Source organism: Aricia agestis, chromosome 20 (genome assembly GCF_905147365.1).
Source record: "Aricia agestis chromosome 20, ilAriAges1.1, whole genome shotgun sequence".
NCBI lineage: Eukaryota > Metazoa > Arthropoda > Insecta > Lepidoptera > Lycaenidae > Aricia > Aricia agestis.
Window position 1 is genome coordinate 12,295,192 of NC_056425.1, and position 250,471 is coordinate 12,545,662.

Below are 250,471 nucleotides of genomic sequence, written 5' to 3' on the forward strand. Positions count from 1 at the left end.
GATAATGTAATATATGTTAGAAAAAATATAAATAAATTTAAAGTTAAAAGTGACATTCACTGTAGAAATACTAGAAATAAGCACAAGCTGGACATGCCAGTGATCAGACTTAGTAAAGTCAGTAAATCTTTTAAAGGTCAATGTATACGCCTTTACAATAAAATCCCAGAAAACGTTCAAAATCTTTCCATTAATAAATTTAAAAAAGTAGTCAAAGAGCGTTTGTGTGCCAAAGCTTATTATAAGGTCAATGATTTCATAGAAGATGGCACATCTTGGGAGTAGGATGGCTTCTTGCAAGGCTACTTCTACATTATTATATTATGACTTACAATTATGTATGTTGACATTGTATATAATATTAAGTTACAAAATTGTAAACTTTATTTTAAAAGAATAATTTTTCTCTCACTTTTTTGGTAAAAAGTGGAACCCGTGCGAGTTTCTTACGCCGGTTCTTCTCGCCGGGGTAGTTCCCGAACCGGTGGTAGGCATCAGGTAGACATTCTGAAAAAATTTGATTCAAATTTGCTCAGAAATAAAACATTTTTTTATTTTTTATTTATTTTATTTTTACATAACATTATAGTTTAAGGGTCAGTTCACAGCGAACCAAATCGAGACAATCAGTGACATGGCGATACAAAATGCAAAAGACACTGTTGGCGGTCCCCCGACACACCGTGACAACAATTATGGACTAAAATATCACTTTACACTTAGGAATTATTTAAACTTAAAGTCAGTAAAATATATTATTTCATTACTTTTTAAAGTTGTTTGGCGGGGGTTTTTTTAAATTTCTTAATTTAATTTTATTTCATGCTTTTTAAACTTGTGTTGGTTATAGTGCAGAATAATTCTGTCTAAGTAATTTAATCAATCACATTTTTAACAACTTTTATCAAGCGCGTGGCGTGCGTATTCAGTGACGGGCGAATCGCGGCGTTGTGTCCAACAGTTGGCACTTTTTTTTTCGACGGAATCGCGCGGCTTAAGTTCTATCTAGTGTAGTATATTATAATCAAAGATTAGATGCATCTTTGTGATTTTTTTCTATCGAGAAAATTTTAAGATATCATGTTTTTGCTCAGATCGAATTCTGGGAAATATAATGTAGTATCAAATTTTAGAAAATGAAACAATTCGGGGCTTATTTTCAAGTATAAAAATGAATTATAAAATCGACACTTTAGGGTTAGTCGCCCCCTTAAGGCATTATTAGATGACGAATTTTAAAACGGCGTACGTTTCCACCATAATAATTTATTTATAACAGCCATCATTATCACTATTATGACCATAATCAGGTACCATCAGCCTCGCCTTTCACATAACGAAATGTGCAAAAACTGTATTATTATGCACATCAGCTGGTGAAAGTGTTTTGTTTTAGTGATGTACTGGCCCGAGACGGGACAGTGATGGAATTCAAATTTGAATCTCAGTTCAGAGCCTCCATGGTCCAGTATGACTTATGATTGACCAGCAGGCTTAGCATAGTCATTATAGAAACGGTTTATTTCTACGAAAGAATAGACAAAATGACAGTTAAAAAATCCGCCATTTTCCACAAAAATCTGTTAGTAGGTCCATTCTTTCTCGTTTCTAATGTTGTCATGCTAAGCCTACAAATTATAAAGGGGCCTTTCAAATGGTTCAGGAAAAGATTAGGTAGGAAACTTTATGAATTTCCCATAACTAAATAAATAAAAAATATATTATGTCTACTGGCATATATCGACAAAGTTTTGATTTCAAATATTTGGCATCCTGTTACTATCCTTACTAATATTATAAATTCAAAAGTGTGCCTGTCTGTCTGTCTTCCTCTGTACGCATGTTTGTCTTTCCTTTTCACGCTTAACAGCTGAAACGATTAAGATAAAATTTGGATAATTTATATTGCGAAAAATGTACGGTTCCTGCGCGATGAATGAAAATTGACGCAACGGAGTTACAGCAATGCCACACGACGCGGTGCGGCACCGCACCGGTGTCCGTCTCACCGGACTACCGGCCACCAGTGCGGCGCCGCAACGTTTTGCAGTACTGTAGCAGCGACGGACTCGAGCTCCACCAATACATACACCCCTCCCCGCCTCGTCTCGATTCCGGTGCGCGTGCGGTGCAGCACCGGAGCGCACCGGACGGCGCCGTGTGCCATACCGCCCATACCATAATTTTTTTTATATGTAGGAAACCGGAGCGGCACCGGTCAGGCGCCGCACCGCCGCCGCGCCGCCGCACCACATCGTGTGGCATGGCTCTTACTGGCGTCATCTAATTTAATATTATACATTTTTGGTTCGTCTACTCGTTTAGATTAAGACCATCGATTTTTTAACATTCCCTATCTTAAAAACGGCTATACTATACCTATAAAGTTTTGTTTAATAATGCTGCCGATGATGTCGAAAGTCCAGCGCCTGCATTTCACAATGCACTTAGTATTCAACGTATGAAGCTGAAAGTTTCTGAGAAAGTGCTATAATGGGTAAAATGTGGAGCAGAATAGCCTTCTGAATAATAACGTCAGACTTTCGTAAATCAGGATGCAACATTACCCAACTTCGGAAAAAGTTAAGGCTTTGTGGGTTCCATTCCCGCATTAAAAAAATGTACTTTCCAAGTTTGGTTTTCGACCTTGAAGGGATGATTTTCTCCCTGGTTAACCATTAGCTCGTTCTTCTTGATCCAGCTCGAAGGACCAGACAATATTATGGACTGTATGACTTTGCTGTTGTTTTGTATGAGCTTTGAATTAAATAACTGTTAACTCTTCACTTCGATTTATTAATATTTTATGATTAATTAAACTATGTGCACTATACCAAGGCAAAGGGCTGACTACTGACTGATTCAGTCCCCGTCTGGAAAGATGATCTATTAGTCGGATGGATCGGTCCTGCGCCTAATCTCTAACCAATCGTGTCGGTCGTCCGTGGACTATGCGAGTAAGGGAAGAGAGAGTGCAATTATTGTGTACTGTACACACACTTGAGTGCCATAAAATCGGTCTTGAAACTGTTTTAATGAAACTGACCGTCACCTAAACTGGTGTGGGAGGATTTTATTACCATGGTTCTAAGTAATATCATCGAAGGAAGTTTCAAAGAAAATTGCTCGTTCCCCGAATGACCCAGACTGCAGGTGCAAAGTAACTCCTCAAACAAAAGACTAGCGGTCCGTCACGGGTGACGGAAAGTCTGGTGCAACAAACATACATTAAAAAAAACTAGGCCTTTACATCCCTTGTGGATGATTTATACAGTATTTTTTAGAGCGAAGTAACCACTCCTCAAATACTGTAGTGCCTGGGACACGATTTTTAAATGTCCGTATGGTTGCCCAAGCGCATACGGCATTCTCGAATCATAGTTGGCCTAGACCAGAGGAAAGAACTAGTCAATACGTCTGGGACCAACTATGTGCGGGTTTTCTCACCATGTTTTCCTTCACCGTACGAGCGTCCGTATTATATACTTGAGATAAGAAAATGTCTCATAGGTACACGCCTCCACCCGGGTTCGAACCTGCACCCTCTAGGTGTGCGAACCGAAGGTCTACCCATTAGGCCACGGACGCTCTTACATACATACACACTTTGTATATTATGTAGATAAATTCATAAAATTAAGTAAACCAGAAATTGTCAAGAAGTTAGGGTCCTATTGATGGTAAACTTTAATCATTATGAAGGGCTCAATTCTCAAGCTACGAATGTCATTCTGACCGCCACCCGCAGGCCGTGCCATTCGAGCGTACGCGAGTACACAATACCCTGCGATCGAAACTAGTAACAGAATTCGATTTTTGAGAATCGTGCCCCTGAGTCCTAATTCAAGAACATAGAATATCGGTTTCGCTTGGTCAGTCTTTCACGCTGATACATGCACGAGGAATTAATCAGAGTTTTGGTAACAGAATTAGGCTTCAGACCCACATCTTAAAATTAACTGCAATTTTCTTGTAAATAATTATTTTATAATGAACGTCTCTATACCCTTAACCTTTCTACTCCAGTTCCGGTCGGCCTATCACAATGGCTCGGAGAAAGGGCGGCAATACGTTCAGTGGAGCACGTGTGAGTGTGACATATCGAATACATCTTGTGATACAGAGGTGGGGTGGAGTCGACAAATTATTTTTTTCTAAGCGAAGATGGTTACTTTTTTTGCTTGAAAATTAAATATGGGTTTTTGTCAAACTATTACCGATCTGAAGTCTACTAAGGCCTATTTTCATATTTGGATAAATCTAGGTATTTGCGTATAAGAAAGAGAAGGCATAATATTTTAGCACATGATTGCAATCATTCGGAATCTATAAACATGAAATATGCAAGAACCACTGATATGAAACCATTATAGGTTTGTCGTTATAACTGCAATCGATTTTTTGCAACGCGGTATTAAAAAATCAAAAAACTAAAATAAAATATTAAGTACAAGAGTAAAATATTTACAAAAACTACTAGTTGTTGACAGTAAAAATATTATGGCGCTTTTGAAATGATATGAATAGGCCCGATCTTTACTAATATTATTTAGCAAATATTTTTACAACAGTTGAAGTCTCCACGTATTTCCCTGTTCTTAGAGCACATTAATCGACGCGGAACAGAGGTGCATTTTCACTGTTCTCGCGGTGTTTCAGCTCGTTATGTAAAGTGGAACATGAAAGTTGCGAAAAGATCATTGTTTAGTCTCTTTAACTATTAATACTAATTAATACAAGATATTACTTGCTACTTTGTACTATCAGAGAAGTTGATTAATATCCAGATGGTGGATTACTAGGTAATTTGGTCGCATTACATTAAACCCAGCCGACGCACGACGACGGGTTGATTCAGGCCGCAACGCGACGCGTAAATGCATTTCTAAATTAGTATGGATTTGACAGATTCGCAAGACGTCTCACGCAATTGAAATCTGTCGAATCCATAGAAATTTATGCCGTGCCGTGCCGTGCCTCGCCTCGCCTCGTCGCGTTGCGGTCTAAATTGACCCTAATATTGAATTGACTTAAACCAACCAAATGACGTAGGTTCGTCAACTGCCTATGAATCAATTTCTTCGCTGGTACATAAAGCAGGAACCGTTTCACAGATTGTGTATATCTGTTGCCGCTATGACAACAAGTTCTGAAAACAAAATTAAGGGGGCTCTCATACAATATTTTTTTGGCCTTTTTTGCTCGATATTAATAATGACCACAGGCAGGAAGTTGAAATTTTCACAGAATCCTCAAATATGTGTACTTTAATAATTATATATTAATAAAATTAAAACAAAATAAAAATTTAAGGAGACTCTCATACAAAAACACAACTTTTGGCCTATTTTTCTGTATAACGGTACGGAACTCATGCGCGAGTCCGACTCGCACTTGACTAATTTTTTATAAACCTTTTTGTCATTTTAATTTGAAGGTAATATCTACTAAATTGTAACATGGTTTAAGTTTATTTAAAAACACGTCTACCTGGTATTAATCATAATTAATTTATTTGTTTATGTTTCTCACAGGTATTATTTTAACCCAAGAGAAGTTGGTAAGTCCCAAAAAAGTTGCCTTAATGATATTTGTAAAGTATCAATTTCAATTCAATTCATAAATTATTTACGCCCAAAAGATCGTTGAATAAACTTATTTCGCATTCGCAATAGTGCAACGACATTGATATAAAATGGTAGATAAATATAAATAAACTTTGGCCTTTCACCTTGGCGTCTTTAATGACGATTACAGCAAGTAAGTGTCGAAAAATGATACTTTTATTGTTTTTCTTGCAGCCTTTTTTACTTTCCATCTATTCTATAATCTACTATATTTTACTAAAATACTAGTAATTAATTTAGCATCCCATATTTAGGAAATGAGCAGGCAGATTACGTTAGGGTAAACGAATGCTTCTGCTTATTGACATTTGCAACACTTGTAAATTGTAACACAGCTATACTGATAACATATTCCTTAGTAGTTCCTCGTTTTAAAATTCCCACATCCCATAATTTTAAGCCAGATTTCTGTGAGGTCGTGGTAATGGTTATCATTTCTACAGAATCACTACTTTCCCACATTCAATCTAAAGTAAATTGAATTTTAGAAATTAATCTATATTTTATACCACATCGCGTCAAATCCCAACCCTACCTCTAACGTTCTAAACATTGCACGCAGTCGACATCGGCGAAACCGCGCGAACTGTCGCCGCAATGCCCTAAGCCATAATCGCTTGCCGAAAAAAAAAGTTGCAATAAAAACACAACCTGTCAAATTTGAAAAAAAAACAACCTGTCAAATTCAAATTGTGCGGGAACATGAATTTATTTTCAGTTCTAGACTTAAAAAGGTTTTAATTAGTGTTTAATATTATGAGATAGTGATGATGTTTTGGAGGAGAGTGCTTCTGGTTGTGCTCATCCCTTATTGTGCAAACTGCGACCAGCTGTTTGGAGACGATGTAAGTTTTTAATTTAATTAACAAAGCTGGTTTGGAACTACTCCTTTATCACGCAGAGACAAACTTTTTGTGCGTTAAATAATGATAATCTTTTTTCTAGTTATTTATAGAACTATAAATATGAGGGTAGAAAGTTTTTTTGGATATTTATTGACACAGTCATACATAACAACCCTTACAATTTACAACCTTTAAGCAGCAAGAAAATGAATGAAAATTAAACCATAACAACAACATAAGGGGTCAGTCATATAATGCGTAACACAAGATTTTTGAGCCCCTATGGCAAGCTTTTTTAATACTTTTAACATGGATTGTGACTTTTGAGATAACCCCCGTCCCCTTTAAGCTGTGACGTAATATGTGGATGGCTCCTAATAAAATGTATAAGATTTAATATAAACAAGTACAACTATAACAACAGAAGATTGTTTATTTATCTCGGATCAATAACCTTCATTACCATCATCATCATCACCTAGGTTAGCTTAGATACTTTTGGTGCAAGTCCAGTATCCTATTTTGAGCTACACCTAGTAATTGCGAGGCTCTCCTGTGCTAGGAAGATTCAAGACACTCTCGGTACAAACAGCTGATGACAATTCGCAGGTGGTTTAAGTGGGACGGTTGGTGCTTTCAGAAATTATAGTTTCGACCTTTGATAATATTTTACACGACAGAATATTTAAAAGGTCAGAAAAAGTTTTGTCAGTTATTCAATTTTGACACAACGGGTACTGTTTGTGATGATGATGATTGGCCTTGACAATGGTGTCAGTGGTCCTCATTATCATAGACAAAATCAAAATAAAAATGTCCACAGAAAACCGGATTTCCGCATCGGCTTCTGTGTGAAAAATCCATACTAATATTAAAAATACGAAAATCTGTCTGTCTGTTATCTCTTCACGCCCAAACCGCTGAACTGATTATGATGAGTGTGAAGATACTTTGAGTCCATGGAACAGGAAGGAAGTTCAAAGTTAAAAAAATAATATTTTTTGCAACAAGTATAGGTACACATAATAATTAATATTATTTAAATTAACATACATTGACGAAATATACAACTTATGCCTTGTTCGGGCGTTTGCAAAACAATAATTATAAAATTATATTATTAATTATTATTATTCAAGTATATTCTTATTTCTAGGGTTCCGTACCCAAAGGGTAAAAACGGGACCCCATTACTGAGACTCCGATATCTGTCCGTCTGTCTCCAGGCTGTAACTCAAGAACTGCTATAGCTAGACTTCTGAAATTTTCACAGAATGTGTATTTCTGTTGCCGCTATAACAAAAAATACTAAAAACAAAATAAAATTAATATTTAAGGGGGCTCCCGTACAACAAACGTAATTTTTTTGACCTTTTTGGTTCGTAATCAATAATGAAAAAGCTAGGCACTTGAAATTTTCACAATATCCTTTATTTTATCTGTACTCTAACAATCTAAATATATAAAACTCAAATGAAAGGTGACTGACTGACATGGTGATCTATCAACGCACAGCCCAAACCATTGGACGGATCGGGCTGAAATTTGGCACGCAGGTAGATTTTACGACGTAGGCATCCGCTAAGAAAGGATTTTGATAAATTCCAACCCCAAAAGGTTAAAATAGGGGATGAAAGTTTATATATATAATAATACTTCTTAACGCGAGCAAAGCCGCGGGCAAAAGGCGCGTCCATAATAAAATTAAAATAAAATAAATATTTAAGGGGGCTCCCATACAAAATCACAATTTTTCGCCTATTTTTCCTCTATAACGGTACGAAAGCCTTCGTGCGTGAGTCCGACTCGCACTTAGCCGATTATTATGGTATTCTTTTAAAGTATCTTATACTTGCTGTTGCCCGCGACTTCGTCCGCGTTAGCATAGTAGATCACATCCTAAGTATTATTTATTGTAAAAAAATATTCAATATACAGAATTGACTTTCCTACGATTTTAATATGTCGCTCATTTGGTACAACAACGGCGTAATTACACTTTTACAAATTTTACAGGAGACCCAATCAAAGATTCGTATCCAATGTATGGCGTTATGGGAAGACTTATTATATACCAACTCTACTTGAAAGTAAGGTTTATTCCTATTCTTTCTATTAGAGTTCCAGACTTTTCGGTACATAGTACATTACCTAAATTATTGGCATTTATATAACGATATGTATGTAAATACGTCATTGTTTCCTCAGAATGATATTTAAAAAATAATGCTTAAGCTAAGGGATTTTGCATTTGCGACAAAATAAAACTAAGTAGATTAATAAATTAACTTCACAATTGTTTTAAATCAGTTTAAAACCAGAAGGTTATTTATATTTTACCAGGTACTTAATTAAACATTTAAAAAAGGAAACATTTTCGTAACAAAAACTAAATTCTTAATAGGTAATTATTAAAATCACCATTTTAAGGATTGGCACAAAAAACACAGATTATTTGCCTACTTACTTAATTCACAAACTAATAATCTACTTATTAGTTTAAGATTTAAGTAGGTAGACAAATAATCTGTGATTTCTGTTCCAATAAGTTCCAAAAATTGTGACTTTAATTAAAAAAAAAATGTTTTTGTAACTTTATTTCAGCTTCAGTTTAGTCATCGTCATACTTAGTTAATGCTTGTATACTGCATTATTATCTTTTCTTAATTCAATAGCTTTTATATCTAAAATCTTAATCGATTCCCTTCAACATCTTTGCCAGTGTTAAGTTCAATTTCGTCCGTTAACTTTTCATCAGAAATCATTGAAATTTAATTCCTCAAAAATAATTTGGTTAACTTTTTTCTTTGCAGATCTATTATTATTTATACATACTGATCTAGTACATAAATTGCACCAGATTTTTCAGTTTTTCATTGCCTTTTCAATTACAGAGCGAGCTGTATCTCCTTCATTTTGAGAATGACCTCTTATTAAAAATTAATGTATAATTTTATTGTCTCTCTCAAAGATTTTGTCTGGGTACAAATACATATAAATGAAAAATGTGAAAAAAATAAAATAAATATTAAACAAAACACGACACATTGCAACTGAAAAATTAGTAAGAATAAATATAACACATTCCTTTGTTGACCACGACATATTTTATCTGTTTAAAATGTTAATTACTGCCAGGGTGGGTAGATACCTATTTCAAAATACAGGAATTTCTACCTCCCATAGCTTTATGCCAAAAGTAACAATAAGTTTGGTCTTCTTTTATATCAGTTAGGTACCTAAAAATTGTCTTATATCAATCAATTAATATTAAAATTGGGGCTACAATGACATAATTTACACAATTATGTCGTAGTTTCTCCAAAAATCGTCGGATAGTCATAACTACCCTTACGACGTTGTAGTTCCCAAATACAATCCTAATCAGCGGGGCGCCCCACGCAACTGGCTGTCCGGACGTTGTAGCACCAGATTTGGCGCCATTTCGGTCAATTCCACAATGACATTCGCGCCCCCTCACGAAAAATCGCAAGAAAAACATTCCGGTCGATGTTTCTCCGGGTGTAAATATACTTTTGGAACATAGTGACATAATTAACTCATTTTTGAAAAAATTGGTAATTACGACGTTGTTGTACCAAATGAGCGATGTATTGATGTTCCGCACGGCTTCGCTTGCATATAGAACATAGGATACTATTTATCCCGGAAAAGGTTCCGTGCGATAGATAAAACGAATTTTAGATCAAAAGTCGCTTATCGCGTACTGTACATTTTTTCCAACAAAAACTATCGTTATATATTACATGTTTATTAAAGTTTCTCCGGACTCAAAGTACTCATACTAAAGCAGAATTGATTCATCGGTTGCACCATGAACAGACTGACAGACTTACTTTCGCCTTTATAATATTAGTATACATTTTGTCTCGTACAGAACTCTTATTTACTACCTCGTTAAGTATGAAATGAATGAAAAAAACAGACACAAAAAGCAACTCATTTTTGGACTTTCACGAAATTTAATGAGTCACACTTTAATAACATAATGTTATCAATTCACATGTAATTGTGATGATAATTCAGTGCTGAGAGAGAGGCAGTTAAAAGTTTGTGACTGGTTTACTGCTCATAAAACGTAGGTACTAAATAGTGAAATATATGTTCGAGCTAAACCTAAACTGAACTTACTATTTACTATTTGGTAAAATATATAGTAAAAATAAATAGACTTTTTTTTATGAAATAAGGGGGCAAACGAGCAAACGGGTCACCTGATGGAAAGCAACTTCCGTCGCCCATGGACACTCGCAGCATCAGAAGAGCTGCAAGTGCGTTGCCGGCCTTTTAAGAGGGAATAGGGTAATAGGGGAAGGTAGGGATGGACAGGGAACGGAATAAGGGAGGGTAGGGAAGGGAATAGGGTAGGGGATTGGGCCTCCGGTAAACTCACTCACTAGGCGAAACACAGCGTAAGCGCTGTTTCACGCCAGCTTTCTGTGAGAACGTGGTGTTTCTCCGGTCGAGCCGGCCCATTCGTGCCAAAGCATGGCTCTCCCACGTATAAAGACTTGGTGATTTCCGCAACACTTTTGCACAAGAATCGTTTATAGCGCATTTTTCTGAGATAAAAAATATCCTATGTCCGTTCCCGGGACTCGATGTATCTCCATACCAAATTTCAGCACAATCGGTATTATGAGCATCCACCACACATTCCCACCACTGTATCTCCTGTGTCGCCATCTGCCTGCCTAGCATACGCCAACGAGATATCTCACTCTACATGTTTTCTCGATGTTTGATGGTTTGTATCTTCATCTCTATTGACCCTAGCATGACAAACATTTTTTCTCGCTTAGATCTATCATCGAAATAAGAATAACACATTTTTGTAGAGTTTTGTCGAGATAATGTCGAGAGTTTGACATTATGACACGATTAGTTTTTAATTATCTCCAGAGAGATATCTCGTTGGCGTATGCTAGGCAGGATGATCTCAGGGAGCCCAAGGGACATGCTAAAGCTGTCTTGGGACCCGCAACGAAATTAAGCATAAGAAAAATATAGTAGGAAGTATTCCAATTATTCCAAAACATAAGTGTGAGTAAGAAACCACATAGGCTATATTTATATAAGACGTATGATTACAATCACGCGAGTTAGCTGAAGTGATCGGAAACCCAGCCCGGAAATGAGACAAGTACGGGATATATTTTTAAAAGCTATGTCCACACAGAATATATTTATTTTTTATAAAACTTTTTATGCAAAGGTTTATATTATAATGAAGTTTTTTACTTTATATTTATTAAGATTTTTTTATAACTATATTTATAAAACTGTAATCAGACTTAGGGCAATCCTTATTGGCAACGTAACGACGTGGCGATGCGAAACTTTTCTAAATAAGCCATTCAAAGCAGAAAATTATTTAGAGTTTCTTACGCCGGTTCTTCTCGGCGGGGTAGTTCCCGAACCGGTGGTAGGCAACGTAGTTTCTTCGTTCGACTTTCAAAAAGTGTATCATGATACCCATTTTGAATAAAAAGATATTTTATTTATTTATTTTATAGAGACTGGCCGTTCGCAGTGATAGGCTGCTTGTTGCAAATTTCAATGGCTCGAATAAAAATGCATCGCAACACCTCAATAAGGGTTAGTTCAAATTACGAATGTGATCTGACCCTTATTTGGCGCAAATAGCCTCAGTGTATCCCCAGCCTACGACAAGTGCATCTGCAATTTTATGTCATCGACCGGCGCGGACGCAACTATATAAGGAAACCTGCCATCTTGAAATCGTTGCATAATTACTATATAACACGCGATGGGGTATTTTAAAGATGATGATCCTAGGTTTAGCCATATAAGTCGTTAATTGTAGTCTTATGCTGTAAATTATAATGAAAATGATGAGAGAATTCTGTATTTTATATTCTGCACTGACCGATAGACAGACACACTTTCGTATTTATAATATTAGTATGGATGTTAAAATTGGTAAAAAATTCTTCACCACTGAATCAATTTGAATAAAATTTGGCATGGAGATACATTGAGAAACGGAAAAGCACATAGACTACTTTTTATCCACGAAAAATGTACGGTTTCCACGCGATAAACAAATTTCGGTGCAACTGAGTTACAGGCGTCGTCTAGTTTCTAATATAATATAAAAACCACATACTATTATTATTCAAAATATTGTTTAAAGATTGTCTCATGAGCCCAGCCTTAGAAAAGAGTTCAACGCGCATACTCATACCTCACAAGTCTTCATAACAGTCGCAAGGTCGCCGTTTGGACTTTAAAAACAATAAGAATTTAGAAATATCATCAAAATAGATCAAGAGAATCAGGATAGAACGCTGAGGCCCAATTACACCAATGTCTGTTAGTGTTAACAGCTGTTTAAAATTTCATGTCTTTTCTTCCATTCATATGAAAAAGGAGAAAGGTAATGTGATGAAAATTCGAGCATTAACTTTAACAGATTTTAATAAAATTATTAGACCTAAGGCCGGCTATAGACGGACCGCAAGTCGGCGTCGACTGCAAGATGCGGTTGCCGCACGGCGATCTGCAGTTTCAATATCCGCAATACACGGACCGCTCGAGCAGTTCTTGAGCGGTCGGAGCAGTCGCTCTGCGTTCGAGTTTCGTCGTGCGAATGAAAAGCAAAGTTTACGTATGGTCGACTGCATGATGCGGTCGTGTTGCAGTCGTGTACGACTTCAACGCGACCGCTCTAGAGCAGCGGTCGGCAACCTTTGGCAAAACAAACTAAAGGCAGGCCTCATACTCATATTAACCCTAGAAGCTCAGTATACCTACACAATAATGAACGGAAATAAGTTCAGTGTTTGTTATAAAATGACACAAACAGCTACGTTCTTAAGAGGCAATTACTACTAGCAGTATTAGAAAACACTGTTTTTGATACGTCATATAACTTATTCATAACACATTCACGGGCCGCAAGTAAGACGTTCGAGGGTCGCATGCAGCCCGCGGGCCGCGTGTTGCCGACCGCTGCTCTAGAGCAGTCGGTCCCGACTGCAACTTGTGTCCGTCTATCGCCAGTCTAACTCTCGTACATTTAACCACTCAAATATGAATCCAATCAAATAATTATACTGTAATTGTTAATTAAATTCATCTATCACCAGGTAGTTTCAAGAGACAAATTCGTAACGGTCACTGACACTGTGGCCTCACTAAATACCGTAACTATTACGCAACGCCAACAAAAACTATAGTTTACAAAACAGGGCTTATGCAAATATACAAAATTGAAGTATTACAAAAAGATAATTTAAATACTTCAATAAAAGCCCAATGTGACCTAAAATGCTCAAATATTAATTACTAAATGTTGCTCATACTTCGTTCGCGCAGAATTTGTTTTTAGGGTTCCGTACCCAAATGGTAAAAACGGGACCCTATTACTAAGACTTCGATGTCTGTCCATCTGTCTGTCTGTCTCCAGGCTGTATCTCAAGAACCGCTATAGCTAGATTTCAGATTTTTTTACAGATTGTGTATTTCAGTTGCCGCTATAGCAACAAATACTAAAAAACAAATAAAATTAATATTTAAGGGGGACTTTCATAAAATATACACCTATGTTGTCTCACTACGGGCAAAGGCCTACTACAAGTTTTTCCACTTACCAACACAGACAGACCAACTTATCTGTGAACTGAACGGTGGCGCTAGCAGTAATACAAAATTGTATTTCTACCAATCGCAGCAGTTCTGCAATTTGACATTTCCGTATTAGTGGCCGACGGCTGTAGTTCCAATAACGACCGTTTCACAGATAACTTGGTAGCTCTGTATCTCACTTTAGCGCCACCGTGGCCTGGCTTGTCTGTCACTAATGAGTCAAGTTCATCACGCCATCTTTTTCGAGGTCGGCCACGGCGGCGTCGTTCATCATCTTAGCATGGCCACCATAGAAAGGTTTATTCTTACGGTAGAGTAGACAAAGTGATGGATTAACAAAGTAAATGTGTCAATTTGTCCGCAAACACTGTCAGCGTTTCTATTCTTTCGCATTTCTTCTGTTGTCGTACTAAGCCTGCTGGTACCCAGTCTGTGGCAGTGGCATTTCAGTGTCGTAGCCTTTATGCCTATGTCTGTTATACCAGAATTCGCTTATCACGGATGAAATATGCAGAACACTTCATAGTTTATTCGTGATAAAAACCTAAAATGAACATTGGATACCGATTCATCAAATCTATTGAGATTTGAGAGGGCCGTTTCCAAGAAGTCAGCTCACTGTAAGATATTCTATAACTTAAAACCGCTTAGCTAAAATGACGAGAAGATCGACCTATTGAGGCTAAAGCATCTATAAGATACAAAATTCATTATTGTACTAGATGACGCCCGCAAGCCCGTTGCGCCAAAATTATGGCGCAACGGGCGAAATATTATGGGAAAATATGGGATGAAAAGTATCCTATGTAATTTCCTGGAACTCAAAGTATCTCCGTACCAAAATTCAGCAAATTCGGTTTAGTAGTTTGGGCGTAAAGAGGTAACAGATACACTTTCGGATTTATAATATTAGTATGGATTAATATGAGATCAGTGCGGCGGTTTGGGCGTGAACAGATAGACTGACACACTTCAGATCGGTTAAGTAGCTTAAAAATGAAGAGGCAGCGCAGCAGACAAGCATACCTTTCGCATACACAAAAATTATAGACCTGGGAGAGCCATGCTTCGGCACGAATGGGCCGGCTCGACCGGAGAAATACCACGTTCTCACAGAAAACCGGCGTGAAACAGCGCTTGCGCTGTAATTCGCCGAGTGAGTGAGTTTACCGGAGGCCCAATCCTAGGGGATTGGGCCTCCGGTAAACTCACTGAGCTGCAGGTGCGTTGCCGGCCTTTTAAGAGGGAATAGGTAAGGGGAGGGTAGGGAAGGAAAGGGAATAGGGGAGGGTAGGGAAGGAAATAGGGTAGGCCCTATTTCCTTCCCTACCCTCCCTTACCTATTCCCTCTTAAAAGGCCGGCAACGCACCTGCAGCTCTTCTGATGCTGCGAGTGTCCATGGGCGACGCAAGTTGCTTTCCATCAGGTTACCCGTTTGCTCGTTTGCCCCCTTATTTCATAAAAAAAAAGATCAGTGTAGATTACATAAGAATTTATTATATCTTTGCCGATCAGTCATCAAAGTACCTACTAAGCTTTCATTGTCAGTGTTACGAAATAGTTGTGATGATTGACACACGTTAAGTACTTTAATAAGTAAAGTCACGACTAAGTTGCTTTCTAGAGTACCAACGGAAACAGGGAAAACGTAGATCACGTAAAGATAGATATGGTTACAATTACAGAATAATTATATTCAATTTCTAGATCACGCCCGCAACTTTGTTGCGCTGAAATTAGTTTATCGTGCGGAAACCGTACATTTTTCCAAGACAATGTCCTTTCCCGGGACGTAAAGTATATCTATACAAAATTTCACCAAAATCCGTTCAGTGGTTTGAGCGTGAAGAGGTAACAGACAGACAGACACACTTTATCATTTTCAATATTAGTATGGATACGAAAGGTAGTAATTTTAACGGAAGCATTTAAAAACTCAAAAGCGAAAGGAAATTTAAGCTTTCATAAAACTTCTATTATTAATTTAATTTAAACATTTTACATTACATTGAGACGTGGGAGAGCCATGCTTCGGCACGAATGGGCCGGCTTGACCGGAGAAATACCATGTTCTCACAGAAAACCGGCGTGAAACAGCGCTTGCGCTGTGTTCCGCCGAGTGAGTGTGTTTACCGGAGGCCCAATCCCCTACCCTATTCCCTTCCCTACCCTCCCCCATATCCTTATTCCCTCTCAAAAGGCCGGCAACGCACCTGCAGCTCTTCTGATGCTGCGAGTGTCCATGGGCGACGGAAGTTGCTTTCCATCAGGTGACCCGTTTGCTCGTTTGCCCCTTGTTTCATAAAAAAAACATTACCTTACACACAAAAAATTTATACAAGATTTTCCATCCTTGCAGAAATCACGTATCCTTTGTTTCACGATATGCTAAGTCTTTTTAAAGAGGACTTACAGTACCTCCAAAATAGCTCGATCGATTCAGCGTGAAAAGATGCAGACAGACAAATGCATTTTTTTTCTGTATGATAACAATCCTTGGTCTAATGGCGTATCTATCGCATAATCGATCTATGGGTAAGATCTTGAAGCCGATCTTGTAATAATTGTTCCGTAACTTGGAAAGTCGGGAGCGTTTTCTATCGCATTCAATAATATAAACGACATATTATTGTCCACTGACTATTATAAAATGTCAATCGAAATATTTACGGTTCAATAGGTATAAGAAGCCCAACTGCATTTACGTAAGAAACAAAACGTAAGAAAAAAAACTATGAAGTCTTCTCAAAACTTGTTCACATACTTTTTTAATCGCTTATATTGGTCGATCATTGGCCAACGTGGAGAAGTTATTCTATTAGTTAGTATGAAGATCTTAAGAGCTGCTAACAGCAAAATATCTTACATTTATAAGCAACAAGACCATCCATATCAATAATAAAACGTTTTGCAGACTGAAAACCTAAGGCATATTGTACAACTTTTAAATCAACAGAATTTTGAAATCAGCTGACTAATGTCATTGACCCAACATACCTTATTTTCAGTAGAATATTAAAAGCTGGGAACCAATGAATCACTATACCTAATACTGAAGCGTTGTAGAATGTAGAACGAATCAATTTAACTTTCGTCACCCTATTCATCATTTCTTGTTACTGAAATGTCAACACCACTCCACAGATCATTATTACGTCATACGGAACACCATCAACCTGTCAATGCATTACGTGCGATGGTAAAAACTGTAATGAAAGTGAGTTTGGTTCCGTATGATCAGAACCGGTCGAGTTTCACGTTCACTCCCATGCGAGTTGGCCGACGCATTCGAGGGCGCGGTTCGAACAACGACCCTAATGGTTTATTTATAACAAATCGCTACTAGATGTGGCTTAGAGACATAAAACACTCAATGGGAAACGTATAGAATATTAAGTAAGCCATCCAAAAAAATAAATAAAATAACCAGTTTTTAACAAAGTAAAAATGGAGTATCCCAAGGAAGCGTTACAAGGCCTTTTCTTTTCTTTGTTTATAAAAACAATATCTTCTTTTTGATTGAAAGTTGATTCTAAACATGATCTCTATTTATTAACTGTTACATTGTAATGTAATTTAATATTGTTATCAAAATTGCTTTTATGGAGAAATTCTCAAACGTCAGTAAATCAAACTATATAGTAGGTATAATTATGATTTACGCTTCGTACCCATTTTAAGCACCTGTCAAGAAACAGAAATTACAAGTACAGTTGGAAATTCTCTGTGCGTAAAACAACAGTCGCACATTATAATAATTTGTGTCAACGCATCTTAACAATCCGAAATAACGGTTGTGCTGTCAGTTACATTGGATAATTGTGATGTTACTCGAAATTGTTATTAAAATATAGGTCACAAAAGTTTTTACCATTATTTTCTTTTTGTTTAATTTGGTGTGTCTATTTAAATTACAGCTATGTTTAGGTTGAACTCATTTTCGCTCTTTCATTTTATAATTACATATTTTTTTATTTTTTCGGTGCTATCGTTTACATTTACGTTTTATCTGATTGGGGGGTTCCTATATAAACATATTATAGGCTCATACCAGTAGTGAAGTTGGTAGCATGTTCCATGGGAAGCCCTATCCTGTGTGATAGGTAAAGATTTGGATGGCATTGAAAATGTGAAAAGTGAGAGAAGTTTATAGGAATGGATCTAATGCAGGAACCTCACTGATCCATAGCATAGAGTCTTCGATCTTGTTCCATCCATACACGCGTTTGAACATTCCATACTTCTGTCCTGGAGCTAATTTTAGTCTTAATAGTCTAGCCAACCTTGACATTTCTGTTTTTTAAACTCTACATTTCACAAATACCTGTTTTTAGGCCATAAGTTCAACTGCATGACTCACTTTAACTTATTTGAATATTTTTTACATTTTTCGTTGACATTTTTGTGTCTAACGACTTAGCTAAATTAATTACTAGATGTTACTTGCAGCTTTAGAGCGTAAATTCGTTAATAGCGCAAGCGCAATTTTTGAGATAAGGCTGTTCTATTTTCAAGGAAAAGCCCTAGACTTAAAGTATACCAAATAACTGCAAAAATGGTTCAGCGGCTTAAACTTGAATGAGTATCAAACTTGCAGATAGACGGACACAATATTTTCAGACATGAGAATTAAACCGACAACCAAATCAAAAGCCATGATCTAAACCACTGGACCAGGTATGTAAATGAAGGTACAACGAATTATACAAAAGCGATTTTGATATTGCTTTGATTAAGATTTGTGTAACGCTCACAAAAATGGCCCAGAGCCTGTAACCAAGGCTTTTTCTTTGTCGCTTCTTTACAGAATCGTCAATCAAAATGTATAGAATTGACATTAGACGAGTCGAACGTCAACGTCACATTCACGAAGTCTTAAGTCAATTCCATACATTTTGATCGGCGATTCTATAGAGAAGCGATAAAGGAAAGGTCTTGGCTAACGGGTCAGTTTTTTAAATTAATTTAAATAACGCGAGTTAGAATGCACTATTAAAGATAACATCAGTTGCGCAGTTCTCGCGAGGTTTTCGACACGATAGCCACGGGAACCCTATTCAGATCTAGTGCACTGGTGAACTATGGACTATGCATTATCTGACAAATTTATTTGACGAATGCTAGACATAGTCCATGGCAAATTGACTGGTTTCTTTTGCTAGCTTTTTGATCTGTTCATATTCGAATATACGAGTGGATGAAGTGGGTAAGTAACAATTATAAAACTGTAGTTTTTTGCATGAATGAAGGCTTTAGGACCGGGAAAATTATAAGGGAAAATATGAGTAATGGCAATGGCCTCCCCAGTGTATTCCATTTTTGTCGATCCTGCGCCACCGTTGGCCAGCCCGGCTGGCCTCCAGCTCGTCGCGCCATCTCTTCCTTGGCCGGCCACGGTTGCGTCGTCCATCTTCCGGTACCCACTCTGTCGATATCCTTGCCCAACGGTCAGAGTGCATGCGGCTTATGTGGCCAGCCCAATCCCACTTTAACTTGGCGGCTTTAATTCCGACGTCTATCACTCCGGTTTGTAAGCGCAGTAAGTAATCGCTACTTATGTAGTGAAATATTAGTTATCTGGTTTATTAAATTTTTCTTAAAAGAGTTGTTAAAAAGGTGTCATGATTCTATAATCATGACACCTTTTTAACGTAACAAACAGCTATAAAACGTTACTATGAGATTCAACAAAGTCATTCTTAAGCCTGTATTAATTAACACAAAGAATTATTAATTATTGTGCGATTTGATGTTGGCAACACCGACGAGGTCAGAGTGCATAATCGGCTTGACCTTGCAACACTACATTTACATTCGTCTCTCTCAGCTCAATGTCTGGGGCACGTTGTCTCTTAAACTGGCACTGAAAATAGAGATAGACTTGTTTGAATTTAGAAATTATTGAAAAACTGTGTTGCGTACTACGTTCGCAATATATTGTGTTGAGTGGGCACAAATTTGATGGCTTTAGACAAAGTGTAACAAAACATGAACAAAACAAAGTGGTAATACTTTTGCAGGTTGTGCATGTAGTTCCGTGTAAAAAGTTCATTGTAAAAGTAGCAGTGACAAAAAAATTACTTTTGACTTCTATGAGAAATGCCCTTACATCACCCAAACAAAAGTTAAAAACGTAACTCGTAGTATAGTTATACAAACTCTACTCATCTCGTATCATCATATAATATACGAGTTTTTGCCCGCGGCTTCGCTCGCGTTGAGAAGTATTATTATATACAAACTTTCATCCCCTATTTTAACCCCTTGGAGGTGGAATTTATCAAAATCCCTTCTTAGCGGATGCCTACGTCTTAACATCTACCTGCATGCCAAATTTCAGCCCGATCCATCCAGTGGTTTGGGCTGTGCGTTGATAGATCACTATGTCAAGCAGTCAGTCACCTTTGAATTTTATATAATTATATAGATATAGATATGAATATAGATTAATACGCGAGCGAAAAACTTTGTATCGAAAAATGCGGAAACGTAGGAGAATGAAATTTTGCACAGTTATAGTTTATATGGTGAAGGATAGTGCATCGAGCTAATATTATTTTGAAATTATGCTTTTATCGTACATTTTTTTAACAAATAATTAATAAAACATAACACACACTACATGTGCACACTACCATCTTTTTGAGTGATAAGCCTATACATACGAACAAACAAGCCTATATATACTCTTTTGTTTATGGTTGAAGTCTGTTGTCAAATTAAAAATGGATTGTTGTTTTTTTTTATATTTGAGATATTCAGTACTTTAAACGGGGAGCCAAAGAAAGAAGATAAATAAATTTAAGGTCGAATTTCGACCATTGGGCGATCTCTAATAATATCTATCTATGGATGAATCGTCATTGTCAGATGATGATGATGATGATGATGATTATGACGATGATGATGATAACGAAGATGATGATGATAATGATAATGACGATGATGATGATGATGATGATGTTAACCAAGAATGCGCAAGACGCTGAATTTAGTTCAGTCATGACTTGTCTTCTCAAATGATCACTTTATTATTCTAAGGACGCACGCAGAGGTTAAACCCTTTTACTTCACTATACCTTCGTCCTACATACTAATTCCTAATAGAAGACCCTTTGGTTAAAGGTTGCGCACTTTCAACATTGTGCATTAAACGATATCGAAACCGCATTTTGTTATTACAGTTTTAACATTTTTTGAAACGAAGTTACTTATCGCGCGTTCGGCGTAAAGGAGGCTAGATAGAACGATATTTGACCTCGACACTTTTTTATTAGTACATGCATGGTAGGGGCAGAGGGCGTTGATAGTATTCCTGTACGTCAACTAAATGGCTTTTTTGAGAATAAACAGCGACGCGTTGTTAGTATTCCTGGGCGACAAAAGATAGCTTTTTTTAAATTTTATGAGTGTATAATGTATATGTACCTATACAGGTTTTTTGAACATAAGAAAAAACTTCGTTCCATTCGGGTGTCCCTTGACACCTCTCAAATTTTTTTTAACAGAATTTTAAGTTTGACAGAATGTGTGAAATATTTAATACGATGACGCCCGCAACTCCGTTGCGTCAAAATTCGTTTGTCGCGCGGGAATCGTACATTTTCCGTCACAAAATACAAACATTGGGGCAAAAGTATTATATTATGTTCTTTCGCTGGAAACAAGCAAAACAGCAAAATCGGTTTAGTGGTTTAAGTGAAGAGATGACAGACAGTCAGATAGACACACTTTTATTATTAGTACAGATTTATTTGGTGTGCCGTTGTTGCCACTGTAACCTATGTAGGTTGTTGGTTGTTAAGTAGGTACTTAAAGACAGATTAAAATAAATCTTATAATTTCCCACGTAAAAATTGCCATGTTAACGGAACTTTGATCCGTCGCGCTTGGTTGATTTTCATCACTCACTTCACTATTCAAAACTTTTTTAGCAAAAAAGCTGATCAATTTTCGATGCGACATTAGCACAAGGTTGACAATGTGGGCAATTGACCAATGCTGACCCTTGACCGATTCCGGTCATTGAATCAAGACCCTGAACTCTATTCGATAGTATTGTTGGAAAGAACCTGAGCCTCTAGCCAAGACGTTTTCTTAATCGCTACTTTATAGAATCGCTTATGAAAATGTATGGAGTTGACATAACATCAGTCGAATGTTGAATTTATTTTGTCGAACGCTTTTTGTCAATTACACACACATACATTTTGATCGGCGACTTTATAAACCTATAAGGAAAATGTCTTGGCTAAGGAATCTATTACCGTTTCTTGCGATATTTTTCTTTATATCCTATGAGAAAGGACTTAAAAAGTTTCTGACTGCTATTTGAGTACTTGTTTATTTTTCTTGTATATTTCATTTATAATCTATAAATTTACTTACTTACCTATTAAATTAAAAGTGCGGAAGTTTGTCTTTATATCAAAACATGTGATATAAAGATAAATTTTATAATACTAAGATTGCCTATAAATTATACTCATAATGTAAGATACACCGTATGCACCCGGACAGGTGGGTGCGTTTAATTTCGGTGTAGCTACCGACTGGTCAGCGTAATGGAGGCCTACCCAAAAAAAAGTGGCGCGACGAATTGGATGCGTTCGACAAAAAGTGGCCAGTAACATCACAAGATCGCCAATTATGGAACAAAAGAGGGGAGGCCTTTGCCCAGCAGTGGGACACAGTGGGCCAATAATCTATATATTAATACGTGAGAGAAAAACTTTGTAACCCTTTTTACGATAAATGGTGAAACGTAGGTGCATGAAATTTCGCACATTTATAGTTTATATGGTGAAGGAGTGCATCGAGCTAATATTATTTTAAAATTATGCTTTTATCATATATATATTTTAACACATAAAACGTTACACACACTACGACACTACTACTAGGAAAAATTACAGATTTTTGAGTGACAAGCCTATACATACGAATTATACTCTTTTATTTATGGTTGAAGTTTGCTGACAACAAGTTGACAAATTGAAAATGGATTTTTGTTTTTTTTTATTTAATTTTAGATACTATTAGATAATGCTTAAACGGCCAATCTGAGATCAGCTGAGTCCCAGAGACAAGAATTGAAAAAAACTATGATGAAGTCAATATTTTTTACAAAATGTAGGTAGTAGTCCTAATGTCGTTGCAAGTAAGGTCGAATTTCGACCATTGGGCGATCTCTAGTAATAATAAATGTAAGATACTGCTCGTGCGCGTTGAGCTCTTTTCTAAGACGGGGCATATTTACAGCAGTTTATTACAAGAACTATGAATATTATACAAGGTGTTACAAAACTAAGTGATAATACTTTAGGAAATATATGAGTCCCCTTTATAGTGTTCTCTGTGAGAGTAGCAGCACTGAAAGAGTAACTTTTTTTTAACTTTTGTATGGTAAAATTTACCTTTATATGACGCTAGAGCACGCTATTATTTAACGCTAGAGCACTTGACCATACAAACCACAAAAAATGCTGTTTGAGCGGTGCTAATTTCACAGTAAGTATGTATAAGTCTCCTTTATGCAGTAAACTATAAAGGGGACATAGAATACTTTTTGTTCCGGAAAAATGTACGGTTCCTGCGTGATAAACTAGTTTTGGCGCAACGGAGTTGCGGGCGTCATCTAGTACATATAATGTAAAAAATTATAAAAAAATAATTTTAACTGACACTAGGTTATAAACGCGGATATAGAAAATTAAGTTAAGAATTCCAATAAATAACTCCTTCTTAGAATTTCCATTTCAATCTAAAATCATGTGGCATTATAAAATATCATTTAATTATAAAACTATTTGGTTTTTTACTGAAAATATTTATGTACAATGTAATATATTTAGGTTTATTTTATCAAAAATATAAAAAGCTTTTTAAATAGCTAAATGGGCATTAAGGAAGCCATTAAATGTGAATACGAAGTTTTGATAAGGTTCAAGAACGAATATTTTAATTAAAAAAAAGATAAAATAATAAATTATTATTAAAATTAATACATACCTATTACTTTTAATTCATACTAATATTATACATATGCAAGTGTGTTTATCTGTCTATTACCTCTTCTCGCTCAAAACGCTGAACCGATTTTAATTATGTTTGGAATAATACTCCCATGCCAGTTTTGGTGACGGTGGGCAGTTTCATTGAAACCGGGCAAGTTACGCAGGAGTTATTTTTATAGTGCCCAAGTGTGTGCGCAGTACACAAGAGCACTCTCTATTCCTTGAGTCTCATAACCCAGTGGAACGGAAGACCGACACGACTGGCGAGAGATCAGGCGCAGGACATCCTTGTCAGACAGTCAGGTGATCAGCCTGCATTGTCCTAACCAAACTTGGAAATAACATGTTTCCAATGCGGGAATTGACCCCACGACCTCCGAGTTAAGAGCCATGCTCTAAACCACTGAACCACTTGACTCAAGTTTGGTATGGAGATACTGTGAGTCTCGGTAAAGGACCTAGGATACTTTTTATCCCGAAAAAATATACGGTTCCCGCGAGGAAAACGGACTTACGGGAGTAATGTAGTACAGCCTTTCACAAAGTGGGCGATAACGCCCCCTTGTGGGCGCTGGAGGTCTGAAGGGTGTGGGACCTAGAAAAACATGGGAGCGTTGTGTAGATGCTTGGTGGGTGAAATATTTCATCCAGATGCATTTTAAATTCAAAGTGGGCGGTAGACAAAATAAGTTTGGTAACCCCTGATCTAGTATAATATTATATTATGTTTTCACCATTTACAAAGAACTAGACGGTGACCGGTACTTCATTCCTTTTGGCAGAAATTCCCAGGGCAGGAAACGGTTCCTGCCCTGTGAAATGGACATTTTCCACTACAAAAGCTATACTATGTCCTTTTCCATCTCTTTAAATATGTCTATGCCCAATTTTGTAAAAAATCAGTTCAATGGTTTAAGGAAGATGAGCTAACAGATAGATAAACAGACTTTCGCATACTTAGTTGACGCCCGCAACTGTGTTGCGCCAAAAGTCGTTTATTGCACGGGAATCGTACATTTTTTTGTAATAAAAAGTACCCTATATCCGGGATTCATAATATATATTTTCTCTCGACGACCTCTCTGGCTCAGTTGGTGGGCTGTTGGTAGCTCAAGCCGGGGGTCGCGGGTTCGAGATCCGCCGACGGAATAAAAAGTTTTCAAACTTTCTGGGTCATGGATGTGTATTAAATATGTCTATTATAACTATCGCAGATTAAACCAGATGATTATTGACTGCGACATAATATCAATTAATTCCATTTTCACTGAAATTGGTTCAACGGATCGGGCGTGAAAAGGTAACAGACAGACGGATACATTTCGCATTTATATATTAGTATGGATAAATTACATCATACAAAGCTTTCTGAAACAACTTCACAGAACTTACCGCCCACCCATCCACGTTCGCAACCTCTGTACGTTGCTTAACCTCATTATAATGCCAACGTGAGCATTGACAATAGATTTACGAAATACAATAGCACCAACATAATAGCGGTAGAAAGCCAAATATCAACAGCTGTTTTGTGAACCGTTTTAAAATACATTTATTTTGTTAATAACGTAAAACATCCTACGTCTCTATTCATACTGCTAGTTTGTTATGTACCATCGAGGAAATAGATTCCAAAGCAGTTGACAGACCAGCGTCATTTGGTCAGATCATGTCAATTCAATTTTAATTATTTTGTACTGTCGACTGAGTCTGAAGTAACGCGACCAAACTACCTTGGTCCCCCATCTGCCTAGGAATCAACTTCTCTGATAGTATAAATGCTAGCAACGCACCTAATACTCCTCCGATGCTCACACTAAATACTTGCAAGACAAAGAAGAATGACAGAGAAGTCACAAGTACATTCATGAGCATCAGTAATCGTTTTCATCAGGTGATCCATTAGCTCATTTAACTGCTTGTAATAAATTAATATCAGTAGCTGACGGAATATATATCGTCGTTTACATTTATTTAAAATTTATATCTTTCAGGCAGATTTTTTCGAATTAATATCCATACTAATCTTCTATCTATCTATACTAATATTATAAATGCGAAAGTATCTCTGTCTGTCTGTCTGTCTGTCTGTCTGTCTGTCTGTCTGTCTGTCTCGCTTTCACGCCAAAACTACTGAACCGATTGCAATGAAATTTTGTACACAGTTATTCTAGAGTCTGAGAAAGGACATAGGCTACATTTTGATGTGGGAAAATATTTTATTTCCATGAAAATATCGATGAAAATTACTTCGCATTGCGCGTGGCCAGCGCTCATCCCGGGGGTCCTAGGTTCGAGTCCCGCAGGCGGAACAAAAAGTTTTCAATGTTTCTGGGTCTTGGATGTGTATTAAAATAATATTTAAAAAATCTTAAATATATTTTATGTATAATATTATAAAAAATCCAGAAATATATCGACGCGATGCAATGAACATTTTAGTTCTAATACGATTCAACAGATGGCGCTTTTTTTTTACTTCGTTGTAACATAGAACTAATCATACTTATTAGTTATTATGTTTTTGTTTATAGTTTTTAATACGTTAGAATATTATGTTTAATAATATTATCACTTGCTATAATAATAATCAATCTATCTTATCTTATAGAACTCCTACTGCATTTCTAAGGAGTTCGAGTGTGTTGTGTTGGCCTATATTCCATCCAGAAAATATTTTTACATTTTAATTCTAATATATGAAAACAGATGGCGCTTTATTTTTTACTTCATTAATAAAACAGAACTAATCATACCTACTTTATTATATATTATTGTTTTTATTCATAACTAGCTGTTGCCCGCGACTTCGTCCGTGTGGACTTTAGTTTATAGCGCGCGGTGTCAACAAAATTTGTGTCAAATTTAAAAACTTTTTAAAACCCTGGTAAGTGGTACCCCTCTTAGGGCCGCGCAGCGCGCTACACCGGAATAGCAGCGCTGAAAGTGCTCGCCTCGCCGCTGCCATTCCGGTGTAGCGCGGCCCTTAATTAATCAAAATACCCAAAAACAGCTGTGCAGTATGCACATAATCTGTACTAATATTATGAATGCGAAAGTATCTCTGTCTGTCAGTCTCGCTTTCACGCCAAACGCCAAAACTACCGAACCGATTGTAATGAAATTTTGTATACTGATAGTCAAAAGCCTAAGGACATAGGCTACTTTTTTACTGGAAAAAAGGGTTGTAAGGGTCGTAAATTTGTTCAAAAAATTCATAATAGATGGCGCCGTGCGTCTTCTACATCGCGCTGACGCTTGCTCAAAAGTCTTTCTATAAGAGGTGGTATCATCTTACATTTAAGTCTCGATTTTTTTCGATTGTTATATCTATTCTACGGTATTAAATAACTCAGTACTTTATCTGTGCAGGCAGTGACGTAACCTTAAGACCAAATTTCACCAACGGCTGTTAAAGTTAATGCTCGAATTAGTATCACGATAGCTGTTTCGTTTTTCATATGAATGAAAGAGAAGACAGGATATTTTAACAAGCTGTTAACACTAACAGACGTTGGTGAAATTGGGGCTAAACCTATCAATGATAAATAGTTTATGGGTAAAGTTGTGTAATTGGGGGGCTAAATAAGCTTTAAAATTTGGCATAATATATAAAGTTTAACATACAAAAATGAAGTACTTATTGTTTGCACACTGCACAGCTGTATTGATTTAAGGGGTACCAGGGTTTTTTTGTAAAAGCTTTTGACACCAATTTTGTTGACATCGCGCGCTATAAACTGAAGTCCACGCGGACGAAGTCGCGGGCAACAGCTAGTATATATATATATAAAACTCAAGGGTGACTGACTGACTGATTGACATAGTGATCTATCAACGCACAGCCCAAACCATTGGACGGATCGGGCTGAAATTTGCCATGCAGGTAAATGTTATAACGTAGGCATCCGCTAAGAAAGGATTTTGATCAATTCGAACTCCAAGGGGTTAAAATAGGGGATGAAAGTTTGTATATAATAATCCTTCTTAACGCGAGCGAAGCCGCGGGCAAAAGCTCGTAATATTATAAATGCGAAAGTGTGTCTGTCTATCTGTTACCTCTTTACTCCCAAACTGCTGAACCGACTTTGCTGAAATTTGGTATGGATATACTTGGAGTCCCGGGAAAGGACATAGGATACTTCTAATCCTGAAAAAAAGTACGGTTCTTGCGCGATAAACAAATTTTGGCGTCATCTAGTAACTAATAGTTGAGTATTTTGCGGTCATAATCATGTCTAAATTTAAATGCCCTTTTAAGTTTATACACAGCTTTATCGTAAGCAAAACCGCAGGTAAAAGTTATATAACAAAACCCATAGCATAATCATGATATTACGTAAGAAAGCTCATAGGGTATTAGGTCAAAGTATAGTTGAGATTTCTAATGCAATACCTGTGCAGTTATGCAGTTTCGGATATTAAGAGGATACACCAGGGGCTAGAGAAATGAAAAAAAAGTACATGTAATATCTATAGCTGTCTCCCTTACCTCAAGCCTATACCGCAGAACGCGATAGAGACAACTGCAGAAAATCCAGAAAATCAACGATTCGTTGTCCCCTGATTCCTTCTCCAAAACTGAACCGATTTAAGTACTTTTTTCATTAAAGATTAAAAAAAGGCTTGAGCTGTGTTCCTATGTTTTGCTTTTTTTGTATAATCTAGCCAAATCTGTTTTCTGGACGTTCGAACACAGCGGAAAATCTGGCCATTTTTTTAGGTTTTAGAACGTTCATATCTTATTTAATAATTAAATTATGAAAAAAAAGAAAACATAGGGACATTGTATTAGTGGCCGTAGATATTCAGGAAAAAATTATAACTCTACTAGCATTATCCAGGGAGGAAACAGGGGACAACGTTTGTATGGAAAAAATGGCGGTGTGGAATCCTCTTAAGAATGGCGTCTGCGAGCTGGCAGAAGAAATACTTACGATAAAGTAGGAGCAGCTTAATTGAAGACGTGAGTGGAAGAATCGAACAAGTAACATTTCGTAACATACGGACAATAACTCATTATTTCCCTTATTATATTCATAAAACTTGTAACTTATTTACTTCATAACCTAGCTAATATATCTGGCTACACAGTTTTTCAATTTCAAATATTTTTTCCGGCCCTAAAGCCTTCATTTAAGCAAAAAAACGGGAAGTTTTTGTGTTACTTACCCTATTCTTCCACTCACGTCTTGAATTAAGACACTTAAAAAAGTCGTGGTAGTTAACACAGTGAAATCTTATATATAAAATTCTCGTGTCACAATGGTAGGCCGCGTACTCCTCCGAAACGGCTTTACTGATTTTAACCAAATTTTATATGCATATTCCGTGGGTCTGAGAATCGGTTACTGGGTACTTATTATATTGATAAGTGCATTTGTTGAATAAATAATAGTAAATTATTACAACTCCAGACCATTGTTTGTGCGACGGGATAGCGATGGACGTTGCCATGGTGATGGTATTTAGTCACTTCAATAAAATAATACGTACATACGCAAAGAAACGTTTGCCGGGACAGCTAGTCAGGATATAAAAATTTAACAGTGGCTTCTGGGGCTGACGGAACACAAAACTATACAGTAGTATGTAGACACTTATTATTAACACGCGATAGAAACAGAGCAAAAACAGGAGCTGAGTATACTAATATTATACTAATTACTATTATACTAATATTATAAAATCGAAAGTGTATATCAAAATCGGTTCATCCGGCATCCGTTTGGATGCAACGATGCCCACACGGACACACGCATAGGCAGACAGACAGAAATATACGTCAAACTTATAAAACCCCTCGTATCTATTGTCCTCGAGGATTAAAAAAAGCGTTTTAAGCAGTTTTGGCCGTTTATTGAAGGAAGAAAAATACGTTCGTTTATTGAAGGAAGAAAAATACAAACTCTTACATTACATTATACTTTTTAAATTATTTTATAGTTTCCTGTGCGATAATGTATCTGGTTTCATATGGTTCGTGACCAATTAACAAGGTGGTCCCTCACGATATACTTTCAAACTCATACGCAGGCCGAGTACTACAATTGTTAAACAATGATTAAACCTAAGTTTAAATTTTTATTTATTTTAAAAACACTTTTTTTACTGAGATTGTAGAGTCATGTGCACAAATAAAATTAAATTTATATGAAGAAAGCAGCACTGTAAATTGCAATGTAATATTGATGATGATGATAATTAAAAAAATGTTTACTGCAAAACTTACAACTTCTTTATTGGAAGTCTGTTAAAAAATAATCACTTTAATTAATTAAAATGATATTTTTTTATTATTTTAATAAATTAAGTGATTATTTTAACCCAATTCAGTCGTTTTCAAATATAAACTTACAATAATAGTAAGTTTATATTTGAAAACGACTGAAATAATAATACATAATATTATGAATACAGACAAACAATAATAATTTATTGGAAAGATAGTGTCACGTTAAGTAATTTGTTTCTAAGTTAATCGAACGTTAATGATTGTTTAAATAACGGTGAACTCCAACCACATTTGGTATTTCACATGATTTCAATGTGATTGATCATGACTGACGGACAAACAGATTAAATGATAATAATCAGGTTTACAAATTGACATAGACAAATTTTGACACTATGCCGAGACGCCATTAATACACAAAGAGACAACTCAACAAGGTAAGGTTACACCAAAACGTAACTTCAACAATGAAATATCTACAACTGAACATATAACTCCTACTTTTTTGGAAGTCAGTTAAAATCAAAGTTAAGCAAAGAGATATGCCATTGGATGCATTAGCATGAAAAGGTGCTACGAGAATAAGGCTCTACACATCTCGCAGGTCCAAAATCCATACTAATATTATTAATGTGAAAGTGTGTCTGTTTCTCTATCTCTCTCTCTCTGTCTGTAATTATGTATGTTAAGTCTTTTTTTATGAAAAAAGAGGGCAATCGAGCAAACGGGTCACTTGTTGGAAAGCAACTTCCGTCGCCCATGGACACTCGCAGCATCAGAAGAGCTGCAGGTGCGTTGCTGGCCTTTTAAGAGGGAATAGGCTAATAGGGGAGGGTAGGGAAGGGAAGGGAAGAAATAGGGGAGGGTAGGGAAAGGAATTCCGTTGTCTGGTACCTGTAAAACAAGTCCTTCAGGTACTTAGCACGAGGCCAGACTGACTTTATACTATTATAATTGGGCCTCCGGTAAACCCACTCACTCGGCGAAACACAGCGCAAGCGCTGTTTCACGCCGGTTTTCTGTGAGAGCGTGGTATTTCTTCGATCAAGCCGGCCCATTTGTGCCGAAGCTTGGCTCTCCTACGCCCAAACCGCTGAACCGATTATGATGAAAAGCATGAAGATACTTTCAGTCCTGGATAAAAAGTATCCTATGTACTTTTTATCCCGGAAAAATGTACGGTTCCCGCGCGATAAACGAATTTTGGCGCAACGGAATTGCGGGCGTCATCTAGAGTACTCTATAAATTGTAAAAGTATAGTTTTCTATCGAATCTAATAAATACTTGCTTTAAAATTGAACTAGATATTAACAACCTCTACTTATCTTGCGATTTCGTAAAACTTGTTATATTTAATTACTGTGTTAAGAATAATGTTTTCAAAGAAGTTATTATTATAAGTACGGTCTAAATATAGGTAGAGCTAGAAAATTTAGATAATTGTGAGCTATTTTGGCCAAATGTATGGTAATATTGAAGAGGCTACACGCTAAGAATTTAAAAAAATCTCTTGCTAGGCTGTAGGCATCCTGCGAAGATCCTGAAATTCCTACAAATCAAAAAGACACAACTTTATTTAATGAAAATGTATTAAGAAACAAAAGGTAATATGAAAGTTATTTAGAGCTGCAAATTGTTTTTTTTTCCTTTTTTTTCGCCCAATTTTCTTCAAGGCCAGGCCTTGGTTCGATAATGCCGATTCTATTTTGTTAAAAACCGAAAACTGCAACGTAAATTTATCGTTTCATATGTTCTGTTTTTGGTTTCTATGGTCTGCCATATCTACCTCTACATTCCTGTATTCTATGGTGCAAACCAGTTTCAGCCTATAGATTTGGCTACTCACATTTTGTGGTCTAGTTATTCTGTTGCAATGTTTACTCCTGACCGCCTACGGAATTCATAATTTAAGGTATTTGATTACAGCAATAAGTTTTGGCACAAACTTAGAACAAAAACTTGATGATATTTTTTGGGATTTGGTACATCTGCCTTAAGGTGTCACCCCTATTTCACGTTGCAACACATTGCATTGCAGTTGCAGTGAATTGACAAGGCAATGCAATACAATGCATTGCAATGAGTAATTATTCAAAACTAAATTTTATTTTCTGCAAAAAAATGATTATTTGATTTGTCAGAAATTCCAGTGGATATGGCCTATTGGGAATTATATTCGTTGCAATGTAAACTGACCCTTACTATAAATTTTCTGTAGTTGTTTTACGAAATGGCTGTCTTTGTTTAATTGTTTGCCCGTCACGTTACAAATACCGTCGTAATTCGCGGTTACCGCGGTTAGACAATAAGAAAGTGTAATTTCAATAATTACAAAGTTGCAGTAGTAATTATTACATTTACTTTAATTAAAATTAATTAAGTGAAAATATAATTGACTACTAGACGACGCTAGCAACTGCGTTGCGCCAAAAGTCGTTTATCGCATCACCACACTTTCTTCCGGGATAAAAAGTATCCTATGTCCTTTCCCGGGACTCAAAGTATCTCCATACCAAATTTCAGCAGAATCGGTTCAGCGGTTTGAGCGTGAAGAAGTAACAGACAGACAGACAGACGGACAGACAGACAGATTTTCGCATTTATAATATTAGAATGGATGGCAAGTTTAATAATTAAGTTTTCTAATGATAGTTTCAACTTTGGCGGTCCCGCTTTAGTCTGAAAAATTTTAGAAAGTAAATACATATACTTTACGGCCTCTCCGTTTGGTCCATAATGGACAAATAAGTATAAGCTATTGACAAATATCGCTGGCCCCGGGCAACAAAGTGGTAAACGCCGGTTACGCCCTTTTTAATGTTATTCGATTTTTGGCTTCTCTGAGTATCGGTCTATCACCCCTATTTATTTCATATTTTTAAATTAATATTTAGTTAATATGACAATGATAGCTTTATTGCACGGAAAATTCTCTTAAAACTAAAAATGTATTCATACATTACTCTATGAAATATAACACAAAAAACCGGTGAACATCTTAACACTACATATCTTAGCAAAGAATAAGAGTATTGAATTTAACGACGTTTTAGGTAATAAACGTATTACAACATATTGCGCCATACAAGCCCATTCATCCCGGATTTTTTTGTAATCCCGGCGCCGTACTATCATGTCACGCTGAACGCCTGCATCCCTTTGACTCCTACGCATGCTTTCTAGTATGGTTTACGTAAACTTATTAGCACAGGAAAATCAAACTTTTGACCTAGGAATTATTCGCATAGAGCTGAAAATTTGTGGTGATGTAAAGTATACTATTGTAAACAAAACCTCAAAAGTCCCCGGCGATCCCTTGTTCTAAACAAATTATTTAATGCCAAATGTACGAAAATGAGTTTTTTTTCCGTTTTTTTTTTTCAAACGGTTATTCGTATCAGAAAAGCGTGTAGGACAAGATTGTAGATCATTAAAAATTCTATAAAAAATGATATCACTTCTATTCATACGACTTACCATTCATTATAAATAGTGGGTTTAAAGTTTGTGAAAATCAAATATTTACTAGTTATGAAGTAGAAGAATTTGTTTATGTTTTTTGTTCGAAAAATCAAAAAAATATTTATGCGTTGAATAGTCTATTTATTGAGGAAGGCTTGAGGCTATATAAAATCACTTTGCGACCTATAGGAGCGAGGAATTTGAGGAAAATGTGGAAAAAATGGGGATAAATATTTGAAAGTGCTTATCTCACGAACTACTGGATATTTTTTTACGGTATTTGACACAGATATAGAGTAGACACCGATAAGGGATATAGGAAAAAAATTTTGGCAGAAAAATGTATGGTTCCCGTTAATTCCTAATTTACGTGAGCGCAGCCACGTGGAACGTCTACTATATACGAGGGCTGTTAGATATGTTCTCCCAGACATACTTCTGCGTGACTTATAAGCGTATAACTTATACCACATACATCTTAAAAGCCACGCTTTTTGTAGATTGCTTTGTTAGGAAAAATTGTTTCCAAAAACGCTCAAATACGTATTTATTCATTTTTAATCCGTAACTCAAAAATAAAGTTTCATGTTCCTAACTTAAGAAATGACGGACTTTCATTCAGACTTTCAACCCCTATTTCACCCCCTTCGGGGTAAAATTTTCAAAATTCCTTCCTTAGTGGGTGTCTACTTAATAAAACAACCCTACTCACCAAATTTCGTGACTGTAACTTTAACAGTTTTTGCTCAGCGATGATGAATCAGTCAGTCAATCAGTCAGGACATGTAATTTTATAAGTATAGATTGGTATAAAAATTAGCTTTCATATGACAATTCAAACGCTTTTTTTGGACCACTGTACGCTGCACTATAAACAAATTAGCTTATTTTGTCTCTCCTGAACAAAACGATTTTTGATATTAGGCCTTTATTGCCCGGGGCCAGCGATATAAGCAAATACGAAGCTGGGAATTAGTCTATTATCGTCCATATATGTGTGAAAACTTGTAATTGGCCTTCCTGTGTTATTTTATAACTACTTGTTACTCTAGCTGTAAGTTTTCCTAAATAAATAAAAAATAAAATAAAAAAATAAAAAATATTCGCCGTCGTTTGTACAATGTGCTGTAAACACCGTGGGAGAGGCAAGCTTCAGCACGAATGAGCCGGTTCAACCACAGAAATACCACGGGCTCACAGAAAACCGGCGTGAAACTGCGCTTGCGCTGTGTTTCGCCGAATGAGTGAGTTTACCGGAGATCAAATTTTCTTCCCTACCCTCCCCTCCTCCCCTATACCCTCTTAAAAAGCCGGCAACGCACCTGCAGTTCTTCTGATGTCCATGGGCGAAGGTAGTTCCTTTCTATCAGGTGACCCGTTTGCTCGTTGCCCCCTTATTTTATAAGAAATAAAAATTGGTGTAATCATGGTGGCAATTATAGTTATCCATCATGGCCCTTAAAGGAATTTGGTCACAATTTCGTCAGCTCTATATAATCTTGTTGAACCAGTTAACAACAGTATTAATTGACAGTACCGCACCCAAACTATTTCGACAATGCTAATTTTATTATAATTTAGGTAAATGCCTCGGCTGTACTCTAAAATCAAGTTAAATTAAGTAGATTGACTATTGAGCATAAAGTTAAGAGGGTGACTAACCCAAAAAATCAAACATCGTCCTTCTCTCTTCACACTCACGCCCGTCTTTCATATGCCAGGTGAAAAAGGACGACGCGGATTCATCGCCAAATTAGTTTTCTCGATAAATATACAACATTTTAAAAATCCGCTAGGTCGATCTCTCAATAATAGAATATTATACAATGTGTTAAAATATTAACTTAGTTCAATGCACGGTTATGGCAATAAATAAAAAAAACGTGAAAATTAGATGCATCTTTGTGATTTTTTTTCTATCGAGAAAATTTTAAGATATCGTGTTTTTGCTCAGATCGAACTCTCGGAAATATAATGTAGTATCCAATTTTAGAAAATGATACAATTCGGGGATTATTTCCAAGTATAAAAATGAATTATAAAATCGACACTTTAGGGTTAGTCGCCCCCTTAATTGAGAGATAAAATAAGAAACTCGTCTTAAGAATTAAGAAAGTAGAGCCGAACCTCGCTATTAGTTTAATAAAAGAAAAATATAAATGGCTAAATATATGCTTATTCCAAAAGTACCTGGGCCTCTATCATGAGCTCTTAAAGCCAGCCAGAATACTGACTGGCTCGCATTTTGGTACCATGACCTCTATTTTCCAGCCAGTCAGTGGTCACGTGACACAAAACTCACTTCTCCATTGTTAACTGAGTAATAATTTCGTATCATTTGGTATCATGACAACACTTCTGACATAAGCTCGCTTGCTTTTACGTCAAATACAGCAATTCAATAAACACCAACCAACGAGTAGCTTTTACTGAATAGTTTACATTTTAGTAATTTTATTTATCAATATTACATACTTTTTAGTCTTAAATTATATTGCTATTTAGTTGGTTAGTTACTTAATAAGTTATATTTTAGTCTGTAGCATATATTTTAGTGAAAATAATTCGTTATTAAAACCAAAAAACTTAACATTCGAAGTGTCCAAATTTTTGGAAAACGATTAAGTATTCTCAAGTTAATCACGAACTGATACATAAGTAAAGACGTAGAGACCTTAGTAATCCATTTAGTGTTAGTGAGGTTTCAGAATAATAACATAAGTGAGGTGTAGTATACCTATATGTCTAGTCAACAATAAGGTTTGCATTTGTGCGATGAGCTAAGACTGCATTGATTTAGTACACAAGAAACACATACAAGGTATAAGGAACACAAGTGTTGTGTATAATTACTGTAAAACAAGTATGAATTTTCACCAAAAACCTACAGGTACAATCTTATAGTTGCATTGTAGGTTTTTGTGTTATTTCACAAACTATTTCCTTGTAAACCTGAAGTATTTTGGTATATGCATGATAAACACTGCACCAAAGAGGTAAATAATTCAATATTACTTACTTTTAACAAGAATTTTCAGAACACAACCTTTTAACCTTTAGATGTATGTATAACATGCTCCGGATAAACATTGACACACCTAAACTACTAGAAAAGTTAAATAATTGATATGATATTATCAATCCCAATTAGAAACCCAATTAGCTAAATTCTCATATGAGCACTTTTTCATTTATAACTTCTTCTCTTGACGACAATATGGTATTATATGATGGGAATAGTGTAAATCACTAAATTTTACTCAAAAACAAAAACCTACATTATAGTACTTTTCCAAAAAAGACTTACTTAATAAGAATTGCATAACAAACATATGGAACTTATTGTTCATAAAACATAATATTATCATAGGAACATATATTATTATGTATTACCAAAAATACTTTTGTACTTACCTCAATAATAATAATAAGTATTAGTTTTATATTAAATTAAAACTTACTATGTACTTCTTAGGAACCTATCTTAGGAGCATTTCGTACAATCTTTTGATTGCAGTAGGTCTTTGTGTTATTTCACAAACTATTTCCTTGTAAACCATGCATGATAAACGCTGCACCAAAGAGGTAAATTCAAAGGTATTACTTTCTCAATAACAAGAATTTTGAGAACACAACCTTTGAAACTTTAGATTCAAGTATATTCACGAATAAATATTGACACACACACATACACCTAAACTACTAGAAAAGTTAAATCATTGATAATATAAAATCCAAATTAGCTAAATTCTCATATGCACTTTTTCATTTATAACTTCTCTTGACTACAATATGATATAATATACAATGGGAATAGTCACTAAAACTCAAAAATATAATCCTACATTACTTATAGTACTTTTTCCAAAAAGACATAACAAAAATTGCATAACAAACATACTTATTGTTCATAAAACATAATATTTTCATTGGAACTTATATTATTATTACCAAAAATTCTTTTGTACCTCAATAATAATAATATTAGTTTTATATTACTTATTACATTAAAATTTAAAATACATGAGGACTTTAGTAAGTCCTCATGTATTATACATTTTAAAAAGATGTGGTCGTTTTAGGGACCTATCAGACAGAGTGGTCACGCGTTGAAGCATTTGCGTTGGAGCAGTCAGTGTGTGACTGAGGAGCAATTCTAACACATTCAGAACTCCTCCTGTGTGAGTATATAGAGATACTCACACGGGAGGCATTCTACAACATAATACAACACAAAGAACACAAAACCCTTGACCGCTCTCTGTCTGAGATATCCCAGGCAATTTCCCATAGTTGCAACTTGCAATGCAGTTTCTAATTGTTATTGGTTTGCCAGATTTGCAGATTTCCGCTGTATAAATATTTTTAGAAGTATAATATAAAAGAGATTTAACACTTGCCTATCTGATACTAGGTTGATAATAAGGTGTAAGACAAATGTAGTACCTATTGATGAAAGCTGTGTATGAATATGTATCTAAGGTAGGTATATTTAAGTGAGAAAATAAATGAAAAAACATTTAAAAACGAGTATTTATTAAATTTCTTTTAATTAAAGCTTTTGAGTGAATATATATTATCTTCCTAGGACTTCGTCATCATTACACTTGCTATTCTTTATTATAAAATGTAGTACTTATAGTATCTCAGTGTTAGCAATCATCCTTTATCCTGAAAAATATTTGGTTCAGCGTACACAGTACTAATAATGTAAAATGCCTTACAAGGCACAAAAAGGGGATTATTAAACTTATAAATTGCCTGTTTATGTTACAATAATACCTATTTGAAAGCTCAAAAAAACGTAGGTGTTCAAGAATGAGTTCAAGTTCAACAAACTATGTTCAACTCATGACATCAACTCTGTTGTAATGCATGTAATTGTAATCCACAAGTTTGATGCATTTCTAAGACTTTTTCATGGTAGATTATTTAGCGTAGGTATCAAGTAGGTATAGGATATAATAAACTTATCAATTTCTTGCATAAAACATAATCTCTATAAACTTAATAACAATATCCAATTATCTTTTTTTTTTTGTCTCCTTCTTCTTCTCTTTTTTAATTGCCGACTCAGTTAGTTGCCAATGTCAGAGAATTCTTTCTCCTCTAGATCGCCATGCTTGTGATAATATAAACATGAAGGAGTGTTATTTTCTCAGTGTTTTCATAAAGGGCTTATAAAATACCAAAAGATATAAATAAAACCATTTACACATTTATAATAATTACCTTTAAATACAATAAATCGGTGCAAAAGTAACTATTCCTACATTGACCACGTTTTATATTAGAAAATAGTATATTTTATAATAAAAAATATTAATCTTTTTTTAAACTATATTTTCATCTTGATTTACAATTTTTCCGTTAGTCGTTATGGCTAAGCCATTTCAATTCCTAAAAAAAAAAACAATTCCGTTAGTCAAATTTGACGTTCGTGTTTGACATTTCTTAATCCAGTTCAGAGACAAATATTACAGGTTAAAACCATTGAGAAGTAAAAGTGCACATGATACGGAAACATAACCATTCACTTTACAACTGTTTACATACCTGCACGGATTAGCTCAGGTTTTGACAAAGTTAATGATAGGGGGGCTGTACTGATAAAAATACCAAATGTAAATAAATGACTTTTATAATAACCTCATAAATACAAACCTATTATAATTCAAAGATTTTATAGAGTCTTTCACATCATATTTATGTTAATTTATTCTTGAAATATTGCTTATCGAAAGACAAGTAATGACAAACTTTCAGAACAAATTAAAAAACAGATCATAAAAGAATTTATGCAAAAATAAAGGGACACCCGAATGGAACGAAGTTATTTCTTATGTTCAAAAAACCTGTATACATAATATATTATGTACACTCAAAAAAATTATATATCTATTGACGCCGAATACCAACAACGCGTCGCTGTTTATTTAAAAAAACGCCATCTAGTTGACTCACACAGATACTTACTATCAACGCCCTCTGCCCCTAACATGCAGATAGTAATAAAAAAGTGTCGAGATCAAATCATGGTCAAATATCGTTCTGTCTAGCCTGCAGATTTACGCTGAACGCGCGATAAGGAATTTCGTTCCATTAACAACAACACTCAATCTTCTCACATAACTAAATACAGCATAGTTGAAGTCAAGCTTAAAAACTAACTAGGAAACAATTTCCAAGTATTAGTCAACATTCAGTAGAAACAAGACAATAAATTTTTACAGACTTTCTGTGTCTCAACGTACCATTGTGATATCAACACTCGCTAAATACCGCAGGGCTGCCACGCAAAGAAAATATTTTACTCAGTTTTTCCTTTCTTTTGTGTAATGATGATTAAAGTCACGTTTCGTCATGATTAAAGTCGCGGAGCCCTAGAACATTTTTTTTATTACCATCAAGCTAATTTTTTGTGAGTAGCTTCATTTTGATAAGAGAAACAACATTTTTATCTGCGAAAAATCTTGAAAGTGGTAGCTAACAGAGATAGAAAGGATTTCATACTTTCATTTGATGGTACTAAAATATGGACGGATGGAAAATGAAGCTACTCACAAAAAATTAGCAATCAAATCAAAACAAATTGTTCTAGGGCTCCCGTACTATATCGTGTGAGTAAAAACGAAATACTCAATATTTTTGTGAGCGTGAGTACGAAAAACGTCCAGTTTTTCGTCGCAAACGTAAAATACCGCTTCTCCTGCTTCACCTCCTCAAATACCTAAAAATCAGCTTCTGACAGCACCTTAAATAGCTGAATTTCTCTCTGTTAGGTTTTTTCACATTGAGTTTTTATTATTCGTAGCGTTGAACCCTAAAATAATAATTTCCAAAAATATTTATTTTAGGGTTCAAGCTCTAGCCTCTATATCATATTTTTGGCTGAATTACCTTCCGAATAAAAACTGTATTAATCCAAAAACTACAATGTGACAACCCTAGCTGAAAGTATATAGAGCAAATCGTGTGTATTCGCACGGCAAATCACACGAGAGCGTTTCCAACCGCGTGAAAACGAATCGATTTTACATGCAAATACATTAGTTCACTTCACCCACTTACACAGTTACGTAATGTTTGTGTTATTGAACTATTTCATATAATAGTAATTAACACTGGCTGAACCTGGCTAAGAATTTTAATAGTAAATAAATCAATAATGCTCGGTTCATCAGAAGAGCTGCAGGTGTGTTGCCGGCCTTTGAAGAGGGAATAGGATAATAGGGGAGGGTAGGGATGGGAAGGGAAAGGAATAGGGGAGGGTAAGGAAGGGAAGGGAATAATTTTGTTATGAAATATTCTGGAGCAATTTACTCCAGATAAGTTTGTTACCACAGTCGGCCATTGCAAGCTCTGTCATTGACGGAGTGAGTGAACACACAACAATGTGTTACTCAAGTTAATTAAGTCGTGTTCCTGGTTAAGTAACGTTGTGCGTTACTAATTGGAACATTAATCTTCACAAATATTGCATGATGAATGAAGAAGTTATGTTGTGCTATCTCTTGAGGCCCATTTTGGTTGTCTCAGTGTGGCGATTCTGGTGTCTGTATTGTGTCTTGGTAGCTTATGGACACCATGGTGGCTGAGTAATTTTCCATTTTTTTTCGTAAACGGATTTGGGGAGAAAAGTATTTTTATTTTTTAAGTGAAAACTTTATTAACGGGTTGTGCCTTTTTTTTACAAATACGCGTCAGGATGTGTCATGGAGCGAATTTGTAAAAGGTTTTTTGACCTGTTTGAAAATTCGTAATATGAGGAATAGTAGTAGACCAGCTTAGCATCTTTTTACTGCGTATAACTAGGCTGCAATCCCCGAATCTCTCGTTATTTGTTTTTTAATGGAATTTTTTTTAAATGGGCCTTTTTTTAAAAAAAGGAAGCCCGTACTGTTCAGCGTGTGCGGACACCATAAGAAATAAGCGTATCTCACATGGCATGATATGTGCTTATTATGGCGTTGGTTTTTGTTCCACTTAAAAACATTGCGATAAGAAGTTAAAAATTATGATTGTTTTGAGAACAATGTAACATGAAACGTAAAGCTGTGGACACAATATGTGCTGTGGCCTGCAGATAAATTTTTTATCGCATTTATTTTCTGTTTATTTTTTAAGTAATTTGTTTAAATTTTTATCCTTCTATCATAAAATATTGTCAGTTTCAAGTACGCTCTTTGTTGGTTTAATTTTTTTAAGACACTTTTATTTATTAACTACTATAGTATAATATTAGTTTGCATAAACGCTCTGAAACTGCTGCACCAAATATGCTGAAATTCAGCAAATATAGACTATAGAGTTGTCTTTGAGAAAGGAAATATTTTTTACGGTTTTTGCGGTATTTCCTTCGGCGCTTATGAAATGACACGCAACATCTATAATAATTATAGTTCGTGATAAAAAAATAATTTAGTGTAGTCCGAGCATTATACTTCTTAACACGTGTGTGTAAACGAATTACTGAATGAAAAATGGTTGAAAGTATGAACGAATATTGTGTACACAGCTTTAGCACGTAATGACAGTATTATAACTGACACCCATTCATCTCGACCCTGTGCCTAGCGCGCATGAAGACGATAGCTCGTTACACGCGCAATGTCAAAACAATGTCATGAATGAATCTCTTGTAAAAAAAACATAATATTTTGAGCCCCGATAAAAATGGAACTAGGCGACTTCTAAGTATTCCAGCAGAACGAGGTAATGATGATGAACTAATGCTGAGAACGCTCTTGACAGCTTTTAAATGCTACTTCTTGTATGCTACGATGCCACACATACAGACAGAAGGACACGTCAAACTTAAAACACTCTTTATTTTCGTCGGGGGTTAAAAAATTGTTATGACGTTTGTGAAATTTCCTGCGGGGCTAAAATGGTCACATTTAGCAATTCCCCTCAATCAATTCAGCAAATGAATTGTCAAAACTGTCAAACTGACAAATGTCAAATCAGTCCAAAATTCAGAAATGAATTGCAAGCAGAGTTGCATTTTGCGAATTTAGAAAATTAATCATAATATTATGATTCATATCATGATTCTTCAAAGCGACCATTTTAGCCCCGCTGGTGAATCTCTCTCGTCCTTCGTGCTAAGAGAGAAGGAATTACATTTTGACAGTCAATTTAGCAAAAAACCTTGAGCGATAAATGCCAAAACAACAATAAAAAATAAAACATAAATAGTATAATATTAAAAATATAAAATAATAGATGTTGCCACACTAGAGGTGTTTCTTTTTGACATTTTGATGAATGTCCGAACCTTGATAATTGATTTGCGACAACCCTATTACCAATTCGTCACGATCCATCCACTGATTTATATATTGATGAAATTATAAAATATTTGAACCGGCATACGTTGTTTGGCCAATATTGCTTAAGGCAACGCCTTGATAATTTGGCTGTAGCGATATCGACTTTTCTCAGCAATGACTGAAACTAAGAAATTAAAGTTCATTGTCAGTATTCATCATGTCTTTGTCTTTGAATTACCCATAGCATAACACGATTGGTCAACTTTTATAACACAGAATAATCAATCTAAAATACCTCTGTAAAAAAGGGATTCCTATTTTGCCAACAGAGGAGAGTGATTTAAGCTTCCAAAATTTGTACATAGATTGGTTCAAGCATACACTTTAATTTGCCCATAGCTTGTATGAAATGTATTTATGGTTTTTAAATTACGCGACAAAAACTATTTTGTCGCTTACGCCCTTTCCATATTTTGCTGTTCCATTGCTTGTTTTCTATGAGAGGCCGGCGCGGCCTCAAACCAAGAAAACAAGCAATCTAAAACATATCCAATATGGTTTTTTACTTTAACGTCACCTTAAGAGCTTAAGGCGCAATTTCAGCAACGTCTGGCAGTTTGTTAAAATATCATGTCTTCTTTTTCATTCATATGAAAAACTAAAGAAGTAACATGATACTAATTCGAGCATTAACTTTAACAGTTCTTGGTGAAATTGGGTCTTAGGCTGGATCATTATGTACCCGCCCAAACGCGCGGTTTGGCGGCTACACAGCGAGATGACAAGCAAATGTATGACGACTTCTGTGGCTCAGTGGTTGAGTACCTTGTCAGCGCTCAAGCCGGAGTCACGGGTTCGAATCCCGCCGACGGCACAAAAAGTTTCGTATGTTCCTGGGTCATAGATGTGTATTAAATATGTGTATCATATTATAATAAAAATCTTAAATATAATATGTATAGCATAAAGGTATTAAATATATTTCCATTGTCTGGTACCCGTAACACAAGTCTTTCAGGCACCACGGGGCCAGACTGACGTGGCGTGAAACGTTTAAAGATATTATTATATTAAATGTACGTAAATTGAATCCTTATTCGAATATACATTTCCTTGTAATCTCGTGGTGTAGCGGCAAAAACGCGTGTTCTCTAAAAAAATCCAGCCTTAGATACTTCAATAGGCCCGATTCAGTATTATTAATAAATTCCGCCGTTAAGGTCTGTGTTACAGGCCACCGATTGCAGATGGCTTCTTAATAAATAAAGAACCCGACTAAGTAAAAATTTTGGGAAAAATAGCCAAAGTCTCCACAATATCTTACCACATTAGATTACCTTAGATCAGCGGTCGGCAACTCGCGGCCCGCGGACGTCCTACTTGCGGCCCGTGAACGTTTTGTAAATAAAGTTATAATTAACAAAAAGCATGTCTTTTGAATACGCACTTCGCTCTGCCTGCGAACGAAGTACGAACAAAATATGAGCGACGCGCGAGAGAGGCGGGTTACTTCCCCGCTCGGCTCCGTTTTTTTTTTTTTTTATGAAATAAGGGGCAAACGAGCAAACGGGTCACCTGATGGAAAGCAACTTCCGTCGCCCATGGACACTCGCAGCATCAGAAGAGCTGCCTGCAGGTGCGTTGCCGGCCTTCTAAGGGGTAATAGGGGAGGGTAGGGAAGGGAATAGGGGAGGGTACGGAAGCAAATAGGGGAGGGTAGGGAAAGGAAAAGGGTAGGGGATTGGGCCTCCGGTAAACTCACTTACTCGGCGAAACACAGCGGAAGCGCTGTTTCACGCCGGTTTTCTGTGAGGACGTGGTATCTCTCCGGTCGAGCCGGCCCATTCGTGCCGAAGCATGGCTCTCCCCCGTCACGTCGATAATATATTATTATAAACTTAAAGTAAGTTTCTTACCAATTTTAAATAGCACTTTTATTTTCCCTATGGAATATGACCAATAATAATTATGCGTAGGTATAAAGGGCTTCTAAGGTTAATATCATGATTGCGGCCCGCCTTTAGTTTATTTTGCAACCTTGTGGCCCTTGCCTACCAAAAGTTTGCCGACCGCTGCCTTAGATTAATGATTGGTTTCCACGCGCTACGACCCTCGTAGTAATAGCGTCGTAGTAGCTCGCGTGGAGACCAATCAATCTAAGTTACCAACCTTTAATTTACCTAATCGGACCAGTAGTCAAGCCGTTTTTTAGCTTTGCCGCAGTCGAGTAAAAAATGTAGATTTCCTAACGTGCGTTACGGTTTTGTAAGTACCATTAGAATTACAATTTACTCTTTCGGCACTTCTTACGTAAATACTTTCATTGTTTCCGACTTATCAGTCTGGTCGACTCGCCGATCTCCAGACAATTAATGGAAAAGTTAATGAGCTGGATGAAGATTATCTAGAGGAGTATAAAGTGACTAAATAAAAATTGTGTTTAAGAGCGCATATGACCCTAACTTGACTACATAACCTAGATCTCAAAATCTGTAAGGTCTAGAAAACTGATTTTTTGACACAAGTAACTTCAGTTCATGAAGATTAAATGCTCAAGACGAAAACACGATTACTCAAAAAATGCTCGATAGTTTCTTTTTTACAAAAAACCTTGTTTAAGACACATTTTTGCTTGGATCTTCGAAGTTTGATGTCTTTTCTTTAATATTTTTTAATATCTAAAAAGGTATTGATTGAACCTAAATTTGCTCAAAACACTTTTTTCATAATCATTATAGTTCGTCTTTTATTCAAGTAAAACTAACTCGGCGATGATTACGCGCCGTCCTTTTTCACCTGGCATATGAAAGACGGGCGTGAGTGTGAAGAGAGAAGGACGATGATGGATTTTTAGAGTCAGATGAGCTCTTAACGTTAATTTAAGGGTCAATCAATTTGACTCTACATTGAGAGTATATATATATATATATATATATATATATATATATATATATATATATATTATGTTACGTTTCTTCTACCGTGCACTGTAGTGCCTAAACTACTGATCTGATTTTTACTAATTATATGACAATTTTATCAGTGCCGTAAATAGGGCGGTGCCACCGATGCCCAGGCACAGGGCGTAGACTCTGCGGAGGCGCAAGAATGGCCAGATCAGAATTATTCAGAGGGGCCTATACGTAGCATTGCTCGGGTACCTATAATATCTAAAAAAGAAACAGGGGCGCAGTTATAGAATCTCGCACATGGCACAGGGCGCAAAAAAGGCTATTTACGGCACTGAATTTTATTCATAATAATAAACCTGTAGGTTCGTACTGCGTATTTAGGGTGAAGCCAAACGAGCGTAGTTTGTGAGTTGTGACTTGTGAGTCGCAGAATAATCATACAAATCATGACTCACAAAATTACGCTCGTGTGAATCAAACAGCACTTTTGTATGAAACTGAATGCAGCAGAATTTCTGCCAGCCGAAATTCTGCGACTCACAACTCACAAATTACGCTCGTTTGGCTTCGCCCTTACGCAGCAGCTACTGGATATACAGGGTGTAACAAAACTAAGTGATAATACTTTAGGGTTTGTATGAGTTCCTTGTTTTTTTCACTTTTGTATGGAAGAACGCCCAAGAGTTACGAGTTTCCCCATACAAATGAAAAAAAATGTTTTTTTAGCGCTGCAACTTTCACAGTAAACTCGTGACAAGGAACTCATACACACCCTAAAGTATTATCACTTAGTTTTGTTACACCTTGTATTTGTGCAAAAAACAGTAGTTTCTTTTTAACAAAATAGCTGATTTTTTAAAGAAATAAAGTGTTCTAAAACTCCTTTTTATATTGCATCATTATTGTCCTAGTACTGTCGAGTTAGAGGTTTAACTTTGATTAAAATAAATTATTATTAACTTTAGTAATTACAATAATAAGCAGCGTTAACATGACCCTAAAACAAAATAAGTTTAAATGCTTAGACCGGAAAATGTTCATTCTATTATGATGTAAAAGCCTACACTAAATTACGTAAAGTAACCACAAAATTGATTTCCTAAATTAACTTTCGCCGTGAAAATTAATCCGACAAAGAGAAAGGATTGTTATCTTAAATGTAGAGTTATTAAATGTGCCTTAGTGTCTGAAACTACTTAATGGTTTCGGTGAGTCATCTACTTAAAAGATAGTTCCAAAATTCTATTCCCTACGTATTATCTATTCTCAAATCGCGGAATTCTGTCTGTAGCAGTCACTGTCAAAAAACTAGTTATTTTCTATACAAACCGCGATTGACAATCATTAATTTATATCACTTCAAACTCATAAAACAGTTGGAGATTATCATACGAAAAGGTAACCAAGACTTTTTCCGATGAAACTATAATACTGTTGCGGAGACGGACATGTAGTGCCATCTAGCGTCAAACCAGCGAAACTTATCGAGGGAACTCAGACAACATAAATCCCCTACTCAATACTAAATGGCGTTAGGTGTATGTTTACCTGCGCGTACTTTCTAGAAAAGTCCAACACTTGTTTACGCGAATCATTCGGAAAAGGAATGTTCTCGTACATTCTGAGATTCGCCTCGGACGGTAATTCAGTTCGATGCGAGCTATCATCAAGGCGATTTCGGAGTGAAAACAAGTGATCAATAGTGAGTGAACCTGTGAACCTACGACTTGGCTATGACCTAGGACAGTGTTAGTGCTTAGTGTATTGGACATAGTGCTTTATGTAGACCTACCTGCTAGTGAATAAAGTCATCAAGAGAGTCAGCAGGTCTTTCTCTCCAAATCCTTCGAACGCTAGCACGTAACAACAGTCTGTTTCTTTACAAGAATTCACTATCCATACTTACTTATCCATACTAATGTTATAAATGCAAAAGAGTTTCTGTCTGCATGTCTGTTACCTCTTCACGCCCTAACCGCTGAAGCGATATTGCTGAAATTTGGTATGGATATACATTGAGTCCAGGGAAAGGATATACGATACTTTTATCCCGGAAAAATGTACAATTCCCGCGTGATAAACGGGCGCAACAATAATGCGGGCGTCAAAAATATTTGTTCATGTTGAATATGCTGTGTCCTGTGATATAAATTGAAGCGAGAAGGACATTGAAATACATGCATTACTACTTCTTATCGTAACAAAATGTACGGTTATCACTTATTACTGAACATGGAAGAAATAATAAACTATGTAAAGTGATTAACTTTGTATCAGATTAAACATGAAACTCTGTAATAATTTTGATAAAAAAAGTCATATAAAATTTTTATTACATCAAATAATAATATGAGAACTTATTACAAGCGTGTGAAAAAGTTTATATAAGCTTTTTTCTGCAAAAAAAAATATATTATTATATTACTCTATACTAAATTCAAGTGGATTTGTATAATACTCGACTTCCTCAGTATACAGGAAGTAAAGGTTACAAAAAATATAATTTAACGTTTAATACTAAGTTCTTGTTTCAATGCGGAATCTAGCAATACTGTTTATCATGAAACTACTGTTACCTCAGCGCAATGCACGAGAAATAGCGATTATAAGATAGGTTATGCTTTTCACTGATTCCTTACATAAAACATTTAAGATGTTTGTTGTGTTGTGTATTACATACGAAAAACGTTTTAACGAATGTTTTAAATATTGTGTTCTCTCATTATAAGATGTGATAGAAGTGAAGGCTGTGCGTTGGTAGATCACCATGTCAGTCAGTCACCTTTGAGTTTTATATATCGCACCTACGGTGCTATAACGTCACTTATGTATCTAACGTATTTTTTCAGGAGAAGCGTTTGAAAATTGAACATCCTATTAAATTGTATAGTATTACTCGACTAAAAAAATAAGTTGATAATATCTAAAATAAACTATTAAACCTTACTTTAACATAAAAGCAAACATTTCACTGTTTACTGTTATGAAGATATAAACGTCTAAAAATTACAACCCTCGCAGAAGTGACGTTATGGGTCTAGAAAATAATTTATCGGTCAATTATGTCAAAGCAAATAAAACACGTCATCATGCATTTCTAAAAATATTTATTCAAATAACAAAAAAAAGTAACAAAATTTCTGAATTCTAAATAGTAACTTTTATACTAATCAGACTTTTTAATGGCAGATTATCTTCTTACTATCTAAACTTGAACAATCGTCCCCATTCCAAATTAACCAGGGGGTTAATTTGGAATTGGGAATCGTTCAACATCTTCGTAATTGCAATTATCCATAGAACTTAACTATTGATTAATCTATGAATCACAGTCATTGTACCCTTATTTAAATATAATTAATAAATGAATCAACAGTAGGTATCACATACCAATTACTTCACTTATCCTAGACCTACTAAAAATAACTGTTTACTTTAAACTTAGAATCACAGGCTTGGTAAAGCTTAAGGTAAAATACAAAAATTAAATTAAATCATTATAAAAACTTTCATAGTATCTTGGCACAAGATTAGCTTCCAATAATTGCAATAAATCACGCTTTTTACGTTCTGAAATTGGTATTTTGTTGTTGTAAGCTTGCTTCAATGTAATTTCGTCTATTTTTCGATTGCCTCTATTGCCGCGTAATTTTTTGGGTTGTAAAATAGCTTTTGCTTCCTCCCAATTATCCGTTTTATATGTGGTTCGATAATGGTAATTTTCAGAATTTTTGCTAAATTTAATACTTTTGATATCACCGGTCTTGATAACACGATCATTGACATTTTTCGCCATATTAAAGTTTATGTTCTCTTCAAGTGCTTTCAAATCGAAGAAATCGTTAAAGTTCATTTCGTTTACTACAAACGGTTTACCAGTTTTTTTGGCCCCACGGATAAGGGAAATGTATTGATCGGGTACATAAATACATCCAGCATTTTTGGCTCTAGTCACAGATTTTTCTATTACAGAGTGAGCTGCATCACCTTCGTTCTGCGTGTGGCCTCGAATCAAAAAGTTGTGTTGAATGGAGTTAATATTTAAGCGAGTCACTGCATAGTAGTACATAGCAAAAACAAATCTATTTTTTTGCTGACCACAGCAATTGTCAGAGTAAATAATGACATCGCAGCCTGGTTTTTCGAATGCAATCTGTTCTAAGTATTTATACACACACGACCCTATTTCAATGGCTCCTCTATTGGCCAACCCTTCGTGCCAAAAATAACAGGTGGTTTCTTGCTTGTTTGCATTAGATATAGTTAAATTATAACAATTCAGTCTTGATTTGTAGTAAAAAGAGCTTGATTTGCCAACAGGGCATGGTAACACCGCTTGTAAGTCATAGGTGAAAACAATTGTGTTGTTATTAGGTTCATGACATCTTTTCATATCCCTTTCTTTCTCAAGTCTACTTAAGCTTTTTTCTTCTTGATGCAGTTTGAAACTATCACGTAATTTATTTTTTTCTTCTTCAGAGGCATTTTCGTATGCTTCACACTCATCGCACCGATCTTTTTTAGGTTTAAAAAATCCAATGTTAAAATCTTGGTTGAAAATTCGTGAGTAAGCGTCGTAGTTCACAATAGGCTTGTTCTGTTGTTTCTGACTTTCTGAATAATTTCTATGTAGTTCTGCCACTGTCAAACCCCCACCAATAAATTGTCTGCTAGTACTAGCCCTGAGATAGTGACTCTCAATCCTTGGAATTGATTCGATATGATCCTTTACTGCTTGTATAACTTCAGGTCCCAAGGTACATTGTTTTCCGTGTTTTCCTCGTTGATCAGGTGGAATGAAACCATCATTCTGAGCTCTGCCGTCGATAACAGTCCGTATAACCCGTTGTGTGATACCCAAAGTGTTAATGAGAAAAGTTTTACAGACGCGGATTTCTTTATTCTCATTCAGCAAGTAAAATGCGTTGTTTGCTTTTCTGTCATACCTTTTGTCAGTCTTTATGCGGCGGTAAGCACATTTTAGTGGTCTTGTACAGGTGTTTAAAAAACCCCGTTGCCTCTCTAAACTCTCCAACTTCCAGTAAGACTCAAAGATTTCCGTCCTTTTTTGTTCAGTAAATTTAGCAGCACAGGACAACCGACATTTAGTTGTACATGTAGGTCCTATTGTTTTACTTTGATTTAGTTTTTTGGTTTTTATTGAGATATACGTTTTTCCAGAGTTTTTCAATCGCTTAGCAACATTTTTTTTCCAGTTCGTTGGATTACGCGTACGCTTTTTGCCTCTCGGTTTAGTTATCGTTTCCGCTGGTTGGTTATACTCGTGAACTAGACTCTCATTATTAGAATTATTGTTTTCTGCAGGAGAATCACTGGAACTGCTACTAGAGCTACTGGAGCTACTGGATGAAGACGATCTTGAACGAGGGCCAGGCCTGTATTCATCTCCTGAATCAGTGCCGGAGAAATCGCCTGTTTGAAAGTCGATACCCTCTTGTTCATACGATTTATTAGTCGCAAATAAAATAGATGGAGAGTTACCGTGGTTCTCGAAGGTAGTGTCATGCTGCTCTGGAGTAGTTATTGTTGGGTCTTCTAGGTTGGATGGTGATACTGGACATTCGGAATTTGTAATAGACAATGCATTTTCTGTTTCTGAATAAGGTAACATTGTAAAATTGGCTAAATTTTGAACTTCAATCGAGTTTTTGTTGCCATCAGAAAGTGCAAGTAGCACTAGGTGTTTGCCGCGTTGGTTCATTCTAAAAAAAAATACAAAATAATGATAATAAATAGGTGCTCAATAAAAAAATATGATAACGATAAATTATTGACTGATTTTTTTATATCAAAAACAATAATCCTACTATACTGGAGCAATATCGTCACAAGTGTAAATATAACGTTAAACTTTACACCATGAAACACAAATATTGGGGAAACAACGTCATTACTTCACTACCTCACTACACAAGTGTCGTTATTGCTCCAAAAACATAAAAAATAATTGTCACAATTACCTTAGTAACGTTGTAGCTCCAGAAGACAACTACTCGTGCGGGGGGCCGCGCGCAACTGAACGATGAAACGTTGTTTCTCCCAGTGCCGTCCAGATTCGCGCCAAAACCGTAACGACACTAATGCCCTCACGTGGACAGTTTGCGTACTACACAAATGACAATAACGCACCAAGTAAAGCGGTGGATTTGGAGTATTTTCTCATAATCAGTTAAGTTTTGAAAAAAAGTGCATAAGTGACATTATTGCACCGTAGGTGCGATATTATATAGATTAACGAATGTTTTAAATATCGTGTTCTCTCAATAGAAGATGTTGTGAAATATTACTATATAACTAATAATATTACTATAAATAATATTACTTAATGTTAGGGTTATTGGTGGTCCTTTGGTGAAAGAAGTTTATCTCTGTCGCGCATAATTAATTATTATTATCGGCGACTTATATTAACAGTCAAATATGTGACGAAGAGCCCTAAAAACAACGACAACGTTGAAACGAGCAAACAGGTTACCTGATGGAAAACAAGCACCGTCGCCCATGTACACTCGCAAGTCGCAACATTAGAAGAGCTGCATATTATGCATTGCTAGCCTTTAAAAATCTGATGTTCATCTCATGTTTCCATAATAGCTAATTTTACCAAATTTTAGATTGAAGATATTCTTGTTGCGCAAAATAAGGATCAAAATTTCTTGCAACATTGATTTTAATTTACGTGGTAGAGCCATGCTTCGGCACGAATGGGCCGGCTCGACCGGAGAAATACCACGGGCTCACAGAAAACCGGCGTTAAACAACGCTTGCGCTGTGTTTCGCCGTGTGAGTGAATTTACCGGAGGCCCAATCCCCTACCCTATTCCCTTCCCAATCTTTCCCTATTCCCTTCCTTACCCTCCCCTATTCCCTCTTAAAGGGCCGGCAACGCACCTGCAGCTCTTCTGATGTTGCGAGTGTCCATGGGCGACGGAAGTGACCCGTTTGGTCGTTTGCCCCCTTATTTCATAAAAAAACGCTCCCGCTCAACACTTATCCCACAATAAGTTCGATTAAGCGCGCGTGTGAAAATGATCCATTGTCAAAAGTGTCGAGGGTTAGCATAATGAGAACAATACAAGCGGCTACCAGCTAGCTGGAGACGAGGTCATTGGGCTTTGTATCTCAAACTTCCCTTTATTGTGTAAGCTTTAAGAGGATACACCAGGGGCTAGAGAAATGAAAAAAAAGCACGTGTAATATCTATAGCTGTCTCCCTTACCTCAAGCCTATACCGCAGAACGCGATAGAGACAACTGCAGAAAATCCAGAAAATCAACGATTCGTTGTCCCCTGATTCCTTCTCCAAAACTTAACCGATTTAAGTACTTTTTTCATTAAAGATTAAAAAAAGGCTTGAGCTGTGTTCCTATGTTTTGCTTTTTTTGTATAATCTAGCCAAATCTGTTTTCTGGACGTTTGAACACAGCGGAAAATCTGGCCATTTTTTTGGATTTTAGAACGTTCATATCTTATTTAATAATTAAATTATGAAAAAAAAAGAAAACATAGGGACATTGTATTAGTGGCCGTAGATATTCAGGAAAAAATTATAACTCTACTAGCATTATCCAGGGAGGAAACAGGGGACAACGTTTGTATGGAAAAAAGGGCGGTGTGGACTCCTCTTAATGAATAGGACATTTCACTAATCTTTAGACACTAGACAGTCTTGTCCAGCCCCGGATATATAAATAGGCAACAGGCCACGGCCTAGGGGCGGCAGCGTCCATAGAGGCCCTACAGATTTCGTACATGGGGCGGCGGAAATAAAGTGGTCTACTCTCATAAATTATTTTTAACAAAAAATTAAAACCGACTTCCATGGTAAAAACAATAATAATTTATAATGAACAAAAAAGTATTAAATTATAATTCTTACTCTTTGAAGTGCCTTAGACATCATTCTCCTAAACCTCAACTATTTCTGTACACAACATCTTCATTATTTTGAAGATGGTACCAGCTAATTATACTGAGTTCTATGACAAAATATTTTTAATATTTAAAACTGGTACCGACTTCAAAATAATGAAGATATTGTGTACAGAAATAGTTGAGGTTTAGGAGAATTATGCCTAAGGCACTTCAAAGAGTAAGAATTATTATTTAATACTTTTTGTTAATTATAAATTATTATTGTTTTTACCCTGGAAGTCGGTTTTAATTTTTTGTTAAAAAAATAATAAATAATTACGGCCCGTCCTCCTGCGACTATTTATGTGGGTCGAGACGAGCCCTAGACTGTACTAGAACATTCCTTCCCGAATGTACACAATAAACGTAAACAAGTAAACACGTAAACAAGTGTTGGAGTTTTCTAGAAGGTGCGCGCAGGTAAACATACGCCATCTAGTATTGAGTAGGGGATTTATGTTGTGTTCCCTCGATAAGTTTCGCTGCTTCGACGCTAGACGGCACCACGTGTCCGTAACAATATTATGCTCAAATATAACTATAATCGTTCGTATAAATTTTAAGGAGAATAGCATACCTTAAAGATCTCATGATCAACTTGGTAACCTAAACACCAAGGTCGAATCATTTACATTGAAATAACATTAAGTATATTTTTTTAAATCGTTCGACAAATTCGGGTTTCAATCTTAAAGAAGATTAAAAGTACCAATAATAGGGTAATAATTAGATAATTCATGGTCTGGTGACTGGTGGTAGTGATGATGATGATGATGAATGTAACTTGCATAGTAGCATATGCTTTCAGTTCTTAAACCGACTCCGAAAGCCGCAAACTCGTATTTATTAGGAATCCGGAGTTCTCTTAGCACCTTCGGAACCATGGTATATTATCTAATTGCAAAATCTTGCTTTTTGGTAGCATATGCTTAGGATACTTCTCTTATAATCAAAATCACTATATGTTTCCATATAAATTTTAAGGAGTTCCCTCGATTACTCATGGATGTATGGTAGAATAGTGGTGATGATGATGATGATTAATTAAATTTGCATAGTAGTATATGCTTTCAGTTCTTAAAACAACGCCGAAACCCCCAAATATGTATCTATAAGGAGTAAGGAGTTCTGTTCACCACCTTCGAACCATTGTGTATCCTGGTGTAAAATCTTACTTTTTGGTAACATAATTATGCCTGAAATACTTCATATGAAACCAATATAACCATATGTTTCTATTTGAATTTTGAGGAATTCCCTCGATTACTCATGGATACCATCATCAGGTCACCACTTTTGTGAAAATGGGACCAAATTGGAGTGAAACCTATTATAACAAAACAATCGTTTTTAGAAGTGGGTTAAAAATATAAATCCGTACTGGTCTTGTCTGTTACTTGGCTTGCTTAGGCAAAACAACGTTTGCCGGGACAGCTAGTAGCTCTATATTATATTATTAAAGTTAGCATGGTCGTATCTAAATAAAGACATAAGGGTATCTTCAACTATGCATAACTTGAATATACCTTAAACTTAGTTCAAGTTACAAGATAGTCAATTCAAAGAGGCGAAGGTCTACGTTAGATAAGGATTATTTATTCCCTCATAATTGTACGCGGTGATTAATTGACAATAATAATGAGTAACATTACTGTTGAAGTTTTGAATAATAATAAAAACGTGTGTTATTGACCTACGCGGCATGATTATATTGTAGGCCTTTTATATTTTGATGATCGTGTTTATAATTGACCTGAGTGACCCCAAAGACAAGGCTGTCTTGGCCGACAGGCGACAATTGAATTGTTGCAGCCATATTGTAAAAACTTTTTGGAATGATTGGTTTTAATGCATAAGCGCATCCTATTGTGCTGAAATTATAGTAGAAACAGACGCTCCGATTCGTTTGGTGCCGACCAAATCGGAGCGTCTGTTCCTACTATTAGGTATGGACATACTTGAATCTCGGTTAAGCGTGGAGAGGTAACAGACTGACAGACAGACTGACACACTTTTGCATTTATCTATTAGAGTATAGATTTTCTTTACATTTATTTAACATATGACTGTTTTTGTTTCAGGAACACAGGCGTGAACTACTCAGTCACTTGACCCCATCAGAAAAGCTGTTCCTATTTGGCACTGATGAAAGCAGTGAGTTAAATCAAAAACTGAAAGAATTTATTAAATTAAGGCGATAAGTGAAAACAAAATTTTAAAGAGCAAATCTAAATAACATAATTTTTACAAGTTTTAACTGAAATCACAGTAATTCATGCTTTGTCCTTGGGCTCCCTGAGATCATATCATCGAAGGGTTTTCGTGGTTGGATACCGCTGTTGATCCTGGCGATACAGGATATACAGCGGTGGGAATGCGGTAGACCAAATGCACGTTAGGATTGTTTCTGATGCTATTACAAAACGACATTTTCCCAACTTTTTTGTTGATTCAATTATTATAAGCCTAGCTGCTGGTGCCTTTGTGTTTTCAATAGCATTACAATCTTAAAGACTCTTAAAATACGTATTATTAAACCTGAAATAAAAATAAGTCGCAGCATCTCGTTTCTTTATGCTTCTAAGTATAGATTCTGATAGAGTTTCTTAGAAATTAATTGAACTCTCTATCATTTCAGATGCACAATTCGAAATAGCACATCTCAAGCATGCGAAACGAAGAAAAAGATCTCTACATGGAACAGAAGACTTAGCAGCACTGAAAGAGCACTTGGGGATAAAAGTTAATTCTCGAAACAATTTCCTAGACCCGCAGTTCCTATTGATGAAGAGATGGCTGAATGGTACGGAGTTATTGGGACATGACCATGAAGATGATTGTTATTATAGAAGTGAACACGCCGCCTTGTATGTCTGTGATGATGTGGTAAGTTGGTAAAATAATATGAATACACTTACAGTGGAAGAAATTAATGATTAGGAAAACGACGATTCCCGTGCATTAGAAACTAAAAATGAACCTAAATCTTGTAAGATAGATAATATCAAAGATTAATTAAAATTAACTTTGCATTTTTAATTTTTAATTTTTATAAATATAATAGCTGTCCCGTTGAACTTCGTGTCACTTTAAAACCTTCCCTGGACTTCTACAAATATTTTAAGACTAAAATAAGCCCAATCCATCCAGCCGTTTTCGAGTTTTAGCGCGACTAACACATTTGAAAATCCATTTTTATATATATAGATTTTTGTTGCAGAGAGGTATAATCAAATCCAAAGACAGTTACTACTCCATACATCCGCTACCAGAAAGGTTTCACACAGAAGATACCAAACCACATGTCATCATCAAGCAAAGAAATGACATCGAACTAACTAACGAACAGAAGTGCGCGGAAAATTTTCCTCAAACTAACATATCATCTATAGAGCCAGTCAAAATATGGAGCAAGCATAGACGAAAAAGAGACGTAAACAAACTAAATTTAGAAGAATTCAAAGCGAAGATAGCAAATAATAATAAAACAATAGCAAAATTTGCAGCAGGAGTAGCAAAAGATGTTAGCAGACAAAAAAGAGCATTGCTGCCGGCAGTTTTTGTTGAAACAGCGGTGTTTGTTGATAGGGATTTGTATAAGCACATGACAGTCAACTTTCCACAAGATACAGAAAGAGAATTAGTAAGATTTGTGCTAGCTATGATTAACGCTGTACAGCTGATATACCATGATCCAAGTTTGGGTAGGCCAGTCAACTATATTTTGAAAAGACTGGAAATTTTGCATGAAGATCCGGCAAATTTGAAGAGACCTCATGATATTGATCGGTTTTTAAGTAATTTCTGCACGTGGCAAAGGCTGGAGAATCCACCAGGTGATACCGACCCCTTGCATTGGGATCATGCTTTGATTCTGACAGGATTAGATCTGTATGTCGTGAACAAAAACGGGAAAGTAAGCAGCCAAGTTGTTGGTAAGTCCATAAATTCATTTAAAAGGTCGAATTTTGAGTACGATCATTGATCGTATTAGGGTATTGTAAAAATGTGCCCATTCTTGTATGTTCCATCGAGGTAATTGATTCCTAGGCAATTGACGGACCTGCGTCATGTAGTCGGCTTATTTCAATTCAATGATAGCTGTGATCGGTCTAATGGGTTAAATTACTAAGCTCCGCCATCAACCTAGGAATCAACTTCTCTGATAGTGCAATGTCTTGCGTAAAAGGACTTTTTTATCTGGATCCTCGACATAATATTAATATTCTCGAAAGGCTTACACACTAACTAACTTTATAATTACATAATCAAAGCTATGACAGCTATGTTCACCACCCCATAACTACCGTTTGTTTTCAAGGCGTCGCGCGTCGCTAATTGCAGGTCTCGCTCCAGTTGCCGGTATGTGCACTGTCACCAGCAGCTGCACTGTTAACGAGGGGCGACACTTCGAGAGCGTGTACGTGGTCGCCCATGAAATTGGTCATAAGTGAGTACCGTTAATTACTTTAATGACTTAATACAGAATCTGTACTTACAGAGATCTCTATCTCTGTAGGTACTTAGACCCGTATTTTTGGTCAGTACTTAAAATGCGACCCGCGGGACCAAAATAGTCGCTTTGAAGAATCATGATATGATTCATTTTTCTAAATTCGCAAAATGCAACTCTGCTTGCAATTCATTTCTGTATTTTTGTACTGATTTGACATTTGCCAGTTTGACAGTTTTGACAATTCATTTGCTGAATTGATTGAGAGGAATTGCTAAATGTGACCATTTTCGCCCCGCTGGTCTCAAGACGCGGTTCGGCTCTGTGATTGGTCCAAATTGTGACAGCCAACCAATCACAGAGCCTGAACCGTGTCTTGAGACCGAGATGTATCTTGAGTACTGACTATTTATACCAGCCTTAGTAACTTAGCTTGAGTGAATCTTAAGTGTGTCTAAATTCTAAAAGCTGTATCTAAGCTTAAATAGGTGTTCCCGTTGTCCCCTACAAACAAGGCGGGAAAGCGACATTTATAAATACCATAAATATACGGTAGCGCCAGGATCATTGGGTTCCAGCACTGTATCAAGGTAACTGTTCCAACATTCTGGAAGTTATCCAAGTATCTGTAAATCGAGTTAAACATCCAATATCTAGTACCCGCTACTATTGAAGGAGTGAGCACACTGAGATAGGCCGTGCCGGGGCTCAGCGTGCCGGGGCGCATCGCAAAAATCCGCCTCCATACAATTTATATGAAAGCGGATACGCGTATCGCACACTGTGCCGGGGCGCATCGGCGCGGATTTTTGCTCGGCGGATTTCCGTCAATGCGACACGGCCCGACAAGACCCGCTGCGCCCCGGCAACAGTGAGCGTTAAAATCCGTCAATGCGTTGCGACCCGACCCGGCAATAGTGTGCTATAGCGCATTTCGCGCTGCGTTGCGCCCCGGCACGCCCCGGCACGCATCAGCAAAGTGTGCGCGAACCTAATCAGCACAAAGTTCACTAATTAACTGATATATCTTCAGTCTAGGCATGCGTCACGACGGGCCGCTCGCTGACAACGGCTGCGACCCCAGCGCCTACATCATGAGCCCCACGCTCGGCAGCGGCAAGATCACCTGGTCGCAGTGCAGCAAGAACTATCTGCAGAAGTTTCTGGAGTAAGTCTTGTGCCAAGCGGTAGGTATATAATACTCGTATTGAAGCAAAAATGCATCGCAGGATCAGATTAAGCCAAGGGAGAATTTATAAAACAGGTCAGGAAAATTGCCATCCCAATCACCAGGACCAACTTTGGACCTAACTTGTAAATGTGCAACTGTAAGCCCGAAAAGTTATATTTAAACATCTACATATTTTATCAAAAATATCGTTTAAACTGTTATACTTTAGATTTTTCTCTTCAAAATTAAATTTTTATGCTTTTATCTTCCAGCACAACACAATCCCGGTGTCTCTTGGACCACGGCAGCTCGGCGGGGCAGCTGGACCACTCCGCAGAGGGAATACTGCCAGGGGAGAGATTTGACGCTGACCAGCAGTGTGAGTAATAAAGAACCATGCCTAGATTGTGGAGGAACAGGGCTGGCCCCCTCTCTTTAGAACATTGATTCCCAAAGTGGTCCAGGTGGACCCCACGGGTGGGTCCACGGGAGCCCGACAGGGGTCTACGCTTGCGTGGAAAAAATGGGGGTCCACAAGTCGTTACGGGGTCTATAAAATCATTGTCGTCGTCGTCGTTGTCGTCATAAAATCGTGTCTATATCGTGGAAACATGACACTTTTGAGTAATTACTCAAGCGATGTCATAGACGCGTGCCATTAAATAATATTTTTCTTTGTAAACCTGACGCGTATATTTAAAAATGTAAATAAATGGTCTTAAATAATAATCACTATAATAATTTTGTGATCATTGACATGCTCAAAATTTTATGTTTTTTTTTAATGAAATAAAGAGGCAAACGAGCAAACGAGTCACCTGATGGAAAGCAACTTCCGTCACCCATGGACACTCGCAGCATCAGAAGAGCTGCAGGTGCGTTGCCGGCCTTTTAAGAGGGAATGGAATAGGGTAGGGGATTGGGCCTCCGGTAAACTCACTCACTCGGCAAAACACAGCGCAAGCGCTGTTTCACGCCGGTTTTCTGTGAGAACGTAGTATTTCTCCGGTCGAGCCATTCGTGCCGAAATACGGCTCTCCCACGAATAAATGTCGCTTTGGTTCGCCATCCTTGGAATAGGCGGATAATTTGTTAAAAAGCACAACGACTGTTACTTAAAATAATAGAAAGTTTCATTGTAGGGGGGTGGGGGGGGTTGTTACAGCGGGTCGGCAGTATGCAACAACACCTTAAAAGTGTGCCACGAAACAAAGGAGTTTGGGAACCTCTGCTTTAGAACGTACTCGCCTAGTTACGAATCAAAGTGTAACGGGCCTTATGCTCTTTTAAAAATACACTGCGCAGTAGACACTGGCAAAATGCACGGTGCAATTGCCAAAAAACTGCGCGTGACGTTGGTGGACAACCCTAAAAATCAGACTAGCCCTAGTATAAAAAAAGCAAGCAATATCCAGGATACTTTATCCAGGTACTCCAAAACGACCACACAATATTTAGGGCCTGTTTCACCGCTTCCTGATAAAGTGCCAGATAAGCTATCCACAACTTTTTACAGATTATGCATACTCTATCAAGTTAAGTGGTGTATAGCCTATCCGAAACTTATCAGGTAGTGGTGAAACAGCGCCTTAATCTTTATTCACACTGTTCCACAAATCGTTAGTTTATGATGATGATTTAAGTGTAAAATCTACGGAACTCCATTAGATATTAATGCTCGATTTACACGGGTGACTAACGGGTCGATTTTAGTCGCGCGGCAAGTCACCAGTCGAATCGCCTGTCCAAGCCAAATCACCACCCCATTTACACGTTCTACAAAAATCGCCTGTGCCGCCCGAGATCTCCGCTATGTAATTTGCAGCAAGCGATCGCTTGCGATTTTAGTCACCAGCCGCATGCGGCCATTGGCCGCACGATTTTGGGGCTTGCGGCTTTAGCCGCATGCGGCGTAGTCGAATTGCCATTTAGACGGTCGATTTTCGCCATGCGGCGTAAATCGTGCGGCTTTAGTAACCCGTGTAAATCCACCATAATTGATCACCAATCAAGCAGCCTATACAATTAATAGGCATTTGAGTATAGGCTAATGTGTAGTAAGAAAGCGCATTGTCTGATGTGAATAAGGTGATGGAAAAGTAATTCATTGTCTTTTTTATGAAAACCGCACGAAAGTGAACGTACTCGTAATTACTAGGTAGAGCTTAATGTAGGAAATCTGAGTAATGAGCTAAGATTTGAAACTTAATAAAAAGAAGCGAGAAGATAAAAAGTTTTAATCATAGCTGATTAATAGCTTTTTCCACACTGTGCCTTTTTCTGTTCGTCAAGGGCATGCGTTATAGCGCAGTCAACAGCGAACGTGAGGCATGCCCGCGACGCATGCCCTCTGACCGTATCCAAAACTTCAAAAATGACAATGTTGGCGTTGCGTTCGTTGACGCATTCAATTATTGAATGCGCCAAAACGAAAGTTGAATGAAATAAGATGACGAAAATTGAAGACGAACGCGCATAGTGTGGACATAGCTATTCTAAGTCAACTTTTCAAATTGAGTTGGTTGGGTTGGCCAGGAACTTAAACAAAATCGAGTGACTCTTCTAAATAACACAACTAACCTAACAAAATGCTGAAATTTTTGATAAGAGCGAGATAATCCTAGAGGTCATGGAGTGGTCTTTCTGACGAAACTCCTTTATCAGCCCCGGATTTATAAATGGGCCGTTATAGGCCATGGCCTAGGGCCGCAACGCCCTAGGGGAGGGTGAAGGACAGTGCCGAATATAATTTCGGCACTGTCCACCTTATCCCCTCCCCTCCTAACAGATCACAAAGCGTTTTCCCTTTCCATTCATTCATGGATGGTCCAGACGCTTTTGATTTATTCGTCAAAACCCACACTAAGGGCCTGTTTCACCACTTCCTGATAATGTGCCGGATAGTGCTATCTACAACTTGACAGATTTTCCATACTCTATCTGTCAAGTTAAGTGGTGGATAGCCTATCCGGCACTTATCAGTAAGTGGTGAAACAGCCGGCAGCCCCTAAGTAACGTGTCATACTCACAGGTATGCTGAAATACGGTCGCGGCAGCCGTCACTCCCTAACTCAGAGTCTGGAAGCGGTGTGTCGGGACCTGCACTGCCAGAGGGAGAGATACACCTGGACCTCGCACCCAGCGCTTGAGGGGACCAAATGTGGGGATGATATGGTAAGGGTTTTCTGAGTTTTAGAATCCTTTACGCCATTGGTACACCTAAGCTGCAAACTGGAATAAAGCAGCCAAGACATCTACATTACGTTGCACCTCGATTTATTGCTTTTTGGTAGATTTTTCATCCCGGCATTGGTATACTAGCAGCATTAAAAGTGTTTATTTGGTGATTTGTGAAGAAATTTCACAAAAAATTATCTTCGCTTGTTTGGCCAATGTCCAATTCCCTATACTTGCTGATGGCCAGGTGGGCCATGAACTGGCTCGTATTTTATGGTAAAGCATTTTTAGTCTGAGGATACTAATGTCTCCTTGCAATACCATTATTTCCAGTACTGTCGCGGTGGTGCATGCGTGGAACGCGGTGGTCTCGCGCGTTGGGGTCGCTGGGGCTGGGCGGAGTGCGCCTCCGCCTGCCTGCTGACTGACAGCCTGTCACCTGCTGCTGCTGGTGTTAGAGTCGCCACGAGGAGATGTACTAGACCAAGGTAAGGGGAGGTTCTAGATGTGGACTGATTTAGATATAGTAATGTGGTGCAATTGAAAGGTGCACTATAATTGCAAGCAGGAGCTGTATTACAGTTGGGGTCTTCAGTGCGGCCACAAAGCTTTGTACTGAACCTAGGTGTAGCTATATGTGGGTACCTAAGGTTTTGGAACTCTTAAGCTGGATCATGTGATAAATAAGTTCTCATAGGAATTGGCATAAAACATACCAGCTAAATATCTAAGCTATATTTCTTCTTGTTATTTGTTCAATTTTCAGACAAAATAGTGTGCAATGATAAAAGTACACAAGTCAAAGATTATGCCACGATTGGAGGTTGACTGACCAATACATGACAGCTTCCATACGTTACGATTACTTACGTAAATCATAATAGCTATGTCCACACTATGCAATTTCATCTTCAATTTTCGTTATCATCTTTTTATTCAACTTTCGTTTGGCATAATCTATAATTGAATGCGTCAAAATCCACCCGCGTTGGAAAGAAAAGTGTCATGGCGTCGCGGACATGCCTCACGTGCGATGTTGACTGCGCTATTTAACCAGCTATAACGCATGCCCTGCCTTGATGAACAAAAAAAGGCACAGTGTGGACAAAGCTGATTATTGCTTACTCATGCTCACTCTAACCTTGTACTCGCCTTTACCTCAGATGCATCGTGAGGCTATGTGACAATGACCGCTCACGATTCACATTCATCAGATATATATAATTTTCGGAAGTTGCTAACGAAGCCTATTAGCTAAATCAATCTTCTTATCATCTCTAAGGACATTTTTTTAAATAATTTGTTTTGCATTTCCGCTTTCAGACACGACAACGGGGAGAGCTTCTGCCAAGGTCCTGATAAGAAATATCAATCCTGTCATGCTCACCAAGTAAGCAAATATAACGTTATTGTTGTGTTAATAAAATTGTTACAAAATAATCTTGTATAAAAGTACCATAAACGACTTCTTGTTATTATAGAAGTATTTATAATCCTACCGCTGCCACCAAAAAATTTTAATGAAGAATTTTATATGGAGCCTGGCCGAGCTACAGTGTCCGCCATTGTGTTTTTCCGCGTTCACAAATATTTTTTTCAAAAATGGATAGCTAACATCAATACAAACTAAAATTATTCTTCGTGAACGCGATAAAAAACCATAGCGGACAGTAGGTCAGACAAAATCTTCATACCCCTTTCTTTATATGACTGTTTTTTTTATTAAATAAATAATAAAAATAACTTATTACTAATCCTTTGATATTATGTTAGTTTGTATATGAATAGCCTGAACTTAACCTTCATCCAACGCATTTTCAGTGCAACAACGTGCCCCGTATGACAGTAAGAGAGTTTGCTGATCAGATCTGCTCACGGGCTCGCGAGGTGGACCCTGATCTGATAGGAACTGGCCTGCAGCGGATGGATGTGGATGGTATGTAATTTAATTAAAAATGGGCGTTATTTTTAATGAGAATAAAAAATAGTTTTAGAGGAATTTGTTTTTTTTTTTGTAACGAGACAGTTGGTTACAAAAGTTTGAAAGCCTATAATATATAGTTTAAAGCTGAGACCGATTAAGAATAACTGCAATTCAGCGAAACAACACAGTAAGACCATTGTAACATTTTATTTTAGTGGCAGCGGTGGGATTTTTTCTCTCAAAATGGACTCTGAATGTCTATTTTCAACAATTGACAAACAAATCCACTTTCAAAATTATTATAGAATAGATGAATTTATTTTTTCAATAAGTACAGAACGAAGTATCGTATGACATAATTATTCTATCAGAAACATGGCTTAATGACACCATCTACGACTGTGAAATACTTAACAATAATTATCAAATATTTAGGAGGGACCGATGTACTACTAATAGCTGTAAAGCTGACGGAGGAGGAGTGCTAATTGCTGTAACTAAAGACATAGAAGCATGTCGCATGAGCTTTCTTGAAAGTGATAAGGAAGATTTGTGGGTTAAAGTAACCACTGGAAAAGGGAATCATGCAAAATCCATAAATATATGTGCCATATACAGGGTGTAACAAAAATAAGTGACAATACTTTAGGGTGTGTACGTGTTCTTTGTAGAGAGTAGCAGCGCTAAAAGACGAATTTTTTTTTTCACTTTTGTATGGGCAAGGGCCCGAGCGTCACGAGTTTCCCCATACAAAAGTGAAAACTTTTCTACAGCTTTTAATGGCACAAACTTGATCAATTATACTGACTTACTAAAAGAAGGCTGTAAAGACTCAATGCCAGTTAGCACGCTAACCACCTTAACCTAAATAAAAGTACTGGACCGGATGGTATTCCGCCCATATTTATTTCTCGTTGCGCAGAGACCATTTCCAAGCCATTGACACTTATTTATAATAAATCTTTAAGCAGTGGAATCTTTCCAACACTTTGGAAGCAGGCTAACATCGTTCCTGTACCTAAATCAGGTGACTCTAGGGATATACAAAATTATAGGCCAATAGCCCTCCTTTCCGTGTTTGCCAAAGTACTAGAATCACTGGTCTGTCCACACTTGAACAATCATCTAAATATGGTGTTAAAATCTGAACAACATGGATTTCGTAACAGAATGTCCACCCTAACTAACCTTAGTTCATACCTTGATGATTTGTGTAATGCTGTAGACAATAATTTAGAAGAAGATGCTATATATATGGATTTTAGCAAGGCTTTTGATAGGGTGGACCATAAACTGTTATTGGTAAAGTTAAGAAAGGGATTCATGGTAATTTATTAATTTGGTTTTGTACTTACCTAGATTCTAGAATTTTAAAAGTAACTACAAATGGGTATGAATCAAAGCAAGTTATTGCAACTTCTGGAGTGCCCCAGGGCTCGCACTTGGGACCCCTATTATTTTTGATTTTTATTAATGATATTGCTAATGTCATCAAATATTGTAAATTTTTACTTTTCGCTGACGTTATAAAATTATAACGAGCAATCTTGACATCCTTCAACTACAGCTAGACCTAGATCAAATACATATTGGGACCGAAACTAACAAACTTCCTTTAAAGGCTAAAAAATGCAATTTTATTAAATTCTCGAAAAAGCAGAACACTATCGCTTCTTCTTATCAGATTAATTATGTAAATCTTGATCGAGTATCCCGAGTGCGAGACCTAGGTATAATTATTGATGAAAACTTAACGTTTATTAACCACATTGATACCATAGTGACTAAATCTCTCAAGATGCTGGGCTTTATTTGGAGGAACTGTAAAGATTTTAAAACGTCATCGCCCTTTAAATTATTGCATTTCATGCTTGTGAGAACGGTATTGGAGTATTGTTCCCCGGTCTGGAGTCCACACTATCGATGCCATATTAATAGAATAGAAGCGGTTCAACGAAAATTCTTATTCTTTTTAACAATTCACCAAAAAAGTATAATGTTTTAAATACATATGACGAACGATTAGAATACTTCAACATCCAGAAACTTGTGCATCGTAGGTGGATAATTGATCGGATGTTTCTTTTTAAAATGTTAAATAACTTATATAACAGTCCTGACTTCCTGTCACGAATAGTGTTTTCTGTTCCAAGACCTAACTCTAGAAAGCGAGAGGTGTTTTCTGTAAAGGGTTACAGAACCAATTTAGGCCATCATAGCTTGCTACCGAGAATATGTCGAGACCATAACAAGCTGTACAAGGAGTTCGATGTTGACATTACCGCTCACAAACTTGCTCCTTTTAAGCGAGTGCTAGCAGAAATCCCCTACCCAACTTAACGTGCGATATTGTCATCATCGACCTCATAAAAGCAATTTCGCTATAAATATAATATTATTTGCATGCTGTGTCTGCCTGTAATTGGGTCTGCACCTTAATAAGGTTCGTGTTGTAATATTAGTGAAATAAGTTTTTTATAAGATGTAGACCTGTTGGCAGACCAAATAAATAAATAAAAAAGTAACCCAACTTGCGTTGTTTTAGACGTAAGCAGCGCGTGCGCGGTGTGGTGCGACCGGCGCGGCGGCGGGTACAAGTCACGAGGGTGGGCGCTGCCCGATGGCACCGCCTGCTCCACGCACGAGCCCATGTTCTGCATCAGCGGGGTCTGTCGGGTGAGTGCTGTCTCGCTTCCACAGCAACAGATGATTGTGGGAGTGAATGAGACAGAGAGAGGGGGGTTTTTACGTGCCTCATTACCTGACCAGACCTCAACCTTGTAAACTCGACTTTACTTCCAAAGCAACCTGATGCTGCCTGCAGTAGGCATTGTTTCAGACTTTGATAAGGCTCTTATATTTTTCTTTAATATAGCCAGAGCCCAGAAGTATCAGTAATCAAAACTTTATTTGATGCAATGGTCGAAGGTAATGGAATCTTTTTTCCGTTTCAACTACAATATGGTACAATATCCACAATAATATGCAATATCTACAATAATCAAAATAAATGTTCCAGAAATTCACCTGCTCGAATGGCGAGGACGCGGAGTATTCGTTATCACAGGAGGACTGCGAATGGGAGGGACTGAAGGTGCACACTGTTGAGCCGCCCAACTCTATGTAAGTGACACTTCAATAGAAATATTTGGGGTCAATTTATACTAGCGGAGAGTCGAGGCGCATCGAAAACTGAACATGGAAAATTCGACTTATATAGCAAATAACTTATGGAAGGATGATGATAAAGACATACTTAACGGTAAAAAAGAAGTGTGTACGAAATACGAAACTGTGACGTCATTATTAGGTAGCAATTTGTAATAGAGCGTTTTGGAAAGGTCAATTTTATGTAACTTTTAATTTGTGACATCTTGGAGAGTTTTTGAGCTATCAGAGTCATTTTTTTACCGATTTTTTAAAGGTTCTTCATGAACCAATAATTATAGAAAAAAATTCATCAAGCCTATTTTCTCTCCAGTCCTGTAGGGGGAAAAGCATCCCATCGTCGTCGCGCGGCGGGCGAGTGGGTGTCGGCGTCGGGCTGCCACGCGCGCTGCGTCCGCGCCGCCGCCGGCCTGCGCCTCGTCACTAGCAGACTCACACACAGGACCAACATACAGCTGTGCACGCCGGAGCGCCCGCAGGTATAGTATTTAAGAGACTCTCTCTAGCCCCATATACAGTATACATTACTTCTGATAAAGATTTCTTACCATCTGTGACATCTATCTTAATAATTCAGCTACCTACATTTTAAAAAGTATACTTAGTAAAAAATAATATCTAGTGCCTGCAAAATTACATGACGAAAATGGTGTCTACTTTAGGTTATCTTCAGTAAACATCACATTGTATCCAGGCGTTACTTTTCAGGCGTGCTCTCAAATGATGACACCTTACCAATACGCCACGATGGTCTGCAGCAAGTACAAGGAGCGGGTGAGACGTCTTTCCGGATTGGGAATGCAGATTTCACCAGCCCTAGGTAAATACAACACATTTTTTGTAATATTTTTCCTCTGAATCGTTCGGTCACAAAAACTTTCTTTATTCAAAACTTTCCTCAATAACTTTCTTATTTACGTCAAGAATTTCTTGTTTTGGAACGACAATTTCTTATTGTCCAAGAATTCCTTTCTCAAAACTTTTCTTCCTAAATTTTTCCTCTCAAAACTGTACTCTTGAAATTTTTTCCAACTTTCTTCCCAAAAAACTTTCCTCCTAAAACCTTCCCCAAACCTTCCCAAACTCCCCAAAAACTTTCCTCCACAAAGTTCTCTCTAAAACTTTCACCCCAAACATTCTTCACCAAACCTTTTCTTCCCCAACTTTCCCAAAAAATATCCTCAAAATCTTTACCAAAAACTTTCCTCCCCAACTTTACCAAAAAACCTATCCCAAAAACATTCCTCCCCAAGCTTGTCCTCCTCAAACTTTTCCGTCCTAAACCGTCTTCCCCAAACAAAAACTTTTCCACCTTCAACTTTCCCCCCAAACATTATTCTCCAAAACCTTTCTTCCCTAACTTTCCCAAAAACTTTCCTCAAAATCTTTACCAAAAACTTTCCTCTCCAAATTTACCAAAAACATTCGTCCCCCAGCTTGTCCTCCTCAAGTTTTTCCTCCCTAAACCGTCTTCCCCAAACAAAAACTTTTCACCTTCAACTTTCCTCTTCCAGAGGAGCCGGACCGTCCGTGCCGCGTAGCCTGTCAGGACGAGCGTGTAGCTCACCGCTTCTACCTGGTCAACGGCGCGCCGGGCTGGTTCCCGCTCGGCACCAGCTGCGGCGGCAACGCGTCATACTGCGTCAGCGGGAAATGCCTGGTGAGTCTTGACGGAAGAGGAAACGAGCAGAAGATCAACTAATGATAGCATAAGTTTTTATTTACTGTGAAAATTCGAAAGACGATTCGAAATGATAAACCACAGAAATAGATCAAAATAGAAGCGCCATAAGCATGGATGCGAATATTGAAAAGATGTTACTCGTACGTTAAAAATAACTAAGTGTTATGTAGATGATATAGTCCTATGAATTCACTTTAGATATTTATTTAAAAATATGTCATACAAAAACTACTTTATTACTTTCAATTCAGATGTCCACCAATTCTTTTAATCATGTAACATTTACAGGAATTCGGCGCTGACAACACACCAGTAGCGGAATCAGTGTTCACGCTGCCTCTACTAGAACGCAGGTCGTCGCGGCATCGACGCAGCAGCAGCAACAGACACAGCATGCGACAGGAACGCAACAGCAAACGCAGACGCAGCAAGCGTTACCGCCGCAGCCTACAGCGGCATCCGCTGCGAGTTACCGCGACATTGGACAGACTGGGGCTAGAGCAGATTATTGCTCAGCTGAACCTTACAGGTATATAATAATATTATTGTTAGCTATTATTTATTGATTTAAAGATGGCTTTAGTTCATCTTATACAAGGTGTAACAAAACTAAGTGATAATACTTTAGGGTGTGAACGTGTTCCTTGTAGACAGTTCAATGTGAAAGTAGCAGCGATGAAAGACCAATTTTTTTTCACTTTTGTACGGGGAAACTCGTGACGCTGGGACGCTTGCCCATACAAAAGTGAAAAAAAATTGGTCTTTCATCGCTGCTACTTTCACAGTGAACTCTCTACAATGAACACCTAAAGTATTATCACTTAGTTTTGTTACATCCTGTAGAATTTGTAACGTGCAAAACACTTAGCTTTGATGTTTGGACTTTGGTAACAAGAAAAAATACATGTGGCACTCGGGGTATGCCGCGGTAAAGCGATAGCATAGTATTTTTATCAACATATGAAATTATGATTCGCATAAGTCTAGTCGCACGCACATGAAAACCGTACCGTAGTCTGCAGAACTGAAACTCCGTTAGACGATGCACGGCACGCACGTAGTGGGGGGGTGTTAGGTTTATTTTCGTTACGGAATTTGGAAATAAAAGCTATGCAATACCTTAAAACCCTAGTAATCTGCACTGTTCTTTTTCCAGGCATAGAAGAGCATGTATACCTGCAGCAGATACCTGACCACATCGAGTTGGACTTCCACAATCCCGTACACATCTCCCCCGGGGACACGCTCACACACAAACCGCACAGACACACGTGGGATTAGGCCACACACAAGTTAAAGATCGCTGACCAAAAGTGGAAGGGAAAGATGCCGAATGAAAGAGGCAAATGTGTTAGCTAGTCGATCAATTTTATTGCTATCACGTGTTGTGCAATATCATTGACCGTCTATGCTTGATATTGAACATAGCGCGCATTCAATCTTATTGTCAAATAAGCTGTCAATAAAATTTAAGCGTGATATTGACAATACAAATGCTCGTCTAGGCGGCCGGTAAGTTAAAGATCGCTGAACAAAAGTGGAAGAGGAAGATGTCGAATAAAAGAGGCAAAATATGTGTTTTTTGTAAGTCAATTTCATGTCAGAAAAATTGACTCTAAAATAATTACTACTTTATAATATGATCTACAGTGTGTTTTGAAACAAAGTAATAAATGTGGGAGAGCCATGCTTCGGCACTAATGGGCCGGCTCGACCGGAGAAATGCTACGTTCTCACAGAAAACCGGCGTGAAACAACGCTTGCGCTGTGTTTCACCGAGTGAGTGAGTTTACCGGAGGCCAATCCCCTACCCTACTCCCTTCACTAAACTCCCTTTTACCCTATTCCCTCTTAAAAGGGCTTACAAACCCACATGCAGCTTTTCTGATGCTGCGAGTGTCCATGAGCGACGGAAGTTGCTTTCCATCAGGTGACCCGTTGCTCGTTTCCCCCCTTATTTCATAAAAAAATGATAATACATACTTATAATTCTAATGGTAAGTACTCACATACGGTTTTGCTCGATCGAGCAATCACGTAGAGTAGAAACCACGGCTCGGGCTTTCGTCCACACATTCAGTATTGCTCGATAGTTTTACTCCATTTCGAAGGAAATTAGCTACGAATAATAAAAACTAAGGAACAGTAACTGTGTCAAAAATTTGTCAAGCCGGCCGTCAACTATCGAGCAAAACCGTATGTGAGTACTTAGCATTAAGGGTATGTATGTGTCCCATAGAGTTCACTGTAAAAGCAGCAGCATTCAGTTACTTCTTACTTCTATTACAACAACATCATTGCACTTTCACATTGACACATACCACCATAAAGTATTAACACATAGTTTTGTTACACCCTGTATATCAAAGAAAGGAAGAATGTATAGCAAAAGTACAAATGGTTGTAAATAATGGTGCTAAATGTGGATAAGGATGTGTACTGTAAATATAATAGGAATGTTAAATAAACTTTAGTGATGTAGTTATGTACTGCCAATATATTTTATATAAAACATTGCCTAGGATTTTTCTTAGAACAATATTAAACCTAAAGGTACGGGTCGCCGGGAGCAATCGCGTGTAATGTAACACTAGCTGTTTGACCGAGCTTTGCTCGGTATTCAATAAATCACGAATAAAATGACATTTTCTAAAAATGATTCCTACCTAGATCGATATATATATATATATATATATATATATATATATATATATATATATATATATATATATATATATATATATATATATATATATATATATATATATATATATATATATATATATATATATATATATATATATATATATATATATATATATATATATATATATATATATAAACATATACAAGAATTGCTCGTTTAAAGATATAAGATAAGATTCGACTTTAAGCATTCCATAGCAAGTTGACTTCACTGTCACGTAGCATTAATGTTACAAGTTGTATCAGTGCAAGGTGCGCATTGTAATGCTCGGTTCTCCTCCCTCACTGATGTAATGCTCGACTGTAACGTTACATTACAAGCGAATGCTCCCGGTGAGGGAGCACCTTCAGGGGGTTTAAGCTAATAAAGATATTTAAGCAGCGTATAACTAAAGAGTTTTGCTTGCCTTTGTATGTCATGTGACGTTTCCGATATGCCAGACACAAACAAGCAAACCTAGTATTCGATGTGTCAATATTTTTATTAGTATGAGGTTGTAAAGTGGGCTCCACACTCGCGGCGCGAAAGCCCGCGAAGGCCGCGGACAGCGAGTGTGGAGGGTTTCGCGGCTTCGCGTTCGCGCTTCGCGGCTTCGTATTTGTTCGCATTATGTTCACGGCGCATCCGTGCATCCGTGAATCGCGGCCGCAATTCGCGCCGCGAGTGTAGAGCCCGCATTAGGTTAATTTGACTGATAGCAAACAAAAACGTCTTATGCCTCCTACCCTATAGGTACTACTTGAGGCAGTAAAATATGTAGTAAAATTCCTAATACGATTATAAATGTAAAAGTTTGTGAGGGTGGATGTTTTTTTACAGAAAAACTATGGAACGACTTTAGATCAAATGTGTTTTATGTAATACATAAATGTAATGCATAGTTTGATTTTATCCCAAAAAGTTTTTCCATGGGATTATATATTTAAGTAGACGAAGTCGCAGGTGAAAGCAAGGACGAATTAAATTGATTATATCATATAATAATTAAGTTGTCTTTATACAAATAAAATATATTTTCCTAGTTCCTAATTTTGTTTTGATTAAATGAATAAACCTCCTAAGACTTTACTTGCTATTTAAGACGAATTATACAAATTAGTAGTGAATGTATGTATTCAATTAATATTTTGTTTAAGTATACAATTATTGTTTGCATGCAATAGTTTTGCATGCAAACAATAATAAATCTGTGAGTATGTAGGTACTGTGCACAGTACTATGTATGTACTTATTTTAATAAAACTGCACGGCAAATAGTTACATATTTTAGCAGCATTATAGTAATGACATTCTGAATCAAAATCGCCATTATAGAAATAAAAATAATTTATTTACAAAAAAAACAATAAGGTAATATGCAACTTGAGAAGTTTTTACCACGGCATAAATACAGTTTTAATTTACAGTATTCAGAATCATATTAAATTGATTGTGTTGAAGCAAGCAGAATTACGTACTTCTACATACATGAATCATATTAACTTTCATGGTATAATTTAATAAGATACTAGTGTTGTATATTGATATAATATTGATGAGTTTTCAAACTGTTTCTTAGAGATGATGTAAAAAAAAGCCTACCACCCTACGAACTACGACCTTACAAATAAAAATATTTACACAACGGATCATATTCAAAATCTGTCTGTTTGACTTTTCCAACCTATCAGACGAAGACATCAACTTCGAAAAACTTGTCCGTTATGAAATATTTTTATTAGTAAGCGGGTATATTTTGAAATAAACATCACCCCTTAGCTTTGACAGCGGCTAGGAGTCTGCGAGGATCGGTCAGGAACCATTGCCACAGTTTCCTTAGATTTTGCTGATCACCATTCTGAAATTACAAAAGGAAACAAATTATACAAAAAAATTGTAATAAAGTACGCCCAAACGTCGAATCTACGACGTCTTTAAAGCTATTATATTATTCATAAGAACTAAGAAATGAAAACTTTATTGTTGAACTGCAGTTTATAATAATCTGCGTATTTTAATAATAATTAAACATAGTATGTTACGAGGTAAAAAAACATCGCTGATAAAGTAAATCAAACCCTTCACTGAAGGTTTCCCTCTTTAGGCGCTGTGCAGACAACGGGGCGGGGCGGGGCGGGGCGGGCCGGTCAACTTCGCTGGGTACGCCCGTCGATGTCTGCGGCTGCCCGCGCCGCGTACACAAAGCACACGCCGTCTGCGTTACAGCATGTAAACTGGTTTGTGTGATCCATCCGACATGCGCCGCCAGTTCCCGCCGGGCACCAGCGGCAAGGTCTTCTTGCCCACCGTGTGCGTTGGCAATATAGGGTTCCCTATGTGCTATCGTTCGCGGCGAAACTGACCGGCCCGCCCCGCCCCTTCGTCTGCAAAGCGCCTTAGTTGCAGCAAAACTTAGGAGTGACAGCAGCTGTGGTGTCTATACCTTGACGGTGTTGAAGGTGGCGCTGATGTCGAGCACCCTGGCGTCTACGCGCTGCATGTCGTGCCGCAGTGTGTGCGCAGTGCGCGCGGTGCCGTGCGCGTTGGGCCGGCGAGTGCAGCCATCGTAGATGTGTGATGTCATTGCGGTGGCTAGGTCCTTGCTGGAATTTGATGGGTTTTTCATTAATCTTAAGTCTATACTCTGTGCGGAATCATACATTGTTTATGGTATGACGACCTCTGTGGCTCAGTTGGTGGGCTGTTGGTAGCTCAAGCCGGGGGTCGCGGGTTCAAATACCGCCGACGGAACAAAAAGTTTTCAAAGTTCCTGGGTCATGGATGTGTATTAATTATGTGTATCAATAAAAATCTTAAATAAATGTATAGTATAAAAATATTAAATATATTTCCGTTGTCTGGCACCCGTAACACAAGTCCTTCAGGTACTTACCACGGGGCCAGACTGACGTGGTGCGAAGTATCCATAGAAATTATTATATTACTAGATGTCCCGCGCGGCTTCGCCCGCGTAAATAAGGAATTTTACAGAAACTGTATTTCTCCCTTTTTTCCCACATTTTCCTGAGTTTCTTCGGTCGTATTAGTCTTAGCGTGATAATATAATATAGCCTATAGTCTTACTCGATAAATGATCTATCTAACACTGAGATAGGTTTTTAAATCGGACCTGTAGTTTCTGAGATTGACGCGTTCAAGCAAACATACTCTTCAGGTTTATAATATTAGGTAGGTATAGATTTTTTTTAATTATCGCTTGACAAACTCGAGTCTCGATCTAAAAGACTATGAAATGGTATAATATGGTAGTGATGATGATGATGATGATGATGAATGTAATTTGCATAGTAGCATACCTTCCGAACCACGGTATACCAGGTATATCTCGGTGCAAAATCTTACTTGTTGGTAGCATATGCTTACAATACTTCTCACGAAACCGAAGTCACCACATGTTTCCCTATAAGTTTTGAGGAGTTCCCTCGATCACTTATGGATCCTTCATCAGATCACCACTTTTGTGAATATAATACCAAATTGGGATGATACCCTATATACCAAAAGAAAAAATTTGAAAATCGGTTAACAAACGGCGGAGTAATCATTGAATATAAGAAAACGAACATAACACCTCCCCATTTTGAAAATCGGTTAAAATTGTAGCCTATGTGTTATTCTGATGTATAAGCTATATTATTGTTAAGTTTCATTAAAATCCGTTCAGTAGTTTTTGCGTGAAAGAGTAACAAACATCCATACATCCATACATCCACACATCCATACATCCATACATCCAAACAAACTTTCGCCTTTATAATATTAGTAGGATATTAGTAGGACTAGTAGGATTATTAGTATGGAACACTTTAGAATAATAATTAACACATTGTATGCCACATAGCTTCATATTTGTTAGTATACAGTGTATTATACAGTTTAATATCTTTCATAACTGAAATATACGGCCTTGGGAGAGAGAAGAGAACTCAAAAAATCTACTACTTAAGCTCTCGAACTGGCTTTATTTAAAAAACTGAAAGATTTTTCTAAATAAAGTCAATTTTAAATTATGTGCCCAAATCTTGGCCAAGTAAGCCTAGCTGCTTAACTGGCTCTCTTTATTATTGGTAATCTTTCTGGCTTGCATAAATTTATTATTGAGTTTTATAGACCTGTGAGAATTATGTATGAAAACCCTCTAACTATGAAAAGGAAGTAAAAAATAAATATACTCACAACTCATCCAAACCATCCTCCTTACTCTTCACACACTCCGCCACCGCGTCCCTCAGTTCTTCTATCTCTTTCTGCAGGTTGGTATACAGTTTGACGGGAGTTATCATGTCGGGCGCACCGCCTAGTATGTGAGCCAGCGCCGACAGTATGTGGTCGGATTGTAGATTGTGTGTCGTTTGATGCTCCAGGCATATGGATGTCATTGATTTCTGGAATTTGATAAATAAAAACTGACTAGATCCACTACCAATATCAGTTGTCATACTGTATGTTAACCCTGATGGGCAAGATCCCCAAGCGGCAGGCGGCTGTCGCATAACAATTGAAAATCTATTGTGTCTGCGATACCCACGATGGAGCTACAAAACATCAGTTATATCTAGTGATAACAACTGGTAGTTAGTAAGAGTTTTGACAAAAACTCATAATGCTGATTCTGAGTTTAAAGGCTGGATTTATTTGCGGCGGAGCGAACGCGCGTTTTGGCCGCTACACCGCGAGATCACAAGTATGTAACTGTCTGTTACCTCTTCACGTCTAAACCGCTGAAGCGATTTTGCTGGAATTTGGTATGGCGAAACTTTGAGTCCCGGGAAAGGACTTAGGATACTTTTCATTCCAAAAAAATTATGGTTCCCGTGCAATAAACAAATTTTGGAGCTACGGAGTTGCGTAAGTCAACTAGTCTATATATATAAAAATGGATTTCTAATTGTGTTTGTAACGCTATAACTCGATAACGGCCGAACCGATTCTGCTAATTTTACTCTTAAAATATTCGTAGAAGTCCAGGGAAGGTTTTTAAGTAACACGAAGTTCACCGGGACAGCTAGTAATATTATAAAACTATGACAGCGCTGGACACTTCGTGTCCTCTATCTATCGTTCCATCAAACACCATGTCCAACGACGGAAAGTAGCCATTTTGGAACTTCTGCCCTTACTCACCGTTCTGCCCCTCACCGCCGCCGCCTCTCTGTCCACGTGGTCTCGCAACTGATGCGCGAAGTGCACCACCTCCTGCGCAGCGCTCAGCTCGCGGCGCAGCGCGGTGTACAGCACGCGGTCGATGGACAACGCGCCGCGCGATATAGACGCGAGGAAGGATAGGTCGCGGCATACTTCCCTGAAAAATGTTAGATACAGTTTATGTACTCCATCATTGCTCACATTCTTGGCAGTGCCGTAAATAGCCTTTTTTGCGCCCTGTGCGAGTGCGCCCTTGTTTTTTTTTAGATACCTAAGTATTATAGGTACCCAGAGCAATTATGCTATGACTATGTATAGGCCAGTTTTATTTCATTCAGGGTGATAAAATAAAACATGGTGTTGAGTGTTGGTAGACCAATTATTATAATATACTAAAATTTTGGAAAACATACTTCTTTTAAAGAACTGATATGGGCAAACAAGCAGGCGAGCCGTCTGATATCAAGTAGGCCTTTCGCCTGTTATACCACCCACACTGTGCAGCACTAGGGGCGCAGTGGGAACTTATCGGGAGCAAAGCGAAAAAATAAAAGTCCTGCCTGGTCTGGCGATTTTTGCGCCCCCCCCAGAGTCTACGCCTGGGCACCGGTGGCACCGCCCTATTTACGGCACTGATTCTTAGTAAACTATTAAATTAAAAAAAAGGAAATGGTAAAATCCACAACACATACACATTATTTTAAGACAAATTACTCACTCTCTAACTGACAAGGCAGCTTTAGTTGTGACATCCAATGTATATCTTGTCCTGCCCTCCACAAAGTCTTTCACAGCCGTCTTCAAGACTTCATCTTCTAGAAGATTGTTCTTGCACTTTAACAGATCTAACATACTGTTAGCTTCCAATGTTGCAACTCTGTAAACATAAAATGTGTTTGTATATACTTAAATAAAATAAATTTAAGAAAGCAATTGAACACAAAATGAGTATATTTTTTGTTCCAATTCATCGTAAAAAAAATTACAGTCATGCCTTAGTCGAAAATCAACCTAATTATTAACCTGTAGTACACATCAATGTCTCGTTAATCAAGTTAAGGTAACATTATACAATTTAAACAACAACTTAGACAAGTTTCTAGTGCTCGGTGATTTTAATTTACCGAATATTGAGTGGAAGGCTTCGGACGACGGGATTTCTCTTTCACCAGATAATAAACAAGGTAATGTACAAAATTATTTATTTGATAACATGGCGATATGCAATTTTTTACAATACAACTCTTTCCTGAATTCGTCTAATAGACTTTTGGACCTAGTTTTCTGCAATAATGTAGTGCAAGTAAATGACTGCACAGACCCCTTGGTACTCGAGGACCCACACCACAGGGCTATTACGTTACAAGTAGACTTTGCTGAAGTACCATTTTTGCCTACTAAATCTTACGTTAAATATGTTTATTACTCCGCCGACTTTTCTTCGATAAACGATAGAATTGGCCAAATTGATTGGCGACATGAATTTAATTCGAGGTCATTCGAAGGTGCCGTCTCCTTTTTCTATGACACCATTTATAACTTTCGGGACTCTTACGTACCTACTAAAATTGTAACCCCTGGTCAAAGATATCCTCCTTGGTACAGGAAACCGTTAATAAAAATACTAAAGGAGAAGTTAAAATTTCATAAAAAATTTAAAAAGTACGGAAACATTTCTGACTATAATTCATTTATTTTACTACGACAGCGCGCTAAAGATATCGAACGCGACATGTACAACAATTACATTACGAGTATTGAAGACAACATATTAAAAACTCCAAAGTCCTTTTGGTCGTATGTAAAATCTAAAAAAATAAACAATGCATATCCAGCATTATTTAAATTAGGAGACATAAGTTCCAGTGACGGCGAGGATATCTCAAACATGTTTAGCAATTACTTTCACTCAAATTTTCTATCTCGGCCCAGCACTAGTAATTGTTTAAATCACCCACGCTACTCGATCTCGAATGACACTTCGATATGTGTGTCTGACATCCATACTATTGATGTGCGTGAATCGGAAGTATGTAAACTATTGAAAGGGATTGATTTAAACAAATCTGCGGGACCAGATCACATTCCACCGATCCTAATTCGCAAATGCGCTGAATCCCTGACCCCTCCGCTCACGTTACTCTATAGAAGATCACTCACCGAGGGAGTCGTGCCGTCTATCTGGAAATCGGCCTTCATAACGCCTGTACACAAAAAAGGGCCGAAGGACGTAGTTAGTAATTATAGGCCTGTATCCAAGTTGTGTCTTTTTGCGAAGCTGCTTGAAAGAATAATTTATAATCAGCTGTATCCTATCCTAAGTCCATTTATCACTACGTGTCAGCACGGATTTATGCGTGGGCGGTCCACTGCTACCAATCTCATACTCTGTAGCGACTATTTGTCTGAGTGTATGTCTGAGCGCACGCAGGTCGATATAATCTACACTGATTTTACGAAATGTTTTGACCGTCTGGATCATCACACACTGCTGCGCAAATTGTCTGCGATAGGAATTAGGGGTAACCTCTTTAGATGGTTTTCCTCTTACGTTGACAATAGATGTCAATCTGTTGTTCTTAATGGTTACACTTCTAGGCCTATGTTCATACCATCAGGCGTACCTCAGGGCTCGTTATTGGGACCCTTGTTATTTAATATTTTTATCAACGATATTATCGAATGTTTCAAATATTCAAAGGTACTCCTATTTGCTGACGACTTGAAAATTTTAAGCCAAATCACAACCATTGACGATGCTATTCGCCTCCAGGAGGATCTTAATAGACTCCTTGACTACTGCCGTCGTAACCAACTAGATCTAAATATCACCAAATGTTACGTATGTAGCTTTACTCGTAAGACCACCCTCATTTATTACGACTACAAAATTACAGATATATCCTTAACTAGAGTTACCAAGATAAAAGACTTGGGCGTTACGTTTGATTCAAAACTTTTATTTGATTGTCATATAGACGATATCATTAAAAAAGCCGCTCAGGCTTTGGGATTCATAATACGCGTCTCGGCTAATTTCAGACACATTAAAACTCTTAAAATCCTTTACTGTAGTTTTGTGCGCAGCCATCTCGAGTACTGCTCGTCTGTTTGGAACCCAGTTTATGACATATATATTAACCGTATTGAAAACATACAGAAGAAATTTCTTAGATACATGCAATTCAGATCTGGAACGTACTTGAACAACTATTTCGATCGCTGCAAAAAATTCCATCTACTGCCTTTATCTGCTAGACGGAAAGTATCAGACCTGGCTCTTCTTATTAATTTAGCCAACAGCTCAGCGGATTGCGCTGATCTCACCAGCAAAATCCAGCTTCGCGTTCCAGCAGCCTCGAGAAGAAAGCGTGACCTACTGCATATTCAACACTATAGTACTAATTATCGCCAAAATTCTTATATGATCAGGGCTAGTAGAATGTTTAATGAAATATCTCGAATAATTGATGTGGACCTATTCTTTACCAATGTAACAACTTTTAAGAAAGAATTTAATAATTTCTATTTTAATTGTAACCTGCGCAATTCTATTACTTAATAAGTTATTACAATAATTCTTGTTCTGTTTTTCTAATTTTTTTTCTAAAATTCTAAATAATTGTGACCATTGTCTATCGCTGCTTTGTTTTTATTAGCATTTTTCTATCTGTGGAAACTTTTAATTGGCCTTCTTGTATTGTATATTTAGATTCTATGTGTATGTTAGCTGTAAGTTTTCCAAAAATCAATAAAATAAAATAAAATAAAAAAATAAAACAATTTATCTAAAATTTAGATAATACTTGATTAAATTAAAATTATTCTAAATCCATACTAATATTATTAGTGCGAAAGTCTGTATGTCTATTAACCCTTTACACCCAAACCGCTGAACCGATTTTGCTGAAATTCGTTATGGAGATACTTTAAGTTCCGGGAAACGACATAGCATATTTTTTTACAGAAAAATGTACGGTTCCCGCGCTATAAACAAATAAAGCGCAACCGAGTTGCGGGCGTCAAGTAGTGCATATATGTCATGTATTATTATGAAAATGTCATAAAAATTCGCCGAGTGAGTGAGTTTACCGGAGGCCCAATCCCCTACCCTATTCCCTTCCCTACCCTCCCCTATTCCCTTCCCATCCCTACCCCTCTTCTGATGCTGCGAGTATCCATGGGCGACAGAAGTTGCTTTCCATCAGGTGACCCGTTTGCTTGTTTGCCCCCTTATTTCATAAAAAAAAATACGTACCCAATTTGACTAGGATGAATACCAGTGAAGTTTTTTATAAGATCCAGCTTAGCTTCCTCTCCACTTAGATTCACTTTTGTGTCTATGTAGGCTTCTATTGTTTCTGAAAGTCTAAGAAAATTATCTTAGTTAATTTGAATAATTAAATACTTACATTTTATTATGTTTATTTGTATCTATCCATATTACTATAATATTTCAGTCATTCATAAGAAGCCAACCAGGATGGACTCACAAGAGGTTTTTTTTTCATTCTCTTTTAAGTAAGTTTTTGCTGCTATCGACATAATTCATGGTAACAATACAGACAGACAGCAAACTTAGTAATAATGCTTTTTTTACCCTCTATGCACAGAAGGTAGAATCAAAAATAAAATCATGATAATTTTTTGACTAATCTCGATTATTTTATATCAATCCTTCAAGCCCCATAAGGTGCTCGCGACAACAATAGAATACAATAGCATTTCCTTGAATCCGCGATCGAAGTACCTTTTCTCAACATCCTGTGCCTTCATAACAGCCGTTTGGAGGTACCCATGCGACACATCTTCACACTGAGTTTTGTAGAACATCTTCGATGAATACAAGTCAAAATGCGACTTGAATACATCCCGAGTTTGACGGTATTGATCAAATGGACCAAATGCAAAGAACTTTTTAGATATTTCCTGTAAAACATAAAGTATACTTAAGAGTTTATTGTTGACTTGCTGTTTGCAATAAAGAATAACTACTTAGTTAAAAAAGTTTATATTATAGGATATTCCATGTTGCTTCTAGCCTTATGATGATTAACATAGAAATTACTGGACCAACTTTAATAAAACTTAGCATAGACAATCATAGGAAGACATAGGCAACATTTTATTGCTGGTTAAATTATGATCCTCTATTTTTTCTTATGCACATTTTTTTTATGAAATAAGGGGGCAAAAGAGCAAACGGGTCACCTGATGGAAAGCAACTTCCGTCGCCCATGGACACTCGCAGCATCAGAAGAGCTGCAGGTGCGTTGCCGGCCTTTTAAGAGGGAATAGGGTAATAGAGGGGGTAGGGATGGGAAGGGAATAGGAGAGGGTAGAGAAGGGAGGGGAGGGTATTGGGCCTCCGGTAAACTCACTCACTCGGCGAAACACAGCGCAAGTGCTGTTTCATGCCGGTTTTCTGTTAGAATGTGGTATTTCTCCAGTCGAGCCGGCCCATTCGTGCCGAAGCATGGCTCTCCCACGTATAAATAGTAATCCCACAATTAGTGTCAGGAACTCAGGAAACATCTAGTAACTGAGAAAGAGTATGATAAAATACCTTATCGCTTCGACACCTCTCATACATACTGAGAATTCCGGCTACTTCATTTGTGATATCATTAGTCATTGTTTCTACGTCTTCTGCTAACATCACACACTCGTCTTTGGCAGAACTCTGCTCTTCATTGCTTTGTTGTAGTGCGGCATTGAGTTTGGTGACTTCAATGTTCAGTTCTTTATTTACTAGCCTGTAATATGATAAAAGTTAAAATATTTATTTTTTTATCGGGCTTTGGCCCACCACACATTCCCACCACTGTATCTCCTATGTCGCCAGGATCGACAGTGGTATCCAACCACGAAAACCTTTTAATATGATCTCAGGGAGCCCGAGGGAAATGCCATAGCTGTCTTGGGACCCGCAACGACATTAATCAGAAGAAAATAGGAGGAGTGGGAAGAATTCCAGATTCCCACCCCATATAAAGCGGGAGACAGCACAAAGTTGCAGTGACCGAAAGTCAAAGAACTGAAGGTGAAGCACCATGGGAATAAACATTGTTGTTGAAATATGAAAAATAAATTCTAGCTCAATACAGATGCCGCTTTGAATCTTAAGATTCAAAGCGGCATCTGTATTGACGCTAATTCAAGCCCCATAAGAGCACCGGTGATCGTGACAACAATAGAATACAATAGCATTTCCTGGAAACTGTGATCCAAGTACTAATTCCTAGCAATAAACTGGATATTGTACAGTACCAGTGCCAGATTAATATTTTTTTATAAGTGTATGAGTAGACCCTTTATTTCTGTCGCCCCATGTATGAAATCTTCCACCGCTAGGCCCCAGCTCTTTTGGCCTATTTATAATTTATAAAAGATTTATAAATCCAAGGCTAAACTACTGTACAATAGACAATCAGGTAAGCATCACATCAGTTCACATCACTCACTAGAAAAATAATACATTTAAAAAACTTACTCATTTTGTTTTATTAGGTCCTTCAGTGAGTCTTCATGTTTTTTTAACATACACAACTTTGCATTTTGAGATTTGATATTAAATTTCACATCCTCAATGTATTTTTTGTCACCAGGTAAACAAATACCAGGGTATTCTTGCTTCAGGGCCGCTATATTATCTTCCAAAGCTTCTTGTGATAGCACTTTTCCTTTTTTCTCTATTTCCGCATACCTGTCAAAACATTTATTTCATACATTTACAATAGTTAATTTGTAATTTAAGTACCTTCTTATCCTGTAACAAACCTCTGGAAGGGTAAATTGACATAAAAGCCAGTGTTTGACCAAAAACTCGTATTGATACTAATTTCTTGGTTTTTAGTAAAATTGATTTTGTTTTAAAATAGTGTATGTAGTGTGAAACAGTGGAAGTTGGAACAATTAATAAAGTGCAACAGTGTAGGAGCAGGTACACATTACCCAATGTGTAGTTAGCAGTTTTTCTATGTCAGTACTGAAACTGAAAGCAACAGGTAAAAACAACTTTATATATACAATTAAAGCGCAAATTTACATACCTATACTCTTCCCTAGCACTTAAAGCATTGTTCTCGTCTATACTTTGATAAATCCAACGCAAAACACCAGAGAAATCTGAATCATTCAACATCCACTCAAAAGACTTCTTGTAGGTATCTACACCAAGTCCATTAAGGAACGAAATAAACTCTTCATCAGTAATATCGGTTTGGGGATTCATCTTTTCATTGCTTTTATTATTTCAATCGCTTTTAAAAAAATATTTACTGAATTAGGTACTTTTAATTTTCAAAGTACGTTACTAAATTTGAATTTTGAAGTTTGAACGAAAACAAACAAACATGTATCAAACATGACAGTGACAGTTTTGGCATATTGTTTTTTTTATTTTGCAATTGCAAAGGCAAACACCTCTTTGACCAAAAGGCCAAACACACATCAAACCATAGACTTAATAATATAATATACTGTCGCATCAAACACATGGTATTATCACAGTATAGCAATATTAGTATGTCATATTGCTATACTGTGGTATTATTGATGATTGTTCGTGATTTTTATTCACACATGGTTCATGATTTTCACATTATTAATAATTTCTTTATTATTTTTAATTTGTTACAACTTACACTAGTGATTATGATTAAATAACAATAGCGAAAAAATTGGACTACCTAAGGTTTTCTTCTCAGTCTAGACTAGAGCTGTAATTATAATTCAACGCCATCCAGTGGCGAGTAGTGGGTACTACAAAACCAAAAATTTTAAAGTAGGTAGTCAAGGGTTGTGCGTGTTCCGTTAGTGAATATCGATAAAACAAATAATTTGTGTTTTTGTGTTTGGAAAAATTCTAGAACACACTGGTTCCACGTGTACGATAAGGATCGCGATTTATTTACGTCTGAATAATGAGTGCTATAAATCATCATATTTGTGTGACAGTGGAGGAAGACCCAATTGGGCTATTAGTCAATTTAGGCCCCCTTATCCTCGCACTTGAACGCACCAGGTTCAAGGTCGGGGTGGTAAACACGAGATAAAGGTGTAAGCAGACTTGCGAATTTTTTGCGAAAGTTGCAAATTTAATCTGCAAGTCTAACTGAAATCAACTAAGTATGTACCTACCAAATATTGACAGAAGGACGTACTAATCTTGAAGATGTTACTTCTTTAGGGATCGAGACTTAGAAGTATATTAATAATTATTAGATAGGTGCAAAAACAAGAAATTAGAAAGTTCTTTGATAGACCGAAAGGGTCTTAGCAAAAAAATGGGTTAATTGCTGCTTATTATATTAATTAATTTATTTAAGTACTTATTTATTTATTTATTTTAAAAGGACACCTGTGGTACATGACGTATTAGATTAAATTACTGCTACAAATCATATTATTTTAATAACCAGTAACTCACATTCATTAATTACTTACTGTTTTATATTTTAACAAAAATAATAAAGACACGTCTTGTTTGCAATTTTATTATCCTTTAGAAATCATCAAACAACTTGACATAGTTGTTAACTCTTACGGCCTAAGGCGTAGATTCCCATGTTCCATCCACTTCAGTGAAGATGTCATTCATATGGCCACTTTAGCACCATTTCACAAGCTTTAGCTTACTAAGCTTTCTATAGCGCGTTTCCATTGTACAATTTTACAAATTACAATGTTTCATGACGTGAAAGAGTTAAAGTTAAATTTAAAAGTAAGTAAATAGATTTATTGATGATGTATTTTACGCGGGAGAGCCATGCTTCGGCACGAAAGGACCGGCGCGACCGGAGAAATACCACGTTCTCACAGAAAACCGGCGTGAAACAGCGCTTGCGCTGTGTTTCGCCGAGTGAGTGAGTTTACCGGAGGCCCAATCCCCTACCATATTCCCTTTCCTACCCTCCCCTATTCTCTTCCCTTCCCTTCCCATCCCTATAAATAAATAAAAAATAAAATATCTTTTTATTCAAAATGGGTATCATGATACACTTTTTGAAAGTCGAACGAAGAAACTACGTTGCCTACCACCGGTTCGGGAACTACCCCGCCGAGAAGAACCGGCGTAAGAAACTCGCTACCCTCCCCTATTACCCTATTCTCTCTTAAAAGGCCGGCAACGCACCTGCAGCTCTTCTGATGCTGCGAGTGTCCATGGGCGACGGAAGTTGCTTTCCATCAGGTGACCCGATTGCTCATTTGCCCCCTTTTTTGATAAAAAAAAAAAGATTTTCTTAATGCGACTTTTGACCTATCGCTGCTTGTGTTTTATTCATAATATCGAACAAACTGTCGCATACCAGTGGGAACGAAATCCATACTAATAATATTAATATAGATTTCGTTCCCACTATATTATTATAAAACGAGCTTTTGCCCGCGGCTTCGCTCGCGTTATGAAGGATTAATAATCCTTTTTATATATATATATTAAATTTATCAAAATCCTTTCTTAGCGGATGCCTACGTCATAACAATATCTACCTGCATGCCAAATTTCAGCCCGATCGGTCCAGTGGTTTGGGCTGTGCGTTGATAGATCACTATGTCAATCAGTCACCTTTGAGTTTTATATTATAATATAATATATTATATAGATATATTATTACGAAAGTGTGTCTGTCTTTTACCTCTTGACACCCAAAACCAGGAACTAATTTTTCTGAAATTTGGTATGGATAATATACTTTGAATACTGGGAAAGGACATAGGATACTTTGCACATCGATTTTGGCGCAACGGAGTCACGGGCGTCCTCTAGTAGCAAATATTTTTACGGGAGTGAATGAGACTAGTAGATAATATGTTAAGGTCAATAACTGAATTTATTCATTAAATAGAACAATATTTGTAAGGCGTGAGCGGAAACAAAGGAAAAATTAAAAGCCCGACTGACGTAGCCAGAGGGCAAGAAAAGGTCTGAATTTTTAGGGTTTTTCTCTAAAATTATCTCAAAAGCTTATGTTTCGTGTTCGGTAAGTGACTTTTGAAATCAATAACAATATTTTCTGATTGTTATTTAATTAAAGTCCTGCATAACATTTTATAAAGAAAGGAAATAACGTCCATAACACATTGTACAACGGAAAAACTCTGCAACCTACACAATGTGACTAGTGGGCGCTGGTAAGCATCCTTCAACGGGTCCCCGCTAGAAAAACAATGCCACGCCTGTCTTCACAGTTTTCAATCCCATGACATTTACCACAACACTATTATAACAACTTTCATGGACCTTAACCTAACGTAGCAGAGTCTAAAATCGCTTGAAGATTTCAGCCAAAAGATTTGTCATCGATTTCCAATCGTAGGCTTTATCCAAACGTAATACAGTTTATATTCGTGTGATTTTAATTTAGATATTTGTTGGATGCAAGTGATTTTACGTTTGCTCATTATTTTGAACTTGAATGGTAACAATTTGACAGGTTTACTGTGGTCTAAGCAGACTGTCTAAATTTAAATTAAATACCTAGACTTCTTGACAAATCATGCTTTATAATAACATTTGTAGGTAATAGGTAAGGCTTTTGCATCCGTTGGTGATTTAACTGTATTCTCCGAACCACTGTTCAAATATTATTGCCTGGGACAGGTAACAGGTTATTTTTCTAATGTCTTCCTGGTTTCGAAGTTCAGTTTTGTATCGTCTACTTGACAACAGATGGCGTTGCGTTCATGAACTTAAATTATATTATTATATTATAATTATATTAAAATAATTCGTTGAGGTACCTTGAGTCTCGGGAAAGGACATAGGATATTTTTATTTTATCCCCGTAAATGTACGGTTCTCGCACGATAAACAAATTTCGGCGGAGTTGCAAGCATCGTAGTTAAAAATAATATTTATTAAGTTTGTCTTTTATGCTGCTCATTTTGTACATTTGAAATATTATGATATAGTAGTCGCTGTATGCAAGAGGTAATTTTTCTCTCGTCTAAATCTGTCGTCGTTTTAGTTTTCTAACACCCCATCTATTTTTGTTCGTGTTTCAAATGCATTTGCGTGTTGTTTCGATCAAGGCAGGCGATGCAAGATTTAAACATTGTATTTCTTTTGAAATTTATCGTATTTATAAAAAAATGTATTGTAAGATGAAATAATTATTTTTATTTTTCTATAAACCTGTAAGTAACAGATTTAATGAAAAACTTTCTTCAAATTCAAATATAACGTTGTGAAATCCCGCAGAAACTACGTATTTAACATTCCTGGATGAAAAGTAGTATATATGAAGTTATCTATAGATTAGCAACTTTAATCCCAAAAATATTCTCACTCATGTAATAAAAAATCTCATTTGAATTTCTCTATTCCTTGATGATTTTTTAATGGTAGATTAATATAGGAGAGAATAGAGATACAGCCGTTGCCCGTTATTACAATAAAACCATTCGTTGCAACGTTGCAAGATAATTTAGGGAGCCTTACTCCCTAAATCCTAAATAGGATAATAATAATAATTAATTAATCCCTAAACAGCGTCGTATGATACCGATTACTAGCTTAGCTCCGTAAAAAGTGTAGTGTAGTTATACTAGCAACTATTGATATTTTTAACGGTGTTGTCATACCTATTATTCATTCTCTTTTTCCCGCCTAAACGGTGTCAGATGACAGCTAATGCATTTGACGTCTATATTTGAACACCGGACATGCATTAGCTTCTAATAAATTAATCGAACACGTCGTGTATGTTTGTATGTTTATATATAATTTTAAAAATAGTGTATTGATTTCTGTCTGTTACCATTTATTATTATGTAAAATTGTAGACCATTGTGTGTTTCTGAATACTTGTTAGGCAGACCGCAGAATTAATAATTGGTAACGGTGGATAGCAATAGATGCAAAATAGAAAACAAAACTATTTACAACTTATTTAATAAATATAATTTTTTTATTTGATTTACTTACTTTAAAAAAAAAATTAGCTTTTGTGTTGCCGTTATTTTTATCGTCTTGTAACTTGTTGCCGTATCGTAAAAGCTTTCTCATAACTTCACAATTAATAATAATTTATTATTATAATTTAAATTAGAGAGTAATTCTAATGTTTGGCGGGAAAGTTGATAACTGCCGCAAGATGGCGCCAATGACGTCACAGTATAACCTAATTCGAGTTTCGCGAATTAATTAACAAAGCGCAGTTCACGGGTCACTTCACGCATCTGCTCGCTATTTATGTCCTTAATTAGTAATTTTGTATTAGTGTAAGCTGAGAAAATAAGACACAAAGTTCAATAGAAGCTTGCAGATAAGCCGCTACGTCATAATATAAGTAACATAATTATTGAAATTCGAAAGTGTGTCTGTCTATCTGTCTGTCTGTCTGTCTGTATGCCTGTCAGTCTGTCTGTTAGCTCTTCACGCCCAAACCGCTGAAATTTGGAATGGAGATAATTATTCTTCTAATGGAGATAATCTACCGTACCGTACTTTTTATCCCGGAAAAATGTGTTCGGTTCCTGCACGATAAACTAATTTAGGCACAACCACAGAGGCACAACGGAGTTGCAGGCGTCATCTAGACAAGTATAAGGTATACGGGGTACCTAATACCTATATATTGCGTGTAAGTTGTAACCCTTCATTAGTATTCACCTGCAGCGGGGTTTCCGATGACTCACCGTAATGAACAAAATTGCATTTCGATTAGTCATTCAGAATGAATTTATTATTAAGTTGCCAAGCAAAGCCTTTTAGTACCTTTAGCTTACTTACCTAAACTAGAAGCTTCACAGGAAAATATTTGCAAATGTGACGAAAAGAGAAATTCTATGGATTATTTTGATTAGGCATCCAAATTGTTATTCTCTATACTAATTTACTATATAAGTCATAATTTGTCAACACCAAACTATGTGACAATTTTAAGTTTTTAGTCTCAGAAGTTTGGATTATTCTTTATCTATCACTCTTTGCCTTTACATACTAATTAAATGTGCTTTTCTGACATTCATAATTTATGTTGTAGATCTGATTAGGGACTATCTGGATTCTAGAGCAGTCCCCATTTCACAGTTGTCTGACAGCGCTGGGTTATCAGGAAAGCTCATATCTAACTGTGTTACGGGTGTCGCGAAATACAAAACAACAAAGAAATTAAATGCATAATTAATAATTAAATGCATAATACCGAAAACCAGAAAACCGGCGTGAAACAGCGCTTGCGCTGTGTTTCGCCGAGTGAGTGAGTTTACCGGAGGCCCAATTCCCTTCCCTATCCTCCCCTTTTCCCTTCCCTTTCCATCCCTACCCTCCCCTATTATCCTATTCCCTCTTAAAAGGCCGGCAACGCACCTGCAGCTTTTCTGATGCTGCGAGTGTCCATGGGCGACGGAAGTTGCTTTCCATCAGGTGACCCGTTTGCTCGTTTGCCCCCTTATTTCATAAAAAAAAAAATATTATTATTATTAATTACTAATATTAATAATAGTAAACTCACTTTTGTCCAGTGGTTCCGCTAAAAATCTTGGTAAGCATTCTATTGAAAGATTTCACACTAACTTCAGTGCTATTAATACTAATTACTAGCTGATCCGATAAAATAATATAATATGTTGTTCAGGCATGAAAAATTGTTGATGATTTAATAAAAGTCAGTCCCTGGAAGAATTTGGCAGCAAACACCTTTACACGATAATTTTCTATATTACAAGATGCTTTTTAACCGACTTCCAAAAAACGAGAAGGTTATATGTTCGGATGTGGATGTTTTTTTTTTGATAGACAATATTAGATACAAAGTTCGACAAGGCTTTAAATGAACGTGGGCGGAGCGCTGAGGAGAACTGTCAAAAATGACGTTTTTGTATGATGGCAGCGTTAGTTCCTTTTTTTCGCCACGTTCATTTAAAGCCTTGTCGAGCTGTACATAGTTTCAAATATTATCTATAGACTATATTGTAAATAGATTCCCAAGACTTCTGTCTCATGAAAGACAGTAAAATTGTCTCGCTATCGCAATGTACAGGACATTGCGATAGCGAACAGGATGGGATCTGATGCAAGACGTCCACTTAGCGTTTTAGGCACTTTATATAATGGCTGTTTGACGTAAGTCTAAATTGGCCTGTTAGGGCGTTTGTATATCCATACTAATATTATTAATGCGAAAGTGTGTCTGTGTGTTTGTCTGTTACTTCTTTACGCCCAAACCGCTAAACCGATTTTGCAGAAATTTAGAATGGAGAAACTTCAAGTACCGGGAAAAAGCATCTAAGGATAATTTTTATCCTAAAGAAAAATGTAAAAATGTACGGTTCCCAAGCGATAAACGAATTTTGTCTATTTAACTTTAGGTAAAAATGTTATGATGCCGTAAAGGTATCATGATACAAATTGATTTGTAGGCAGATGAGGGACCTACGTAATTTGGTCGGATTAATATTCACGCCAACAGATCAAGACTAACATTACCTTGACATAACCCGACCAAGTAATAGTTTTCCCATCTATTAATGAATTTCTCTGATGGTACAATAAAATTAAAAGGGTTAAATAAAAAAATAACTTAAAAAAACTTTTTTATTCAACAAAACAGTCACTATATCCTATTATTTACAACGTAATATTTACAATTTGATAATAATATAACTTGTACATGGTATCTCAAAATTAAATGTAAAATACTGATTGTATACTCCATTTAGAATTACTTTAATATCTGAAAGTACAAATAACTCTAAAACAGACTTCCTATTTACTTATAAGTGAATGGTAGAATTGGTAGAGGAATATTGGTAAAAATCAGCAATCAGCTGAGCACTTTGTAAAACCATCATCTTTATTGTCTTTCTTCTCTCTTCATCAGTTTATACTACAATCTAAATATCTATTATGTTCTTCAAATAAATAATTGCTGCTAGAAATTGCGCGCGGTTTCGCTCTCGTAAAATAGAATCCCGCGGCAATCCTTCAATTTCACGCAATAAGAAGTATCCTTTATCCTTACCCGTGGCCTACTCTGTGTTTGTCAAGTTTCATCAAAATCGGCCCAGGAGTATCGGAGTCTTTTCGATGCAAACAAACTTTTCTTCATTAGGCTAAACTGATGTGATGTGGAGCGTCCATACATATGTTTTCTTCTGTTCTTTATCTTCCTTGATCAGTCTCTCTTCTTTTCTCAGTGCTGTCTACGCGGTAGACATCTGGCCGTCAAAAGTCTGAACCGTCTGCTGGCTGGACGTCATCACTCTGTCTCGTGTCCACCTTCTCCTCTCGAAGTTTTTGCTGAGCATAACCTGTGACGAGATGTTATGGTAAGATTTGGTTGTTTACATTAAACTACTAAAGGGAGGCATTAACGTAGGAATTAATTTAGCTGTTGTGTTATAATTTAATCTAGATCCTGAACTGTTGGCCCGAGAAAAATAACAAGTAATGCGTAATGCATGAATGCATTTGAAAAAACATCGATAAATAATAACGATTATGCTCCCAGTTTTAGTGTCACTAATGCTTCAAAAAGTCCAAAGTTTAAACATACCGTATAGAAAAGGGTGACGAAGCCCACGATGGCCCCAACCAGTACATCCCACCAGTGGTGCCGGTGGTCCGTGATCCTCGAGAAGGAGCAGACGGCAGAGTAGCTGATGCAGAGCATCTGGAGTAAAGGGACCAAGAATATGGTCTTGTTCCGCCAGCTGAACGCTCGCTTCTGGAGGTACCACTGTAAAGTAATATTAGATTAGAAGAAAAATAGAAACAAGTAAAACGAAGTAAGTATAGTTGATGTATAAAAAAATTCAGACGATAAATTAGTAGTTAAAGAACAATTATTTTACTTATAACTTGAAAATCAGTATTCGTAAGAACGGTAACACAAGGATGTTATAATTATGTGAGGAAACAGAAGCTATATAATATGATAAAGCATAATATATTTATAGTTGCCTGATTTTGGTCAACATTTTGGTAGTGTTTGATGAAAACACCAATAAAGGAAACCAATAAATAAAAAGGAAAATACCACATTGATTTGTAAAAAATAACTAAATAATAATGAGGAAGGAAACACTGCTAAACCGGCATGCTAGGGACTGATATACAAAAGAAGGAAGGATAATAGTTATTAAACCTACAATAATAGTACTTACAGCTGTAAAGAAGCCGCATAGCACTGACAGAGACGTGTGTCCTGAAGGGAAGCTGTGGTAGGAGTCGGTCTGCATCCAGCTTGAGTATTTGTTGGGGGTGCACTTGAAACTGCTCACCCATTCGGAGCTGCAACAAAAATTAAAACATCATTACCACACATAAACAAATAAAATATACCTATCAAAGAAATTGATTCACAGACTGTAACGGTTATCTACGTGATTTGGTCAGGTTTCGGTTGCGATTGACATAATATCCTGTTTGAATAACGTAGATCCGCTCTGATGGTACATCACGTCAGTAATATACTTGCTAAGTGATAATCGTGTCATGTCAAATGGAATACAACATTGAACAAAAGATTAAATGAGAAAAAATTCAAACAACATTAAGAATAAGAAGACATAGAAGTAACTTTTACTTACTCTTTGCACGTCAACGCGGCGTCTGGCTGGCAGACATCGAAGAATATGGGTCGGGGGCTGCCTGAGACGGCCTTCATGACTTCCACGACGATGAAGTTGACGAAGAGCCCGTAAGAGTAGCTCCGGTAGATAGAGAGGGTCTTCCGCATGCTGTATTTGAGTCGAGTCCGCTCCGAGTTAGAGTCGTACAGTATTAGTTCGGTGACGAAAACCTGATGAAGAATACAGGATGTAAATACTTGAAAAATTAAATTTTAAAAACAATTTTATTTACTTAATTATAACAAGCAGATTTAGTACATAGAGGCTAAACTAGAGAAGTAACTTATATCTTTAAACGAGCAATTCATGAAATTTAGTATATAGGGGGTTTCGGGGGTAATAAATCGATCTAGCTAGGAATCATTTTTAGAAAATGTCATTTTAGTCGTGGTTTATCGAGCGAAGCTCGGTCAAATAGCTAGTTTAACATTAAACTAGTAAGAGAATTATAAACATTCATTATAGTAAACAATGTGAGGTACGTATCCCGGTAATTTAGTTCTCTATCTAAATTCTAAAGGTTTATATTACCTTACAATGCGCATTTTTTCTGTAGTCTATAATTATACTACAGAAAAAAAAGCGGATTGTAAGGTAGCTAGGAGCAGACGTATAGAACCAGAGAAGCTACACTTTTAAATAATTTGTGTTTATGGGCGGCAATAGCATCATCAAGCGATTTGCTTAATTCCTTGGCTGGTATAAATAGTCAGTACTTAAGATGCGATCCGGTCTCAAGACGCGGTTCGGCTCTGTGATTGGTCCAAATTTTGACAGCCAACCAATCACAGAGCCTGAACCGTGTCTTGAGACCGAAATGCATCTTGAGTACTGACTATTTATACCAGACCTAGTCTACCAATTCATAATTAAACTAAACGTTTAGAAAGCTTACCGTGACGAGCGGCAGCAGCAGAATAGAAGACATCAGCACAGCAGAAGACACAGTATCACCGTTGAAGACGAAGGACAGTTTCGGGTCGTTGCAGTAGAAGCCAGCTTGTAACTGAGGGATCACGTTCAACTCGTATAGACCGATGACTGCGAACACTGGAACAAAATAAACTTTTTAGTCGAGTTCTCTCTTGTCATATAATTGCTTGTATGGTACTCGTTAATGTAATATTTATTATTTCTTTCTTCGTATTTCTATGAAAAGCAAATTAACAAAACGACAACAAGCATTTGTGTAATTTGATCTAATGAGAGACGATATCGCATAGTATAGATCAGTTTATAAACTGTGTTCAGTATGGTTTAGTTTTTTAACCGACATACAAAAAGGAGGAGGTTATAATATGTTCGTCTGTATAATATATTTTTTTGACTACTGAAAAGTATTGACTACTAGATGACGCTCGCATTCTCCGTCGCGCCAAAGTTCGTTTATCCCCGTACATTTTACGGGTAAAAAAAGTATCGTAATGTCCTTTCCCATAAAAAGTGTCCTTTCCCGGGACTTATCTCCATACGAAATTTCAGCAAAATCGGTTTAACGGTTTGGGCGTGAAGAGGTAACAGCTTGTACTATTATGTGGTTACAGACAGACAGACATCGCATAATTATAATATTAGTAAATAGTAAGGAAGTAAAAGAAGCGAACAAAAAGCAAGATAAATTGTTTTGGTAGTCAGTGTATGTAATTATGAAAAGATAGATGAGAGATGACGTATTCTGTGATGAGAGTTAATAGATTCAATATTATGTGTATCTGGTAACGCAGGATACAATAATTATAAATTGCTAGGTTCCGGTTTTTAACTTTTGTTTATTCAACCAATTATTTCTTGAAGAAGTACGTAAACTACAACCATTAGTTACATAGAACAACAAGTCAAATTGTCGTGATGTAACTATAGTTAATAAGTATAGTTTATCCGTCCTCCTGTCTGTTGCGTAATATCCCTTATACCTGGGGTCTGGGGAGCGTTAAGTATTGGGTAACATCGTTTTTGACTGTGTATTTTAGGTTGGGTTGCACCAGAGGCGTGGTTAAAGTTATGGTTATAGTTAAATATGGCGTCCTTTAGCTTTAACTTTAACCGGAGAAATGCGCAGATGTCTGTTGCGTTTATTTTTTTTATGGAAGCTACAGGTAACGGGATTGAGGGTATAAAAATTGAATTATCCGTAAAAATCGACAGGAAAATATAACACTGTGAAATATAGTAAATTTTCAGATATACGTATGGGCGGAGGTTAAATATGGCGTCCTTGGACGCCATAACATTTAACTTTAACCAAAGATTTGACATTTTGCACTGTAGTTATAGTTAAAGTTACAGTTATAGTTAAAGTTAGTTGGTGCAACCCAACCTTAGTAACGCTCCGTAAAATTAGGTTTTCCGTCCATGTTCTATTTTGTTTGAATTGCATTTTTTCTAGCCTAAGCTATTGTATTGCCATATGTATTTATATAATATAGTTTTTTTACGAAAATTTTCATTTCTTTACCAGCGATTTTGATTGGCTAACCTAATCAATAGTACTTTTGAAAAGATAAAGTCTCATCCACAGACATAGATCTTGATCTGTCTCTGTTCTCATCTAAAAACGTCAGTACCAAACAATAATTATTGTTCATCACGCCATTTGCCTTTTTTCCATTAAGTAATTTAAATTATTTTTACCTAAAAGCCGTTACACGTGTTATGAGACCCCCTAACCGCTTAACGTAATACTTAAAGGCTCCCCTACATGCTACATGTAATGATAGTTCACATAGACCCCTTTATACAGGTATTACATAGACCCCTTTTTAATATACTTATTCCTGTACTTGATTAATGTCGGTAATTATCTATCATGATACAGATTGATTAAATGTTCCTGTTCCTCCTAGATAGACTGCCTATCAGTATATATACCTACAGTACTTATAATAATAATAATTTATTATTTAGGGCACAAAGTGTTTTATATTTAAGGATAATAGTTTGAATATTGAATATTTAAAAAAAAACAACAAAAAATTAATAATTAAACGCCGAACAGTGCGCAGACTCGACAACAGTTTCGCTACTAGAAGATAGATGGCGCTGCGAAACTTAGCGTAAAAATATTTTACTTTTGTTTTTATTTAGTTAAGTAAATCTTTTTACTTATTATTATTATTTTGTTTTCTATATGTAATAAATTAGTCAGTTAGCATTAAATAAGCTACTAATTACTTTCTAAATGATTTAAAGTGTAATAAAATCTGTGTACTTAAACTGTAAAGCTACTCAATCATTTTAATGTCTTTTGATTAAATCTTGGGTATTATTCATGCGTTTTCAAAGAGTCAAGCTTTATTATAACGACAATGCTTTTTTGTTAATTATGCGTGTACCTCATTATTTTATTAAATATTTTTTACCAGGGTGACCATTTTTACTACCCATTTTTTTTATAATAATTAGCACTAACAATTACAAGCCTACAACTTAACACGATATACAAACATTCAATAACAATTCAGGTAATAGTCATAATTTTTATTCTTAACTGTTTTCTTTATACTTAGTAAGTGTAAAAAAAATAATTAAAAAAAGTAAAAAATAATGTTTACACGTGCCGTGTGCACATGCATCATACAGTGGGGTCCTCACATGTGACGTTTTTCGTTTTTTACACGATATCGCTTTGATGTGCCTAAAAATAACGCACGCCTTTCATATTTTTTTAAACAAGTATACTTTATTGGGACTTTAATAAATCAAAGTCTTGTAGTTGTGTTTGATTTAGCATTATAGTTTATAGCGTAATTTGTGTGCTTTAATAATATACGATGTCTTTACTGTCTAGTCACATTTTCATTCTAATTGAAAAATCAATTTTGTTATTCTACTAATCAGAATCTTCTATTACGCAATATTTTGATATTATCTTAATTTGTTAATTAATGTTTGTTTGATTCGTGTATTAAATTTAATCTATTCTCTCTAATCTATATAGGCATCACAGATCACATATTATATACAATATGAATATATATTTTGTTCGAAGTCACAGATATTATGTCCGCAGCGCCAGTCACGTTTATTTTAATCCTAATTTTATAATAATCTTTTTTATCAGAATAAAGTTACGTAATATGAAAAGTTCTTGCAATTTAAAAAGATAATAATTGATAAGATTCTTTTTTTGCAAAATGTATATCTTAATAACAATAATATCTTTGATACTTATTAGATTTATTATTACTGTTTTTCATAGGTGAATGCTCTCACACACTTTATGCTGTTCATCCAAAAGATCTCGATTTTTACATTTCAGAAGCTAGTTTATATCAAGTACTATTATTTACTTGAGCTGATTCGACTGCTACCTACGCTTCGTACTAAGTACTTCAAAAGTTAATTATTGTTTTTATTTTTGAGTAATATTTACTTTTGTCTTACCTATAACAAATATTGGCAGATCTACCAGTAGCGCCCATCTGATGTTACATCCCAGGGTATTTGACTGCAGCAGCTGAGATTCTGGATCTTTCCTCTGTAACAATATGAAGTAATGTTTACAATTTAATTTAATCAAGATTAGAATAATGCGGGGCCTTTCTACGTTGGCGCATGGATCTATGCAAGCGATTGTGTGCAACATGTAGAGGGAATATTCTTCTATGATTGTCTAAGATCGAGAGCGATTTCTATCTATATGCTATCAGTTTCATGGTAGAGTATCATGATTGTCCATTGTAGGCCAATGTAAAGAGAGATTTTATTTTTTTATGTTATTTCATTTGTTTACTTAAAGTTAATATGTAATTTCATTTGTTTACTTAAAGGGTTTTCAACCAATCTTTACATTGTATCATTCGCACGATAGTTTTATATAAAATTGATTGTTAAACAATGAAAACCATAAGAAGGTAAACAATAAACATATTATGAGGTGTCCACAAACAATAATATATTACATAACCTCAATCGGTTATTCCTAGGGTTTATTACTAATTTATTGTATAAAAGTACACATAAACGAGACTTTTGTCACGTTGGTCATTGACACTAGTGTTTCTCCTGGGGGATGAATAGGATAGTAAAAATTATTACAGTTCGACAAGGCTTTATTTGAACGTGGGTGACATTGACGGAAGCGCTGCTGGTAAAGGAGAACTGTCAAACTCATGTCAAAAATGACGTTTTTCTATGATAAAAGCGTTTAGTTCCTTTTCTCGCCACGTTCAAATAAAGCCTTGTCGAACTGTACTGCGATGTTTTCACGATAGAGGCAGGACCAGCACAGACAGCAAACAAAAAGTTATGTTCGACGTTTGACAACGTTTCTATCAATATGACATGTGAATCGAATTATTTAGTTTATATGCTAGTAGCACCCTCTGCTACTACCCTTGCATATTATTCCAATTACGAGGCAGCAGGAACTGCATAATGTAGGTAGGTTTATGTTTCCGAACGCAAGCATAATATTTAAGTATATTTTAATTACATTCTTATATCACATTAATCAAACTTTCTTCAACCTTTTTGCGTTTACTCATTTACCTCTGGCCGTGACCTTGCCTTTACTTTGATCACTTTCATTATGTAACGAATTGCGACGTAGGCGAAGGGTGAGGATCGATAGACAAGGTCACCCTGACCTTCCAGGGTCGACCTTGACGCGCCCTTATCGAGGATTTCAAGGACCAATGACCTTTTTATGTGAAGTTGACGTGACCACAACATTTTAAGGGTTGATAGGACTGGAATGAGCAAAAGTTTTTCTAAATTCGCAAATTATAGAAATATTTCAACGAGTTACTTTAAATATGGTTCATGTAAGAAATTGTGTTTTCAACTAACTCACTGTTGTATTTTATTACACGTGTTTTTTTATCAATGAAAGTAGTACTTATCTACTTCTGAGTCATGTGTTTCATCCAAATTCTTAGTTACACAATGAATCATTACAATTTCTATTATCATGATAACTTTGGGATTTTTTTTGTTTTTACCATTCGTCACTAGATTGTCAGTCAGATGAACATGAGTCTTTATTGGATATTTTAATATAGTTAATATAAAAAAAAATACAAATATTTTGTGTCCTGCAGAAGAAATTTTTTATGGAAACCCTACCTAATCCGGGAGTCGGGACTAACTTGAGGCTTTATGTCTAAACAATCTTACATAACGAACCTTTTTCAAGAGTCAAGACCAAAATATACGAGAAAGGTTTACTTTATATGATAGTAATAAATTCTGAGATTTTCGTTGTTGAAAATATTTGTTATTTGAATATAAAAAGCTAAATTCAAGGCACTTTTTTAACATTTTTCAAGTAACAATAGCAACTAAAGCTCTGCATCATACGTTTCAAATTACGCGTTGTCAGTAAAATTGCATAATGCTGCAATCAATACAAAACAACGAAATGCTAACGACAATGGTGGCGCTACCCTGAATTGTTTGTGTTACTTAATAAATCATTTTGACGATCCTTCAAATTGTTTGTGACTTGTGTTAAAAAAGCACAATATCACTATTGAGTTGTGTATTGAGTACTACATAATATTATGTTGTACTGGAGCTGATTAATTGAATAATGGTCTTCATTCATAAGCAATAATTTCTGCTAAATTGCGTACCTGACTAGAAGTGGGTCAACTAATTATTAAGAAAGTGTTTTGCGGTTTGATCACAAGAACATCACCTTTTCCACTTACGTCACAATGACACTGTGACACGTAGAACTAGTTTATAGACGACTCTTCCAAAGAAATCAACGTATAGTTCAATGAATTTGACGTACTTTGTAGCATTAACAATAGATGAGTCACTTGGAAAAGGGACTTACTAACGATAACACTGTCACGTAGATTTTTATTAACAATGTTATCTTGAGAGTTACTGACCTGTAAGGATCTTATGATGTTAAATTTAAAGGTGACAAAAATAATTAAATTTAAAATATTAATCAATAATTTTGACTATGCTAATTCAGTGACATTTATATAATTTAATTGTACTGTAAATATTTATCACTTCTATTATTAATTTGCTATAATGTCTGAAATTTATTGAATATTGTAAATTAATTTTCTGTCATTATTATTGCTGATTTAAAAATGTAATTTATAATTTTGTAATTCGAACAAATAATATTTTTATTTTTAGTTTACTTATTTATTTATAAGGATCTTTTGAAGGCCGGTGTTGCTTTAAGTGAAACTGGATGGGATGGTTTCACTTAAAGTAACACCAGCCTAAGTTATTGTTTGCTCAATGCAAAATAATTGTTGGATGGCATTCATAACTATGTTCATAATAAACAAGAAAGAGAGGGTTTCAAAATGGAGTGTCTTGAGTAAGACTTTATATTCTTGTAGGATTGTAATCCAAAATTTAAAATAAAGAAAATAATTTTGAAGCAAAAATGAAACAATAAAAATTATTGTCACTAATGACAATAATTGCTATTGAAGACTGTTTGCACATGTGTTAGTAAGCTTCTTTATAAGATAAATTAACACTACACAAACAGCTAAGCAAGCAAATTCTATTGTTCTCCGGTGCTATTCCAAGCATCCTTAATCCTTCATGCTGGTAGTGCAATGCTGATAGACATACTTTAAATCCCTTACTAATAAAAAGATTTACACAGCGAATACCTAGACAAGGTATGCTTGTATTTGTTTGGCGTATTAGAAATGACACATGAAAGATACAGACGTCAACCTTGAGAGTTGGTCTGCTAAAACCATAAAGTTAATATACCTAGCGGAATAGAGCAACAATCTCGAGCTGTCAAACGTAACCAAAATTGGTTTTCATCTGTGTGAAAAATATGTGTACGTATAAATAACACAAGCATGATTGAACATGCATTCTATGAGATTAAATTGACAACGTGCGGCACGTGCCGACTGAACGTCAAAAAAGAGTGCTGCTGTCATGTGTCACACGTATCCTTTTACCACGCAGTGTTACTGATAGTGACATCTCTCTTGCTCAGCATTTGTTTCTCTATTCCGCTAGGTATATTAACTTTATGGCTAAAACGAACATAATATTAAAGAATTGTTAAATACCACACTTTAATTAGACTTTTAAAAATTTTTCGAGAGATTGATTTCAAATTGATTGAGATCAAAAATCCTCCTTATCAATAAAAATGGCTTACCCGCATAGCACCATACGATTGAACCATTTTCATCACAAATATTAAGCTAAACACACAAACTTAAGCCACTTAAGCTGACACCAGACAGTAGACACAAGTAAAGACTAAAATGTAAATATAGATATAATTGCTGATATACTGATTGATAATATGATATCTTATCAATATATTTTCAGCTGCTTTCGTCATTGCATCGAAATATTGTATTCTTTTATTTTATTACAACTTACTGTTATAATATCTATGACTTATAATTTGCTTAAATACTTATATCATTTACTGTTTGGCAATTACACGTCTAAATAATATTTTTTCAATTTTATAATTCCAGAAAATCGAACATATTACGACCACATATTAAAATGTTAACGACTTATTTCGTTATCTTGATAAGATTAGTTTTTACATCACAGTTTACCAAAATTTTGCACTGCTATCTATATGAGTCATTTTACATTTATGAATCTAATAAATTACTATCTTGACCTATTTGAACCACAGTAATTATTGTAAAAGCGCGTTAGTAATATGCCAAAAAATAAATAAAATTGTAATTAAAAATTTTGTATTTAAACCATTGTTATATTTGACATCAATAAAACATTTTTTTTTTACAAAAAATACATACCAAAATGGTTGCACAAGAACTTGAGCGTGAAACGTCTATGACTTTTTTTAAACTTTTAACACTGGCACGATAGGAGTTCATCATTTTGATTTTTTATCGATTTTTTATAAAAAAATAACAACTTTTTATTGAAGATTATTAAAAAATATTTATTCAAATGGATTTTAAGTCACAACTGCTCTATTTCAATCCGTTTAAATAAATAATAAAATACAGGATCAATACCGTTATATTAGAGTGTCACAAACCACAATGCGTAATAAAGAGGAAAACCCTACAAAATTCACCATATTTGGCTTACGTAGTATTAGTACTTGTGTACTTATAGTTGCTGTTTACCTATTGTAATATTAATAATTTATAATATAAGGATATATAGGTACTTAATAATATTACCTATTATAGTATACAGAGAACAGCAAAGAGCGCCAACTATCATGGTTCTATGATTTTTCCTTCAAACGGTTACCAAAATTGGAAATTGATGACTGTACACATTGGGTTTTTAAAATGTAATGACAATTGACAATAATATTATGTAAGCATAACAATACCATTAAAAAAAGAAGAAGAAGAAGAAACATAACAATAATTTAGGTATAACATTTTAAAAACATTTTTAAATGGATAATAAATTATTCATTTAAAATAAACGAAGGCATACGGCGAAAGGCGAAAAAAATAATTCACAATATAATTATCCCGGGTAGTTTCCCGGTGAACGCTAACACGTATAAAATAGTATTTTTTTTTAAGTAATTTACGACCTATTAATTAATTATTATTTAGTATTTACCCATCCTATAAGTTACAACATTATGTAATGATTATTTTATCAATAGATTTTAATACTAGAGAGAACGCTTCCATACATTTTTGATCAGTGATTCTATAAAGAAGCGACAAAGAAAACGTGTTGGCTAGGGGCTTATGATATAATTTATCGATAAAAATATGACCATCCATAATTTTATCGATGAACCAAATTCAACGCCATCTAGTATTGAGTAGAATATGTTGATGCCATATTTCTTCTTGTTATCTTCATTTGAGCTGTCTGTGCATCCGTAATTAATTATAATTTTACGTAATCGTTAAGTACATTACTTATAATAAATAATATTGTACGTCTGTTATCAGTAAATAATTTTATATTAGAATTTAATAACATTTTAAATATTATGTGTAGTCTACAATATAGTGTAACAAAATAAAGTGATATTAATTATACATAGGGGTGTGTATAAGTCCCTGTATCGAAGAGTTAAGGGAGATCGCAGACGACAGACTTTTTGTGCGATCGAGTCTGGGGCGCCCATACAATAGGCACGGCACGCGCGCGGCCGCGCCATCGCCATGCCGACTGTATGGGTGCCGCAGACTCGATCGCACAAAAAGTCTGTCGTCTGCGATCTCCCTTACTGTGAAAGTAGCAAATAGCAAGTAGGTAGTGTAGTGTACTTGCTAGAGTATTCTTTTAAACTTTTGTGTGGGAAAATTCAAAACGCTTGGGCGCTTGCCCATTCAAATAACAAAAACAAATGCTCTATCAGTGCCGCACACAGTTAACTTCATCAAAGCAAAAAAAAATTGAAAACATCATTCAACTCTAGCTGTCAGTTCTTACTTCCGACCAAAGAGCAGATAGTTCATGACGACCACTGTGGTTTTCCTGCGTTTCCGGTTCTATGGTTCCCTCTTTCGGCTGTCACGTTTCCACTGATCACTGATGCCTCATGAGGTATCATCATGAGTCATCACCCGGCGCCACTCGTATGTGGTGGTACGTAAGTCAGTACTTAAGCTCCAAGATTACTTTTGCATACAAATACGTATGACCCATCGAGGGTTTAATTCTCTTGTTTCGAATGTCACTTCGATCGAGATTCGAGAATAGTTAAAACCTTTTTTTTGTTGTGGTGAAGGGATGACTGATGTTATAAAGTATGTCTTTAGAGTTCCCTAGTCGAATGGTAAATGCGGGAAAATTAAACAGCCGATATCAGAGACATAAGATAAAAATTTTACAGAATGGAGATTATTATTAACTAATTACATTTACTTAACTTAAACAATCATTAAATCTCACAGAATTATAGTTACTCGTGGTAATAGCTAGACGGCTGTCACAAAATAATGTTATTTTCTACGAATAAAAACTTATTTTATTGTATTTCAATTCCCGCTATAAAAATAATTAAATGGCAAACTTACAGCAAAGGAGATTTTTGCACTTTTTGGTCGATATCAATGACGACAACAGTAAGTATTTGTTTTTTTTTTATGAAATAAGGGGGCAAACAAGCAAACGGGTCGCCTGATGGAAAGCTACTACCGTCGCCCATGGACACTCGCAACATCATAAGAACTGCGTTGCCGGCCTTTTAAGAGGGAATACGCTCTTTAGAGGGTATACTTAGACATACATACTTACTTACAATTTACTTAGTATCTAAATGACAAATTTACCTAGTAAAAAGTACGGAACCCTAGGTGCTCGAGTCTGTCTCGCACTTGGCCGGTATTGTATGTTTATATCTTGTATTAGAGACACCGGTTTCGCTCTATATGTTTTGGTTCCGTGACTACCATCTGTTTATTAGTAACTTAGTAACTATTAGGCATTAGCTAAGTATTTACTGTAGCTACATACTTTAGAAGGTAGACCGTGACGTTATGCATGTAAAGATAAATGGATATTCAACACAATATTCATCATCATTCGTTGACAGCTAGCCAGACTTGATCTGGTTTAAATTAAACCGGTTTATGGCACCAAAATCTGACAGGCAATGATGCGGGGTGGTGTGGCTCGACTCTCGAGTAGTTCCATAAAAATATACACAGCTTAACATAGAACCACATCCTTTTTGAAGGTATGTTAAGAGGAACGTTCCGTTGCTAAGGAATCGCTCGTGTCAATCTTTTAGTTAAAACAAATAACTTACCCGGGGCAAGAAATACTTCCTTTTGACCGATACACTTTCATACTTCTGTTTTTACAATTAGACACTGCACAATGAGGCATTTTTTCACAACCACTCCGGTGTATTTAAGTCGAGAAGTGAACGTTCAATGAATGTTGCACGAGAGAGCAAGATTGAAACACGCGATCTCCACCTATTTCTATCTTGATTTATTTCTGTGGTCCTACTTCTCCTGTCTTCTGATTAATTTCTTTGCGGGTCCCTCGGGCTTTTTTGATCTTATCAAAGGGTGGTGGTCGGCGGTGGGAAAGTGTGGTGGGCCAATGCCCGACTGAAAAAGTCGGTAAAAAGGAGGTATTTGTGGGTACTATTGGCTTATCTAAAAAGTTTCGAAATCCCTGGTTGGGCTTATCAGTGACTGAAAACAGGTAACAATTTTCAAGGGCAGATAATAATACGGCCTTGGATACTTGAGTGTTTTTGGTAGATAAAAGATGCACCATGCTCGATATAAGTAAGATAAATAATGAAAGTGGGATATTTTCGAAAATTTGCGGAAGAGGGATTACAATGAGAAAAAGTTTACCTACACTAAGCAGACCTTGTAAATATTACAGGGTGTAACAAAACAAAGTGATAATTCTTTAGGGTGTGTACGTGTTCCTTGTAGAGAGTTCACTGTGACAGTAGCAGCGCTGAAAGCCCAAAATTTTTTTTCACTTTTGTATGGGCAAGCGCCCCAGACCCCAGTGTCACGAGTCACGACTCACGGTCACGACTCACGAGTTTCCCCATACAAAAGTGAAAAAAATTGTTCTTTCAGCGCTGCTACTTTCACAGTGAACTCTCTACAAGGAACACGTACAAAAGTCAAAGTCAAAGTCAAAGTCAAAATTTTTTATTCAGAATAGGTTTTTTCAAACACGAACGAACGAAAAGCGATAGTTCAAAGTGCAAACCCTATTTACTTACCTAAAGCACTTTGGTACTACTAATATAATATATTATGTGCCTAAAGACAAAAAATAGATACCTAATAGTTCAAACGGAAAACACAGCCATTTCTATAATTCCAAGTAAGTGTTCAAGTTCAAATTCCAAGAACAGCTGTGAACGAAACTGGTTTTTCGTGTTTTATAGTTAGCGTTTTATAATAAGTCTAGTGTCTACATTCTCTGTGGATGGCGAAATGAGGGTCGTTATAGGTCTACCAGAATCTGATGGCAAAAAGTGAGAAAATAAATTTAGCAAATACTTAAATAAAATAAATCTAGCAATGCCGGGGTAATTGGAATAAAATATTTAAGATCCTTTTTTCCTTATAGCGGCTTATTCTGTGCGTGAAACATACAATTATATAAAATTTATCCAATGATCAAGGATATTTTTTGAAAATCTTCCATCAAAATTTGCCATCAGATCCTGGTAGACCTATAATAGTTTTGTACTTAATTTAAAATTTACATGCTTGGCAAACAGTATTTCCGGACCAATCCGACCTGCAAACCTTCAAGAAGAGGGCGAATTCCTTCTTAATCCTTCCTGGAGGTTTGCAGGTCGGATTGGTTTTTAATCTTTCAAGCCCCATAAGAGCACCGCTGATCGCGACAACAATAGAATACAATAGCATTTCCAAGAATCTGGAATCACTGGCAACGCACCAGCAGCTCTTCTGATGCTGCGAGTGTCCATGGGCGACGGTAGTTGCTTTCCATCAGGTGACCCGTTTGCTCGTTTCCCCCCTTATTTTATATAAAAAACGATTGTGCGACCGTGCAAAATGTAATAGCCTGTTCACCTAAAAAATATTATCTATCGATTTACTACCACTATTGCTTGATTCTTTTTGGATGTAATTTTGAAAATTAGTTTATCGCGCGGAAATCGTACATCTTTCCGGGATAAAAAGTATCCTATGTCTTTACCCGTGACCACAGAATATATTATATTTTATAATAGTATTCACTATTCCGTATGGATATATTTGGAGTCTGTAGCCGCGACTCCAAATATGTCCATACCTCAGCAAAATCGGTTCAGTGGTTAAAAAGTGGCGTAAAAAGATAACAGACTGACACTCTTTCACATTTATAATATTAGTAATATAATGTAGAGTTATTAAAAGTTAAAATATAGGCATTACATGAAACCACTTGATTTATGAAAGTCGTATGGATATTATTAAAACAATCTGCTAACACAATAATATTATTAGTACTTCACCGTTAACAAGTGAGTCATCAGCACGAGCCAAAAGTGAAAGTCCACGGCTTACTAGTTAGTAGTTACTCGATATATAAGTTCAAGTTGTTCTATTGGGTAATATAGTATATTATGTGCTAATATGAGACTATTACCATGCTTTGTACATGTTTTTACTGCGTTAAGAATGCATAAAGTATTATTAAGCCTCTTCACGTTGGCCAATGGACCAATACACAAGCAACGACGAACGTGTACCTACAGTTGCTATGATTGTATAGATTATAGATTCAATATCATGGTTCTGTATTATGGCCTAACGTGGAAAGGTGCATTTATAATATAGGCACAAAAAATAATAATAGTAATGAGAACCGGCCATTTAAGAAATTAAAATTAAAATAGATGAAAAAACAATTAAAATTAATGAATATATTGCTTCATGGACCGTGTATTTAATTAAAATATTATGCAGGATACAAAACAACCTGCAAATACATAACCAGTTTTTAGTATAGAACGCATTTTAATCTTTGTACGGAAAAATGCTCTACTAACGTATTTAAATTCCCTGTTATAACTGCTACAAACGTTCACTAGTGTTAATTTTAATAAATTGACATTTGGAAAAACAGTTAGTATGTTTTTCCAAACTTATATGAAGTGTGGGGAAAATTGTATTAATAAAAACTAGTTATCATAAATAGGCTTTTAATGTGGCGGAACTAAAAAACAACTTTATTACCATTGGCATACAAAAATGTCGTAGTGTCGTGCCCATCCTACTTCTTGATTAAATTTAGTTATATAGAAATTGGTACTAACTAGTTCGACTAACTTAACAAGTTTACAGTAAAATGTGGGCGGTTAGTTATCACTAAAAATAAAAATGCATCTATTAATAATAATAAATATTACAGACGAATGTGCCTCTCTTCTTTTTGTAATCGTCTGTATTTACTCATCATAGGCCAACGTGAGGAGGCGATAACACAACATTACCGCACTCATAGACAATTATTGTTACTTAACATTAATGTAATGAAGTCTCTGACATAAAGCCTCTACATTTTCTGTCAAACTCTTTAAATGTTTGAGTGCGGCCAAAAATATAATGCGTCGATGATAAGGAAGGATAGTGAACTATCTATGATAAACTTTTAAGTTATCACAGGGTCAAGTGTTAGATATTAGATAGTACTATAATATAGTAGGTCATAACTCATAAGATGCTGACTTCATACGTAATGACTACATTAAGGCGGATCTTAAAATATATGTATATCCGGGAACTTGTAGCTTCTCCGGCTAGCGAGTGTAATATTTAATATTCATACATCATACATACATGATCGTTCTATCTATTAATTTTACATTGAAAAACGAAATCCTCAGAAAAGTAGTCTAGTGGCTCGTCCCACAAAGTTTCGTCCTAGTGAGACAAATTGCTAGTTGCGAATTTAAAAATATTCCGGCAACTGGTCAAACTATTAAAGATTTTCTGAAAAATGACTTACTTTTCTGAGAAATAATAATAGTCAGTTTATCATCGATAAAATCCCCTTCTTTTTAGAAGTCGTTTTAAAAGTAAACACCTACCTAACCTAACTCATGCGTTGACTGTTACTAGTGTCAGCTGTTTATAACCGCACAGCGATCGTTAACGTTTCATCAGTAAATACGTCTGGTTGTTAAAATTCAGGTTGCTTAAAAGTTCTAGCTTAAAGCAAAAAGGTTAAAAGTTAGGTTAAGTACTCATTAGCTCTATATTTAAAACTGACACTAATAAATTCAAAAGCATGACTACTAACTCAACTAGTTTGGTCACTAAAATATTGTCTTTACTCTTAGACAGTCTACTTAATACAATTTAAAGATACACATATTGTGGCACATACTTGGAACCAAACCTCTCATAGAATGATCAATGAACTGCATAATATAGGGTCTAGAGTCTAGACTCTAGATGCCATTCTAAATCTAAATGTTCAGATTTTAGTCCCAGCTTGCAAGACAGTTCAAGACAGACAGTTGTATGTTAGTGTCCCAATTTAGGACTCCCAAAACCTAGGTTAACAAAGTAGACTTACCGGCTTGTCCAACGATGTATCAGAGTTCATATTCACAGTGAATACATCAGTGCTACCAGTCATCCTGTTCACGCAATCCAGAGCACCCATTTCCAGCAATTACTCAGATTTTACAAAAACTTTCTCAGAATTTACATGAACGTTTCTCAGAATTTACACAAAACTTTCTCAGGATTTACACGAAAGTTTCTCAGAATAAACACAAAAGTTTATCAATGTATTGTCTTTCTTATACACAAAAAACTTCTTGTAATTTACACACCTCACTACACAAAAAGTGCCAAATTTCACAGGATTTTCCTTAATTTTTTACACTTATTTATATTATTTATTAAACTTTTGCACCGGTCACTTCGTGATACGGACTGACTCGTGGGCTGCGCGTACGCAACACCACACGGCAAGCCACGGACGTAAAATATATAGATACGCCTCAAACCTGTTATGTAGAGTAAGCAAAAACAATATTGCTGATTACATTGACCTTAAATTCGCGTGGTTTCAAGTTTTATTTATTGAATCGCCAATTAATTATTATTTGTTAGCAGCTGATTTAAATACAAGGATAATATCTTTATTTTAAGATTTTAATACACGTTATTGAACTTGTATTTTAAAAAGCTTTTTACTAAATTAGATTTTGTACCTTAACCTTTACCAACAAGTAGGAAAATCGGATTAAGCTAAAGAGATCACCATAATATTATAATATACAACTACAACAGTACTAACGTCATTTAAATATACAAAAATAATTAAATGAGAAATAAATTCATTGCTGACTGTATATTTTGATTCCCTTATCGTTGATATCTTAAATCAGTGAAAACATACCACATGCTAGTATAAATACATGATATATTATGTATTTAATTTATTATCATATGATTCTTAATTTTATCAATGCATTATCATGATCATTTATGCTAATTTTAGGCATTTAAAACCAAGGTCTGTATAATAAACACGATATTTTTTCCTGAAGATATGTTAATCCGATTAAAAAAATTAACGACATTAAAGTGACATTCTTTTTTCCAAAAATATGAACTAAAAATCGATGATGTCATTAAAATTTATAATTGTGCAATGTATAAAATATATTATGTTACATTTCAATTAAATAATTATACACTTTCCTTGCACTTATTCCACTTTATTTTAATATATTTATTACAAAATTGTTAAATACACGACCGGTTTCGAAAAAATCATCATCAGGTGTACTGCAGTACACCTGATGATGATTTTTTCAATTTTGTAATAAATATATTAAAATAAAGTGGAATAAGTGCAAAGAAAGTGTATAATTATTTAATTGAAGATGAATTTCCACCAAGAAGTGACAGTACATTCAATATTATATATGTTACATTTTACATAATTTTACTTTACTACCACCCAAAATCACTTAACTAGTCGCTGGCTGGAGTAAAATTCGGCCATTAAACTTATAAACTTAAATAACATGCTCACGAAAAATACTCTATATCCAGATAATATTTTGAATGGCAAAGCTTTAGAGTAAGCCCTATAGCGTCTAACGTAGTTACTACTTACTAATAAATCTGTGCCCTCACACAGCAAGGCTCATTCCTGACTCCTGATTCACTATTCAGCGTATTCGAGCCATCTTGCCAATAAAAATAATAAAGGGCGCATCTATACCATCTATATTCTATATCTTCGTAACAATATCCCCACAGGTAGCCAAGTGAATCATTATGGGCATGTAGTTTACCGTGCGTCCGTACATAAGTGTATTACGACATAGTTTAAACGCGGTTTCACTTATGTCGTTATGTTGCTTCCGATGCTCTATAATATTATATTTATTTATTTATCTATTTATTTATTTATTATATAATTTTATATGAATAAAAATTATTTAAAATTTTGTTTGTCTCGCTGGAACTTAAGAGCGGTTGAACCGGTTTGGCTAATTTTAGTCTTGAAATATACGTGGAAGTCCTGGGAAGGTTTTATTGGTAACTAGCGACCCGCCCCGGCGTCGCACGGGTATAAAATATATAGCCACTGAAAAAATGATTAAAATCGATAGCCTATAATCCTTCACGTGGTCTACTTCATATCTGTGCCAAATAATACCTATTATAAAAATTGCTCCAGTAGTTTGCGAGATAAGCTCTTTCAAATAATTTCCCCCGTTTTTTCCACATTCTCCTATTAGTCTTAGCGTGATAAAATATAGCTTTCCTCAATAAATGGGCTTTCTAACACTGAAAGAATTTTTGAAATCGGACCAGTACTTAGTTCCTGAGATTAGCGCGTTAAAGTTAGCCCTTTCAAATAATTTTCCTCATTTTTTCCACATTTTCCTCTATTAATTACCCAGGTTCTGGGCAAATCTGATTTTTTATAAGCTAAGTGTTTATAAAGAATAAAAAAAATATAATTTTTAGTTATAAAAATATTGTATTGCAAACAAATGGCAAAAATTCGTTTTCTTAATTTTTGATTTTTATAGATAAAAGTACTAGATAATATACTTAGTAGGGACATCGACATGATCCAGGGGGGGGGGGGGGGGGGGGGCAGCTGACCAACTAATTATTATCCAGATAAGTTTTGAGCTAAACCTAGTAAAATTCTTTTAGAGTTACTGTTTAGTAATAGGTTTAGGTGGCATACAATGTAAGGAAAACATTGTATTTTATATTATTACAAAAGTTTTAATCAATAAATTATAAAGGTGACTGCGCTCTCTAGCCCAGCTGTTCAAAGAATGTGTCCATATCTAAATATAATATTCATGTCTTTGGTCATATGAGTCATAAGTATGGTCATGTATACTTGTAGGTCACATACTAAACAATTAACATAGATATAGTAATTCCATATCTTTGACAGTTATGGTAGAATAACTTTTTCATGACAAGAGCAGATGTCACCTGATGGAAAGCGTGTATTTCCCATGATTATACGTACTCGTATACGTAGTTCAGTCCTAAGCTCTCCTCGAAATATTTCATGCTTCTATATTTCATGTCGGTTTTCTGTAAATAATAAAATAGCACTTTAAAATATTAAGTATTAACTATTAATATTATGGTGGCGAGTAGCTGATCTCTGAGGTCAATGACCTACATTGGCCATGCCATTTGCCATGGTCAAAATTTGTGTGCCGGATTTCGGCCAACGAACCCAACATACTGTAAGCCTTTCTCAGGAATGCCGACTTCCTTCTCACTAAAAAGGTGGTCAATGGTCATGTTTTTGATACCCAAGGACCACGGTATACCTTTTCTTTATTCTGGGTATCGAAATTTATTTCAGCCTTAGATAAATTATTGGTCATCACTCATCATTTATCTAAGATTTCAGCATTAAAAAATTAATATTCGCATTAGACCTTCGTTTGTCATTTTTTTATCTTCAGCTTCGTTTACTTAGTTGTTAGGGTTCCGTACCCAAAGGGTAAAAACGGGTCCCTTTTACTGAGACTTCGATGTCTGTCTGTCTGTCTCCAGGCTGTATCTCAAGAACCGCTAGACTTCTGAAATTTTCGCAGATTGTGTATTTCTGCTGCCGCTACAACAAAAAATACTAAAAACAATGCCTTTTTTTTCTCGATATCAATAATGGCAACAGGTAGGGACATGAAATTTTCACAAAGTCCTTAATTATATATGAACTTCAATATTTGTTTATAAAATTAAAATAAAATAAAAATTTAAGGGGGGGGGGGGTCCCATACAAAAAATACAATTTTTGGCCTAACGTTGCTCTATAACGGCACGGAACCCTGCGTTCCGCGAGTCCGACTTGCACTTGGCTGATTTTTTTTACTCATTTAGATAAGTACCTATATCGGATATATTTTTCGTTGTCGTTTATATTTAAAAAAAATGCCCAATTCGCTAGACTAGAGCCTAGGGCGATTGCAAAAAAAATCAAGTTGGGAACGTCAAAACAAACAACAATTATGATAATATTAATTTTACCATGATTTTTAGGTTTTTAGTTTAAATTTTTAATGTATCAATAATGAATTTACCCAGATTATTGTTTGAATATCCAAAAGACGAATCGTTACAGCCAAGTAAGTCAAATATTAGCTAGATTCTGAAAAACTATATGTAATACCCACAATACCCTACCTAACTTATAACAGATAGATCTAGAAATACCTACCAAAGAAATATGAAATATCACACCCTCTGAGAAACTAGAATTTCTAGCGGTTTGCGTGTGCACTCACGTTAAACAAAAGTGAAAACTAATAGAACTCAATTTAAATTTAAACTTCATTATCTTAGACATATTTTCTATGGATTTCTGCGGTCCTACGGAAAGAGATGGGATGACGTCTTTTAATCTCTCTCGTATTTTTCTTTTGAACAGGAGAAACGCGCCAACTTGCCATCAAGAAGATCAACCTGTCAACTCTGAGCTGTGGTTGTCCCCTGGTCCGTACTTCAGAAGGTCTGATCAACTACATCATCAGGAATAAGTGGAAACTAGCAGATAACTTCATGTACTGTGTCGAGTATAGAGGCAATTCCACTGATGAAGCAGCGAGTTACTGTTATTTTGAGGTTAGTGGCACTTCATGGTTGAGAAATTCGTCCAACGGTTTTGTCTGAAACATTATTTAGGTAAGTAGATCTTTTGAAGAGTTAAATCACGGAGCTCATACAAAGAGGAGCTGGCCTAAGCAACTGTGCACTGTGATTTTCAACTAGGTCCTGACGTCATCATTGTGGGCGGGGCTTAAGTCAGTACACTTTCAGCGTTTGTCAGGTGCACACGCAACGAGACTCCCAATAAATTGGTGTTTTCTGCGTATTTAACAAGGAAAGGATGAAGTATTGTGTTTTACAATGTCGAAAACACTCAGACAGACGTTCTGATAATATAAATACCAACACATTTCATTTGTAAATAATTTTAAATGTTATTTAAATATAAAAGTTCTAGAACATTTCAGCTTTCAACGTTAATTATACTACTTGACACTAGGTGGCCAAACCTTTGAAAGATAATACAGACGTAAATGCGTATAATTTTGCATAAGTTTATTACAATAATCATACTTGAATACTGAAAACTGTTATACACTTAGTCTTAAGCACATTTAATAGCTAAAACCGTGATTATATAGCTTTTATTATGATATTACTTATAAACCGCCATCTGTCGTCAGTCGTCACCTATGATAACTATTTGAAACGTAAAAAATATCCAGGGCCGTAGTACGTCCCATAATATTCAAGACAAAATGACATCTAGTGTAAAATAGTTGAACTACGTAGTAGCATCAACATCGACCTAAGCTAGTAGTTTTACTTTTAGCCGATAGATGAAATATTAGGAAGTGGGCGGAGCTTGACACCCCCTCACCCCGCAAATTGTCACGCGTCGTTTCATAAGGAAACTTGATTACAACACCTCCTCTTAGTATTAGCTCCGTGAGTTAAATGCATATTATGTTCATGCTGTAATACTGCTAACTCCTAAGCACCCTGATCTTATACTCAAGATGCATCCCTGTCTCAAGGTTCCGGTTCAGGCTCTGTGATTGGTTGTCAAAATTTGGACCAATCATAGAGTCGAACCGCGTCTTGAGACCGAGATGCATCTTGAGTACTGACTATCTATACCGGCCTAAGCATAAGGTAAGGCCTAGTAGCCTACCCGTATTCTAAAGGAACCATATTTTAAGCAAAGTACAAACAACAGAAAAAGTGGAAGTAACTTTTGTAATTTTATAAAAGCTTAACGTAGACAATAAAAGTAGTCATTAAATCACGACACTCGTCCTTGAAGATAAACGGTATACTTAATAATAGTGTACCTAACCCACGTTTGTACAAGAAGGTACCTTACTAAGGAAGAAGGTACCACTGCACCGTACCAAACAATTTTGTCAAGAATGAGGAACGAAAGAAAGAAATGTAGCAGGAACCACCCAGTTTTGTTTTTTCAGGCTATCTTCAGTCAGCCCACTCCAGCGTACCCTATACCTCAAATTACAGTGTCGGTATTCTTCAGAGTGAGACAGAGTCATCTGGAGTCCCCTAGTGCGAAAGAAACACCAACAGTAAGTACAACCTATTAATAAAATAAATCTAATCTCTGTACGATCAAATTTCATGTAACCACGTTTGACTATAAGTATTATGTATGTATCATGCAATTACTACTAGGTAAATTCATTATATTCTTGAAGTTTTTGGATGGATTCGAATATAACCCAAAACTATGGGTTGTCCAGAAGATCAGAGAATTGCTAGACGTATCAGAGTCGTCCCAGAAGTTCCAGCACTCGTCCTATTCGGTCAAGATCTTTTTGGACGAGTTGTCTTGCTTCCTATCGTCCAATCGGTAGACGCTACCGATTAGATCAGTTAGAACTAACAGTGTGTGGGAGATGGGAGTGGATTGTGCCGTCAAGTATAACTGTCATGCAAATCCACTCGTTCCTGATCCAATCGGTAGAGTCCTCGTCATGCCGATTGGACGATAGGAAGCATGGTGTATGGCCGCCATAAGTACCCACATATTATAGTGTCAGTTGTAAAATGTTGTTCCAATCTTCAAAATAACCAATTTTGGTACTTTTAAAAGGACCATCACCCAACCGTCAGAGTTTGAAGCCATACTAATATTATAAATGCGAAAGAGTCGTTCTGTTACCTCTTCACGCACAAACCGCTGAACCGATTTTGCTGGGTACGGACTACGGAGATACTTTGAGTCCCGGGAAAGGACATAGGATACTTTTTATCCCGGAAAAATAATTCCCACGCGTACGAATTTTGGAACAGAGTTGTTGGCGTCATCTAGTTTAAATATATTTTAAGCTTATTCATTTTTTTAGTATTTTATGAGGTCGTTACACCAAGCCAGCAAAATTCACCTGAGGCTATTCTGTATTGTAGATAGAACATGCTTCTCATTACTGAAATACTGGCATTAGAGATCAATTTTGTAAGGCGAACAACCTTATAACACGTTTGGTTTATGTTTTGTGTTAGGTCCCTAATTATATTTGAGGTTGAATAAACTCCAGAGCGTTGTAATTTTCGTAGTATTTAATAAAAAAAAATATTAAAAATTTGGGGGCAAACGACCACCTGATGAAAAGCAACTGCCTTCGCCCATAGTCTCAACAAACTAATTAATAACAAACTAACATGAATCATCTTTTTGCTTAGCTTAACTAATTCAATCTATCTTAAATCGCGAATCGTGTCACGAATTTTTAAGTGATGTCACTTAAGAGGATACACCAGGGGCTAGAGAAATGAAAAAAAAGTACGTGTAATATCTATACTCTATAGCTGTCTCCCTTACCTCAAGCCTATACCGCAGAACGCGATAGAGACAACTGCAGAAAATCCAGAAAATCAACGATTCGTTGTCCCCTGATTCCTTCTCCAAAACTTAACCGATTTAAGTACTTTTTTCATTAAAGATTAAAAAAAGGCTTGAGCTGTGTTCCTATGTTTTGCTTCTTTTGTATAATCTAGCCAAATCTGTTTTCTGGACGTTTGAACACAGTGGAAAATCTGGCCATTTTTTTGGGTTTTTGAACGTTCATATCTTATTTAATAATTAAATTATGAAAAAAAAGAAAACATAGGGACATTGTATTAGTGGCCGTAGATATTCAGGAAAAAATATAACTCTACTAGCATTATCCAGGGAGGAAACAGGGGACAACGTTTGTATGGAAAAAAGGGCGGTGTGGAATCCTCTTAATAAACAATAAACCTTTTTTCTTAAACAAAGCTTCATTATTGATAAAATTTACTTATTTAAAAAAGTACGTACTTGAAAAAAAGAAAGGAAAAAAAATCACGCTCGCCTCGCTCGCATTCTCATTTTTTTATGCACATGGCCTTTTTTGCCTTTTCCAGATGACCTGGAGACTGGAAGGTCATCGTCAGGACCACGATGCAAGCCTCGAGCTGCTGACCGAGCCACGGATAATAGCGGTGATGATGATGAAGAGAAACCTCTTCCGGAGAGTGGAGGAGCTTGGGTACTTTTGAGTTTTGAGACAGGGGATTAAGGTTTTTAGAGATTTTTGTGCAATTTGTGGTTTTTTACGGCTTTGTATTTCTATTTTATTTGTTTTTTTGTTATACATGTCTTTTTGAGCATTTTTGTTGTTTTTAGTACTATTTTTTATGATTTTTACAAATGCTTTGCATAAAATATTATATGATTTTATCACGAGTATACGTTTTTAATTATTTTGTTATAATATTTAGATAGTAGCGAAATAAATCAAGGATAAAGAATTGTTTACTAATACTCCTCAGTCCGTCCGTCTGTCTGTCACCTCTCACCAGACAGTAAATAGAACTAATACTCAAAAAGTTAAAACGAATAATATACTAGAAACAATAAAATTAATACTTCAGTGGGATTTGCAAATACTAGCTAGGTAACTAGGTACAATAGGTATGCTTAAAAGGCTCTCCTGCGCGTTTTATGATTTATCCAACTTTCAAAAGTCCGTCCCAGTTTGACTTGTAAGTATGTGTGTATGACGGATAATACAGGTGTTACAAAATTAAGTAATAATACTTTAGGGTGTGTATGTGTTCCTTGTAGTCTGTAGAGAGTTCACTGTGAAAGTAGCAGCGCTGAAAGATCAATTTTTTTCACTTTTGTATGGGCAAGGGCCCGAGCGTCACGAGTTTCCCCATACAAAAGTGAAAAAAAAATCGTCTTTTAGCGCTGCTACTTTCACAGTGAAGGAACACGTACACACTCTAATTATCACTTAGTTTTGTTACACCCTGTATAAATAATTATGTCTGTATAAATGTGAGTTGTGACTATTCCCTTACAAATTACAATACGTTCCAGTTTAAACGTATACTAGTCTTGTGCAATATTATGGTCAGAGAAATGTATACTAAGCCACAGTGGAATTCCCTTAGTCATAGTGTTATACCTACGTGGATGACTATTTAGTTAAAATTCCGATCGCAAACTACTACTGGCCACTGGGTAATATTAAGAGAATACACAGTTGGGAAAATTGTGGTAAACGTTTTTGGGTGATTTTGGTATAATTTTTTTTTGTATCCTGTAACTTGTAAGAGTCAGTTCACACTTCACACTGCGACGCGACGCGGCTTTGCGATTTAATTTAAACGACCTACTCTAACATTTTGACACGGTAAAATTTAATGGCCTCTAGTGCCAATGTATTAGGCACTTTAATGTAAGTCACTGACATAGTATGTACTCGTAGTACTTACTACCTCAGTGATGTAAGTTTTTTTTTTATAAAATAAGGGGCAAATGAGCCAACGGATCACCTGATGGCAAGCAAATACCGTCGCCCATGGACATTGAAAGATATGCAGGTGCGTTGCCGGCCTCATAAGCAGTAGCACTATTTCCGGACCTATACGACCTGAAAACCTTCATGAAGAGAGGGTACGCTCTCTTCATGAAGGTTTGCAGGTCGCTTTGGTCCGGAAATACTGCTAATGACAGTTTGTTCCAGAGATATTATGTTTATATGAATAATAATATTGTTATGTTTCATAGTACTGACTACAACCCCTACTTAATTCCTATTAAGCTTGGGAAAAGGGGTTAGCAACATCACAAAAACCCCCGCACTAAAGAGGGTTTCTAGAATCGTGTATTAACTCGCATACCAGCGCGAATTAGCATCACAAATGGGGGTGAAAGTAGGTGAGTATGCATCTGAGAGTACAATGGGATCGATAAATGATAACACGCTGTCATGACACTGTCATGACATGATTCACATGTAAAACATGAAGGGAACATGAAATGGGTGTGTAGGATCCATACTAATAATATTAATGCCAAAGTGTGTCTGTTTAAACCGCTAAACTGATTTTGATGTTTGGTATGGAGAAACATTACGCCCCGGAGAAGGCCATGATACTTTTTTCGCGAAAAAAAGTACGCGTCCCACGCGATAAGCACATGATCTAATTATACACAGCCTAAACTACTTTATTACACAAAATGAAATCCAAAAAGTTCAGCACTTATAATATTGGAACTTTATTTTATTACTATGTAAGCATCAATTAAGAGTGTTAAGTAACAATTAATCAAAATTATCCAAAAATAACAAATAAAAAAACATGGAATTCGAAACAAAAAATTTTGAAATACAGTCAGCCAAAAAAACTAAAATTTGATCCGTTTTGTGCCTACCTATAAGTATTTTAGGAATTATTTTTAGCATCATCATTACCCTGCACGCTTATCTCATACAATACAACTAATAAATGAGACTGTAGTAAAAAAACACTTCCTTTACACCTGGTTTACCTGGGTGACTCATAAAAACCACGTTTCGCACTACCAATAACCCAAACTTGTCATTCCGTCTCGCTTACTATGCGCGCGCGCACGCTAATGTTTTATCTATATTTACATTCGCTGTACAAGTGGTTTTTAAGTGAAAATGACTAGTAATCACCATATCAGTTGATAATCAAGTGTTTTTATGTGTAAAGTGGGTGTGATGGTGTGATGTGAGTTTTGAAAGTGTAAAAGTGATTTTTTAAAATTTGACAGTTGTTTTTTTTTTCAAAATGCGCACGATACGAGTGAGTTGCTTCAAAATGCCAAAACGGTCGAGGGTGGTACCTGTTGAAGGGGTGTACACTATTGGCATGTCTTCTACGTCTACCCTGGATATAGGGGTAAGTGAACATACAGTCGGCAGCACAAGTTTGTTTACGTTTTGTTATCGAAACATGGGGAGTGGGCTTTTTAAGGTTATACAACAGATAAATATAACAATAAATATTTATAATCACTCTTTAGTAAGTAGCATCTTAGGATGTTATGGTATGGTAAATGGTAATAATAAAATTAACTCAAGTTACAAATTAAAAATCATGTTTGTTTCTATACAATATTATGTATAGAAACATACATGATCGTGCATGTAATTACTACAGCAAAAATATTTTCCCGTTGACTAATAAATTCCTAAGCTTCCAAGATATTTACTATATAGCCTACTTTACTACGTCGGCAATATTTCCAGAGGATGGCACCATGGTCCATGACATAATATGACATAAAAAATCTACATACGAGAAAAAGTTGCGCGTCTCAATCATAAAGTTAATATACCTAGCGGAATAGAGCAACAATCTCGAGCTGTCAAACGAAACCGAAATTGATTTACATCTGTGTGTAAAATATTATGTGTACGTATACATGACGTATACACTTACACAAGCATCTTTCTATGAGATTAAATTGTCAAAGTGCCAATAAGTGCCTACTGGACGTCAAAAAAGAGTTCTGCTGTCTCTTTTTACCACGCAGTGTTAGTAGATAGTGACATCTCGCTTGCTCAGGCCTTTTTTCTATATTCCGCTAGGTATATTAACTTTATGGTCTCAATGCCATTCTTCAAATATCAAGGAGGCAAGGTCAGTCAATTGCCATTTCTATTATTATACTCATCTTACTAGAGAGAACCGTACATCTTTCCGGGACAAAATACCCTACATCTCCTTCCCGGGATTCAAAGTATCTCCATTCTCCATACAAAATTTCATCAAAATCGGCTCACCGTTCAGCGGTTTGGGCGTGAAGAAGTAACTGACAAACAAACACACTATATAATTTTAAGGAAGTAAGTATAAATTAAGAATGTTACTAATAAGTAATAACTAATAAGTAATATCTGCTATCAACGAAGCAGGTTCACCTGTTAATTCTAAGAATGATAATAATAATTATGAAAGAATATCATTACGAAAACAATGAAGGCTTGGATTTCTATACAATTTCAAAACAGCACACATGTATTAGGAAACGAACTAACTACTTACGATGGTTAATTTTTTTTTACCAGTAAACTTTTCGAAAGAATAGAATACACGTTTATTTGCAGCTAAAATAATAATAAGATACGTAATAGAAGAAAACACATACTTAATAGAAAGAAGACCAGTAAATATCAATGAATAATTTTATCATCATCATCATCAGCCTTTAGCGACTTAAATATGATAGAATTTTCGATGACTAAAACAAAATTACACAACACAATATAACAGTATAATGTAAGGAGTTTACCCTGCCTTCCTTCCTTCTTAATTCAGATTTTGAAAAATCGGCCAAGTGCGAGTCAGACTCGCGCACGAAGTATTCCGTACCGTTATAGAGCGAAATAATGGAAAAAATTGTGTTTTTTTGTATGGGAGCCCCCCTTAATTATTTATGTTATTTTAATTTTATTATTAAATATTAAAGTACACATATGATTGAGGATTTTGTGAAAATTTCAAGTTTTGCCATTATGGATTACGAGCCAAAAAGGCCAAAAAAATTACATTTGTTGTATAGGAGCCCCCCCCCCGCCCCCCCCCTTAAATATGATCTTTATTTTGTTTTTAGTATTTGTTGTTATAACGGCACCAGAAATACACAATCTGTGAAAATTTCAGAAGAGTAGCTATAGCGGTTCTTGAGATACAGCCTGGAGACAGACAGACAGACGGACAGACATCGAAGTCTCAGTAATAGGGTCCCGTTTTTACCCTTTGGGTATGGAACCCTAAAAATCAATCTTCCATTTTGTAGTCCTATTCCATACAAAAGCACGTAGATACGTCATACGCTGGTCCTTACTGTCTTATCCTTGTTTATTTTTTGTCCCAATTTTTACGGTGTCTGTGTGTCTATGGGATTATTCTAATGAATGTCTTTATTGCAATACTGGTTAACCTTCACCTGATATTATGTTTCAAAACGATTGTTATCTCGTTCTTCTAACCAACAGAGATGTTTTTTTTTTTTAATTTATTTATTTAAGCCTATTCAAATTGATAACTTTTTTTAATCTAGATTTTGCCTACTTCACATGCGTAAATTAAGATGGAAATATTTTAATTCAGGTTTAAAAGTAGCCTTGAAATTTAATCACTTAACTGTTAACTGTAGGTACTAGCATAGAGGAATTAAATATGGCTGGTCTCTGGTACTAGGAAGATACTGGGCCCCGAACTTCGCGCGAAATATTTAGTTACTTACTAGAAACCATAAAATATAGCACACAAAATATATCGCAAAGATTAAAATCTAAATAACTCATTCACCAAATTTAAACCTTTTGCCTAGGGTGCAAGAGTTTATTTTACTTTCAACCTAAAAGGGATTCTTGGTTTAAGATATTCCTTTGTCCAAGTAACTGAGGTATTTACGACTGGTTCCTTTGGAATTCGTTTTTGAATCTAGGTGGGGTCTAGAATATTTGTGGTGGTAGGTTCTCTAGAATTTGCTATGTAGATGACGCCCACAACTCCGTTGAGCCAAATTCGTCTATCGCGCGGGAACCTCAATTTTTCCTGAGATAAAATTTAAGTAAGTAAGTATAATATCTAATGTCCTTTTCCGGGGGCCGGGACTCAAAGTATTCCTTAGTTATTACCAAGTGTATCTATATATTAATACGTGAGACAAAAACTTTGACGAAAAATGGGGAAACGTAGGTGAATGAAATTTTGCACAGTTATAGTTTATATGGTGAAGGAGTGCATCGAACTAATATTATTTTGAAATTCTGCTTTTATCATACATTTTTTTAACAAATAAAACATTACACACACTAAAAAAATGACAGATTTTTTAAGAACAAGCCTATACATACGAATTATCATAGACATAATATATACTGTCGTATTATGTCTATGCGAATTATACTCTTTTATTTATGCTTGACAACAAGTTGACAAATTGAAAATGGATTATAGTTTTTTTTTTTATTGAATCTTAGATACTAAGACAATACTTACACAGCCAGTATAAGATCAGCTGAGTCCCAGACTCAGAGAGTCGAAAAAACTATGATAAGGGTCGAATTTCGACTATTGGGCGATCTCTAGTAATAATATTAGGAACTACAAATACAAGTTACAGTTAATTCTCTTTTGCTGACCCTATACGTCATAATGTTTAAACTTAATGTCCTAATAAATTACAATGAATTACCGTGTAGTAATTATTCATAATTTACTTATTTACTATCGTCAATGCTATAAATATATTGCTATAAAAGTGCTATAAATAAGTGACAGACACAAACAGTAGGTAGGTAGGTAGTGTACATAGTTTAGTAAAATGTAAATATAATACTTAAGTACCTCAAGTTTATTATCACTTGCACTGACACCGTTAAAGCGACAGTGTGCATGTCTGTCTTAAAAGACAGAGAGAGGTAAACCTCTCCACGCCCAACCACTGAACCGAGGTTGCTGAAGTTTGAAATCTAGATACTTTGAGTTCCCGCAAAAGGACAGAGGTGAGAGGATACTTCTAAACCTGGAAAATGTATAAATGCAGTGTCCGACAAGAGTTGATGTATGCTTCAGTTCCTCACTTATGGTGATGCGATCGACCAAAAATTGACCTTCAGACACCACTGACCACTGTAAAGAATTTGGTCAAGTACCCATCGGTCAATACATACAATAAACGCGTTGTGTATTGCAACATATTAAATACTAGCTGTTGCCCGCGACTTCGTCCGCGTGGACTTCAGTTTATAGCGCGCGATGTCAACAAAATTGGTGTCAAAAGCTTTTATAAAAAAACCCTGGTACCCCTTAAATCAATACAGCTGTGCAGTGTGCACACAATAAGTATTTCATTTTTTTATATTAAACTTTATATTTTATGCCAAATTTTAAAGCTTATTTAGCCCTCCAATTACACAACTTTACCCATAAACTATTTATCATTGATAGATTTAAGGTTACGTCACTGCACAGATAAAGTACTGAGTTATTTAATAATGTATAATAGATATAACAATCGAAAAAAATCGAAACTTAAATGTAAGATGATACCACGTCTTATAGAAAGACTTTTGAGCAAGCGTCAGCGCGATGTAGAAGACGCACGGCGCCATCTATTATGAATTGTTGGAACTAACTTAATTTGAACAAATTTACGCATTTTCACCCCCTGACAACCCTTTTTTCCAGTAAAAAAGTAGCCTATGTCCTTTCTCAGGCTTTAGACTATCTGTATACAAAATTTCATTACAATCGGTTCGGTAGTTTTGGCGTTTGGCGTGAAAGCGAGACTGACAGACAGACAGAGATACTTTCGCATTTATAATATTAGTATAGATTATGTGCACACTGCACAGCTGTTTTTGGGTATTTTGATTAATTAAGGGCCGCGCTACACCGGAATGGCAGCGGCGAGGCGAGCACTTTCAGCGCTGCCATTCCGGTGTAGCGCGGCCCTAAGATGGGGTACCACTTACCAGGGTTTTAAAAAGTTTTTAAATTTGACACAAATTTTGTTAACACCGCGCGCTATAAACTAAAGTCCACGCAGACGAAGTCGCGGGCAACAGCTAGTTATGAATAAAAAACATATTATATAGTAAAGTAGGTATGATTAGTTCTGTTACAATAATAAAGTAAAAAACAAAACGCCATCTGTTTTCATATATTAGAATTAAAATGTTGATTGCATTGATATATTTTCTGGATGGAATATAGGCCAACACGGTACACTCGAACTCCTTTATTTTAGAGCGCCTTCTGTTGTCAAGTTGTCACATATATTAGAAATGCAGTAGGAGTTATAAGATAAGATAGATTGATTATTATTATACCAAGTGATTATATTATTTAACATAATATTCTAACGTATTAAAAACTATAAACAAAAACATACTAACTAATAAGTACATGATTAGTTCTATGTTACAATAAAGTAAAAAATAAAACGCCATCTGTTGAATCGTATTAGAACTAAAATGTTCATTGCATCGATATATTTCTGGATTTTTTTATAATATTATACATAAATTAATACATTTAAGATTTTTGAAATATTATTTTAATACACATCAAAGACCCAGGAACATTGAAAACTTTTTGTTCCGCCTGCGGGACTCGAACCCAGGACCCCCGGGATGAGCGCTGGCCACGCGCAATGCGAATTCATTTTCATCGATATTTTCATGGAAATAAGATATTTTCCCACACCAAAATGTAGCCTATGTCCTTTCTCAGACTCTAGAATAACTGTGTACAAAATTTCATTGCAATCGGTTCAGTAGTTTTGGCGTGAAAGCGAGACAGACAGACAGACAGACAGACAGACAGAGATACTTTCGCATTTATAATATTAGTATGGATTAATATTATTGTATTCAGTGCCGGCTTTAACTCTAAAAGCGCTCAAAGGAAATCTATGACTAAAATCTGTTAAGGTGACGCCTTGATAATTTGGCTGCAGCCAACGATATCAAAATACTACTAACTACTAATACGTTCTAATTCTATGGCTAGAGCGATATCAATTTTTATCAACAATGACTAAAGATAAGAAATTAAAGTTCATTGTCAGTATTCATCATGTCTTTATCTTTGAATTACCCATAGCATAGCACGATTGGTCAACTTTTATAACACAGAAAAATTAATCAAAAAGACCTCTATAAAACAGGGATTCTAATTTTGGCAACAGAGGAGAGTGATTTATGCTTCCAAAATTTGTACAATCTATGTAGTTCAAGCATGCACTATAATTTGCCCATAGCTTATATGAAATTTATATATTTATGGCTTTTAAATTACGCGACAAAAACCGTTTTGTCGCTTACGCCCTTTCCATTTCGTCACCCTAAGTGTTAACATTTCTAGTTATTTTCTATTATTTTGCACTTGGTGACGCCTGCAAGTCCGTCGCGCCGTCCGTAAGTTATGGCGCGGGAACCGACATTTTTCCGAGATGACAAGTATCCTATGTCCTTTACCGGGACTCAAAGTATCTATATACCTTTCAGCCAAATCGGTTTATCGGTTTGGTCATGAAAAGACAACAGACAGACGGATACGCTTTCGCATTTATAATATTAGATTGGATGTGGATTTCTTTTGTGGCCATGCTATGCCCACAGATCTAGCGAAGTTCGCGCTCTGTACTTCTATACATTATGGCTATGCCTGTTGGACGATTTTGATAGCCAGTTCTGAACTAAAATAGACCACGGATAAGGATAATACACATAGGCTATGTAACAATAGGCTACATTTATGGATATTTTTAACTCTCCCAGTGGCGGCGCACGCGCAGGGACAATAGAGTTTCCTGTTATTATGTGTTATAACAATAGTGAGGGCTGCTGCACATTTTACACAAATCTCAGAAATAATTCTAGTTAGATTAAGTTATTATTTTTAAAGCACAGGGTATACCATATACAATATTATAGGGAATACATTTTAGGCCACCACGGCGCGACGTCTCGCTTCATTTTACAGCTGAGCATCACATGTAGCTTAAAAAGTCTAATTTTATTAATTATTACAAATTACAAATAAGTATCGAGTATCATAATATACTTACATAATATATTTAGTTAACATTATTGAGGCGGCTTTCACAAGTTAGACAACAGTAAAAAGACTAGGTATTTGCGTACGGTTATATTTTGTGTTTTAAACCTAGGTATGTGGAAAAAAAGGCCAAGCATCGTACTGGGAAGGACAATGATCGCAAGCACATAAAAATATATAGGTACAAACGAACATAATATAACCTTCTCCTTTTGGAAGTCGGTTAAAAATTATAATATCCCGATCTAAATAGCTACTGACACCTGTGAATGGTCAAGTTAAAATGTCAGTTTAAACCTATAGACTATGTCATAAAGTGCTTGGCATTTTATTTGCTTTTTTGTCGGTCACGGACCACGGTCGCTTGTAGTAAAAGTCGGAAAGGCACCTTAAGGCGAGGATAAACCCCAATTTGTTATTCCGTGACTCCCGGTTTACTTAGTTCCAATATAATAACAAAAATGTAAAAAATATGAGATATAAAGCACAATATTTAAAATACCTTAAACCATAAACATTTTAATAAAACGTAATACTTTGGCTGTAATTAATTTACAAACTCATCTCCGACAAAAATCTATTTCGTCGAAATCTAAGTATTATACATTTTATCTAAATAAATTGTTAGTAAATCTATATTAAAATCTCCTGAACCGAACAATTTTGTTTCTTAATATTTATTTCCAAAGATATTTAAAAAAACATGAAAAATAGAGAAGATCCGCCCCTAGTAACTACAGTTTTATGCCAAGCTAAAATGAATCTTATTGCGATGCGTATACGCTTGGTCTTTGGTTGTGTGCAAGGTTATCGTTTTGGATTGAGATTAATCCCCGCCTTAAGGCGCTCCCCCTACGGAGATGCCGTAATTTTCCGTATTTAGAACCTTATTAACTCATAATTTGAAAGCTACAAAATTATAATAAAAATACAGCGATAATCTTCAGTTATATAATATAAATTATGAACGTTCCTTTCATAGTTATAATTTCCTATTTTTGTTTTTTATACTCATGATATCAGCTTCCAAATTAATCCAAGTTAAATCCAAGCATACATTCAGTATCTCCCTAGTTTTTACCTACAAATTACGGTTATTTGAAACACACGCCAATAGATCGACAATTTCATGGACGTTTGAATTTTTAGGTCAATTTTGAACTAAGATAATATAAGTAAAAAAATTGGATTTTGGCGCGATCTCGGCAGCGCGGCAAATGTATGGTCAAGGTCGTTTGCTCAGGGGATGGCTTTAAGATCATAATATTTTAGTAGAATCAACCTACTAATAATATAAAAAAGCGCTAGGTTCTTGTTACAATAGGTATGACTCTTGTTACAATTATTACTGGAAACAGTTTTAAGAGGATACACCAGGGGCTAGAGAAATGAAAAAAAAAGTACGTGTAATATCTATAGCTGTCTCCCTTACCTCAAGCCTATACCGTAGAACGCGATAGAGAAAATCAACGATTCGTTGTCCCCTGATTCCTTCTCCAAAACATAACCGATTTAAGTAGTTTTTTCATTAAAGATTAAAAAAAGGATTGAGCTGTGTTCCTATGTTTTGCTTTTTTTTGTATAATCTAGCCAAATCTGTTTTCTGGACGTTTGAACACAGCGGAAAATCTGGTCATTTTTTGGGTTTTTGAACGTTCATATCTTATTTAATAATTAAATTATGAAAAAAAAGAAAACATAGGGACATTGTATTAGTGGCCGTAGATATTCAGGAAAAAAATTATAACTCTACTAGCATTATCCAGGGAGGAATCAGGGGACAACGTTTGTATGGAAAAAAAGGCGGTGTGGACTCCTCTTAACTTATCAAATTCAAAAATTAACGTAACTATTATAAATCTAGCTTTAGTAGTCATAATATTTACATTTATTCCCGTGGTGGTTTCCCTTAATTAGTTCTTTGACTTTCAGTCATTGTAACTTTGTAGGTACCTACTGCATCTCCCGTTTTTTGTGGGGAGGGAAAACAGGATACCTACTTCCAACTCTTCCCAGTTCCTACCTTTCTTCTGATTAATTTCGTTGCGGGTACCAACTTGCCAAGACAGTTTCAGCATGTCTCTCGGGGATGAGATCATAATAATATTATTATCAAAGGGTTTTCGTGGTTGGATACCGCTATCGATCCTGGCGACACATAAAGTGCGGCGCGCGGCGGTGGGAATGCGTGGAGGGCTAAAGCCAGTTAAAATATAAAAAATAAAATATTTGTTGTACTTAAGTATAAAAAAAAGTACTTAAGTATTAAAAAATGTAAAATGACTCAGGATAACTTAATACATCCTGTTAGACCATAGCTATATAATAGAGGTATAACTATAGTTAATTTTAACCTATACACGTGAGTTACGATTTCGATCTATATGTTAATTATCTGAAATGTTTTGTGTTTAGTTTTTGTTATTGTTACATGGATATAAAAGTTTAGATTAACAGCTTTACTCAAAGACATTTTGTTTGTTCAACGTAAGCCTGTATAATTGTTATTTTATCTAGCCAAGAATTAGGGAATGCTTAGAATTTATAAATAACAAAATTAAAGTTAATAATTCCTTACTTAGATAATAATTATTAAAAAATACCAAAAATTGACGACGACGACGAAAAGAAATCATCATACACACAGCACACGCCACGCTGCGATAATTTTACTCTTTTAAAAATACCCAACAGTTATAAAGTGCTTAGTCCTTTGCGTGTATTAATATTAAAAATTGAATAGTAAAATCTTTGCACAAAAACATATTACATAAAATGACCCCAAAACCCCTAAATATTCCATTCTTTGGTCACAATATTATGATTTCAGAGGTTTGCAACTTGCAGCAGAAGGTTGCAGCTCGTAATAATGGCCAGTCTACATATTTATTCCAATCCAATTAACTGGATTGCTTCTGCAATAATGTAAGTTGGAATGCATTTTAATGCAGTGAATTGCATTCCAGTGGCCGTTTAAATTATTCCAGTAGCAACCATCGCTGGATTAGAATAATGTATCTAAATTATCATCAAAATATACGTGGGAGAGCCGTGCTTCGGCACGAATGGGCCGGCTCGACCGGATAAATACCACGTTCTCACAGAAAACCGGCGTGAAACAGCGCTTGCGCTGTGTTTCGCCGAGTGATTGAGTTTACCGGAGGCCCAATCCCCTACCCTATTCCATTCCCTACCCTCCCCTATTCCCTCTTAAAAGGCCGGCAACGCACCTGCAGCTCTTCTGATGCTGCGAGTGTCCATGGGTGACGGAAGTTGCTCTCCATCAGGTGACCCGTTTGCTCGTTTGCCCCCTTATTTTATAAAAAAAAAAAACGACGCGAGCTAGGGTAATTAAAATTGGCCATTATCCACAAAATAACAACCGCAACGCGAGCTAACTACAATTGAATCCAAAGTTCATTTTACTCGTGTCTCTAATAACGCAGCCTGCCTAGCATACGCCAACGAGATATCTCACCCTGCATGTTTTCTCGATGTTTGATGGTTTGTCTCTTCATCTCTATTGACTCTAGCATGACAAACATTTTTTCTCGCTTAGATCTTTCATCGAAATAACACATTTTTATAGAGTATTGTCGAGATGATGTCGAGATTTTGACATTATGAGACGAGTAGTTCTTAATAATCTCGAGAGTGAGATATCTTGTTGGCGTATGCTAGACAGGCAGGACTCAAGAGTCTAGTGTAACACATCAATGTCTCATTTAAATAGATACGGTAAAGGTCAAGCTAATCCTTTCGAGGAAGTTTTTCAAAGGCGCGGGTTAACTCACACTATGTTATTTACTGCCTGAATTTTAACATGTTTTATCCGACTACAAAAAAGGGTCCCATTCGGATTATATTTTTATAGTTCGCTTCTCACGATCTTAATTATATTGAAACGTGGTGGAATAACTTTGCAAATTAATTCTTTGAAATGCTAAGTTACAAAATTAAAGATAGATAATAATATTATCATCAAATATTATGATAGTCCTTACAATGTAAGTACAAATATTGCAATTAAAAACAGCTTTTATTCAAATAATCATTTGCAATAATAATTAAAACGTAAGTACGTAAAATAATTTATTAATAATTATATAACTAGTAATATTATTATTAATAATAATAATAAAAAAATATAATAAACTTATTGGTCCGGGGCATTGAGGTAAAAAAGGAACGCTGCCATCTAGTATTAAAATTTTGTAACTGCTAAAAGCGCCATCTATTATTGAGTAGCGGTAAACTCATATTTAACAAAACCTGCTGATGATATTCGAGGATGTTATTTTTTTCAAATATAATATAAGCTTCGACTAATATTTTTATATCTTCAATTTGGCTGCATTATATAGCCGTTTTGTCATAATATATATTTTTTTACATTTAGTTAACTATTAATTAATACAAACTAGATATTAGGGCTTATTCACATTATATTCAAAATTAATTAAAACGAAGTATAATAGGGCTGTAACAAAAACTATCGACACCATAGTGTTGCGCGTGAGAACATTCCTGCTCGTACTCGCGAGTTATCGATAATTGCGTAATTTTTTATCGATTGCCACAAAAGTGATGGGATAACGGTTTGGTTGAGCTGGGAGTTGCAATTAAAATTTTCTTGCTCGGATTAAAAAATATTGCTGTTGCTCGAAAATTGGTTGCGATTTGCTGAAATTGGCTGAAACTTTTTTGACCAGTACAGAAAATTTTAACGCAATATCCACGCTAATTTTCATATTGTGTATAGTCCATGTCAATTTAATTCTAAATTCTAATAAGTAGGTATAGGTATAAATCTAAGCCAATCTTGAATGGACGTGTCAAGTGATGCTCCCAAATGAATGCTACGATTTTTATCTTAAGCACAGAATAGATAATATGTAGTACAAGTATCTTAAGTTTGAATAAAAACAATGACACAGTAATTTTGCCGGTTGCATGGATTAATGACTAACGGCCGTTCCCAATATTTGATCTATCTCTGGTTTTGCCCTACTAGAGATAGGAATAGCTCACAATTGACATAAAATATATGTCTCTAATGTCTAATCTGAGCTATTCCTATCTCTAGTAGGGCAAAACCAGAGATAGATCAAATATTGGGAACGGCCGTTAGTAATCAGAGTAAGAAAGAGATTTATATCCCTTTTGGTTTTCCCTTTATTATTTTTGAGCAACAAGCAGTCGTTTCTCACGGAAGTTATCAAGATGTGTTACGTTACGTACAAATCGTGATGGACGTGTTTTGGCTCTAAGTGCAGAGTACTTAGTCAAAATGCATTTTGACATTCTAATTTCTTTTTCGAAACTAGCGAATGCATTTTGAGAAGGGCTATAATATTTAAATGTGACGTGAAATCCGTGCGCAAAATAAGAAAAAAACGTTTGTTGCGTTGCATTTGCCAAAATTAGTTATCTTGGGAATATTGCTTCACTTCCGATAGTTTACAAATTTATTACAGACACTTCATAATAGTTTAGAAACTGTATCAACGCCGACTATTGTTACAATATAATAATAATAATACAGAATAAAAATAAAAAATAAATACTTATATAGAATAATAATAAGTTTATAATAAATAGTTTTAAAAATTATTAATTACTTACCCTTCGCTTTGTTGTAAGTTTTCTTAACCAATTAGTTACTTGCGACAAACGCAAGTAACTAATTGGTTAAGAAAACTTACAACCGAAAATAGAAGCTGTATTTTACTGTAAGTATTTAAGAAGTATCTTTCTATGTAAATTTTTATGTAATAAGTAATAAATTTACTAATAAATGTATTGTGTGCAACAAATGTTAAATAAGTAAATAAATACTTAAATACTTAAACCTTTTCCTTTTTTAAAAGTTACTGAAAAATTTATCTGCCGATTACGAATATCTACGTCGTTGGTGATTTCAGACATGGTACGTACATGGTACGTACACAAAATTTAAACCTTTTGACAACATTAAAAGCATAGACTTAATATATACGTACACAAAATTTAAACCTTTTGACAACATTAAAAGCATAGACTTAATATAGCATTATATTATGTTTATGATTAAAAGATACATACATGCAACTTTGAACTTATACACTTGTTTCACTGCAATAGATTAGGCGCATGTAACTCCAAACAAATCTTCGGGCAAACTGTAAACTTAAGTCAGTGTTAGACGGCACGGCAGGGAATCCACGCGTCTTGAGCTCGCGGTGCGCGCGAAAGTCTTTCGTAAATCGAACATCGTCTTTCGAATTTAGAATATTTTTTTTATTTCGAACTTATCATTTGTTATAATTTAAAATAATTATCGAATTATTTTTAATTTTGTGCAATTGTGTTTGTGTTTGTTTTTCGAAAATGTTTTTGGAGGTTTCGCCGTTTTAAAACTTGGTGAGTTTCAATCATAATATTTAATAGTATTAACGTAATAATTTATTAACATATTAATATTTAATAGTATTAACTAAGTAAGTATTAATATTAAAAATAAATGAAGAAAAGTTATGTTTAATATTAATTTAAGTTTTAAATCTGAATAAACTTTTTATATTTCAATAAAATAAGTAATAAATTAAGTACGCAATTAATTTACATAACGACCTACCTACCTAAAAGGAGATAGGTATGCAACATGCACTAAGCAGAGAAGCGCATAATAATAATATTATTTATGTCAAGTCTATAAATTATTAGGATTATTATGCAAACTTACTATTATTTAGCTTTAACGCTAACACTAGGTATTTCTATGAACTATCATCTTACTATCATAGCTTAATCCATACAGGTAAATCGTAAAGAAAAAAAATTTCGTTTATTGATTTTCAAACATATACGTAAGTACTTAAACAAAATAGTTGATTATTTCTTAATTATTTAATAAATAAAGCAACAAAATATTATTGTAATTACTAAATTTCTTATTTCATTTCAGTCGTTATATCGATATTTTCGATTATGTATCGAATCTGCCGATATCGATAGCGTACGATGGGAAGATACTGTATGAAATATTACTAACCCGACAATAAGATAATAATAAAAAAAAGTCGCAACTCGCATCAGATTGTATTATCTAAGATTATAGACTACTCTAGATTCTAGTAGGTTCATTAATTTATAGACCACTAGATGACGCCCGCAATTCCGTTGCGCCAATACGTAAACTGTACATTTTTCCGGGACAAAAAGTATCTTATGTCTTTTCCCGGGACTCAAATCATCTCCATGCCAAATTTCAGCAAAATCGGTCCAGCGGTTTGGGCGTGAAGAGGTAACAGACAGACAGACAGACACACTTTCGCATTTATAACATTAGTATGGAAGTATGGATAAAAATGCACTTATTCAGATAAAACACGTAGGCGCCATCATGTATGACAAAGTCGTAATTATTATCATTATTTATTACATGGTGTTACATAAATGGGTTACACATTTTGGTGATAAACTTTAACACTCGATGTGACAATTTTGTAAAGGTCAATGATAACAAACTTTTTAATGTTTCTGGTATTGCGTTAGAATGTGTGTACCACCCTTATTTAACCTTTAACATGAACTAAAGTTAATCGATAAAGATTTTCGTAGAGGAAAATTGAATAATTTACCATAACATTGTCTCCAATTACTATTATTATCCATACTAATATTATAAATGCGAAAGTCTTTTTAAAGATTTTCCATACTTAAGATTTAAGATTTTGGTCTCTCAGCGCTGCTACAGGCTACTTACACTGTGAACTCTATACAAGTAATACATTCATACTCTAAAGTAGGTATTATCACTTAGTTTTGGTACAACCTATAACAATTATACAGCAGCAGCTACTGTTTAATGTTTTGTATACACTATTTATAGTATTATGTACCTTTATTATAATTTTATATATTATTATTGTATTGTTATTAACGCCTCCGTGGTCTAGTGGTTAGAGCGTCGCTCTCGACTCCGGAGGTCGTGGGTTCGAATCCCGCGTTGGAAACATGTTATTTCCAAGTTTGGTTAGGACGATGCAGGCTGATCACCTGATTGTCTGATAAGTAAGATGATCCATGCGTCGGATGGGCATGTAAAAAGTCGGTCCTGCGCCTGATCTCTCGACAGTCGTGTCGGTCTTCCGTCCCACTGGGTTATGAGAGTAAAGGAATAGAGAGTGCTCTTGTGTACTGCGCACACACTTGGGCACTATAAAAGTACTCCTGCGTACCTGGTCTGGTTTCAATGAAACCGGCCACCGTCACCGAAACCGGTGTGGGGAGTATTATTATTATTGTTAAGTTGTCTGTTGAGTTTGTCGCACGTCATACGTTTACGGAACCACGGAAGACCAGGTACCGTGGTGTTTCTGCGCTGCGGTGATACACCTGAGTGGTATTCCATTTCTGTGTTAAGCAATACACAGTACACTGCCTACTGATGCCGTTCTTGTTTTTTTATTTTCGTTTTTTGTATTCGTCGTTTTATTGTATAATTGTTTAGTTATTGTAAGAATGTAAATGTTAAAATTGTGTACTTAAGTTATAACATAGTCTTTAATCTTTACTATATATTTTTTTTTTTTTTTTTATATTAAGTATGTATTGGTGTCAAAATTTTGTAAAATTGTTAGTTTTTAATGTGTATTGTCATAACGCATGAATAAACTATTATTATTATTATTATTAATTGATAAAGAAAACGTCTTGTCTAGCTTTGTGCTATAACTATTACTATGTCGGCGTTATCGATTAAAACATTATCGGTCGCGTGTTACCCTTGCACCTGACTCATAGATTGGAGACAACAACTTAACTCTTACGATAAAGAAGTTACAAAGTTACTTACAACATATTAGATTTTTTTAACAGTTGAAAACAGGACTTATCCATGTCCATCTACTGCAACAGCTTTTGCAACGTTACAAAGACAGCAACATGAATTATTTAGTCTTAAAAGATTAAAATTGCCTCGTTTAGTAAAACAAGAGCCTTATTTATTTATACATAATACCTAATTACTAGTTGTAGCCTACAAGTCCGTTGCGCCAAAATGTACTTTAATTTTATTTAATTTATCACCTGGGAAACCGTACATTTTCCGGGGTAAAAAGTATCCTATGTCCTTTCCCAGATCTCAAAGTATTTTATACGAAATTTCGTCAAAATCGGTTCAGCGGTTTAAGCGTGAAGAGGTAACAGACAGACACACTTTCAACAGTACCCAAAGCTCTGTAGGAAGATCCGCCTACAATCAAACCAATGTTCATAGCCCACATGCAGCGTGCACCAAATTTTTAATGATTTTATAACTTGAACGAAATTTCAATATGGCCGTAGGCGGAAACTGTATTGCCCATAAAACACCGGACGATGTAAACCGTTTATATTTTATTCTATACAAGGAAATTGCGAAATTCCGGATATGTACTTTATAGAATTTATTTTCGATATCGCTCAAACACGTGCTACAATTTACAAAGTCTAAGAAGTAAACGTTTTTGTGTACGTTCCGAAATATACGCCTGTAGTGCATTGACGTAAGTATTATATGACTTGGATGGGATGTAGTAATTATCCATATTAGGAGATGGCCCAGTAAAGGACGTAGGATTCTTATCCCCGAAAATTGTACGGTTCTCGCACGACAAGCGAATTCTGGCGAAACGGAATTGCGGGCGTCGTTTATTAACGTATAACGTCACACTTGTCTTATCAGTGGCTTACCAGGAAAATTACAATATTATGGTCTCGAAATCAAGACATAATATGAGCACTGGTTGCTGAAAACCCCAATATACTGTAAGTACGTCAATAAACCGGGCCAAATTTCGAATCTGATAACTAAACGAGAGCTCCTAGTCAACACATTTTCTTTATAGAATCGTCTATCAAAAATGTATGAAGTTGACATAAGCGTTTGATAATAATCATGAAGTTGATTATATCCGAATTATGTCGTCGTCAATTCCATAAATTCTGATCAGCGAAAAAGTGTTGGCTAGGGGCTCAGGTGCGTAACCGTAAGTCGTAACGTATTAAATTTTTGACAGTTTCCATGCATTTGACATTCGATATCTTTACGTTTACGTGCCTGTCAAAATTTATTCCTGTCAATCTGAATGTTATATTATATTGATTACGCTAACGCACTCTGACATTGGCGATTCACCAAGGAGCCATATTTTAAAAGAAGAAGAAGAAGATTGATTACGCTTCATCACGTTGGAAACATCGCGTCGCATCTTTATCAATAGTGCTAAGTTGTAACTTGTATGTTGTGTAACTTCTATGATCGTGCATCGTATTACAGTCGTGGTTAACCACAGAGGACAGCTAGTTTCTTATTTAAGGCTCCGTTACTTGGATAGAAGATAGAACTGATGGGAACAATAAGAATAACCGCACTAAAAGATCTCTAAAATAGTAATTAAGTAGTAATAGTAATTCACTTTTGCCAATACAGATAAACATCCCTCAATGTTCCTCTTTTTAACTTGAGTAGAGATCGCCCAATGGTCGAAATTTGACCTTAGTTTCAACGACATTAGGACTACTACCTATATTTTGCAAATATTTTGTAAAAAGATATTGACTTTATCATATTTTTTCAACTCTTGTCTCTGGGACTCAGCTGAGCTCAGACTGGCCGTGTCTAAATAATAAGACTCAATAAAAAAAAAAACTATAATCCATTTTCAATTTGTCACCTTGTTGTCAACAGACTTCGACCATAAAATATAAAAGAGTATAATTTGTATGTATAGGCTTGTCACTCAAAAATCTGTCATTTTTCGTTGTGTGTGTGTTGTAGTGTGTGTAAGATTTTATTTAAAAAAAAATGTATGATAAAAGAAAAGTTTCAAAATAATATTAGCTTGATGCACTCCTTCACCATACAGACTATAACTGTGCAAAATTTCATTCACCTACGTTTCTCCATTTTTCGTCAAAAGGGATGCAAAGTTTTTGGTTCACATATTAATATATAGATATTTCTGTATAACTTATAAAATGCAAATTTTCTGTATAATGTCTTTAAACTGTCATTATTTACATTTTAGTAAAAATGTATTAGGTATTGTGTCATTGTGTTTTGAATTTTGATTCCAAATACGACTTAAAAATTTCTAAACATTAAATCTGTGTTTAAAATTTTATAAACATCGATATATCATACATTAATTTGACTCTAAAATCGTATCTGGCACTTACGATATTTTTAAGGAATTGTATCAAAGTAGCTACTTACTTGTTAATACTTCTATATATTAAATCTATAATAAGGTATTATATTATAACATAATTGAATCTAATAAAATAACTGTGTTCAAACTTCTAAACGATATTTTGAACCATCCATATCGGACTGAACAAATTGAGCTATAAATAAAACAGGGCCCCCGTATCGCCTACACGATGAACCTTTAAATCTGTCAATCAATCATTCAATCAAACTAAAATAGTGGCTGACGGTAGGGTTTAGGGCCGGGTCATGTACTTTGATAGGGCTTTAAAGATTGAGTAACAAAATAAAAAAGATAATATTAAGTGTGTATTATATTCAAAAGGTATAATATTGTGTATTCTGTGTTTCATGCAAAATTCCTTTCTAAATTAATTTATTTTTAGTCCGGCCTTAGATATATTTTAGGAGTAGTCCTTAGATATCTATATTTTTTTTCCAATTTGATTTGACTAACGTCTGATGATCAAACTTATTGATATGACGATTTCAAAAAATTATGATGAATATCGGATATTTCTATTTTAGCGCTTTTTAACACTAGCACGATAGCCATATTATGGTTAAAATATTATTAATAACTGTATGTCAAAGAATTACGAAGGTTGGGTTGCACCAGAGGCGTAGTTAAAGTTAAGGTTAAAGTTATGGTTATAGTTAAGGCTAAATTTAACTTTAACCTTAACTTTGACCGGAGAAATTGACAGATGACAGCTGGTCCTACAAGGTTATAAATGAAATGTCAGATATTGTCAATCGCGATTTTATATGGAAAATGACAAGTTTTTGACAGGGAGTCAATGACCGCTAGCGACAAGTTAGCCCGAGTGGAGGCTATTAGAACACCAGATTTCTGACCCAAATTACAATTTTGATTCTGATATTATCAGAATCGAGCTATAAATTAATCTAATCATTATAATGATCATAATGATAAACAGTATACTATCATTCATTCATAAACTCTAAGCGTCCGTTCACAGCGTAAAGTTCAGACCTAAATGACCTAATTTCTTAATGACCTAAGACCTAAGTATTTAAATACATAATATCTTAATCAACACTGTCTGGACGTGTCGAATTTCAGGCCGACATTTTTAACTATTCATTAGTAAAGTCGTCTGGGAATTAGCCGCTAGTAGGTCCGTTTAGCTTTATTGTGGATTTACATTATTTTAACACAGTGACCTAATCCAGCGCTGGATTGCTACTGGAATAATTTAAACGGGCACTGGAATGCAATTCACTGCATTTTAGCGTATTCCAGTGACCGTTTATATTAAGTTCAGTAGTCTAACGCTGGATTACTATTGGAATAACGGGCACTGGAATGCAATTCAAGTGTATTAGATCACTGGATTGGAATAATATAAACCGGTCATTAGATAGATATTACCAAGAACGTGCCAGGACACGCTTAGGACAGTTCCGTAGATATTTGTGTTGTAATTCAAATTATTATGCTTTATAATAATTATTAACGTATTTAATTAATAATTACTGTATATAGTATAGGTCGTAATATAAATTTGAGAAAAAAAAAAGAGTTGCGTAAGGCGCCACCTAGTGGCGAGTAGTGTCAACGTAGTAACTTTGACCATACGTAACTATTAAGCTATTTATCGAAATTTCATGTAATTTGGAGGTTAAGCTAGTTTTAATACTTGCTCCTAGTGACCGAAATTCTAAATCCCTAGCTTTGATAACATCGAAGATAAAGGGGGTCTGAAATAGCCGCGAACCGCTTCGAGAAAAGTATGCTACGGCCGTGCCTTTGCTAAAAAGCTTGATGGTTTCAAGGATAACGGTGTTTACACTAACACACTGTATTTTATATTTTATTACCTTTCCTCTGAACTCATTTGAAATGTTCTGTTAAAAAAAAACTCAAAATGGCCTTCCGTCTGCAGGCTGTAGTTTTCACCACAGAAATTAGCAAACTTCAAAATTCTTTCAAACATACTGTATATTTAGTATCAATTAACGGGGACATTTTGGCCAAATTGAGTTATTACTAATTAATATAATATGGTACATAATATTATTTTGTATTTAGTTAGCTTTCAAACATACAAACATACATGACGACCTCTGTAGCTCAGTTGGTGGGCTGTTGGTAGTTCAAGCCGGGGGTCGCGGGTTCGAATCCCGCCGACGGAACAAAAAGTTTTCAAAGTTCCTGGGTCATGGATGTGTATTAAATATGTGTATAATATATAATAAAATCTTAAATAAGTATATGTATAGTGTAAAAGTATTAAATATATTTCCGTTGTCTGGTACCCGTAACACAAGTCCTTCAGGTACTTAGCACGGGGCCAGACTGACGTGGTGTGAAGCGTTCATAGATATTATTATTATTATACATTGTCTGCTGGTGGACATTAAGACCCTGATGCTATCATCAGGGAAACGGTAATCACGTAATAACTGTGAAGTAAAAAGCAAAATTACCTTTTCTACGATTTCTAATCGCATAGATGTAAAATATGTAGAATGTAACTTTATTTTTCAATTTGAAATACAAGAGCCTTATCGAATATTTATCTAGGAAATGCCGTAGGCCAATTTACTTCATGGCAAAAGGTTGTTGCATAAAGTTGTCTACACACCAAAGATACCACACAGCCTACGAAAGTCTTTGTACTGATATGAAATTAAATATAAATAATTTTTCCAAATAACTATGTACTATGTAGGTTAAAGAATAACGCTTTTAAAACGTCTACATGAAGCGAACCACCGCTCCAGTTCGAAGAATCTGCGTAAGAAACACGTACGTGGATCCAACTATTTACCAAAAAGTTGGGATTAGATTATTCTATACATAATTATATCATTAAAAAATAAAGTTTTCTGCAATGTACACGTCTGATGTCTCCTTAGGGTCAATTCGGACCGCAACATGACGCGCAGATACTTTTCTAAAGTATGGAGTTGACAGATTGGCAAGACGTCTCACGTAATTGAAATCTGTCAATTTTGTTTTAGCTTCGTGGTCAATTCAGTACAAATTTAGAAATGCATCCTCATTCCTCGCGTCGCGTTGTGGTCTGATTTGACCCTTGCCAACTGCCAGTCGACGAGCCCATGGTTCTTAAAGCAATGTTTTATCTATTCTCTTCTTTTTTTTTATTAAATAAGGGGGCAAACGAGCAAACGGGTCACCTGATGGTAAGCAACTACCGTCGCCCATGGAGACTCGCAACATCAGAAGAGCTGCAGGTGCGTTGCCGGCCTTACATCTATGTATAACCGCAATAGAGTGGAGGAGCCCTTTCAATATCATCTCTTTTGTACCTCCCTAGGGTACACTACACAGTGATGGTTGCTATGAAATGCACCAGGAAACGAGCAGTAACATCACGTGATAGTAAGTGGTAACCGCCACTGACACAACACTAGAAGATTTATCTAGTACCTAACTCATTTTGATCTTGTTACTAGCGAGTAACGTTCTTGGTCCTTCGGGCCTGAACAATATTACACATTGTTCACACTGATTTTCTGTGAGGCCGTGATATTGATAGGTTCGGGCTGCTTCTTGTTCTCCTACAAATGTAGGAGAGCCTTGCTTACGTAAATACGTATGGCTCTAAAATCTTTTCTTTTTATGTATCAATTGAATATCCATAAAAATTGGTTCCTATACTACACAAGTACCTACCATCAGGCGAAACCGGCTGCTCGTTTGGCCTCAATCAAATGCTAATTTCTTTTCATTGCGTCGCCCAGTGTGTACACAGCCTTACGGATATCCGGTAAGGGCCAATAGGGTTACGTACTTTTATGTTTGTGACATAGACCTGTTAAGTACATAGATATGGCCCATAAATTATTATACATAATATTATATTATGTATTATATTATTTTATTATTCAATAACTAGTTGATGCTGTGCAGAAATTCATTTATAGCGAGGTGTGTAATGTACGGTATATATTTCCGGTATAGAAGTATTTTATGTGTTTTTCCGGGACTCAAATTATTATCTTTAAATTTCATCAAAATCGGTTTAGCGTTTTAAGCCAAAGACGGACAGAAGAAAGGCCTTACGTAGGTACGCACTTACCGCCGTACATGGCCGTACTTAACCATCAATTTAATGAAGAGTTTGACAGATAATGTATGAGGCTTATGTCAAATTTTTAAATTAATTACATATTAAGTAATTAATGTTCCACTTTGAGTGCGGCAATAAAGTCGTTAAATGAATGATTACTTAATTTGGGTACCTAATAAAAAGTTTGACATTTTAATATTAATATTTTTTATGTAATAATATATTGTGCACAAGAAACATTTACAACGTTATTACAACGTTTATTTCTAAGAAGAAATCTCTTCCGTGTCTTTTGAAGAGACAGAATTAAGATAGCTGAGAGGATCTTCATTAAATTAAAGTTAAGTAATCATTAACTGTCTAGCGGTCATATTACGTAGAGTTCCGTTTTGAATAATATCTTAAAACGCTGCGTTGCGTTGCGTCTCCATGTGACCCGACCCCAGGCCCGGATCTAGAGGGGGGCGAGAGGGTGCACTTGCCCCGGGCGGCAAAGATTGGGGGGCGGCCGGAGGCCACCTCCCAAGTCCCAATCAAATTGGCATTCAGCTCCCCCCTTTTCAAAACGTAGATCCGGGCCTGCCCGACCCTAAGATGTATAATTAACTAATGACGTTTAATATGTGTGGTCATTACACGCTTATCAACTCAGATGTGGCATTCCTTTTATGTGTGTCAATGTAATTAAAGCTTTTACCACCGACTTTGCTCAAAATTACCAGATTCTACGCGAAAGACCAAGAAATTCATTATTAACAGAATTCTAAGAAGGAGGAGGTTATGGGTTCATCTGTATATTTTTCTTTATAAATATAATATAAAATATTCCATCGTAAGGACGGGACTGTCTACACCAATGTGTACACATTATGATGGACCTAACTTAATGATTTCTTACATAACTTAATATTATGTTATTTTGATTGATTTTAAAATGTAAAAAATGTAGATAATATTAAGTATACATATTTTGTGATTTTTGTAAACAATTTTTATTAAAAATTTTCTTAAAAATTTATCGATATAGTAACTTGATAAGACCCGTAGTTTAAAATTATAAAAGCTTATTCCTTCTTATAATAAGTAGGTAAAGCTGCACTTGATTGTCCTTTTATGTGCAAAATGCTAATTTTGTTCCTTGCACAAAAGGATAGCTGAGCCAAGTATAGGGGTAACTTTGAAAGGGATCAAATATCTATACCTACTTGAGTCACAATGAAATTTGCATAACAATATGCGATGATATAAGTAACATTAGAGAGCATTGATTGGTTTTATCATGAAGTAGGTATTTCAACCGACTTCGAAAAAAGGAGGTTATGCTCGGCTGTATGTATAGTAAGTAAGTATGTTATTTCTATGGCCGCAGTAATAAATGTCATTTTAATTATTTGAAGATTTTATTTTTGTTAATTGCGCTAATAATAATAAAAAAGTGATTACTTACAAAATAATAAAAATAATGTATTTTTGTCTATGGTTTAACCGCTTTCGTGTTTATGTTCCAAATTCGAATTTCAAATGCACTTTTTTACGACAATCGAATTGTAAGTAAAGAGATTTTAGATTTTACGATCTTTTTAATCTACGTAATGTCTAATTTTTACATTTCTTGTAATGGACTTAACTTTAATAACGCGATAACTTGGATTTAACATCTTGTAAATGTTTTTATAGCTGTTTTATGGCGCATGTTTTACTTAGGATTATGAAATATCCTACAATTTACATTCTACATGCATTCTACAAGATAAACATAATATATTTTATTTACCTAAACACATAATATTTCGAAACTAGAGTTGAGACGTCTTGAGAAACGAATCTCAGTGAAAGAATATATTTTCATTAGATTTAATTACTTACATACTTACATAATATAATTTATTGGGTGAATATTATCATTTATTACAAACTTTACAGGAACGGCTTTCTCTATCCTCTGGGATGGGATAATTTTCTATTGGCCCCAACGGGTCACTTGCATTGGAGACAAAATTAACGTTTCAGTGAAACATCCTTACGACGCAGCCGCGGAGGTATTAGCTATGTTTATTTTTTACCTCTCATTCTTTACAATCTTTACTACCTAATAATATTATAAAGCGAATATAATTGTTTGCATTTAATAGAATTGAAAAGTCGGATACTATTGGACCGATTTTAATGATATTTGGTACAGATTTCTCTACAGGTTTATTTTTTGTTACGGTAAAACATAACCTAACACAAAAACTCTGAACCCACGACCCCTTGAACTCGGGTAATAAAAAGTGACATAAAATTCACAAATACCCTCAACAGAAAAATAATTGCCGCAGTTAAATTTGTGCTGTGTTTTAGTTAACTAAACCAGTTAAAGTTTAACTGGCTATCAGTTAAACTTTAACTGGTTTAGTTAACTATTGTAAAAACGTAAGCTTCATATTCCCGAAGTTAGTTAAGACTAATGAGCTTTTATCACCTGATCGTAAGCGATACTTAATAAGGTTACTTACTCGTATCTCATTATACCTCCTTACTAATACATCTATACTTATTATTATAAATGCGAAAGTGTGTCTGTCTGTCTGTTCGTCTGTCTGATACCTCTTCACGTCTCAACCGCTGAACAGATTATGCTAAAATTTGGTATGGAGATACTTTGAGTCCTGGGAAAGGACCTAGGATAACTTTATCACGGAAAAATGTACTGTATAACATGTGCAGTTAAGTACGACGCGACGTGTTTAATATTGAATGCAATAAAACTTTTCAATCATTTTTCTCCCCTAACAGTTTAATAATATTGATATCATTTATTACCAATTATAAAAGACTTTCGAATAGTTTCTATTGCCTTAAAAGCAACAAAGAATAACATGTTTTTAATCAAAGCCCACGCCTAGGTACAGTTATGGACTAGAATTCTAGATTTTAGTGTTTATAGGTTTTTAAATGCTGTGAGAACGTAAAAATTTGCAATTAATTGCTAAAATGTCTTGTCAAAACAATGTTATGCGAAAATTGTTCTCATTACTTTAAGAGGATTCCACACCGCCATTTTTTCCATACAAACGTTGTCCCCTGTTTCCTCCCTGGATAATGCTAGTAGAGTTATAATTTTTTTCCTGAATATCTACGGCCACTAATACAATGTCCCTATGTTTTCTTTTTTTTCATAATTTAATTATTAAATAAGATATGAACGTTCAAAAACCCAAAAAAATGGCCAGATTTTCCACTGTGTTCAAACGTCCAGAAAACAGATTTGGATAGATTATACAAAAAAAGCAAAACATAGGAACACAGCTCAAGCCTTTTTTTAATCTTTAATGAAAAAAGTACTTAAATCGGTTAAGTTTTGGAGAAGGAATCAGGGGACAACGAATCGTTGATTTTCTGGATTATCTGCAGTTGTCTCTATCGCGTTCTGCGGTATAGGCTTGAGGTAAGGGAGACAGCTATAGATATTACACGTACTTTTTTTTCATTTCTCTAGCCGCTGTGGTATCCTCTTAATACATAATAATACTAGCTGTCCCGGCAAACGTTTCTTTGCCATATATATAAAGTATTTCACCCGTATTATTTTATTGAAGTGACTAAATAAGTATGTCACCATGGCAACGTCCATCGCTATCCCGTCGCACAAACAATGGTCGCCGTCAGTCTCGAGTTATAATAATTTACTATTTTTTATTCAACAAATGCACTTATCAAATATCAATATAAAAAGTACCTAGTAGCCGATTCTCAGACCCACTGAATATGCATACAAATTTGGTTAAAATCAGTAAAGCCGTTTCGGAGGAGTACGCGGCCTAACATTGTGACACGATAATTTTATATATAAGATAAGATGGGTACTTGTGTTCTTTACACTCGTACGTTTTGCAGGAAGCCAATAATGTTGTTCTAAAGTCTAAACTTTAATCTCTTCCCTGTACAGCCAAACAAAAGAAGAAAGAGAGATGGAACCCGCGAATCTTTTATTTTCTTTCCACAATAATTTCTTGCTTTTTTGCATGTTTAGAGGGCCGCTTTTATGTAAAATGTCGTGTGAGTGTCGTGTGACTCTTTCTAGTAAGACCAATACTCGTAATCCTGTGGTGGGCCGTTGCGTTTTTCTTTATTTTCCTGTTTCTTTTCGCTATTCGGCTTGGCTTATTATGGCGTTCTTGGACTTTTAGCCACTTCTAGGGGGCCGCTTGACGCTTCTTAAATGTGACATGCAAATCGGTCGCGTCTATTTGGCCCTTAATGACGTCGTCATGCACTTAACGGTCATAGTGCATGGTGGATTGAGGACGCACGGACAGACATATAGACACGCTTTCACTGCTTCTAATGTAGCACTTATGGCTGGAACATGTCAGTTGTCAATTTAATAGTATTATTATGTCAGTGTACGCGTGGCTTTTTTGATGTTAAAAAATTAAATTGGGCATATAAAAACCCGCCTGCACTGGCAGGGTTAAAAATTGGATCTTGTCCGCAACCACACCGCAACTACGAGCGTTGACATTCGTTTATCACGGGGAAAAACGTTTTCTTCCGGGAAAAAACTATCCAATTTCCTTTCCCGGGACTCAATATCCTCAGTGTCTATCACCTAAAATAAATACACCTGTTTCCGTCACCAACGACAAGCATTTTTGCAATTAAATCCACAGCTCCGTAGAAATCAAAACAATAAAGAAAACTTCCTACTTGGATGATATTGTCATGGGGTTTAACTCGCCAGGCGATGGCATTAATTCCAAATAATCACGTCTTAAGACAATTGACGGCCATTGCTATAATATATTTACAGGCTCAGCTTTAAATACGCCGACCAAATTCCTAAAGAACCAATTTCTTCTATAGTACTAGGAGCACAGAACACAGACGGTAGGTATATGTGTGAAATACTCTTGCGATGACGTCACAAGTTAACGGTCACACAAATGCATAGTGCATTGAGGACGCTCCGACATAGAGTAGAAACGTAGAGAAGACACTTGAATAATAAACGCGTACCAACGCGATAGAGCAACAAAATGAATCGCTATTATTTGCAATGCTACTCAATCGCAGATTTTTTACATAAATACGAGGGCTGCCTTTTAAGTTCTGCCGTTTGTAAACTTCCCGTGATCATTGAAAAAAAAACATAGATATGAGATTTTAAATCTCCTTGTATATGGATTTCATAAACAAAATAAATTTTTAAGATTGGTTGAATAGTCTTATTGTATCGTCTATTCTAAGGTGACAAGTCGGTTGTAAAAATGGAAATGTTAAAGGAAGATTTCCGTGCGATAATTTTTTACAACTAACGAAGTTGATTATCGCGACTTCGGCGTTTTGAGGAGATCACTTCTGTACTTAGTGATGCAGTACCATGTCTTAGGATTATAGAACGCTGGTATTTAGAAGTTTAAAGTGGACACCCTAGCTTCAGTGTCCAGCCACGTGATAGTCGACCAAAACCGTCGTAACGCAAGAGAATATTGAAGCTGTGCAGCAGCTATCCTCGAAGACCGTCATGTGATATATCGCGAAATAGAGGCATCCATGGGCATTTCAGGGACCACTGTCCAAACAATCATGCACGAAAAACTTATAAAAATTAAAATAAAAATGGTTATTTCTCGTAAGATACCTACCTTGTTTGCTTAGCGACGACCAAAATCAGCTCGTGTTAGTTTTTGTCGCAAAACTCTGCAGCGATTCAACCGAGGAGAGTCAAAGTACGTTTATAATTTGCTCAATGGTGACGAGTTTTGTATATATGCTTATGATCCAAATTCTAAGCAGTAGTCTACTGTCGGGGCTTTATAGAATGAGCCAAAATCGACCAAAGTCATGGACTCACAGAGCACTTTAAAAAAATGTTTGCCTCCATTATGACAAAGGGTGGTCACATCGCCACTATTGTCCCCGAAGATTGCAAAACGGTTACCGCTGACTATTATACCACAGCTTGTTTGCCACAAGTCATCACCGAATTTCAATTCAAGACGTCGTATGTTCCTGGCCATGACAACGCATGTTCGCACATCGCCGGCAAAACAAAGATGTTTTTGTGAACCCAAAACGTTGAAATTTTAGATCATCCGCCTTACAGCCCTGGCTTGAGCCCTAAGGATTTAAATAAGTTCCACAAAATTAAGCAAAGTCTTTGTGGCCAACGCTTAAGCTCACCTGAAGAAGCTGTTTACGCGTAAAAATCGGCCATTTTGATTACCCAACTTTGGACTGGAATAAATGTTTTAAAAACTGGTTTGAACGCATGCAAAAGCATTTTAAATATCGCGAAGAATTCTTAAAAAAACAATAAATGGTGATAATCTATTTGATTCCAAACGACAAAACTTAAAAGGCAGCCCTCGTAGTACCGATTTACTCTGTAACTGAATTGTCTTGATTAGAGCTCTACTGCTTAAAATTTTAAACTTTTGAAAAAGGTGCTGCTAGATAGATATTAATAAAGATATTACGTACGAAGTACTGCTAAAACGATTCGTAATGTGGGAGTATTTTCCTAATACCATTTAAAGGTAAAACATAATCGTTAGCCTGCTTATCTGCGACCAATTATAAACACAGTGCGTGTTTTCCTGAACAATGTGAGGGGTTAGTGCGAGTTTTATTCGATCATACGCATCGAGCACGTTTACGCGAATTTATATGGGATCAAAGCAGTATCCACGTTAGCCAGTAGATGGCGCTGCTTTGATTTCATATAAATTCGCGTTTACGTACCCGATGCGTATGATCGAATAAAACTCGCACTAACCCCTGTGTTAGCATTGTGAAACTGAGTACGGTACAGCTTTAATTTAATTATGTACTGAAATATCCTTTTCAATTAAATATGAAAACGAATGATTTTGTACAAGTCGGTTACCTGTATAAATAATATTTCCTCTTGATGTAGGCCAATGATCAAACAATACAAGCGATTGCAAATGTGATGAAGCGCACATTTTTCTATGACTGCCTATTATGAACCGCAATTATGCTATTCAGCTATGCTATTATCACGGTAGAAACATGGATAGGGGTATTATAACGTACGACGTAACACCTCTGTCCACTATATACTCTATCAAGTTAATTATTATAATCACCACAGCCATCAGTATTAATAGAGTTATCTAATTAGGCGTAACGTGGGGTGCTGAGTGCTGGTGGTGTAAGTGGGTCATTATGTGGTATTTTTATTTTTTCTCTGCTTTGTTTTTTTTTGCTCTATGTCCCTCACTTTTTTGCCATGTATCTTTTTTTACGGGTGAATTGGGTTCCATTTTAAAATAATGTTCTTTACACTTAAGATTTCGTAATCGGTAGGGTAATCGACATATTCTAGACATATAAAATATTGCCTATTAACAATTTATAATCTAAATTAAATTTTAATTGCTGTTTTATCATGTCTAAGAAACTAATGGTATATTAACGATTTACTTTTTATTTATTTTACATTCTTTATATTATAAGAACACGTATTTCCTGTAGTTTGTCGTATAACGAAATAACAAAATTTTTAAAATGAGGTTGATTTTATAAAAAACAAAAATAGATTTTTTACCCAGTATTTTTCGTTAGTGCTTACTGAAAATGCGGGTACTGTCTTTAAATTAAATCACGGTTAATACTTTTTTGTATTATTTTTCGTTTGTGGTTACCAAAACTGCAGGTACTTTTACTAAATTAAATCACGGTTAATACTCTTTTAGTGGATTGTGAGTTGCGACCCAGGTCATTTACAGGTTAATCGCGTGGATCAAACGGTTCTTTCGCAGTTTGAATTTGAATTTCGATTGCAAGTTGCATTCGATTTTATCTATGCTTAATCGACAAAATGGCCGTTTATAAATTCAAGTGGCCATTTTAAATTAGGAAAATTTAATTTATAACTTAATTCAATGGAATTCGGAATTCAAAGAAATTCGATATAGCAGATATCGAATTTTAAGTCGTTGATTACTTATATTATTGCTTGATTAAAAGATATTAAGTAAATTATCATCAAATCTATTACTGCCTTTACTTAATTGAATGCCATGAGTTATGGTAGATAACTTAAATTTTCATTAAGTAGTTGTACTTGTATGGCTATTGGTTTCATAATTAAAAATAATAATATTATCTTAAATTCGAAATAAAAAACCTTTAGAACAGTAAATTATTATGTCATTAAAATTTAAAAGCACTGAACACGTACATTCTATAGTCTGTACATACTATGTTTTGTCAAAGTTTATCTTACAAGTTACAAGTTATTTACAAGCATAGAAGCATTTATTTACAAGGTATTTTTATAATAATATCTATGAACGCTTCACACCACGCCAGTCTGGCCCCGTGGTAAGTACCTGAAGGACTTGTGTTGCGGGTACCAGACAACGGAAATATATTTAAAACTTTTATACTATACATATATTTAATATTTTTTAAAATATTATACACATATTTAATACACATCCATGACCCAGGAACTTTGAAAACTTTTTGTTCCGTTGACGGGATCCGAACCCGCGACCCCCGGCTTGAGCTACCAACGCGCTCACCACTGAGCCACAGAGGTCGTCGAGTGTATTATTTCTCCATTTGTGACAAATAAAATATTATAAATTATAATGACGCACGAAATCATGTTAAATACTTAATGTACTTAATGTCATCACAATCGCTCATGATTTATTCAACAAATTATGTTTTACGGATCATAGTACTGAACTTGACTTCCTGTCGTAACGGTGTTTTGGCGCCAATGCGACTGTCATTTGTCATATTTTGACGTGTGGGTGGCAGCCGCGAGCGTTTTTGCCACATGCACGATTTGCCACACAGATGAAACGCATGGATAGTTTTGTTTAATTATATCCAAAATGTCTTATTACACTACGAGGACTTTGTGGCACTTGAATAGCATGTTGTCATGGAGCGTGGATGGACAGCTGGCTTTTGAGATGAATAATGAAGTAATGACCAATAATTTTTATTTCGGCCACATCTTCGATCACACCCATATAATTACACACCGTACATTTTTCCGGGACTCCAAGTATCTACGAAGTACGAAGATATTGTAATAGACAGACAGACAGACAGACGGACAGCGAGACAGACAGACACACTTTCGCATTTATAATATTAGTATGGAAATATGGATTATGGCTTTCTTTAAGGAAATTGGTCGTTGAGACCAAGACGTAATATTATTTGCTTTTAAGTATAAAAGCAAATATTACTTGGCCTACTTTAAGTTACTAACATAAAACTAGCCTGTAAAACCTACAGCAGTAATATTTTATAGCATGTTAAGAAATATGAACACAATAAAAATGGCAGCGCGGCAATTTACAGTAAAATGTTTAAAATTAATTTCAAGAGTGAACCATAATCTTGGACGATTTGATTAGACATCGAAGTTAGTGGTGTTAAGCTTGTGATACACGAAGTTCGACCGACCGCAAATATTTTCCGCAACTTCTGTGCGTAGAAATTTGTGCACAGCACGGAAACCACAGTGTACTAGCTCAGTATGCTATGTAGAGTATTAAAGGTATAATGGTCTGTTAAATTGCAACTGTTTTGGGTAGCTAACAAAAAGAAAAATAGGTTTATGTATATCATATTAAATGTTCACACGGCACACCCATGAATGTTTACATTCAATAAGTATAATGAACAAAAATATGCTGCTGCTGCCAGGTATTTATTATCTTACTAGAAACTTTTCTACTCTTGTTGCCTGCAACTTCTTTTATTTTATAAAATAAGGGGGCAGACCAGCAAACGGGTCACCTGATGGAAAGCAACTACCATTGCCCATGGACACTCGAAACATCAGAAGAGCTGCAGGTGCGTTGCCGGCCTTTTAAGAGGGAATACGCTCTCTTCTTGAAGGTTTGTAGGTCGTATATCTTTACCAAATCTCATACATTTTGCCGGTATAAAAACTTTACGAAGTCCTAACTCCTATCCCGGGACGTAAAATATCTTCATAGTCGATACCAAAATTCATCACAATCGATTCAGTGGTTTAGATGTAAGTGTAAAGACAGATGCACTTTCGCATTTACATTTTATACATGGGCTAGTCATTATCAGTATTAAATATATTTTAATTAGTAAAGCTAGAAAGGATCCTTAAAAATGTACTGCGATCTGCTTTCGTTTCGGCTGTACAGTGTATACCAGGTTTAACAAGCGGTCGGGTGAGGTGTCAACGCAATTTCTCTATTTCCTATCAAGTACGTAAGATTAACGACGCACTATACTTAATTGAACACCATTGGAAAATATGATTTATAGTGTGTATTGATGTTGAATTATCGAGTTCGAAAAAGCTAATAATTACTGTACAGTCTGTCAAGAAAGAGTAGACACAGTACAACATTTTCTATACGTAATCGTGTGTGTACAGCGTCTACTGTTTTTTGACCAGCTATACAGGGTGCAATTAAACCTTCCTGCCAAATTTTTTCCAGGGCTTAGGTCTTATTAGGAGAGTCAATTTAACCAAAAAAAATTGAGTGTTATTTTTTTCAATGACATATTTTATCCCATTTAAAATAGTTGCAGAACGGTCACTCGCGGCGCAGGGAAATGCGCGGGGGTGACGCGGGTGGAGGTGCGCGTGCGGGGGGCGGGGGCACGTCACACGTGTCCATTGATTGTAGTGTATTTTAGGATAACTTTCGGAAGCTATTTCTCAACATTTTAGTACTGAGTGATTATAAAAGAAAAAATACATGTATTTTTATTTTTAACAAGGATCAATATATCAAAATTTGGCAGGACGGTTAAATTGCACCCTGTAGGTACTAATATAGTTAGAAAGTGTGTCTGTCTGTTAGCTATTGCTGGCAAGTCTGAACCAAGTTAATTAAGATTTGGCAAACTCTATATGGCGGTAGGATTTATTATGGCGTCAAAATTTATTTCTTTTCTAAGTAACAATCTAAGTTTTGAATTAATTTTTGAATAACATTATTTTCTGACTTTGAATACATTAAGAATCGAACCTATTACCCATGTCTTTGAATAAAGCCTGATTCATTGACCTAAACATGAATAGACAATGGGCGAACTCCCGAACGTCCTACTGCCTAATTAGATATAAGCTGACATGTGCTTACCGTTATACATCGATGTACTAAACTAGATCCACTAACATTAAAATGTGTATTATAAAATACTAGATGACGCCCGCAGAATCATACGATGATTTAAACAGACAGACAGACTACAATTTCGAACTTTTAATACTTATTGTTACGTCTCACTAGGTAATGGACAATAAAACAACACTTTTCAGTAAGTAGGTAAACACAGGCCAACTTGGAACGTCCGCCCCGCTCGGCAGTTTGCAGCGAAGTCACGCGTCGCCCCGCCAGTTGAGCTGTGCTACCGGTTTATTATTTTAACTAGACATCACATCTCTCCTTTTTCATAATAATTTAAGAACATAATTAGTTATTCAATAAAGATACAAAAGAGCTCATATTATGTGACATAACTAAGAACTTCTTTATAAATTAATATTGTTAAAGAATAACTTTAAGATAATAATTAATAACACACATAAAAATTTAAGTGTAAATAAATCATATGAACGAAACAATTTTATAATATTACGAGATCATTAATATAACAAATATTAAAAATCATAATAAGGAACACGTTATAAATTTCATAATAAGATGATACATTATAATCATCTAAGTTAGTACTAACAGTATAGTGACTAAGTTCTTGTTCGACCAGTTACTAAATATTTCTATTTAACCGTCTTAAAATGCACATTTGCTTAAAAGAATTGCAGTGTACAGTGGTCGAGCAACAACTTTGTCAATTTACTCTATTCCATTATCATCAATAACTTTCCATTGACCTTCCACTTTCTTTAAATGTACAATATTCCTTCTATATTCTTGACCTGTATCCTCGTTCCTCACGTTTATGTCGCTTCCTTCAGCACTTACTACAGTATGTGGTGTTGGATTGAATTCGGGTGTGAGTTTATTTTCTTTTATCAGGTTTTTTACATACACTCTTTCTCCAACTGCCAATTCTCTGTCTACAGCTTTCCTTTTCCTATCTTCTAATAATTTACTTTTTTCCTTTTTTTCTTTATCTCTATCCCTTATTTCCCCATCATAATTGTTTTCCAGGTCATCTAAAAAAGGTAATTTATCCCGGAATTGTCTTCCGTAGAACAACTCGGACGGTGATTTACCTGTTGAGGGATGCGGAGTACTATTATACATGACTAGATATTTAAGTAAATCATCCTTCCAATCAGATTTTTGACACTGACTAATTCTCAACCGTTTAAGAATGTCTCGGTTCTGTCTTTCGACTTCGCCGTTTTGCTGTGGCCAGTAAGGTATAGTATTAAAAAGTAGTATTCCTTGATCTGTACAGAAAGTTTTAAATTCCTGACTAGAAAACTGCCTGCCATTATCAGCTGTTATACTAACTGGGTTTCCAGTCCGTGAAAAAATTTTCTTTAATACTTTTATAGTTTCTTGCGAAGATACTCGTATAGATCGCATAACTTCAATCTCTTTGTATCTGCTATAATAATCAATAATTACAAACAGATAATCTCCGCTCGGTAATGGCCCTAAAAAGTCGACTGCTGTATCAACCCACGCTTTCGATGGGAGTTCTCGTCTTTTCATGGGTACTGGTGGATCAGGAGCTGAGACAAGTGTGCAGCCCTTGCAGCTTTTAACTGTGTTTTCAGCATCTTTGTCCATCTTGGGCCACCACACTTTAGTTCGCAATCTAGCCTTCATATTGACGATACCTGGGTGGCCTTCATGAGCAGCTGCGAGAACGCTTTTACGTAATTTGGTGGGAATTACTATTGTGTTACCTCATAATAAAATGCCATTGTGCAACCAGAGTTCGTGCTGAAATAACTTGTAGTGGCTAACTGCAGCATCCCAATTATCATTTATTAAAGCATCCTTGACTAATTTAAAGTTTTCATCGTCATTTGATGCTTCAATAATTGATTTCAGTGTCAATGCTACAGGTCGCGCGTATTCAACAATCTGGTTAACATGGTACTCGTCTTCTGACGAATTATCATTATTTATAGGACTCGTGCAAAGACGTGATAATGGATCCGCTACATTCGACTTACCAGGTTTGTAAATAACTTTATACTCGTAGTCATATGCTTGTAATCGAAGGACCCATCTTTCGATACGAGCACATGGTTTCGATCTCGTGCCAAATATGACTTCAAGAGGCTTGTGGTCTGTAACGAGCTCAAATTTTTTGCCATATAGATACATATGGAAATGCTCAATTGCCCAGACCAAAGCTAATGCCTCCTTCTCCGTCTGACAATATCGCTTCTCAACGTCAGTCAGACTTTTATTGCCAAAAGCTATAATTCGAAGTCCTTTGTTATCATATTGGATCAGTACACCACCTAAACCAACAGGGCTTGCATCGGCAATTACTTGGGTACGATCTTTTGGGTCATAGTAACATAGTGTTGGAATTTTTGATAAACTATTTTTTAGCTTTTCAAAAGCTTCTGACTGTTCATTTTGCCAAAAAGGAGTTATATTAGCTTTTTTATGAACTTTTTGTCGAAGTAACTGTCGAAGAGGTTCCGTCAAAGTTGATAAATTTGGTATCCATTTTCCGACAAAATTTATCAACCCTAAAAAGCTTTGAATTTCTTCGACAGTTTCCGGTGGCCTGAATGTTTTTATTGCTTTAATATATTTGTCTAGTGGCTTAATGCCTGATGATGAAAGCTCGTGACCAAGAAATTGTATTGTCTTTGCGTTAAAAACGCACTTGTTTTTATTTAAGAGAACATTGTTGTCTTTGAGTACATCGAGAGCATGCTTAAGTCTGTTGTCATGTTCTTGTTTATCACGTCCAAATACAACAATGTCATCTATAAAATTTACAACTCCCTCACATGGCAGCAACATCTTTTCCATAATTTTCTGAAAATGTTCAGGCGCGCATGATATTCCAAACATTAACCTTTTGTACCGATAGAGACCTTTGTTAGTAATAAAGGTAGTAATGTTTCTACTAGATTCTTTGAGTTCTATATGATGAAAAGCATTTTTAATGTCTAATTTTGAAAAATATGTTGCTTTACCAAATTTGGGAATCAATTGTTCCATGGTCGGCAAAGGATGATTTTCTCGAATTATGGCTTTATTAGCAGCACGCATGTCAATACAAATACGCACATCATTATCAGGTTTAAGGACTGGAACCATCGGAGAAACCCAACTACTTGGCTCATTAACGGGTTCAATTATGTCCATTTTTACTAATTCGTCTATTTTATTATTTATTTTTAATTCCAAAGGAATTGGAACTCGTCTGTATGGTTGACAAACAGGAGGTACTGTTTTATCAATATCAATTTCAAGCTGAACATTTTTGAGCTTTGGAAATGGTTTTTGTTCCAAGAAATTTACATCTAAGCCTAATTTTAAAACATTTAAGGAAATTGCTGTATCTTTGCCTAAAAGATTCCTTGAACCGTTTTTAATAACATAAAATTTTGCCATTAAAGACTTTGGACCAATTTTTATATTTGCATCAAATGAACCTAATACTTGTAGTGGCTGTTCAGCACCGTAAGCTACAAAAGTTTTGTCGACAGATTTTTGTTGGTTGAAAACAGTAACATTAATTTTTTTAGGTTCTGTCGTTAATTATATTAGACTTACTACCAGAATCTATTAACATTTTAATATTAATTCTACCTACCTGGCACTCAACAGTAGTGTCATCATCCATATTGAAAATATAGTCCACCGATGTAGGTTCTTTACTTTTGTCAGTTTCTAGTTTAGATTTTTTAGATTTTCTGTCGTTTAATTGAAAATTAGCACCTCCTTTTCTTTTATTGGCCCTTGTTCTGCAATGTTTCTGAAAATGACCTCTAAATCCACATTTTATGCAGTTAGCACTTATTGCAGGGCAGGAACTACTATCACTTTTATGATTTTTACTGCCACATCGACAGCAGGTATCATTTTTTGGCTTATAAGATTGTATTTTATATTTTGTGTCAATTTTGTTAAGATTGGAACCTAATACGCTTTTGCTCTGTTTATCGTGGAAATCAGTTAATTGTCTTTCAACAGTTTCTAAAGAATTTGCTTCAGCGATAATTTTTTCGATCGTAGCTGCATCACCGAGCGTTAAAATATTCTTTCTCAGTTGAGTAGAATTACATTTTTCAGTAATTTGGTCAATCAGACTTTCGTCTTCTCGAGCAAAATTACATTTTGAACTTTGTTGTCTGAGCCGGATCAAAAATTTGTCAAATTTTTCGTCAGGTTCTTGTTTCATTAAACGAAAGATATGCCTCTCGAATAAGTAACTCTGCTTTGGTGAAAAGTACTCATCAAGTTTTTTAATCGCAACAGCATATACATCAGACTCGTTGGAATCGGTTACGTGTGATCCGGGAATATTGAAATGAATGTCTTGTAAAGCCATGCCACCAGAATGTAGTAATATAGCACGTTTCTTTTTATGGTCATCTATGTTGGATGCTATAAAATATATTTCTAGGGCACGTTTCCATCTTTCCCATCGCAAGCCTATAGAGTGAGGTTCAACCTCGCAATCAAATGGTTCTATTGTCGGAACTGTAATTTGTGACGTCATATTGGACGATCTGTAAGTAAGGGAAAGACGAATATAATGTAATGGGCAAATTGTAAAAATATTTTAACTATTAAATATAAATGATTAAGTTTTAACAATAATTCTATGTAAGCATTAACTTATTAAAGATTAATTAAGGAATATTTATTATTATAAAAGTTTTAGTGTTTTAAATAACTTACAAAACGTGTCTATTTAAATTAATATAATAGTATAATATCAGCTATGTTTATCAGTAATCCATAATTGAATGAATTGTCATTTACATATTTTATTATTATCACTAATTAACATGTTTGGTAAACTGTACTTTGTATTATTGTGATTTGTGAAGAGCAAGTTGAACCATATCTATATTAGATAACGATCGATTGCGATAAACAGATGCAAAACTGGTTGTAACTTGTAACCCGAGCGTAACTTGTATTCAATCTTAGCTATTTGTGACAATTAGGTATTACGATGTTTATTGACCCACTTTTAAATATTATATTTCTTCAACTATTTGAAGAATACTTTATTTAAACGGGTAGGTACATAATAATATCATGTTGATGTTAACTAAATTATTCCTTTAGTTGGAAATATGATCGAATATATCGATGGCACAGGCAAATAGCATTTTACAGACAGTTATATTGTAATGGTCATAAATTGGATTTGAATGTGAAATAAACTTTGCAAGTTTATTTACATTAAACATTTTGAGGGTAGGCGATATTATGCGTATGCGCGGAATTAACTTATTATCTATTGTACAAAATTAATGATTAAACAGTGTTATAGAAACTGAAATTCTTTTTAAAGTATTTTAAATTATTGCGCATGCACATACTATTACGCTACTCTTCTCTTTTTATTTTGACCAACTTCTGTAAGGCATTTAAATATTTTATAATTTACTTACTGCACTTTTACTCGTCGCCAATGTTACGTCTCACTAGGTAATGGACAATAAAACAACACTTTTCAGTAAGTAGGTAAACACAGGCCAACTTGGAACGTCCGCCCCGCTCGGCAGTTTGCAGCGAAGTCACGCGTCGCCCCGCCAGTTGAGCTGTGCTACCGGTTTATTATTTTAACTAGACATCACACTTATTATCAGTAAGGATAAACCCCAGACTAGAAAATAATAAACTAGGTATGTCAACCTGTAATGTCGAAATGGCCCAGCACCTTAAAAAATTTTGGACCATTAATAATTAACATTTTTTGTCATGTGTTTAATTTTTAATTTTAGTTTTTAGTTTGTCATGTTAATTAATAATTTTTGTCATTATTAATAGGACTTGGCTTGTCTATTATAATGTGCTTAGGCTTTTTAGGAACAATGGACAACAACGAATTTGTAAGGTTACTGTATGTCATCGTTACGTATCATAATAAATTGTTCCTGCTAAGCTAAGTTTTAGAATTAACTTTTTGATATAAATTTTGCTACCGGCTAAATTTCAATTAAATTAAGCAACGAAAGGAAGTCGAAATCCTTGAAAACTCGGTCTTAAACACGACTATTACTGATACTTACCAATTTGTCAGTGTCACTAACTGGATTTAAATTTCCTCTAATCCTACAAGCTGTTTATATAACAAGCTATTTGATATTTAAAGCAAACATTTAACCCATATTTACATACTGAAATATCAAGCCGAGTAAATAAGTTTTCGCCAAAGTAGCTGACTGGAAATAACTTATTTCATTAAAAAAATCTAGAATTTGTCCTCTGGCCAGTAAGAGAAAATTGTAAAAAAAACATAGGAGACTGACTGAATAAAATTTAAGTATTCTAAAATGAAAAAAAAAACAAACAGAGAATCTAGTTTCTTAAATCGTTGTCGTTTTGGGGTGAAATGTTTATGTTCCCACGATATTGTTTACAACATGCAAGTGGACCATCTTCATCTGCTACCACTCAATTTTAAGAGTTCTAAAAGAAAAAGTTAACTTACTAAATGATTTAGTTCCGACAGAAACAGGGCATGCTTTGTATGAATAATATTAAACTGATAACCGTATGAGTAAAGGATTTAAATTCGCGAAGATAATTTCTTTAGATTTTTTAGATTATCTACTTTAGCTTAGTACGGTCTAGTTTAATAAATAAAAAAAGGTAAAGAAACGGAGACGGCATATTATAGATTTTGATGAAGAAAATCAAAAGTAGAGCTTTATAGAGTTCCTTATGGAATACGTGGTTGCTTTGGAAATTACATGTTAATGTATAATACAAATTATTTCCACAAGATTTTAATGGAAGCTTGTATATACCTGTATATACTATTAACAAAACTAAATAATAATACTTCAGGGTGTGTATATGTTCTGTATATAGAGTTCAACGTGAAAGTAGCAGCGCTGAACGAGCAAATTATTTTTTGTTATTTGTATGGACAAGCGCCCAGCGTCATAAATTTGCCCATACAAAAGTTTGAAAAAAGTTACTCTTTCAGCGCTGCTATTTTCACAGCGAACTCTATAAAGGGTACCCATGCACACTCACTCTAAACTATTATCACTATGTTTTGTTACACCCTGTATACCTATTACCTATCTAGTAAGTACTCCTTACTCCTTACTCTTTCACCTAGATTTAGGGCCGAATAGGCTATGAATCACAGTAGCTATTCACAACTTTTTTGACAGATTCTCATAATACTTGATCTGTTAAGTTAATTGGCGGATAGCCTATTCGTCACTTATCAGGAAGCGGTGAAACAGGCCCTTAGACCTGTTTTATTTTATTTAGCACCTTAGGCTATTAAAATTATCATATTGTGGTCTTATGGTCAAAGAGACAGCAGAAATGAACACCGTATGAGCTATACTTAGTTGGAGAGGAAGCGAAATTTAGCACCGAGTATAAGCATTATAGTCAAAGACACACCTAAATTTAACAATAGCTATAAGTATTATAATTAGAGAGACAGCAAAATTTAACGCCAACTGCAGGGCTAGCACAAAAACAGTAGACATGGGAAAGAATCGACGTACTGACAAATTTTATCGACAAAATGGCGGATTTCCATTGTCTAACTGTCACTTCGTCGTGTCTAACTGTCACTTTGTCTATTCTTCCGTAGAAAGAAACCGTTTCTATGCAGGTGACCATTCTACGCAGGTATAAGCATTATCCAAGATGCGGCTAGATATATAAGCATTATAGTCTAAGATACGGCTGAATTTAGCACCAGGTAATATGTGTCAGAATTATAGTCGGAGAGGCTACAATGAGAACGGCAGTTAAACCAGGGAAAGCTGGAATTAATGGACGTTCACCAATACTCACAATGGTAGGTACGGCGACCGTAAAACCCATAGATAAGATGTGAAAGGAGTACTATTTGTTGGCGTCTTTTTACATTGTAATTTGTACGTGATTAATTTATGGGAAGTTGGGAACACCTTCGTGGTCCAGTGGTTAAGAGCATGGCTCTTGACTCTGAGGTATTGGGTTCGATTCCAGTCCATACGTCGGATGGGCATGTAAAAGTCGGTCCTGCGCCTGATCTCTCGCCAGTCGTGTCGGTCGTCCGTCCCACTGGGTTATGAGAGTAAAGGAAGAGAGAGTGCTCTTGTGTACTGCGCACACACTTGGGCACTACAAAAATCACTCCTGCGGCCTGGTTTCAATTAAACCGGCTACAGTCACCGAAACCAGTGGGAGTTATTATATTACAATAGATAAGATGTGAAAGGAGTATTTGTTGCCGTCTTTTTACATTGTACGTGATTAATTTAAGTGACAATGCGTTTTGGTGCGTTTTTGTTGTGACTGGTTGGGTTAATATTACGTGATGTTATCGAATATGAGAGCATTTATCACAGTTAAGTTGGGAGCTCCTATAGTTTATGAATAAGAATAAGTTACATACTAATATTATAAATGCGAAAGTGTGTCTGTATGTTACCTCTGCACGCCCAAACCACTGAAACAAGTTTGCTAGATACTTTATATATAGATACTTTAAGTCCCGGGAAAGGAGATTCCGTTGGAAAAAATGTACGTTTCCCCCGCACGTGCTCGTAAACGAATTTTGGCGTAAAGAAGTTGCAATGCCTAATAATATTAGGCATTGCAACTTCTATGAAATATTATGTCCTTTCCCGGAACTCAAAGTATCTCCATACCCATGTAAAACGGTTTTAAATAGCTGTATATAAGCAGTAAGCATAAAGAGTTAAAACAGACAATTCGATAGATAGACTGACATACACACTTTCGCATTAATAATATTAGTAAGTACTTCAAATTCGACTAGCGTATTGTCGGCGTCGATTACAATTACTGTATTGTGATTTGTGTATGGAGGAAGTGTTTTATCATTTAGGGTTCAGCCAAAAGCCGCAGGAGTTAACGAACTAATACTATAGGAAGTCTATTGTTGAACTAGATATAGACTGAAAACGCGCTTGGAATATTAGTTATAGTAAGCTAAGTATATTGATTTGTTGTTTGTTGTTAATCTTGCCTTGAGATTAATGATCGAACTTCAATTAAATGAAGAGTTTGACAGATAATGTATGGGGTTTTTGTCAAAATCTTCATTTAAGGTGAATCCGCGTTAAAGTAAAAAACCGTGTTGGATAATATTATGTTTAAGATTGCTTGTTTTCTATGGAAATCAATGGAACAGCAAAAAATGGAAAGGGCGTAAGCGACAAAATGGTTTTTGTCGCGTAATTTAAAAACCATTATTACATTTCATATAAGCTATGGGCAAATTAAAGTGTATGCTTGAACCAATTTATGTACAAATTTTGTAAGCTTAAATCACTCTCCTCTGTTGGCAAAATAGGGATCTTTTTTTTTACAGAGGTATTTTTGATTGATTATTCTGTGTTATAAAAGTTGACCAATCGTATATGCTATGGGTATTTCAAAGATAAAGATATGATAAATACTGACAATGAACTTTAATTTCTTAGCTTTAGTCATTGCTGAGAAAAATTGATATCGCTACAGCCAAATTATCAAGGCGCCGCCTTAATTACAGTTAAGTAATATTCGTATCTGAGTACGCGTTCTGCAGTAGTACTTTAAGAACACCTTATCTAATACTTTAAAAACAATCAGCATCCTAGTGTAAGAAACTTTGTGGATTTTTTAGTTTTGGGAGAGAGCTATAATATGAATCAACATAATATGTAGATTGTTGTAACCATGGAAAACCGCGCTTGATTTGAGTAGTTTTTCCGATCCTCATTCTGTTTCTTTCTTCTTAAATTAATTTACGTCGGTTTAAACTTCGTCAAATGGCCCACCACACATTCCCACCAGTGATGAACGATAAGATCAACAGTGGTAACCAACCACGAAAATCCTTTGATATTATGATCTCAGGGATGCCCGAGGGACAAGCTAAATCTGTCTTGGGACCCGCAACGAAATTAATCAGAAGAAAGGAGGAGTAGGAGAAATCCAATTTCCCTCCCCAAGCAAAGCGGGAGACAGGGGGAAGCACCGCGGGAAAATAATTAAATTGTATTAAGCCTACTTAATAAAAACGACCTTTACTTAAACTGACAAGCTTGTGTTGGATTGTTTCTTCGTCACAGTAGCTGGCTATCAAAACGAAAGCACCAAATAGGTGCTTGCAGCAATAAATAATAAAAGCACATAAAAACGCATTGTTGGCAGCCCTGTTTTACAAAAAGCTGCTATTAAGTAAAGTTATGTTGGCAACCCTGCTATCTTCTTAGCTCTTTCCCACTTTAGGGAAGTCAGCTTTCCTAGAACATTTACGCCGAGAAATTCTATCTCGGGTCGATTTAGATTTTAGATAATTAATTTACAGCTAGTGATTTGGTCATACTGGTGGATGTGGCTGGGGGTCTGCCTCTAGCTCTCTTAGCCATTTTTTCATATAATTAGGGGGCAAGCGAGCAAATAGGTCATCTAATGGAAAGCAACTACCGGCGCCCATAGACACTCGCAACATCAGAAGAGCTGCAGTTGCCGTTGCCGGCCTTTTGAGAGGGAATACGCTCTCTTCTTGAAGGTTTACAGGTCGTATAGGTCCGGAAATACTACTGGTGACATTCATTCCAGAGATTTACAGTGCGCTGTAGAATGTTACGCGAAAACCGCACGGTGGAAGACTGCCACACATCAAGGTGATGAGGATGGTACATTTTTCGCGTGGAACGATGGCGAAAAGTTGCAGGAGGTATGATTCCGAACAATTCCGAGCTTCTGAGAGACAATGCTTTTAGACAACGTAATTGGCAACCCTGCCGCAAAGAAAGTAAATTGGCAGCCCTGCGCAAGTGCACGTGACCTTCAGCTTTAATAGCCCAAGTGGCCGGCGCCAAGAGCAGGAAATGCCATATTAACAATACCCCATTATATACCATAGATGAAGGAGAAAATAGAAGTACCTAGCACTAGAAGCTAAGCTGCAGCTGTTTCACCCTACATGAAAGGCAAATCTATGAGAGAAAAAGAGAGAAATACTTTATCTTCTCCTATTCGTTTTTTTTAGACATAATGTGAACAAAGCTATTTACCCTGTTACTTATTGTTAGTAAGTAAGAGGCTTAAAAAAGACAGACGCCAAATTGAACTCTAAAATCCAAAATATCCTAATCTAATAGTCGTGGACACAACAACCTTAAACGCTCTATGCTATTCCTTACTCTGAGATGTATACTTTATACTCCATAGAACGTAGTATTTTTAGATTATGGCCAATTACTTGTGAATTATGGCAGCGCCGGGAGTGCTTGGACAGTTGCATGGGTTTATTTATTGCTTACCTGCGAGCCTAGTCGTCTTACTTATTAGTTGTGTCTTCTGTAAACCTGGTACCTGGTGGGTTTGTACTTCAATACTTATAGCCTTAGAAACGGGCATGTTTTAGGCGCCAATTACTGGCGAAATGTTTTTGAGTTTCTTATTTATTGATAGCTCATAGTATTGCATTTTTATCAACTTATGCAAATATAATAATTCGCGTACGTCTAGTCGCACAAACACCGTGTCGAAGTCTTCCGATGCCGCACGGTGTGTTAGGTTTTTTCGTTACGAATTTCATGATTGTTCGCCGCGCCCAAAGCCGTCTTCCATTTTTCCGAGCGATCTCCATATTTTGCGTGGCCTATATTTACCAAGAACCTACTATGAATAAAATACATGAGCTACATACCTGACTTAAGTGTTCATAGAAAATCGCATTATGCTAACTAAAATCGTGCCAAAAGGATTTACTAGCTCTAGAAAGTGGCAGGATTACTGACTAGTGACTAGTGACTAGCGACTAGTCTTGACTGGAACGTGACGTGATGATTAAGACCCTGCCGTTACTAAGACTTCTTAATTCTTTATAAACTATATAATATAATGCTGTTACTAAAAAATATGTACTCCAAGAGTGCCGACAGAAGTAAAAAAGATTCAGCCGAGCAGGCATACAATTTCATTGCGTGGTTTGTAAGAGAGGTCTGTCAAAGAGGATATAAACTGAGGGGTGTATTACCACTTTTTAAGATATTTAAATGATTTTCTTAATGACAGCACACCCTGGGAAAAATAAGCTGACTGACTGTAAGCTGCTTCTATATAAATATAAAACATTTTAAATGCTTTTGTAAATTAGTTTAAGTTAGGTACTATTGTAATTTTCCATCTTTTTAGTAAAAAATGGCCCCGAGCGAGTTTCTTACGCCGGTTCTTCTCGCCGGGTTAGTTCCCGAACCGGTGGTAGGCCTCATGTAGACGTTCTAAAAGTGTTAACTTTGTTAACCTATTTAGAAATTAATATTTTTATTTTCTCTCTATCAGTCTTGATGAACAAACTCAAGATTTTGGTTAAAAATACATAATTATGCACAACTCGCATATTTTACATAATCTTGTGCTCATTTCCTAATTATAAACACATTAATTAACGTCCAAATTACTTCCCTTCGTAATTAATATAATATTTGACACATTATGCACATAAAATTAATGATAAACAAAATGCAACCTACAATTTTACTGAACTCTATGTATTTTACATGATTTTACTAACATTATGTGTTTTATTGGCAATATAACTACGGTAATTTATTTTCGTTGGTGCTAAAACTTAGTTAAAACAAACAATATTAAAATCAAATAAATTCCATAATAAAACAGAAGACAAATTGGCGCAAATCATCGTTCTTTAAAGTTTGAATTTTGACGCTTATTTTTTTTAATTCTAAATCTCACAGGTCTACATGTAATGGCCCAAATGCCATTAGATTACAAAATGAGATATACGGACGTTTATGTAGACTAAATGGGTAATAATATGTAATAACCGTCATAATTTTGCCTGTACTTCAAAGGGCGGTTATCAGGGCTGACTATATAAATAACACGAGGGTCAAAAGGTCTCTTAGGGCTAGGACACAAGTTCAATGATCTTTTAAAAATAAATTTGCGTACATTTTGTGGTACAGTAATTGTTGAATGCAAAATGCTTAATTTTCAACAAACAACTTTACCTTAATTTAACTTAACCATAATACTTATTTATGTAGGTAATTTTTTAGGGTTCCGTACCCAAAGGGTAAAAACGGGACCTTATTACTAAGACTTCGATGTCTGTCCGTCTGTCCGTCCGTCTGTCCGTCCGTCTGTTCGTCCGTCTGTCCGTCCGTCCGTCCGTCCGTCCGTCCGTCCGTCCGTCCGTACGTCCGTCCGTCCGTCTGTGTATCTCCAGGCTGTAACCCCAGAACCGCTATAGCTGGACTTCTGAAAATTTCACAGATTGTGTAATTCAGTTGCCGCTATAACAACAAATACTGAAAACAAAATAAAATTAATATTTAAGGGTGCCTCCCATACAACAAACGTGATTTTTTCGGCTTTTTTGCTCTATACAGTAATGACAACAGGTAAGCACATGGTATTTTCACGAAGGCCTTTATTTTATGTCTACTTCTATAATTATCAATAATATTAAAATAAAATAAAAATTGAAGGAAAAAAAATCCCATACAAAAAAACACTATTTTTGGCCTATTTTTGCTCTATAACGGTACGGAACCTTTCGTGCGCGAGTCCAACTCGCACTTGGCCGATTTTTAATATCATAATACACTTAGTACAAATTCCCAATCAAGATTGATTCCAGATGAAACATAGTTAATAGTAAGTATAAAATTCCTATCTGATTATTATTATTAGATAACTAGCTGTCCCGGTGAACTTCGTGTCTCTTTAAAACCTTCCCTGGACTTCTACGAATATTTTAAGACTAAAATCAGCCCAATCCGTTCAGCCGTTTTCGAGTTTTAGCGCGACTAACACATTTGAAAATCCATTTTTATATATAAGATAGCTGTCCCGGTGAACTTCGTGTCACTTTAAAACCTTCCCTGGGCTTATACGAATATTTTAAGACTAAAATCAGACCAATCGGTTCAGCCGTTTTCGAGTTTTAGCGCGACTAACACATTTGAAAATCCATTTTTATATATATAGACTAGCTGTCCCGGTGAACTTCGTGTCACTTTAAAACCTTCCCTGGATAAGATTAGATAATGTTGCGTTTAGCCAAAGTCTGTAAATCAGTTAGTTGCAAAAGGAGTTTAAAATAATAATTGTAGGTTCCAGCGGTTTATTTCCTAGACAGATAGATTAATTTTCTAAGATTATCACGCCTGTCCGTATATGTAAGGACTCGGGTATGGAATTAAATTACTCCTCAAGCTGTATTCTGATTAATTTCTGATTATAACTTGCAGCAGAACGAATGGTTATAAATTATTATGTAGATGGATATCATAGGAAATAATAATTTTCTTTTTATTTCAACTTCATTTCAGAGATTAAAATTTTAGAATGTATATGAATATTAAATAATGATTTAAATTGGTCCGTATGTACGTGACCTTATAAAACAATAATTTAACTGGTTAGCAGTAGTGGGGTCAAATCTAACAAGACACTTGCGTCTTGCATCCACATGATGCATCACTTGCCATCAGGCGAAGTTTGCTCTTTGGTCAGTCTTACAAAGAGTGTATTTATCCAAATAAGATAATTATGTAACCCATCATTAAGGCTACGCTTGCATGATATATCTATAAGTACTGTATAAATGCAAAAGTATGTTTCTTTGTCTATCTGTCCGTCTGCTGTTAGTCTGTTACCTCTTCACGCCCGAACCGCTGAACCGATTTTGCTCAAATTTGGTATGGAGATACTTTGAGTTCCGTGAAAGATATTTTTATGCTGGAAAAACTGTACAAATCACATGTCATTTAGCACAAAATATTTTCTAAATTCTTTTACTTTAGCTTTCATAATCTCCGCTTGTCTGTATAGTTATTTATGATGTTATTAACGCCATTGATTATGGCAATTTACTATTGTAATAGAGTTGTCTCTGTGAATAACAGGTACACGTGCTAATTAAGATAAGGTATTGAAAGGTATCGGTGTTGTATGATGTAGTTATTATGTATAGGACTTGTAAACTGGCATCCTTGTTTTACATGGATAAAATTAATATTTAATATTAGTGACCATACATTTTTCTGGAATTAAAACTATCCTGTCTTTTTCCGGGACTCAAAATATCTCCTTACTAAACTCAGTTAAGCTACAGTGGAAACAAATAAACATACAATACCATTAATAATAATTAATAATATATTTTATTTATTATAATCCGTTTCGGAGCTAAGATGTTAGTGATAAACACACGTCTTTGTCTTCCTATCAATTCTAGTTGACATTTTGCCACAGCCGCACCTTATACACAATTTAAAAAAACAAATGCACGAAAGCTCTACCTTAGCTTAAAGCTTTAAGCGCAACAAAAGCTTTGAAAGTTTTCAAAAGCTTAGAATAAGTAAACTTACGTCACCCGGACTTCGGCGCGTTTGATAAAAGGTCAAAGAATTGTACAAAAGTTCCCGGTGAAAGCGTTGCACAAGCTTTGATAACAATTGTCACCGTGACATAGAGTTACAAACAGACAGACATTTAAGTTTTTCCTAAGTTGTTTTATAAGAAACTAGCTGTCCCGGCAAATGTTGTTTTGCCATAAAATGATTTTCCCTGTTTTCCTGCTTTTCTCTTGAATTTTTTTTCTATAGACCTCACGGAGCCCGAGAGTCGAGATCTTCCCAACGAATGCAAAACCGTGGAAATCGGTTCGTGCGTTCTGAATTTATAGCGTCAGGAAGGAAAACCCGACTTATTTTTATATATTAGACGAGGTTTTTTCCGGGGCTTCGCTCGCGTTCAGAAGTATTATTATATACAAACTTTCGTCTCCTATTTTAACCCCTTGGAGGTGGAATTGATCAAAATCCTTTCTTAGCAGATGCCTACGTCATAATATCTACCTGCATGCCAAATTTCAGCCCGATCGGTCCAGTAGTTTGGGCTGTGCGTTGATAGATCACCATGTCAGTCAGTCACCTTTGAGTTTTATATAATTATATAGATTAGGGGGCAAACGAGCAATCGGGTCACCTGAAAGAAAATAACTACCGTCGCCCATGAACAAAACGACATCAGAATAGTTGCAGGTGTGTTGCCAGCTTTAAAGTTACCATAGACCGATGAAACGTCGCGTTGTCTTTAGCGAAAGTTTCTAACTACCGCATTCATAGATTTTAAGTATTTATAAAATAAGAACTTTTTTTATAAAATAAGGGGCAAACGAGCAAACGGGTCACCTGATGGAAAGCAACTACCGTCGCCCATGGACACTCGCAACATTAGAAGAGCTGCAGGTACATCACCGGCTTTTTAAGAGGAAGACTTAACTTTGATATAATGAAGATGAACAGAATCTTCATACATTTTCTGACAAACTCCTTATTAAATTAAAGTGAAGTGTCTCTTTGTGCCTTTGTAAAACCCTACTAGGATATTTTGGCGCGTACAATCAGAAACGCTACCTGCAAGGATAGCTGTTTCACACACACAAGGATCTTGTTCCATGGCAATGTCATCAAAGTGATTAATAATCCTTGTAGGTATGTCAGAAATCAGAATTTTCTATCAAACATCTTGTACTGTCGAGTGCTGAGTTTCGTCGATTTGTTGACCGATTTCGCATGTTATCGCGATCTGTCTTTCACCATGGAGAAAGCCATGCATTGCGAAGGGCTCTGATAAGTAGATATTGTCACCGTAGATCTAGGAGTTCGATAGATATGTCAGCCTGATTACCCATTCCTGAGAGTGTAACAAAATAAAATTTACTGTGAAAATTGCAGGGCTGAAAGAGCGAGATTTTTTCGTGACTTGTATGGGCAAATTCATTACGCTGGGACGCTAATAGAATTTGAATTAGAATTTATTTATTTGCAAGAAATTTGTTACAAGGTCGTTATATTTAAGGTGGCTAGCCCATACAAATCACAAATTAAAATTGGCTCTTTCAGCGCTGCTACTTTCACAAACAACAAAAATCGTGTCTTCTCTTTTATCTCGATAGACAATATTATATTTCAAGACTATTCTACTAAACTTGACTTTTAATTTAAAATACCCGTTAAAACTTTCTTAAAACGACAAAACTATCCATAAGTGTTCCCTAATTTATTCCTTTATCCTGAATGTATTTTATTCTACATTAACCCACTTGGCAGATGGCATTCTCTTTGTATTCAGACACTTAACTTGTTAGTTAAGATAAGATGTTCTAATGCGTCTAACGGGGGTTTTATCTAAATCTTACTTACGGCCTTTGTAACTGTCTACTTATCGCGTTTTGTTTGCTTAGACACCCTTCTACAATCATTTTAAACATAGGCCACGATGTTTTGACAGAAACGGTCTTTAAGCAAGTAAAAGTATGATGGGTAAGTTCTGAAATTTAATCCAGTATAATGGCCAGTGTTATGACGTCTAGAATCAACGCCATACTTCTACTTATTTCCGAAATATACGTCAGTGCATTGACGTATTTGGCTTATGGGAAATCATTATTACTATAATGTCACACTCGTGTCACCAGTGCATATATTGCGTCGGTTATATGACTTCTTGAGCACATGGCCAGTGGCCAGTATACTGGTTTTTATTTCGGAACCTAGGCAATATATTATTATTATAATTAGCCTATAGTGTACCACTGCTGGGCAAAGGCCTCCCCCAGGATCTTCCACTGTTCTCGCTCCTGCGCCACCGATAGCCAGCCTGGCTGGTATGCCTCCAGCTCGCCACGCCACCTTTTTCTAGGCCGGCCTCGGCGGCGGCGTCCATTTTCAGGTGCCCACTCTGTTGAGACCCTTGCCCAGCGGTCGGGATGCATGCGGCTAACGTGACATATATATAATATAATGCAATCTAAAGAGTGAACGAAATATGTCGAAATGGCTCTAAAGAACTACGATTTAATTTAAAAACGGTTTTTACCTCGACATGCCATGTCTATTACCTATTTACTATCTTTAGTTCTGCTATTCTGTAAATTATATTATAGTTTGAGGGATTTAAATAATTTAAATACTTGTATTCATTTAACACTCGTGTGCTCATAATAAATAGCACAGCGCAATTAATGTTTTCCGTCGCAAGCGCGCCAACGTCAAATGTCAATATGACAGCTAACCTAAAAAGGCTTGACAGCGCGCCATTTCATTTGCAAATAAATTCATTCGCACTTTATTGTTATTCAAATCGTGAAGACGTTTAAATTATGTGATGGATTATTTAATCTAGATTTATTTAGAAAGTCTGTCTGAGTCAAGAAATATTGTTTGTAGATTAAATACTAAAAGCAACACAGTAACTATAATGCTTATAACAAATAAAATATTATAGGTTCTCACCAGAATCTCATGGCTTTGGATGAGAGATTTTCAAAAAATATCCTTAATCATTGGATATTTTTTTACATTTACATATTGTATGACACGCAGAATCAGCCGCTATAAGGAAAAAACTATCAAACGTTTTGCTCCAATTTCCCCAGTATTGGTAGTATCAATTTCTTTTTTCTATTTTTGCCATCAGATTCTGGTAGACCTATAACATCCTGCATCCAGTATAATATAAAATAGGCAAAAAAAAATCTGTCAGTATGTTACCTTACAGGTACCAGACTGACAGAATTTTCTAGTCGAGTGGAGACTTGACTGTCTCCACTCGACTAAAAAAAAAGTAAGTTCGCTGAACCGATTTGGACGGATTTTGATTATTCGACACTTTTAGTTTCAGGAAATAGGATAGTTATAATGCGTTTAAAAATGTAAGATTACCGTTCAACGAACTACTTATACAAAACGAGCAATATCTAGTAATCATTTAAAGGATTAATTAAAAAAAAATCACATCGAATTACATTGCGAAACAGAATCGCCTCCCACAATTAGAAATCGAGTTACGTTCGACTTCTATCTAGTAATTGGTGATTGGCACAAAATTGATACACCAGATTACTAATCCTTTACATTTCTCCGTCAGTTCCATATCTCTGGAAACTGTTCTTGTTGATAAGTGTAACTTTATTGCATTGTACCACAGAGTAAATAATCGAAAAGAAGTGGAAAAACTTATGGCAGTAAACTTTGAAGGTGTTGTTTTTATACTTTCTTTATTTCGTGATCCATTAGAGCGGATGACTGACACTACTAGTTAGGGATCAGGCGCAGGAATTTTTACATGCCCACAGCCTATCTGATGGATCATCTTTCTTGTCAGTGTCAGTTCTCCGAACAAAACTTGAAAATAACATTGTTCCAACACGTATTGACAGAAGATACAGCGGTGAGAAATGAGAATGTGTGCTGAGCCAAAGCCCGTAAAAAACATCAAACCTACGACCAAGTTAAAAGCAAAGACTGTTTGGTTAATATCAAAATGACGGAACATCTGGTCATCTAAACACTCAAATCCCCTTTAAATAGTGTCGTCAGAGTGCAGTTGCATTTTACAGTTATAGTGACCCGAATAGTGAACATATTGTAAGCATTGATTACACATTGACTGTACTATGTAGTGTATAGTGTCTTCAGACTTATAATACTACGAGCTTTTGCCCGCGGCTTCACTCGCGTTAAGAAGTATTATTATATACAAACTTTCATCCCCTATTCTAACCCCTTGGGGTTGGAAATTATCAAAATCCTTTCTTAGCGGATGCCTACGTCATATCATCTACTTGCATGCCAAATTTCAGCCCGATCGGACCAGTGGTTTGGGCTGTGCGTTCATAGATCACCATGTCAGTCAGTCACCTTTGAGTTTTATATATATAAGATAGACGAGCTTTTGCCCGCGGCTTCGCTCGCGTTAAGAAGTATTATTATATACAAACATTCATCCCCTATTCTAACCCCTTGGGGTTGGAATTTATCAAAATCCTTTCTTAGCGGATGCCTACGTTATAACATCTACCTGCATGCCAAATTTCAGCCCGATCGGACCAGTGGTTTGGGCTGTGCGTTGATAGATCACTATGTCAATCAGTCAGTCAGTCACCTTTGAGTTTTATATGTATTAAGAAGAGTCCCGTAACTAAGTTACGCCAAAATTCGTTAAACGCGCTGCAATTGACATTTTTCTGGGATAAAAAGTATCGATGTCCTTTTCCGGCACTATGAGCGTGATTACGTTTAGAAAATTTTGTACTGCGTCTACTCTTTCTTTACAGACTGTACAGCTAAAAATACACGAAAGATTACTCAATTATCCAAAGTTAGTTGATTGCCTCGTTAAACTGAGTTAACTACGCCAGTTAAAGTTACCACAGTTACGGCACGTTAAAACGTCAACTACAATATATTATGTTTAAACTTCCATGTTATTAATCAGCAACTTGTTTTTCTAGGGGGCCTATTCCGAAACCACTTAATAAGCGAAATTAGTTTCGAATCAGACTTTTTTCGTACGAAGCTGCGAATTTTGAATTTTTGATCTCTCATATTATTGTGTGTCATTTAGAATTAAATTAAATCAATAGAGTAAGGTTAAAAAATCGTTGCTAGTTTGAATTTAATTCATTTATATATTTATCTAATAATTATAACAATAAAGATAATAAATAATAATAGTTATTATGATCTCATTTAATTTGTTACATTACGGTACCGTACTTTCGTTCGGAAAATAAACGTAAAAACTTAAATATTTAATTCAATAAGTTATTCTTTATAGAACTTTAACTTTTTATTATTAGTACATAATCCATACTTCCATACTAATATTATAAATGCGAAAGTGTGTCTGTCTGTCTGTCTGTTACGTCTTCACGCTCAAACCGCTAAACTGATTTTGCTGGGTATAGAGATACCTTGAGTCCCGAGAAAGGACATAGGATACTTTTATCCCGGAAAAATGTACGGTTCCCGCGCGATAAACGAGTTTTGGCGCAACGGAGTTGCGGGCGACATCTAGTAGGATTATATTTTTACTACGCCAACTACGCTAAGATTTTAGTATATTTGAGAGTTACGCTTTAAGATGACTAAAAAAGGTTTAGGGCCTGTTTCACCACTTCCTGATAAGGCTATCCACCAACTAACTTGACAGATCAAGTATGGAGAATCTGTCAAAAAAGTTGTGAATAGCCTATTAGGCACTTTATCAGAAAGTGCCTAATAGGCTATTCACAACTTACAAACAGGCCCTTAGTCTTTCAAGAATCAAGTCGAGTCTTTCGAATATTGATTCATGAAAATGTTGGTCTTTCATCCCGATTCCCGTTCCACAGAATATATTATTTCATTCCAGTTTGTAAAGCGATCACTGGACATAAACTAGTTAACTATTTACTACACAGTTAACCGACTTACAGGTTAATCCTACTATGTATATCCTCGTCAATAAACCGTCAAATTTATTGGCATTTTGGACGTCCGGTAGATAAGTGTTAGCTTTTCAGCGTCCGTATCTAAAAGCAGAAGAAAAGGACAGATAAATTTCAGTGGTTTAATCTTACGAGATAGGTGAGATAAATTTTAGATTTCCTCTGTTTGGTATATTATAAAGATACGTTTGAAATTTGAATGGCGCTGGCCTTGGCAACAGAGTTTGGAGCATCTGTCAAATAATTTGTGCATAGCCTATCTGGCACTTTATCAGGAAGTGGTGAAACAGGCCCTAAGAATTCTTTATTTGCTTAATATAGTAAAATAAGATAGTGTTAAATCAAAACACACTAACAAGCACAAGAATATTATGAGTTTTTTATGTTTCTATGACTTTTGAGTATTATTAAGATAAAACAATAATAATGAGTTACATTCTTTAGGAGGCGTAAATCATTTCCCCATGTTGAAAAAATGTTAAAGCTCTCTTTGAGATAGGTACTTTGTTGAGATTAAGGTATTTCTAATGGTGCCTAATTTGGTGGTAAACGAAGGTTTTATCTTGCAGATAAGTGTCAAATAGCATGCAAGTTTTGTGTCAACTTCGTATATGGTCAGAAAGCAATTAATGCTTAGAATCGAATAATAATATCTGACATTAATTATTTGAAGATTGTGCAGCAAGTCCTAAGCATAAAGTTAATATACCTAGCGGAATAGAGCAACAATCTCGAGCTGTCAAACGTAACCGAAATTGGTTTTCGTTACGTATACACTTACACAAGCATGATTGTACATGAATTCTATAAGATTAAATTGTCAACGTGCGGCACGTGTCGACTGGACGTCAAAAAAAGAGTGCTGCTGTCATGTATCACACGTCTCTTTTTCCCACGCAGTGTTACTGATAGTGACATCTCGCTTGCTCAGGCCTTTGTTTCTGTATTCCGCTAGGTATATTAACTTTATGGTTAAATAATCTGCATTGCGTATTTCACTGATTACTAGTATATATGGCGTATTTTCAGCATTAATCATTTGACCTTAGCTACAAACGTTTCCATTGCAAAAACATGCAATTTCTGTTGGTATGTTTTGAATAATTAAATTCTTTTGTGCATTTGCAGTAACTAATAAAATACGTGGTTACTAAACTTTAGGGCCTGTTTCACCACTTTCTGATAAAGTGCCTAATAGGCTATTCACAACTTTTTTGACAGATTCTCCATACTTGATCTGTCAAGTTAATTGGTGGATAGCCTTATCAGGAAGTGGTGAAACAGGCCCTTAGAAATTAATAAAGTAGAAAAAAAGTAAGAAAAAAATATTGAAATCACAGCGAATAAAATATACAATAAAAAGTAACAAAGTTTATTTAAGTAAATTACAAAGACTTTCTAAAGATAAACGCAATATATTTATCCAGATAAATCGTCTAAAACTTTTATAACCGATTATCGAGTTAGGCCGATATTAAACCCGCGTAAACGTCTCTAGGGCCCGATTCTAAAGTGTCGAATATCCAGTAGGGATTTTCGTTGTTCTTATGTACCATCGAGAAAATTTATTCCTAGGCAGTAGCAGCAATGTGATCTGTCCGTTGGGTTTGACGTAACGCGACCAAATTACGTAGGTCCCCCATCTGCCTAGGATATAGGAATCAACTTATATTACATATATATATATACATTGTAAGTTTGTGATGAGTATTCTTCTCTTCTTCTTTACATTGTAGGTATATTGTTACAGACGGTGTCCGCGTCACCCCCCGCGCCGGTCATGCAGGCTCGTCGTGGTCTGCTCTGGCACCTGCTGATCGACCTGCCCATACTCCTGCTTGGTGAGTCCTGGTTTGTATTTTAGAATATGGTGTGGGAGAGCTAGGAGCTAAGAGCCCTTCCACACGACGTTTTTTACGCTCGTTTGTATCGGTACAAACGCAAGTCGAACGCTCACCAGTCAGCAAACGCAAGGAAGCCTCAAGTTTTAAACTTTATATGTGCCAAAACGCGATGAAAACGCGAAGAAGGCGAGCGCATCAGGCCATGTGCGTGAAACTGTTTTGAGACTCAAACAATCGGACGAGAATGCCGCGTCCTGCTCTAACAAACGTGAAAATGCCGTTATTAGAGCAGGACGCGGCATTCTCGTCCGATTATATACATCTCAAAACGTAGTAGGCCTATACTAAAACGCGCGTCGTCGGCGCGAAACAAATACGTCGTGTATGGGTCCTTAGTCTTGAAAATTTTAAGATAAAAATATCAAGCGACTTTAGAGGTATGGGAGTTAAACCCAGGACTCTAGCACTTCCGGATCGACCTGTGCGTACTCCTGCTAGGTGAGTCTCTTCTGAATACAATGTTTGGTTGGGAGTATTATGTGGTAGAGCTTTTTATGGGGAGGGAAAACTGTATACTTCCTACTCCTCCTATCTTCTACTGATTAAATTCGTTGCGGGTCCCAAGACAGTTTTAGCATGTCCCTCGGAGATGAGATCATATCAAAGGGTTTTCGTAGTTGGATACCGCTGTCGATCCTGGCGACACACGATGGTGTGTGGTGGGCCAAAAAAACCCGTTAAAAAAATGTGGTAGAGCTAAGGGCCGGGGATCTGGGAGATTTTAAGCCTACATTCGAGGTATGGCAATCGCACCCTAAAAATGTAAATCCAAAACACTAATGGCATAAGACACTTGTGGATCCTTAGTTCCATACATTTTTTTTTCGAATTTTTCACTGAAATTAACGAAAGTATCCTCGACTTATAATGTTGGTCCGTTCCCCTACAATAAACGTAGCTTAGTCGCAGCTTACAGGCTGTTTCAACACTTCCTGATTAGTATCGGATAGGCTATCCACAACTTATCTGACAGGTAGAGTATGGAGTATCTGTCATATAAGTTGTGAATAGCCTATCCGGCACTTGTCACTTGTCAGGAAGTGGTAAAACAGGCCCTATATGTAGGGGCGTCTTTCCCTTAGGTGCAATGTGTGCGGTGCACACGGGCGCCGCGGTCCTAGGGGCGCCGAGCGCCGCTCGCACTCGGCGGCCGGCGCGCGCCCACGCTTTATTGACCAACGTAAAAATAACTCCAGTTTGCAAACAATTTTTTGCGTAATATCCGAAGCTCTTCTTGTATATTTTGTAGAATTACAGCAAAGCAAGGCGCGCCATGAGCGGCTCGGCTTTTGCAATATAAATATTATAATCTTTATTTTTCAATGTGAAATGAACCTTAAAACACATAAAATGAAGATTATATTATTTGGTGTAATCGTGAGTGTCATATCGCTCGTTTTTTCAAAAAAGCACAGTGTTCTAAATTAGAAAACAAACTGTGCCATGCTGACTCTTCGGATGTAGAGAAATTAGAGCTCTTCAATGATTCAATATAAAACTTACGTTTTGGGGTTAGGCTTGTTAGGGTCAGTCAAGATTCAAGAGCACATCATGGTCAAAACCGAAAAAAATTCAATCTAAAAACAAATAACAATAGAGTTTGTTATCTATTATATATTGGAGAAATTTGACAGTATCTATGTAGTAACTTGATGTGCTGTTATAGTTCGTCTGGTGGAACGAAAGAAGCCAGCGCTTAAAGTCCTCACCCTTAAGCGGCCAGACAAACTGTACTTTTACTTTGTACCCATTTCATTTTGACCGCGCGCGCGCTTGTTAGGGGGCGCTAGGGTAATGTTTGCACACGGGCGCCACATGGGCTAGAGACGACCCTGCCTATATGAGTTCTATATTCATACATTATTTAGTTGGTTATGGCATGCAGTTTACACTAATGTGTGAGACGCTATTAGTGGTATTTATTCATTATCAAGGTGATAAGGAAGTGATTAGTATTTGCGAAAATCGATTCGCACCAATATGCTACAAGTTACGAATAAAATAAGCTTAATAATAGAGTATTTTAGAGTAAGACAGACCGAAGTATGACAGAGTTATATATTTAAAGTTGTTGTTGAGCTGTTGTTAATAATAATAATACGTTTATTGATATCCAAAAAACTTACATCTTGTTTACAGGCAATGAATATTGTACACAAATTAGGATTTAAACTCGGATGGCACAGGTTGGTTGATCTCTGACTTCGAAACTATTATAATGTGATATCGGAGTCAGTGATTCTCACAGTTGAGGCGGTTGTAAAAGAAGTACAATCCAATGTTCATGTTATTATAATTTTATAATCTATCATGTTTTTGGGTTTAGTAAACAAATACTTTTAGATATTATATATTAAACGTAAAACATAGGCTAGAGTTAAGGATAAAAAGGTCATTTTGTGTGTGTGTGTGTGTGTGTGTGTGTGTGTGTGTGTGTGTGTGCGTGTGCGCGTGTGCGTGTGTGTGTGTGTGTGTGTGTGTGTGTGTGTGTGTGTGTGTGTGTGTGTGTGTGTGTGTGTGTGTGTGTGTTCAGTGTATTCGTGTGACCGCTGAAAGTGCGAGCCCCATAGCCCTACGACAGTGTCTTGGGTTCAGTAAGTAAAAACTGCTATGGTGCAAGAATTAGACCACATAAGACCTAATACATTGTGTAATGGTGCGAGTGTGTGTGTATGTGAGTGTGTGTGTATGTGAGTGTGTGTGTGTGTGTTAGAGTGCATATATGAACTCAGGCGGGGCATGCATGCATCACATGTTGTTGATGATAATCTTCCTATAATAATATTACAGCTTAAAAAGTAAACAAAGTTCAAAAGTTAAACACCTGTTTAAGCACTAATTAACATGTCTAACACAACGGAAACCGTACTAAAGCTACAAGGGTTTCACTTAACGGATATTAGGTAAGTGGCTAAGCGGCTTATATCGATTGCCCCTATAAGTTTATTACATTTGGATTAGAAATTGTGTCACAACTCACACTTTTCAAATTATTGTTAGGGCCGATTCACTTTTCAACAAAAAGCAGTATTCTTATGGAAACCTTGAATTTTTTGAATTGGCAGCCAAAAGTACAGATTTCTAATACCAATTATTATTTTTAAACAAAAAATTAAAACCGACTTCCAAGGTAAAGACAAAAGTAATATTCTTAATATATGAACTAAAAAGTGGCGCTAGTGTAGCGAAACAGTTCACATCGTCTCCGTGATTAAAATTGATTTAAAATATAATATTAAGTTATTTTGCTTAAAGTCATACGCGAATCAGTAGTGATACGTGCAGGGACGAGCTGGAAACGTTATCTACAAAAACTTTGATGTGTAAATTCATCTTCAGTGTTAATAAATAAAAACTTGTCAAATCTAAAAAAAGGATATAAAACTTTAAAATAGTGAGTGAATTTTCAACATACATTAACATTAAATACTATCCGTTATCAGTTCTACAATAAAAATAACTTTTAAGTGCTAAAAAGTGTTAATATAAAAAATTTTAAGACAAAGAAAGTGAACAAAGAACTATTCAAACTTGTAGTGAACCAATCAGAACTCAGCTCCCACTTCCAAATTTAACGGCAATCACAAAAAGATACCAAACCACAAAGTAACGTGCAACGTCACAAGAAGATTAGCTCAGTTTATACGGGTATCGCTTTTTGAAGCCCATACTGCCCCGGGTTCGATCCCAGCCGGCGCTTGTGCATTTTTTCTATAATTTGCACTCTACAAACAAGTCTGTTACTGACATGGAGAATATAACATTTCGACGCAAAATGCCAAAAGCAAAATCAGTTTCCGAACTTCACAACATAACTGAAGATAATATTATGAATGTCTCATACTCAACAGATTCAAATCTATCTATCAAAAGTCAACCGACATGTGACATGGATCTCGATTCAACCTTAATACATGATCTTAAAAACCAAATTCAAGAATTAAAAAATGAATTAGAAATAGCCAACGAAGAAATAAACAAACTACATTCAGAAATCACCGTTTTAAATAAAAACTCGCTAGAAAAAGATAAAAAAATTTACTTGTTAATGAAGATTATTGGTGAAAAGAATGAACACACACCGACGCCGTTAAGATATAGAACCAAGACGAAAACTCCTAAAAGACTACTGCCAAAAATAACTTCCCTAAATTTTTCAACCCCCCTACGCGAAGTCTGTCACAAAAGTAGCAGGAATGACAAGACTGGAACGATTTTAACTCCACGGACAAAAGATAACTCAATTGTGACTAACAACAAAGCAGAAGTACACACTCCAATAGATGGCGCTGTAGGGGTTATGAGCCCCAACATAATTGAACATCCACTTGAAGCCGATTCTTTACCACAATATAATAACTGCAACACAATTTTACAATCTCAAGAAGAACGCTCAATTTTCATTCTGGGAGACGAATCAGTTCGTGGCCTTTCAGCAGAATTAATGAACTCAAATCAATGGAATGACACATATAGAATCACATCCATGGTCAAACCAGGAGCCCCATGTGACCATTTATTTAGTTGCTGTGACGCTATTTATAAAAATATAAAAAAAGACGACATCTTAATAATAGGACTGGGTTCTAACGATAAAAATGCTTTCCATTTATATGCAATGTTATGTAATATTCTATTTAAATTTCACAATAATAAAATCTTTTTGCTCAACGTAAAATCTAACAATTTTATAGACACAGGGTTGATGAATTACCAACTTAAAAGATTAAGTGACTGTTATAAAAATTGTACTTTTATTGATATTTTTAACTATAAATTATTCTATTTATGTAAAACTAGAAATGTTGAGAAAAAATACATGAACGCTCTTATTTTTAAGTTAAATATAGAAATTAACTCAATCCATTACATAAATACTTACATTCATAATAAGTTTTATCTGAATAGCAATAACAAACCAAAAAAAAATAATTTAACTAATGACGAGCCAAAAATTATTAACCGATATGACAGTCAAAAAAGAGGAACCATTCCTTTTTATTTCAAGAAAATCGAAAATAAAAATTTAAGTAAGGAAAATAACCTTTTTCTTCAATAACAAACACACTACCGTTACGCTCTTACATCAGAATATCGCTGGCATACTAAATAAAAAGGATATATTTGAAGTGTGCCTACAAGACTTATGTCAAAACTTTAACTTAATTGATATTATCTGCTTAACGGAGACATTTATTAAATACGGATGTGAGTCAAATTTAAAACTACAAAACTACAAATTAGCTGCCAATTTTTCTCGATTCAGTCAAAGACGAGGAGGGTCCTGCATATTAGTGCACAAAAATATTAAATTTACTAAAATTAATCTCGGCATTCAGCCTTTAGTATATAGTTTTGAATATTGTGCGATTAAAATTTCAACTTTTGACATAGTAGTGATATGTATTTACAGAACTCCAAACTCAAATGTAAATATATTTTTAAATAAGCTTAAAAATCTTTTAATTCAGCTAAATAAGAGGAAAATTAAAAAAACTATACTCTGTGGAGACTGGAATATAGACCTATTGAAAGACACTACATCCACAAGAGATCTACTTGCCTTACTGTACAATTATAACTTCAAAAGTCATATCACTAATCCGACGCGCAATAAGGCATGTATTGACCACATTATTAGCAATATTATGGACACCAAGATAAAACCAAATATTCACTATCTAGGTCTTTCCGACCACGAAACTGCTCAAAGTGTGTCTTTCGAATGTAACATTTCGCAGATAAATTATGTAAAAAACTGTAATTACGTGATAGAAAGAAAAAGAGACTATAACAAAGAAAACATAGCAAAATTTATAGAATGCATCAATTCCTTAACATTTTACGATGTCTTAAATGAACAAAACGCTAGCAAAGCATTTTCTAATTTTTATGAAATATTTCGCCTATTCTATTATCTTTGTTTTCCCATTATTACTGTTAAAAAATTCGCTAAACGTAAAAATCAATGGCTAACAAAAGGTATAAAAAAATCTTGCGTTAAAAAAAGAATATATTACTTACATTACCGACAAGGGTCAGTCACTCAACACATAAGCAAACAGAAATACAAACTATACTCAAAAATTTTAAATAAATGTATCTTACAATCTAAAAAAATCAGTAACATTAAATACATGCTAAAGGCAAAAAATTTAGCCAAGGCAACATGGGACATCATAAAAAATTATACAAATAATAATTCTACAGAATGTAAATCCTCTGACATTACTCAAATTCGTAACCTAGAAAATAATACTATATTGACAGATCCTAAAGACATTGCCGATACGTTTAACTCTTTTTTTATTGACACAACTAGTAATTGCAACTTAAATAATTCCACGAATAAAACTAATCTATTACATAATAAATCAAAAAATGACATTTCTAATTTAAATTTTAGCAAAAATACAAATAATTTTAATGACAAAACAATATTTCTTACACCTATCACGGAAACACAAACCTGTAAAATTATCAGTGAATTAAAAAATACAAATTCTTCAGGCTTTGATGATATAAAAACTGACATAATTAAAAAATGTAAAACTAAAATTTGCAAACCATTGACTCATATTATTAATTTAACTATGACCCAAGGAATTTTTCCAGAGGAGCTAAAGTTCTCCATAGTTAAGCCCATTTTCAAAAAAGGAGACAGTACTAACCCCAATAACTATAGACCAATTACTTTAATACCCATAATTGCTAAGATTTTTGAAAAAGTAATGTTTGACAAAATATATGACTTTCTAGAAAAGAGTAAAATATTAAAAGAAGAGCAGTTTGGTTTCAAAAAGAAAACATCTACAGTTCATGCTTGCTTCTCACTGATTAAAATTATAACAGAATGTCATAACTCAAAGACTCCTCTTGTGGCCTTGTTTTTAGATATGACAAAAGCGTTCGACTTTGTCTCGCATGAAACCCTATTAAATAAATTGCATGCATTAGGCATAAGAGGCGTTGCTCTCGAATGGATAAGAAGTTACTTATCTAATAGACATCAGTGCGTGGAAATAACAACCACCAAGAACAAAATAAGAACTGTTTGTAAATCGATTTTTAAAAAAAATGACGTAGGCGTGCCACAAGGCACAATCCTGGGTCCTTTACTATTTTTGGAATACATAAATGATTTGCCAGATGAAATCGAACATGAAACTATTTTATTTGCGGATGATACTACTATTCTTATCAGGGGAACTAAAGAAAGTGACATCAAAAGCGAAATAACTAAAACTCTGCGGTGTGCATCAAATTGGCTAAAAAATAACAACTTACAAATGAATTTAAGTAAAACAAAACTAGTTCACTTCCATACTCGTAAACAAAATACAAACTATAAATTAAAAGTAAATTTCGGTGACGTTGAAATACAAGAGACAGAATCAACTGAATTTTTAGGCCTAACTGTGGATTATTTATGCACATGGAAGGAACATATCGATAAAATTTGTATTAAATTGGAAAAGTATATGTTCGTTCTATTCAATCTAAAACACACAGTGTCTGTTCAAGCAGCAACCATAGCGTATCATGGGCATGTTGCCTCTGTTCTTCGCTATGGTCTCGTTATATGGGGCAACTCCGTAGACATGCACAGAGTCTTCAAAATACAAAAGAAATGTATCAGATGTATATCGAGCGCTAAATATTTTGAAACATGTAAGCCGTTGTTCAATCGCTTCTTTACTAAAAAAATTAACTTAGCAACAAAAAGTAGTAGAGATAAACATAAACTTGTTATACCTGACCAAAGACTCAACATTTGTAGTAAAAACGCGTATTGTATGGCAGTTCGGATCTATAACAAATTACCTAACTGCTTTAAAGAGATGACCATAAAACAATATAAAAATAAACTATACATCTGGCTTCTAAACAAAATGTATTATTCAGTAAATGAATTCTTCGATGACAAAATATTATGAATGAGTTAATTTAAACAAAATTAACGTGTGATATATATATCTCTGAAAAATTATTTGACAAATATTATTGTTTGTATTGTATATTCTCTGTATGTTTATGATCTATTATTTATAGTATTCAGAATATAAAATTAACAATAACAATAATCTACAGAAACATAAATATAAATAATTTAACAATGATAATAATTAGACTAAAAAAAAAAAAAAAAAAAAAGGGAAAAACTAAAAATCTTAATCAAAAAGGCCACCCCGCAGCGTACCGTGCTCAAATGTCCCCATCACACTGGCCGCGTTACCGCGCTGAATGGCTAGGGAGACGTGTTGGGCCAGGTACGCCCCGGAGCGGGGATCTTTACCCGATTCCCGCAACCGACGTCCGAGCTGGCGAACGAAAGCTTTAGCTTCGTTACACCAGGTACCCCCTGTTTCCACGGCAAAAGGAACGAAAAGGTATTTCTGCCCCAGATCCGCATACTTAGTGTGTTTCTGCCTGGCTGCGTATTCGGCGGCAGACCCCGCGGTTCGAGCAGTGCCGGAAATGTGCGAAGCGGCGTATGTACTCACGCACGTGGCATCCCATAGGAGGCAACGACCTTTTTCCCATGGTATCAAAGTAAGGCCATCCGGGCGTTTGCCGTCGCTCCTACTCAAACCGGGGGGCTCGAGAACACACGGTACGTCTGCTGACACCAAAGCTCGACGAAGAATGTCATTAAGTGCATGGTGTCTAGCAAAACGGCCGGCTGCTTTAAAGCAGCTGAGTCCGTGGTGACCGTAGGCGTCAGCTTCAGAACCGCATGGGCAGCGGTGAGGCTCGCACACCTCGCAACCCAGTCTCAGTGCCACCGCTACTCGAAGGGTGTTATCATCGAGAAGAGTGCCGAGGTGCGGTGATGGTAACGCCTGGAGCCAAGCGCCTGATTCCGGGCAGCTAGCTGCCTTAATTCGGGCCAACGCTGTTTCTGAAAATGAATTACTTATTTGCACTAAGGTGGATCTGGAGCAGAGTTCATCCCAGGCGCGCTGGGAGGTGACATCTACGGGGGGGTTAATTCCGGGATAACTTTCGTGCCAGGCATTTTCGGCGTCGTTCATAAAGGGGATGCTGCATCTTGCACCTTGGACTTTTAAAATGCTAGTGACAAGATTAGCAACCCCATTCGACGACGCAAGGAATGCCGGCAAACCGACAGAACCCATAGTTCTGATACCCAGACCGCCGTATTTTACCGGTAATGCAGCTTGCTGCCATTGCAGATCATTGAGAGAGATATTAAGTATATCCTCCAGCGTGGACCGGATGATAGCGTCTATCTTCGAGACCTCCATATGGAATTGCCAAGTTGGAGCCGTTCTAATGATATATGTGAGTTTTGGTAGGGAAAAGCAACAGCGGTAAAGTATTAAGGCGACGTGGGAGGATAAGTTGCCGAGAAGCTCCCGGACTTGCGTAAGGGTTTTACTTTTATTTTCTAGGGCCAACGGAATGCCATTTGTGAATATCGGTGCGCCTAGTAGGGAGAATGTTGATTTGTTGAGGGTTTTTATTCCGGGGAGCAGGGAATCGAAGGTGGTGATTATCGGTAAGTCTATCTCGCCGCAAGCGAATAATTCGCATTTGTTGGTGTTAATTTCAAGTCCCAATTCTTTAAGACTACTAGTGAGAGTTCGGATATCTTCTGCGACTACCGCTGGACTTCCTCCAATTGTGCCATCGTCAAGATACCAGACATTCAGTGGAGACTTAATCGATGATATTTTTTTGTGAATGGCTAGGCTGAATATAAGGGGACCCAGGGGATCACCCTGTTGCGCTCCTACCTGTGATAAAATTTTATGACTGTCGTATGTTAAGTGACTGGGTGAAGCGTAGCACTGGTGAAGAAATGGATATAGAGAAGGGATTAGATCCTTAACCTCGTTTAAGATGGAATCCCTTTCAACAGAGTTGAAGGCATTTTTAATGTCCACCTTGACGATGACACAGTCGCTGTTGGCGGAGTTTAAAGCAAAGGCTCGCGTCGCGTGAATTGCAGCTTCGCAGCCGAGGGCAGTTCCGAAGCCAATTTGGATGGGCTGCAGATGTGACGCCATAGGTTCCCTGACGGCTCGGCATGCACACTTCGCCACGAGGCGTCTAAAGGTCGAACCTACGGCTATAGGCCGTATGCCACCGTCTTTTTTTAAGAGGGCACAGAGTGTCGCTCCATATAGGTATGGGGCTACATCTGGGTTTAATTCACCTTGCAGTAGGAAGTTGCAGAGATTTGCAAGTGATTTTAACAGACGCGAGGCGTTGTCGCCAGCGGAGGGCGACAATAATTCTTTCAGGTGTTGGGGGCGGATGCCGTCGGGGCCGGAGGCAGACGAGTTACTAAAGCTTTGTATAGCAGAAACGACATCCGATGGGGACAGCACTAGAGGGGATAAGAGCTCTACGGAGGACAGGGGGGGTATGGATAGTGAACGGGAGGGTGTGGGGTGTTTTTGGATCAGAGACTCAACGGTGCTTGTGTCGGCGGGGGCGATTTTGCAGTCTGAGACGAGCAGACGTGCTGCGCCTGCTAAATCACCTTCGTGTACTTTCATTTCAACCCTTTTGCATAGATTGAAGGGCTGCCGAGTTGGGATCTCGCAGGGCAAGGGGCAGGAGCTGTAGATGTTGTGTTTCACTTTCGTTGTGAGGGATAACTTGCTTGTCTGATCAGGTACTCTCAGTGCAGAGAAGGCAAATGTTAAAAAATCATACCAGGCCGCTTTGGTGTTTTTATCGACACAGGCATCGATGAGGTCCGCAAGTTTGCCAGCTGCGAGACTTCTGGCTCCTTTGGGCACGTGTTTCAGTACGCGAACACTGCGCTTGAACTTGGAAAGGCTGTCGAAATCGTAGGGGTCGGTATGGTTGGGCTGAGCGGAGCTGCCGGGGGATGGCGAGATACAGGATAAATCAGACGAAGGTTGCGGGAGCAGGTTTTTATGCTTGCGGCTGATATGTATATTCAACCCGTGAACGCCGTTGAAACGGCGACTTGAACAGGGGCAGTGCGGGCATTCAATGCCCTGGCTGCTGTTATTAACGTCCATAGACATGGTACTAAAATATAACTTAAACTAGAATCTTGGAATATATTTTACATTTACATACATTACAAAGTAAAAAATATAAAAAAAAAAAATTAAAATAAATAATAATAAGATTAACTAAAGAATAATTCAGATAAATAATATGTAGTAATAATATGTATACTTATTTAAACTTAGGACGTCGCTGCTGCTCCTTATTGTAACTGTATTCTGTACCTTTCATCATGCGGCGTAGACTTGGGCATTATACTGTCGCTAGCCATAGCTCGTGTGCTAATTCTCCGGACGGTTCCCAGTCAGCGTCATTAATATGCATCAGAGTGCTGGACCGCACTGAGTTACCCTGTACTCGTAGAAACAGCTCAGGCCTCTCTCACAGTGAGTTATAATCCATGATCCAAATTATCTTTTACCTTTTGTCGTTAACGTATCTTTTCACGACTCATTCTGACAATCAGGAAAGTACTTCTACAAGGCCAGCAGGCGGCAGATCCATATATTTTCGCTTCTTTATTTTTTCAAACAATGACAGGCTCCTCCTCCAAAGAGCACCTTTTTATATTATGTATTTATCACACCGGCTTTGTTCTAAGTTGTTCAGCGATTATTTCTTGAAAATAGATACAATTCAGTATATTTCAGTTCCAAAACATTGTAATATTAAGCAAATTTTAAATTTTAAAAATTTGTTAAGAAAATATCGATATTGTCTTCTTGACAGATCCGACATAATGACAAATTATAAAATGCACCTATCTATTGTAATGTAATAAATCAATAATTAATTAAGTATCGACATTTCTATTTCTATATAATAAATCTTGGTAATACATACGACTTGGTAATACATTAACCTTAGTATCTGGTAATAATATTTGCACACTCATTGTAGTAGAATATGTGGAAAATGAAAAAGCTAACACCTTATTGTACCATATTCCTAAGCAAATAAAATGATTTTGATTTGATTTGATTTGATTATTTCTGTTCTCAATCTTCATAGTTTCGATGTCGGTACCAGTCCTATAAGTTGAGTTATAATATTTTATCATAGAACTGGCCATTAGGTTAGCTGGTACAGAATAAGAATTATTTAATACTTTTTAGTTCATTTAAGAATATTACTTTTGTCTTTACCTTGGAAGTCTGTTTTAATTTTTTTGTTTAAAAATAATAATTTCACTCTTTTTAGTTATCCTTAAGGTTGTCTATACAATTTTGGTGTTTTAATCGATAAACAAACTACAGAATAATGATCGAAAACATCAGTCTCGTTATAGATCGAGACTATGAAACGTACCAAAAATATGGTCATAATGTAATGATGCACGGTGTAGTGATGATGATGATGATGATTAATATTATCAGCATAGTAGCTAATGCTTGTGGGTCCTTAAACAACGCCGAAATTCCCAAACATGTATCTATAAGGAATCAAGAGTTCTGTTCAGCACCTTCGGAACCGTGGTATACCATATGATTAAAATACATCACATAAAACCAAAATAACCATAGGTTCCCATTTCAATTTCAAGGAGTCCCCTCGATTCTTCATGGTTCCCATCATCAGACCACCATTTTTGTGAACATGGTACCAACTCGGAACAACACCCTGTACAACAAAAGAAAAATTTTGAAAATCGATCCACAAACGGCGGAGTAATCGTTGAACATACATAAAAAAACCACAGCCGAACGTATAACCTCCTCCTTTTTGGAAGTCGGTTAAAAAAGTGGCGTCTTCGCCCTTAATTGTCGCATAGGTAGATAGAATATAGTTTATTTCCTTAAAGCTTAGAATGTACTTAGTAATTTACTTTATTAGATAAGTTTTACAATTTACACTGTTTTCCTGAGACTTATAAATGCGTGCAAAATTTTACAAGCATTTACTATTAATAGAACTAAAGAAATGCTTGTAAAAATGGACTTAGGTTTAAACCTAAGTCCCCTCCTAAAGCTGAACGCACATATTTTGTCCGCACCGTACGCGCCGAACGCGCCGCGCCGTACACGCCGAACGCACCGCATAATACACGAAATGCGGCGCGTACGGTGCGGATGAATGTGCGAGGTTTCACATCATTTCATACAACGAATTATAAAATGCGGCGCGTTCGGCGCGTGCGTGCTGATAAATGTGCGATCACCTTAAAGCAGTTTAAACCTGGAATCTGGATGCACAACTTTAACCAGTGACCTCATAACTCACTTCTAATGTTAATAACACCGTGAGTTTCCACACGACATGGAGTATACCGCAGCTGTCATTAGTCATTGACTACGATCCTGTCAAAGTGTACGCTCGCGCACGCAAGCATAATTGTTTTGACAGACCGGGTAATGATGAGAAGCTAATCACAAGTAAACAAACTAGATATTATAATACTAGTTGATCTGGCAAACGCATTTGCATTATATGCTTGAAGGCTTTGAAGGAAGCGAAGGTTCTCAGACCAACAGGCACACAAAATTTTAAAACAATCGGTCCAGCCGTTTCTGAGGAGTTTGACAACTAACATCGCGACAAGAGAATTTTATGCAGGGTGCAACAAAACTAAGTGATAATACTTTAGGGTGTGTATGAGAACTCAGTATACAATTTACCGTGAAAGTAGCAGCTCTGAAAGACTTTTTTTTTTCTTCACTTTTGTATCTTCCACACAAATCACAAAAAAGTACTTTCAAAACTTTTTTATGAAATAAGGGGGCTTGCAAACGGGTCACCTGATGGAAAACAACTACCGTCGCCCATGGATACTCATCATAAGAGTTGCAAGTGCCCCTTCAATTACGTAAGGGTGTATCGCTTATGTTGAGTTCACACTCTAATGTAATTACGTCACAACTCACACTGCTTTGTTACAACTTACTCCCAGCCGGGCTAGCACGGCCACCAGTAGAAATGCGAAAGTATAGACAAACTGTGGAGATAAACTTAAGGTGAATTGAGACCTTTTTTCGTTCCGAAAAATTCAATTAAAATGCCACTTTATGACAGACTATAGTCCTAAAAATTCAAATAATACCCTACTTTATGACATAATATATTATAGTCTGTCATTAAGTGGCATTTTAATTGAATTTTTGTCAGTCGGAGCCCGCGGTAAAGATCGGAACGGACCTCAAGTTTATGTCCACAGTTTGTCCATACTTTCGCATTTCTACTGGTGGCCGTGCTAGCCCAGCTGGAATCTGGATATGTAAGATTTTATTATTCGTTATAATTTATTACGCATAACATATTATACTTAATTATAATATTTATACCGTAACAAAATACAGTTTATTTGCATTGTTATTGTATTCTTAGTTCTTACTTATTTTCGATAACTAGCACAGGAAATCGACTTCAAATGTTAATAACTTCATGATTTATTATGTTAATAATTGTTAATAGGTACAGGCCTGAAATAAATGGTAAATAAATGAAACATGCAATAGGCAGTGCCTACCATATTCTCATTATAATAATTATAATAATGGTAAGACATAAGTATTGAGAAATTCAAATTTCAAGCAACATAAAACTTTGGTAGTTACGAAACCAGGGCTGTAGCTAAAGTCAGATTTGAGGTAGGGCAGCATTGGTTACAGGTAGGGCGGAAGTAAAAAAAATCATAATTGATTGATTTTCTTGGGTTTTTTGGTATTTTTAAGGTAGGGCATTATGATTTTAAGGTAGGGCATTGCCCCACGATGCCCCCCCCTAGCTACGGCCGTGTACGAAACACGAAATACTATAGATACAGTAATTTGTAGAATCATTTTGTTTTAACGATGAAAAATGGGACTTTTAATGTGATTTGATAATTATGGATTTTGATGAAACATTTAATGCTGATCATTATAACTTGTGATTCTGTGTATTACAACGCGTCTTGTTTCGATAAAATAGTATATTATGTCGAAGTATGTATGTCAGTAAGATACAATTTTTATAGCTACAACGTCGATTCTTCAAAATAAAGCTATGTTATGATATTATAAAAAACGAGCTATATTCGTCTATAAGATAGGGATGCCACGAATAGTGAATTGGCCGAATACCGAATACCGAATATTTGGCAACGCTGTCGGCCGAAGCGCCGAATATTCGGCACGAAATACATAGTTTTCGGGGGCGCTGTAGCTGAATTAAGACCAGTCGCAACCTACTTTCCTTGTTGCGTTTTCAATCGGGCCATTCGTCAAACGAGTTGGATTTTTATTTGAAAACAGTTTTCCTAGATCGGAAGGCAGATCCTCACAAGCGGTAGTTAGTAAACTAAAAACAATACCAAAAACTTTCGAAATTTGCCAAACTTTATCTACTGGAAGTAGCGTGTAGAATGAGAGATTATTTTCTAAGGCTGGTAACATTTACGATGGAAAGCGTACTTAATCGTTTGCTACCAAAAAATGCTGAAAAGCTTGTTTTTATCTATCACAACTTAACACTGATCAATTTTAATTACTAAAGTGTTGTAATTTGGAAATAAATACATAATTTTAATTAATATAGCGCGTTTTTTACGTGATGTAGTATTCGGTATTCGGCCGAATACAGAATAGCAAAAAAGAGGCCGAAAAGGCCGAATACCGAATAGTTGCCGAATATTCGTGACATCTTTATATAGATCAAAATGAAGTCAAATAAAATCTCTAACGATCACACTTAGAAAGAAAAAAAGTCAACAATTACTTGAGTGACAGAAAATGCACGGTGATGTATATTATAAATTGTACATAAGATAGTCAGATGTATACTAAACTGGCTGTTACCCGCGACTCTGTATGCGTCAAGTGAGTCAACACAAATCACACGAAGATGAATATTTTTTTTATGAAATAAGGGAGCAAACGGGTCACCTGATGGAAAGCAACTTCCGTCGCCCATGGACACTCGCAGCATCAGAAGAGCTGCAGGTGCGTTGCCGGCCTTTTAAGAGGGAATAGGGTAATAGGGGAAGGTAGGGATGGGAAGGGAAGGGAATAGGGGAGGACAGGAAAGGGAATAGGGTAGGGGATTGGGCCTCAGCTCCGGTAAACTCACTCACTCGGCGAAACACAGCGCAAGCACTGTTTCAAGCCGGTTTTCTGTGAGAACGTGGTATTTCTCCGGTCGAGCCGGCCCATTCCTGCCGAAGCATGGCTCTCCCACGTCTAAATTTAATTTTTTTCCCGCTTTTCCACTTTTTTCACTAATTCTTCGTTCTATAATTGCTCTGGTAATAATTTTTAAATTTGTACCAGTAGTTCCTGTGATTGGCGCGCCGCGTGTTCATACAAAAAAAAAACAAACTCTTCAGCTTTATAATATTAGTATAGTTTTAAAATTTAACAACGCATTGCTTTCCCTGCAACTTGTAAATGTATAACAAAATTGTATACATTTTCCGGTTCTCGAAACCCGCGAAGTGTTATTTCCTAAACAATCGCGTCTCCTATTTCACGAGGAATGTTTGTGTCAGCTGTCACTGGCCACTGGTGTCACTTGGGTGGCCGCGGTGACACCCGATCTGTTGACATTACGCTGACACCGCTTAACTCTGACATAATGTACAGATGAGCACAAAAGTGTTTTGATACAGCTAATAAATATTTTCCTATTTTTTTCGTGTAAGGTGGCATCTTTTTCTTAAAATATTATAATAACTAATAAGCATTGGTCATTTATGGAATACTATTATGTAGCGATATAATTAAAACTCGTGTTCGAGAACAAAAGTGTTCACAGTTTTCTTTTTCTTGTTTATTGTTACACTTTATTTTTCTTGTTTACTGTGCCTTGAAAATATCACTGAGGTAATAAAAATATGAGTTCTTTTTTAAAAAGTGATTTTTTGGTTTTCTGGACGATTTTGTAAAATAGGTACACACAATAAACAATTTAGTAAACTTATCGTATTATTTGAATATTAAGACATTATATTTACATAATAAAAAAAATGTTAACAGTTAATATTATAATCGTTTTTCTTTACCTTGGTAATGTTTAAAAAACCTTTTTGTGAAAACAAACAAGAATTTATAGCATTTTATACGCTATAATAAGCATAAAAAGATAAACCATGTTTCGATCTGTCATATTTATTACGCCATAAAGGAACAATAAATCTAAGACAAGCTGCCGATTTAGATTAAAAAGATAAAAATCATGTTCAACACACTTCTAATGAATAGCCGTGTCCACTATCTACGGAATTTGATCTTATAATGTACGTTATAAATTCGGTGATGTTTAAACTAATGAACGCTTTCAGATGCAGTTTGTAAATTATATTTTTGGACTCACGTTTGAGGCATAACATGGAATCAAAACAAAGTGGCACAAAATTTTATATTTTATATGAACACATTGACATTTTATATGAAGTTTTGTGCCGCGATTAGCTGAAAAAAAAATACAAATATGTTTTTAATATAATATTTTTATAACTGCATTCTTAAGGGGAAGCTTTTGAAATACTTATTATGTTTAAATTTACTAAAATGAAACATTTATCCAGGCTGATCTGACTCGATATAAGTAACCAAAAATAACACTTCTGAGTTCTGACACAATATAGATAAATAAAAAAAGTATAAAGAGGATTTTTCTAAAACCATTGTACCATAGTGTACATTTAACAGCAACTTTAAACAAGTTAAAATCGAGTTAAACGATTTATAGTGAGGTTAAATCGATAAGGTTTACGACTTGCCAGTTAGTGTCGAAAACAACAGAGCGATTAATTTAAAACAAATACAAAGTATCATGTTGCATAGGCGTTAAGAGTACAAACACAATAAAACATCTGCTATTGATGATCACGTGGATTGGATTTACATTATTCCAATCCAGTGAATCAGTCCAGCAAAATTACATTCACTGGAATGCATTTGTATTTTCCATTATTCCTAACAAATCGTTAAACATTAAACCAATGCAGCGCTGTAATCCAGCGCTGCATTGGTTACTGGATTGGAATAATGTAAATCCAATCCACGTGATCATCAATTTTAGCAGACTGGCCATAATGAAGAGAAATAATTATTGATAAAATCATAAAGATTATATTTTGTTCTATTTTAAATTTTTTTTTTTTTACTTATTGTTTTTTTTTTGTTGGGTTTTGGCACTGAAATGGGTCTTTAATCTGCCAAAGTTATTCTCATATTCCTTTAACCTTTTTTTTATGAAAAGTTGGGTCTATGAACTTTTCGTCTGTATCCTTTTTTTGGTTCTTTAACTTTTTTTTCATATTTTCGCCGATGATGTGTCTAAGCTTTTATTCGTTTTGCTCTGCTATTTCCCTATTTCCCATTTATAATACTTGCTATAAATATATTTTATACTAGCTGTTGCCCGCGACTTCGTCCGCGTACTTCCCGTATACTTTAGTATATAGTTGTTCCCGTAGATTGATTGAGTCGTTTACGCGCAAATCAGAAAAGTATATTGTGTAGGAACCGCACATTTTTTTCCGGGACAAAAAACATTCCTTGTCCCAGATTCAAATTAGATATTTCACAGACAAATTAGTCCACAAAAAATAGCCTATGATCCTTCACGTGGTCTACTTCTTATCTGTGCCAAATAACAGAAAAATTGCTCCAGTAGTTCGTGAGATGAGCCCTTTCAAATAATTTCCCCCGTTTTTTTCCAAATTTTTCTCTATTTCTTCGCTCCTATTAGTCTATGTGTAATAAAATATAGCTTATAGCCTTTCTCGATAAATGGGCTATCTAACATTGAAAGAATTTTCAAATCGGACCAGTAGTTCCTGAGATTAGCGCGTTCAAACAAACAAACAAACAAACAAACTAACTAACATACTCTTCCGCTTTATAATATTAGTATAGATTAGATCCTGTTCAGCTACGATTGACGAATGATGACCTATTTTAATTGCTGATTCATTCAGTTAAGGATATCATCAGTTGCCAAGTAGATAAACTACTGGATTATGAGTTTCTGGCTCCCTGCCTAATAATTTTGGCACAAGTTAACAGGACGCAGGACCAGGGCGCTTAGAAAGTGATAAATTAGGAAACGCATAATATCAATGAGTTTCTAAAATACTTAGTAACATAGAATATCATTGCATAATATAAATAAAAATATCCATACTAATATTATAAATGCCAAAGTGTGTCAGTCTGTTACCTCTTCACGTCCAAACCGCTGGATTGACCGGGAGTCGCGACATAGGATAATTTTTATCCTGAAAAAATGTACTGTTCCCGCGCGATGAACGAATTTTGGCGCAACGGAGTTGCGGGCGTCAACTAGTAGCTAGATTATAATAATTTAAAGTTATAAAAATAAAGCTGTTTCTGTGGCTCCATTTTGAGAAAAATTTAGGTAAATTCCTATAAATAAAAATGAAAAGAAAGAGAAAGCAAAAGAGAAGGTGTCTAATCTTGTTTAATTCAAAGTGGTATAAAGACAATATTTTTTTTAAAGGGAGAAAAGTTAAAGATCAACTCAAAGCTACAAACGTAGACAAAATTATAGTTTTAAATACAGTGAAGACAGAATAATGTAATTGATTGTAGAATGAATATAGACATAAAAGTGGCCGACACAAAAAGGTGTAATAATCAATAAAAACTAATCCCTTAAAAGTAAAAGTACAGTCGTAAATAAAATTGTATGCGGCAATAAAAATAGTTTCAAAGGAGAGTTTTCAATAAGCTTTATTTATATCTTCCTGACTCTATTAATAAAGATATTATTTTTAAAATGACTTGATTTATATATTTTTACCTGACATGGCCATTTAGCCAAGACTTTTTCGTTATAACTTCGTTATAGAATCGCCGATCAAAATGTACCTATGGAATTGACATAAGCGTTCGTTTATATGACGTTGAGGTTAGATTCGTCTTATGTCAATTACATTTTTGATCGGCGATTCTATATAGAAGCGATAAAGAAAAGAAAAGATCTTGGCTCACCCCTAAGGTATGAAGATATTAAATTTTTAAGGACGATAAATATAAATATTTTAGGATTATAAAGGGTGTATGTAAAACTATGTGATAACACTGTAAGGTGTGTATGAGTCCCCTGTATAGAGTTCTTTGTGAAAGTAGCAGCGCTGAAAGATAAACTTTTATATGGGCTAACTTATGATGTAGGGGCACTTGCCGATACAAATCACCAAATAAAAATTTGCTTTTCAGCGCTGCTACCTACAAAGTTAACTTTATTTAATAGACACATCTTTACCTTAAGTGTCTTAACTTCGTTCATTTAACCTTTTAAATAAATATTTTACGATAAATTTATTTACTTCGTGTGTATGAGAAATACGTAAACAAGTTCTAAGATCTTTAATCATTAACAAGTTATGATTAATTAAAGAAAATGTGAAAACCCTGCAAACAGGTCTATTTGTCATATTTAAATAATGTGACATATAAATTTTATGATTTATAATCATGCACGAGTAATAACTTTCTTACGTACTTTTCATTGGCTGATGTACCTATGAATAATTTCTATGTTTTGACCAATATAATCTATACATATAAATAAAATTGGAGTGTCTGTTTGTAATATTGAAATAACCATTTTTTACTACATGCATATGAATATTTAGATGGTACATACACCAAAATAACAATTTTTAGAATTTTTGTATGTCTGTATGTCTGTCTGTTTGTTCCCGCTAATCTCCGAAATGGCCTTTTATTGGCAGATAGCTGATGTAACAAGGAGTAACTTAGGCTACTTTTTAACCGAATTCCAAAAAGGAGGAGAATATTTTTTACTTTTTTTTATGTTTTACCCTTTGTTGTCCAACTTATCACATTTTGTTGACGCGGACGAAGTCGCGGGTAGCAGCTAGTATTAAATATTTTACATTTAAACCACAACCTTGACATTGTTTTTTAAGCAAAATTTTAAGAGGATACACCAGGGGCGAGAGAAATTGAAAATAGGTATTTGAAAATGTATTGCTGTCTCACCAATCTCAAGTCTCCCACCGCAGAGCGCGATAGAGAAAATACGACAAAAGTTCTAATAAAAGAACAGAAAATCTTCGATTCGCTGTCCGCTGATTCCTTCTCCAAAACTTAACCAATTTAAGTACTTTTTTCATTAAGAATTAAAGCAAGGCTTGAGCTGTGTTCCTATGTTTTATTTTTTTTATATATTTTAGCCAGTTTTGTTTTCTGGGTGTTTGAACACAGAGGAAAATCTTGCCATTTTTTTGGGTCTTTGGACGTTCTTATCTTTTTTAATAATAAAATTATGAAAAAAAAGAAAACATAGAGACGTGCTAATAGTGGCCATAGATATTCAGGAAAAAAATCATAACTCTACCGGCATTATCCAGGGAGGAAACAGGGGACAGCGTTTGTATGGAAAAACGGCGGTGTGGATTCCTCTTAAGTAACTGTCGTAATATTATAAACATTATTCTTAGTCTGTTTTGTACCAAATTTAACCTGAACAAATGTAAAAACCATCAAATATCTTGTATTGTAATTTGTAGACTATAAATCGTCAAGATTTCACACATAATTATCTATGATTACCCAAAGTAATTTGTCTGAATATTTATGCAAATTCAAAAAACAAAAGTTAACATAATAATATACAAACACAATTCCATTTAGTTAGACAATTGTTTATTGTTTAAAATCACCGCTAATTTTCTTTTTGACGAATATGTATAATGTATTCGCATGCTTGACAAGAAACGTAATGTTTTGTTTGGCCTTAACTAGTTCTGTTGACTTCTCTATGGATATTTCGTTAAAATTATCAATTTTATAAACAAACTAATGATATAGTGCTGGAGATAAGGCCACCGCACCTGCAGCTCTTTTGATGTTGCAAGTGTGCGTGGGCGACGGGAGTTGCCCCCCTGATTTTATAAAAAAAAATCTGATCGTATTAATCATTTAACACTTGTGGACTCACCTGTACTGGCCATGTACGGCGCTAGTTGCTACTACCGTATCGAATATCGGTGACGTCATAGTACACCCGAATAGAAAAGTGCAATGACCTTTGCCTTTGTTTATATTGCGGTATAGAGGTCAAACAAGTAGAGAAGTTAAACAAAATGTTTTTAAGCGTGAAGAGGTAACAGACAGACAGATAGACACACTTTCCCATTTATAAATAATGGATCTAGAAATCTTTCGCGAATTTTTGGAGACCGTAAATGGAAGAATGATAAAGAATGATAATAATTACCAAAGATCGACCGTGTTGTCTTGGTGCTGGTGCCATGGGTGCCGGCAGGGGGTGCCAGGTGGTGCACTTGCACCCCTTGGGAATCACGGGATCAACAGGAATTATTTAAATAAAAAGCCGTCCATTGGAAATCATTGTACCATGCCGTACAAAGATAGTTCGTAATGTTTCGGCGCTGTTGACGTAAATAGACAGTCACTGTTGTTCGTAAAAAGTAAAAAGAAAAAAAAAACTGAAATCTGCACCCCTTGGAAATTATTTCTGCCGGCGCCCATGGCTGGTGCTGATAAAAACAAAGGCTAAAATAGTTATTTTCTTTAATAGAACTGCGTCTTCAAAATTATAGTGATCTTTGCTAAAGTTTCTGAAGTTAAAACTTAGAAAAGATACTGTAAAAATTTAAGAGGATTCCACACCGCCATTTTTTCCATACAAACGTTGTCCCCTGTTTCCTCCCTGGATAATGCTAGTAGAGTTATAATTTTTTTCCTGAATATCTACGGCCAGTAATACAATGTCCCTATGTTTTCTTTTTTTTCATAATTTAATTATTAAATAAGATATGAACGTTCAAAAACCTAAAAAAATGGCCAGATTTTCCGCTGTGTTCAAACGTCCAGAAAACAGATTTGGCTAGATTATACAAAAAAAAGCAAAACATAGGAACACAGCTCAAGCCTTTTTTTAATCTTTAATGAAAAAAGTACTTAAATCGGTTAAGTTTTGGAGAAGGAATCAGGGGACAACGAATCGTTGATTTTCTGGATTTTCTGCAGTTGTCTCTATTGCGTTCTGCGGTATAGGCTTGAGGTAAGGGAGACAGCTATAGATATTACACGTACTTTTTTTCATTTCTCTAGCCCCTGGTGTATCCTCTTAAAAAACTTACCAATGCGATTTGTCATTTGACATTGCTATATCTTCGCAAATTCCTAACTTAGCAGCGATGTCTTATGTTTCATTTCCAACTCCGACAGTTAAAATTAACGAAGTCATCTTGGCTACCCTTCTTTACCGCTTAAAATGTATGGAATTGATAGAACACCATTCGAACGTCAACTTCATAATATTATCGGACGCTTAGGTCAATTTCATACATTTTGATCGGCGATTCTATAAAGAAGCGACAAAGAAAAGGTCTTGGCTAGCTTAGCTAGCTCTTCATGATCACGATTTAAGAGGGCGACTAACCCCAAAAATCCAACATCGTCCTTCTCTCTTCACACTTACGCTCGTCTTTCATATGCCAGGTGAAAAAGAACGACGCGGATTCATCGCCAAATTACTTTTTAGGGTTCCGTACCTCAAAAGGAAAAAACGGAACCCTTATAGGATCACTTTGTTGTCCGTCTGTCCGTCCGTCCGTCTGTCAAGACCCTTTTTCTCAGGAACGCGTGGAGGTATGAAGCTGAAATTTATATCAATTACTCAGGTGTACTGTCCCTTGAAGCTGTGAAAAAATCAAACTTCTAAGCCAACGCAATCAAAAGATACAGCCGTTTATGCCGCAAATTTTCGACACTTGCAAGGGAATCAAAACCTACAGGGTGCTTCCCGTGAACTCAGAATCTTGAAATTTGGTACGAAGCAACGTCTTATAGCATAGATAAAGGAAAAATTACGAAAACCATAAATTTTTAGTTACATCACATAATATATTTTTTTTTAATAATTTTAAACTTACTACCCATTTCCTCATAAACGCGTAGAGGTATTAAATTGAAATTCATACCAAATACTCAGGTCTATAATACCTTTAAGCTGTAACAAAATCAAACTTCTATGTCAACGCAATCAAAAGAAACAGCAATTTAAGCTGCATATTTTGAAACTCGCAAGTACTCGCAAGGGAATCAAAACCTAAAGGGTACTTCCAGTCGACCTAGAATCTTGAAATTTGGCATGAAGCAACGTTTTATAGCACACATAAAGGAAAAATTCCGAAAACCTTAAATTTTTAGTTACATTACAAAATATATATTTTAATAAATATAAACTTATTACTTTTTTCCTCATGAACGCGTAGAGCTATCAAGTTGAAATTCATATCAAATACTTAGATCTAATTGCCTTTAACCCGTGAAAAAAAAAAAATTCTAAGTCAACGCAAAAACGCAAAACGCAAAAGTTGCGTTTTGCGTTTTTGCGTTGCAACCATTGATATTTTTGAACCAGATTTCTAAATAGTGACTAAAAACTTAGTAAATAAATAACTTTAATAAAAGAACTTTCGCAAGTCTGCTGCAAGGCTAGTATAAGTGTTTCAGTTATATTATAGATAAATGATATGTGTTAATATAAAATAAAGGATTACTTAAACGATAAAGAGATCTTTGTCTTAAATTTATGCTCCTCCATCTTTCCCCATTGTAATGTTATGAATTTCATTTTGCAATAAAAATACCATAGTTATGACTCGATTGTCGTAATGAACGAACTTTGTAAACCTTGCAGGTTTGTACGGAACCCTCGGTGCGCGAGTCCGACTCGCACTTGGCCGGTTTTTTTTCTCAATAACTCGATAAATATACAACATTTTCAAAATCCGCTAGGTCGATCTCTCAATGATAGAATTTTATACAATGTGTTAAAATATTAACTTAGTTCAATGCACGGTTATGGCAATAAATGAAAATTCGTGATTTTTAGATGCATCTTTGTGATTTTTTTCTATCGAGAAAATTTTAAGATATCGTGTTTTTGCTCAGATCGAATTCTCGGAAATATAATGTAGTATCTAATTTTAGAAAATGAAACAATTCGGGACCTATTTTCAAGTATAAAAATGAATTATATAATCGACACTTTAGGGTTAGTCACCCCCTTAAATATTATTATGTAGAGAACCTCTGGCCTATAATGTTGATTATGAAAAAGTGCGATGGGTTTCCTCAAAGGGCCCTTACTTACCTTTTGTACCTTTGTATGATGTGTACACCTTCAGATTCCTATGCAAGACCTTAATAAAATTTACACTTAACACGCTTATGTAAATTGGAAAACATACTTTATATCCTCACAATAAAGTTAAAATTACTTTATCACCACGTTAAAATAGGGTCAGCAAACGCAAGACGCTAATTTAATGAAAAAATATATTTCGTGTTCCACCACTAAAGATACTGAAATTTAAAGATAATGTCTATAATTTCAAGGTTCAATATTGCTTGTTTGAGACTGTATTCAAATGAATATGCTTTTAAAGCTGCAACATGTTTAACAATCCAATAATAGCCAAGGAATGATCTTACACACATAAAAGTTACAACTATAGGATAAAGTATTTAAAATCACTGTATAATGTAATTTGTAGCTATATTAAGATAATTTAATATACAATTTTGTTAGAGCGGCTATACATTCGCGATAAAATATTATAGTTTCGATCCGTCGTAAATAAACTGGTTTTCAGAAGTGGTTTCTTAGAAACAAGACGTATAAATATCTAATAATTGTCACTTAATCGGTCCTTAATAAGTATAGTTAAGTAGTTTTTTTTTCAAATATTAGTTCTTCTCGGGTTATTTTTCCTGATTAAATTACAGTAAATATATTTTATTACTTAGGTTCTCTAAATCAAAGTATTTAAAAGTTTTTAAAAATTTTGGAAGTTACCTGAACAGTCCATTAAAACATAATCATTATGTATAGACAACTGAAAAATAAAAGAAAAGACATCAGTTTTTCAGTGCAGTCATGTACATAGTTGTTAGATGCTTTACTATTAATTAGTATCTATCATCAACAGAATTAGTAAATAATTATGAAGAATGAAGATACATAAACTATGTGAAAAAGTAACTACCTACTAATTATTATAAAAAAATTTGCTTCAATGTTTTTTTTTTTGCTCACCGTACTGCATAGCGAATGCCCCAGTTCGTCGCTAATCGCAGAGGTAAGAGGGAGGATGTAATTGAGTCCAGCTGATGGATGTAATGGATCAATTGTATACCTTTATCCTCTATTACTAGATGAATGTACCGGCAATGGTGCTGACTGTTGAGTGCAAGTACTTGCCGTGAAGAAGCTATACAGGGTGGAACAAAAATAAGTGAATGAAGTGTGAAGTGAAGTAATAGTAAAATTATTTCAAAATTTTGAACCCCTCTACTGCAAAAGGCTGCACGTAAATTTTTGTATTTTTTTATAAACCTTACATACCACTAGAACTTTACTTGTTTCAAAAATGAACCAGAATGACCTAGCAGTTTTTGCAAAAAATTTATTTATAGATTCCTCCCCATACAACATTTTAGTAATTATTTTTTTTCACCTTAAAAAATACATTTTTATAAAAAACTTAACAAGGATTTATTGTTACTCTTTAGGACATCTTTCGAATAGTATTTTTTCCACACCTAAAAAGTTGTAAAATTATTTCAAAATTTTGAACCCCTCTACTGCAAAAGGCTGCACGTAAATTTTCGTAATTTTTTTTTCTAAACCTTATATACCACTAGAACTTTACTAGTTTCAAAAATGAACCAGAATGACTTAGTAGTTTTTGCAAAAACTCTATTTATAGATTCTTTCCCATACAACATTTTCGTAATAATTTTTTTCACCTTAAATATACATTTTTATAAAAAAAAACTTAATAAGGATTTATTGTTACTCCTCTTAAAATCTATCGGATGGTATTTTTTTCCACACCAAAATCAAACTTTTTTGCAAATGTCCACTATTTAGCGATTTCGGACCACTGTGTGGCGGTCCGGCGAAATTCAACTGTTTCTGATCAGAATTCGGACAATGTGTGGCCGGGCTTAATCCTTATGATGAAGGCTCTTATGTGGCAGCCACTTTCGTAATTTCATGAAAGCTGAAGATGGCCTCCAAACCTCATAGCCGCTGGTCGCTCTGAACTCTACATTTAAGCGACATGTACAGAAAAACTTTCAGCTTTTACAAAATGAAGGTCTGGCTCCCCCTGGCTCTTACTATATAAGAAGAGGCTAAGGATTTTATAATCTTCAAGAGGGTTATATGGGGATCAAATAAACTTTTATTAAAATAGATGACGCCGCGCCCGCAAATTCGTTGCACTGAAATTCGCAACAAAAACTATCCTATTCCTTCCCCGTCTCACAAAATATCTCCATAATATCTTTCATCTAACTTGGTTGATGGTTCAGTTTTAAGCGTAGTAAGACAGACACACGGGCACTCATATTAATAATAATAATAATAATAATATCTATGGACGCTTCACACCACGTCAGTCTGGCCCCGTGCTAAGTACCTAAAGGACTTGTGTTACAGGTACCAGACAACGGAAATATATTTAATACTTTTATACTATACATATATTTAAGATTTTTATTATATCATACACATATTTAATACACATCCAGACCCGGGAACTTTGAAAAATATTAGTTCCGTCGGCGGGATTCGAACCCGCGACCCCCGGCTTGAGCTACCGACGCGCTCACCACTGAGCCACAGAGGTCGTCAAATTAATATGCTTGTAAGTATTTCGAAGACGTAAGAAGCTATTTTCAACAATACCTTGTCTTTCTAAAACACTTTAACTAACGTTGAGTGATATGCTTTCGTTTTGAAGGCCGTAACAGATTTGTTGGTTTAACTTCGGTCACGGCCGTCAGGATGCACACGGCGTGACAGGTATTTTGTATTAATTACCATAATTCATGTAGGAAGATAGGTATTTCATTAAAAAAATAGTAGCTGGGAGAACACCAGAAGTGGAAACGACAGCAGGTATACATTTTCGCCGCTCGGTTGAAAGAAAGGTGCATATTTCTTCCTCTCCTACGCAACGAAATAGCGTTGAGTACAGTTCGACAAGGCTTTAAATGACAGTGGCGAGAAAAGGAAATAACGCTTCTATCATACAAAAACGCCATTTTTGACATGTGTTTGACAGTTCTCCTTTACCAGCAGCGCCTCGTCACATTCACAAGGGTTAAAACTTAAAAGCCTTGGAGCGCAAGCCCCAAAGGGCCGAATTACATAGGTAATCTCTGAATGTTTTGCCGCCGATGTTTGCGGTGCGGTGCCACAACTATTATGTCTTTCGGCTTTCCGCCCTAGCGACAACGCTCATTGCGTTTTTACAACTACATTAATTATTTTAAAGTAGCCAACTGACAGACACAACTTTCGATAACTATGATTGATACAATTCGCCATTTTGTTAATAGTGAAAGCATCGTAGGCGATCACAATTAGGACTGCGCCCACACAAGCGATATATCGAGTAAGATATAGCGTGGGAGCGAACATCTCTTTTGAAAATAACTGTACAAAATTGTGAAAGAAAGTAGAGTAGTTTTTCTATTGCGGCCAATAAAATCGACAAAGTCATCGTTACTGATTAAGTAACATGTTACATTGAAATACTTTGATTCGAATTCATGACAAAGATTAAGATACTTACAAAAAAATACGTGTGGCACTCGGGGACTAGTGACTACCGCGGCTGCAAAGCTATTGAATAGCATTTTTTATCAACTTACGCAATTATAATTCGCATAAGTCTTGTCTCACTCACACAAACGCGATGCCGAAGTACTGAAACGACGTTAGACGATACGAAACTAAACTTAACACAGTTAAGTACGGAATTTCTTGATTCGGTCACCGCGCTCATAGCCCGCGATAAAAACTATGCAGTAGCTTAAAAATATCTTAAATGCATGCGGATTTCCTATTTTAAAATAATAATCCTTGCCGTTCGGAGCAAAATGTGGAAATCGTAAAATAAGATAAGCATAATTCTGATTCCTGTGCGTCATTAGGCGGGTCCACGCCAAGCGAGCCACCGCGGCCGAGGCCCGCCGCGCGCGGCAAGCGAGCAGCCGCGGCCGAGGCATGCTCGCCGAGAGCGAAGCGGACGGGCGTACACAGCATGGTTGCCTCGCTCGAAAAGTCCGAGCCGTTCGAGCGAGGCAACCTCAGTTGAGCACAAAGACACGATGGTACCAAAACATGTGGACTTGGTGTGGACCCGCCTATTAGGCGGGTCCACACCAAGCGAGCCGCCTCGGCCGCGGCCCGCCTCGCGCGGCATGCGCCGTACGCTCGCTTGGTGTGGACGTTGTTCGCCCGAGGCGGGCGCATGCTCACGCTCGGGCGAGCGCGCGCGCGTCCGAGCCGAGCGGTGTCGGTTTTTTGAAATGCTCAAAGGCGCCTCAGTCGTTTGCCGCGCACAGTGTGGACGTCACATGTTTTGGTACCATCGTGTCTTTGTGCTCAACTGAGCGGCTCGGGCTGTTCGAGCGAGGCAACCTTGCTGTGTACGCCCGTCCGCCATGCCCTCGGCGAGCATGCCTCGGCCGCGGCTGCTCGCTTGCCGCGCGCGGCGGGCCTCGGCCGCGGCGGCTCGCTTGGTGTGGACCCGCCTAATATAATATCAACTTATTAGTTCTACTTTAATCCAAGCGCACAACAGTGCGCAGGCCGAGTTCCAGCAAAAAGCCGCCAAATTACCGTTTTTGTTATCAAACTCATCCAAAACGGCTGCAATGGACGTATTTTTATGAATTTTTGTGTTATCGAGTTTAGACCTAGACCTTACCCATCTAAACTCGATAGAATGCGTTGTTTTATCTTTTTGAACCATCCATACTAACACTATAGATGCGAAAGTGTCTCTATCTGCATTCTGCCTGTTCCCTCTTCACGCCAAAACGCTGAACCGATTTTGATAAAAGTTGCTATGGGGATACTTTAAGAGAATTAAGAGCGTCATATAGAGGATTTTATTATGATCCTTTAGTGTCCATTAACAATAACATCCTCTTTTCTTTGTCCACAGTTGCAGCGATATGTATTCTCCTGGAAGTCGGGGCGTTACCAAGCCGACGGAGCGGGTTCCGCTGCAACGATGTCGACCTCTCTTTCCCGCACATGGGAGACAGTATATCTATCTCCCTCATCGCTGCCATCACTGTCATAGTCCCCTTCTTAATTGTAAGTAAAAGAAATTAGCCTCTTAAGAATACGTTACACAGTGCGAGTAGCTGAAGTGACCGAAGGCAGCTACTGTGCCTGACTACTCGCACGAGAGCAGCTCGACTCGCCTCCCTGGGTACATCATGCACGCTGCTGACGTTGCAACTCGCAAGTCGCAACTCGCAGTAGATAGATAATCCATGTCACATGTGGCATCGCCTAGTCGAGTTGTGGCGAGTAGCTACCAACTTGTAGTAACTCGCACGCGAGCAACTGACCCACTCGCATATGAAAGTGACTCGATGCGGTCACACGGTGCAAGAAGCTGCACCTCAGTAACTGAGTAGGCCAGCTTGCATGTCAGCTCGCACTGTGTTACCAAGGCATTATAGTGCGTTCAGATTAGCGACACATGATTCGTGATGTTTGACATATTATAATGACATGACATGTTCACAAATCACAATCTACAGATAGTTACACACACTTCCATAATGTCACGATCACTGTCACGGTAAATGTTGATGTGACATAGAGAAAGAAATAATTGTCAAGTTGATGATTATTTCTTGTGTATACAAAGCGTATTTCTACGATACTAATTGTGCCTGCTAGCAAGTCAGACTTAATCTTTTCGTTTAAGTCTAAAATTGGCTATCTTAATCGTGAAAAAACTTTAAAATTGACTTTTGAAATTAAAGCTATCAAAAGAGGTTCGACGAATGATCGTTCCAATTTTGAATTTCATTATGCAAATCTGGAGGCAACCTATCAACACAAGCGCAATCTTTAAACAGGCCACTTAGAGCGAGGCCACAAAACACATTTCGATGCGTTGCGTCGTCACAACGAAATAACAATCACGCTCGTGCTGAAATATTACCGCATCAATTTAGCAATGAGAGCACAACAGTATCAGTTATCACAGGAGCTCTGACAGAGTTGCATTTGCTCTATTTTTATCCGTTGAAACACCGATTTCGATGACACAATCACAATAATTTGTAGCGTACCATAAAATATGTCTGTAAAACGAAGCAACATAACAATACTGAGTGGTGAGTTGATGAGACCCACTATGATAGCCATTACTCATAATATAATTATTAATTATTATTATGCTAAACTCATTTATGTTCTCCTACCGTAAAAAGTTGTAAAAACGCAATGCCATGCCGTGCTCCTAAAAAGTCACGCTTTTGATAAAAAATGCATTAATGTTTTGTAATTTCAGATGTGGACCGTAGAAACGATTCTACATAGAGATGACGAGTATACCCTTAAGAAGAGTAAACTCTACGCCAGCGCTAGACTAGCGGGCATCATATACAGAGACTATATCTACGGGGCGATAGTGAACCTGACAGTCCTGGAGGTCGTCAAATGTGTTGTGGGCTCTCCCAGACCGTCATTCTTCGATCTCTGTCAGCCTGACGCCGCGAAGACTTGTAATGGGTACGTATCGAAATAGGGAGGGGGATACGAAATCGTTAATGACTTGCAAAATAGGCATATATAATTTTTTTTAATGAAATAATGGAAAGCAACTTCCGTCGCCAATGGACATTCGCAGCATCAGAAGAGCTGCAGGTGCGTTGCCGGCCTTTTAAGAGGGAACAGAGTGGGTAATAGGGGAGGGTAGGGATGGGAAGAGAAGGGAATAGGGGAGGGTAGGGAAGGGAATAGGGTAGGGAGTTGGGCCTTTGGTAAACTCACTCACTCGGCGAAACACAGCGCAAGCGCTGTTTCACGCCGGTTTTCTGTGAGAACGTGGTATTTCTCCGGTCGAGCCGGCCCATTCGTGCCGAATCATGGCTCTCCCACGTCTAATATTATTATGATAACGTTTTAGCGTTACTAATACGCAACTGTCTTCTTCCTGCTTATTCCTATTTTCCTCCTCAGTATAATTTTGTTTCAGGATATTGGTTATTGTGGCTTCATCAGTCATGCGTGATATTAGTCACTGGACACGCAAATATCCTAATTCGAATGACTCTAGTACACAATATACAAAAACTCTATTAAGAGGGCGACTAACCCAAAAAATCAAACATCGTCCTTCTCTCTTCACACTCACGCCCGTCTTTCATATGCCAGGTGAAAAAGAACGACGCGGATTCATCGCCAAATTAGTTTTTTCCCAATAACTCGATAAATATACAACATTTTAAAAATCCGCTAGGTCGATCTCTCAATGATAGAATTTTATACAACGTGTTAAAATATTAACTTAGTTAAATGCACGGTTATGGCAATAAATGAAAAATTCGTGAAAATTAGATGCATCTTTGTGATTTTTTTCTATCGAGAAAATTTTAAGATATCGTGTTTTTGCCCAGATCGGATTCTCGGAAATATAATGTAGTATCTAACTTTAGAAAATGAAACAATTCGGGGCTTATTTTCAAGTATAAAAATAAATTATAAGATCGACACTTTAGGGTTAGTCGCCCTTTAAGCATCTACTGTGGTACTCTACTTTTCTCTATCATAGTACGCTTAAAATACACTATTAAGTATGTTCATCTTTGGTCTTTATTCAAAGCCAAATCTAATGGTCTTAAGCTACTCAAAATTCTATTAAGCACTCAGGAGTTGTCGACTTCCGATCCCAAAAACAGGAGGTTCTATGTTCATTTTTCGGCTATGAATATTATATATTTTATATACTCAGCGTTTCTACGCCATTTGGGAATCGATTTACAACATTTCTTAATAAATGTTCTTCCCCAGGTCGGAGTACATAACGCGGTACACCTGCACGTCCACCAGGTACTCCCGGTACCTGCAGATCGACAGCACGCGGAGTTTCCCCTCAGCACACGCCTCCCTGGCTGTGTATTGTGGGCTGTTCCTTGCGGTGAGTACACGAAGATTTTATAAGTTAGGGTCAGGGTCAGCAGTCGCCAACTTTTAAGCAGAGGATCAAAAGGTGACAAAATAAAGGTTAACACACTTGGGCACTATAAAATTTCGTGAGTGCCTTAGTGTGCAGTTACACAAAAGCACTCTTTTTAACTCTTATAAGTTATAACCTAGTAGGACAGATGACCGACACGACTGGCGGAGATCTCAGATCAAGCGCAGGAGTTTTCTACCCATGCGACGAATGGATCGTCTTTTTGCCAAAAAGTCTGATCAGCCTGTATTGCTCTAATCAAACTTAGATACAACGTCTTTCCAACCCGAGAATCGAACTCACGACCCCCGAGTTAATAGCAACGCTCTACAGTCTAAACTAATGGAGCACAGAGGCAAACCATTAACTTAACTAACTCAAACCCAGCACTAATGGGCATAAAAACGACGAAATAGCCATGACTTATGTACGTTATAAATGGCTGCGATGATTTTAATGATGATCGTCGTGATATTATCACGTCAGGTGATGTAACGTGGACGAGGAAGCGACTATTGAATTACATAACACATTCAGGACGTGATCAGAGTTCATGTACGATCTAGAATGAGAGTATGTTTGAGAGTTAGACTTAGAGTCGCATAATATAGATATAGTTGCAAAAACCCATAAAATTACAAGCATTTTAAGTCGCTTCTAGCTTCTTGAAATATGTTACAAGTTTGATGATGGCAAAAGACAATACCGCCATCACTGCAACTTGCATTTTTTAACTGCAATGCCTTTGTTTAACCACCAGTATTTAACTGGGGATAAAATATTATGTTTCATGGTTGGTTTAATGGCAGTACTTTGTGTTTTCAATGGTGTGAGCCACTCAAAAGCGTTAGTGTATAACTATAAAGTTTATATACCTAGCGGAATAGAGCGACAATCTCGATCTGTCAAACGAAACCGAAATTGGTTTCATTTAGGTGTGTAAAAATATGTGTACGTATACACTTACACAAGCATGATTTCTATGAGATTAAATTGTCAACATGCGGCACGCCGCACGTGCCGACTGGAGGTCAAAAAAAGAGTGCTGCTGTCATATTGTATCACACGTCTCTTTTTACCACGCAGTGTTACTGATAGTGACATCTCTCTTGCTCAGGCCTTTGTTTCTCTATTCCGCTAGGCTTTATGTGTATAACTAAACTAGACAAAGGGTATAGTCCTCAGAAAGAGTATTGGTCAGTTTTAGGACACTAACGTGATTCGTGAACTCTGGTATCTTGATACGCCGTGGTGACTGTTGAATGTGGTGATTTAATAATGAATACACACGCTCTTGTTTAAAAACCTGTTAACCAATAACAACGTTATGACACATCTATTGTACTTTCAAATGTGTAATAATAAATAATTATTTTCCGTTTGTCAACAGTGGTACCTCCAGCGGCGCGCGTTCAGCTGGCACAACCGCTCGTCTCTGGCGGTCCCTCTGCTCCAGATCCTGTGCATCATCTACGCCGTGGTGTGCCCCCTCACGCGGATCACCGACCACCGGCACCACTGGTGGGACGTGCTAGCTGGGTCACTGATGGGGATCTTCTCGGTGCTGCATACGGTGGGTTTTTGGAGATATGCCTTGGTATTGAGAGATCCTACTTGAGGAATATGTGTATTTGTTGACTTCTCCAAAAATGTAAGTGTATCTGTGTATCAGTCTCACGCTGTGCTTGAAGCGATTTTAGTAAAATTTGGTATTAAGATTATTTCAGCTTCGGAAAAGGACAAAAAGTTTTTATCACGGGTAAAATTCTACGGCTATCAGTTATCACTAACGCGTTACGCAACGAAGTTATGAGTAACTTCTAGCTTAATAAAAAGCTGGAAAATATTGTTCTTCCGATGACTTCTTAGGGCTCAGATGATCACGATTCACGCGTTGACGAAATACAGTCATCAACTGATCACTCTGCAGTCATCACGCATCACAATGGTGAAATTGTTGGAGAGCTTAAAGATACTGTTTACAAATGATAGCATAGCCAGTGACTGATAATATTAGTGGTTTCATCCGCAGTTAAAAATCCAAATAGCACGTTATTATTTCTTTTAAACTACGGTATTTATGAAAGTTTTTATTCCAGGTGCTAGTTCTCCTCAAGAACTTCTCGCAGCCGTCGGTGGCCAGCAGCAGCGACATCTCCAGCAGTGATAACAACCACCAGGCGGTGCGGCGGTTGCTAAGCAACCGGCCCGTCGTGCCCTAGCCGCAGGCCGTGTAGACCAACCCTGTGGCCTAATTCATAATAGAGAGGCCTGATTCATGATGGGCAGTTTGACTCGGATTTTTTGCACCAATAAGCGTCAATAGGCCAGATTCTAAATGGGCAGTCTGACTTTGATTTTTGGGCCAAGAAACTTCGACGGGCAAGATTCAATAACTTTAAACAAGCGAATAATAGATAATCTGACTGGCCTGATTTACACTAAGCAGTTCAACTGAGATACGAAAACTTCAAGACAAAGACTATAGCTTCGAAGGGCCAGATTCACAATGGCCAATGCCACTAGGATCCGACTTCACTGCGCTAATTAACTTCGATGGGCCAGGTACATAACAGGCAGTTTGACTTGAATTCGAAGATGAAATAAGTGTTATCAGATGTGATGAGCCATGTTGGGTTGGTTTTAAAAAGACTTTGTTTTGAGACTATTATGAAGTAACAAATTGTTAGCGATAATTTCTGGTTTGGTAGTGGTAGCAAATGGAAATGGTAGAAAAATCTTAGCTTTTTAGATGAAGAGAATATAGATTTGTGGTAATAGGCATAGTTGGGCACCGTTAATTAAATAGTTAACTTCGTTAATCGTTAATCGTTAATCCGCTACAAAAAAAGTTAGCTACGTTAAACGTTAAAGCGTTACATTTCGAAAGAATTAACGCAAGTTAACGTTAATCCGGTAATTTATGTAAAATTGCATTTTTATATCGTTGCGTTAGTGAACTTATTCAAAAACCTGTTGGTTTTGGTTCTGGAAGTTAACAGGTTAGAAACAAACAAAATATTCATATTATTCTAATGTGTTATTTAATATTCGGGCATAAGGTGCATATTCCCCTTTATGAAGTTGAAGTTCTCGTCTGTAAAGTGAGGCTCGTTTTGGTGTTAAAATGTCTTTACCGGTGGAAAAAAAGATAATATGCATTATTAAATTGAGATAAAATGTGCAAGGTATATTTAAAGTGTATAAGAGCGCGGAAAAACAGAGAAAAAAACAACTTTTGAGCGTGATCACGTTTAGAAAATTTTGTACTGCGTCTACTCTTTCTTGACAGACTGTGCGTTTGAAACTGTTTTTCGCTCCACGCCGCGGTGCTGTGCGGTAAATAGTAGGCATTGGATTAACGATTATCGGACTTCTACAAATTAACGGAAGTTAACGTGTCCGTTAACATTGCCTAAACTTAACTTAAAAGTTAATCCGTTAGTCAAAATGTTAACTTCGTTAATTAACGATTAACGGATTAACGAGTTAATGCCCAGCTATGGTAATTGGGTAGTATTTAAACAGCACAGTTATAAAAATAATGAAACATGAAATTCAAAGATCGGTTCGGTAGTTTTGGCGTAAAGTAAGGCTACTTTACGCCAAAACTACCGAACCGATTGTAATGAAATTCTGTACACAGATAGTCTAAAGCCTGAGAAAGGAAATAGGCTATTTTTAACTGGGAAAAAGGGTTATAAGGGGGTGAAAATGCGTAAAGTTCAAATTAAGTTAGTTCCAAAAATTCATAATAGATGGCGCCGTGCCGTCTCCTACATCGCACAAGCGCTTAATCTCATTTGGCACACATAAAGAATAGACCACGTGAAGGGGCATAGGCTATTTTTTGTGGAAAATTTTACGGTTTACGTGAAATTCCTAAGTTACCCGTGCGAAACCGCGCGAAACTTCTAGTACATAATAGCAATGGAACAAATGCTTAGCCCCAATTTCACCAACGTCTGTTAGTGCTAACAGCTTGTTAAAATGTCAAGTCTTCTCTTTCATTCATATGAAAATCGAAAGAGGTAACGTCATACTAATTCCGGCGTTAACTTTAACAGTCGTTAGTGAAATTGGGGCTAAGCCCCCTATTATTAATTTTACTAAGAGATCATGATTATAGTTTGTGCGTTTTAAGATGATATGGGTGACACTTCTCATATTCCTTGCTACGGGTTTTTTTACAAGAAAACAAAAAAAAACAAAATGTAATAATTGTAAATGAATAAAAATGAAAAGTTGCTAAATGTTAACTTATTAATATAAAATTATAAATTTTAACTGTGAAAATTATTGTTACGAAAATATTTGAAACAATGTCAGATGCATGAAATGGAACTTATGCCAATAGAGATTGACACTGTTGAATCGAAATCAAATCGATAAAAGGGCGGCCATTTTAAATCGCCGGCGCCACTCTGAAACGTCAGTACGAAATGGATAATTTCGATTGCAATTCCTTTACGAAGTGATTCGATATTTTTAAATTATCGATTAATTTTCTTAGGTAACTTCCCTACTATTGTCAATTATAATGTGTCACCCATATCATCTTAAAACGCACAAACTATAATGAATTTAAATTAATATTGCTGTATAGCCCGTCAAGAAAGTGAAGAAATTAAAAGGTGGCAAAATCGTAGTGTCATCCCTTTTTCTTAGATTGATTTGAAAGGGATGACACTACGATCACTTTTTAATTTCTTCACTTTCTTGACAGAGTACTGTACTTTTAAAGTTAGGACTTTACTTAAATAATAATTTCTGGAGCATATCAATGAACTTATAAATTATTGTGCAATTAAAAATATCAACTTCATTAGTGACCATTTTAATCCGTGTAAGTATATTTTGTAATTGTAAATATTAAATTGATTATTTAATAATTTTTATTTTTAAGTCGGAAAACCCAGTGTACATATTTAATTTTGAACGGATTAACCGCAATTTTAAATTGGGAAAATAATTAAAAATATTACTTCCTTTAATAAATTAGAATTGTATTTTAGTATCAAGGGCTGCTAAAAATATCAATAGGGTAACATAAAAAATAACACCATTTTTATAATTTATATAAAAAAAGGAAAATTTTTGTTCGTTTGGGCGAAAATACATTATCTCAAGAAAATGTGAAAAAAACCTATTTTTGCATTGAAAACGGAAAAATTCAAATGAATCCAATAAATTTTATTTAATGTTAATTCTTATTGTCGGATAAATAGTTTTATAATAAAAGTAATTTATTGCTACCTAGTATTTAATGCTAATTTGTAAAATTAAATGATATTTTTAACAGTTTCTCATGCGAAAATTATGGGTTTGGAATTTCTATGAGAACTTATTTATTATATGTAATTTTATTCTGAGAATTAAATTTATTTTTATAATGTAACATTTTAAATTAATACTGATTTATAATTATAACTTTAATGCAATATTTTTTAATAAAATGAAGCATTGTTATGCAATCAAAAAATGTTTGGATTTTAAAAGGTAAAAAATTGATTTTAATTTAAATTTCCTTATTTAACCCACTTAATCACCAGAAAAAGTATTTATTTAGCGAACCTGTCTAGTCTTAAGATAGTTAACAGTATTGTTAGATGTAAAATCGATAATTACCCACCTATATGACCTTGATCAAAAAAACCTTATTAGTTAATATTTTAACTGAGTAGCTGGTACTTTATTAGATTAGCTGGTACTTTGACGGATAAGCTCGTACTTTGACGGGTTAGCCGGTACTTTGATAGATGATCCGGTACTTTGACGGGCCACCTGGTTCTTTGATAGAACAGTAATTTATTAATTTTATATAACAGTTATATATTAATTTTGACAATTTTTTGCAAAATGTAACCAAAATACGTCAAAATTACGCTTAGGGTGGGTTGCACCAACTTACTTTAACTATAACCATAACTTTAACTACAATGCAAAATGTCAAATCTTTGGTTAAAGTCAAAAATGGGCGTCATATTTAACCATAATCATAGAGCTCGACAAGGCTTTAAATGCACGTCGCGAAAAAAGGAACTAACGCTGTCGTCATACAAAAACGCCAATTTTGACAGTTCTTTCAGACTTTACAAGCAGCGCTCCCGCCCACATTCATTTAAAGCCTTGTCGGACCAGCAACGTTTTCTGTCAAATTCTGTGGTCAAAGTTAAGGTTAAAGTTAAATTAGTCTAAACTACAACCATAACTTAGACGTTAACTTTAACCACGCCTCTGGTGAAACCCACCCGTATTATTTATTATTTTAATTTTTTGACAAGGTCTCATCCGCATATTGCAATCTTACCATACATTCCCATGCATTTAGTTTGTAGTACTGATGGTAACTGTAAATATAGAGTTAAGTTTTTATTGCTGAATAAATTAGTTAAATTATATTCGATTGTTTTATTACTAACCAAAATCTTAAGTAGGTAGTAAGTATAGTAACTAGTACTCGGATAATAAATATAAAAAAATATTTAATCAGTAAGTATAATAAATATTGTAATTTATTATCATATTTTTAAAACAAAATTTTGATTATTATTACTTAACTCAACTAGTAAAAATATTTATAGAGCCAATAAATATACATAGATGCAAAGTTTACTTGTCTAACTGTCGCACTCAGAGTGGAACATTAATTACTTAAATGTATTTATAGTCTAGGAAGTTATGCATCGCTCCTATACAGAACCTTTAAAAATTGTATTAAGTTATGAGCTTCATCACATAATATGTTCCTTAAGTGATTCTAAGCATTTTCCGCTAGCCACATGTTTCGTTTTGCCCCCCGGACTGAAAATGCTTAGAATCACTTAAGGAACATATGTGATGAAGCTCATAGCTTAATACAATAGTAGGGAGTTATTGGGCATTCTGTCCCACCTCCGTTCGCTCGCGCGCTCGCTCACTTTGGTGAAGGTGGGACAGAATGCCCAATAACTCCTGTTCGTTTATGCATCAACTGATGGTAAATGAAATGACATGCTCACGACATGCACCTCTGTCCGCTCGCGCCCTCGCTCACTTTGGTGTGTCAGTGTGCCACTTACGTTTATGCATCAACTGATGGTAAATGAAATGACACGCTCATGACATGCACCTCTGTTCGCTCGCGCCCTCGCTCTCTTCGGTGTGTCAGAATACCCAATAACTTCTGTTCGTTCATGCATCAAGTGATCAAAAATCGCTTCTCATCGATGATTGGACGGCTGAAAAATCTAGAGAGCTATTATAGGAACATTGAATTTCGTATGTTTGAAGCTATCTGTTTATATGAGTCAACACACTGCATGATTATCATTTTGTCATAATCCACTAATCACAGTGGTCGATTGGATTAAACAGATATGAAATTTCTGAAACAAAAAGAATCACTTAAATTAGAATGTGTCTGTCCTGCAGTTAAAAATGAAGTTAAGCGACATGGAAATTTACTACCAAATACCATTCGCAGTATTGTTTGTGGTCCCTCAAACTGTGGGAAAACAAATTTAGTAATCAGTTTGTTACTACACCCGAATGGTCCACGATTCAGAAACCTTTATGTGTATTCAAAGTCTTTGTATCAACCTAAATACGTCTTTTTAGAAAAAGTATTGGAAAAAGTTGAGGATACATCGTATCACAAGTATAATCATAACAGTGAAATTTTAAGTCCACAAGAAGCCTTACCTAATTCTATCATAATATTTGACGATGTTGCATGCGAAAATCAAAATAATATACGTGATTATTTTGCTATGGGTCGTCACAAAAATATTGATTGCTTTTATCTTAACCAAACTTATACTAAAATACCGAAACAACTAGTAAGAGATAATGCCAATCTCATCATATTGTTTAAACAAGACGAGATTAATCTAAGACACATCTACGATGAACATGTAGGGTCTGATATGACGTGGTCGCAATTCCGTGAAATGTGTTCAACTGTGTGGAGTAAACCGTACAGTTATGTGGTAATCAATAAGGATTGTGAACGAAATAATGGTTGTTACAGAATGAAATTTGATACATTTATAATAGTGGATTAATTTATTCTATAAAGCTTATACGTACCCCACTACGTAGTAGTATAACTTGAGACATCAATCAGAGTAGAATTCTTAACATGGAGCGGAATCTTAAGGAACAAATTGTGAAATCAGCGTCTGCAGTGAAAAGAAAGGTAGAAATGATAAAAAATACTAAAAACACAAATGACATGGCACTGGAGACGATATTTCAACCGATCGTCAGTCCGCTAAAATTATTAGCAAGCAAAACTGAAAAAAAACGTCATGAAGAAGACGAAGAAGAATCTTCAAATCGTTCACATGAAAAATTTGAAGAATCTGAGACGGATCTTGATGATGAAGAAAATTCAGATAATGACGACTTTAGTTCTAAAACACCTGACAAAACGCTTACTACATCACCTTCTGAGGATAATGATATCCATGAGAACTCATTTAAATCTATTCAATCATCACCGAGTATCGCAAACGATTCTTTGTCTTGGTCTGTATCGTCTGAAGCGCTGAAAGAAGATATACCATATGGAGTAAGAAGTGAACGAGGAAAACTTTGGCTAGGCAAAACCCGTTTACATGATGATGGAAAAGTTCTGAAAATTAGAAGCCGCTCTTTAAAAAAAACTTCTGGTCTGGCAGAATTGTTGTACAAAAAAAAACCTAATTTAGATATTATTACAGAGGAAGACTTACAAAATTATAAATTGCTACTCATCGACACAAATGCACATAAACGTAACTGGAAACCATCGAACCAAATAAATGGTAATAAAGGGTTCAAATATACTCACGTGATAAAGCCACTATTTAAATTCGCTAGAAATAATACCAGTAGCGTAGAAAGTCTTCAGCGAGGTGAAGGAATCAACATTTTGAAAGAAGTTAAGAAAGACACTGATTTAGTATACTGGAATGATCCTAATGAGTTAGTTGAGAGACTAAAAATATTACTTGCATCTCGGGCAGCTGGTAATACGGGATTAGATAATGAAGTTAATGCCATACTTGAAGAAATGAAGGAAGCTGGTATCATTAAAAAAATGAAATATATAAGGCTGCCATCAGGAAAATTTAGCAGTTCTATTACACTGCAGAACCCAGCAAGACGGCAATGAATATAGACAAATTTGGTCATCACGTTCATAAGCGTTTACGATTATCTGAATTTTCTGAAATTCTTAGCGATACATTGGTAAGGTCCGATACAGGGGAATTCGATTTAAAGTCATCGAAATTAAAAGGGGTGCAAATTCCAGAAAAAGACGACGAGGCTGTGAATAAAGAATACGTAGATAAAAGTGTCCAAGCCCTTAAAAATGAAATGATGAAAATCCAAAGTAATGTCAGAAACTTTCTTCATAGTTTAGAAAAAATTACTACTACAAATTTTAGTAAAATCTACTACACAAAACAAGAAATCGATAACATGATTGCAGCAAAATCTGTTCAGAATGAGTAAACAAGATATAGTGAATGAACTACACAGAGGAGCGAGACCAGGGGCGTAGCTACCGCCGTATCAGCCGTATCAATTATACGGGGCCCCGACCTACGAGGGCCCCCCAAGGTGCGTAAGCAAAAATTAATAATAACTTCCCAAATTTTTTAAATTTCAGAAAAGAGAAAAGTAAAAAAAAACGATTTCTTTTTTCCCGAGTAAAGCGTGCGTTCAAATTTTAAGAACTTCGGTCAGACCTGTCACTATTGTCCATAGAGGCAGAAACTTTAGAAAAACTAAAGTTATCATCAGCTATGAATGATTTAATTACTTAATCAGTTTGCCGAAAAAGGGCAAGGAGAGTTAATATTTAATTTGAATTGTTTTTAAATAATGTGACAGATAGATAAGTAATTATTATGATGAATAAATATTTCTTTTAATTTTATGCAAAATATGTTTTTTTCTTTTTTGAGAAATCTTTACCCTTCCTATGGGCCCCCAAACAAATTTTTATACGGGGCCCCGCCAAGGTACGCTACGCCCCTGAGCGAGACGAAACTTCGCTCGTCGACATACAGTCATTAAAGGTCTGGATGATTTATGGCAAGCTGACCTAGTGGACTTACAAAAATATTCGTCGATTAATAAAGGATTTAAATATGTTCTCATAGTAATTGATGTTTTATCAAAATACGTGTGGGTTAGACCGTTAAAATCAAAATCTAAAAAATTTGTATCAAGTGCTATGTGCAGTATATTATCAGAATCCACACGAAAACCTAAAAACTTACAAACAGATCTAGGTAAAGAGTTTTATAACGATTCTTTTAAGCATTTAATGAAAACTTATAACATAAATCATTATTCCACATGTTCTGTAAAAAAAGCTTCTATCGTCGAACGAGTGATAAGAACTATAAAATTACGTCTTTACAAATTATTTAGTTTATGTGGAAAATATGAATGGTATAAAAATAATTTGAAGTCCGTTGTGCAGAATTATAACAATACTCTGCACCGCATTACAAAACATAAACCAATAGACGTTAACAGTTCAAATCAAAATACAGTTCGATTGAATATTATCAAAAGCCAACAGCCAAAAAAAGTACGCAAAGAATCGTCTTTTCGAGTTGGCGATTTTGTTCGTATAAGTAAATACAAAGGAGATTTTTATAAAGGCTACACCCCTAATTGGTCAACGGAAATATTTCGCATCATAAAAGTCAACGAAACTAGTCCTCAAACGTATCAATTACAAGACAAACATAAACAAAACATTGTTGGTTGTTTTTATGGAAAAGAATTACAAAAAACTAAATTTCCTGATATTTATCTTATCGAAAAAGTTCTAAAGAAAAAAGGCAACAAACTTTTTGTGAAGTGGTTAGGATTGAGTGCCGAAGAAAACAGTTGGATAGATAAAAGTGAATTAGTTATTTAGATATATAAAGCACATAATCAGTGCTATATCACAATACATACTTATCAATGAAGGAAGGTAGTGGTGTAATCAATAACTTGATAGACCATTTACCGTTTGAGTTGCATTTACCTGGATATCAATTTTGCGGTCCTGGGACGAAACTTCAAAAACGAATACTACAAGGCGATCGAGGAGTTAACAAATTGGATGAAGCTTGCATGCATCACGATATTGCTTATATAAATAAAGATCCTAGTGCTCGACGTAAAGCTGATTTAGAACTTTTGAGTATGGCAAAGAAGAGGTTGAAATCAAAAGATGCTGGTAAGGGAGAAAAGATTGCCTCGTGGATAGTAAAAAATGCTATGAAAACAAAAATCAGAGCTGGAAGTGGTATTAAATCATTTAAGAAAGGTATTAAAAAAATACATGCCCATTTAAAAAAACTTAAATCCAAGGATCATCACTCTGCTATAAAATATGCGTATGCAGCTGCGAAAAAACTGTTCAGCAAAAAGAAAGGAATATGTTTACCACGTATAATTCCACTTCCAAAATGTGGTGGACTTTTACCGCTTATTCCTATTTTTGCGGGATTGTCGGCGTTAGGTTCATTAGCAGGAGGTGCGGCAGGTATAGCCAAAGCCGTAAACGATTCTAAAGCGGCACAAAAGAGTCTCCAAGAATCTGAAAGACACAACATAATGATGGAAGCGGTCGCTCTTGGAAAAGGATTATATATTAAACCTCATAAAAAAGGAGCAGGGTTATATTTGAACCCATCAAAAAACTAATTAGGCGGCTGCCCAGGCGTGCGCTCACGAATTTAGACATATTGGAGTATGCTAGTGATATTCCATACTTTCGCGGCGTTTACATGAGAGATAAGTTGCCTTTAAAACCTAGAAAAATAGAATGTGGAATTGTAAATTTAGATAGTAACGTGAATCCTGGCACACATTGGGTAGCCTATGTAAAACAAAACAGCTACGTAGAATACTATGATAGCTTTGGTAATTTAAAACCACCATTAGAACTGATGAAATATATGTATAATTTGCCCATAAACTATAATTATAACAGACATCAAGCATTTGGAACAACAAACTGTGGTCATCTATGTATTAAATTTTTAAAAAAATATTGGAAGAAACATTTAAATAATATTAAAAATAAATAAACGTGTCAGTATCAAAATGTCTTTCACTGTATCTATAACCGGGAGCGGAGCCTCTTTGACGACAAACTATTCTCCGACGTTGGAACTTCTTGGAGACTATGAATGTGGTCTTTTGCACTTTTCAACTTTCAACTCTATACCTAATATTGATGGACGAAACAACAAGTTTTATTACGGTGATAATGAAATGATCGAAATTCCTGAAGGGTCCTACGAGCTTCAAGATATTTGTGATTATTTGAAAACTAACATAAAAAATACACTGCTTAAACTAAGATGCAATAATAACACATTGAAAACAAATATATTTTGTTCTAAAGACGTTCATTTTAATAAAGATGATTCAATTGGCAACATACTAGGCTTTGGAATGGAAACAATAAAAGCTAATATAAGCACTGATTCACAGTATCCTGTCAGCATTCTATCAACAACTATCGTGAGGATTGAATGTGATGTAGTTAGTGGTTCATTTGTGAACGGAAAAGCAAGCCATATTATTTACGAATTTGTACCTAATGTACCTCCTGGTTATCGAATAATAGAAATACCAAAAAATTTAATTTATTTTCCAGTCAATCAAACTTCTATTAGTTCCATCAATATACGACTGTTAGACGCTGATAACAAAGAAATAAATTTACGAGGTGAAGAGGTACAATTGTATTTACATTTTAGAAAAAAATGATAAATTTTCATAAAACCCCTGCCATATCAAATGTCCAAGTCAGTCCTAAAAGATCTTCTCACAAAGACACACGACAGCAGTTAAAAAAGAAGCTTACCAAAAGCAATAAAGAATACCTCAAGCTAATTGGTTTAATAAAATGAATATTTTAAACATATCTCAACAAACCTCATACGACAACAGCATCGAAAGTTTTGAGTATCATTCGTACAGACCGTATGTAACAAGTTTCAACAAGAATGATGAAATACGAATCCCCATCAATCAACAAGACCTATATGTGCTGCCTTCGCTCAGCAGTTTGTATATCGAAGGCAAAGTAATTGTCTACAACAGGACAACTAAAGAAAAGGTTTCAAATGTACATTTCGTTAATAATCCAGCGTTATTTCTATTTCAAGACATAAGATATGAATTAAATGGAGTAGAAATAGATAAAATAAAAAACGCAGGTGTAACTACGACCATAAAGTCTTATCTGTCCTTAAATGAAAACGAATCAAAATATGCTCGAGTTTGGGGGTGGTCGCCAGAAGGTATAAATAATACAAGTGGTGGAGAATTTTCTGTATCCATTCCTCTAAACAAGATTTTAGGATTTGCGGAAGATTATGAAAAAATTATCATTAACTGCAAACATGAGTTAGTGTTGCTTAGATGTAACACTAACCTTAATGCAATCAAGTTGAAAACAGGAGAAGTTTTGGAAGATATTGTTATAAGTAAAATTATCTGGAGAGTACCTCATATTAAAGTATCTGACCGCGAAAGAATAAATTTACTAAAACAATTAGAAAAAGATCGAGCTATTCCATTAGCATATCGTAACTGGGATTTATACGAGTATCCATTATTACCCAAAACTCGTAAACATACTTGGTCCATTAAAACTTCATCTCAAATAGAAAAACCGCGATTTGTTGTATTAGCTTTACAAACCAACCGCAAAAACAACAGTGAATTGTCGATGGCGGAGTTTGATCACTGTCACGTACGTGATGTGAGAGTGTTTTTAAATTCGTCATACTATCCATATGAGGGATTAAACGTCAGTTTTACAGAAGACAAATTTACTTTATTATACGAACAGTATGCCAGATTTCAACAGTCGTATCACGGACGTCGGTCAGAGCCGTTGATGAGTTTGAAAGAATTCAGAGACGTTGCTCCCTTATTCGTTATCGACTGTTCGCGACAGCACGAAACGTTAAAAGGCTCAATCGACGTGAGAGTAGAAATCGAAACAGACCAAGAAATACCTGATCAGACAGCTGCATATTGTCTGATTTTAAACGACTGCATATTTGAGTATAAGCCTTTGAGTAATATCGTTAAGAAAATATCATGAATAGTAATACAATAATCGTTGACTTACAAGGATTTAAAAATAATAATAACGACTTTTTAGTAAAAGAATTATGTATAGCCACTCGACAGCATACACATACATTTTATGTTAAACCACCATACCCATTCTCAGCGCTAACCGATGATGAAAAAAAGAATGTTCGGTGGTTAGAAAGAAATAGAGGGTTTCGATGGAGCGAAGGCTATATCGATTACAGAGAATTCAGAAGAATTATTAAACCTTACTTAAAAGACCGAAACATTATCGTAAAAGGTGAAGAGAAAGTGAAATGGGTGAAAGAACTGTGTGATCATAATAATATTGTAGATATAAGTTACAAAGACATTCCAAGATTTAACATTCTGTACGATCTGTATTGTAAGGAAGAATCGTATAACTGTTTTATTCATAAGAAGTATTGTGCCTTAAAAAATGTATTATGTTTAAAAAAATGGTGTTTAGAAAATAATGTACACTTTCAATAAAAAATAACTTATATTTATTGCTTTTTATTTAAATAATTAAAGTTGAATGAAATAGAAATAAAACAAATATATTCACATCACACATACAATTTATTTAAGCAATAATTACGTACACATTAATTTACAAAACAAACCCTAACTTATATTATTTTCATACAAATTATATATCTTGCAATTTTATCGACTTATTCATTCTAAAGTCTATTGCGACCCTACAGCTAAAACAAATACTTAATACCAAAGTAAACTAAAACCAACTCGTATAACTGTAATTACATATTTTTTTTGATATATTACTGACTAACTTCTCGGTTTGGTCCATTATTTCATCACCGTTTTCATTCACAACATATTGTGCGGATAACAAAAAATTATCATCGTCTATACTGTCACAATGTTGCTGGGATCCATCTAAATCAAACACTGAGATCTTTATCAGTCGGAAACCTTTTTTGGGAACGCTGTTTATCACAAACGAATGAACTGGGATATTATGTAGTTTACTTAGTGCACTTTTAGAAACACATTTTTTTCTTAATTTTGCTGGACGACGTTCCCGAATCTCAGCGTTCGGCTTTTGCTGAGCTTTCATTTTTAAAAACTCTTCAGTAAATCCTTCCAAAGGATCTTGACTCTTGAGCATACTGGAAAGTATCCCCATATTCATGTCGGTAGACATTGTCTTCGGATGTAGCAGTCAAATCTTCTACGCGTTCCATTATCTGTAAAAAAAGAAAATATTTAACACCAAATCAGCAATCTTTGGAATTAACGATTATTTTTTAAATGTATTTTAATGACTTAAATCAATAATAAATCAACTTACCGTTGTGTAGTCAGGTCCAAGACTCTATTACCAAAAAATACGTAAATTATGTACACGTGAGTAACTATAATATAAGTTAAGTTTTGTTTTGTAAATTATGTAGACGTGAGTAACTAATTACAGTGCTTATCGACGCAAGAATGAATACTAAAACAAAGTCTTCACATTATTATAGTGATTGCATCATGTAGGTGGCATTATTATGAATGAGGACTCATGTTACAAACAGTACCGCGCGCTCATATATACGTAGCGTAGGTTGTACTACCTGTAGCCCTAGCATGGCCACCAGTAGAAACGCGAAAGTATAGACAAACTGTGGACTTGAGGTGCCATTCCGATCTTTAACGCGACTAATTGCGACCGACAAAAATTCAATTATAATGCCACTTTATGACAGATTATAGCCTATGTCATAAAGTAGGATATTATTTGAATTTTTAGGACTATAGTCTGTCATAAAGTGGCATTTTAATTGAATTTTTCGGAACGAAAAAAGATCGGAATGACACCTCAAGTCCACAGTTTGTCTATACTTTCGTATTTGTACTGGCGGCCATGCTAGGGATATTGGCATGCGCGCGCGGCACGTGTGGATTCAGATTACTCAAGTAAAGCATGTTTCAACTTGATAAAACTTTACGTTACTTGAATTTAGCATCAGCCTGCAGGTTTGCTTGCAAAATCTATGTAGTTGAGAAATAATAAATAAAACAAATTTATTTAGTAAATGATATTTTATTTCTAAATCTACATAATATACATACTAAATACACAGGTTATGCTAAGAAAGTAAATAATACAAAGAATTTCTTAATTAGGTACAGCTTATTAAATCTAGTTAAAAGTTAAATATACTAGTATGTCCCCATGATTTAGTTGAAATTTTATCTTTAGATATGACTCTCTTGTCATCATCACCAGACAGAGCAACTTTCTTCACAGCACATGTGTACAACTCGTGTTTTATTGACTTAAATAAAACATTTGTTTTATGAACAATGTTGCCTTCGTACAGAGTTTTTTGGTAATCAGTAACATTGAAATTGCTGACAATATTTTTCTTAATTCCTTTCGCTTTTTTGATTGTGCTATTTATGGTTTTAATACAATATAACTTTGAACGAAGGCCTACAAATTCACTTATGATTTTACCCGCCATTTCATCCTTGAACAAACCAGGAACTTTTTTATTTTGAATGGGTAAATCATATTGATTAGTATTACAAAAATTACTAGTATCAAAGTAAGGCAAAAAATGTTTTTTTATGTCATCATAAAAATCATGGGTCCGTATATGATATACAAAACTATCAGTGTCCGTGTAACACATCTGTACATTATTTTTATAAAAAGGTTTAATAACAGAGTAATGAAAGTTATACATATGACTTTTTGACAATTCTAGTACGGTAAAACCAATGTATATTGGTTTATCCAAAATTATTTGATCAGAGTTTAATTGTACCGCAACTAGATTTTTACTAAAAATTGTCACGCTATGGAAATTTGGACGAGCGATAAGCTTTTGTGCACATTGCCTTTTCTTAGTCACATTATTATTATCAACCCACTGATTAACTAAATGCACATTGACCCTCTTCTCATTATTTTCTAAAGTTTTTCCAAACACACTGTTATTCAAGAGTTTGAAAAAGTCTTGTTCAAATGTTGAGGAACTTTTTTGTCTCAGAGCAGTATTCAAATCAATGTATTGTTTCAAATACGGGCTTTGTCGAAAACTAATCACTCGATGAATTTTCTTTAATATTAAACCATGTTTTAAACATGTTTGCAAGTGAATGTAATGTATAACATACTTAAATTTATCATATAAATTTGGAACTAGTTTGAAAGTTTTCCCCCCGGGTGGAATGCATTTTTCAGAACAAAATGGTAAATCATTATGTAAGTTATGTAAATGTTTAGGATATTGTAAATCCACTTCTAGAATATAACCACACTCTGCATCAATCGGTATTTCGGTTACATTTAATTTGTTGATTTCTTGTTCATTGAGAAATCTGAAATCTGATAATGGTAAATATTGACACATACTATATCCATATAAATTATTACAATCAATATAAGTGACGTAGGAAGGAGATTCTGATGGTTTGTAATTTTCTAAGTAAGGATTATTTGCTTTTGCATGTCTATGAGAGCACAGACATACTCCTCCCCTGATACCACTCTGTAACATGCGCACCATCGACAAGTCATCGATAAGTTCCAATTGTATTCCTGTTTTTAATAACATCGCATCAAAAGATAAACTGGGTGCTGTTAAGTAAAAAGCTGGGTCTAATTGATAGTGTTGCTTGCAAGTCTGTCTAAAATTTTCAAAGATATCTGCCAGTAAAAGCACATCAGTTTTTAGATATAAATCCGTATAACTACCTAAATCTTTGATTTGAAATGTTGACCAAATTAAGCACGCGTGCTGGTAATCCTCATCAGAAATATCATGATCAGTTAGGGAACTATAAAAGCATTCTTTTGGGGGTAGACTTTTTTCGTCATACCGCTTCCACGAGTTCATATATTCGTATGGATAAATGCCTTTACGAGTGAGTAACTGAAATTCATCTTCATCGGGGAAATGATTTTGTAAGTTTTTAAACATTTCCGGTTTTAATGTCTCTGACAATTTACTTAAGCTTGTTCCCAAAAACTTAAATGAATCCACGAATCGAAGTTGAAAAAACTGATTATTCGTAACTGGTACAAATTTGGTAAATGAGATGTAGTTTTCTTTTGTTTTAGGTATTATTTTAATATTACCAGGAACCTCACCTAACGCTTTTATAAAAAGATGACAATCATAACCAGCTAAGTTATGAAAAAAAATGGGGACGAATGAAGGGCGTTTATACTGTAAATTACAAAACGGATGCGCAGCTCCGCGGTAACGACCAGTAACGTGGCAATGGTCACGGACTTTGTCCCAAAAAATAAAATTTTCACAAATATGACAACGTGTGGCATTATCAAAATCAGACTTATCCGCCGTAGAAAATATCATAGGGACTGGTGTACTAAGTATATCAAATATTTTTTGTACGTCTTTAAGAATCGAATCTACAAACTGCTTATCACAACCAGGTCCTCGATATGATACGTACCGATTGTAACTAGGGTCATCACGACAAACAATATAATAACCAAAAGCTATAGGTAAATGTTGGTGCAATGTAGTCGTATTTTTGCTAGAAGAACAGTTAGCTTCAGTATTGGTTTGTAGCATCGACTCAAAATCTGCGTAAATACAAAAAGGCATGTTTTGTTTTCGAGCATAGTTTTTAAATTTAATTACTGAGCCCTTATTTGGGAGGACAGTTACAACGCCTCCACATAAATGGTTTTCAACTTCTTTAGAAGTACTGAAAAATATCAAGCACAAATCACAGAAGTACAATTTGCTGTGATGAGATGTAACTTGGCTTCTAAACAGTCTAGAAGGTTCTTTGATCAAACAATAATGAGAAGTGTTATTATTTTCTAGATACAACAAATGTATAATTTTCTCGTTGCATGTTTTATTAATGTCTGATTTATACAACGGCCCAACAATAGTTTTACTTTTTTTTAAACCATAAATTATGAACTTAATATTAGGATTATTTTTTTCAAAAATTTTAATGTCATGGAAAGTTACAGGAAAAAACATTCCATTTATATTAAATAATTCACGAAAATTAGGATATGATGAAATTCTTTCAGGGTGATTTTTAGCTGGATATAAGGCTGCTGTCACACTCCATAGAAAGCAATGCTGATCTTTATTCATAATATTTAAACACGCCTTTTTAGCCTGAATTGATTTGGGTAAACTGATAAAACTCGAACCGCTAAGTGGTTGATATTTATTGATATTAATCTCAATGTATAAATTATTTAAAAATGTCCACCCACTGTCACGATCCTCAAATTCCTCTATACTAGTTTTTAAATAACTAACTGTTTCCAAATATATTTTTTCAAAATCATAATTACTATGTAATATTTTATTCTTGGTTCCAAAAGATTTTATTTCTTGTGAATTATTGTTGAACTTCAAAAACGTCCCAAATAGTTCGAAATTAACCTTAACACATGAATGTTTAATAAGGTTTTCATCTAAAAGAGATTTTAACTTGTTACGAATTTCGAAAAAAAATATATCTACTGAAGCTAACTGAAGTTGATCAAGAGGTAATATCTTATAAGTTACAATACGATTACGAAATGCAGAGCTGACGATTTCTACACCATCACTGTATTCTATTGTCTTACTACTTTTTCTATGTGAATTACTTCGCAAATGACCTACCCATGATTTACTATGTACAGATACGTTACACGTCGTACAGAAAGGCATTTTTTTATATTAAAAAAGGCAATGCTATCAAAACAATAATACAGTAACCGATATTAATGTAAAAAAAAATAAAAAGGTTATAAATCTATTCTAGTATAATAAAAAGAAAATTAATATCTACTATAAATTGATTAACTGTAAACCTACTTAGTAAATTTTATTTTTTGTCACTGTAATGGACGGGCTCTGACTCCTCAAACTCGGTAAAAGCTTGTCCTAAGAAGCCTTGCAGTGCCTCCCAAGACGATGATGACTCGTCGCACTGGAGCTTCACACTTACCAGCGCCGTCTTGTATCGCACATTAGCAGCGTGAGACACGTAGTCCGATTTTTTGTAGATCTTGAGGTCCACAAAATATTCGCCACCGGTCTTCGCAGTCCGACGAGACGTTCCCGTAGAAACTCGGCTGGAGAAGCTTGATATTATTTCCCCGCCACGAGATTTGGGTTCACTGCAACTAGCTTCCTCAGCCCGCAAGATATTGAATAAGTCCGGTCTCCTTGTTCTGTAAAAATACAAAATTAACATATCATTAAAATACAATAATCGAGAAAAAATATTAGCAAAAAAACAAACAAAATAGGAATAAGTGTATTGCACATTCACTTTTGACTGTAAACAATTAGGTGCCTAGTTTTATCAGACTTCAACAGGATACTGAACTAAGTTTTGATAAATAATAAAAAGTAGGAAATCATTGTATGCAAACTGAATTATGGTGGTTGGGACTGTGTTGACTATTACAGACACTTTGTAAGTAATTAAAAACCAGCAGAATCAGAAATAGAATTTCAGCAAACGTAAAGTATATAATAATCGAACTTACCGTGTAGTTATAACTTCGTGCGGCGAGGAGTATTTTCGCTTTCGTTGAGCACTTTTGTCTGATGAGGTGCGGGTCAACTCCAGCGGAGGCGATGAGTCGCGTTGCTTTTCGGGGCCGGCCTTGCGTTTGCTGCTTGACGCCTTTGACTTCTTTTTCGGTGCTACCGACACCACAGATGGGGCCTCAAACTCTGAATCGGACCTATTAAAGAAGAAATATAAATTATTTTCCCATCTTGATGAATTAATCACAAAAAAGAATAATAATATTAATTCTATACTCACTGACATTTTATATTCTTTTATTTCTCGTTGAAATTGAAGACTGGTGCGAAGCCACTTGAAAAATTGTGACTTGTTCCAACGTGCATCGCCTTTTATGTTGGAAAAAGGTCTTTGTCATCAAAAATGTGTAAAAGTTATCAAGCGCGAGTTGATACGTATGTGCGTATGTTTGTCCGTTTTAATGTTATATAATTTTGCTTGATTTTAAATAACAATTACTTAATAATAATTAATCCGTTTTTCGTTTAATTAATGTTTAGTAAAGTTTTTTATTTATTGTTATTTATTCTACATAATATAGTTTATTCTACATTTTTAGGAAATATACTAATATTAATTATATATTATAAGCAATTCTTAGTTGTTTACTAACGTTATATGGAATGTAAATTTTCTGAAATAAATGGTTTGATTTGATTTGACTGATCATGCATCCAAATTTTCAAAATCTAGATAAGTATCTTTATACATCTGTGCATTTTTTTAAGCATGTTAAATGTTGCATACTTTTATAGCGAATTTAATCTTGAACCAATACCTAATTCCCAAGAAGAGATTAAATTAAATAAATTATTTTGTTTAAACAAGCAAGTAAATCCGAATATTTAATGTGTGTATGTGAATTGTGATAATATGGTAATTATGAAATATAAACGCTTCATAAACGTTATTTAAACTAATGATGCCTTAAGTACAACTTTCGACCTTATTATTGATCAATGTAGCTGAATATGGAATAAAATTGAATAAAGACGAATCTACGTGGCGCGCTCGCTGCGGCGTTTCATTGAAATGCTTTGTAATTGTATCTCTGCCGCTGTCCATAGTAGGGAGGCGAGCAAGCTAATTTTGTAGTTACTCGAGTGACATGGGGACCTAGTAGATTTCGTAGATTAAGTAATGAGGAGAAAAAAATATTATGACAGTGGGGCAATGACAAAATGCAGCTATTTAGAAGTTAAAAAAGTAATTATATATAAAAATTGTCTTAAAAGGGAATTTATTATTCAATTTAAGGAAACAAACATGTAATCGTCAAGCAGCATTAAAAAAATAAATCAAGAAGGCTTTGTTTTTTAAATATGGACTTTAATTTTTGAAAATTTCAAATCTTTATATCTTTCCCTTTACTTTAAGTGCTTTAAATAAAAGCTTATTTGGGGTCTACACAACGTTCTCTATTTTAATCTGACAATTTGATACTTAAAAATATTTTTTTTAACGCCCCACTCAGATAAGCTGATTTCTATACCACGTTAACTAGAGACATGTGGGAAGCATACACAAGCTTAATATAATTAGCTTAATTAAATAAGCTGACGCGCTCGAGCAACTGCAGAAATCCTCTCTTCGGCTCCCCTACCGTAAAACGAGTGTTGGTTTTACAGTATGTATGTGTAATATTATATTCTTGTTTGACAGCTTGCACTTTTTTCCAGATCAGGGATGTGAACTAGAAGCGAGAACTCGATTAAAGAGATAATTTAAGAGGCGATCAGTTTTTACCCTATAAGTCCAATAAATTATAAATGAATATTGTGGGTAATAAACATGATTATTTTACCTCCAATCAAATTATGAAAATTATCATCCTTTAAATTCATTTACGCATATATAATATGCGTAACGACATCAATGTGACAATTATTTGTTTCAAAAATTATTTACAAGCACGGTCTATCGATGTTTATAATTCCTTATTTTACTTAGTTATGAATTTGACGCATGGTTTAATTTTTATTGGATAAATCTTATCGAATTTATTCATGTCTTACTGATTATTTGTATAACTATTAATTTGAATTATCGCAACACTATGTTGGGATGGATAACTTCACGTTTCAACACAGGAACATCGTGTGTGCATGTATTTGCGTGCGACTAATAGAGTTACCAACTTTTTTCTATCATATATAATACTTATTTATCATATATAGTTATCAACTTAAAAAATATAGTAGATGACAAAAAAAGAAAAAATAAAATAATCACGTGGCACGCACACAATACAATACAACGTTTTTGGAATAAGATTCATTTTAGCTTGACTGCGTTCTGCTTTACGCAAAATATAGTAGTTTCGCCTACTATTTTTTAGAAATATAGTATTTGATCACTTAAAATAGTAGGATACTATAATATTATATAGTAGGTTTGACAACCCTAGCGACTCAGTCGTTCTGCAGTTCCTATGATTTCCCGTCTTGGCTGATGGCTCATTCATTTGCAACGCAGTGCGCAGAGGTATCATCGTGGTTTCAGCTCAGTACATCAAAAGTGTATGGGAAGATAAAGGAATAGTTAAAAGTAAGTGTAGTAGTTATTGTATTCATTATAGATTTAATTCATTACACAATTATTTAAGTTTTGATTTAAATTGATAATATTTTAGTTTTTGAAATAGATTCATTATTAATAAATAATATTAATAATGTATCAATGTAATAACATTGATACATTTTAAAATTAAATAATTACCAATATATTTATTCGTTACCCATCAAATATTTAAATCTAATGTGGTAGTCTTATTGAATAGTATTTTCCTAAATTAGCTTCATGATTTTATTGCATTAACTTTTTTACAGAGTAGGTATGGCAGGGATGAGTTATAAATTTAATTGAATAATGTAATATGATATAAATATCTTACCTTATTCATAAAACACTATTATACTTTTACGTGTGTTGTTTGATGGAAAAAAAAATATATATTTATTTTTTTCATTTTTTCAGATGCTTGAAAATTAGAGAAGTTCATCAAAAATCACAGCGGAACGCAGAAAAAGGATTAGACCAGGCATTATTTAATTGTAAGTAAATTTGAATCTAAATGTATCTAGTTTATTGAATGAGGTTTATCTAGTAGATACCATATTAGAGGTAATTATTTAATCAGAATAATAATTAATAACCGATAGTTATTTTAATAATAACAAATTTAAATATAAAAATTCATAATATATTTCCTGTAAAACTGTTATTGCATAATATAACGTTAAAATTTTCGAGATTATTTGAATGCCAATAAGTCAAAGAAACATAATTAATCCATAATTTTTAGATGAAACATTACTCAAACATCCTTAATCGTCGTCGTAGTTTTAAAGTACTCGTGACTCTAAATGGTGATTTTATGTAAGTGTGGATGTACATAACATTCGGTTTTCTTTTTCCAGATCGGATGATCAATGACGAAGAATTCTACATGACACAAACGAAGACATTATTTTGTTTATTTGTATAAATGCATAAAAAACTGGTGTTTAATTATTGATAAGATCCTAAATTCCTATCCCCTGAAATGTAAGCTTAAACATACTAAACATCATAGTGTGTTAGTATATTTAAGCCGAGGTATGTTTTTTGGTAAAAAAGTAGGTGATCTTACCATGGGCCGTAACCGATCACGAGTTAGGAGTATGATCGGTACGTGATCTTACCCACGGTAAATGGCACACTGACACACCGAAGTTAGCGAGGGCGTGAGCGAACAGAGGTGTATGTCATGAGCATGTCAATTCATTTACCATCAGTTGATGCATAAACGAACAGGAGTTATTGGGCATTCTGTCCCACCTTCACCAAAGTGAGCGAGCGCGCGAGCGAACGGAGGTGGGACAGAATGCCCAATAACTCCCTACTTACAATTTTTAAAGGTCAACTTCATAACTGCTCCCACTATTAAGTAATTCAAAATTTTGACATAAGCCCCATACATTATCTGTCAAACTCTTCATTTAATTGAAGATTAATCGTAATTAAATGTCTCTGAGTACGGCGGTTTGTCCCTTATATTAGGAAAGTCACATGACATCGGATTTTGAATAACACTATGTAAAAAAAATATATTTATTAGTAAGAGGGTAAAAGACTTCGGTAGAAGGTAAATTGTTCGGAATCATACATAGGTGACCCGTTTGCTCGTTTGCCCCCTTATTTTATAAAAAAAAAGCATTTAAAAGCTTTAACAAGCTTTTAAAGTTCATTAACATTTAAAATAGAAGTTTTGTGTGGTCTAACCTACGTTACAAATTAACATTATTGTAACAATAACATAATTATTATACAATAATTACCAAGTGGCAGCTAACTCAAAATATTATTGAACTATTTGTGAATGGTCGATGCGGGTGGAGCATTGAACTCTGGTTGTGTTACTAATAACAATATTAGTAAAACTAACTAAATTGCATACAAAAGTTTCCGATATCACTGTTATTATGGATTTTTTAAAGCGACAAGTATTAGGACTTCAAATTCCTTTAAACTAATATCATAACAAAACGAAGTGCGGAAGGCATCCAAGTGCGAAAGTGTGTCTGTCTGTCTGTCCGTAATCACTCCGTATGTTCGTCTGTCCGTCTGTCCGTCTGTCCGTCCGTCCGTCCGTCTGTCTGTCTTTAACATCTTCACGTTTAAACCGCTGAACCGATTTTGCTGAAATTTGGCATGGGTCCCGGGAAAGGACATAAGATAGTTATCATCTCGGAAAATGTACGGTTCCGGCGTCCGAAAATCGAATTCGAAACGATTCAATAATGAGTATTCCAGTTCATTTATTACGTCTTGATACTTGAGCCCAAGCTAAGCTTCTTGCTTGAGCCCTTTTAATTACAAGAATAATAAGAACTAAGCCCTGCTTGAACCTATGATGTAAGGGTACAGGATTATAAATTACCACCCCGCCCACTGCGGGCTTGGAATGTTGTTGCGAAACACCTGATTGTAGTGGATTAGTTCATACTTGATGGTGATCGTTAAGCGCGTTCTACACAGTCAAATGTTTGTCCAAACATCGCACTTGAAGTTTTTGCTACAGGGTTAAAGATTAAACTGCTTTGAGTAATTGATCGATTTGATTCTATTTAAAATAAGTGTTTCATTTTGATTGACCTTACGACTAGTTTAAAATGTTTATTTAAACATTTTGGGGTACGATAATAATCATAAAAAATATTACAAGGAAATTAAGGATCGCTTGTGGTAATTAAACATCATCTTTTCTCGCGTTTTGAATAATCTTATTCTCAAGTCTCAACAGACTGGTCCTATTTGATCAACCTTTTAATTTTTTCTTCTTTCAAGTGCTTAAAGTCAGTTTCATATTCGTAATGTTTGTCAAAACATTTGACCGTTTCGGGACCGCTTTACAGTTTTGCCAGCTGTTTTTCGTTCGAATTTAGTTAACGTTTCAATGCTGACTTGACTGCTATTCACAAATTTAAATTTATTCACAATCAAACGTTACTAAATTGAAAATTAGATAATAGAATCGGCTACTTGTAGGATTGACGACTTACTTAAGTAATTTATTATTTAAACAAGTCTTTATAGTTAATGACTTGAATAGGATTGACGACTTACTAAAGTAATTTATTATTATAGACTTAAATGGCAGTCGTCAAAACAGAATTCTTAGTAAAGTTATATTACTAGTAACTCTGTACTACCTAATGACATAAGGACATACAATTATAGGAGTAAAACATAGGTAGTTGTAGATACCTACTAAATTTAATACCCCCTTACTAATAAACGTTGTATAAGCTTTGAATAGTTATACAGTGTTTTGTTCAATCCAATTAAAAATGTCACTTGTGTGACAGGAACAAAACGCTGTATAACTATTCAAAGCTTATACAACGTTTATTAGTAAGGGAGTATGTATATAATATTGCTGCTATGTTTTCATGCTAGAGCTGGCAGCACCCACAGACAAAGTTTTGTTCGAAATTTTACAACGTTTCTGTCAATGTAACATATAATATAATAATAGCTCCCACCACCACCACCACCAAACCAGTCCAGCTACGCAGGAGTAATTTTATAGTGCCCAAGTGTGTGCGCAGTATACAAGAGCACTCTCTATTCCTTTACTTTCATAGCCCAGTGGGACGGAAGACCGACACGACCGGCGAGAGATGAGGCGCAGGACCGACTTTTTACATGCCCATCCGACGCCCGGATCATCTTACTTGTCAGACAATCAGGTGATCAGCCTACATTGTCCTAACCAAACTTAGAAATAACATGTTTCCAACGCGGGAATCGAACCCACGAACTCCCGAGTCAAGAGCCGTTGTCTATACCACTAGACCACGGAGGCGTTAAGAGGATACAACAGCGGCTAGAGAAATGAAAAAAAAGTACGTGTAATATCTATAGCTGTCTCCCTTACCTCAAGCCTATACCGCAGAACGCGATAGAGACAACTGCAGAAAATCCAGAAAATCAACGATTCGTTGTCCCCTGATTCCTTCTCCAAAACTTAACCGATTTAAGTACTTTTTTCATTAAAGATTAAAAAAAGGCTTGAGCTGTGTTCCTATGTTTTGCTTTTTTTGTATAATCTATCCAAATCTGTTTTCTGGACGTTTGAACACAGTGGAAAATCTGGCCATTTTTTTGGGTTTTTGAACGTTCATATTATCTTATTTAATAATTAAATTATGAAAAAAAAGAAAACATAGGGACATTGTATTAGTGGCCGTAGATATTCAGGAAAAAAATTATAACTCTACTAGCATTATCCAGGGAGGAAACAGGGGACAACGTTTGTATGGAAAAAATGGCGGTGTGGAATCCTCTTAATGCATATCAAATGTCAATGTATACGACATGCAGTGCAACATGTCGGATTTTGGTCAGATTATTGACTGGACGTGCTAGCGGACCCTTTGCTTGGACTTTGCGTAATATTGCCTATTGGTAATTCGTTGAAACAGACAAGATTAAAGATAATGGCGATGAACGATCACAGTGATAAAGTCAGCAATATTTAGCCTGAAGGTATAATTTACAATGTGCAACACTAATGCACACCCTGAGCCCTAAGGACTTGCCGCATGTTGTAACAAAACGATCACGACAGGACACGATCTAGAGAGTAATTTACACGGCGGGTTCTATGACAGATTGAGATATAAGATTACACATAATTAAATCATTTGTACATTCATAAATCATAATACAGATTACAAACATAAGTAATAATAAGATAATATGTATGTACAAATGTACACGTAACACAAGGAACTTCAAACTTTGTTTTTGGATCTCGGTTGGAACGAAAAACTTCACGTACAATTCTTCATACATACCAACTAAAGTTTATAGAAACTATGGTAAAATCTTTCATATTTTTGCAAGGTTAATCTTTTAATATTACCTTAAGAATTATTGTAAATATTGAAATGGCACAGCAGTCACGATTTCACGAAAAGCAAAATTGTAAAACAAAAATTTTAGATATTGTAGGGCACATGTATTTTGATGGGATTTTCACCCACTAAAACCCCATATTAGCTTAGATTGATGCTGTTTTAATTCAAATTCAAATATTCTTTATTGTGCACACAATACAGAGAGAATATAAAACAATTTAAACAAGATTACATAGGTGTCACAATGGCGGCCTTATTACTAGGTAGCAGTGCCGTAAATAGGGCGGTGCCACCGGTGCCCAGGCACAGGGCGTAGACTCTGGGGGGCGCAAGAATGGCCAGACCAGACAGAACCTTATTTTTCGAATTGCTCCCGATAAGTTCCCGCTGCGCCCCAGAGATGTTTCCCAATGTAGTAAAAAAACACATAACCTCCTCCTTTTTGAAGTCGGTTAAAAAACAAAGGTGCAGTTATATAGAAGCTCGCACAGGGCGCATTTACGGCACTGCTATGTAGCAATCTCTACTATTTAGTTGATATTGTTTTTTTAGAGGCTACAGGACTTAGGATTAGTAGTACCCTTTTTTTTTTGTTATGAAATAAGGGGGCAAACGAGCAAACGGGTCACCTGATGGAAAGCAACTTCCGTCGCCCATGGACACTCGCAGCATCAGAAGAGCTGCAGATGCGTTGCCGGTCTTTTAAGAGGGTATACGCTCTTTTCTTAAAGGTTTGCAGGTCGTATCGGTCCGGAAATACTGCTGGTGACAGTTCATCCCAGAGTTTTACAGTGCGCGGCAGAAAGTTACGCGAAAAACGCACGGTGGAAGACTGCCACTCATCAAGGTGATGAGGATTGTATGTTTTGCCGGTTTGAAGTGCGTTGCCGGCCTTTTAAGAGGGAATAGGGTAATAGGGGAGGGTAGGGAAGGGAAGGGAATAGTTGAGGGTAGGGAAGGGAATAGGGTAGGGGTTAGGGGATTGGGCCTCCGGTAAACTCACTCACTCGGCGAAACACAGCGCAAGCGCTGTTTCACGCCGGTTTTCTGTGAGAACGTGGTATTTATCCGGTCGAGCCGGCCCATTCGCGCCGAAGCATGGCTCTCCCAAACCCTAGTCCTACTAACCTTAGAACCTTCACCTACACTCACTAATCGACGAACCGTACTCTATTTATCTTGCCCACGATAATTGCCGTCATAACGAAATCAAAGCAATGCTAACTTATATTAATTGTAGCTTCCTTCGACTATTTACGGCGTTGTTTAACGTGTTATCAACGTAAATTAACGGTGGCATGAGAAGGTATAAGGTATATTATATAGAAGGTACTGGCCAAGCAAAACATTAAGAGCGCTCGGAAAAAGTGAGAAAGAAGGATCGAATTTAGGACACACTATATTAGCTGTTGATATTTTTTTTTCGAAGGTAGGTCATTGCAGCCCTAACGTAATGCCACCTTTGAGGATCTATTGTGACTTCTTCGTACTACTAGAGTATACGGTCCCCAACGCAATACTGCTCATACATTTAGGGTGGGTTGCACCAGAGGCGTGGCTGAAGTTAAAGCTGTTAAGGTTAAAGTTATGGTTATAGTTAAGGCTAAATTTAGCTTTAGCTTTAACCTTAACTTTGGCCGGAGAAATTGACAGATGACAGCTGGTCCAACAAGGTTAATAAATGAACGTGGGCGGGTGCGCTGCTGGTAAAGGAGAACTGTCAGAAATGGCGTTTTTGTATGATGACAGCGTTAGTTCCTTTTTTCGCCACGTGCATTTAAAACCTTGTCGAGCTATATGGTTATGGTTAAATATGGCGTCTTGATGGAGTCCATTTTTAACTTTAACCAAAGATTTGACATTTTACATAGTAGTTAAAGTTACAGTTATAGTTAAAGTAAGTTGGTGCAACGATGCGGTTGGGGACTCGTGTTGGTGCTACTTTCCTTTGTAGATGAGTATTCGTAGCGCCCAAGGTGTTTTTTTCTGCTGTGTAATAGAGTCAGGACAGTCAAGACCAGTCGTTATGCGACTTATCGTATTCAAATATATTTTACTTCTGTGCTTAATCTCTTTATGATTCTCCACAATCTACGTAGCTATTCAAGTAATGAACAATAATGAACCTTAAATCTAGCCAAACCACTAAGCCTACTAGAATACCTTGATCTTTTCATAGAATGTCAACATGCGAACTTTATTGGATGTATTAGATCTCATTATTTAGGCATCAAATAAGTACCTATTAAAGGTAATTTTATATTGTTTATTAGTTCTAATAAATCATGTGGATTTATTATTATAATAATGCAAATATTTTAATGTTATAATGCATAATATTTTAGGCTGATCATAAAAAAGGAAAAAATAATTATTATTCTTAGCCTGCTGACTGCTCTTTAAAAAAAAAGAAATACATACAGCCGAACTATTACCTAAACTTTTTTGGAAGTCGGTCAAAAATTCAAAATCATCGACAGTGGTCAGTGGACAGCAGCTGTGGCCTACCAATTTAGTCGAGCTTAGTGATGGGTAATTTTCCGAAAAATTTCAAAGCTCGGAAATTTTTCAATTTATTTTTCAGAAAAATTGAAAAATTGGAAAAATAATGGAAAAATATTTATTTACTGAAATTATTAGTTTAAATGAAATAGTAAATAAGTAGTAATAATCGGCCAAGTGCGAGTTGGACTCGCGCACGAAGGGTTCCGTACCATTATAGAGCACAAATAGTAAACATTTGTGTTTTTTGTATGGGAGCCCCTCTTAATTATTTAAGTATTTTATTAAAATTTTATTATGAACTATTAAAGTATAAATACAGCTGAGTATTTTGTGCACATTTCAAGTGCCTACCTGCTGTCATTATTGGTACCGAGCAAAAAATGTTTGAAAAATCACGTTTGTTGTACGGGAGCCCTCCCTGAATATTTAATTTATTTTGTTTTTAGTATCTGTTGTTATAGCGGCAACAGAAACACATAATCTGTAAAAAATTCAACTCTTCAAACTTGAGTTACAGCCTGGAGACAGACGGACAGACGGACAGACGATGTCTCAGTCCCGGGTCCCGTTTTTACCCTTTGGGTACGGAATTGTTGGATACATAATCTTGGTTGATATTTCAATTTGGAAAAATATTTGAAAAATTGGAAAAATATACTTATTGGAAATTTTTCTTTTTTCTTTTCTTTTCTTTCGGAAATTTTTCCATTACCCATCTGTAGTCGAGCTACACGTTTTTACATCAACTTCAAAATGTATTGAAACATAGCAACATATAAAACAACCATCCAGTTGTCTATATATTATTTTATCGCACTATAGTGTAAAGTCGTGTTAACAACCAACATAACTGTAACCCCACGCGTGGGCAGCGGCTACTTTCGCCCACTATGGACAAATTACACTTACTGCCACTTGTAGTGTCATCCAGGTGTGGAATTTGGAACTTCAATTATTGTAAAAATTGTGCCTAAAAGTAGCGTTATGGCGGCTACAAATATTTACAAATATTTGGACAAATGTTTGTCAAATAGAATATAATATTACCTACATGCAATTTTCACGCTAGAGGTAGCATCAGCATAGACAATTATAGGCATAACATAGAGTTACATATAATAAGTATTCTATATTAAGATTGATATTATTATCTTTGATTTTAAAACTCTATTTTCCTTAAGAACCGTGAACCAGCCTCTATAAAAGTCAATGGAAACAGCAAATATCAACAGACGTCAGCAGTTTGATAAGTGTGTCCAGATTAATTTAGTATTATAATGAACACTAACTACCTAGACAACCTAGTATTAGTCGATGTGCTATCATGTTCTACAGTCAGTAGCGGCGTTTGTAGGCGGCAGATCTGAATCTGGCGTTAGAGGGACTATACACTACACTACATCCGATTTCTTTATTTAGTATCGGCTTGTACTATTGTCTATTCCAGGGGTCACTAAATGGCGGAACGCGGTCCGCATCCGGACCGCCGACCCATTATGTGCGGACCAAACATGTTCTTCTTTAAAAAATAATTTCAGTCTCGACATACTGATGAACTTGTAGCAACAAAAATTGAAACTTTTCTCAATTAATACAAATAAACACCTTCGTAATTTCCGTAATTACATTTGTTTAATAAATATTCCTTTTAAATGTGTGGACCGCGGAGGTCATTTTAATTCTTAAAACGGACCCCGAACGAAACTAATTGGTAACCCCTGATCTATTCTGTGGTATCGGTTATACCAAGCTCGAGGGTTATGTAAAAGAATTGAAGAGCGACTATTCATTTTAAATTTTGTATAATTACATATTATGAAATAATGATAATATAATTAAAAAATATTATTAAGATCGATTATTTCTGTAAATTCTGTGCAGAATTGCGATTACCGTAAAGCTTAAAAAACGTCAAGTATTAATGGGGGCGTTGTCTTTTAAAGGTTCTTAAAGGGCTCGAGGGCTGCTTAAAAGTCAAAAGGTGCCTAACTTCATTTATAATGCAAGAGTAGTGTTAGCAGTCAACTGTGTACAAAACAATTCTTACTAACCTTAGTACCTATACTGTTTGGAAGAAAATTGTAAGAGATTACAACCATAATATTATTATTATAATATATTTTATTGTATTTTCTAACACTATTTTTCTAGTTTCTAACAGATCGATCATTGGAGCTTACTGCAACTAGTTAATACATATTTTTGAGGCTCCAAGATGAGGCCCAAATCGTAGGCCCCGTCTGTGTGCAGTCTCCTTTACTCAGCTGTCATCATTATCGCCTCACGTGTATCTCCAGTCTCCACCGACGCTATTTGAGTTTTTCTCGTAATTAAGTACACCCCAGATTGTAAGAAACCGTTGCAACATTGTAGAGAGCTTATTAGATTAGCTAGTGTTGATGTGAAACTTCTACTATCATACTTCTATTTAAATCTTAATATTATAAGCCTATACTGCTAATAAATCAAATGTCATACATCGGCCACTTAATAAAGTACTTCACTTTGTTAGTCCGAGTTATTTTTTTTTTAACTTTCATATTTAAATAGGAATTGATTAAAATGAAGACGTGGCAAATTTATATGTAACGCTTTTCCGAATTTTCAGTTATTTCTAGCTTTAGGTACTTATTTTATATTATTATTACTTAATATTACATTTTAAACGACGATGAAAAATGTGACAACGATTATTACATTTTGGCGACCTCTGTGGCTCAGTGGGTGGGCTGTCAGTAGCTCAAGCCGGGGGTCGCGGGTTCGAATCCCGCCGACGGAAAAAAAACCCATCGGTCGTGGAATAACGAGACACAATAGCTTATCTATTGTTATCGCGGCCGGATGCGGCCGCTTAGGGCTTCATGAATTAAATATGTGTATTATATAATAAAAAAAATTAAATATATGTATAGTATAAAAGTATTAAATATATTTCCGTTGCCTGGTACCCGTAACACAAGTCCTTCAGGTACTTAGCACGGGGCCAGACTGACGTGGTGTGAAGCGTCCATAGATATTATTATTTTAAACGGATTGTTAACAACGAATGAATGTTTAATATCGGAAAATCAACTTTCTTCTATGATCTTACCAAAAAAAGTTATAAAACCCACGGCCCATCATAAAAACGTCACAACATGACACTAACTCCTGTGACGTCATAATATGGACACGCCTCATAACTTACATTGATACAATCATTAAATTATAGAACCCAATAAATAAGGGCAGAGCAGTTGATATAGAGCTATAAATCTATTAAGGTTCCAAATTAGAACGGACAACAATTCTTTGTGATTCACTGTGTCCGTACTTTAAACCATCTATTGACTAATATAAATGCAACTTGAACGTCTAGTAAATAAATACATGCGAAAGTGTTTACTGTGAAAGTGTCTGTTACGTTTAATTAGTATAAAACACTCAACCGATTTTGATAAGAATTGGTCTGGAAATAACCATGGTTATTGTTCTCCTTCTCCATCCTATGTTCTTTTCTATAATATTATGCATGATATTATGGTAAAGACGATATGCATGATCATTTTATTTTGGTGCATGTCTCCCAGTTAAAGGAGTTACTATAACGTTAACTATAGTTTTTAAATTAGCCATACTTCAAAAACGATACTTAACAATAAAGTTCTGTTACATATTTGTCTGTTACCTCTTCACACTTAAACCGCTAAACCGATTTTGATGAAATTTGATATGGAGATAGTTTGAATCCCGATAAAGGAAAATAAGTACCGGGCGGCACCTACTTCTAAATAAGTAGGCTAATTGTTAGTATCCAGTAAAGCGTATGAAATCAATTAATTTTCATTGCTTCCTAGTTTTATGGATAATTAATTTGTATCGTAAAATTAATTTTACGCCATGTCTAATGTTCCTAGGTCTCTGCAAACTAATGAGCAAGTAATTATTTTTAATGACATCTATAAAACGACATAAAATATGAATAACATTAGTTGTAATAAGTAATATTTAATCGCTAATACGTTGTCATTTTCTAACTACGCTTCCTACGTTTAATTACGATAATATTGTCAGTTTAGATACGAGTATCAGAAGAGACAGAACTCAGAAGTGATTTCACAATAATGTATGAATTAATTTGTGATGAAATATCATATTCTGTTCCAAGTCCCAACTCATATTTAAATGTAAATAACAATAATTACTAAAACTTGACTAAATAATTATTGTGTCATTGTATTTTATTGTTTCGTTCATTTTTGAATTGTCATTTTGTGTGGAATTTTTACGTTGGTCAATCTTAGACTAATACAATTATTATTAGTGTATTACACGAGCGTGTAAAGACAGCTTTACAATCATGTTGGTGATCGTGGTTATTCGTCTTGGCCCAACATTAAGACGGGTCTTAAAATCAAAGTTACGACGTATGAAGTGTAGATGGAGGAGAACTATATATTATGTATGTAAAAAGTGTCCACTGAAATGCGTTAAATTAGCGTGGCGCTACAGTAGCAACAGGGTAAATTTTAAATCATTTAGCAGCTTTTATTTCAGCTATTTTAGGTTATATTTTTCAAAATATATTGTTATTAACCCAGTAATTCTGAAACTCGGCTATTCGGCTAACTTCAATTTATATTTTGTCACCAACGGCTACATTCATTCCATATACCCTTTGCTGCAGCTGGCGCCACTCTTGGAGGATTTTTCAACTTTTTCAAATATCCCCCATATAAGATAGTTCTCCTCCATCTACCCTCCATATTACGACGGAATAAAGATGATAATTTTTTAATGTTTACAAATTAACAAACAGTACCTGGATGACCGAGCTTTGCTCGGTACCTACCGTATAACAAACACTCATTGACTTCGTGTTACTTAATAACGCCATCTGCTGGTCGTTAAAACAATTAGTTGCTGACAAAATAGTATTATTATTCGCTAATAGATGTCAGGAAGAGTCATATTTTTCAGTTTATCGATTATCGATAAAACACGAATAAAAAGACATTTCTGAAAAAATGATTCCTAGCTAGATCGATTTATCGCCCCCGAAACCCCCTATATAGTAAATTTCATGAAAATCGTTGGAGCCGATTCCGAGATTCCAATATATATATATACAAGAATTGCTCGTTTAAAGATATAAGATGTAAGTACCTAAATAAAATACATTAGGCCACTGGCCAATGCCACTAATAGTCGACAGTTGGCCCTGCAGGGCTCACGTGCAGTCAAAACTACACAGGCAAACATACACCTTGATCTTGTGTTGATCTTACCACCTTGTCTATGTTGCGGGTCAAGTGTGAAGAATGGGTAAAAGTAATAGTGCCTAATGTTGTAACTTGTGTTTTTAATATACATATTTTATAGGTAATTATTTCGTTTTTATACAAAAATAGTAGGTACTTAAATACTACACATACAATAATATTATGTTTACGTATGTATCGTATTAATAATTATAACAAATTTTTACGCATACGGACAGCTTAAGAAAGTCAACATTAATTCAAAATCTTACCTTTTCTTTGCTCTGTAGCTACTTACACAAGATTAGCCTACACAATATAATATATAACAAGATTTGACGAATCACCTAGACTATACTTATTAAGTAGCTCTATTTTATAGATAAGTCGGTATATTAAACGGATTAGTATAATATGATACCAAGGCTTTAAGGTGTTAAATATATTTGAGTAGGGATACAAAAACCGGGTCAGTGCTGTTTTGAAATAAATGAATTTTTAACATGAGTTCACAACGTTTTGCTTAATGAAATTTAATACAAAAAGATAAAAATATTTTACATTTCTGCGCTCCAGTTGTAGCTTTGGTTACCTGTATTCACAAAAGCTTATTAAAAAAACAGCACATTCTGTCTAAATCATGAGAAGATGAAAGACGATGACGACAATTATTAAGAATGTAGAGAGAGCGCTAAAACTTAAAAGGCTGTCCTCAGATAATATAACGATTTGGGGTCCATTTCTACGACGTTGGAATCACGATTATATTTACATAAAGTATTTAAAGTTACAGTAATAAGCAATACTTAATAGGTAATATTTAACTGCAAAAATGCGACGTACCTACTTAGAAAAAAGAAGCTAAACAATTAGCTGTTCACTTTAGTTGGTTTAGTTTTTTTAAGTATAACTTTAATGTTTTACTCCAAATAGTGCACTCGAAATATGGGTCACCTTGTTTCAGTTTATCTGCGGGTAAGTTGACCTACTAAACACAACTTGACCCAGCTATCCTAAATTTATTTATTTAAGTTTACAATTTCTATGTTATTCAGATTTTAAATCTGAAAATAAAATGTCACTTATTATATTTTAAAGATTTAAAGAAAATTACATTCTAAATGAAAAACTTAGGTAGGTACATATTTTTGTTGTTATAGAACACTAGATCTCTCTTCTTCACCTCGTATATTTTAAGCATTAAAATAGTAGACTATATTCATACCCTACTAATCTAACCGATCTGTGCCTTTTTTTAACAGTGGACACTGTTAAAAAAAGTTACGCATTCCCGGCAGGAATTCTCGGGGGAAAGGCCGCCGGGATATGTGGGACTCCCCAGGTGCTGCGATAAGGAAGAGCGCCCAGGCTTACCCACTAAAACCCACCGGTGCCTCCTCCTCCGCTTGTTGCTGGACCGCCGGACCCGCCAAGGGCGAAACTGCAGCGGCCCCGTTTGCTTCATAGCAACAACCACCATGCGAGTGCCTGCAGCCTGTCTATGACAGCTGCCGCTACCTCCGGGAGAGTAGTCTGACGCACCGGACGCTCTTCAACCGGTCGAGCTCGTGCGATGGGCGGCGGATTCCCCAATCCGTCGTCCGAACCCATCTGGAGTTGGCACTCGTATCGAGCGCGCCTACGCCCTCCACGCCTTCTTCTCATGGGGTCGACGGCTTCTTGGGCCTCCCGATCCCTCTCGCGTCGGCAGACTCCTTTTGCAATAGAACAGATTCATCAAATCTGTGCCTGATCTTCGAAACCTATAATTATGAAGCTGACAAACTTTTCTTATTTATAAAAATAATCAAGTACCTAGATAAGTATAGACATAAATATGAAGAAATAATAATGGTTGAAATACAGTAATATTACCGATTATAATATTTTATTTAGTATTTACTTTTAAAATATTATTACATAAGTATTAAGTATCTATGTTTTATGTGTCAGTTATGTTTTGTTTTTTTAGGACCGGACATTTTCAACTTTTTACATATTTCTAACATGCCCGCAGCATAATAATTGTTCTGTCAAACACAACGAATGGACAAACATTGGGAAACCAAACTAGTTGCGATGAACTGCATTTACTCGTTTGTGTTTACTAATCGCTGGGCTATGACAAATAAAAGTTAAATTAGCATTAATTTGGACGTTAGTAGTTTGAATTGTAATTTTACACAGCATGAGTTAACGGTATAATCTAGTTTTAATCTTACATGAATGATTGGTCTCGCGCGTGCGCTACGACTAGATACCGTCGGAATACTTACTTGAAAAATGCGGCAACAAATCATACGCCTGATGCAGCGTAACCGCGCCAGTCGCGCCGCAAGCTGCGGGTGAGGTAGATGTGTCGATAATTTTCGAAATTTTAAGTTACGTCCGTAGCAAAACGCCAGTTTGCGTAGTAAGACTACGCAATATTAACACTACAAGAAACAAGAAAGATACTGGCATCACATACCATCAGTAAATATTACGTAAATCGTCATAAACACAGAAAAATAATATAAACCTGAAAATTCGGATCGGAGTATCGCTTGATATTCAGTGTTGCCAATTGCCATAAACTAAAAATTCCCAAATTTTTCTGAGATTGTGATTTTTATTTATTTATTTATTATATCTTATTTTTTATATATTATACATAGTGGCTGAGTGGATGAGCGCATTGAAATCTCTAGCTAGGGTAGCTGGTTCGAATCCCGCCAACGAAACAAAAAGTTTTCAAAGTTCCTGGATCATGAATGTGTATTAATAAATATGAGTTATGAGTATCATACTAGACGTTCCGCGCGGCTTCGCCCGCGTAAATTAGATATTTCACAGAACAATTAGTCCACAAAAAAAGCCTATGATCCTTCACGTGGTCTACTTCGTATCTGATCCAAATAACAGAAAACTGCTCTAGTAGTTCGTGAGATAAGCCCTTTCAAATAATGTCCCCCGTTTTTTCGACATTTTCCTCTATTTATTTGCTCCTATTAGTCCTAGCATGATAAAATATAGCCTATAGCCTTTCACGATAACTGGACTATCTAACACTGAAAGAATTTTTCAAATCGGACCAGTAGTTCCTGAGATTAGCGCGTTCAAATAAGCCCTTTCAAATAATTTTACCCGTTTTTTTCTTATTTTCCTCTATTTCTTCGCTCCTTTTCGTCTTAGCGTGATAAAATATAGCCTATAACCTTCCTCGATAAATGGGCTATCCAACAGTAAAAGAATTTTTCAAATCGGACCAGTAGTTCCTGAGATTAGCGCGTTTAAACAAACAAACAAACAAACTAACTAACAAACTCTGCAGAATTATAATATTAGTATAGATTATAATAAAAATCTTAAATACAGTTTATATTTTATGTATGTACACAATACAGTAACAAATGAGAAAACAAATTTAACATTTGCTTTTACCATTGTTTTTGTATTGTTTTCTCATCAATATTGTACCCATTATATTTCGTTGACCTAAACAACGTTGTTATTTTATCGCATTCTTTTCGAATGGACTTTATTCCAATGGTAAAGTTTATCTGGTGATTGAAAAATCAGCACTTACTATACAATAATAATAAATTACAAGACCACAGCAACTAATTTTTCCCCATTGATTGGGCACCAGTCACGTATCTGGCATCCCGATTATCTACGTTCACAACAATATTTGTGCATATCATGGGAATATTTTTTTATCAATGAACTCAGACCAAATACCTAAATGAGTACTTACCCACAATATCGTTTGCGCTAAAATTAGTATTTCTTGTAGGTAACCTTATATTATTTTTTCGTGATTTACCTTTATAATTATACCGTATTACTTATTATGTTCCAAAAGCGTAAATATAATACAAAACTAGTGAGGCATTCTAACGACCAACATTACTTAAAAAATATTTTCATATTTTCTAAAATCTACAACTGCAGGTCAAATCAAGTTGTTTATATGTTCAATATTCCCTCGATTGAGTTTATATAAAAACATAAGCTTCCTAAATCATAAAAACCATAAAATATTATCATGGGGCTTTTAAATTAGCCCTTCATTAGTTTTATCTGTTCGTTCCCATTATAAATTAAGTACGATAAACAAGAAGGATGCTCATAAGCTGGCTGTGGCCACACTAGGCCACACACGTTGGCAAAATATGTGGCTGTGTGGTCGTCTCGGCTGTTATATTATAATATGTGCCAGGTTCATAGTCTTATCAATAAAGTAAAAAATATATGCGGGTTTTTTTATAACTATGAAATAAAACGCAAGGACCACCATTAAAGAACCTCCAATATTATAATTTTATAGGTACCTACCTATTGAGTTCAAGATATATTTTGATTAATGATTTTTTAGGGATAAGGCTGCCCTTGTCCACATTTTTCTGTAATTTTGCTATGTTAGTAGAACTAGTTAGTACCAATAATTTGTGAGCAATATTTAAAAGAGTTTTATGTAACGTGTAGCGTGCTTATACAATATTTTAATTGCTGTATTATACGATCAGTGGTAAGAAGACCATCGGGTAATCTGTATGCTCATTTGCAGCTTGTTGAATTCTCTGTCTTCTGAAATTTTTTAACTATTTAAATTACCTACTTTAACTCTTAGTTAAAGCAATAATAACATTTAAAAAACCAAAGACCTTTAAACTAGTGGTGGTTTATATTAAAACGTAGCGCGCTATTTCTTCACAACGAATAGCGGGCGCTATAAATCTATGCTTAAGAGTTAAGACGCTACCTACGTAACCTA

General features: G+C 35.7%; 9 protein-coding genes and 1 long non-coding RNA gene across 12 annotated transcripts; 6 read left to right on the forward strand and 4 right to left on the reverse strand.

The window, feature by feature from the left end:
* Positions 1 to 19,875: 19,875 nt before the first annotated feature.
* Positions 19,876 to 52,196, reverse strand: LOC121737450. The gene is made up of 3 exons (XM_042129128.1): positions 51,988 to 52,196; positions 50,592 to 51,729; positions 19,876 to 19,968 (listed from the first exon to the last, which is right to left on the reverse strand). The coding sequence occupies exons 2-3, from the start codon at positions 51,726 to 51,728 to the stop codon at positions 19,876 to 19,878; spliced, it is 1,230 nt and encodes a 409-aa protein (XP_041985062.1). The 5' UTR covers position 51,729; positions 51,988 to 52,196.
* A 2,334-nt stretch (positions 52,197 to 54,530) lies between these two features.
* On the forward strand, positions 54,531 to 70,887 carry LOC121737452 (A disintegrin and metalloproteinase with thrombospondin motifs adt-1). Its single transcript, XM_042129129.1, has 19 exons — positions 54,531 to 54,542; positions 56,023 to 56,095; positions 56,580 to 56,827; positions 57,162 to 57,876; positions 58,286 to 58,391; positions 59,428 to 59,562; positions 59,838 to 59,944; positions 62,597 to 62,739; positions 63,076 to 63,230; positions 64,066 to 64,132; positions 64,564 to 64,678; positions 67,212 to 67,342; positions 67,686 to 67,789; positions 68,148 to 68,313; positions 68,543 to 68,654; positions 69,349 to 69,494; positions 69,807 to 69,877; positions 69,932 to 70,047; positions 70,675 to 70,887. The coding sequence occupies exons 1-19, from the start codon at positions 54,531 to 54,533 to the stop codon at positions 70,797 to 70,799; spliced, it is 2,847 nt and encodes a 948-aa protein (XP_041985063.1). The 3' UTR covers positions 70,800 to 70,887.
* A 2,646-nt stretch (positions 70,888 to 73,533) lies between these two features.
* On the reverse strand, positions 73,534 to 84,702 carry LOC121737271 (augmin complex subunit dgt3). Its single transcript, XM_042128895.1, has 10 exons — positions 84,423 to 84,702; positions 83,864 to 84,076; positions 82,937 to 83,126; positions 82,121 to 82,299; positions 81,629 to 81,739; positions 78,089 to 78,247; positions 77,350 to 77,527; positions 76,402 to 76,610; positions 74,648 to 74,807; positions 73,534 to 74,062 (listed from the first exon to the last, which is right to left on the reverse strand). Exons 1-10 carry the CDS (start codon positions 84,602 to 84,604, stop codon positions 73,973 to 73,975), a joined length of 1,671 nt encoding a protein of 556 aa, XP_041984829.1. The 5' UTR covers positions 84,605 to 84,702; the 3' UTR covers positions 73,534 to 73,972.
* Positions 84,703 to 91,959: 7,257 nt separating this feature from the next.
* Positions 91,960 to 114,111, reverse strand: LOC121737168 (phospholipid phosphatase homolog 1.2 homolog). Of its 2 annotated transcripts, XM_042128759.1 has the most exons (8): positions 114,102 to 114,111; positions 109,912 to 110,211; positions 98,338 to 98,431; positions 94,850 to 95,004; positions 93,913 to 94,124; positions 93,487 to 93,613; positions 92,877 to 93,059; positions 91,960 to 92,631 (listed from the first exon to the last, which is right to left on the reverse strand). In XM_042128759.1, the coding sequence occupies exons 2-8, from the start codon at positions 109,999 to 110,001 to the stop codon at positions 92,524 to 92,526; spliced, it is 969 nt and encodes a 322-aa protein (XP_041984693.1). In that variant the 5' UTR covers positions 110,002 to 110,211; positions 114,102 to 114,111; the 3' UTR covers positions 91,960 to 92,523. The 2 variants fall into 2 exon arrangements, with proteins under 2 accessions (XP_041984693.1, XP_041984694.1); XM_042128760.1 differs by lacking the exons at positions 109,912 to 110,211; positions 114,102 to 114,111 and adding an exon at positions 102,065 to 102,146.
* On the forward strand, positions 113,871 to 117,987 carry LOC121737170. Its single transcript, XM_042128763.1, has 4 exons — positions 113,871 to 113,974; positions 114,277 to 114,470; positions 115,862 to 115,975; positions 117,798 to 117,987. The coding sequence occupies exons 1-4, from the start codon at positions 113,920 to 113,922 to the stop codon at positions 117,930 to 117,932; spliced, it is 498 nt and encodes a 165-aa protein (XP_041984697.1). The 5' UTR covers positions 113,871 to 113,919; the 3' UTR covers positions 117,933 to 117,987.
* A 2,297-nt stretch (positions 117,988 to 120,284) lies between these two features.
* LOC121737167 (phospholipid phosphatase 2-like) lies at positions 120,285 to 221,290 on the forward strand. 2 transcript variants are annotated; one of them, XM_042128757.1, is made up of 8 exons: positions 120,285 to 120,593; positions 176,728 to 176,818; positions 206,874 to 207,028; positions 208,245 to 208,465; positions 209,747 to 209,873; positions 211,303 to 211,485; positions 212,012 to 212,914; positions 220,290 to 221,290. In XM_042128757.1, exons 1-7 carry the CDS (start codon positions 120,483 to 120,485, stop codon positions 212,132 to 212,134), a joined length of 1,011 nt encoding a protein of 336 aa, XP_041984691.1. In that variant the 5' UTR covers positions 120,285 to 120,482; the 3' UTR covers positions 212,135 to 212,914; positions 220,290 to 221,290. The 2 variants fall into 2 exon arrangements, with proteins under 2 accessions (XP_041984691.1, XP_041984692.1); XM_042128758.1 differs by lacking the exon at positions 120,285 to 120,593 and adding an exon at positions 133,620 to 133,676.
* On the forward strand, positions 218,035 to 219,395 carry LOC121737453. The gene is made up of 3 exons (XM_042129130.1): positions 218,035 to 218,466; positions 218,737 to 218,962; positions 219,193 to 219,395. The coding sequence occupies exons 1-3, from the start codon at positions 218,035 to 218,037 to the stop codon at positions 219,393 to 219,395; spliced, it is 861 nt and encodes a 286-aa protein (XP_041985064.1).
* Positions 221,291 to 222,810: 1,520 nt separating the features above from the next.
* On the forward strand, positions 222,811 to 224,019 carry LOC121737454. The gene has a single exon (XM_042129131.1). It carries the CDS (start codon positions 222,811 to 222,813, stop codon positions 224,017 to 224,019), a length of 1,209 nt encoding a protein of 402 aa, XP_041985065.1.
* Positions 224,020 to 229,756: 5,737 nt separating this feature from the next.
* On the reverse strand, positions 229,757 to 230,905 carry LOC121737171. The gene is made up of 3 exons (XM_042128764.1): positions 230,806 to 230,905; positions 230,518 to 230,718; positions 229,757 to 230,196 (listed from the first exon to the last, which is right to left on the reverse strand). Coding segments are annotated over exons 1-3 (552 nt in total). The 5' UTR covers positions 230,808 to 230,905; the 3' UTR covers positions 229,757 to 229,847.
* Positions 230,906 to 232,954: 2,049 nt separating this feature from the next.
* Positions 232,955 to 234,062, forward strand: LOC121737172. Its single transcript, XR_006037105.1, has 3 exons — positions 232,955 to 233,108; positions 233,538 to 233,614; positions 233,981 to 234,062. It is a non-coding gene; the product is annotated as an uncharacterized LOC121737172 (long non-coding RNA).
* The last annotated feature ends 16,409 nt before the right edge of the window (positions 234,063 to 250,471 follow it).

Coding starts and splice junctions, on each gene's coding strand:
- LOC121737450 (XM_042129128.1), bottom strand. CDS start 51,728: ATGAACCAACGCGGCAAACACCTAGTGCTACTTGCACTTTCTGATGGC. Junction 19,969..50,591: donor AACAACAGAACAAGCCTATT/GTGAACTACGAC, acceptor CTCTATTTTCAG/TGCCAGTTTAAGAGACAACG.
- LOC121737168 (XM_042128759.1), bottom strand. CDS start 110,001: ATGGGTGCTCTGGATTGCGTGAACAGGATGACTGGTAGCACTGATGTA. Junction 95,005..98,337: donor TCTGCCAATATTTGTTATAG/GTAAGACAAAAG, acceptor ATTTTGTTCCAG/TGTTCGCAGTCATCGGTCTA. Junction 93,060..93,486: donor TATGCGGCTTCTTTACAGCT/GTAAGTACTATT, acceptor ATTACTTTACAG/TGGTACCTCCAGAAGCGAGC.
- LOC121737454 (XM_042129131.1), top strand. CDS start 222,811: ATGAATATTTTAAACATATCTCAACAAACCTCATACGACAACAGCATC.
- LOC121737170 (XM_042128763.1), top strand. CDS start 113,920: ATGAATTTACCCAGATTATTGTTTGAATATCCAAAAGACGAATCGTTA. Junction 113,975..114,276: donor AGACGAATCGTTACAGCCAA/GTAAGTCAAATA, acceptor TCTTTTGAACAG/GAGAAACGCGCCAACTTGCC. Junction 114,471..115,861: donor CGAGTTACTGTTATTTTGAG/GTTAGTGGCACT, acceptor TTGTTTTTTCAG/GCTATCTTCAGTCAGCCCAC.
- LOC121737452 (XM_042129129.1), top strand. Junction 59,945..62,596: donor ATTTGACGCTGACCAGCAGT/GTGAGTAATAAA, acceptor TCATACTCACAG/GTATGCTGAAATACGGTCGC. Junction 67,343..67,685: donor GCATCAGCGGGGTCTGTCGG/GTGAGTGCTGTC, acceptor TAAATGTTCCAG/AAATTCACCTGCTCGAATGG.
- LOC121737171 (XM_042128764.1), bottom strand. Junction 230,197..230,517: donor CACGAAGTTATAACTACACG/GTAAGTTCGATT, acceptor GTATTTTTACAG/AACAAGGAGACCGGACTTAT.
- LOC121737453 (XM_042129130.1), top strand. CDS start 218,035: ATGGAGCGGAATCTTAAGGAACAAATTGTGAAATCAGCGTCTGCAGTG. Junction 218,467..218,736: donor AAGAAGATATACCATATGGA/GTAAGAAGTGAA, acceptor CACGTGATAAAG/CCACTATTTAAATTCGCTAG. Junction 218,963..219,192: donor TGAAGAAATGAAGGAAGCTG/GTATCATTAAAA, acceptor TGCAAATTCCAG/AAAAAGACGACGAGGCTGTG.
- LOC121737167 (XM_042128757.1), top strand. CDS start 120,483: ATGCGCACGATACGAGTGAGTTGCTTCAAAATGCCAAAACGGTCGAGG. Junction 176,819..206,873: donor CCTGCCCATACTCCTGCTTG/GTGAGTCCTGGT, acceptor CTTTGTCCACAG/TTGCAGCGATATGTATTCTC. Junction 209,874..211,302: donor ATTGTGGGCTGTTCCTTGCG/GTGAGTACACGA, acceptor GTTTGTCAACAG/TGGTACCTCCAGCGGCGCGC.
- LOC121737271 (XM_042128895.1), bottom strand. CDS start 84,604: ATGAATCCCCAAACCGATATTACTGATGAAGAGTTTATTTCGTTCCTT. Junction 84,077..84,422: donor AGTGCTAGGGAAGAGTATAG/GTATGTAAATTT, acceptor ATGTTTTGACAG/GTATGCGGAAATAGAGAAAA. Junction 74,808..76,401: donor GAGGATGGTTTGGATGAGTT/GTGAGTATATTT, acceptor ATCAAATTCCAG/CAAGGACCTAGCCACCGCAA.